The 288,358-nt window shown below is 40.2% G+C and overlaps 1 protein-coding gene and 3 long non-coding RNA genes across 7 annotated transcripts; 3 read left to right on the top strand and 1 right to left on the bottom strand.

The window, feature by feature from the left end:
- Positions 1–36,115: 36,115 nt before the first annotated feature.
- LOC131551276 (uncharacterized) lies at positions 36,116–48,141 on the top strand. Its single transcript, XR_009273722.1, has 4 exons — positions 36,116–36,302; positions 37,417–37,504; positions 37,771–37,824; positions 47,880–48,141. It is a non-coding gene; the product is annotated as an uncharacterized LOC131551276 (long non-coding RNA).
- Positions 48,142–52,089: 3,948 nt separating this feature from the next.
- Positions 52,090–242,916, top strand: LOC131550953 (ADP-ribosylhydrolase ARH1-like). Of its 4 annotated transcripts, none has more exons than XM_058793493.1 (9): positions 52,090–52,386; positions 85,152–85,636; positions 105,295–105,403; positions 145,873–145,981; positions 146,098–146,196; positions 176,822–176,927; positions 177,013–177,279; positions 223,817–224,031; positions 242,409–242,916. In XM_058793493.1, the coding sequence occupies exons 2-9, from the start codon at positions 85,290–85,292 to the stop codon at positions 242,555–242,557; spliced, it is 1,401 nt and encodes a 466-aa protein (XP_058649476.1). In that variant the 5' UTR covers positions 52,090–52,386; positions 85,152–85,289; the 3' UTR covers positions 242,558–242,916. The 4 variants fall into 4 exon arrangements, with proteins under 4 accessions (XP_058649476.1, XP_058649475.1, XP_058649478.1 ...); XM_058793492.1 differs by lacking the exon at positions 52,090–52,386 and adding an exon at positions 55,972–56,153; XM_058793495.1 differs by lacking the exons at positions 52,090–52,386; positions 85,152–85,636 and adding an exon at positions 55,972–56,153.
- Positions 146,209–149,792, top strand: LOC131550955 (uncharacterized). The gene is made up of 3 exons (XR_009273674.1): positions 146,209–148,519; positions 148,697–148,735; positions 149,719–149,792. It is a non-coding gene; the product is annotated as an uncharacterized LOC131550955 (long non-coding RNA).
- Positions 161,257–163,537, bottom strand: LOC131550954 (uncharacterized). The gene is made up of 4 exons (XR_009273673.1): positions 163,284–163,537; positions 162,769–162,858; positions 162,607–162,651; positions 161,257–161,449 (listed from the first exon to the last, which is right to left on the bottom strand). It is a non-coding gene; the product is annotated as an uncharacterized LOC131550954 (long non-coding RNA).
- Positions 242,917–288,358: the final 45,442 nt, after the last annotated feature.

The raw sequence follows: 288,358 nt of genomic DNA, 5'->3' as shown, positions 1-288,358 counted from the left end.
AAATCTAGAGTATGATTTTGACAATGAGTAGGTCCTGACATGTGTTGTTTAACAACAATAGAGTTTAGAATGTCTATAAATGCTGATCCCAACGAATCTTTTTCATTAATCAACATGGATATTAAAATCACCAACAATTAGGACTTTATCTGCAGTCAGCACTAACTCCGATAGAAAATCAGCAAATTCTTTAATAAAGTCTGTATGGTGCCCTGGTGGCCTGTATACAGTAGCCACTGCAAACATCACAGGGGATTTATCATTAATACTTGTTTCTTTGGATAACGTTATATGAAGCACCATTACTTCGAGCGAATTATACTTGAAACCCGACCTCTGAGAGATACTGAAAATATTGCTATAAATTGTAGCAACACCTCCCCCTTTACCTTTTGGACGCAGTTCATGTTTGTAACAGTAATCTTGGGGTGTAGACTCGTTTAAAGTAATGTAATCATCTGGTTTTAGCCAGCTTTCTGTCAAACAAAGCACATCTAGTTTATGGTCAGTGAACATATCATTTACAAAAAGTGTCTGCTACACGGGCTCAACCGGAACCGAACAATGCACAGGACTCCCTGAGCTAGTCGCATCCAAAGCAGTATCTACAGCCCTCACATTCTTACTATCCTCAACTAAAGTCTCTAGTTCTAAAACCTTCTCTGTCAGCCTAACTAATTCCCTGCATTTATCACATGTGAATCCCTCGCTGCTGACAGAGACAGATAAACTGTACATGTGGCAAACAGTGCAAACAACAATAGCAGGAGAAGAAGCCATTACTTACCGTGATTGATGATTGATACCAACTTAACTTACCACTTACCACTGTTGTTTGATGAACTCATGAAAAACGGAGTGAGAAAGAAAGAAAAGAAAACAATAGTAGGCGCGAATAGAAACGCGAATGGAACCGCGAGTGACAAGCTAACTGGCTAACGAATGCTAACGCACAATGCACTCACGGTTTTAAAAGCGAACGATCAAATTAGTTAGATTTGTTTGAAAGATAACACCAGAAATATGGTGGGAATTAAGTTATATATTATCACTTTAAACAACAGGGAGTGAAAGTAAGGTAGAGATTCAATCAAAAGTGAAGCTACACGGAGCTGCAATCGCAAACCTCTCAGCAGCACAACAGACAGGAGACTAATCGACTTGAATTCCATAACTTTTTGCCAGCATGGTCTGAAGCTGATCTGAGCCACTTTTGGTGAAAATTAGACAAACCCTCTAGGACAAGTTCGGAAAAGTAGGTTTTTCGAACAATTTAAAATAGTGAAAAAACTAAACCTTACAATTATTGAATTTTCCTTCTGTGTCTTATGGTTCAAAAGTTATTAGCGTAAACATGAGTGAAACTTTGGACAAGTGGTGGCGCTAGACAGATTGAGTTAGAGACTCCAAATTTGCTATGGTTAATGTTGAGACTGTGCTCTATCAGTGTGCCAAATTTCACAAATTTCACAACTTTCCAGCAAGCGGTTCTATGGGCTGCCACAGACTCAAGAGCAGAAGAAGAAGAATAAGAAGAAGAAGAAATCTAACGGATACAATAGGTGCCATCGCACCTTCGGTGCTTGGTCCCTAATAAACATCAGAAAGTAGTTTATGTCAACCGCGGAACACACCATTTTTCAAGTTTAAGTCCACCGAAGTTAATCTACTCTCCTGTCTGATTTGTGGTTAAGGCTAGAAGGGATACAGCTGTGGATAGTGGGCATGCACATTTACATATTTTTCGAGCCGACAATATAATGTGAAACCTATGAAAATGGTTTAAAAAAGCACATGGCGCCATAGTTTCATCACTTTACAGTGTCGCAGTGACCGTCTTTTTGCAGTAAAGGACCTGTCATAGTTTAATGAGTGGGAAGATGACATGAAGAGATGTGAGGTTATCTGCGATGAAAACTGATACGCATGTGCATATACAGCTCCTGATCGGGGCGAAGTTCATGGGATTTTGTCCACAGAATGATAAGAGCACACATTTTAACATATTATTTTATTATTTCACACTCAGTATTTTAACTAAAGCGCTGAAAGCCATGCATACAGTGCCGGACATGACAGATTTTCTGGTAGGCAAAACAAGTACTTTAAAGGAATTCCTTAACTTATTGCCGTTAAGGTGGCAGCCAACAACAGCACAGCTTAACCCTCCATACATGTTTCTATTTAGTTATATTTAAAAAGTTTCAATTCAGTCTATCTTTTTTAACCCGTTTTAACATGGATTTCTATGGAGACCAGCCGTAGATGTCAGGCAAGATGGCGGATAACAGCGGCGGCACATAATGTGTTCTGATTGGTCAGATCGCCTGTCAATCAAGCTCTTTGCGAACGGTCAATTATTAGTAATTTCAAATCTAATAAAATATATATTTAATTAATTGACAAAACAAATTTCATTATATGTCATGATAGATTTATTTAAATATGTTGGTCCTGTCATTGTTTTTAAAATATCCCACACCTTCTCATTGTTGTTGGCCTTAAACTCATCTTCTAAAAGCTATCGATAAGATCCTTTAGATTCCTTTAGTTTGATTCTTAGTGTTTTTGTTTTTCTGGCTAAGTAATGTAATGTTCTTATTTTTAAAATCTGCTTTCCCCTGATTCATAACTTCCTTGATATATTTGGTTACATATGATTATTTGGATAAATTATGATATCTTTAGTAGGAATAACCAACTGTTAACAAAAGTTAATTTAATCATTTATCACCTCAGTCCTTTCATCTAGCAAACCTTCATGAAAGACTTCCCAGTCTGTCCATTCAAAGCAAGATTTCAATTCTTCTCTAGTTTTATTTGAACACAGCCTAATGACTTTCTTTTCCGGTTTACCTCTTTTAAGTTTAGTCTTATAAACTGGATCATATGGACCACATTATGATCAGATTTCAGTATCGGTGGTATAATAATACATAACGATCACAAAGGAATGTAAAATTATTATTATTTTTCTGTAATACAATTACACAACCCAAAAAAAATGCAACTGTAAATATCAATTTAATGAGTTTTCACATTTCTTTTTAAAACAATTTTTGAATGGGTGCTGTCACACATTTCATCCAATCCTTACAGACACAATAACTACAAAGTTTTTGTAGATCAGTTTCTTTAAAACACAAAACTGTGTAAACTAGGCACTATAGATTCCTATTCTTTATGTCAAAATTGCATCATCAGAACACTCAACAATTGATTATTGCCACACGAGAATCAGTCCAAACCTTGAGCTATTAAAACTAAGCCAAACAAAGAGTCCTAAAACAGACAATACATGTGACACAAAATTTAAAATGTTACATGTGGCCAGAAAAAAACTGCTGCCCTCAAAAACTTCACACATGAAGACTCATTTCCATCAATATTATATACTGCATGCTGGAGAAATTCTCAGGTAGGAAGACACTTAGTGTAGTTAACATAAAGCACAAAAAAAGGACTTGAAACAAAGGTCAACAGCCTCAAGTAACGAGTCCATTTTGATGGCATGGCCCGAAACAATGGCGAAGGTCTGGGATGTCGTTGTCTTGTCCTCAAGGCACAAAATGTGCAGGAACGCATCACTGGTCTCTGCATTTTGCAAATATTCCACCATGTTGGTCCCCTCCTGTTAATTACACGACACTTAATCTTGCAACATAACTAACAAGTTAAATGTATTTTATGGAAATCATATATAATCATTTACAGTTGAGGTCAAGCGTTTACATCGCCCTTTCAGAATCTGCAAAATGTTAATTATTTTACCAAAATAAGAGGGTTCATACAAAATGGATGTTATTGTTTATTTAGTACTGACCTGAATAAGATATTTCACATAAAATATGTTTACATATAGTCCACAAGTGAAAATAATAGTTGAATTTATATGATTATATGATTTTGAGATCCATCTTTTCACATTGAGGACAACTGATGGACTCATATGCAACTATTACAGAAGGTTCAAACGCACACAGTATTAAATGAAAAAAATATGATATTTAGGCAAAATATGTACACAAAATGTACACATCCCCATTCTGTTCAAAGGTTTTGGTTACACTTTATTTCGATAGTCCACTTTAGACACTCTACTAACTATAAGTAACTTCGTGACTACATGTCAGCTAATTCTCATTCATTTGCAACTACATGTCTACTAACTCTCAGTAGGGTAGGTTTAGGGTTAGTAGAATAAGTTGACATATATTTGCAAAGTTTCTCATACTCAGTATGTTGTATGTTGTGGACCCATCAAAATAAAGTGTTAGAAGATATTAAGCAAACAGTCTACTAATACTCTAATGACTGCTAGTTAACTGCAGTCAGTTCGAGACCCCAATGAGGACGACGAGCATGCAGATGAGCTTCCCTGAGACAGTTTCTGACAGTTTGTGCAGAAATTCTTTGGTTATGCAAACCGATTGTTGCAGCAGCTGTGGCTGGTCTCAGACGATCTTGGAGGTGAAGATGCTGGATGTGGAGGTCCTGGGCTGGTGTGGTTACACGTGGTCTGCGGTTGTGAGGCCGGTTGGATGTACTGCCAAATTCTCTGAAATGCCTTTGGAGACGGCTTATGGTAGAGAAATGAACATTCAATTCACGGGCAACAGCTCTGGTGGACATTCCTGCAGTCAGCATGCCAATTGCACGCTCCCTCAAAACTTGCGACATCTGTGGCATTGTGCTGTGTGATAAGACTGCACATTTTAGAGTGGCCTTTTATTGTGGCTAGCCTAAGGCGCACCTGTGCAATAAACATGCTGTCTAATCAGCATCTTGATATGCCACACCTGTGAGGTGGATGGATTAGTCGGCAAAGGAGAAGTGCTCACTAAAACAGATTTAGACAGATTTGTGAATAATATTTGAGAGAAATAGGCCTTTTGTGTACATAGCAAAAGTCTTAGATCTTTGAGTTCAGCTTATGAAAAATGGGGGCAAAAACAAAAGTGTTACGTTTATAACTTTGTTCAGTGTATATATATATATATATATATATATATATATATATATACACATATACAGGTGCTGGTCATATAATTAGAATATCATCAAAAAGTTGATTTATTTCACTAATTCTATTCAAAAAGTGAAACTTGTATATTATATTCATTCATTACACACAGACTGATATATTTCAAATGTTTATTTCTTTTAATTTTGATGATTAGAGCTTACAGCTCATGAAAGTCAAAAATCAGTATCTCAAAATATTAGAATATTACTTAAGACCAATACAAAGAAAGGATTTTTAGAACTCTTGGCCAACTGAAAAGTATGAAAATGAAAAGTATGAGCATGTACAGCACTCAATACTTAGTTGGGGCTCCTTTTGCCTGAATTACTGCAGCAATGCGGCATGGCAGCCTTTTATCAACTTAGAATTATTTCTAAACTGAAATCTATACTTTCTTTTAAGGATCTGGAGACTCTTATTAATGCTTTTGTGTCATCACACATTGATTACTGTAATTCTGTATATATAGGTATTTCACAGGGTCAGTTATCTCGTCTTCAATTAGTACAAAATTCTGCTGCCAGATGGAGGAAGGTGCTAGGGTTTTTGCTGTAAATAATCTTCTATAAAGGACAAAAGATTTATTGCATCTTTTTTTTCATCACTTTGAGGGCTTTTATAGGCTATAAGAAATAAACTCATTATAAAATGCACAAAACATTGGTTTCACTTTCAAGTAGGGTACTTAGATTTGTGTATAAAAAATTCCCAGAATAATTATACTGAACAAAATTATAAACGCAACACTTTTGTTTTTGCCCCAATTTTTCATGAGCTGAACTCAAAGATCTAAGACTTTTTCTATGTACACAAAAGACCTATTTCTCTCAAATATTGTTCACAAATCTGTCTAAATCTGTGTTAGTGAGCACTTCTCCTTTGCCAAGATAAACAGACTTGGCCCCTATGAAATTTGACCCTGAGTCTGACCACAATTTCCTTGGATGTCCCCTTAAAGCTGTAAATCTTTGGTATGCCAGCAGAAATCCTTCTGTTGATTGGTCACTGACAATATCAGTATGGATAGCTCTTGATGCCATACAACAGAAGACAATTCCCCAGACTTTGAGTCCCGTCCTTTTCTTTACCTCATCTTTTACCACATAAGGTCCAAACAAATCCAGAGTTGCGAACTCAAATGGTGCAGCTGGTTAGACCGCTCTGGTGGAACGTCTCCCATCATCTGTTGGCATTGCTTTGCCCACAACAGTCTGGATTTCTTAGCTAATCTGTGGTCTTTTACCACCCAAGCTTTTCTTCTCATTCTCAACAAAGTTCCAACCACTCCTTCATGGTTTACTTGATGAGCTTCCTGAGCCAGCAACGTAGACACATATGCATTATATGGTAAGATTGGAACTGCAGTTTTGTCCTCATTGAAGATTTGAGTTCTTCCCCCACAAACTAACAGTCCAGAAATGTCTTCCTTGTAAATTACCAAAATACTGAGGGTAGTATCAGGAAAGACTATATTCTCCTGGGCTGCTAAAAATAAATCTTCAAGAGCATCCTCCTGTTCACTTACTGTCAAAATAGCTTCCTTGAATCTTCCCTCCAAAGGCTTCACCTCCCACTTTCATGAACCAGTGGTCTTAGTTCCTATCTTCAGCCATTTCTTAACCGCTCTACGCACACAAGCAGTAGCTCTGACCAGTCTAGACGAGCTGCTAAATTTTTCAACATTAAGCAACTTGCTTGCTATTAAGCCATCAATCATCCTTCCTGATGAAACATCCATCCGCCTTTCCTTTTCATCTGCAGATGTGCCAGAGTCTACAGTGAGGTTATTTAACTCAGATTTTTCCCTATCCTCATGAGCTCCCACTTTAGGTTTCTCAAGGAGGATTGCATCTTGTTTTTCCTTGGCCATACATCTGGTTAATACTGCAGATAATGTTTTTTTTTTTTTTTTTTCTGGAATTCATTAATACTCTCTCTTGCAGCAGTTGCAACCTCAGCAGCTGACTTCATTGTCCAATCCTCTACTGGCCACTTCAGAAACACTGGCCCTCTCTGCCATACAGAATCTTCTTTGAGGTCTTTTGGACTACCTATCCTTGTGATAATATCTGCAATGTTTAAGTCACCTGGGATCCACCACCAGTCTTTCACATATGTAGTTCTCTGGATCTCTCCAATTCTATTGGCAAAGAAGGATTGGTAGCCATAGCTAGCCCGCTGAATAGCTCCCAACACTGTGTGGCTGTCCACCAGATGGAACCATTGGTCAATCTCCATTTGGCAATGCTTCTCAATATATTTTCTGAGTCTAGCTGCATAAACTGCACCACACATTTCAGCCTTAACTGCTTGCCCTTTTTGATCCAAAGGAGTCAATTTGGCTTTGGATTCAACTAGCCTCACCTCAGTGCCTTGGTCTGTTTCCCACCTGACATATGTTACAGCTCCATAGGTCTTATCGCTTCCATCAGAGAATGTTATTGCCAGTGGTTTTCCTTTCCAGTCTGCAGGTGTTAAACCTCTGAAGAACTTTATCTTGCCAAGCTGAACATACTCTTCAAACAATTTAATGGCTTCTTCTCTCAGGCTTTCTGATAGTGGTTTATCCCATGTATGTTTTGTCAAGTTTCCACATCCTGCTTCCTGAAATGCCTTTCGTACAAGGATAGCCCCTTTTTGCTTGACAGGCGTGACCAGGCCAATCGGATCATACAGCCCCGCCACATGACTCAATAGTTCTCTTCTAGTCAAAGGATTAGGAGTCTTGGCCCTAATCTCCTCTTTAAGGAGGTTTTGTCCTACTCTCATTTTCTTTTTCCATTTGGAAAAATTAATTGAGGTCATGATGTAGAGTTTCTCTGCTAGATACCCAAGTCCAAGGGCCTTGTTGTCTTTATCCCTCAGCTGGTTTGGAAGTTTCAGAATTCTATCTTCTGCTGCTGAATTTAATGGCTCACCATCAGTAGGCTTCCAACTTTGTTCTGACCGAACCCAGTGCTTCAAGGAGAACCCTCCAGCTCTTAGGATCTCCTCAACACCTTCGGTTATTTTATCCAGCTTTTCCTGATCATTGTGGGATATTAACCCTCTGGGGTCGACAAACGCGTATACGCGTTTTGAGGCAGATTTTCCTGATAAGGCCGAAATGAGCTTGAATTACTCTGCCATTTTTGATTGTACAGATAAGAGCAATACACCATTCGAATCTGTAAGGGGTCTACTTTTATTACATTTGTTGTTTATCTAAAACTAAAGCTGAATACATTGTAACACCCAAATTCTTAACATGATCTGAAACACTTATCTTCATAGAGGCCAACCTACTTATAATTTCCTTGGAAGCAGACGAAGGTCCAAAAACAACACACTCAGTCTTATTAGTATTAAGATGAAGAAAATTGCTTGCCAACCAGGCTCTTATCTCACCTAAACACTGAGCAAGTTCCTCAAAAGATTGAGATCCACTTGGATCTAGTGGGATATATAACTGAGTATCATCTGCATATAAATTATACATAATATGGTAACACTTTACAATAAGGTTCATTAGTTAAACATTAGTTAATCTATTAACTAACATGAACAAACCATGAGCAATACATTTGTTACTGGATTTACTAATCTTCGCTAACGTTAGTTAATAAAAATACAGATGTTCATTGTTAGTCCATGTTAGTTCACAGTGCATTACCTAATGTTAACAAGATTTTAATAATGTATTAGTAAATGTTGAAATTAACATTAACAAAGATTAATAAATGCTGTATAAGTGCAGTTCATTATTAGTTCATGTTAACTAATGTAGTTAACTAATGAACCTTATTGTAAAGTGTTACCCATAATATTATATTTACCCATAATAAATTGAGCCCAAAGGGCCCATATATAATGAAAATAAAATAGACCCCTGTGGCACACCACTATGTAATTTAGCTGATGTCGAACACAAATCTCCAAGGCAAACCGAGAAAGATCTATCATTTACGTATGATTTGAACCAGGCAGTACCCCTAACACCAACATCTTCCAAACGCTGCAATAAAATACTATAATCAACAGAATCAAAAGCAGCTGTGAGATCAAGTAAAATAAGAATAACTACCTTTCCAGAATCAACTGCCAAAAAAATATCATTAAAAACCTTAAGAATGGCGGATTCTGTACTATGAAGAGACCTAAAACCTGACTGGAACATATCTATAACAGCATTCGTATCTAAATATGACGCAAGCTGGGACAGAACAACCTTCTCTAAAATTTTTGATAAGAAAGGAAGTTTCGATATAGGTCGGTAATTACTCAAAACAGTACAGTCTAAATTTGGTTTCTTAAGAATAGGCTGCACTACTGCATGTTTAAAACAAACAGGGACATTTCCATTAATTAAACTACTATTAAGAAGAGATTGAATAGTTTTACCTAAAAGATCAAACAAATTTAACAAAAGTGGTGTGACGTGCGTTCTTTTCGGCTCATTAAAGACTAATCTTGCAGTGGCATTTTGGATTAATTGTAGAGGTTTGATGGAATTGGCTGGAAGACCTGCTAAGAGAGCATTGCAATAGTCAAGTCTGGACAAAGCAAGAGCTTGAACAAGGAGTTGTGTTGCATGTTCCGAAAGAAAGGGCCTGATCTTCCTAATTGTATAAAACAAATCTGCAGTAATGGGCAGTTTTAGCAACATGGTCTGAGAAATTCAGCTTATCATCAATCACAACACCAAGGTTTATGGCTGTTTTTGAAGGAGTTATGGTTGATAAGCCTAACTGGAAGGTGAAATTGTGAAGTGGTGGGTTTGCTGAAACTACAAGCAGTTCTGTCTTAGCTAGGTTGAGTTGAAGGTGATGGTCTTTCATCCAGCAAGAAATGTCTCTTAGACATGCTGAGATGCGAGCAGCTGTCGTCGGATCATCAGGATGGAATGAGAGGTAGAGTTGAGTGTCATCAGCATAGCAGTGATATGAAAAGCCACGTTTATGAATTACAGAGCCTATTGATGCCATGTAGACAGAGAAGAGAAGTGGTCCAAGAACTGAGCCCTGAGGCACCCCAGTAGCTAGATGTTGCAACTTGGATACCTCACCTCTCCAAGATACCTTGATGGACCTATCTGAGAGGTAAGACTTAAACCACTGGAGTGCGGTTCCTGAGATGCCCTTTCTCAATAGGGTTGACAGGAGGATCTGGTGGTTGACCGTATCAGAATCAGCGGACAGATCCAGCAAGATAAGTAATGAAGACTTGGAAGCCGCTCTTTCAAGTTTTAGGGCTTCAACAACTGAGAGCAAGGCAGTTTCGGTCGAATGTCCACTTCTGAAGCCAGACTGGTATGAAGGTAAATTTGGTGCAAAACAACTGAGCGTCCATGACAGCGGAATTTGTAGTTGTAGATTTTTTTCTCTCTCCTACAAACACAACACAACAGTTACACCTTCTCGAACCCTTCATTGCAGATACACAAATTATATTCTACGAATCACAAATCAAGAAACTCATACTCTTATATGTTTTGCTACTATTGCTGCAGTGAATATGGTGCAAAACACACTCACACACCTGCATCAAAAATGTGAAGTCGCGGACGAATTTTGTACATCCGCAAATCAGTATTTGAATTCTTGCAACGAGATTTGCACACTTGTAGAATGTTTTCTTACATGTGTATATATATTTTTTCTTGGATGCTTTTTCTAGCACAAACCCAAGTACATAACTATAACGGCTTGAATCTGCTGCTACGAGTCTCAGATGCTGTTTTTCACTTGCAAATGACAAGTTGCAAATGACTCTCCCTTTTACTGCGGTCAAGCCAGCCGCGGTTTGAAAATTCACGGTCAAGCCAGCCACACTTTTTTTTTGGTTTGCACGTCTAATTGCGCACTTACGGTATGGGTGCTGGGAGCGGTCAAAATGAATGTAAAGAAGCTGTCATAACGGCATTTCCTTTGTACTTTTGCTGATATTTTCAATAGATTGCTGTTCACGGTGACCCAAAATATGTCTACATTAAACGTAATTTAACCCCAAAAAGACCATAATGTGACATCAGAATATGTATTTATTGCTATTTTATAATTTTATATCATGACATAAATAATACAATTTCAGGATTTTTTAAATGACTTGAACATTGAATTAATGTTTGTGAATAAATTTTTTTTGTTGTTGTTGTACATTAACACATTAACATTTGTATTGTACATTTATTAATATACATCATTTATCAATGTTACTATAGGCCTATATATATATATTAGGGGTTGCACGGTACACAGATGTCACGGTTCGGTATTTACCTTGGTTCGGGGGTCACGGTTCGATACGATTTCGGTACAACAGGGGGAAAAAAAGAAATCTACTATGCTCAGTTTCTTTACATTTATTTTAAACAGACAGTAATGCTAATTACAATTTTTTTACATGTTCTATAAAATCTGTTTTGTTTTCATTGTGAGTGTACACAAATAAAAGCAGAGCTTTATACAGTGATTATAAATAAGACAATACCTGTTTATAGTTGATTCTGCTGGTATAAGTTAACAGTTGAAGTGATCGCGCCGGAGCGTACACACACACACACACAAAAAAAACACACATCAGTTCCAGCATTGCTAACTTGACAGCGCAGTTGGTACTTTATCAAAATAAAATACAGTGAGCCAAACATCAGCGCGCGCGCCTCGTTGGAACGTGTCTGAAGTGCATTTACATAATAAATAATAGTTTAGTATTCAGATACGTTACATCGCAAATATGGAAATATTATGGAATATTTGGATTTGACACGAATGAGAGAGGTTGAGTGCGCAAGCCTTTAAAGTATACTCTAGTCTATGTGAGAGATGCATTCAGAATCAGCACATGGTCACTGTCTAGTGGGCTTTGTTTACAAGCGCGCAACTCATGGCATTCGCTGTTCTTCTGCTGGCGCTGGCGGTTATTAAACAGCGTTGCATTACTGCTGGCGCCCCCTTCTGGATTGGGGGTGAATTGCCTGTATTCGTCGTAAGGCTTCATGCACCGAACCGAGATGTCCATACCGTGACGGTTCGGTACGAATACATGTACCGTGCCACCTAATATATATATATATATATATATATGAATGTGTGTGTGTGTGTGTGTACCTTGTTTTTGGAGTGCATTCTTCCATTTTCAAACACATTTTTCATTTTTAAAGGCATTATTATGCAAATTTACCATGCTTATTACTTATTGCACATAGTGACTGACTTTGCCTTACAGGCGACGAAAGTCATGGCGCAGTCCCTCGGAAAGAACATCTCTGGCTAAACCTGGTCGAGATGAGAGACGTTGACAAAGTGTGCTTTCTTGACCCTCCCATCTCCAAGGCTGGCCTGTTCGGCGACACTATCGAGGACTTCGCCCAGCAGTTCTTGGCAGTACAGAAGCAGACTGAGGCCACACAGCACATTCTGCCCCGAAGTGATCCTCCTACTGCCACCGTTCCATCGTGGGCCATGCCTCAGCCTGCTCCTCAGCGTGGGCATCCTCCCGCTTCCTCCAGTGCTGCTCCGCCCTATGCTGAGATATCGTCGAGGCAGGCGCGTCGAGCTCCGCGTAGGAAGATGATGCCCCACGTGTCCCAGTGGTCCACCAAGTCCTACAGGAAGACGATGAAGCGGCCCTGACACAGACAACCTGGAGATGTGGGAAGCTGCTCTAGAACGCGATGCCTTCTGGGCCATCCAGCACGACTTCCCACCGCTGCACTACCGCGGTATGCAGTATGTCGATTGTCCCTTTGGTGTCACTCGCACGGAGTTTGGGGACGTGGCTTGCGCTACCCAACCCATCCCGCTAGCTCATTTGGACAGTTCGACTCGGCTACGCAATTCAGTTCACCAGGTGACCCCCCAGGTTCAGCGGCATCCTCGAGACTTCAGTGACAGTCCGAGACGCCCCTGTCCTGTGCGTGGAGATTGCTGTCCTGTCGGCAAAGGATGCAATCGCACCTATCCCTCCAGCTGAGATGAAGCAGGGGTTTTACAGCCCTTACTTCATTGTACCCAAGAAAAGCGGTGGCCTTTGGCCAATCTTGGATCTGCGCATCTTGAATCGGCCCTTCACAAGCTTCCGTTCAGGATGTTGAAGCAGAAGTGCATCCTCAGTTGCATCCAATCCCAGGAATAGTTTGCAGTGGTCGACCTGAAGCACGCATACTTTCATGTCTCAATTCTTTCTCAATACAGGCCGCTCGTACGATTTGCGTTTGAGGGTCGGGCATGGCAGTAGCGAAACAGTAGCTGTTTCGTACATTAACCGACAGGGTCACAACTCGCCCGTCATCTCCTCCTCTGGAGTCAGACGTGGCTCAAGTCGCTGCGTGCCGTCCACATTCTGGGGGAGCTCAATCGTGTAGCCGACGCATTCTCATGACAGCTCATGTTCCCCCGAGAATGGCGACTCCATCCCCAGGTGGCCCAGCTGATCTGGACTCGATTCAGGGAAGCTCAGGTAGACCTGTTTGCCTTCCACAAGTCATCCCACTGGCAGTTGCCTGGCATACCTGCGACCAGATCTTTGGAACCTCCATGTGTGGCTCCTGAATGGGATGCAACAGACCTACGTGATCTGTCACCGGCGGTGGTAGACACTACCACTTTCAGGTGAGCTTATGCCTTTAAGTGGAGTCTGGTCACGTACTGGTGTTCTTCTCCCCGAGAAGGCACCCAAAGATGCCTGAGTAGAGTCATACTTTCTTTTCTGCAAGACAGGTGGGGGCGTAGGCTGTCACCCTCCAACTTGAAAGTGATGCGTGATGCATGATGCAGTGGCAAATTCCTGGGGAAGCATGACCTGATCGTTAGGCTCCTGAGAGGTGCCAGAAGATAAAAACCTCCTAGGCCACCCATTGTGCCCTCCTGGGATCTCTTTGTCGTCCTGGCTTGGCTTCAGAGGGATCCCTTTGAGCTGCTGGAATCGGTTGAGCTTAAATATTTGTCTATTAAGACAGCATTCCTGATTGTTCTCACCTCCATCAAGAGGGTTGGGACCTCCAAGCATTTTCAGTGAGCAAAGAGTGTCTTGTGTTCGGGCTGGCCTACTCTCAAGTTGTCCTGAGTCCCCTGCCTAGATACACGCCCAAGGTTCCCACCACTCCCTTCCTAGACCAGGTGGTGAACCTGCAAGCGTTACCCCCAGGGGGCAGATCCAGCCTTGGCGTTGCTGGGTATATACATGGACTGCATACATATACATATACATGGACTGCACTCATAGCTTTTGAAGTTCTGAGCAGCTCCTTGTGTGCTATGTAGGTCAGCAGAAAAGGAAGGCTGTCTCCAAGAAGAGGTTGGCCCAGTGGATACTGGATGCCTTTCTTCTGCCTTTCTTCTCTCAGAGATGATTGGGGCTCCCAAGTAAACCCCTAAAAACACCAATGAAATTTGGCTAGTGGATTTTGCATGCTGAGCCACTCCTCGTGCATATGGGTATATAAGGTGACAGCGTGCATCCACTCATTCAGGTTTTACGCTGAGGAGCCGAGAACGTCCCGGCATCAGCGATTGGTTCAAGGTTGTGGCGTGGGGACATAACATCTCCATTCCCTCCATCAGGGAACGAGGGTTACGTACGTAACTGAGACTTTTCAGTTTCATATGGTAATAAGCATGGTACGTTTACACAATAATACCTTCAAAAAATGAAAACTTTGTGTTTGAAAATGCAAGAATGCACTCCAAAAACATTTTTGGAGTGAGTTTGCCATTCATTTTATTAGAAACTACACAGTAAAATAACATGAAAATTAATACAGTATTAGTAAGGGTCACTGTGAACAGGAATCAATTGAAAGATCAAGCAAACCTACCAAGGAAATATTTTTATGAGTGTGAGAAAATGGGACACGATGTAAAATTGTTAGAATGCACTTACACACTTGGGGTGAATTTGCCATTAATTTTCTCCAAAACTGTACAGTAAAAATATTTGAAAATTAATTTTCAGCAGAGGAATTCGGAAAAGAACAGTGAGCCAGTTCCTCGTTGGATGCGCTTTTCCAGTGTGCTGTCACTCCAGCAGACATGGTTAACCTTGCTCGTGAGCATGTTGTTAGCGATGGAGTGTTGCTGAGGAAATGGATTCCTCACAAGGGGGATTTTGTTGGAGATCCTGTTTTCCAGGTGGTGGTTCCTGTTAAGTTTCATTGCACAATGATCGAAATTGCACATGATCAATCAGGTCATCAGGGCGTGCGTAAAACTTATGATCGCTTGTTGCGATATTACGTTTGGCCGCGTCTAAAACGAGACATCTCTGTTTATATTAAGAAATGTAAGATGTGCCAGCTAACCAGTAAGCCGAATCGAGTGTTGAAACCTGCACCTTTGAAACCAATTCAAGCTGCTGGTGAGCCTTTTGAACATCATCTTGTTGATTGTGTCGGACCACTTCCTCGTTCCAAATCAGGAAGTAATTTATTTATTTATTTATTTTATTGTTTATTTTTACAGGGACAATGTACAATTAGAAGTAATTGAACCAGAGTTAGCTAATAGCTAATTTACATCTGCTGTCCCTGGGCAGGTAAACAAATAAAATAACATACAATATTACATATACACCACATAAACATCACAATACATATATCCAAAATATAAAATAAATAAAAACAGTATATGAAAAAACACAGAACTTACAACACAGTCATTAATGGTTACAGATTTGTTCAGATAGTAGCCAATGCTTAAGATTAGTTTTAAAAATTGTGAAACTGTCAATACTTCGGATGTTTGTAGGTAAGGAATTCCATAACCTCACTACTCTAGCCGAAAACGCTGTTTGACCAAAGACTGTTTTTCTATACTGCGGTACTAAATCTCCCCTAGCAGATGCTCTTGTCCTACCGGCACTGCCGTTATGGACCAGGCATCTCCTAAGAGGAGGGGGAGCAAGATTATGAATAATTTTGTACATCAGGCATACATCACTATAAAATACAAAATTATCAAAATTTAAAAAATACAACTTTTTCAAAATAGTACAATAATGATGGTCCCTTGTTTTTTTGTCTAGCACTTTCAAAATTTGTTTATAAAGAGAATACACAGGCTTAAGTGTAGTCGCACCTGCCTGTGACCATGTTGTTATACAATATGACAAATGAGGGAGAATCAAAGTATGTACAAAAAGTAGTGCAGCTGATTGGGACAATTGATGCCTGATGTGTTTAAAATTATTTAGATTAAATTTAACATTATTTAGAATCCTTCTCACTTGTTTTTTAAAAGATAGGTGCTGGTCAATTATTATTCCTAAATATTTGAAATGTGTCACACATTTAATTGCTTCACCATTAAATACAATGTCTGGATTCACCGAATTATGTTTTCGTACAGTGAAATACATGCAAACTGTCTTGCTTACATTAAGAGACAGACAAGACATGTTTAACCAATCAAAAACTTCCACTAATGCAGATGTCAGTTTGCTTGCAACAAGTTCTTTAGTTCTTGCATGGACAAAAAGTACAGTATCATCTGCATACATTAGAACATTAACACCTGGACATACTTGAGGGAGATCATTAATATAAATACTAAATAAAATGGGTCCTAAAATAGACCCTTGAGGGACCCCTATAGAACAACTAGCAAAAGAAGAACACTTATCAACCACTCTTGTACATTGTTTCCTCTTAGTCAGATATGATCTCATCCAGGTCAAGGCAGTAGCAGATAAGTTAAAATTCTGAAGTTTAGAAATTAAGCAGTCATGATTAACAGTGTCGAATGCCTTTGCAAGATCTAAAAACAGCACCAACAACACCACCTTTGTCAAGTTGACTTCTAATTTGTTCAACAAAAACAATTAGCCGTTTCTGTAGAATGATTCTTTCGAAACCCAAATTGCATTGGATGTAAATTCACTTCACTTTTATTTAAATGAGAAACTAATTGATCACAAACTACCCTTTCCACAATTTTCGATGCTATTGGAAGGATACTTATGGGTCTATAATTTGATGGGAGAGTCCTATCACCTGCTTTAAAAATAGGTATCACTACTGCCGCCTTCCAACAAGATGGAAAATAAGAGTTTGTTATTGACAAATTTATCAGATGTGTTAAAGGTTTACAAAAAATTGATTTATAAGTTTTAAAAAATTGTGTATCAATATCATAAAAATCTTTCGACCTAGATCCTTTTAAATTATCAATTATTTTCATTACAATAGATTCTGAGACATTTTCAATTGTAAAAAGAGTAGTTTCATTGTTTATAGTTTCTGGTACTCCTAATCTAGCATCAAATTTCCTGGCCAGACACTGCACAGAATTTTAAAAAAAAAAAGAATTAAAAATTTTTGCTATTTGTTCTTTATCTTCTATCAATTTTGATCGGTCCTTTATAGCCCAATTTTGAACTGCTTTATTCTCCTTTTTTGTAATTTTATCAATATTTTTCCAAATTGCTCTACTATTTCCTTTAGAGTCATCAATTAATTTAATAAAATAATCAGCTTTAGCCTGCCTTAATTCTTTTACTACTTTATTTCGCAGATCCTGGAATTTTCTCTTATCATGTGGTAATTTAGATTTAAGAGCAACCTTTAATGCCAAGTCTCTCTGTTTCATTAACTTCCCAAGATGTTCATTTAACCACGGCAAATGTATTTTATTCGAATAAGAGACTTTTTTACGAAATTCATTTTTAGTCTCATTAACTCTATCCATCATAGTATTAAACGCTTTCTCTATATCCTCAGACTGTAGAACATCATTCCAGTCCAGGTGCTTTAATTTCTCCTCAAATTGACCAACTAGGGATTTTGGTATAATATTAAAAAAACTTTTACCTTTTTGTTTATATAAAAATCGTTGTTTTGTCAACTTTCTTACAATTAAGGTCAAATTGTGGTCTGACATACCGTTTACCAAATTATAACATTTTGTAATTCTTTCAGGTTTATTACTAAAAATTTAATCTATCTGAGTTTGTGTCGATTTAGTAACCCTAGTTGGCCCAAGGATCATTTGTGTAAGATTATAGTGATCTGATATAATTTTGAGTTGAGATCTCTTAGCTTTTTCCATCCAATTTATATTAAAATCACCTAAAACAATTAATTCAGTTTTCGAACCTATTTCCTTTAATACAGATTTCAATTTGTCATAAAATATTTTTGTAGAATTAGGTGGTCTGTATAATCCAACCAAAGTAAAAGACATTTGGGGAGATAAAACAATAGAAACAATAATACCTTCTAAGTCTTGCATGGAATTAAGTTGAACTTCTACACATTTAAACTGATTACGAACATACAAAAGAACTCCTCCTCCTCTACCTAATTTTCTATCTTTTCTAAAAACATGATACCCAGGTACAACAAAAGCAGTCCTTGGTGATAACTCAGTTAGCCATGATTCCGAGAGAAAAAGAAAGTCCAAATTCGAACCCATCAGCAAACCTTCAATTTGCTCAGTCTTTGATACAATACTTCTAATATTTAAATGTCCGCCGAGCAGTCCTTTGGGTTTTAATCGTTTATCCCACAATACTTTAGCCTGGTTTACTGGATGAAAGAGTTCAAACTTCTTTTGTTTAAAGTGTTCTTTATGTATACAGCCATTCAGGTTAGGAATAGTATTTTGCAGAGTTGTAATCGGACTTACAGATCGGTTGTCGCTTCCTTGATGTATTTCGGTAGCGTTTACAAACTCATGTGTATCTGGCCAAAGTGGACTTACAAATCGGTTGTCACTTCCTTGATGTAATTCGGTGGCGTTTACAAACTCAGGTGTATCTGGCAAAAGTGGCTTTCGTTCAAGTTTGTAAACTGGTCCCGGATTTAAATGAACATCACTTGCCAGTAGAATTGTAACAAGCAGGTAGCCGGTTAGCCTGTAGCACGGGCTTGAAGATTTTATCACAGAGCGTGGCCGGGCAACAGTTGGTATATTAGCCCTTCCATTGTTCAGGATATTTGAATATACAGCTTGATGACTCCACTGAGCGAAGACAGCAAGGTCCGCCCGCTCCACACCACTAACTCGGCCCGACCAGCAACAACGGAGTGAAACCAGCAGAAGAGCAAAGATGTAGATAATCATGCCACCTCCATACGCGATGTTTCCACTAAATTGCCTTAATCCAATTCCATTTCTCGATTTGAAGTTTGATTTGCAACAAAAACCATTCTTATTGAAATTAGTCTTGTACTTGTATTTGGTTTTAACCGAGCAAACTCCCGCAGCACCTGCCATAATGCGTGTTTTCAGAGCAACATGTTTACCTACAGGACAGTAAACATGTTCAATTATTTGTTTACTGTGATGTGCTTGAACACGCATTTTCCGGCAGCATATCCATTACGTACTATTACGTCGCTTTCTATTGTGAGAGCATTAACTCAATTTATATCTGTCTTTGGAATTCCAAAAATCATCCAAAGTGATCAGGGTTCGAATCTGACTTCTCATCTTTTTCAGCAAGTTCTGAAACAATTGCACATTAAGCATAATCAGTCTACTGCGTACCACGCACAAAGTCAGGGTGCGTTGGGGAGATTTCATCAGTCCTTAAAATCGCTTCTTCGAGCATATTGTGTACAATTAGACCAAGATTGGGAGGAAGGTTTACCCTGGATGAAGTTAGCTGCTCGCGAAGTAGTACAGGAAAGTACTGGTTTTAGCCCTAATGATTTAGTCTTTGGCCATAAAGTTCAAGGTCTCTTATCTGTTTTTCAAGGGGTTGGAAAAGTTTGACCGCATATATTTTGGGGTTCAAAAATCAACTTATGCAGGCAAGAGAATTTGCCAAAGTAAACCTTGAAAAACATCAACAAAATATGAAGCGACTGTATGATCGGACAGTTGAACGTCGAGAGTTTGAACCATGAGATCAAGTTTTGGTACTCCGGCCAATAGTATCTTCTCCTTTCGAAGCCAAATTCGATGGCCCGTTTGTTGTGCAACGTAAGTTAAGTGATGTGAATTATGAGGTTATAACTTTGTCACGGAAAAAGTCAGTTAAACTGTACCATGTAAATTCGTTAAAACCTTACTATGAAAATGAGACTAAAGCTTTACCGAATAAGATATCTGCATATTCTGTACTTTCTTCTGTATCTGTTGGTGGGGGGAAGATGAGTTTAGTGGGGGAGGAAGAGGAGACCATTTCTCCTGATGATTGTGTGTTTAGTGGTCGTTTTAAGAATTCTGAAACTTTGCAGAACTTGGAGTCGACTCTCCGTTATTTATCTTATGAAAAATGTCAGGAGTTATGCCAATTGTTACATGGCTTTCCTGAATTATTTGGAGATGCGCCTTCGCGTACTGATTGGGTGCAGCATGATATCGATGTGGGGGACGCAAAGCCTATCAAGCAGCGTTTTTATTGTGTTTCACCTGAGAAACAGGGAATAATGGAGAAGGAAATAAGGTATATGCTAGATCCATTGTTGGGTAAGTTACTTTCAAAAAGTAATTAATTACAGTTACTAATTACCGTATTGACCTGAATATAAGACAATGTTTTTTCCTTGGAAATACATCTGAAAAAACGCGGTCGTCTTATATTCAGGGTCTAGACTTTGACATGTCAATAATACACCCACAACAATAGGTGGCGCCAAAAACGCATAAAACGAGTGTGCCATGAAATATGTAATGTAATGTGTGTTGTAAAGATCGCGAATGAAACAGCAGCATGATCGTGACTGTCATGTTAGCCTGATGGGACCAAACTTCCTCTGTAAGTGATTTTAAAACATAAGACAGTACCCAGATTTGAAGACTACAATAAGATTTCACGTCTACTGATAATAACATTTTGGTAGGCTACTATGAGTTGGATAGCCTAATTGTTATATAATTCAGATGGGCTACCTGTTATTTCAATGGTATATCAAAATTTTCCAATGTCATTGTTGGTACATTTTACCAGTATTTACCATACTTTCAAAACAAAAATTAGAATTGGAAAAATATGCAATATGAAAATAATTTAAGAATAAATGTGTTTTACAGAGAGAGAAAAAACAACAACAACATTTGGTTTTCAAAAAGCTTTTTTTCCAACAGGTACATCTGGAAAAAGGGGGGTCGTCTTATAATCAGGGTCGTCTTATATTCGGGACAATACGGTACATCATCAATATTGTATTTAAATTACTTTAACTAAGTTACTTTTCAGACAGAGTAATCAGTACTCAATAAGTAACGTCTCGGTTACGTACGTAACCCTCGTTCCCTGATGGAGGGAACGGAGACGTTATGTCGTGACGACATAGGGGATTTACTTGGGAGCCCCAATCATCTCTGACTTAAGAGAAAACGCCAATGAATATTGGCTAGTGGATTTTGCATACCTGCGCCACTCCCCGTGCACACGGGTATAAATAGGCGGCAGGTGCATCCACTCATTAGGTTTTACGCTGAGGAGCCGAGAACGAGTCCCTGGTAACCAGCGATGGTTCAAGATTGTGGCATGGGGACATAACGTCTCCGTTCCCTCCATCAGGGAACGAGGGTTACGTACGTAACCGAGACGTTCCCTATCTGTCGGTCACTACGAGTTATGTCGTGACGACATAGGGGTCTTATGGAAAGCGCCACAACCTGAACCCCGTCACAACCTTGTGGCATGCAGATGCTGACAAGCGAGCGCGTGACAGACAAATGCCATGCGAAAGGTCGCAACCTTCCCATCGCCCCAGCGCAAATTGCTAACCTTGGTGCCCGCAGGGACCACTGAGTACATCGCTGCTGGAGATAGCTGCCGCTGTTCCTTTTCCCACAGAAGTCGGAAGGATTTCGACCTTCAATGAAAGATAGCTTCAAGTCTTTCCTATTTGTTGTTACAGCTTGGCAGTAACGACGGGGAAGCGAGCCTTCCAGAGAAGGGCGCTACGGAGGCCACATCCTGCCCGAAGGGAGGTAACATGTGGAGACACTGATATGGACTGACCCAGGCCTGGGGCAGTACTACATACGACTGGACCCTGGGGCAGATCCTACCTAGGGGTAGGGAGGAGAGCTGCCAACGGGGCCTGACAGAGGCTCTGTCAAAGGGAAGACACAGGTTTACCGTGAGGGAAACCTTACCGTGGTAAAAATAAACATATGGGATTACCCGAAGGGAATCAAGCCATACAGACACCTAGCCCAGTACAGGAGCTGACCGGAGACCCGGGCGAGCTAACACAAGTACTGGGCCTGGCATCAGACTGCTCCGCCCAGTCTGACTGCCGGGGGTGCTGGAGGAACTCCACCAGGGTTCGCCGTCCGGGGAACTGAACTGGAGGAGGAAAACAGCGCTCACATCCCTGGGTGAGGGGGAATGGCGCAGCAAGCATGACACCGGCCAGCTCTTCCCGCCACTTACCTGTTACCCAACACACGGGAAGAAACTGGCTCGACGCGGAGATTGTAAAATCTCGCGAAGGTGTTCGGTGTCGCCCAGCCCGCAGCTCTACAGATGTCTGCCAGAGAGGCGCCGTGCGCCAACGCATAGGAGGAGGCAACACTCCGTGTGGAGTGAGCCCTCACCCCTAGGGGGCACGGCTCGCCTTGGGATTGGTACGCCAAGGCGATGGCATCCACTATCCAGTGGGCCAACCTCTGCTTGGATACAGCCTTCCTTTCTGCTGACCTCCGTGGCAGACAAAGAGCTGCTCAGAGCTTCTAAAGCTCTGGGTGCGGTCCACGATATGCACAACGCTCTACGGGACACAGCAACGCCAAGGCTGGATCTGCCTCCTCCGAGGGCAGGGCTTGCAGGTTCACCACCTGATCGCGGAAGGGCGTGGTGGGAACCTTAGGCACGTATCCAGGCCGGGGTCTCAGGACAACGTGAGAGTAGACCGCCCGAACACAAGGCACTCTTCGCTCACCGAAAATGCTTGGAGGTCCCCGACCCTCTTGATGGAAGTGAGCGGTCAGGAGCGCTGTCTTATCAGACAGGAACTTAAGCTCAACTGAGTCCAGCGGCTCAAAGGGACCCCTCTGAAGCCCAGCCAGGACAATAGAGAGATCCCAGGGGGGTATCAGGGGTGGCCTAGGAGGGTTCAACCTCCTGGCACCCCTCAGGAACCTCACGATGAGATCGTGCTTTCCCAGGGACCGCCGTCCACTGCATCGTGATGGGCCGCAATAGCAGCCACATACACCTTCAAGGTGGAGGGTGACAGCCTACGCCCAACCTTTCTTGCAGGAAAGAAAGCACTACTCCAATCGTGCATCTTCGGGGGTCTTCTTGGCGAGAAGAACACCAGTTCGCGAACAGACTCCACTTCAGTGCATAGGCTTGCCTTGTTGAAGGAGCTCTAGCCTGAGTGATGGTCTCTACCACAGTCCGTGGGAGACCGCTCAAGTCTGCAGCGTCTCGTCCAGGAGCCACACGTGGAGGTTCCACAGATCTGGACGCGGGTGCCATATGGTGCCAAGCCCCTGAGAAAGGAGGTCCTTCCTCAGAGGGATGCGCCAGGAAGAGCTGTCGCAAGGAGTATGAGTTCGGGAAACCAGGTCCGGTGGGCCAGTGCACGGCGCGACCAGCAGGACCTGCTCCTCGTCTTCCTGACCTTTCACAGTGTCTGTGCAAGCAGGCTCACTGGGGAAGCATACTTGCGCAGAGCCCGAGGCCAGCTGTGTGCCAGTGCATCCGTGCCGAGGGGGCCCTCGGTCAGGGAGTAATACAGCTGGCAGTGGGAGGACTCTCGGGAAGCAAACAGGTCTACCTGAGCTTCCCCGAATCGACTCCAGATCAGCCGGACTGTCTCGGGATGGAGTCGCCATTCTCTGGGGAACGTGAGCTGTCGTGAGAGCGCGTCGGCCGCACGATTGAGCTCCCCCGGAATATGGACAGCACGCAGCGACTTGAGCCGCGTCTGACTCCAGAGGAGGAGATGTCCCTGCCGTCTCCTGAGAAAGAGCAGCTTCCCACATCACTGGGTTGCCCGTGTCAGGGCCGCTTTGTCGCCTATCTGGGCGATTAGGGGCCAACTGGGACACGGGGGGCGCCGCACTCCTGCGAGAGGCTCGACGCACCGGCATATGGGACGATTCAGCACGGGGCGGAGCAGCTCTGGAGGATGCGGGAGGGCGCCCACGGCGACAAGCAGACTGGGCCTTGCCCTGCGGCGGAGCGGTGCATCACGCCGGGGCAAGCTACTTACCTGTTACCCAATTGGCCTCGGTCTGCTTCTGTACTGCCGAGAACTGCTGGGCACAGTCCTCGACAGTGTCGCCGAACAGTCCAGCCTGGGAGACGAGAGCGGCGACACTGTCGACATCGCTCTTCTCAAGGCTGAGCCATAGATGGCCCTCTTGGACCCCAAGTGTGGACATCGCCTTCCCTAGGGACTGCGCTGTGACTTCCATCGCCCGAAGGGCACAGTCAGTCACCGAGCACAGTTCCTGCATCAACCTCGGGTTGGTACTACCCTCGTGCATTTTAATGCCTTGGCTGGTGTACTCGCAGGATAGCCATGGCATGCAGGGCAGAGGCAGCTTGGCCCGCAGCACTGTAAGCTTTGGCCACGGGCGGCCGTCAGCCTACAGGCTTTGAACGGGAGACGAGACGATTCCTCCAAGTGGTGGCGCTTTGCGGGCACTCTCCACCTGGGAAATGTCAACGTACCCCCTAGCTGCCCCGCCGTCGAGGGTAGCGAGGATGGGGGAGGCAGACGAGCCGCTTCTGGCCGTAAAAAGGGGCCATCCACGACTTTGTCAGCTCCCCATGCACTTCCGGGAAGAAAGGAAGCGGGGCAGGGCATGGTCGCGAGCCACGGCCCGTGCCGAGGAAGCAATCATCCCACCGCGAGGGCTCAGGACTAGGAGGTGTGCACGCCTCCAGCCCGATGCTCGCGGCGGCCCGGGAAAGCACGGCCGTCCACTCTGGGTCCGATTCGGTGGCGGCCGCGACTACCGAGGGAGGCAGCCCCGCCGAATCTTCATCCTCAGAGGACGATTGCCCATCCCCCGATGCTGCGATCGACGTCTGATCCTCTATCGGCGCACCAAATGAAACGCTGGGCACGCCGTGAGACGGCACAGCAGAATCACCGGGGAGCCGCACACAGAACAGCTGCTGCGGGAGGAGTGAGAGGTCCGTGGGGACTGGCCCGGCGGAAAGGCTCTCACTGTAACCCTCAGATCGCCCAGAGCACTAGCCGATGGTTCTCTGCTCGTGGCAGAGAAGCCAGCGCGGGTAGTGACAGAGGGAGCCCCTCCCATCCCCGTGAGGAGAGAGAGGCGAGATCGCAGCGCTGCCATGGTTACACGCTCAGAGCGAACGCATAAACCATCCACGAACGCAGCTTCAGCGCGCTGGATGCCCAGACACTGAAGACAACGATCGTGGCCGTGGATGGAGGATAGGAAACGACCGCAACCAAGAGGACACGGCCGGAACGGCGTCTTTAAAAGACGCGATCCGACCGTGATTTGCTCTTTAGGAAATCTGCTCTTTTAGTTGAAGTGCCCAGGGGAATCGCTGCAGACAGGGACACCGCTGTTCGCACCATAACGCCAACCAGAACAGCTTCCAGACAGATGATGAATGGCTCTTTGTGGAGATCAACACGTTCATCCACTCGGCTCCGAAGCAAAAATCTAATGAGTGGATGCACCTGCCGCCTATTTATACCCGTGTGCACGGGGAGTGGCGCAGGTATGCAAAATCCACTAGCCAATATTCATTGGCGTTTTCTCTTAAGTCAGAGATGATTGGGGCTCCCAAGTAAATCCCCTATGTCGTCACGACATAACTCGTAGTGACCGACAGATAGGGAACTTAATTATTCAAATCGCTAATTAGGCTACATCTTAAAATCCCTATAAACCTTAATAGAAATAAAACAGTTTATTCTTTCAATTTGAGTCAAACATAGAATAGTTTAGCCTTTTAGATTTAACACAACTTTAATACTTAAACATTTTTATAAAAAATGTTAACCTTCTTTGGTTAACAAATATAAATGCTCTGCAAAATATCTGAATAACAAAAAAGTTAAACAATACATTTCAGTTTGGCAAGATGTTCATGAAAAGCCCAACTAGTAAAATCCATATAGGTTTATGTAAAAATAACACGTTAACTAATGTAGGTAAGAATAAATTACAGAAATTATATTCTTTTTTTTCATTAAGTTAATTTAGAAAACCGTTTGGAGTATTTTTGTTCGTTAGATATAAGTTTTATATAATGTATAACGACCAAGCGGCCAGCAGCATACTGTGAGCTGATCATAGCCTATGTTTGATCAATTTAGCCTTCTCAAATCATCTTGACTTGCCTAAAATAAAATCTATAGATATACTAAAACAGTTCAAGCATATAATAATGTTTAAACGTTAAACCTGCACTATAATAAGAATGTGTGCTAGCCTATATCCAAGTTTGTGCGGAGAGTGGAAGCTACATGGAGGCACCAGGGAAATCACTTGCATTTTTTCAGTGGAAACAACTTAAAATAGCCTACGCCGTCATTTTTATTTATTTTTTTTTCTGATAAAGGTAAGAGTAATACATCATTCGGAACTGTAAAGGGTCTACTTTTATTTGTGTGCACTCACAATATCAACAAAAGGTTGTGCTTTTATTAAACAAAGAAAACAAACATGATGCGTTTTCTGCCGTCTCGTCTTGAACAGGAGCGCTTCACAAAAACGAACCGAAGCTGAGCGAATACATGCCTCACAGACATGATACATATATCTATAGAAAGCTTTCAATTATCACGTAACGAAAAAAAAATCGAAAACAAAGTTTTATTATAATCTTAATCATAATCAATAAAGATGCATTTCTCTCTAAAGGCACGTCTAATGAGGAGACGGCGAGTCAGGATCAACAACTTCATCCTTGCGACACGGACTCAGAAAACATAGTTTATTAAATAATTCAAATATGTCCTTACTATTTCCCACGGACACATTCATGGTCATGTTCGCTGGGGCTTTGCGGCAAGCTTTAGCCTATTGCGTGCATTTGAACGCAGAACTCTTCAGCTGCGCTGAAGTCACTTGCTCTCGCTGCTGCTGCGGGACACTAAACACCGTCGAGCCGCTCTCAGTCGCGGCAGCACGGTCTCGGCTAATACGGGACGCTTGGCATCCCTACTTATATATATCTGAGTATTTAAGGTTTCTCTGTGAATCAGGGAAATCTGAAAGTGAACGAACCGGCACGCGGAGGGTTAACGCCGCTGCATTCAATTTTATCTTTAGATGGTAAATTTAGATTTCAAATTCAATATTGATTTTAGAACTGCTGAAATTATTTAGTGTATGTAACGCAAGTACTTTATAAGTAACTGTAATTAAATTACCTAAAAATTAACAGTAATCCCTTACTTTACTTTTTCAGTGGATAAGTAATTTAATTACAGTAACGCGTTACTTAGTAACGCATTACACCCAACACTGGCTAGACAACATGATCTCACAGAATTCCGTGTAATGTTCACGGATTTAATTAACCTTTTTTACGTGGTCCGATGCAGCGCTGGTGTTGAACCAGTGAATCCGTGCATGGACCACGGCTGATGCCTTCTGTGAGCCCAGCACGGAATTTTCGGCGATTCCGTGATGCCACCACAGATTCGGGGTTAATTAAGTCCGTGAACAATACACGGAATTCTGTGAGATCATGTTGGGCTAGATCACAATATTGCTGTACATTCATCTTCTGACTGGGCTTCCCAGTTAGTAGGGAAATCAGATGGAACGGTTAGATTTTTTACAGACTTCCGAAAAGTCAATAGCTTAACCAGGCCAGACTGTTTCTCTCTGCCCCGTATAGAAGATTGCGTTGATCAGGTTGGGTCAGCCAAGTTTGATTTGCTGAAGGGCTATTGGCAAGTGCCTTTAACAAAAAGAGCCCAAGAAATATCATATTTTGTCACTCCGTCCGGGCTTTTTTCTTATTAGGTTATGAGTTTCGGACTTCGAAATGCTCCGGCTACTTTTCAACGCCTTATGAACACAGTAATTTCGGGACTTGAGGGCTGTGCTGTTTATCTGGATGATTCGGTTGTTTTTAGAGACAGTTGGGAATCTCATTTAAAGCGCCTTCGTGCAGTGTTACAACGTTTATCTGATGCGCGGCTTACAGTCAATTTAGCAAAATGTGAGTTTGCTAAAGCGACTGTGACGTACCTCGGTAAGGTGGTGGGGAATGGTAAAGTGTGTCCGGTACAGGCTAAAGTACAAGCCATCCAGGATTTTCTCCCTCTGACAACAAAATAAGAGCTCATGCAGTTTTTAGGATTGGTAGGATATTACAGATATTTCTGTTGTAATTTCTCCACAGTAGTGGCACCTCTTACTGATTTATTGAAGGGTAAGACAAAGTTCATCTGGTCCTCTAGCTGTCAACTGGCTTTTGAAAATGTCAAGTCCTTGCTGTGCTCAGCACCCGTGCTTTTGGCTCCATGTTTCGACAAAACGTTCACTTTGCACGTCGATGCCAGTAACGTGGGTGCTGGGGCTGTTCTTCAGCAGTCTGATGAGAAGGGAGTCGAACATCCTGTCAGTTTCTTTTCGAGGAAGTTTAATTCTTATCAGCGTCACTACTCTACCGTTGAGAAAGAAGCATTAGGTCTTATTTGGGCATTGCAGCATTTTTCTGTTTAACTTAACTCTAGTGCACCAATTGTTATATATATACAGATCACAATCCCTTGACTTTTTTGAATTCTCTACAGTGTTCCCAATCAGAGGCTGATCCAGTGGTTCCTGTTTTTGCAGTCTTTCTGCTTGGATATTCGTCATGTTCGAGGATCGGAAAATGTGGTAGCAGATATAAAATACACCATAATGTATTGACTATTTCTGGTGTCCTAAACCTCCCTTATTTTTGAGCTTAATAAAGCCTTTTCTTCTTGAGCTTTACGTTTGCGTGCGTCCCTCCTTTTGTTGCTTCCCTTTGTCACGGGATGGGAGAGACGAAGACTCAAATGCTGGCAAAAGGAATCTTCTTTATTAACAAATTATAAAATAAACAAAAACACAACTGAAACCACCCCGAAGGGGAAAAAGCCAGAGTAAACACACGCACTGAAAACAAGACATACACAAGGCACAGGGCAGACATATGTAACAGGCATACCTGGCACAAAAGTGAGACAAACAAGCCCAGAACAGAAAACACAGGGAGCTTAAGTAGGGACGGCAATCAGGAACACAGCTGGGGCAAATTAAACAATAATGAGGTGAGTGGAGTTTGGGGAATTGAATCCGGGAGACAGTGACCTCTGGTGGTGAGAGGGAGCATCGTGGACCCGGATTCATGACACCCTTTGAGCCAGGGGTCGTAACATAAGTAAATTATTCAAATTCATACATTCGTAAGTACACTGTAAAAAATGATATGATGAAAAAGTCATGACAACTTATGTTTTAAAGTTACTTTAACTCATAAAAATAATTTAAGCAATTTCAACTTTTTTTTGTAAGTTATGCTAGATTCAACTTGATTTTTTAAGTCAGTTTAATGTTATTGAAATTCAAGGAGACCAATTTAATTCAGTGAACTTAACATTTTAAGTTCTAACTTACTGGCACACTGTAAAAAAAAAAAAGTTGAGCCAACTTAAAAGTTTGCTCGACTTATTTTTGTGCACTGTAAAACCCGACAAGTTAGGTTAACTCAAACTGTTTGAGTAAACTTATTGCCTTAAACCATTTACGTTTTTAAAACTAACAATTATGAGTGCTCTGAACTTATTTCAGTTGAGTTCACTAAAATAAGATATACATTGCAATTAAGTGATTAATTGAGTAATAATTGAGCATTAGTGATGAACACTTGCTGTTAACAAACATAATCACTGAAGAAAAAGAAACACAAGAACAACTAACTTTAGTCACAGCCTTAGATGAAATCAACTGAAATAAAATACATGAAATCTCTCAAGATCTGATTAAACAACCCCACAAACAGCATCACCAGCTCCACTTATTAATAACCAGACTGACTTTATTTCTGTCAGACATCTACAGAAGATCTTATTGAGAATTAACTAAGGTTTAGATGTTGATTTATTGTTTCAGTTGAAGTAACCATGTTAGAGATCAGTGTCTGCTTTAGTTGGGCTCTTGACCCTTGACTTCTGTTTTATTTTTTTTTTCCCTCCTCTTTTACTCTGGCTGTTGTAACCATGTGTTCCTCAAACATATTTGTTATAACTCAAAAGCCCAGAGAAAATGATCAGTAGTTGGTTGTTATATGTTTATAATGACAATCATCTGTTAGCGAACTGATCTCATTGTGTGTCTAATCTCTGATTAAATGGATGTTATATTGATTATAGTAAAAGTGATTCTAAGAGCCAGTGGTTCTGTGACTTTCCAAACAGTTTGTCCACAAAAAGTTTTAATCTATGGTAGCAACTAGACTCACACAGACATCAAGAATCAGCTTGTGAACCTCAACAATGGTGACCATTATGAAACAAGAAAAAAAAGAAAATTCATGCTGCAATGCATGCTGGGTACTAGCGTAGTACAAAACTCATCCATGGATCCCAGCATGCATTGCTGCATGATTTATTTATTTTTTTATATGGTCACCATTGTTGAGGTTCACAAGTGATTACTTTTTTTTTTAACTTGACATGATTAGTTAAAACAACTAATACTGAAAAGTCCAATCAACTTACAGAGAGCAGTTCAGCGCCAGTCAGGATTTTACAAAGTGAGTTGAAATGACTTGTATTTATAATTTGTTTATACTTAAAAATTTAAGGCAGCTACAAAACTTACGTTTTTAAGTTGAAATAGGTGGAAATTTTTTACAGTGTACATTAACCCTCTGGGGTCGACAAACGCGTACAGTAGGTAGTCAACCAGAATGCCTATTACCGCCGCGCTTGCCGCCGCGGTAATGCCGCAGCGGCAAATACAAATCACTCAGATGTGAAATTCGTTCGCGAAATCACCACCAGGTGGCGCAAAGGGACGGTTGACACGCTGGGTTTTTTTTGTCCTTCACCCACCCGCTCCCGCTATTCACTCTTTATTCACCAGCTGTCCGCTTAATTAGAATAATTTCTTCCCGACCCGACCGTTCTCACTAAATTTAGATCTCCTTTCCAGAATCTTACATTTAAATTTCCACTACTGAAAGAGAGATAATAATAATGAATAAAAGTGTAGCCTGCACAAAATTGTATTTGTTATTTTATTCGTCTTGTCAAGTCTTGAATTTGTTGACTTTGACTTGACTTTGAGGGGAAAAAAGTGTCACAGAGAAAATAAAAATATTGTACAAAAATTGTATTTATTTCTATTCGTCTTGTCATTCGTTTAACATTTACAACACACTGAAAAAAGAATTTTAAGGTAAGTGGTCGCAAACAATTTATTTTAGCTACATTTAATTTAAAAAAAATATGTTGAAAGTTAGTAAACTAAATTTGTTTATTTAAATGTAGCTAAAATAAATTGATTGCAACCACTTACCTAAAAAGAATTGAGTAAATTCAATGTATCATTTTTTTCAGTGTAGGAAGTGTGGCAGAGAGAGAAAAAAAGTTTGTACAAAAAAAGTTGTACATTTTTCCGTTAACACGGTAGGAAAAGTGTCGCAGAGAAAAATAAATAAATAGGACATCTATCATTTAAAATGATTGGTTAAGCAAAATATAAACAAAACCGAGTTGATCGTCCTTCAAGGACAGCGCATCATCCACGCTTTGCTCCACACTTACTCCCCATATCTCCTCACTGGACGCGCCTTTAGAGAGAAATGTATCTTTATGGATTACATAGGCTGACTTTAATTTTCGATTTGAATTATTTCGTTGTAAAGTAGTATTTTATAGTATTCTATAAATATATTTATTATGTCAGTGAGACAAGTATTTGCTGAGTTTCAGTTCAGTTTTTGTGAAGTGTTCCTGCTCAAGATCAAGACCTTGTATGTTTTCTTTATTTTAAAAAGCAACACATTTTCTTAATATTGTGAGTGCACACAAATAAAACTATTTGAGGCTTCTAGTGATGTATACTCTTACCTTTATGAGGAAAAATTACAGCGCATTTTAATTTTCCATTCTTAAGAAAAACAAAACGCAAGTGATCTCGCTAGCGCCTCCATGTCCTTCAAAGCGCGCTTCAGCTTCCACCTTTAGCACAGAAGATTTTATATTTATAACACATTTATCTGACATTTTTAAATGTATATTGTGAAATGCATGACGTTTTTTTTATGTCCCATATCTTGTTTATTTGAGAAGGCTAAACTGATCAAACATATGCTCAACTCACTGTCTGGCGCTGGCCGCATATTTAAAAAGATAATAAATACAACTCGAAATTAACAAACATAAAATGTTCTAATCATGTTTCTAAATTAACTTAATAAAGAAACGAGACGAAATATAATAACTTTGTATTATGTTGTCCAAGGGTGTTTCACTTAGCCTAAAATATTAGTAAATGTTCACCTTTTGATTATTACTGTTGCCTCTAATTCTGTGTCTGCTTTTTAAATTACCAACCTACAGTATTTTTGGTTCATTTTAAGCCAGCAATAGTCATTTCCTATTACTAGTGCAAAATGCTATTTTTATTTATTTATTATTTTATTATGATTTTTTTAACCCAAGCTGAGTTCAGCCTGCTGAGTCATTTAGTTGGGTTGTTTTTTACCTGTGCTGGGTATAGTTTTTTGTTAACTACCCAGCAAACACGTTAATGTGGGGCCCACGTGGGTTTCACATGGGCTACAGGGGTACAGACTGGGCATGGGCTCAAAATAGGCATTTTATCTGGGGCCCACATGGGTGAACCCATGAACAACTTTCTCACGAGATCCCATTCCCCCATGACATCAAACTACTGCGAGATGCAGCCCTGCCTCGAGCTGCACGCAGGGTGGATCCCGCGAGAATTCATTCAGCATTTCCCATCCCCCACGCGGCACGCACTGCATCGCGCCGACGCCATTACTGCTCACTGACTTGTCACGTTTCATTTAATCTGTTCGTAAACAATGACATGTGTAAACAGAGAGCATTCAGTGCGCTGGCGTCCAGGTGCGGGTTAACAAATTAAACATTGATTTAATGTTATACACAGTAATTGTTATGGTTACATATACATAAACTTATTTTTTTGAAGTGCACGCATTTATTATTATGAAGTGAAAATAATGACTAATCATTCTCTTGCTTTGCGGACACAAAACCAAAGTTAATTCGTCCAGTTGTGGTCAGCAGGATCACTGGCACGGAAAAACTTGAAATAAGATCTTTATCAGAAATGTGTGTGTATTCTGCAGCTGAAAACACACTGCTTAATGTTACACATTATAAATTTTTTTTGTTTTAGATAGAACATGTCTATATTATGTTAAGCAAAAAATAAAAAATAGCCTCCAGCAGTGTGACTGAATTTTCATTTAGTTGAAGGTTGGGGTTTGTTGAGCTACGAAGTAGGGGCTGCAAAGTAGATCTGCATTAACGCAATAACTGCGGGACCGACCAGATTTCTTGCGCCGCGGGAATAACGCGGTAGCGGTCGGTAACATGTATTTTGTTTGCGGGGTCTGTGCGCAGTGATGCTCAGAGCAGGCTACCGATGGTGATATACGGCCCTCAGACAGAACAGGAAGGTTGTCGATCAGTGACAGCAGAATAAGGATGGAGCAAAGTGTGGATGATGCGCTGTCCTTGAAGGACGAACTCGGTTTTGTTTATATTTTGCTTAACCTATAGTATTAAATGACAGATGTCCTATTTATTTATTTTTCTCTGCGACACTTTTCCTACTGTATTAACAGAAAAATGTCAAACGAATTTATAGTATTTTGACAAGACGAATAAAAATAGCTAACAGGCTTTTTTGTACAACTTACTTTTTTTTCTCTCTCTGCGACACTTTTTCCTATTGTGTTGTAAATGTTTTGTTAAAAACGAAAATTCGTTGTTAAAAACGAATTGTATCCTGACGAATAAAAATAAATACAATTTGGTACCCTTTATTAGTTTTTATATTACAAATATTATTTTGTTATATAATGTTGAATAATGAAAGAACTTGTGAGTTTAAAATTACAGACGTTTTATTAATTTGTCCGGTATAGGCTATTTTGTTTCATTGTTTTGGCTAAATCGTGGCCAGGTTTTATTTATTCGTTTCTTGTTTAATAATGGAAATTAAATAATACAATGTTCACATTTTCACTAAAATTAAGGAAGGTATTAATAAAAAATAAATAAAAAAATCTACGATTTCCTAATTCGGGCATGTCATGTGCAGGAGTTGTCTAATGTAGCTAGTTCCCAGCAAACACATAACGTTCCCCTAACGTTAGTTTTTGGTTCCCGTTTGGTTATTTAAAAAATAAATAAATAAATAACGTTAGTGGAACGTTCTTTTTAGGTTTTTTTTTTTTCAAACCATAAAATAACGTTCCCGGAACGTTGCAGGGTGGTTCTTTTTAAATAACCTAAAAATAACCTATACAAAACGTTCCCTCATGGTTATTTTTAGGTTGTTTTTTTGCAACCATAAAATAACGTTCCCAGAACGTTGCAGGGTGGTTATTTTAAAAATAACTTAAAAATAACCTATACAGAACGTTCCCTCATGGTTATTTTTAGGTAATTTTTTTGCAACCATAAAATAACGTTCCCAGAACGTTGCAGGGTGGCTATTTTAAAAATAACCTAAAAATAACCTATACAGAACGTTCCCTCATAGTTATTTTTAGGTTGTGTTTTGCAACCATCCCAGCTAACAAAAATACGTAAATGTTACGTAACCGCAACGTAATCTGGTGACCAAAGTTACATCGTGGCGACATAACTACTTACGTCGTGGCAACCGGAAAAGTGAAAGGTGCGTATACGCCACAACGTAACTTTGTGACGTTGCCAGTTCGTAACTGCGACGTCGTGGCAACATTGCGGATCAATAGTTGTGTGCTGGTAATCAGCTGGTAATTTGTTTATAATTATTTATTTTCTATGGGCGGACATGCAGTAGTTTAACCTAATTTATGTCCTCATATGCCCAAACTAATTTAAAGGCTTTTTCAACAGCTGTGAATGATGAATAGACTCAAAATGAATTCAGTTCATTTATTTTGAAAAACACACAAATATGAACAGTAAAATACACCCAAATTATAATATATTAATAAAAACATAGGATATGAATGAAAGCATTCAGGACGTTCCGTGCTCAGCATCATTATAAACTGTCTGCTAGCAAATATTATGCTAGCATATCTTTTCAGATAATTAAGGAAAGATACCATAATCACAGAGGTATTGATATTAACAAAAGGGTAACACTTTACAACAAGGTTCATTAGTTAACATTAGTTAACAACATTAGTAAACATGAACTAAGAATAAACATTACTTCTACAGCATTTATTAATCTTAGTTAATGTTAATTTCAGCATTTACTAATGCATTATTAAAATCACAAGTTGTGTTTGTTAACATTAATGCACTGTGAACTAACATGAATAAAAAATGAACAACTGTATTTTCATTAACTAACTTTATCAAAGATGAATAAATAGTGTAATAAATGCATTGTTCATTGTTTGTTCATGTTAGTTAATACATTAACTAATGTTAACAAATGACACCTTATTGTAAAGTGTTACCAACAAAAGTACTTAAAAATATAAAGAGATGGTTCAACACAGGTCTAATGAATATCCTATTTATATGAGAATTTATGTTTTGACTACGAATGTCACGTCAATAACGCTGGAATTGCTCTAATGTGATGCTGGTCTTTGAAATACAGGTGCTTGCTTTTTTTGTCCAAAGTTGTGATGCAAGATTTTGAAACTCTGCCAAAAAAAAAAAAGCACAAATTCAATTTCATAAAATATTGTGCTTCACATTTTCATTCATTTACTTTTTATTTTTTTGTTATTTATTTATTTATTTATTATAAAGAATAGTTAGGTGTATTAATCTGGCCCTCTTAACTGCCCATTCTCTTGGACCCTTAGGGAAATTAATTGCCCACCCCTGGTCTACATGCAAGCAGGCTTTCTAATAAAATAAGGTAGTTGAGTGTTCATTAAAAAATAAATATATATAAAAGTGCTGCTTTATCCGACAATAACGTGCAGGGTGTCATAGAACTACATTTAAATAAATTAAATGTATAGATTTAAGTTATTTATTTATGTAATGTTCTAATTTTATTTATGTAAATTCTGCGTGACTGTGACTTGTAATGCGTGCATGCTGAACTTTCGAGCCGCGTTCAAACGCTGGAGCGGAGGGAGTTGCCATGGAAACGGAGCGGCAACACAACGACTGACAAGCAGGAAGCTCCGTTTCTCGCTGCTGTTTTTACTGTTTTCGGTAAGTTTAGTCCCTAAAATCTCACAAATATTAAATACAGCTATTCCTGACACCAATTGCTTGTATTTGACTCGTTTCTGGTGAAATTAGTTAATAGAAATGGTTTAGTGTCTTCGAACAAGTCCGTTAGCATCTTAGCCGTTTTCAGAGGACGCAACGTTAACATTAGGCTAACTCCGTAGACTGAGTTCTTTTTGAATGTTTGGGATTTTATTTACATCTTTATGTGTAGATGAGAGGTTTTGACAGTTCTGTAAAAGTTTTGCTGGTAATTTTTCAGTGGGTGATTGGAAATAGGCTTATTTATTTAACCTAAACATATAGGGCGAATTCCAAACAGAAGTGAGCATCCCTATGCCCTACTCCCTTCGAAGGGCAGAGCCCTTGAAGTGTGTTCTTTGAAGGGTGTAGGGCATTACTGTCTCCTATAAGCGTTTGGAACTCGCTTGGTGAAGGGAACTACGGACAAAATGTTACCTTGACAACGCTGCGCGTGCGTGCAGCATTCAGCTCTCCAACAATTGTTGCAAATAAATATTTCTTCTTATTGCTATTATTTTATTCAAATATTGTCTAACTGTGTCTTATTTACTATTAAACTTTTTCAAACTAAACTTGCTTAAACTTGCTAACAATACAGTCATAAATCATATTTTTATCACTGACGAAAATATTTTGTGTTACATAAAAATAAAGAAAAATTTAATTAGCTTATTCTACTTACGTTTGTATGTAAAGTCAAAATAAACCCCAACTTTGCTTTAAAATGCATGGCAAGATCTCCTAAGTGAAGATCACATGATCACAAACGGAAATCACTTCCGTGAAGTGACCATCACATGCTCCCTTCACTAACAGACTTCTGGAAGGGCCCTTCGTGAAGGGAATCAGTTGCTCACTTTCGTTTGGAACGTCCCTACAAATGGCGTCCCCTTCCCGAAGTGCCCTTCAAGGGCGCAAAAAAGCCGTTTGGAATTCGCCCATAGTCTACACTGTACCGTTAATCGGTGACGTCACTTACAGCAGCGGGACGGTTAACTGAATCTAGTTCAAACGTATTTTGATCTCTCATGGTAAAGAAATATTGATAAAAAAAACTGTTCTGTGATTTCAGAAGAAAAACAAAAGCACGGCAAGGCTCCAAGATTTCACAATTTCTGAAGGGAGCCGCAGACGGAGAAGTAAGGAACACAAGTGAACAGGTGAAGCTTCTTAACATTTTAAGAGGGCTTTGACATCCACAAGTAAGAAGTATGAGCAATATTAAATAAGTAAACCTAGAAGCAAATTATGTTATGTTAAAAGAATGTTTTCTGTATATTCTTCTTTCTCTTTTCTACATTTCACCTGCTCTAGCTTGGTTCCTTGTAATAAACCTGGCTGGCATTGTATACTAAATATCGATGGCTCTATGACAAATTGCTTCTTATGTTCCTACATTCTTCCATGTTGATGGCCTGCAACCCAGACTCAGAGCGGACCTCCTGTCGGACAACAACTCCCAGGCACAATGAACAATATGGTTGGCAAGTTAACCTCAAACATGCACTAATGTTCAAAATTCAGTAAAATACTTTGTTTTTGAAAAGAAATCTGTTATGCTCACCAAGCCTGAATTTATTAAAAAATTCAGATAAAAAAACCAGTAGTATTACAATTTAAAATATAGCTGCAAGCAGCAATCACGGGGCCAAGCAGTACAGAAGCAAACAACAAACCAACTGCAGAAATGAGTAATTGAAGCCATTTTAGGATGTTTTTTGTCAAAACTGCTGAAAAATTACATATAAAGCTATAGCAATATGAGTTATTGGCTTATCAATTTTGACCAATAGGTGTCACCATTTTCAAATCGATGTGGTCTGTTCTTTGTGAGGTGACAATGGCACACACAAAGTTTGGTGTCAATACGCCAAAGCATTGCAGAGATACAGCCTCAAGTGTCATTTTGGCAGCATATCTCAAATTCGTTGCTGTGGTATGCGAAAACGGTTTTGTCTATCGACTTGAATTCCATAACTTTTTGCCTGCATGGTCTGTAGATGATCTGAGCCAAATTTGGTGAGAATCGGACTAATCGTCTAGGACGAGTTCGACAAAGTAGGTTTTACGAACAATTGAATATAGCGAAAAAAGTAAACCTTACGATTTTTGAATTTTGGACTTGATTCGACTTGGCTTGAGCCAAGGAATAAGAGGAAAAAGGAATTTTCATTTTGTGGGCTCCGGTTCAAAAGTTATTAGCATTTCAAAAGTGAAAGTTTGGACAAGTGGTGGCGCTAGAGAGTTTGAGTTAGAGACTCCAAATTTGCTTTGGTTACTATTGAGACTGTCCTCTATCAGTGTGCCAAATTATACAACTTTCCCGCAATCGGTTCTATGGGCTGCCATTGACTTTGCGACGGAAGAAGAAGAAGAAGAAGAAGAAGAAGAAGAAGAAGAAGAAGAAGAAATATAGCTGCAAGCAGCAATCACGGGGCCAAGCAGTACAGAAGCAAACAACAAACCAACTGCAGAAATGAGTAATTGAAGCCATTTTAGGATGTTTTTTGTGAAATCGGCTGAAAAATGACATATAAACCTATAGCAATATGATTTATTGGCTTATCACGTTTGACCGATAGGTGGCGCTGTCATCAAATCGATTTGGTGTGTTCTGTGTGAGGTGACAATGGCACACACAAAGTTTGGTGTCAATACGCCAAAGCATTGCAGAGATACAGCCTCAAGTGTCATAATGGCGCCATGCCACAAATTTGTTGCTGTTGTATGCAGAAATGAGTAATTGAAGCCATTTTAGGATGTTTTTTGTCAAAATGGCTGAAAAACCACATATAAACCTATAGCAATATGATTTATTGGCTTATCACGTTTGACCGATAGGTGGCGCTGTCATCAAATCGATTTGGTGTGTTCTGTGTGAGGTGACAATGGCACACACAAAGTTTGGTGTCAATACGCCAAAGCATTTCAGAGATACAGCCTCAAGTGTCATAATGGCGTCATGCCACAAATTCGTTGCTGTTGTATGCAGAAATGAGTATTTGAAGCCATTTTAGGATGTTTTTTGTCAAAACGGCTGAAAAGTCACATATAAAGCTATAGCAATATGAGTTATTGGCTTATCAATTTTGACCAATAGGTGTCACCATTTTCAAATCGATGTGGTGTGTTCTGTGTGAGGTGACAATGGTACACACAAAGTTTGGTGTCAATATGCCAAAGCATTGCAGAGATACAGTCTCAACTGTGATTTTGGTATAATGCCTCAAATTCGTTGCTGTGGTATGCGAAAACGGTTTTGTGTATCGACACGAAATCCATAACTTTTGGTCAGCATGGTCTGAAGATGATATGATTCAAATTTGGTGAAAATCGGACAAACGGTTTAGGAGGAGTTCGAAAAAGTATGTTTTCCACATAAATCAAAATGGCGGAAAGAAAGTTCGGCTTATTATGACATAATTGGTGTGTATGTTGTCGGCATGACCCAAGGAATAATTGGAGAACAGTTTCATTACAATCGGCTAATGCAGTCAAAAGTTATTAGCATGTTTGGAAATTTCATTATTAATGATTAATTAATGGTTTATTACTCTTGACCAATAGGTGGCACCGTTACCAAACTTATGTAGCGTGGTCAGTGTGAGGTCACAATGTCACGTCCAAAATTTGGTGCGAATATGTCAAAGTTTCGCTGAGATACAGCCTCAGATGCAGTGTAGCATCTTTCCAGCCAATTCGTTGATGCGCCAAACGAAAACCGTGAAATATATCGACACAAAATCCATAACTTTTTGCCAGCATGGTCTGAAGATGATCCGAGTCAAATTTCGTGAAAATCGGACTTACGGTCTAGGAGGAGTTCGAAAAAGTAGGTTTTCAACATGAATCAAAATGGCGGACAGGAAGTTTAGCCAATTATTGCTAAATTGGTATCGATGATCTCGGCATGACCCAAGGAATCTATCAACATCAGTTTGATTACAATAGGCTAATGTAAGCAAAAGTTATTAGCATTTTTATAAATTTAATTTTAACGTTTGACCAAAAGGTAGCGCTGCCCCCAAACTTTTTAAGTACCATCAGGGCATGGGGCCGAAGAACCACACTGAGTTTCATAACGATAAGTTAATGCGTTCGTAAAATATAGCATTTTACGACGAAATTCAACATGGCCGACGGCCAAAATGGCTGACATGGGAAAATTTTGTATGGTTGGACTCGGCATGATGCACCGAATCTAAAGAGACCAGTTTTGTGATTTTTAGCCTAACCGTTCACAAGTTATAAGCAAAAATATGCATTTTTCATATCTCCTGACCACTAGGGGGCACAGTGCCGAAACACTGCAGGTAGCCTCAGGTCATGCTTGTTATAACACCCACCAAGTTTCGTCTCAATATGCCAAACTGTTGCGGAGATATAGCCTCATATCCATTTTTGCGTGGTTTTCGGCAAATTCGTTAGCATGTTTTTCGAAAACGCTTGAACGAATCGACTTGAATTCCATAACTTTTAGCCTCCATGGTCTGTAGATGATCTGAGCCAAATTTGGTGAGAATCGGACTAATCGTCTAGGACGAGTTCGACAAAGTAGGTTTTACGAACAATTGAATATAGCGAAAAAACTAAACCTTACGATTTTTGAATTTTGGACTTCATTCGACTCGGCTTGAGCCAAAGAATACGAGGAAAAAGGATTTTTCATATTGTGGCTTATGGTTCAAAAGTTATTCGCATTTCAAAAGTGAAACTTTGGACAAGTGGTGGCGCTAGAGAGTTTGAGTTAGAGACTCCAAAATTGCTGAGGATACTATTGAGACTGTCCTCTATCAGTGTGCCAACTTATACAACTTTCCCGCAATCGGTTCTATGGGCTGCCATTGACTTCGTGGCGGAAGAAGAAGATGAATAATAATAATAATAAATCTAACGGTTTCAATAGGTGCCTCCGCACCTTCGGTGCTTGGCCCCTAATAATAAGAAATCTAACGGTTTCAATAGGTGCCTCCGCACCTTCGGTGCTTGGCCCCTAATAATAAATCTAACGGTTTCAATAGGTGCCTCCGCACCTTGCTTGGCCCCTAATAATAAGAAATCTAACGGTTTCAATAGGTGCCTCCGCACCTCGGTGCTTGGCCCCTAATAATAAGAAATCTAACGGTTTCAATAGGTGCCTCCGCACCTTCGGTGCTTGGCCCCTAATAATAAATCTAACGGTTTCAATAGGTGCCTCCGCACCTTCGGTGCTTGGCCCCTAATAATAAGAAATCTAACGGTTTCAATAGGTGCCTCCGCACCTTCGGTGCTTGGCCCCTAATAAGAAATCTAACGGTTTCAATAGGTGCCTCCGCACCTTCGGTGCTTGGCCCCTAAATATCTGTTCTCTGTGTGAATATATTGTAAAACGTAATTTATTTCTGTGATCAAAGCTGAATTTTCAGCATCATTACTCCAGTCTTCAGAGTCACATGACCCTTCAGAAATCATTCTAATATGCTGATTTGCTGCTCAAGAAACATTTCTGATTATTATCAATCTTGAAAATAGTTGTGCTGCACAATATTTTTTGTGTGTGTGTTTTGTTTTTTTCAGGATTCTTAGATGAATAGAAATTTCAAAAGAACAGCATTAGTTGAAACAGAAAACTTTACACTCATTTTTTATTAATTTAATGCATCCTTGCTGAATAAAAATAAGAATTTCCTTTAAAAAAAAAATCCTGATAAAAATAAACAAACAAACAAACTTTACACTGTTAAAACATTCACACAAAAATACAACTCAGCACAGGTTACATTCATATTTGGGTCATTCTACAGAAACATCGACTTTTGGTATGGCAAGATGTCTTAAAATGTATTTCTTTTTTTAATATTTAAACTTAGACCACATTATTAGATTACCTTTTTACATTATGAATACACATAAATGACAGCTTAATGATTTTTTAAATATTTTTTAAATATTTATTTAAAGACCACACCTTCTTTGTCGATTTTAGAGGTTTTTATGAAATATTATTTCTCGATTTATTTCAGCACATGTAGTCAGTTACAGAAAACAATGATAATGCAACAAATAAGGAGATTATGTTTTATTTATTTTAATCAGGTTTGTTAAAAGTGTGATTGAATGATGTTAGTACATTTGCACAACCATATTTGTTATAACAATGAAAATATTTTGGGGGGAAAAAGTTATAAACAAGTAATGATGCAATCCTTTAAATCTTAACTCTTGAGTGAAGCAGAATTCAATGGATGTAAAATTATTATAGTGCCACTTATCACATTTGACAGTTAACAGTTCTTTACATATCATTCTATACGAATAGATGTGCAAAATCAAAGACGGTGCCGTCCGCGGAGCCATTTGTGTGCACTAAATCTTTAGAAAACAAACAAATAAATAAATTAACTAATTAATTAATTAATCGCGCGGCAGCAAATTCAGCAGCTTTTTTTGATATTATGCTGCCTTCACGTGCTATCGAAAATTTCCTATTTCCCACTTATGAAGTCGTGATTACGAGCTTGTCGTATTCAAGTGCTTTAATGTCGGAAAGAATAAAATGTAGCATCCCATTGGTTGACAATCATATAAACATTCACCGCGCTATACATGCAGTTCGCTGACAATTCTGGAATTTCAGTCAAATACATGCTTATTTCAATACTTATAAAACACACAATATGGTAAGCATAATCGTTCACATCTAGCTTATAAATACAATACTTTAGCGACAAGACAAAGGGATGTAGTTGCTGTGAGAACAGCATTGACAGCAGCAATGGTTGTCCCCTCCACCATGTTTAAAGTTTATCACCCGCCCAACTCGGAAACTCGGGTATCAAAATTATTTCCGAATTTCCCAGTAGCAAATACGACTTGAGAGGCCGTTCATGTCCAATTTCCGATCAGGAAACTCGTATTTACTTTAATTCCGATAGCACATGAAGGCAGCATTAAGCCTGGAGGGGTACAAATGGACGCAATCTGATGAATATTTAACTAAGAGTCTGCCGGCTAAAACCATAGACTGTAAAATTAATGTCGTTACTGGACAGTCAACTGTGTTGTTAGCTAACGTAATCGACCCTAGCTGTCCTTGTAGGTAGCCAGCATAGCTATGTCACTGTGAGTACAGTATACATCATAAATGTCATACCGTTTAATCCCAAATGTTGTGTTGGTTAGCACGTTTTATTGCAGTGAACCATTTTAGTCGTCTATCGGGATCAATCGCGTGTGTGTTGTGTGTATCTTATAGGATATATATATATATATATATATATATATACAGTGAGGAAAATAAGTATTTGAACACCCTGCTATTTTGCAAGTTCTCCCACTTAGAAATCATGGAGGAGTCTGAAATTGTCATCGTAGGTGCATGTCCACTGTGAGAGACATAATCTAAAAAAAAAAATCCAGAAATCACAATGTATGATTTTTTAACTATTTATTTGTATGATACAGCTGCAAATAAGTATTTGCACACCTGTCTATCAGCTAGAATTCTGACCCTCAAAGACCTGTTAGTCTGCCTTTAAAATGTCCACCTCCACTCCATTTATTATCCTAAATTAGATGCACCTGTTTGAGGTCGTTAGCTGCATAAAGACACCTGTCCACCCCATACAATCAGTAAGAATCCAACTACTAACATGGCCAAGACCAAAGAGCTGTCCAAAGACACTAGAGACAAAATTGTAAACCTCCACAAGGCTGGAAAGGGCTACGGGAAATTGCCAAGCAGCTTGGTGAAAAAGGTCCACTGTTGGAGCAATCATTAGAAAATGGAAGAAGCTAAACATGACTGTCAATCTCCCTCGGACTGGGGCTCCATGCAAGATCTCACCTCGTGGGGTCTCAATGATCCTAAGAAAGGTGAGAAATCAGCCCAGAACTACACGGGAGGAGCTGGTCAATGACCTGAAAAGAGCTGGGACCACCGTTTCCAAGGTTACTGTTGGTAATACACTAAGACGTCATGGTTTGAAATCATGCATGGCACGGAAGGTTCCCCTGCTTAAACCAGCACATGTCCAGGCCCGACTTAAGTTTGCCAATGACCATTTGGATGATCCAGAGGAGTCATGGGAGAAAGTCATGTGGTCAGATGAGACCAAAATAGAACTTTTGGTCATAATTCCACTAAACGTGTTTGAAGGAAGAAGAATGATGAGTACCATCCCAAGAACACCATCCCTACTGTGAAGCATGGGGTGGTAGCATCATGCTTTGGGGTGTTTTTCTGCACATGGGACAGGGCGACTGCACTGTATTAAGGAGAGGATGACCGGGGCCATGTATTGCGAGATTTTGGGGAACAACCTCCTTCCCTCAGTTAGAGCATTGAAGATGGGTCGAGGCTGGGTCTTCCAACATGACAATGACCCGCAGCACACAGCCAGGATAACCAAGGAGTGGCTCTGTAAGAAGCATATCAAGGTTCTGGCGTGGCCTAGCCAGTCTCCAGACCTAAACCCAATAGAGAATCTTTGGAGGGAGCTCAAACTCCGTGTTTCTCAGCGACAGGCCAGAAACCTGACTGATCTAGAGAAGATCTGTGTGGAGGAGGCCAAAATCCCTCCTGCAGTGTGTGCAAACCTGGTGAAAAACTACAGGAAACGTTTGACCTCTGTAATTGCAAACCAAGGCTACTGTACCAAATATTAACATTGATTTTCTCAGGTGTTCAAATACTTATTTGCAGCTGTATCATACAAATAAATAGTTAAAAAATCATACATTGTGATTTCTGGATTTTTTTTTTTTAGATTATGTCTCTCACAGTGGACATGCACCTACGATGACAATTTCAAACCCCTCCATGATTTCTAAGTGGGAGAACTTGCAAAATAGCAGGGTGTTCAAATACTTATTTTCCTCACTGTAGATAGATAGATAGATAGATAGATAGATAGATAGGAAAATGCGTATTTTCAATTGAAGGTAATTTATAGATTTAATGGGCTGTTTTTGGTGCTTGACACTTTTTTTATTGGTCATTTTGTGTGTTTTACGAATAAGATAGACTACAACGTTAAGAAGCTTACTTAAATGTAAAATGCTTTTTCTCTATTTTGCAATAGTGAAAGACGTAGCGCGCTAAGAGACAGCGTTATCGGGAAACGCACTCCAGAACAATTGGAGATTACCAAATCTCAAATCTAAATCTAATCTTTGAGATGAGTATCAACTGTCAATAGAACTGATGCAAAAGTATTTTTATCTAATTTTACTCTAAGATTGAACAGAATTGAAAAAGCAACATTGCCAGCAAGCACCCCTTTTAACACTTTCTTCAACAGCAAAAATGCAAGTGATCACGCGGACGCTTCCCTGTCGTGCATTCCACACGCCGCACAAACATTTGAATATGGGCCAATAATAGAGCATATTTATAGGCCTATAGGTTTATTAAAATAAATATTCACCAGTCCACTTCAGACAGATACGAGAGATGTAGTTATAACCTATAAATTGAAGGCTTTTAGACATTTTAATATGATCTAACTGACTGATGCCGCTCCAATCTGTTGATCATTATTTGTTGTTGATCAAGATTAAACGGATGTCGCTCTCATAAAAAGACTTCGTTTAATGACACAATTATGGATTAAATCATTAAGATACATAACAGGTTAAATAAAATATGCTGAATATGTAATATTGTTCAAATATTTATAAAAATGCTATAAATAGCCAGGCTGCTAATAAGACTTCAGTTTCACGTTTTGCGTCTGCATAACAAAATACATTATTTTTAATATGCAATTATACGAAATCAAACAAGACGTGTAATGAAGAAAAATATTTAGAAAAAAAATGGGGAAAAAGTAAATATTAATAAATTTTTAACGTACATTAAGTAAACAGTTCCCCGCAGTATAATATCAACCAATTCAGCACCACCACCATGGACAGCACCTCGCAATGACGTACATAAGAATATATACCTCAAGTAACCTTCTAAGGCATAGGTCTTCAACCCTGTTCCTGGGGACCCACTGTCCTGCAGAGTTTAGCTACAACCCTAATCAAACACACCCGAAGCACCTAATCAAGCTCCTCAAGATTGCTTGAAAATACAAAGGCAGGTGTGCTGAAGAAGATTGGAAATAAACTTTGCAGGACATTGGTCCCCAGGAGCTCTGTCCTAAGGCAGTGGTTTTCCAACCGGTCCTGCAAGCACCCCTAGCACCTCACATTTTGTATGTTTTCCTATATCTGACACACCCATTTCAGGTCTTGATGTCTCTACTAATGAGCTGATGAGTTGAATCAGGTGTGATAGATGAGGGAGACACAGAAAATGTGAAGTGATGAGGGTGCTTATTAGGACCGGTTTGAAAACCACTGTCCTAAGGTATACTTGTGCGTGTGTGTGTGTGTGTGTCTGTGTGTGTGTATAGTTCGGGGATCATACCTAGAAAAGTTGTACCTTGAGTTAAGGTCTACCTTTAGGTGGGTTTAAAATAGTAATCACACTGTATTAAAATCTATTTTGAGATAACTGTCAACTATGTCAATGGAACTGATGCATATGTATTTTTTTTGTCTTATTTTTCTATAAGATTTAACAAAATTTCAAGAAACTAAATGGCCAGGAAGCGCCCCATTGCTACCCTGTAATGAGTTTAAAATGTATCATTTATATTTACGAATTATAACCAGTATTGCCCCTTAATGGAAAGTTAATTTCTGTCCATGGTGCGCGAAGAATTTGCATGTGCGCTTGTGTTTTATAAGCGTGAGTGTGGTTTGTCTGCGCGCATTTAATTTCGCATGCCGTGGTAAAAATGTTTTTGATTTCATATTTACTGCTTCATATTAAAATCGGTTAGAAATTTAAATTAGTTTACGTTTACTAGAAAAAAAGTTTAATGTGATGTAAATTCACAATTGCGAGAATAAAGTCAGAAGTGAAAAATCCTGAATTACAAGATAAAAACTCAAAATTGCGAGATGTAAACTCCGAATTGCGTGGACAAAAGCCTGAGTCTAGGCTAAAAAATAAATATCTTTAAAATAAATATCGCAATTCAGACATTTTTCTCCGAAGTGCGGGACAAAAGAATAAGAAATATGAGATATAAATTCAGAACAGCGAGAAAAAATATAAAAAAAACAGAATTGTGAGAAAAAGTCTCAAATACCTTTATTTATCCGAAAATATGCTTCCATTAACTTATACACATGGAATAAGAATCTCGCTCTCACAGTTTTAAACGCACGGGAAATTCAAAGCATCGATGTAATAATCAAATAAATGGTTTACATTCCACAAACTTTAACAGCCCTAAACATATTTGTTCGCATTCGTTAAAAGGTTAACTTGACAGTCCCCATATATTACGATTTGACAAGCTGATCGTAAAAGTATGCTGAAGTGACTCTTTACGACTTTGATATTTAGATAGGATTTCGATATATGGGTTATGCATGAATGTATATACGTATTAATTTATGAAGTAGAGTATTATTTATTTAACTGCTCATGTAATTTAATCTGATTTTCATGCTCCTTAAGCTACACTTTTTGTTTCTTTGTTACTTTTACAGAAGACTGAGGTGGAAGAACAAGAGTAGAAGACGAGTACAGAGGAAAATGATTATCAACATGTTGTTGTTAGTAGTAGTAGTAATTTATAGTTATAGGTAATTTATTTATAGTTAATACTGTAATTTATTTGTTCATGCTGTATCGTTGCTTAATATGCTTGCACCTGTGCATGTTTATTTTTGTATACTTGATAATTAAATGTTTTGGAAGTATTTCATGGCTTATGCTATTTTATATCAACAATAAAACAATGAATATGGATTGTGGACTGATTTATTTATATAGATTTACTGCTTTATTTATCAATAACTAAGTACCAATGCAGAAAAAGGTAAGAATTAATAAACATGATGAATAGGGTTAGGTTACAATAACGTTCCCATAACGTTATTCTAACGTTATTCTAATGTTCCTCTAACGTTAGGGGAATGTTAGAATAACGTTCTATAAACCAGAAACTAACGTTCTATTTCCGTAAAGAAAACTTTCCTGGCTAACCAAAAACTAACCTTAAAAAAAACGTTCTGGGAACCAAAAACTAACGTTCCCGGAACGTTCTGGGAACCAAAAATTGTTAGCTGGGTTCCTGTTAAATAAGGACAGATAACAAAGTAGGTCCGTGACATGTAGAAACTGTAACGTTTATTGTAGGAATTAAATGTAGCTTTTAAACATTTGTATTTGTGAGAAATATTAAGTAATGTGACACTGACATTTACTATGCTGCTTGAGTTCGTGAATAACAAACGCACTAAAGTACTAAATTTGCTTCTGTGAATATAAATTATTTTAACTAGTTTATCTTAGATTATAGACCAACTGCAACCAATTTCGGCAGAGTGCTATGCAAAACGCGAGGGAATGTGCTCCAACGCGTTCAAATTCTTACTTTTCAAAGTCTGTGGTTAAAGCGCCACTTAGCGGTAAAAGGCAGCAAATACACTTTTTAAATGTTACCGCCGCGGGAACGGCATTAGAAGGTAGAAGTATTATTCTTGATGAGTAACATCTGTATACAATTATTATATAGTAAATTTACTTAATTTTTTTTAATATGAATTTTCATCATTTTCAAACTTAAAATCAGCAGGCTTTTATTTTGGCTGGTAGCCGGTGTTATGGATCAACTGGGGATCGTGTTAACTGGGGATGTGCGCGTGCACGCAAGTATGTTTACCTGGATTTCCAGCAGATGTTAGATGGCGACAGATTCGTCACTGCGATATTCCGCGGGTCATAGATTAAAAAACGTTTTTCAACAGTTGTATACATTGGCGTCATGCATAATAAAGCGTTTTGATTCCGCGGTGTCCGTACCTGCGTATGTCACGCGGTTTAGGAAGTTTACCATGCTCCCATGAAACGCTCACAACCACGCCCACGTTAACACGGGACATTTGTTTCAATGGATGATCAAACTCTTCAACGAACTGAAGTAAAAATGTAAGTATTTTATTTTCAATATTAGCCTACTGTATCACATTGTGTCTGTAGTGTGCTGTCATGTGTTCTAAATAACAGATATAGATTAAGTTAAAATTAGCAGTAGCTAGGCTACCTAAAGCAAACATGAATGGCAAAGTCCTTTAACTTTTTATTGACAAGCCTGTTCATTGAGTTTGCTATTGTTCTTAATCAAATTATTTATTTTCTGAGTGATTATATATAGAGAGAGAGATAGAGAGAGATCATGAAAAAAAAAACAGAGATGGGCTACTTTGGCTTGGCTTGAGTTTGTGTGATTTTACTCTGCTAATTTTATTATCTGAGATCTTGCTTGTACAGTCAACTCTGGTGCCTCTCTATCCTCTTCCCTGGACATAAAGTTTCATCCTGGATTTATGACTGATCTGAAATCAACATTTTGCATTGGCTTAGAACTCTGTTCAGAACAATTCTGTACTCAGTTTCTTATAATCATATAATCAATTAAATTAACTTCATTTTATATATGCTTAATAGTGTGTCTGTATTGTACTGTACATTATGCTCAGTTAGGTGCTTGAATATAAATGTTGTGAATCTGTTGTCTTTCACTGAACATGTAGAGAACACTTTGTTTAAAGTAAATTCTAAGTTCATGACTCCTGCTTTTCATTTTACATATGCCTGCTGGTCTCTTGCCAGACTACTAGTGTTTCCAACCATAGAAATCATGTTATGTGCAGTGCATCAAAGCCAAACTCTTTAAGTATGTGTGATGAACACAGGAAGGCATTTTCCACAATTTGAATGAGCGATATATGTTACATGTATGGCATGTTTATATTTTTAAGGTGGCAAAGTGTTTGACAGGTGTTTATTAAAAGTGAACCATGCTGTAGGATCTTTCTTACTGCCTCATAGCTTCTTTTTCTAGTTTCCACTGTCTTATTTTATGAAAGTCCTGTGACAATCACTCAGCACCCACAACTTTTTCATGACTGACATAGGCAGAACATATGATGATGTGATGATGAATTATTATTACATATATGGCTAATATTGCAAAAGACAGTATACATCACTAACCTCATTTGGCATCTTACAAGAATATGATACCTCTCTCCCAAACATTAATTAGAATAGGAAAACCTTCAATATTTACTTTATTGCAGACTTCTTGAACTAAAAATATGACACAAAAGTCTGTCAGTTGCATAAATAATGAGTGTGGGCCTCTTTATATATATATAACTTTGAATTATGCCAGTTATCTTCATTTCAGGTAACAACCTCACTAACATTTGGATTCAGCCTTTGTGAAGATTTTAGATGACCCTAACACCTGTGAAGAGATAACAACCCCTGCAAAAAAAAATATGATCCTAAGAATCAACATGCAAAACTGCACAATTATCCTTATATTGTAATCATTATGATCACAATATGTAAATCATTGCCTAACCATGTTTGTGCTTAACTGAATGATGTTAACTACCCAGATCCAGCCTGTTTCCAGTCCAGATGGTGGATCAGCATCTAGAGAAGACCACAACAGCTCTGAATGTCAGTGGAGACCATGTCAACTGTAGATGTGCCCTACAGACAGATCCCCTGCGAAGACCTCTTCACCTCAGCCATCAGCACAACTGAACTGAGCCGGAGGATGACTTCACTGAATCAACGATGAACTGACTTTAACTGAGAAACTGACTGTTTACTATTGTCCTCATTTTAAAGCTGCTTTACAGCAGAATTGAACTTTGTTTGCATTATTGACACACTATTTCAGTATACACTGTGAAGCTATTTGGACACAATCTGTATTGTATAAAGCGCTATATAAATAGAGGTGACCTCACTTGACTTGACAGACCTCTATTATAAAACTGTACATTTCTGCAATATGGACATTACATTGACAGTCATTTCTGACATAGAAAAAAAAAAGCATTTTATATAAAGCTGCTTTGAAGCTATGTATTGTTAAAAGTGTTTTTGTGTGTGTGTTTGTGTGTGTGTGTATGATTTTGCTTCCACACCTAACTATGAATATACGTTTGTTGAACATTCCCTATTCAGGATTATTCACTGCAATTTATCTGTCACTAATTCAAAATTATATGCATAATGCAAAACTATAGCTTGTTTATCACTCATTCTTTAGCAATATAAAAAAAGAAAGAACATGAAATGCTTGACATTCCTTTGACCACAGCAATAATGATGCTCAAATTCATTTAAGTAAACACCTTATTTAATGCATTTACAACTGTCATTAGAAAAAAAAAAAAATCTGTTGAAACAAAGGTAGCCTAAACAAATTAATCTGGGCGTGGTCTGAGACGCGACATGAAAACGCATTAAAACTTCCCTTAAACCGTGTCACATACATTGGAACATCGACAGGGGAACAACAGAGTCCAATAATGTTACAAACATTCACAAATAATGTGGAAAACTTTCAAATCTGTTCCGTTGAAAATTCCCTTTGACGAATCTGTGGAGGTCCAACATCTGCTGGAAACTCAGGTAAAACTATTAGCGTGCACGCGCACGTCCCCAGTTAACACGATCCCCAGTTGATCCATAACACCGGCGCTTCCGACCGACAGTCAGACACATGCGAGTGTGCCACCGCGGGCATTTTCAGAAGACTTTTGCTTGCTCTTTTTTTTATAATGTCAAACGGTTATTTAGAAACGGTTATATATTATTTACTTCCACAGTCTATAAATATGTAAGCAAAACACTGTAATTGTAATGCTTAAAGTGTTGTCGGGTGGGTTTATTTTGCTTCAATTGCACCTGACAACATTTTAAACATTTAAATTAGCCGCGAATTTAACCTGTCTCATGCTGAGGGCCCATAAGTTAAACACGATGGCGCAATTAAGCAACCGCGAGGACTGAAAATATAATTCTGTATATTACTAAAGACTGAAGATAATACCGCAGCGATAGATTCTGTATGTAATTGGTTTTATTCTACATAGAGGACACTTTATAAATCTTCAGAGAATGGGTGCGGCATTCACAACCTGATGCAGTTTGAAAGACGGACGGATGGGAGCTAAGCCAAAGGTAAGCATTATACATGTACTTTTATTCGTCGTTTTGTCCATGTAATGTTACATTTCCCACTATATGTTACGTGTTTGTCCCTTCTAGTTTCCTGTTTGCCCTTATTTGGTTTTGTTCCGGTCTTCGGCATAAGTCAATCATTGTTTATTATCCCCACCTGATTAGTATATTACCTTGTTTGCTCCTTTGTTCCTTTTCCTTTATAAGTCCTCAGTTTTCTTTTTGTTGTCTCTGCTTAATGTTGTAAAATGGAATACGTGCGTTGTAGCCTATTAAAAGATTTCTGTTTCACGACTCCTCCTTCGAGCCCTTTTATCCACAACCACAACCGGTAACAGAAGCAGAGACCTAAACTCAAACTATGGAGTCCGCCGCATGCCTCCTCGCCCTCATCCAGCGTGGTCTCCCTTTCTACGAGTATGCGGCAGAGTTCTGTCAACTCGCCAGGAGGATGCCGCTGGACGACGCGGGCATAATCCATCTTTTCCGGCTCGGAGCCAATCTCCACCATCCCATGGAACTCCCAAGACACCACGGGACTGTGTTGGAGAGAGGCTATTTTCCGGTGTCTGGGAAGTGTCTGGGCCCGAGCAGGAACTAGCCCGCCGGCCGCGGCTCCCCCTCACCAGCCGCCATCCGCGTCTCACACAAACCAGCCACCGTTCGCGGCCGACCCAAGCCCGCCGTCTGAGAGTATGGCAAGCCCGCCAGAGAATTGCAAGTGCCCGCCAGTGCCTGCTCCTCGCAAGTGCCCTCCAGTGCCTGTTCCTCGCAAGTTCCCTCCGTCGTCCCCGCTGGTCCCATCTAGCCCTCCTACGTCCCCGCTGGTCCCGTCCAGCCCTCCTACGTCTCTGCTGGTCCTGTCCAGCTCCGTGCTCCCAGAGCGCCCCTGTAGGGTGTACTTCCCCAAGAAAATTTGGGGGGGGGGGCATATAGTCAGGTGGTTCAAGATACTGTTTGAGGTAAATTTATGTTTATCCCTTTTAGTTGTTTAAATTGGTCACTAAACTTTACAAAAATATATTTAATATTTTCAAAACTTTATCTGGTGTGAAGTGTTTGTTCTTGTAGTAAAGTAGGCTTTGTAGTGGATCCCGGACGCTCACGTGAGCCTGTGAAAGGCATTTGCAATGATTATGTAGCCACAGACTCAAGCATGCTTTGTACAATAAAACTATGTACTTTGTACTATAAAAAATGATATTTTATATCTGAGAAACTAATTATTATTGTTTAGCACGCTATTAAAATATATTTGTGAACAGAGTATAAATAATAAACATGGTCTAAACATTCTTAGATGCGTAGCATTCATCATGTTGTCGTTTGGGAAAAACCCAACTAACTGTTAGTAAATCTGTTCAAGTTTATGTCACAATAACATGGTAACTAATGCAAAAAAGAAACATTACTTACTCATCAGATTGATCTCCTCTACTGGATGAAATCGTGTTCTTCTTTCGAGGGAAATCCTGCCTTTACTCAGCGCGCCTTCTTCCAGAAACAAACAGTAGCCGCGATGAGGATCTCCGTTCTTTGTTTGTGTTGGGCGTTTGCACGCGCGCACGTCCCACGCGGCTATTTACATATGAACTGCACGAGCCACGCGGGGGCGGGATCGCATTAGAGATAATGAGTCAGACGGGACAGACTGAGCGTCCATAAGGGGCGCTCTGCATTAAGAAATTCAGAGTTTACAGTTACATAATTATTATTCTGAGACAACAACCCAGATGCAATAAAATGGCTATTATTATTGAGGATCTGCAATTTATCCACTATTTTAACAGAACCTTTAGTTATATAGGGGAGAAGACCTAAAGCAGACCCATTACCAGTCAGAAACCTTACACTCTTCCAAAACTGTAGTTTTGTCAAGGAAATACTCTGCTTTTGCCTTTCTAATCGAAATTGTGCATTTATTGCAGAGCTGTTTAAAGTACAACGAGTTAGAATTTAAGTTGGTTTGTCTGGCCTTAAACCATGCAATATCCCGCTCATGGATAAGGTCAGACAGTGTGGCCATGAACCAAGGCTCATCTCTCTATTTTTTTAAAAGGTGCATGTTTATTAATAATTAAAATAAAACTTTCATAAAAATAATTCCAAACACTTCCAATATCTGGAATCTATGTGATTTTATCCCACTCAAATTGAACAAGATCATGTAGAAAACCCTGTTCATTAAAATATTTCATACAGCGCTTGATGCTAGTACATGGTTTTTGTATAAGTGAATAATATGAAAAGTTATCAGGAGACCAGCTGACCACGTTGCTACAACGCATGGGACTAAGCGACGTCTTTTAAGGATGTTCCCGCAACGTTTCTAGGACGTTAGCCAAATTTCTTACACTTAGCACTGAGCATACCCATTAAAAAGTCACCACTCGCCACTGCTATTCAATTTATAATTATGACTCTTACAACTGTTGATTCAGTGCTCATCAGTGATGGGAATAACGGCGTTATAAATAAACGGCGTTACTAACGGACAATAAAATGTGGCGTTACTATATTATATTATTAGAATTAATTTAAAAGTAATGCGCAAACGACAATCTCATTGGCTGGCACTCACCTATTATCGTCCCTGTTTCGATTTCAGCAAATCAATTTGAGCGAACGCAGACAACGTGACAACCCAGCTGTCACGGCACAGTAAGTGAACACACCGTGTAAACAGGGATCTGGGTCCAAATGCAGGTCTTTATTTACTTAAAGGCAGACAAAGTAGAAATCAAAACGGAAACAAACACAGATATCAGAATCTGAAAACAGGCTCAAAACAGAAACAGAAATATGCCACAAATATGGCAACGCAGTGCTTGCATCAGTCCACATATAAACAACTAATAATCCAGCCCAGAGAGGCATGGGGAAGGAGTATAAATAGTCATCAGGATGGGCAACAGCTGTGTATGTGTGAGTTGGATGAACAGGTGAGTGGAGTTAAGGTAAAGGAGTCCGGGAGGATGGGAGATGGCGACCTCTGGTGGTGAGAGGGAGAAACACATTGCCCGGACCCCTGACACCAGCAGCTCATTAATCCTTAGTGCGTTTTATATTGATGACAAAAATATGCATTCATACTTGGTTACTCTAATTACTAAAGTTCTATCATCATATAATATTAAATTATCATAATATTATATTATAATGCTTGACTGACTGATACTAAATGTCAGTAGATAAATAGTGTAGATTAATGTACAATGTTTTATAATAATAATTTATTCTTTTTAGTGTCCATTTCATTAATTTAACATATTTAATATTGGGGGCATCCCAAGTTATTTGACATTTGAACATTTTTTTAAAAGTAACGCAATAGTTATTTTCCCTGGTAATTAGTTACTTTCATAATGATGTAACTCAGTTAATAACTCAACTATTTGTGAGAAGTAACTAGTAACTATAACTAATTACTTTTTTAAAGTAATGTGCCCAACACTGGTGCTCATTATGGCAGGTCAAAATCGCAGAATAAATATCTGTAATTTGGCTTTTACGTACATTACGACTAGTAGAGCCATATGTATTAAATGCTAAAACGGCTTGCCATACATTTCGTCAAGTGAAGGGAACAACCCGTGCTGAGCGAGTAGGGGAGCAGCAAACACTGCGTACGTGCCCTGTCAATCGGAATTAATACAACTAGTAAATATAATAAGAGTAGAAAGTAAAAAGTTTGAATCCGCGGTGGTTTCCAGCTACTCCTCGGAAAACGGGCCATTGAAGCTGGCGTGATAGTCAAATATGGACTGGTGAGTCACATGCGATTGCATTCTTATGAAACTTTGATATGAGGACCTACAATAACGTAATACGTTGCAGTGCAGTAGACCAATAACCACTCGTACAAAATAGTCAAGACGAAGACTAACCCAAGACGACGCTTGTATAATCGCATAAACAGGCTCATGAAACGTCATTTGGAAGATCTAAACATGTTGGAACAGACTTATGGGACCTTGAAAAGCTAAATAAATACTTACAAAAAAATACAATCAACAATTTTAATGACTAGGCTATGCCATTATTTTAATATATAAATTTAAACAAAGAAATACAAATACATGTTTAAAAAATACAGAAAATTATTTATTAAAAACATTAAAAATAAACTGAATTAACAAAATATAAAAAATAAATAAATAAAAATTGTTCACAATGAACTCGACTACTTTTATTTATAGAATTAATAGGCCCCATGAGGCATTAACATAAACATTTTGAAGACATTTCAGCCATATATCTTGACATATTTCTATATTTGGCCTATCTTCATTCTATATTAGTCCAGGATAAGTTAAGGATAGGTGTTGTCCACGTTTAACTAGGCTGTTTGCAAAGCTGAAAATAAATGGTCTGTAATACAAGATGAAAATCTGTTTTGGCCTTTATGAGTGGTGACAGCAAAAATGTGTAGCACCGCTGACTGTAAATTATCTTGCTTTATGTCGAGCCAGCAATAGCTAAAACTGTTGACCCGCCATTTATAAACATTACATGTAAAATTATAATATAATATTCATCCAATTACTAACCGTTCCACTTGAAAGAGTCTGTGACACATGCTTTAATATGCTGATAGGAAAACTTACATCATACTGTCGGACATGGGAATATATGGACATGTGGAAAAAAATAACAATTAGGCTATTATTTATAAAATTTTACTTACACTTTCACTGTAATAATTGGTGCATTCAAGTTATATTTAATCAAGTCGTAATTACGATTGGGAAACATCTCCGTTACTGACGTTTCTTCACCCTTACGAAAATTAACCATGGTTTTATTGTAGTCAAGTGAAGTCAAGTCATCTTTATTTATATAACGCTTTTAACAATATAGATTGTATCAAAGCAGCTTTACAGCATTAAATAGGAAAATAGTGTGTCGATAATGCAAAAGGACTGTCACACCCATGGACGTGTTGTTGTGTTTTCATCTCCCATGTGCTCTGTGTGACCTAGTTGTCCCTCATATTTGATTGTGTCATTTAGTTCACGCTATAAGTGACAAGGATGATAGTAAACATTACATTTTCAGTTAATCATTGAATGCAGTGATGTCATCCAGCTCAGCTCAGTTCAAATAGTCTCTGTGCAATCAAGTTGACGATATCACTGGAAATTAAGTGTCCCCAACTAAGCAAGCCAGAGCCGACAGCGGCAAGGAACTCCATCGGTGACAGAAATCAGGGGGCCAGTTCACCTCTGGCCAGACGAACCAGCAGTTTGTTCCATGCTGCAGCAAAATCGGATTGTGCAGAGGACTCATCTGGTTCCTGTGGTCTTGTCCCAATGGCGGTCTAGTCACCTTTATTTATATAGCGCTTTTACAATACAGATTGTGTCAAAGCACTTAACAGTATCAAATTGGAGGATAGAGTGTCAGTAATGTATAATGATAAGATTAAACACTCAATTTTCAGTTAAAGGCATTTCATTATTGAATTCAGAGATGTCATTGTCTAGCTCAGTTTAGTTTAAATAGTATCTGTGCAATCAAATCGGCGATAATCGCTAGAAATTAAGTGTCCCCAACTGAGCAAGCCAGAGGCGACAGCGGCAAGGAACCAAAACTCCTCTGTGACAGAATGGAGAAAAACCTTGGGAGAAACCAGGCTCAGTCGGGGCCAGTTCTCCTCTGACCAGACGAAACCCGCAGTTCAAAAGTTTATATTTCTATTTTAATTTTGTTGCAATTTCTAACAATAGTAGTATTATGTAGTTAGGTATTTTATTATATTTTAGTTATTTTGTTATTTTGGGTGATATATCTGGGGATATATCTCTGGGGTCATCCGGGCGTCCTGGTCTCCGCCGACGATCAGGGCCGCAGACATCACCTCCGGCGCCGACCCACCATCTGATCGGACACGGACCGAGAAACAGACTAGGAAAGAAACAGACAAACATTAGCGCAGATGCCATTCAACTTACGATGTAACGAGTACATCGTGTGTTATGGGGAGTGTTCGGTTCCGGTTCATCTAATTAATGCAGCCTAACAATCCTTTAACGGATTTGAATAATAGAAGCGTATTAATTTGTTATGTGTAAGCCAGGCTAAAGAGATGGGTCTTTAATCTAGATTTAAACTGACAGAGTGTGTCTGCCTCCCGAACAGTGTTAGGTAGACTGTTCCAGAGTTTGGGTGCTAAATAGGAAAAGGATCTGCCGCCCGCAGTCGATTTTGATATTCTAGGTATTATCAAACGGCCAGAGTTTTGAGAAAACGCAGCGGACGTGGAGGACTATAATGCGATAAGAGCTCGCTCAAGTACTGAGGAGCTAAACCATTCAGGGCTTTATAAGTAATTAACAAGATTTTAAAATCTATCCGATGCTTGATAGGGAGCCAGTGCAGTGTTGACAGAACCGGGCTAATATGGTCATATTTCCTGGTTCTAGTAAGGACTCTAGCTGCTGCATTTTGGACTAACTGTAGTTTGTTGATCAAGCGTGCAGAACAACCACCCAATAAAGCATTACAATAGTCTAACCTTGAGGTCATAAACGCATGAATTAACATTTCTGCATTTGACGTTGAGAGCATTGGTCGCAATTTAGATATGCTTTTGAGATGAAAAATGCAGTTTTACAGATGCTAGAAACATGGCTTTCAAATGACAGATTGCTATCGAACAGCACACCTAGGTTCCTGACTGATGAAGAAGAATTGACAGAGCAGCCGTCAAGTGTTAGATAATGTTCTAGGTTACATGTGGGGTTTTAGGTCCGATAATTAACACCTCTGTTTTTCAGAATTTAGCAGTAAAAATTACTCGTCATCCAGTTTTTATATCGACTATGCATTCCGTTAGTTTCTCAATTTGGTGTGTTTCACCGGGCGAAGAAATATAGAGCTGAGTATCATCAGCATAACAGTGAAAGCTAACACCATGTCTCCTGATAATATCTCCCAAGGGTAACATATAGAGCGTGAAAAGTAACGGCCCTAGTACTGAGCCTTGAGGTACTCCATACTGCACTTGTGATCGATATGATACCTCTTCATTCACTGCTACGAACTGATGGCGGTCAGATAAGTACGATTTGAACCATGCTAAGGCACTTCCACTAATGCCAACAAAGTTTTGTAGGCTATTCAAAAGAATGTTGTGGTCGATAGTGTCGAACGCAGCGCTAAGATCCAGTAGAACTAATAAAGAGATACAACCACAATCAGATGATAGAAGCAGGTCATTTGTAACTCTAATGAGTTACAATATACTATTTGAGCTTTCCTGTAGCTCAAATAGTAGAGCATGGCGCTAGCAACGCCAAGATCATGGGTTCGATTCCCAGGGAAAGCAAGAGCTGATCAAATGTAAAAACTGTAACTTAAATGCAATGTAAGTCGCTTTGGATAAAAGCGTCTGCTAAATGCATAAATGTAAATGTAAATGTAATGAGAGCAGTCTCAGTACTATGATACGATCTAAATCCTGACTGGAATTCCTCACAGATATCATTTTTCTCTAGGAAGGAATATAATTGTGAGGATACTACCTTTTCTAGTATCTTTGACAGAAAAGGGAGATTTGAGATCGGTCTGTAATTAACTAGATCTTTGGGGTCAAGTTGTGGTTTTTTAATGAGAGGCTTAATAACAGCCAATTTGAAGGTTTTGGGGACATATCCTAATGACAATGATGAATTAATAATAGCCAAAAGAGGATCTATGACTTCTGGAAGCAGCTCTTTTAGTAGTTTAGATGGAATCGGGTCTAACATACATGATGTTGGTTTAGATGATTTAACAAGTTTATACAATTCTTCCTCTCCTACAGTAGAGAATGAGTGGAATTGTTCCTCAGGGGGTCTATAGTGCGCTATCTGATGCGATACTGTAGCTGACGGCTGCAGGGATACAATTTTATCTCTGATAGTATCGATCTTGGAAGTGAAGTAGTTCATAAAGTCATTACTGCTATGCTCTTGGGAAATGCCAACACCTGTTGATGCTTGATTTTTCGTTAATTTAGTTACTGTATTGAATAAATATCGGGGTTATGTTTGTTTTCTTCTAGAAGAGACGAAAAGTAATCAGATCTAGCAGTTTTAATGCTTTTCTGTAGGATAGGGTACTTTCCGCCAAGCTAAACGAAATACCTCTAATTTAGTTTTCCTCCAGCTGCGCTCCATTTTCCAGGCTGCTCTCTTTAGGGCGCGAGTGTGCTCATTATACCACGGTGTTGGACTCTTATCCTTAATCTTCCTTAAGCGTCAAGGAGCAACCGCATCTAAAGTGCTAGAAAAGAGAGAGTCCATAGTTCCTGTTACATCATCAAGTTGTTCTGAGCTATTGGATATGCTGAGGAACTGAGATAAGTCAGGAAGATTATTTATAAAGCAGTCTTTTGTGGTAGAGGTAATGGTTCTACCATATTTGTAACAAGAAGTTGGCTTTACAGCTTTAGCTATATGGAATATACAGGAGACTAGATAATGATCTGAGATATCATCGCTCTGCTGCAAAATTTCAACGCCACTGACATCAATTCCATGTGACAGTATTAAATCTAGAGTATGATTTCGACAATGAGTAGGTCCTGACACGTGTTGTTTAACACCAATTGAGTTTAGAATGTCTATAAATGCTGATCCCAACGAATCTCTGTCATTATCAACATGGATATTAAAATCACCAACGATTAGGACTTTATCTGCAGTCAGCACTAACTCCGATAGAAGATCAGAAAATTCTTTAATAAAGTCTGTATGGTGCCCTGGTGGCCTGTATACAGTAGCCAGTACAAACATCACAGGGGATTTATCATTAACACTTGTTTCTTTGGATAACGTTATATGAAGCACCATTACTTCGAACGAATTATACTTGAAACCCAACCTCTGAGAGATACTGAAAATATTTCTATAAATTGTAGCAACACCTCCCCCTTTACCTTTTGGACGCGGTTCATGTTTGTAACAGTAATCTTGGGGTGTAGACTCGTTTAAAGTAATGTAATCATCTTGTTTTAGCCAGGTTTAGGTGATGAGGTCTTCACTGGGGATCTGTCTCTGGGGCTCATCTAGTTGTCCTGATCTCCGCTGAAATTCAGGGCTGTAGAGGTCATCTGGGCTGGATCCGGGTGACTGCAGTGACCATCTGATCTGGATACAGACTGGATCTGGTGACTTTGGAATAAGAATGAAACGGACTAATTTTAGCGTAGATGCCATTCTTCTTACGATAAAACAAGTACATCCGGTGTTATGGGAAGTGTTCCCGGTTCCTGCTGACCCAATTAATGCAGCCTAACAATTCTTTAACGGATTTGAATATTAGAAATTGTTTTAGTGTGTTATGTGTAAGCCAGGTTAAAGAGATGGGTCTTTAATCTAGATTTAAATTGACAAAGTGTGTCTGCCTCCTGAACCACGTTAGGGTTAGGGTTAGGGTTAGATTGGTAGATTGTTCCAGAGTTTGGGCTCTAAATAGGAAATGGATCTACCGCCTGCAGTTGTTTTTGATATTCTAGATATTATAAAATTGCCAGAGGTTTGAGAACACAGCTGACGTGAAGGACTATAATGTGACAAGAGCTCGCTGAAGCACTGAGGTGCTAAACCATTCAGGGCTTTATAAGTAATTAGCAAGATTTTAAAATCTATATGATGTGTAATAGGGAGCCAGTGCAGTGTTGACAGAACCGGGCTAATATGGTCATACTTCCTGGTTCCAGTAAGAACTCTAGCTGCTGAATTTTGGACCATCTGGAGTTTGTTTATTAAGCGTTGCAGAACAATCACCCAATAAATCATTACAATAATCTAACCTTGAGGTCATAAATGCATGAATTAACATTTCTGCATTTGACTTTGAGAGCATAGGTCTCAATTTTGATATATTTTTAAGATGAAAAAAAATACAGTTTTACAAATGCTAGAAATGTGGCTGTCAAAGGAAAGATTGCTATCAAATAGCACACCTAGGTTCCTACGGCCCTAGTACTGAACCTTGAGGTACTCCATACTGCACTTGTGATCGATATGATACCTCTTCATTCACTGCTACAAATTGATGGCGGTCAGATAAGTCAAAAGAATATCTATATCGATAGTGTCGAACTCAGTGCTAAGATCCAGTAGTACTAATAGAGAGATACAACCACGATCAGATGATAAGAGCAGGTCATTTATCTAATGAGAGCAGTCTCAGTACTATGAAACGGTCTAAATCCTGACTGGAAATCCTCACAGATACCATTTTTCTCTAAGAAGGAATATAATTGTGAGTATACTACCTTTTCTAGTATCTTTGAACAGAAAAGGGAGATTCGAGATCGGTCTGTAATTAACTAGATCTTTGGGGTCAAGTTGTGGTTTTTTAATGAGAGGCTTAATAACAGCCAATTTGTAGGTTTTGGGAACATATCCTAATGACAATGACAAATTAATAATAGCCAAAAGAGGATCTATGACTTCTGCAAGCACCTCTTTTAGTAGGTTGGTTTAGATGATTTAACAAGTTTATGCAATTCTTCCTCTCCTATAGCAGAGAATGAGTGGAATTGTTCCTCAGGGGATCTATAGTGCACTATCTGATGCAATACTGTAGCTGACGGCTGCATGGTTACAATTTTATGTTTAATAGTATCGATCTTGGAAGTAAAATAGTTCATAAAGTCATTACTGCTGTGTTGTTGGGAAATGTCAACACCTGCCGATACTTTAATTTATTTTTTGTTAATTTAGCCACTGTATTGAATAAATTCAATTCAATTCAAGTTTATTTGTATAGCGCTTTTTACGATACAAATCGTTGCAAAGCAGCTTTACAGGAAATTAAGTTTCTACAATATATTTACATATTGTAGAAACTTAATATATTTAACTTGGTAATTCTTTAACTTGGTAAAATTTGGTAATTCTGTACATTGTCTGAGGGTTGGCATCCTCTGAGGTCCTCTGTGGGGTTGGCATCATCTCTTCTCAGGTGTTTGGTCATCTCAGATCATTTAAGGGTTGGATCCAGACTGAAGCTTCTGTAATTCCTAGTTACATCTCGTGGCAAAAACAGAGAAACAAACAGAGACATAATTAGCGTAGCTGCTGTCCCATCCAAGCAAAAATTATTTGTTCAACCCATCTAAAGAATAATAATGTGCATTTGAGCAGATATAACTGCAGTGCAAGATTATATGATGCATTATGTGAATGATTGGCTAAAGAGATGTGTCTTTAATCTAGATTTAAACAGAGCGAGTGTGTCTGAACCCCGAACGTTATCAGGAGGGCTATTCCAGGGCTCTACCTCCTTTAGTGGACTTTACTATCCTAGGTACTACCAAAAGTCCAGAGTTTTGCGACCTTAGGGAGTGGGTTGGATTATAGCGTGGTAGAAGTCTAGTTAGGTACGCAAGAGTTAAACCATTTAGGGCCTTATAGGCAAGTAATAATATTTTGTAACTGATACGGAACTTAATAGGTAGCCAGTGCAGAGACCGTAAAATTGGGGTAATATGATTATATATGACCTGGTAAGAACTCTAGCCGCTGCATTTTGGACTACCTGTAGCTTGTTTATTGAAGATGCAGGACAACCAGCTAGCAGTGCATTACAATAGTCCAGTCTAGAGGCCATGAATGCATGAATTAGCTTTTGTGCATCGGAAACAGATAACATGTTTCGTAGCTTGGCAATGTTTCTAAGATGGAAGAATGCTGTTTTTGTAACATTGGAAATATGATTGCTGTCTAATGTAACACCCAGATTTTTGACTGTAGAGGAAGTAAAAGTACATCTAGTTGCAAATTGTAATCCAAGAGATTCTGTGTACTGTTTTTTGGTCCAATAAGTAATATCTCTGTCTTATCTGAATTTAATAGGAGAAAATTATTGGTCATCCAATCTTTTACATTTTTAACACACTCTGTTAGCATAGATAATTTAGAAGTTTCATCTGGTCTTGTTGAGATATATATATAACAATGGAAACTAATCCTGTATTTTCTAATACTATTACCAAGGGGCAACATGTATATTGAAAATAGCAGAAGACCTAGGACAGATCCTTGTGGTACTCCATACTTTACTGGTGATAATTGAGATGACTCCCCATTTAAATAAACAAAGTGGTAGCAATCTGACAGGTAGGATCGAAACCATTTTAAAGCCTGCCTTTGAATACCCGTATAGTTTTGTAATCGATCTATGAGTATGTCATGATCTATAGTGCCGAATCCAGCACTAAGATCAAGTAAAACTAGCAATGAGATGCAGCCTTTGTCTGACGCAAGAAGCAAGTCATTTGTAATTTTAACAAGTGCAGTTTCTGTGCTGTGATGGGGCCTGAAACCTGACTGAAATTCTTCACAGAGATCTTTTTTTGCAAGAAGGAGCACAATTGAGCAGACACCACTTTTTCAAAAATTTTAGACATAAACGGAAGATTTGAAATGGGCCTGTAATTTGCCAGTTCACTAGTATCTAGCTGTGGTTTCTTAATAAGAGGCTTAATGACCGCCAGTTTGAATGGTTTTGGGATGTGACATAAAGATAATGATGAGTTAATAATATTGAGAAGCATTTCTTCTGCTACAGGTATCAACTCTTTCAATAATTTAGTGGGTACAGGATCTAATAAACATGTTGTTGGTTTAGATGCCGTGATAAGTTGAGCTCTTCCTGTCCTATAGTTGTAAAGCACTGCAGTTTTTCTTTGGGTGCGATGAATGAAGCTGAAGTACTAGATGCTGTAGAATCTACATTTGTTATTGTATTTCTGATGTTATCTATTTTATCAGTGAAGAAATTCATAAAGTCATTACTATTAAACTGTGAGGGAATATTTAGATCGGGTGGCGTCTGGTTATTTGTTAGTCTAGCTACTGTGCTAAATAAAAACCTTGGATTGTTTTGGTTATTTTCTATGAGTTTGCGGATATGCTCTGCCCTGGCAGCTTTTAAGGCCTGTCTATAGCTGGACATACTGTTTTTCCATGCAATTCTAAAAACTTCCAAGTTAGTTTTTCTCCATTTGCGTTCAAGATTACGAGTTTCTTTTTTGAGAGAATGGGTATAACTGTTGTACCACGGCACAGTACGTTTTACTCTAACCTTTTTCAATTTGATGGGGGCAACAGCTTCTATTGTATTAGAGAAGATAGTGCCCATGTTGCTAGTCATTTTGTGAAGGTCATGTGTATTTATAGGTGCACAGAGCAGTTGAGATAAATCAGGCAGGTTATTTGTGAATCTGTCTTTAGTGGCTGGAACAATAGTTCTGCCCAGACGATAATGCAGAGCCATACAGTTAATATCAGTAATACGCAGCATGCACGATACAAGGAAATGGTCAATAACATGATCACTTTGAGGTACTATATCTACACTGTGTGCAGAATTATTAGGCAAGTTGATATTATGGTCATATTTTTTTGCCAAGAAAATTTTACCAATTCCAAACCACATCAATCTTAATAACTACTATTGATTTTGTATTTAATCATTTCTAAGTTATATATAATTGTCCATGAAGGCTGAAAGTCAAAAACTCCTTATTTCAGGTGTGCTGAATTATTAGGCAGGTTTTCTTTTACAGATAAAATGAGCCAAAAAAGAGATTGAACTCAAAGTAAAAAAATAAATAATAATAATTAAATGCCCATGAGAAGGATGCAATACTAATTCAATAATAGAATTAGCAAAGTTAAGGCATGATCATTGGGCAGCTAAATGCTCATTGGGTCAGAAGGGTCAGAAAAAACAGGTGGAGAAGAAAAGACACGTTAACTGCACAAGAATTAAGAATTAAGGTGAAGAATTAGGTGTGAAACCATCAGGAATCATTTAGTCTCCAGCACCACCATTTTCCAGAATTGCAACCTTCCTGGAGTCTCCAGAAGTGCAATGTGTCAGGTTCTCAGAGACCTTGCTTGGGTAAAAAATGCTAAAAAATAACCCTCACTTAATATGAATCCCAGTCAACAATTTGATCTCACAGCGATGTCACCATGAGCTCACAGGATACTCGTGATGAGGTCACAATGTGAGGTAACAGTGAGCTAAAAGTGTAACCTCACAGCGCCCTCACTGTGTGCTCATACTAATGTGAGGTCAAAGTGCACTCACTGCACAGAGACTAGGTACCCAGCATGCATTGCAGCATGAAGCTTTTGATTGTCACTATTGTTGAGATTCATACACCGATTCTTGATGTCTCTCTTTGTGTTTAAATGACATAGTAGTTCAAAATGTTTGTGTCTTCTCATGCTTTTAAAATCCTTAATAAACAATTATGACACTGCTGGGGCCTATACTGTATAATCACAGAGCTATTATTAAAAGCTTTAGATTAATAACTCCTCACAAAGACTGCATACTGAATCTAGGTGATGGTTGCACTGTTATCATCAGTAACAAACCAATATCACCTGGTTGCAGTCTCTTTTTTGGTTTTCCTTGCCATAACAAATGTGCTTTTCAAACACCGTTACAGCAGCCCCAAAAAACATAATGTTATAAAGTCAAGGGTCAAGAGCCCAACTAAAGCAAACACTACTCACATTGATGGTAACATCAAACGAAACAATAAAACATCATCATCTAAATCTGTTAATTCTCAATTAGCGCTTTTGTAGATGTCTAACAGAAATAAGAACCCCGCTCATCTTTTTGAGTTCACAATGAGCTCATATATTACTCACACTGTGAGGATCACCGTATGAGAATGGTGTGATATCACTGTGATCATCGCGTAATCTCACGTGTTGACTGGGATAACATGCTGAAGTGTTGTGAAATACATGAAGACTGATTTTGTATATGCTTTATGGACAGATAAGTTGAGAGTGACTCTCGAAGGACCAGCATCACATCCTCTTGTACCACTGTTTGAAGAATTTATCTTCCAGAATCTGGCAGTAAGTTTTAGGAGCTAATTTTTATTCCATCTCCTATCCTAAAAAGTTCGTCTTGCAGAGATTGACTAAAATGAGCTCCTAAAACATACCGCCAGATTCTGGAAGATAAATTCAGTCTGTTGCGCTGCTGAGAGGTTTGTGATTGTAGCTCTGTGTACCTTTGCTTTTTATTGAATCTCTACCTTACTTTCACTCCCTTTTTGTCTAAAGTGATGATATATAACTTAATTCCCACCATATTTCTGGTGCTATCCTTCAAACTAATCTAATTAATTTGATCGTTAGCTTTAAAACCGCGAGTGCAGCTTGTTAGCCCGTTAGATTGTCACTCGCGGTTCCATTTGCATTTCTGTTCGCGCCTATTATTTATTTTTTTATTTTATTATTTTTTTTCTCGCTCCGTTTTTCACGAGCTCATCAAACAACAGTGGTAAGTGGTAAGTTAAGTTGGTATCATTCATCAATCACGGTGAGTAATGGCTTCTTCTCCTGCTATTGTTATTTGCACTGTTTGCCACATGTATAGTTTATCTGTCTCTGTCAGCAGCGAGGGATTCACATGTGATAAATGCAGGGAAATAGTTTGGCTGACAGAGAAGGTTTTAGAACTAGAAACACGCATCCAAACTTTAGTTGAGGATAGTAAGAATGTGAGGGCTGTAGATACTGTTTTGGATGCGACTAGCTCAGGGAGTCCTGTACATTTTTCGGTTCAGGTTGAGCCCGTGCAGCAGGGCAGCTGGGTGACAGTGAGGCGGCATAGTCGCGGGTCAAAACACCGCTCTTCCGTTCCGATTAAAACATCAAACAGGTTCTCCCCACTCAGTGAAGCACCCACTGAGAAACCTGATGAAAGTGCTCTAGTTATTGGCGATTCTATTGTACGGAACGTGAAAATAGAGACACCAGCCACCATAGTCCATTGTTTACCAGGAGCCAGAGTGCCTGACATCTTGGCAAATTTAAAAGTGCTGGCTAATGCTAAACGTAAATTCAGTAAGATTGTTATCCACGTCGGCGCTAATGATGTTCGACTTCGCCAGTCGGAGATCACCAAAAATAATGTTAAAGAGGTGTGTGAACTTGCAAGTACGATGTCAGACACTGTAATATGCTCTGGTCCGCTCCCTGCTTACCGTGGCGATGAGATTCATAGCAGACTGTCGTCACTCAATGGCTGGATGTCTAAGTGGTGCCCGCAAAATAACATAGGCTTCATAGACAATTGGAAGAATTTTTGGGGCAGACCTGACCTGTTGAAAAGAGATGGTGTTCATCCCTCCTGGGGTGGTGCCGCTCTTCTCTCTAGAAATATGGCACATAGTCTTAGAGTTCGTACTTGACTAACTGGAGCCCAGGTCAGGAAGCAGACAGACTGGCTAAACCGATCGTCTGCTAGCCGCCTCACATCACCAAAGTCAGTTAACTCTCAGCACATAGAAACTTTTTCACCTAGATATCACTCTATAGAGACTGTGTCTGTTCCCCGAACTAGAAAATACAGAAAACATCCAAACCAAAGTAATAGTAACAATTTAATTGATGTTCAACAAATAAGAAACCGATATAATACAGATAAAGACATGATAAAGCTTGGCTTATTGAATATTAGATCCATTTCTTCAAAAGCACTTTTTGTAAATGATATGTTCACTGACCATAAACTAGATGTGCTTTGTCTAACAGAAACCTGGCTAAAACAAGATGATTACATTACTTTAAACGAGTCTACACCACAAGATTATTGTTACAAACATGAAACGCGTCCAAAAGGTAAAGGGGGAGGTGTTGCTACAATTTATAGCAATATTTTCAGTATCTCTCAGAGGTCGGGTTTCAAGTATAATTCGTTCGAAGTAATGGTGCTTCATATAATGTTATCCAAAGAAACAAGTATTAATGATAAACCCCCTGTGATGTTTGTACTGGCTACTGTATACAGGCCACCAGGGCACCATACAGACTTTATTAAAGAATTTTCTGATCTTCTATCAGAGTTAGTGCTGACTGCAGATAAAGTCCTAATCGTTGGTGATTTTAATATCCATGTTGATAATGAAAAACATTCGTTGGGATCAGCATTTATAGACATTCTAAACTCTATTGGTGTTAAACAACACGTGTCAGGACCTACTCATTGTCGAAATCATACTCTAGATTTAATACTGTCACATGGAATTGATGTGAGTGGCGTTGAAATTTTGCAGCAGAGCGATGATATCTCAGATCATTATCTAGTCTCCTGTATATTCCATATAGCTAAAGCTGTAAAGCCAACTTCTTGTTACAAATATGGTAGAACCATTACCTCTACCAGAAAAGACTGCTTTATAAATAATCTTCCTGACTTATCTCAGTTCCTCAGCATATCCAATAGCTCAGAACAACTCGATGATGTAACAGGAACTATGGACTCTCTCTATTCTAGCACTTTAGATGCGGTTGCTACTTTACGCTTAAGGAAGATTAAGGATAAGAGTCCAACACCGTGGTATAATGAGCACACTCGCACCCTAAAGAGAGCAGCCCGGAAAATGGAGCGCAGCTGGAGGAAAACTAAATTGGAGGTATTGCGTTTAGCTTGGCGGGAAAGTACCCTATCCTACAGAAAAGCATTAAAAACTGCTAGATCTGATTACTTTTCGTCTCTTCTAGAAGAAAACAAACATAACCCTCGGTATTTATTCAATACAGTGACTAAATTAACGAAAAATAAAGCATCAACAGGTGTTGGCATTTCCCAAGAGCATAGCAGTAATGACTTTATGAACTACTTCACTTCCAAGATCGATACTATCAGAGATAAAATTGTATCCTTGCAGCCATCAGCTACAGTATCGCATCAGATAGCGCACTATAGATCCCCTGAGGAGCAATTCCATTCATTCTCTGCTGTAGGAGAGGAAGAATTGTATAAACTTGTTAAATCATCTAAACCAACAACATGTATGTTAGACCCGATTCCATCTAAACTACTAAAAGAGCTGCTTCCAGAAGTCATAGATCCTCTTTTGGCTATTATTAATTCATCATTGTCATTAGGATATGTCCCCAAAACCTTCAAATTGGCTGTTATTAAGCCTCTCATAAAAAAACCGCAACTTGACCCCAAAGACCTAGTTAATTACAGACCGATCTCAAATCTCCCTTTTCTGACAAAGATACTAGAAAAGGTAGTATCCTCACAATTATATTCCTTCTTAGAGAAAAATGATATCTGTGAGGAATTCCAGTCAGGATTTAGATCGTATCATAGCACTGAGACTGCTCTCATTAGAGTTACAAATGACCTGCTTCTATCATCTGAACGTGGTTGTATCTCTTTATTAGTTCTTTTGAATAGACTACAAAACTTTGTTGCCATTAGTGGAAGCGCCTTAGCATGGTTCAAATCGTACTTATCTGACCGCCATCAGTTCGTAGCAGTGAATGAAGAGGTATCATATCGATCACAAGTGCAGTAAGGGTAATATCTTACCCTTGGGAGATATTATCAGGAGACATGGTGTTAGCTTTCACTGTTATGCTGATGATACTCAGCTCTATATTTCTTCGCGGCCCGGTGAAACACACCAAATTGAGAAACTAACGGAATGCATAGTCGATATAAAAAACTGGATGACAAGTAATTTTTTACTACTAAATTCTGAAAAAACAGAGGTGTTAATTATCGGACCTAAAAACCCCACATGTAATAACCTAGAACATTATCTAACACTTGATGGCTGCTCTGTAAATTCTTCTTCATCAGTCAGGAACCTAGGTGTGCTGTTCGATAGCAATCTTTCATTTGAAAGCCATGTTTCTAGCATCTGTAAAACTGCGTTTTTTCATCTCAAAAACATATCTAAATTGCGACCTATGCTCTCAACGTCAAATGCAGAAATGTTAGTTCATGCGTTTATGACCTCAAGGTTAGACTATTGTAATGCTTTATTGGGTGGTTGTTCTGCACACTTGATCAACAAACTACAGTTGGTCCAAAATGCAGCAGCTAGAGTCCTTACTAGAACCAGGAAATATGACCATATTAGCCCGGTTCTGTCAACACTGCATTGGCTCCCTATCAAACATCGGATAGATTTTAAAATCTTGTTAATTACTTATAAAGCCCTGAATGGTTTAGCTCCTCAGTACTTGAGCGAGCTCTTATCGCATTATAGTCCTCCACGTTCGCTGCGTTCTCAAAACTCTGGCCGTTTGATAATACCTAGAATATCAAAATCGACTGCGGGCGGCAGATCCTATTCCTATTTAGCACACAAACTCTGGAACAATCTACCCATCACTGTTCGGGAGGCAGACACACTCTGTCAGTTCAAATCTAGATTAAAGACCCATCTCTTTATCCTGGCGTACACATAACACACTAATACACTTCTATAATTCAAATCCGTTAAAGGGTTGTTAGGCTGCATTAATTAGATCAACCGGAACCGGGAACACTCCCCATAACACACGATGTACTTGTTACATCGTAAGAAGAATGGCATCTACGCTAATATTTGTCTGTTTCTTTCCTATTCTGTTTCTCAGTCCGTATCCGATCAGATGGTGGATCAGCACCAAGAGATGATGTCTACAGCCCTGATCGTCAGCGGAGACCAGGACACCCAGATGACCCCCAGAGACATATCCCCAGCGAAAACCTAGATTAAAATACATTAAAACTAATAAATCTAACAAAATAACTAAATATAATAAAATACCTAACTACATAATACTACTATTGTTAGAACTTGCAACAAAATAAAATAGAAATATAAACTTTTGAACTGTGGGCTTCGTCTGGTCAGAGGAGAACTGGCCCCCCGACTGAGCCTGGTTTCTCCCAAGGTTTTCTTTTTCTCCATTCTGTCACAGAGGGAGTTTTGGTTCCTTGCCGCTGTCGCCTCTGGCTTGCTCAGTTGGGGACACTTAATTTCTAACGATTATCGTCGATTTGGTTGCACGGATACTATTTAAACTAAACTGAGCTAGACAATGACATCTCTGAATTCAATAATGAAATGCCTTTAATTGAAAATTGAGTGTTTAATCTTATCATTATACATTACTGACACTCTATCCTCCAATTTGATATACTGTTAAGTGCTTTGACACAATCTGTATTGTTAAAAGCGCTATATAAATAAAGGTGACTTGACTTGACTTGACTCCAGGAAGGTTGCAGTTCTGGAAAATGGTGGCGCTGGAGACTAAATGATTCCTGATGGTTTCACACCTAATTCTTCACCTTAATTCTTGTGCAGTTAACGTGTCTTTTCTTCTCCACCTGTTTTTTCTGACCCTGCTGACCCAATGAGCATTTCGCTGCCCAATGCCTTAACTTTGCTAATTCAATTATTGCATCCTTCTCATGGGCATTTAATTTTACTCTGAGTTCAATCTCTTTTTTGGCTCATTTTATCTGTAAAAGAAAACCTGCCTAATAATTCAGCACACCTGAAATAAGTGAGTTTTTGACTTTCAGCCTTCATGGACAATTATATATAACTTAGAAATTATTAAATACAAAATCAATAGTAGTTATTAAGATTGATGTGGTTTGGAATTGGTAAAATTTTCTTGGCAAATAAATATGACCATAATATCAACTTGCCTAATAATTCTGCACACAGTGTATATCAGTAAAATCAATTCTATGTGATATAATTAAATCTAGTGCATGATTAAAACGATGAGTGACGTTTTGCTTGATTCCAAAAGAGTTTATTAGGTCAGTAAACGCAAGTCCTAATGCATCAGTTATATTATCAACGTGAATGTTAAAATCTCCAACAATTAGTGCTTTATCAACATTAACCAATAAGTCTGAGAGGAAATCTGCAAATTCTTCTAAAAAATCTGTATATGGCCCTGGCGGTCTACACAGTAACCAGAGCAAGAGATAGGAGAGATATGGAAGCAGAATAATGACAATAGTTTTTGAAACATAAAGCATGCTGAATTCCACAAATCGAAAAAAAGATGCATTGCAATTAACAGTGCTTGCATTTTAATGCCTTGTATTTCCAGGGCCTGCATTTTTAGGTCCTGAAATTTAACATAGATGTTTATTTAAGCTGTGAATATTTCGATTCAAAATATTTCACACATTTTCATAATTAAAAATTCAACAATTCATATTCACCTTCCAGAATTCACTTCCAAAATATTCAACCTGTTTAAAAATACGATGTATAATATTCGACAGGCAAATTTCGGTCACTTTATTTCACTTTCCAAAGTCACTGCCACAAATTCAGTGGTTAAAATTCGGCAGAAAATTCAGCGTTGCACATCCGGGAACCGCAGGAATAGCAGTGGAGCACCGATGCATGATCTCCAGCTGCTGTCAGCCGCTCACCAGCAGGTGGCGCAAGCAGCTGTTGATGAAGGCCATATGTGGATCAAGTCATTCATTCACAAAAACTGATTTGCAGAAATGGAGCAATCTCTAGAAGTTTTGATTATTGGGACCAGTATAAACATGTAGAAACTCTGATTGTGTGTATGTTTAATTCAACATCTTCGCTGTTTCCCGTAGCATACTTGTAAGCAGCTTTCTCTACCACAAAGGAGATTATAATGCTCTTTTACCCAATGCTGAAGTACAGAACTAACATTACATCTGAGGAAGACATATATTGCTTTCGGTTGTTTAGTTTCTGTAACTCTGTATCATGGCTTGTGTGACGCTGTGTTGTAATGGGGTTCCCCTCATATGTCACACTCCAGGATTCCCCAACGATGCGTAACGCGCCTTAGTGAACTAATACAGTGAAGACCTCAGATCTCAGAATATACTTTATTGAAGATTATGCGAACTATATACAGGCATGCAAATGAGGTCAGAAGGACGCAACGTTGCTTTCCTTTCCCACTGATCTAGAGTCGACAGTCCTACAAAGATATCAATACCACGATTAGTTTTAACAATAAGCAACCACTTTATATCGACATAAAAAATTTGTTAAAAACCGCCTAGGTGTATTGTTGCTGCAAATGTAAACCGGAGAAAGCATTGACTCGCTATCGCAACCAAGGGGCCGTCTGACAATTCCACCGACTGGGTTAAACCGTCCAATGTATTTAAATTAAAATTACTTTTAACATTTAAAATAACACACTGTCAAATTGTAAAGCTTGTATTGCTCATAGTGATTTACTACAGATGAGATTTTTACAATACCTATACCTTTATATATATGTACAGTACACAATTATTTACTTATAAAAGATCCCTGGAATGTTTTTTTTTCATGTTCCAACGGTTGTAGTATGTTGCTAGATACAAAACTGACTTACTACAGGTTAGATTTTGCCAATATCCCTTACGGTATGTACAGTACACAAATATATATTTTTTTTAAAACTACAGTAATTCACCAAAAGGGTGTTTCATGTTCCACAGGTTGTAGTACATTGTGAAATTTTGCCAGTATCTCCCTTACTGTATGTACAATTCACAATTGACCTATCGGTAAGCCCCGCCCCCCTTAGTTACTGTTGCTCCCTCAGACAAACAAACGGAGTTGCTCACTTCTTACAATGACAGCTACAGTGTGAAAACCATGTCCCACAATGTTTTTGCACAATTTTGGACACAAAACGCCACCAAATGGGAATTAAATATTCAATGGAGGGATTTATAAAATATTTAAAAATAAATACGGTGGGTAACTCGAAGGAGGGTTTACGTTAGCTAGTTTTAGCCAGAGATACCTTGCTAAAGCACAAGATAACATTAACGTTCTGCTTGAGCATATGAAAATTGTAACTTAATGAGTGTATGACGACCAGAAAATAAACGTTTTTCATAAAAAACAAAACAGAAAAAAAAACTTTGTGAATTACAGTAATTTCTTAAGAATAATTATATACTGTATGTACAGTGAGGAAGATGTTGGCAAATGTCAACTGTAGTAAGTCAGTCTGGTGACTAGTGTTGTGAACTTTTATCTTCTACGAAGCAGAGACCAGGAGACGTTGGGATATCTTTCATCCAGAAGTTACTCTTTATTGAGAACTCGCTGCGCGTCGCTGTAGTCATCCAAGTCTAACTAAAAGCAGTGATGCATTGTGGTGTATATACATTTAGGGGGCAGTGCTTAGGAATGGAAACAAAGCACCGGGTGACGACCTTAAACAAAGCATGCAAATGAAGTATTCAGGTATAGCATCCTGGCCCATTTAACCACTCCTAATCTAATCAGCCTAACTGCCCAAAGATTGGGGCAGGGGCATCAAGAGCAATTACAAACAAAAGGCAAGAGTCTCCGTTGTCTGGCTCATTTCACTTACAATAAGAGAACAGGAACTGACAACCTCTTGCTACAAACTTTGTATATCACAGTCGTTCATCTGATGTCACCATCTTCACCATAAATGCTAAATACAATGTATATAACTTCTTCAGTTTGTATATTATTACATTGGAATCTAAATTAAACATTTAAATAAATTTGTAATCCCACAATTCCCCCTTTGAGAGTTCTAATAACTCTCACAAAATACAAATTTAGACACAAAAGTTTATTCTTGTAACTTGTGATCGTTACAGGCACATAGCACTTGTTCTGTGTTGATTGTCTGTAGGGACGAACTGCATGCTGACACAGAAACAAACATGCAGCTCCGTGAAGTTCTTAATAGTCTTTTCTGGTTGGAACTGTCATTTCTCGTGATGGGCGTGAGTCATTTGTTGCATGAAACACTTGATACTAACAGGTTTCCGAACCATGAAGAATTATCTTCAGTCATCTGGTGTAATTTTGCTGAAAGATCAAGAATGTCTTGATCATGTTGCTAGATGACTGAAGTTCTCGTATGTGATTCTCTGCGTTGTGTATTATTATTATTTTTTTTCTTTGTTCTGTCTTCCGTGACAGTTGGCTCGGCAGTGGGTCTCGTTGTCTTTTAGAGGTTGTGGCTTCATACGCAGGTGAGGAGGTCGGCGCGTATGGGTCTTGGGACAGCCATCATGTGGTATCTGCACAGAGGAAGAAAGAAAACAAAAGACAGAGCAGTATTTGTTCTAAAGACTGCAAACATTAGGGTTGTATCCTCTGTTCAATCTACGTCTGCTATTGTTGTTCCTTCTTTCCCTATTTCTTAATTCCTGTGACACCTAAAGAACAGTGAGGAGAGGATGGACTAGTGGATGGGGAAGGCCTATGAGGGGATGTTCACCGCAGGGTTGGCCCCCGAAGCCTATTGCCTTGGTTCTTCCCTGGGCTCCTCACTGGTCCATGTGTCCTAACCTATCCCTGTAGGTGGTGTGCAAACTTTAGTGTGTGACATCTCCATCCTCTAATGGAACATCAGTCATAACAAACATCATAACCCAGAGAGGATAGGTGAGTGACTGGAGTGTGCTGTAGTATAGCTTTGAAGGCTGTGAGTGTACTTAACTAGCATTCTCTCAATAGAAGGAAGTGACAGTAACCTTCCTGTAGTTTTATTTACAAAGAATATTTCAGCTTTGTTGTACATTACTGGGAAATTAAGCACTCACAGCCCTAACAGTTAACACCTGAGCAAACTGCTCCAACAGTTTGGTGAAGCGGGAGGGCTGCTTCAGAGTACCAAGTAGACTGAGTAGGAGCTGAGTAAAGCTGTTAATTTCTCCTAATGTCTTTTTGCTTTTCCTACACTCTTTCATCCAGTGTCCAGGTTTACCACAGTAATGACAACCACTCTCCTTCTTAGGGCATTTACGTTTCTGTCGGTTCTCTGTATTAACCTTAAAGGACGCTGCTGCAATCTTTACTCTGGCTTTAACATCAGAGTCTCTTTCCCAAGTAGCTAACCTGTCCAAGCTGTTTTGCAAGCTTCCAGTGGACCATGTTAGATCTAAGAACGGCAAAGCTGATCTGTACTCTGATAAAAGGCCATCAAACCATGTTCGAACTAGTGGTCCTTTGTCATCAAGCACACTTTCAGAATCATCCACTATTCCACTGTAAGTTACAGCTGACTGACAAAACCTTTCAGTGTATTCACTCACAGTTTCTTCTTTCCTTTGCACACAGTTAGTGATTCTGGACCAGTCTATTTTGGGTCCCATGATATTCTTTAGAATTTTCAAAACGCCTTCTCTCAAATCACCTTTACTGGCATGTTGTAGTTCAGAAGTAACAGCAGACTCAAAACTGTTGAATTCAGATTCAGTTAGAATTTGTGACATCAGCTGTGTGACTTCTGCTAACGACATGTCGTAGAGACGCATTTTGTTGATCAATGCTCTTCTAAATTCAGAAAAATCTGTGCGTGCTGAGGGTAAGCTCTGGGATAGCTTCTCTATATCTTTAGGTCCTAGCGCTTTGGCAACAGTTTGTACTTGGACAACAGAAGAGTTGGGAGCAACACTTTCAATTCCCTCAATTCCCTGAGATCTTCTCGTAGCACCACATACCTTCACTGAATCTACAGGCACATCAGTTACTGATTGGAGAGCTACATCTCTTTCAAAGAATGCTTGTAAATCAGGGTAAATGTTATCCGGCTGACTAACTTCCACATCAGTTTTTGCTGCAGCTTTGTTGCGGTTCAATTTCTTAGTCAAAGAGGATACTCTAGCACGGAGCTCTTTGTTCTGTTTCTCTAGCTCTGAGTTACGTTGAGACTGTTGTGTAGCTAGCGCTAAACCAAATTCTCTGTGGCAGCAGATAATACCTTTCACATTGTTCTTGCGAATACATGCTCCTAATACCTTTTTACACTCATCTACAGACCAAGTCTTGTCTGGATGGATCTCATATTTCTCAGTTAGTTCTTGTCTAACTTTCTCAGTGATCATTAGGTTCATTTGTTCCCCTAACAGTGTTTTGAATTCACTATCTGACCACAATGGAGTCGCAAGACCACCCTTTTCTGTTGTTGGAATCCGCCTAGCATTCCTTCTAACCATTTTGTACGTTTCTTCTGTACCACACAAACAAACACTAAAACTTCTCTGATCAACAGAGGGTACATTTGTTAACACAGCTTAACTATTGTTAACTTTCCAAATTACCAACACTTCACACTTAACTTCCCTGCCTACAAGAACAGAGGATAAACCAAAATTATTAGCATGAACTGCTAACCTTCTCTGTGAAAAGAGGATAAACCAAAATAACTAGCACGTAAATGCCAATCTTCCCTGCCTACACAGAGGATAACAAATTCTTCCCTGCCGAAAACAGAGGGTAACACAATATTAGCACGTGATGCTAATCTTCCCTGCCTGAAAACAGAGGGTAACACACTATTAGCATGTGATGCTAATCTTCCCTGCCTGAAAACAGAGGATAACCTTCATCTCTAAAAGTACATTTTTAGAGGATAACTTAGTTAACCAAACCCTACAGCTGTCTGTTAACTCTTCTCTGACGGCGCAGAGGATAACAAATTTGTACTGGTCTTAAAGGTTCTTTTGGATTAGAGACAGCACTCACCACAACCTTGGTTGAAAGAAAAATTCAGTCTGGAAATCTTTGTTCAGCTTGAAGTTTTCGCTGGATTCCAAAAGATGCAGTCTGGAAGCAGATCTTTGTTTGAGCTTGAAGTTTTCAATCTGGATTCAGGTGAGGAAGCTGGAACTCTATCCGGGTCACGGCACCATCTGTTGTGAACTTTTATCTTCTACGAAGCAGAGACCAGGAGACGTTGGGATATCTTTCATCCAGAAGTTACTCTTTATTGAGAACTCGCTGCGCGTCGCTGTAGTCATCCAAGTCTAACTAAAAGCAGTGATACATTGTGGTGTATATACATTTAGGGGGCAGTGCTTAGGAATGGAAACAAAGCACCGGGTGATGACCTTAAACAAAGCATGCAAATGAAGTATTCAGGTATAGCATCCTGGCCCATTTAACCACTCCTAATCTAATCAGCCTAACTGCCCAAAGATTGGGGCAGGGGCATCAAGAGCAATTACAAACAAAAGGCAAGAGTCTCCGTTGTCTGGCTCATTTCACTTACAATAAGAGAACAGGAACTGACAACCTCTTGCTACAAACTTTGTATATCACAGTCGTTCATCTGATCAAGTCAAGTCAAGTCACCTTTATTTATATAGCGCTTTTACAATGCAGATTGTGTCAAAGCACTTAACAGTATCAAATTGGAGGATAGAGTGTCAGTAATGTATAATGATAAGATTAAACACTCAATTTTCAGTTAAAGGCATTTCATTATTGAATTCAGAGATGTCATTGTCTAGCTCAGTTTAGTTTAAATAGTAGCTGTGCAATCAAATCGGCGATAATCGCTAGAAATTAAGTGTCCCCAACTGAGCAAGCCAGAGGCGACAGCGGCAAGGAACCAAAACTCCTCTGTGACAGAATGGAGAAAAACCTTGGGAGAAACCAGGCTCAGTCGGGGCCAGTTCTCCTCTGACCAGACGAAACCCGCAGTTCAAAAGTTTATATTTCTATTTTAATTTTGTTGCAATTTCTAACAATAGTAGTATTATGTAGTTAGGTATTTTATTATATTTTAGTTATTTTGTTATTTTTGGTTGATATATCTAGGATATATCTCTGGGGGTCATCTGGGTGTCCTGGTCTCCGCTGACGATCAGGGCTGTAGACATCATCTCTTGGTGCTGATCCACCATCTGATCGGATACGGACTGAGAAACAGACTAGGAAAGAAACAAACAAATATTAGCAACAAACAAATATTAGCGTAGATGCCATTCAACTGACGATGTAACGAGTACATCTGATGTCACCATCTTCACCATAAATGCTAAATACAATGTATATAACTTCTTCAGTTTGTATATTATTACATTGGAATCTAAATTAAACATTTAAATAAATTTGTAATCCCACACTAGTAACATTTTGGTGAATTACTGTAATTTTTTTTTTCTTAAAAATATTTGTGTAGTGTAGTGTACATGTACATACTTTGTGTAGTGTACATACTTAGGGAAATTATTGTCTAAGGCGAGTTATTTGCAATATATATTTAGTCAGTTTTAGTAAATTATTCATTTACTGTAAACATTAATTTGAATAAATTATTGGAATTTAATAATTTAATTTAAATAATTTAATAAATTATTACTTCATTTTGTACTGTGAGGTAAATTTGCAGACGGTCCCTAAAGCAGCCTAGGCGAATATCAAACCTAAAACTATAGCGTTTGGTTTTCTATGGGAGAAAAAATGGTTTGGTGAAACTTGTTGGTTGTGGGCTCATATTCTGGGCTCATCTGCTTAAATGTACATAATGTACAGTGATATATTTTATTAATTAGATGCTGAAGTTAATCATTTATTATCAATGAGGCAACAAACCACGGAAGTGTTTTCTTTATGGGAAATGTTTAACGTGCGCGTTCCTTAACTTGCATTCATATCCTCATCTGTTTGCATCATCAGTAACATCTGAGTTTGGTCTTTTAATAGGCTTGTTGGAGATGAGCAAAATCTGCGCAGAACCGATCACTGCGAGATGCATGCCTGATTTCCTGATGCCAATCTGATTTCATGTGATTGTGTATTTAAATTATGCTTGAATATTCCCAAACACTATGTGCCAGGATACGCTGGGAGGGACGAGAGAGACGTGGAGAAACGTTAAACAGTCTTTAATAGTACACTCACGGGGTAATCCAAAACAGGAACACGGGAAACACACGGCATCCAACAAGTAGACCCGACAAACACGAACTGAAAGGACTGGGGCTTTTAAAGACAGGGAAATCAAGGAACTAATCGGACACACCTGGAATCAAATTAAACAATCAAAGGGAGACAGAAACTGGGTCACAGGGCACACATGGGGAGCAAAACACACACAAGACAGTCCAGGGGCATGACATAACTCCCCCCTCCCGGAAGGTGCGTCCTCGCACCGTGGAACAACAGAGGGAGGTTTGGGAAACGGGTGGGAACAATGGCGGAGGCTCAGGAGGAGGACGGACCACCGGGAGGGGGCCGGCAGACAGAGACCAGGGAGGCGACGAAGGAGGGAGGAGCCAGGGAGGATACAGGAGGGACCCGGAGCAGGAGGAGCCTGGCAGGACCCAGGCCACAGCCATAATGATGGCCCATGGTGGAGCCAACGGAGGGAGGAGCCATGGAGGAGGAATGGCCTCCGACTCCAGGGGGCCGACCAATGGCGGCAGAGCAAGTGGTGGAGGAGCCCGAGACGGAGAGCCGCAGAGCAAGGGCGACGGGGAGGATCCGGGGGTCCTAGGCGGAGCAGATGGTGCCGGCGACCGACGCAGAGGCGGTATCAGTATAATCAAACACAGCTGGACTCAAATGAAGGTGTAGAACCATCTCAAGGATGATCAGAAGAAATGGACAGCACCTGAGTTAAATATATGAGTGTCACAGCAAAGGGTCTGAATACTTAGGACCATGTGATATTTCAGTTTTTCTTTTTTAATAAATCTGCAAAAATGTCAACAATTCTGTGTTTTTCTGTCAATATGGGGTTCTGTGTGTACATTAATGAGGGGGAAAAAATGAACTTAAATGATTTTAGCAAATGGCTGCAATATAACAAAGAGTGAAAAATTTAAGGGGGTCTGAATACTTTCCGTACCCACTGTATATATATGTATATATAAAAAAACAAAATAAAGTACAATAATATTATCACTATTGTTAATTAATTTTTTTATAGTTATATTTTATGGGTCACACTACATACTATGGCCCGTGTGAGGACCAAACCAAATCTCCAGGTTCTCATATGAGAACCAGGCTGAAAAACTTATGTGCACCCCTGTCTATAATCTAAAATACATGTTTATATTAAAGTAGAAATAGATGATAAATATGCCTTTCGTATTAAATAGCAAGCACTTTGGATGTCTTGTTCATCTATTTATATTTATATAAAAGCAACAGAACTGAAATTATATCACATTTATTAGCAGCACAGCACATGAGTGAGAATAATGCGATATCCACCTTTGATCTCGTTGGTATCTGTTCTACTTCGAGAGGGCAGAACTACATCTGTCTTGACTGCACTTATTTCACTCCTCCCCTCACTGCAGCCGCCTACATTTCAGGCGAGGCGCATCTCAAACAAGTCTAATAGCTGTTATTGTGTTAGTGCACTACTGAGCCGCGAAATGTGTTTTCTTTAACCGATTTCTGAGGGAAACAGCGTGAAACCTTGCGCGTTCATTCATATTCTACATCTGCTTAACTGTCGAGTTTGCATAATCTTCAATAAAGTATATTCTGAGATCTGAGGTCTTCACTGTATTAATTCACTGAGGCGCGTTACGCGTCGTTGGCGAATCCTGGAGTGTGACGTATGAGGGGAACCCCATTACAGCACAGCGTCACACAAGCCATGATACAGAGTTACAGAAACTAAACAACCGAAAGCAATATATGTCTTCCTCAGATGTAATGTTAGTTCTGTACTTCAGCATTGGGTAAAAGAGCATTATAATCTCCTTTGTGGTAGAGAAATCTGATTGCATGTATGCTACGGGAAACAGCGAAGATGTTGTATTAAACATACACACAATCAGCGTTTCTACATGTTTATACTGGCCCCGATAATCAAAACTTCTAGTGCTTGCTCCATTTCTGCAAATCAGTTTTTGTAAATTAATGACTTGATCCACATATCCGCTTGCGCTTCCTGCTGGTGAGCGGCTGACAGCAGCTGGAGATCATGCATCGGTGCTCTACTGCTATACCTGCGGTTCCCGGATGTGCAACGCTGAATTTTCTGCTGAATTTTAACCACTGAATTTGTGGCAGCGAATTTGGAAAGTGAAATAAAGTGACCGAAATTTGCCTGTCGAATATTATACATCGTATTTTTAAACAGGTTGAATGTTTTGGAAGTGAATTCTGGAAGGAATATGAATTGTTGAATTTTTAATTATGAAAATGAGTGTGAAATATTTTGAATTGAAATATTCACAGCTTAAATAAACAACTATGTTAAATTTCAGGACCTAAAAATGCAAGCCCTGGAAATACAAGGCATTAAAATGCAAGCACTGTTAATTGCAATGCATCTTTTTTTTCGATTTGTGGAATTCAGCATGCTTTATGTTTCAAAAACTATTGTCATTATATTGCTTCCATAGAGAGATTTCTTTTGCATATCTAACAGTGTAACATTAAGCAGATGTATTTCGAATGAGTTAAACCTGTATCCTGTTTTCTGAGTAACATTGAGAATATCACTATATATTGTTGCAACACTGCCACCACGACCAGTCTGATAAGCTTATGCTTGTAACAGTAGCTTGGTGGAGTAGACTCATTTAGACCAATATAATCATATAATTGGCTTAAGCCAGGTTTCAGTCAAACAGAGTACATAAAAACTGTTTTCTGTGATCATTTCATTTACAATAACTGCTTTGGGTGTGAGTGACCTAATGTTTAGGAGCCCAAGTTTTAAAAATAGTTTTTGTTAATTTATTTTGCATTTTTCTGGTTTAATCGTGATCAGATTTTTTCTAGATCCTGCATTAAATTTATATTTTGACCTCACTATTCGGGGAACAGACACAGTCTTTATAGATTGGACAGCACATGTACTTCTATCATTTAAGTGGGTAGAACAAAAGTCATCATAGCAGTTATTTGAGAATTTGCTTACTAGTCAGATGGAGCGTAGCATCCTGGAGATGTTGTCCGACAGGAGTTCCGCTCCGACTCTGCTGGGGTGCAGGCCATCAGCACGGAAAAGCCTAGGACGCTCCCAGAAAAGATTCCAATTATTAACAAAGAGCAGTTTCTGTTCTTTACACCATGTAATAGAATTAACTCTTATTTAAGCTTTATTCTGAATTTTAGCTTTAGGAAATCGAATCGTAGAGATTCGATATTGATCTGACTAATTGATATTAATCAAAAATGTATAATTTATACCTTATTACCGACTCGTCCAGCGAGCATTAAACCAGTATATCTTAGCAATTCGGTTTATTTCGTGGCAACGATAATAATACAGAATTGGTTGGGTACATTAAAGAGCACAGGTAACAAAATCTTTGGCAAATAATTTAAAACTTGAAAATCACAGCACCAGACCATTCATTATAAATGAAACGAGAGTTTATTTGCTATTCTATGATACAATACTAACAAAACACATACACACACATACAAACGTTCTGGCAAGATGAAAGCAGTTTGAAGAAAGTTTAAGTTTATACTCTTTTCCAGGAATAAAGACGACCTGAAGATGTCACAAACAAAGAGGACTATCTATCATTGCCCTTTTAAAGATTAATTCAACCAGCTCAGCAAGACATGGAGATTGTTTGTTTGTTTACTTGCTTTAAATTGAGTTGCACAAGAAGAGAAAAAGAGCGCATTCCTTTGGAATGCAGTGAAGAAAAGGGAGTTGTCCTGAGGTCATGGGGATGTCCATAGGTTTATTTTTATAGGTTTATAGGTAGGTTTGTTGAGCATCTGGTCAACGTATATCTGTCTTTTCTTGTTGATACCATCATTGAATTATGGTCAAAGGCAGTCAGGAGATTCAGGGAGAGTCTGTGCTGGAGCATGTCCAGATCCAACCTGCTTTGTACTGTCTGTTTATTTGACTTTATTTATGGTAAACCGGTCAGGAACAACATTGAAGATTCTGTTCTTCAAAGGGAAGCCAGATGTTCTCCTCAAAGTTTCATGGGTCTCATGAGATGATAAGGAAAACAGGCAGGAAACTAGTCAGATACTTGGGCATTGTGTTGGTCATTTGTAAATTTTACGACTCGGCGATGGAGGGTAAATGAAACGAGTTGAGATTATATGTGTGTGGCATTTTCGACCAGGTTCTACAACCATGACAGTAACCATTCGTTTAAAGCAAAAAGTCTACGGAACCTTTCGTGTCCTTGTCGATACATAGGAAGTGGTCCTGACACGATGATGTGCTGTGTACCATCTCGATCAGGCTCCTGAAGTCCCTCCTCAGAGTCTCCGTCTGCCGCCGCTTGGTGTCGTTCAGGAACGTGGGTATCTGCGCAGAAACATCGAGAACACGAGCACCAGGGAAACAGTGAGTGTGGACATTACCTTCAGCTAACGTAGCATGGACGTGCCAGACGATGGAGTCTCCGATGATCACAGTGTTGCGTTCCGTCTCGTGGAGGGGAGCGAAGCGGTTCCGGGTGGAGATCTCGAAGGCCGGAGGCGGCGAGGTCGTCGCCCGGACCTGGCTTGCGTCTTCCGCTGCTGGTGCACCCAGGGTCCGTCGTGTCCCGGCGCCGGCGTGAAGGACATCTGGGAAGATCGCCTCCTGGGTGTGCGGGGCCTGTGCAGAGAAACGCACGGAGTAGAGGTGGTGGGACTGTTAGCAGCACGCTGTATACTTACCCCGGACTTACCCACGGATCTGCTTCTCCACGGCCTCGAACGCATCCTCACCTGCACTCAAAGGTAGACAAAAATCCGCTATTAAAGCAAGTAACAGTGAAAATACCTAGGGTTATGTTTGTTTTCTTCTAAAAGAGACGAAAAGTAATCAGATCTAGCAGTTTTTAATGCTTTTCTGTAGGATAGGGTACTACTTTCCCACCAAGCAATACGAAATATGAAATACGAGTGTGCTCATTATACCACGGTGCTGGACTCTTTTCCTTAATCTTCCTTAACCCTCTGGGGTCGACAAACGCGGATAAGCATTTTGAGGGCAGATTTTCCTGATAAGGCCGAAATGAGTTTGAATTACTCTGCCATTTTTTATCGTACAGATAAGAGCAATACACCATTTGAATCTGTAAGGGGTCTACTTTTATTTGTATACACTCATAATAACAACTAAACTTTGTGCTTTTGAAGAATAAAGAAAACAAACAGGGTGCATTCTCAGTCTTCACTCTCTCCGCAAACTGCTTTTTGAAACACGTCACTAAAATGAACTGTAACTCAGCAAATACTTCACACAGAGGCATGAGAAATATATCTATAGAAAGCTTGACATGTCTACTCTTAAATTAAGTAAGTATTCCCGAAAACAAATATTCTGTGATAAAGTAATCCGTATGAAACCAAGGACATGTCCAGTTTTTCCGTCTGGTCTCATTATCTCTAATTAGGTCACGCGTTCATCTCAGATACTTTTCAGTTTTGGAAGAACATGCTGTGAGGAATAAGCCTTGTATTTACCTCAGAAATGCGCTGGAGAGGAAAAAGCTTTGTTTACCTCACAAACAGAACGCGAGCGCAGCTGGAGCCGGCGGAGGAGGAGATTTTTTATACAGAGTAAGTAATGTTTCTTATTGGCATTCGATGTTGTTGTGACAAAGTTGAACGCATTTACTAGTTGAACTTTTCCCAAACTATAACTCCAGAATAAAATGTGTAAAATCGAGTGCAACATTTTGAAATATGATGGGCAACCTTTCATTGCATTTAAATGTTGCATGACGTGAGGATAGTTATATGTTCTATGCTTTATTTATTTTGAATAGTAAAAATATGTAGGCCTATATATTATAATCAATATAATGTACTGTTTTTGCTGTACTTTGGATCAAATAAATGCAGGCTTGGTGAGCTGAAGAAAAAAAAAAAAAAAAACATTACCAGTCAAATTATTTAAACAGTAAGATTTGTAGTGTATGTATTGTCACCATGTTTGCTTTGTCTTTGTCCGTTCATTGTGTTCCTCACGTCTGTTTTGTGTTTCTCATGTAGTTTCTGCTGTCTCCCGTTTTCCTGGGTTCCAGTTTCCTGCCACTGTTTTGGATATTGCACCCACAATGTCTTGACTCTTCTGTTGTTTATTTGTTTGTTCCTAATAAACTGTTTAACTGCACTCACAAGTGAATCTCAAGCTATTTTATGTGATAGTTATATGTATACATATTAATTTTTTCCTCACATTTTTTCTTGTAGCAATTCCCTCTGTCACATACCTGACTCAATGGCTCATTATGGAGCTCATTATGCGGGCTTTTGTCTTCTCAGGTGTGAGTCACAGCATTATCCAGGATAGTTCAAGCCCTCTCGCATAGACCCTTTCTACTCAAAAAGTCACTTTAAATCAATTTATTGTTTTTCTGAATGAGTGAGTTAGATTATTTTCAGATCATTTTGAAGCAAAGATTCTAGGCTACAAGATCCAGTTCTCAAAAGTCTTGTGAACAAATGTTATGTATGTGTTTCATGGCCTTATTTCAGTTACTTTAAAATTTTAGTTTTTTTTCTAACCACGCATAAATGTTGTTTTCTCAAAAACACAGTCACGTACGTACATGCTGCTGACATATTATTGTAGCTCAGTTTGTGCTGAATACAGTATTTTTAGACTTTAGCCATTAAAATGTTTATAAGCAACTGAAAAAAGCACAAATGTCAGGGCATGTTAAAACTTCTCCGGGGCCCCAAAACACCCTCAGACCCCAGAGGGTTAATAACTTAAGTTAGAGCTGCATGATTCTGGATACATAGAGAATTGTATTCTATTAAATACAATTGTATTTAATAGAATACATTGCATTCTATTAAATACAATAGAACGCATTATAATCAGTGACCCTGTCGGCACTGGATGTGGTGCAACACGATAAATCCCTGAAGGCAAACTGATGCCTCGTTCTATTTATGACGTACTGACACAAAGTTTAAATTATTTTCAATGGTCGTTTGGTCGCATCTAGTGTAGACAGACTTTAGCTGTTGTCTGGTGTAGAGACACGGTGTTAGTATGCGACAACAACAATCGTTGGCATTTAGGAATAAGATTAAGTGGGGTTTGGATCGAAATTACGATTTTTTAACAATTAATCGTGCAGCTCTAATTTCTGTCTCCATATATTTCTGATAATATTTGTAGAGAAACATTGCACTTTTGTTTCAGAATCATAACTATGCATTGTATTAAAGGGATAGTTCAATCAAAAATTTAAATTCTGTCATTATTTACCCAACTCAATGTTTTTCCAAACGTTGATAACTAGACAGTTGACAGGCCCCATTGATCGACAATTTATTATTTTTTCCTACTATAGAAGTCAATGGCTACTATGAACTGATTGGTTATCAACATTCTTCAAAATATCTTTGTTCCCTATCAAAAGCTACTCTCGATGCTGCGTTTCAATAATGCTAATGAGAACATTCTTTGTTCGACCAGTTGTGAAGCACATGTGTCAAATACGCCAAGAATTGGCTTAAATACCCTTGGTGAGTGACGTCATTGATTACGTGCACCTGCAGGTTATAAATAGACATGAGACGTACACAACTTCAGGTTTCTTTGTCTTCAGAGACAGCATTGTGTGTGTGTGTCACGCTGAAACCAGTATTAAAGTAAAAGTGAAAGTGAACGTTAAAGCTTGTCAAGTTAATCCGCAAGAGATGCATGCCTCCTTTACGGCTCATCTCTGAAGATGACTCGCATGACTTTGTTTTGAGTGTTTAGGGTAAGAGCATGCTGCTCTTGAGTTTGAGGGCTGTGACTGTGAGCACTGCGATGCACTTCCTATCCGAGTGCTTCGCATTCAGCTCGCTTTCTTTTACAAAGAACGAGCCGCTGCGCCCTCGTTAAGATCGCACTTAAAAAAAATAAAATAAAAAAAAAAGATCTGGCTGAGGCTCGAGAGGCGGGGTCCTCCCCTTTCTCTCGTGCTCTCCCAGATCGGGAAGTTTTCGCGACAGCTTCCAAAGCGTGCCCTGGCAATTCTTCGGATTGGGCAGCGAATGTTGCAGCTCTTGATTCTTTTGAAATGGAAATTGAGAGCTCCACCTCCTGAGCGCTCCTCCCGCGATTGTAAAACGAATAAGGAGTAACGAGGTGATGACTCCTGCAGTGTGATCAGTTTAAAACTGGAAGTTTAAAACTACAAGAGCAGTATACCCCTAGACGCTCCAACTAGATGACAGGTTTCTGTCAGGTGGTCAGGAGGAGGGACCTCAGTATGGTCTCTCCCCTTCTTTGATGACCTCCATGATGAGAGAACTTGTTCATGGAGTAAGCCCTATTTATCCTTGAATTTTTCAAATATTGTGGATTCAAAGGCTAGCAAGCTATCTCTTCCCTGGGGGTGCATCATCACTCGAAAGTCAACACTCCCTACCAAGCTATGTAGAGCAACATCTACAGTTGTAGGGAGAGCATTTCATACAGCAGGTCATGCTGGTGCTGCCCTGCACACCACAGCGGTTCTGCAGGCACATCAGACTGACGTTCATGAACATCTGTGTGCAGGGAGGCATGAAGCTCAAGAAAGCTTTCAATAAGTGTCTCCTCCACCGTGCTCTAGTGTTGGGGCTGTCGGCCACCCAGTCCCAACACGACCAGCTCCTCTGAGGCGAGAAGCCCAAATTAGAGTATGCGAGCTATGCGCCCCCTCATAAAGACTGGGGAACAGCTCATAGCACTCAACAGCCAAGAAAAAAAAAAAACGTTCTTTAGGACCTGAAGGAAGTCCTGAGGCTGTGCCCAGGACAATGGGTGTGTCCCCTTGGGGAGTGCCACGGAAAACTCCAACGACGAGAGTAAGGGCTCCTTCCCGGCACCCCTAGGGGATCGCTGTATAACTTCTGCCATCACTGGTATTTCGGCGGTCAACGATCTCCAGTGAGATGTTACATGTTCGGTTGTCTCCTGCCGTGTTTCAGGACACCAAACATTTAACATCCCCCCCCCAACAAATCAAAGTGTCACAGACAGTCTCCCTTTCAGAGAATTTGGTAGCGTGGAAACTACTGCCAAATAATCTCTCCATAGGTCGTAAGGACTCCACAAGAGGGCTACAGGATACGATTTGTGTATCATCCTTCGTGTTTCAATGGCGTGGTCTCCTCTACCGTGAAACCGGAACAAGTGCATTCATCGACACAGGAAATGCAAGCTCTGCTGGATAAGGAGGTCGTAGAACGTCTCTCCTCCTAGACAGAGAGTCGAGCTGCTATAGCCAATATTTTCTGGTTACCAGAAATGATGGGGGGTTGCGTCCAGGCAATCTTTGCGGGCTGAACCGCTTTCTAAGAACGTACAAGTTCAAAATACTGACAGTCTATGATTGTTTTCTCAGATCCAATCAGGTGATTGGTTATCAACAAATGATCTCAAGGACGCATACTTTCATTAAGAAATTTTGCCACAACGCAGGAAGTTCCTGAGGTTTGCTGTTGGGGGTTAAGCTTACCTGGGTTCTTCCATTTGGCCTAGCCTTATCAGCCCACACATATGTAAAATGTATCGATGCAACTTTAGCATCAGCAACTGGGTGATTTGGCCCAGTCTTAAGAGCATGCGTTTCGACATCGGGATGTCGTCCTTGCTCATCTTAACTATCTGGGATTGAGACTCAACGCCAAGGAAGCATTTTCTCTCTTGCCCAGGACACAATGTATTTAGGGGTTAACAGGATTCTATCATAATGTGGGCACAGCTGTCTCCTACACGTATCGAATCCATTCTGAAAACCCTGGTGGATTTTCAGGCTAGGCCAGAAAGCTACTGTACATTACTTTCAGAAAGCTCTAGGTCTCATGGCGACTGCATACACGTGAAATCTTTGGACATCTTGCACATGAGACCATTACAGTTGTGGCTCAGAGCCAGGGGATTTAATCCAAGGGCCAATCCCCAGAGGCATATAAGGGTTACGCGCTAGGGCCACGTACCCTTTTCTATGTGGTTCAGACCCCGGTATTTGACTTTGGGTCCCACTCTAGGCACGTGCTGTCGTCGCAAAATGCTAACAACAGATGCTTCCCTCACGGGCTGGGTTGCGGTCTTGGATGACCGTCCAGCCCAAGGGTTCTGGAGAGGTCATCTTCTCGATTGGCACATCAATTGCCTCGGAATGATGGCTGTATTTTAGGCCCTGAAATACATCCTCCAGCAGGGGCTACCATGTCCTAGTGCGGGGGGACAAGGCTGTGGTAGTCACTTGCATAGGTTGACAGGGCAGACTGCATCCCTGCCGCCGGAAAAGGCTTGCACAGCAGGTTCTGCTTTGTATGTGGGACAAGTTCTAGTCCATCAAGGCGATTTACATTCTGGGGCATATGAATGTTGGAGCAGATTCGCTGTCCGAATTTTGGAGCATGCTGTTGCTGCCCTCAAGGACGCTGAGTGCAAGCACTGTAAACACTTCGATCAGAGTGCTCTGCTCGAGGCTCACTTTCATTCAGGAAGCGGCGAGCCTCTGCGTCCTCGTTGCGATTGTGGGGCTCGCGTGTTGAGCTGGCTGAGAGATGAAGGGCGTGCGAACCACCCCTTTCTCTCTCACATTCTCCCCAATCGCTCTGCTCCCAGGAGTCCTGGCCAAGGTATGTCAACGAGGGTCTCACCTCTTACTGATAGTGCCCCGTTGAATGACCAGAGTGTGGCTCTCAGATCTAATATTCCTCCTTGAGGAGTCTTTCATATGCTATGGCATTGGGTGAGGGATGCTATTGCCCTAGCCTACAAGGCGCTCAGTTTAGCTTCACCTCTAGGAGTTAGGGCCCATTCAACCAGCTGGGTTGCATCCTGTGCCAAGGCTCTAGCAGGAGGATTCCCCTTGCATCAAGTGTGTGTTGCGGCAGGCTGGTCCTCTCCGCACACATTTGTCAGACTCAATAGTTGGATGTCCATGCTACTCCGGGCTCGCATGTCCTTGAGTCAACATCCTAGAGTCATGTCTGAGACCTCTTCATTGTTTGTGCGCACACACTATACAACCTTGGGGGGTCCAGACACTTCCAGTGCGGCGGCGTTGGTATTCTCGTTCCCATTAGCGTTATTGAAATGCAGCATCGAGAGTAGCTTTTGATAGGGAACGTCTCGGGTTACTTGACTGTAACCCTGTTCCCTGAAAAAGCGGGAACGAGATTCTGCGCCTCAATGCCACACTATAGGCGTGCCTGGACGTCTCTTCAGACAAAGGTTTAACCTGAAGTTGTGTACGTCTCATGTCTATTTATAACCTGCAGGTGCACGTAATCAATGACGTCACTCACAGAGGTTATTTAAGCCAATTCTTGGCGTGTTTGACACACGTGCTTCACAACCGGTCGAACAAAGAATGTTCTCATTAGCGTTATTGAAACGCAGCATCTCGTTCCCGCTTTTTCAGGGAACAGGGTTACAGTCAAGTAACCCGAGACGTTTTCAACAGAAGAAAGAAATTCATACAGGTTTGGAAAAACATAAGGGTGATGAAGGGTAAATGATGGCAGAACTTTCATTTTGGGGTGAGCTGTCCCTTTAAGTAAATTATGCAAAAAGATAATTTAGTAAAATTATTACATTTAGTAAAATCAAAACATATCACAGAAGGTTAGTGAATCCATACGAGAAGTGACAGTGCAATGTAGCAGATACAGAACAATCCTCCTCCAGAACTTCCAGCAGCATGCAAAGCTGGGTGTCTGTTTTTATCTGACTCATTTGAGTCCATCCCATTCACTGTTTGATCCAATCACATTGTCTCTGTCGGATTTGCCAAATTGCCAGTAATCAGCTGGATCCTTGTTGAATCTGGAGTGGGGTGGGGTGGGGCTGATGAGTCCTTAAATTAAAGAATTTTTTTTTTTTTTACTATTTCTTTAAACAATCCTAAACAAAATGTTTTTAAAGTGTACTGCTATTTGTCATTATAAGCCATTTAGACAAAATAAACTAAAAAATGTGTGCTTGATCTAAAAATGTAAACCAATATTTGATCATTATCATTATCATTAGTTATCAGTATTTGACTACTATGAACTGATTGGTTATCACCTATTTATAGGTGAAATAAAAAAGAAATACTCAGAAACAGTCATCTACACAAACATAACAAAGTGAAGTGATGTGTGGCCAAGTATGGTGACCCATACTTGGTATTTGTGCTCTGCATTTAACCCATCCAAGTGCACGCACGCACACACACCGTGAACACACCCAGAACAGTGGGCAGCCAATGCAGCGGCACCCGGGGAGCAGTTGGGGATTCAGTGCCATGCTCAAGGCTCTCACCTCAGTCGTGGTATTGAAGGTGGAGAGAGCGCTGGTTATTCACTCCCCCCACCAACAATCCCTGCCGGACGACTTTACGTTGGTTTGACTGAAAAATGTTTTGTTACCTGTTACCTCGAGTTGCTCATGGGGAACAACAGCTTCAAAGAGGGATGACAATTTCTCATCTTTCCTCTGTTCAACAATAAGCTGCTCGCGTGACAGAGACAATTTATGAAGCTGCATAAAATGTTCATCTTGTTTCTTGACGGCAATGTCTAAACCATCAACAGGGTTTGAACACTTCACTTCACAAAAATCTGAATTAGAGAGGAATGTATCATTCAAATCAAATTTCCACTCACCTTCTGACTTACTAAAGCTTTCATCTTTTAGTCTCTGTGACATAGCGCGAGTAACAGCACACAAAGGAAACACCTCTGGGTATTTCTGAGCTAATTCATCAGGAGTAGTGCAAAGAAGAGGAACATTAGTTACCTCAGGGCTAGCAGAAACTTTTCCTCCCGCCAAGTCATTCCCCAAAATAAATGTGACATCTCGAACGGGAAGACACGGTCGCACTCCAACAATAACGCGGCCGGTAACAAGCGAAGACTCAATTTCAATCTCGTGCAAAGGCACCTTCACAAAGCCCATCTCAAACCCCTGTACTAAGACACTTGAGCCAATAGAGCTCACATCAGACAGTGGTAATATTCCTTCTAGAATAAAACTCTGAGCAGCTCCTGTGTCACAAAGTACCCTGACTGGTTTTCGCAAAGTTGCATTACCAACCAAAGACACAAATCCGTCCATTATGAATGGCACATACCCCTGTTCTTCACACATGTCAGCTTGAGAAGCTAACAACTCCAGTCCTTCCAATTGTGGCGGGGACGTCATCAATAAACCTACCGGTTTAAGGACACCATTTTTCTTTTTGAGTGCCTTGCACTCTGCAATAATGTGTCCAGGTTTCTTACAATAGAAACAAACAGGTGAGGACACGGACTTGACTGAATTCCCCACCACTTTATCCTCACATAGAGCGCGATCAAAGCTACGCTTTGAATACCGTCGACTGTTGCTACTAGAATTTTGTGTAGTACCAAACACGTTCTTATGTGTAAGCACATATTCATCAGCTAAAGCAGCAGCGGCCGAACTTTTAAGAACTTTCTGCTCATTTAGATAAGTTACAACGCGTTCCGGTAAGCAGTTTTTAAATTCTTCTAAAATAATCAGTTCACGGAGCTCTTCATAAGTTTTTACCTTCATGGAAGCACACCACCGATCAAACATTGACTCTTTCTCACGAACAAATTCAACGTAGGTCTCATCAGTTTTTCGATGATTACGAAATTTTTGGCGATAAGCCTCAGGAACCAGTTCATAAATTCTAAGAACAGCAGCTTTTACTTGTTCATAATCAAGAGACTCTTCCACTGATAAAGAAGAATAAGCTTCCTGGGCTTTCCCCACAAGAACACACTGCAACAACATGGGCCAAAATGTTTTCGGCCACTTAAGATTGATGGCCACACGTTCAAAAAGAGCAAAAAACTTGTCTACCTCTTGTTCTCGAAAAGGAGGAACGATACGAATATTACGACTTACATCGAAATCAGAAACATCCATTAAACCCCTTTCACGAGCTCTCAACTCGATTTCTTTGAGGTGGCAAGCTTGTTCCATCTCAAGCTTCTTCAATTCAAGCTCATGTTCCTCACGCTCTCTTTGTCTCTCTCTCTCACGCTCCCATTCTTCTCTTTCTTTAAACAAAACTCTATCGTGCTCTTTAGCTTGCAACTCCAACTTCTTGACTTGCAAAGCAAGATCTTCTGTACTACCCTCATCTACTTCAGGATAGTCTACCAGCTTTTCCTCATCACCAAAGACGCCCTGTTTATGCAATGAATCAACGAGCAACACCTGAAGTTCACGTTTGGATTGCGTACTACGAAAACTAACCTTATAATGTGCTGCAATTTTCATAAGATCAACCCTATGGATTTGGAACAATTCCGCTTGCGTCGGTTTCGCAATAAAATTCGTTAGTTCAAACATGTTTGATAAACGTTTTAGATTAAAGAGAAAAACGAAAAAGCACTACACGAGCTAAAATTCATATCAATTGACTGCGATTCAACAAAGTTACAAAATAACAAATTCAAGTGTGAGCAGATCAAAAGATCACACTAGCTCACACAATATCAAGATCAATCTCGGACGAGCGCCCAAATATGTTACGGCCCATAACCATTTTGAAGGCTCGTTAATTCCAACATGAAAATAAAAGGACACAGGCCGAACATAATAAAACAACCACAACACCTGATGTGAATTGAAAGACGCCTCTATTTAATCGAGTTGACAAAGTTCAACCTAAATATTCAGGTAATAATACACAACAATTCATCAAAATATATAAACATGTGAGCATCTCTACTAATTAATAACAAAGAAAGAATAATCAAGATTAAAGTACTCACGGGTAGGAAAGCTAAGAAAACAGACTCCTAACTACACCTGCCCTCGGGACAAAGTTCTTACCTGCCTCCCGAAATAAAAATAAGAACAGGTGAGTCTTCCGGGCAACTGCTTCCCTCGCTCAGCTCTTACTAAATAAACAAGACGTGAACTAACAAATAAATACATACACTACCCGCTACTGATAAACAGAAAGAAAAATATCACATCTCTAAACACAAATTTGCCAGTTAAACCTAAGCATAAAAGGAAACAAAAACATAGCCTCAAAGAGGCAATAAAAGAGCTGCCAACGAGAACACTGGGAAACGGAACCACAGAGAGAGAGAGCGACCACCATTGTCGCCTCGCAGCCTTTTATCCGGAGTCCTTGCTGACGTCACGCGACTCCAGAAGAACGGGAATCTCCCCACAACACCACCTTTTCTCCCTCCCTGTTCTCTTAAAACAAAAACAAATAAAGAGGGAAAATACTATTTATTCGCATTAGACACGAGATAACGCATCAGCAATGACATTATCTTTACCACGAATGTGCCGAATGTCCAATTCGAACGTCTGCAAAAACAAACTCCAACGCATCAAACGTTGGTTATTGTTCTTCATTCGATTCAGAAAGACTAAAGGGTTATGATCTGTATAAACGATCAATGGATACGAAACAGAACCCACATAAACATCAAAATGTTGGAGCGCAAGAACTAGGGCGAGCGCCGCCTCCTCAATGGTGGAGTAATGTCGCTGATGTTTGTTAAATTTTCGTGAGAAATAGCAAACAGGATGCTCAACACCAGTCTGATCTCGTTGGAGAAGTACAGCTCCCGCACCTGTGTCACTTGCGTCAACAGCAAGCAAAAACGGAGATGAAAAATTAGGAGCAAAGAGGATGGGTGAATGGATCAGAATCACTTTGATCTTTTCGAAACTCATTTGACATGATTATTACCATTAATACCATTATTTTTATAGATAATTAGCCTTCTTTAACCCGTTCTTCATATTGCACAGTGACCATTTTCTGGATATTCTGAAACATTTGTATAGATTTTGAAATAACTATATGGAGATAAGCATGTGCTTTGCAGGCCATTGCTGATGGCACACTGGGTTTAATCTGATTTGTATATTCCAGGGCTCTTCAACTCTTGACTCATGAACTCTTCAACAGTCCTGTGGCCTGTAAAACGAAGCGAGATGAACAAAATCAGAGTTGCAGAGTAAGTTTTGAGTTGACAAAACCCGATAAAGCCAACCTGGTTTAGATCAGGATCAGATATAAATGTTCTCTGTCAACTCAGAGTTTGAACCGGAGTTTGTGATTAACTCTGGAGCGTGTGCACCTGAAAGTATGATGTGTGCAGCAAACACGAAACGTGGAGAGTATCAGCAATTTGGATTCACTTCTCGTGAGAGTCAGCGCAATTCACTTTTCTGCTGAAGATTAAAGCCTGTGTTATACTTTCCGTGCAGGTTTCTCTTTGTGAGGTTTGGTTAGTGACTGTAGCAGTGACTGAAACACAGATTTACACACAACTGTCTGCGTGAAGAGAATCTTGAGACTCCAGTAGCTTCAAACACCTGTTTGCTGCTCAGCAGTGGCTTTTTTTACAGCTGGTATTACACTACAGTTCATTTGTTTGACAAAAACTTTCATTAATAAATCTTTATCTGACCAAGATCTTCTGTGCTCTAAGTCACTCACAAATCTTTTGACAGTTCAATAATTTCTATTTGCTTTTCGCGAAATATTGTTTGTTTTGATGCCTTTTGCAAGACATTGCATTGTTTCATACTTTTCATCTTCAGAAAGATCTTTCTTCCTCACCATATTTCATGAGAACTGTGACTTGCTTAATAATGTGGAACAACCTCTTTAAGTAGGGTTTCCATTTACTTAAGAAGAACTGGCAAACTATTGAACAAACCTGTCTGAGATTGATACTAGTTAACTAAAAAGATGTGAAAAACAACACAAACAAAAATCTGACTCTTTATTGTACCGAAATCCTACTGGTATATCACTTGCATAATAATTTGGAACGCAGTGTATATATATTAGTGGTGTCAAAATTAGCACCTTAACGCAGGCGATTATTTTTAAATATATTTAATTCTAGGGTTGGCCACTCCACTCACAACTGCAGTTTCTGCCACTTTTTCTCTTGACAAGAAGTGCATTCAGTCGCAGAACGTCTTTAGGAGCACATCAAACCAGAGACGTTTCAGACACACGCTCCAGCTTCACTTCAACAGCACATGAAATTCAAACGAGCGCGGAAACAGTCCTGTGCTCGGAGCGCATATGGAAAGCCAAAAGGCTCATAATTGCATGTACAAAGGTACCGGCGCACGCTGTAGCCTGTATCCTTTCAAATCAAAGCGCGAAATAAACTACGTGCATGCAATGTCGTGGTCCGTAAAGTCATGATGTTACCAAAAAGGCGATTAAAGCTGCCTTAAAACTGTGCATGCGTGTAATATATTTTATATGAGTGACATTTAAGAACATGTCTCTGAAATGGTTTTCAAAACTGTCCTGGAGCAACCCCGCACTGTCTCCCTCATCTAACACACCCGATTCAACTTGTCAGCTCATTAATAGATACCTGGAGTGGGTCAGAATTGGTAAAAAGTGTTGAGAGAAAATATTATGCGTGTCAGATCCGCGTCACGTTCAGCAGTGGCAGCTCTTAAGGAAATAACAACCAAAATAACCTAATAACCAGCTGCTGTGATGTCTATTAATCAAATGACAAAGATAAAAAAAGAGGAAAATGAGGAAAAAAGAGCTTTTATGGTCCGTGTACTTTTGCGTCCATTCGTTTTTCGTTTTTTCGTACCCTAACAGTTATTGTATTTTTAAATGCTATGCTGAAAACCAAAACTGAAATTAGAACCGTACACACAAACTGTTACCCGAAAAAGTAAAATATTGACTTCTTTTCAGATTTTTTTAAATTAATTTTTGCACTTTTAATAAACATTTGAAAAATGCACAAATGAATATAGAAAAAAAAAAATTTCTTTGGCCAAATTTAGTAACGTTTCTCCTGTACGTTCAGTTGAGAACTAGAGCCATCTTTGGAACAATGCAGAGACTTAATACAAATATGATTTTTAAAATAGACATAGCTGAATCCTGGGAACTTTATCATCATGAAATTATATACTGGGATATAATTTTGTCAAAATTTTGTGTGCTATCTGGGTCACGGTATCGGAGAGGACCATGCATGGTTGCTCAAAGAACAGTAGGCTATATCGTGTTAGAGCGCTACACACGGTTTAATATATGGGGTAAATATAGAAATATATAAAGTTATAATCTCCAGATACAGGCAGGCCTGGTTCCTGAATCAAATCACTGAAGGTGCTTCTGAAATCATTTGAAAATCTGAAATCATTGTCTTTTTTCCCCCTTCTCCCAAATCAGATTATAATAGTTTTGTATGTAATGGCAAAGTGATTATATTTTGTTTCGTTTTTTTATTAGGCTAAGTTAATTTAGAAAAACGTTTGGAGCATTATTTTTTATTTTTTGTTAAATAATTTTTATTCTTTCTTAAAGTAACGACCAAGCGGCCAGCGGCAGACCGGCAGGCTGATCATCTATAGATATAGCATACTGAAACAGTTCAAGCATACAAAGTTTAAACGTTAAACCTAGATAAATATGCGCTGCATCCTAGTTTGTGCGGAGAGTGGAAGCTAAAGCGCAGGACATGGAGGCACCAGCACAATCAATTGCATTTTTTTCAATGGAAACAACTTACGCCGTAATTTTTTGCTCATAAAGGTAAGAGTAATACATCATTCGGAACTGTAAAGGGTCTACTTTTATTTGTGTGCACTGACAATATCAACAAAACGTTGTGCTTTTAAGAAAACAATGATGCGCTTTCTGCCGTCTCGTCTTGAACAGGAGCGCTTCACAAAAATGAACCGAAAGTAAGCGAATAGGCTACATGCCTCACAGACATGATAAATATATCTATAGAAAGCTTTAAATTGCTACTTAACGAAATAAATCAATTCGATAACAAAAACTCTTTCATTATAATCCGTGAAGATGCACTTCTCTCTAAAGGTGCGAGAATGAGGAGACGGTGAGTCAGGATCATCATCTTCATCTTTGCGACTCTGACTCAGAAACCACTTTATTAGTAAATAATTCAAATATCTCCTTACTATTTCCCCCGGACACATTCATTATGCTGGGGCTTTGCGCCAAGCTTCAGCGTATTGCGTGTATTTGAAGCAGAACTCTTCAGCTGCGCTGACGGCGCTCTGCTGCTGCGGGACTCTAAACACCGTCGAGCCACTCTTCACAGTCGCGGCACGGTCTCGTGTTGTTTCCACCAGCGCGGCAATTTTTTTCATCACTAATTGATGGATGTCTAAAATATAAAAATAAGGAGAAGCCTAAAACAGGCCCGAGGACCGGCCCGCGTCTGAACTATGACGTGAAAATTGGCCCGATCGAAGCCCGGCCCTAGAGGCGTAAAAAAGTCGGGGCCGTTGGGCCCGGGCTGAAATGCAGGGCTCTAGCGTTCCCCTCGGTAGAAATCACGTTTCCCCCTCGGGGGGCTGAACTGAACTAAAAGCATGGCCACTCAGGAAATCAACATAAAATGTCAGTTATCCTATTTCTAGCTTTAACCAAAGTCCCTTGTCTTTGCTTTAACTGACCTTCTCTTGCTTTCGTTTCATTCCCGCTCCTGTAGAACTTGTCCAGGATACAGTTATTTGCAAAGAAATGGGCTATCTAATGTGTATTTCATACATGTTTTTAGGCATGAAAAATTATTAAGATCATAAAATTTTCGAAGCTAAATGTTTTCATAAAGCAGTTATGGTAGCTACGTCAGTAGCGCGAGAGGGTGCGTCTGTATGGAAACACTCAATTAAACTTAGCATTTACATACATTACAACAACAACAAAAAAAGAGCTTTATATCATTTTTACGGTTTTTAATGAAATAGGAATTTTGAATAATGAAAATTAGTTTGTTCCTGCTTATTCTATTCATCAGAGTTTGAACCATTATAGAAGAAACGGCATTTTCCATATTTCATTTCTGGGTAAAAAAAAAGAAAAATGAATGGACGCAAAAGTACACAGACCTTTTACAGCTTTAAGGATTCATCTATATTTAACTTAGAATTTAGTGTTTAGATAATTTCAGTTTCAATTTCTGCATATTTCTGTTGAAGGGCACAGGTAAATATGACATTTATTATAACAGGTTTATGTGAAGATTGTTTTAAGTTCACTTAAATTAGAAGTTATTTTTTAAAAGTCTAATAAATGGTAAAATTGATATCTCTCAATTATACTATAATGTTGAATGGCTATAGTCAATAGTTAAATATTGCTGATTGGTCCAGTTTGGGTTTGCAATCTGTAACCCAGAATAAAACCTGCTCCGGAGCAGGGTAGCCATGTACCGTAAGTTACCATGGTGAGGAAACCTGCTCAAAACCAACCCATCTTCTTCATCCGAAAACTCAGAGTTTGCTTAAACTAAACACAAACTTACCTGGGTAAAAACTGAAACCGGCTTCATGCTACAGGCCACTAAAGAGTAAATGTACTGCTGAGTTTAGTTCTATCTCTAACCAAACAAGCTAATCGCAGTGTTCAAAAATATTTATGAATTAGACAGGTGTGTTTAATTAGTGTTGAAATTAAAGTCTGCTGTACACTCGAGGACTGGAGTTGAGGACCAGTGGCTTATTGACCTTGTGTAGCCAACCCATTTTAGTGTTGTGTTTGCTGTCTTGTATTTTCCAGTTGTATTTCCACAGTGATCTGACAGATTTATGAATGAACCGCTCATTTTAAAATCTTTCTTGTCTACTGACATTTGTTAAGACATTTGCTTTAAACATTATAATGTTCATGATAACTTTTCGTTCATGATAACTCTACAATACATAAATCCACTTTACCAGCTAAATTACTCATAGACAGCGACGCCATAGAAATATACAGAGAATATATTTCGCACAAATGGAAGTTCAAATACAATATTCTAAAGATGGTGATGCGCTTGTTTCTCTGGAGAATAAGGTCAATACTGTACCAACATAGATCCCAAACCCACTGCCCACTCTGTACCTAGTAACTATTTGTGTACTATATGGGACTGATTATGTTTGCTCATGTCTTACCCAGAATGCTTATGTCTTACCCAAGAGGGCCCCATATTAGTGATGGGCGGTTCGGATCATTTTACTGACTCTCACGTTTCGATCTCGTTCATTAAAATGAACAAATCTTTATTCAAGTCATTTCAATCATTTAAGTGGCATTAAACATTATATATCGAGCTCATATTACAAATTAGGAAATAATTATAATGCAGCCAAAGATAATTTATAGGGAACATACATAATTATTTTACCTTCAGAGTCTTTCATTCATTTGTCTTGTGAATGAACAGATCATTCATGAATGACCCATCAGTACCCCATATGTATTTCCACATTCACAACCCATACAGAGATTACCCATGTGGGTACCACCTTGAGCCCATGTAGCCAACCTATATGGGACTAATTGTGTTTGCCCATGTTTTACCCATATAGTTTGGCCAAGAGGGCCCCATACATATTTCCCTATTCAGAACCCATACAAAGATTACCTATGTGAGTACTACCTTGGGCCAGTGTAGGCAGCCTATACGGGACTGATTGTGTTTGCCCATGTTTTACCTATATGGTTTGACCAAGAGGGCCCAAAATGTGTTTCCCCATTCTGAACCCATATAGAGGTTGCCTATATGGGCACTACCTTGGGCCAGTGTAGGCAGCCTATATGGGACTGATTGTGTTTGCCCTTGTTTTACCCATATGGTTTGACCAAGAGGGCCCAATATGTGTTGCACCATTCTGAACCCGTATAGAGGTTGCCTATGTGGGCATTACATTGGGTCAGTGTAGGCAACCTACATGGGATTGATTGTATGTGCCCATGTCTAATCCATATGGTTTGACCGAAAGGGCCCCATATGTGTTTTCCCATTCAGAACATATATAGAGGTTGCCTGTTTTGGTCCTACTGTGGGCCCATGTAGGCAGCCTATATGGGATTGGTTGTGTTTCCCCATGTTTTACCCATTTGTTAACCCTCTAAGCGCCAAAGTCACAAAATTGTGACAATACGTCATACTTCATGAAATAGACTGTAGTTCCTAATATGGTGTAATATCTTATTTTTATTCCCTACCACAAGATGGCAGACATGTAGTACTTCGATTCTAGACCAAAAGTGTTTGAGGAAATAGCAGAGCAAGTGAGCTATCGTGTCACTGATGCTGTTCATAGCGTCTGAGTAAATTGTGAGATTTGTGAGAGAAAATCGCCAAATGGCTAATAAAAAGTTGTACCGTGAGGATGTGTTGCGAATGTTATTCGCCGATTCTGACTCTGAAGGGGAATATTTGCCATTTTGGAAATGACGATCGGTCGTCTAATGATCGCGCTTCTCCCGGTACATCTTTGCATGTGCAATGGTGCCGCCGTAAAAGGCGAGAGTGTTCAATCAAGTGATCATTTGGAGCCTTTACCCAACGGGGATGGGGGTGGCAGGGGTTTACTACTTTTTCCTGTTTTACTGTTGATTTCCTTTTTTTCCTGATCATTTGGAATGAGGATAAAAAGACAAAAAAAAACATGCAAATATCTGTTATTTCCTGAATATTACTGATGAACTGATCAAAAAGTAGGCTACTGTTCACATGCGTTTTTCTACTATATAGTATAGTAATATAGTAATAATTTAGTACTTTCTCCTGTTTTATTGTTGGCTTCCTCTTTTCTGATCATTTGGAATGAGGATAAAAAGACAAAAACACACACACACACAAAAAAAAAACATGCAAATAAGTTCAAACATCAATTCAATATCTACTATTTCCTGAATATTATGAAATTCAAGAGGGCCACCCCCTGATGACATCATAATATGCAAATTAGATGAGTATATTTACACCCCACATAAACTGTCGGTCATGCCCAATATTTTTCTAATTTAAAGTAGATCTCTATATTTAAGCCCTTTCAAGCTACAAGCTTTTGAAATCTTGATGTCAAAATCCAGCATTCCCCAAAAACCCTGGCGCCTAAAGAGTTAAACCCATATTTGTTCATTTCGAGCCCATGCACTCATTTCCCATTTTTGACCCCAACTAGGACCACAGGGAGCCCATCCGTTTTTGCCCATGTGGGACCTACTTAGCTGACCCAAGAGGGCCCCAGATAAGATGCCCATTTTGGGACCATGCCCACTTGGTACCTATGTAGACCCAGCATAAACCATTTGGTGCCCACATATACATGTTGGCTGGGATGTTGTGATTGGTTGTTCTAGTCATGTGTCTTGTTTCGCATTGGTTGGTTCTTGTCATATGACCCTCGTTGTGTGATATAAATAGCCCTCATGTTGCCTTAGTTCTTTATCTGTTGTTGTCCTGTAAAGGCTGTTTTGTGTGTTCCTTGTCTTGTCTTGCCATTTCCAAGTCTGGATTACTTTATGTTTTTGTTTAATAAATCATTTTTAACTGTATTTGGATCCTCTGCTTCATCTCCACTAATGTCACACACTGTCAGTTAAGATACATATCTAGATTTCTCTGCTCACTTGCATAGGTTTCTTATAAACAGCCACTTTTATAAACTTTTATAAAATAAAGTTTATTTAAATAAAGTTTTATGAATTAAAATTGTATCAAAAATACATATTTAATTAAAAGACATGGATGTAATATGTGAACGCAACCACATCACATAACCTTCTGTAACACCCACACCTCTGACCTCTGTAAAAGTTAGTCCCATCTGTGTCAGTATGTCATGTCACTTTTTTTTCACAGTAGAGTCGGTTTACCATGATTTGTTAATGAAAATGCATGTCTTTTGTTCCTATAAGAGTTTACTGCAGTTCTGTCTCTAGCTCAGTGGTGCTGCTGAGAATGTTGTTGTTAAGCCATGTTTCCATAAAAATCATGATGTTGCAGTCCATAATCCGTTTGTGTGTTGTCATCCGAAACCACAGTTCATCCATTTCATTCACGAAAGACAGTACATTTCAAGAAAGATGGGAGAGATGGTTGATGCATATTTATCTTTAGTCTAGATCTAATGCCACCCCACTTCCCCCGCCTTTGTTTATGGTCTCAGCACCAATGCTGGGTCTTCTCTACCAGACAAGCTAAATGAGCTGTATCAGCAGTCCTCATCCAGGAGAAGGACTGGACTCCCCTGTAATAGGACTCCCCTTTTTTTTTTGACAATGTTACCAGTATCATTGGTAAACTTAAAGGGATAGTTCACCCAAAATTGAAAATTCTGTCATTAATTACTTACCCTCATGTTGTTCTAAACCAGTAAGACTTTCGTTCATCTTCAGAAAACAAATTAAGATATTTTTTAAGAAATCCGAGAGCTTTCTGACCCTGCATAGACAGCAACGCAACTTAAACGTTTCATGGCCCAGAAAGGTATTAAGAACATCTTTAAAATAGTCCATGTGACATCAGTGGCTCAACTATAATGTTATCAGTTTAAGTAAACATATTGTCCAGCATTGTACCATAAATAGTCTTTAATATTTACAGTATAATGTGTCTATATTAATGTTAAAATTAATGATTGGTTCTTGCAGTACTGTGGAACATTACACAGCAGGCATGCTGCTCAGTGGTGTAGGAGATGCTCTGGGTTACAGGAATCAACTGTGGGAATACAACCAATCTGGCCCTGCCATCCACCAGGTCAGACAATACAACAATTCTTACTGTTAAGAAAGTGCATTAATATTTTAATATTTTTTTAATATTGTAGGTTTATTGTTATTTTTTAATATTCAGTTCATTGTTAGACATATATCTGTATTATAGAGGAATATGGTTATTGTACAAAAAAAAAAATATATATATATGCACATTTCTTGAAGGAATATTTTAATTGAATATGTACATAATCTATGGCACGCTCTCACTTACTACCACTGGAAATCATTTACTTGTCCTTTGGTCTGTCTGTCTTTCAAGTGTCATGTTGTGTTACACTGTTATAACATACTAAGATAGTATTGTGGTACCCAAGCCTCAATAGTATTGTTTTTTTTATATATATATATTTTTTTTAATTGTTTTCAATTTTCAACGGATTTTCTGCTTTATTTTTAGTATTCTTTTTAGTAAAATAATAATAATAATAATACATACTACTACTTACTGAAACTTACTGAAAATTGAATAAAGATTAGACTGTTCTGGTAGTACTTTTTAGCCTATTATCTGAGCCAATAAGTTATATTTCTCCTCTCTTCTGAAAATATTCTCTCTTCTGAAAACTCCCATTATAATCAGTGAAGCTGACTACACTGCAGAATTAATCTTTAACCTCTTAAACTCTGCTGAACTATGTTAAAAATGTTTATGCTTCATTTTCAAAGCCTTCCTTATATGGTATCAGCCCATATACGGTAGGGTACAAGGGGGCTAAAGGCACACCTTAAGAAAAAATGTGCTATTCATGTGCTACTACACCTAAAATGTATAATTGCAGAAAAGAATATATACGTTTGTATTGAACATTAATGGAACAACAGATTTAGTGTGAAAATAAATCATTCAAGTTGTTTATTTTGTTTAAAAATCACATAAATGTATAAGGTGGAAAGGGAGGCCTTTTACCCCACACACGGGGTAAAGCATGGGGCAAAAGGCACACAGTATTCATAGAAATACTATAGATAAAATAATATATTAATAATGTCTAAGTTAATACTAGAGGTGTAATGATAAATCGATTAATGGATCGATTCAGTGATTTTCCTAATGCATCGTGATTCTCCCTTGAATCGATTCTGAACTCAGTTTTTAACAGCAGATGGCGCTCTAGGCTAGTTTTTAACTGCACACTCAAATGCTCACAAAGAAGACCGCTTGTGCCTTCAACTGAGTGGTTAACCCTCTGCCGCATGGTGTTGCCATATGGCAACATACACTTTGTGTTCATTTCCTTGCCACTGTGTCTTTAAGAGAACATTCTCGTTTTTTTTTTTTTTTGGAAAGAGAAGACCTTTGTTTAGCCAATGATGTGCTTTGGTTAAGTCACGTGACATGCAGTTTTTTTCTGTGGAGCGATTTCTGATAGACTGCCGTCTCTTGTCAGTAGTTGCTGAAAGCAAACTAAAATGTCAGTAAAAAACAAGGACCAGCCCGTTTCACATGCACAAAAAAATCATAAAGATCATCTCAGATAAGTTATAATGACATATTCACTACTCAAAAAAAGTTTTTATGAAATTAGTTTTTGGTAAATCAGTCAAATGTATATGTTGCCAAGCGGCAACTCTGTGCAATAGTGGAATGATATTATTGCAATAGTTTAGCTAGCTAGCAAGGTCAGCTGCAATCTGTTAAGCTGTAACAATAACATCATTAATGCTAGTGATATAATGTTGATTATTTGTATGTTAATGTCATGTGTATAATGGATAAAATCTAATTTAAATGGCAATTTTACTTTTGATTAGATATGAATACAGGTAACATTACATCAGTGAGCCACTGGCCTACCATGGTGTCTCAAAAAGGTAGATGCATGTATCCTGGCTGTAAGGATGTTGTTAGGATGAAATGCACCAAATGTGAGGTATACCTGTGTCTCACCTCTGAAAAAAAAAACAACAAATGAAAAAGTCAGCTATCTGTTAATGATCATGTTAATTACTGTACCTTTAGCCCCAACAGCAGGGACACTTTTTACCCCAAATACCATACTTTTACATATTCTTTCGTTATTTAAAATCTGTTGCTTTAATTAACTTTAACAAAATTGAAAATCATTAAGAAGTCCTTTGTCTAAAAATATATACATTAATTTTAGCGATTCTCATTTGCTGCTTAAATCTACAACATTTTCAAAAACATAAAATATTAGATCAAGTAAGCACAAAATCAACTTTGCGCCTAATAATTGTGAATATTTTTTCCTAAGAATGTGTATTTTTTAAATATTTTTCACAAAACAGTCAAGTCATATATCAAAAGAAAGCTCTCATTGTGAATATTTCATTGTGTGACAATCACAGATCGATTGATATTCAATAGACTCGCAATGTCAAATGTTACCTCAGATGAAACCAAGTGAAACGTCACATTCCTACTCATACTACTGCTTCAGTCAGCTGCATACAACCACAAACTTAGATTAGGATCTCTTCTTTCAAACGAGACCATTTTCACGTTTCTTTGTGCTTGCACTGGTGAGAAATCCACTGTTTTGCCACAGCTCGCGTGTCATCTCCAGGAGGAAGGCAGGTGATGCAGGCGGGATGCTGATGCAGGGGACAGGGGACAAAAATTATGCACATAAATGGAATGATATAAAGCTGGATCATGTGGATTATGTCTTAAATTGTAATAAACCACATAGATTTTACAAAATTTATAGAGTCTTGTGCCTTCTGAAAGAAAAAAAAAACAAACAAAAAAAACTGATTGTTTAACTCTTAACTGTCACCTTCCCACCTGTGGGACATTTGACACTCTTTTTTTGTTGTCCTTTTTCTCCATCAAATTAAGTAATTATCAAAAATTATATATTGTTTGAAAGCTTAGAAGCTCAAGATTCATACTGTGAAAACCATTTTGAAATTGGACATTGCGTTACCATGGAAATGGTACTTTAAAATCTTTTGGCGGTCTCCTCCCCCTTAGCGGGCGGTGTCAAGTATGATGCATTACGGTCTTTTAGAATCAAAACTTTTTATAATCTTGACAAAAAACATATCACTGGAAAGGTCTGAGTCTTTTGTGATAGAAGTAATACTGACAGAAATATCTAGACATTTGTGACAGAAAAATGCATTAAAAAAATTAAATGGAGTTTGGATGGCACCTGGTGGCTGTTTGTGGTATAACACCCTAATTAAATCTCACAGGAACCTCAATTTTTTCATATTCAAAATTTGGAACATAACTTATTTAGACATAAGGCTTTAATTTTATAGCAATTTTAGAGTAAAATATTTATTATAATGTATATGTGTATATAATGTGTATTTAGTACAATGTATTTTCTTCTATAACTTTTTAATACTTTAATTTTTTGAAAAAAAAAAAAAAATCCACTTTTGCAATAATCTGCTGATTTTCTTCTTTAAAAAGAGACCAACCTTAGGTCTGTATTCCAAAGTGTTCATAAATTACAACAATTTAAGTTTGGATGCCTGTTTTATTCATGCCTATTTTAAAAAATGGGGGGTGACTGTTAAAGGGTTAAAACACAAAATGTGATATATGGTCTAATTTGCTTTTGCCATTTTGTATATTACTACTTAGACAAACATAACAATGAAACAAAATGCAGTCAATAATCAAGAAAAGTGCTATAGCACATAGTGAAATAGGATTCTGGGGTAATGTGTTTTATAAAATCTGTTTTTGCAAAGGAAACTCACAAATACACTTGTAGATGCAAAAAATTTTACTCCTTTCAGTTATAATACAATAACTCCTGTTTAGTAGCTGTTATTTGAAAGATTCTGTTTTTCTGGTACATCTTGGCACCTAATGGAATCAAACAATATAAGTTGCAGAGAGCTGGAGCAAATAGATCCTGAATAACAGATTTTCAAAAAATAACCAAACAAAAAAATAAATAAATAAATAATTCTGAAAAAAAAGTTAAATAAATAAATAAATAAAAATAAAAAAGTGCTTCTTTTTTTTTTTTTTGTGTTTATTGTAATATTTAAAACCTATATAATGTTATTTATGAATAATTACAATCTCATTTCGTAGTTCAAAGGGTTTTCTACACAATGACACCATTTCCTCCATTGTATGTGTGTAGGGTAAACATTTGAATTTGGGTATGTCAAATTTAGGCAAAAATGTAAAAAAAAAAAAAAACACGCCCCAGAGCCCATTGGTTCTGCACTTTGTTGATTATATTGAGAAAACTTGTGAATGTACAGCTCTGCTCAGTCAGTGGTATCATGCTTGAATCAATCTCCATTTTGAGCATTACACTGTTTTTTTGTTTTTTTACTATAATACCTGCATTAATGACACCTCCAAGCAATATTAGTGGTTCAGTGATACTACTTGTTATCTGGATTATTTAGCAGGTAAAGTACCATGAGACAAAATTAAACCTCTGTGAAGTTGTCACCCCATAAATTAAAATAATCACCAAAACTATGCAATTAGTTTGTGCTGCATTTGTGCTGATTTGTTTTTTTTTTTGTTTTTTTTGTTGAACATTAACTGACATTAACAGACAATTTCTACCTCATGTTGCTCAAATCACTCCAAATAGGCCCTTTTCATAGGGAGGTTCCAAGATGGCTCCTTTATCGCACACATTTTGATGAGCTCTACAATCCAAAATACTTAAATTGACTAATAACGTTGTAGCAAAGAAGGTTTTGAAAGATAGCTCACTGTAATATTACAGTGACTCATAGGAGACCACAATGGGTGGTTCTGAAAAGACGAAAAGTGCTAAAATGAAGACTAGAGCATAAATGCTAACATGTCTAGTAAAACTAGCAGCAGTATGCAGTCCCTTCTAGTGACTTGTGTACAGACAGCTTACACAACGTTTTTAAACAGGATACTGATATGGACAAATTTATATTGTTAACATCATTAAATGTACATACTGAGTGACTAATGATAACATCTCTGCTGTGGAATACACTCATTGGTTCGCAGTGAGTTCACAGTTTTAACGGACATTTTTGCTTTAATTTATTTTCAAGATCTGAGGTAAACTATCTGTTGTTGCTTTCAGTATGGCTATAAGGTCACACAAAATTATATTTAAACTCATAGTAGACACGTTTAGCTTTGAATAAAGCACATAATCACCTGTGATTTTCTACTGTTTGCATGTTGTTGTTCAAGCCGCAACGTTGCGGAAATAGAATTAGTTTCTATATTAGAAATTTTGCGTGTCGCCGTCGCGGCTAGTTAGGACAGAAACTCCAATTGACATGGAAAAGATACCCTTTATCGCGTGTCGTGGCGCCGGTGTTACGTGTGGTTAGGACACGGTGTAGGAAAAACAACCCCCCCCCCACACTTTTGACAAAAGGTGGCACTATAGAGTGCCTCCCCCATGCCCATTTCTGAGCTTTTTCCAGTGTCTACCTATCATTAATGCTGTTTCATGAAATTCTAAGCATTTTAAGGGCCTCAAAAACACTAGAAAAGAATATTGAAGTTTGACACATTGCCACAGCAACAATATTTAAGATATTAATAATCCCTTCATAGTTTTACATCGGCTATATTTTTACATTATTCTGATGAAGTTTGAAGCAAATTAGGTAAATATAAGAGGGTGCATTCAAAGCGTTTTAAAAAGCACCGACTGCAGCTCGTCATTCCAAAGGCCTCGATCCAACGTATGCTACAGAGCCTCCAGACATCATGGATGTTTGAAAACTCTCCTTAGCATCCTGGAGGTCGTCTGGTGGTCAACAGTCCGAAAAGTTGTCTGGCATTATGTGGAAGACTGTAAAAGTTGTACCGTCATCAACAAGAGCAAAGAATCATCTCTCCACCCGGCATCAACTCCAACCATCAAGCCAGGAAGGAGGAACATACAGGAGAAGCGGTGTGCCGGTAAAGCTGGGTATAGAAAGCACCAGGGAGGAACCGTACAACCTACCCAGGGTTACCCAGGCTGGTATCGACTTCCACCTCTCTGTAATGGTTCCCCAGTTCCTTCCAGCAAACTAGTGCCTGCATGGGAGTATCTAGTTTTAGCTAATTTATTTCAAAGACATTTTAAGTCACCCTTTAAAGAGGAAGCCCATGCACAATGGATGACAGTAGAGGCTAGTTTCTTCCTCGACGTGCCGTCGGCAAAGGGGGGAGACTGTCACATAAGAGACATGTTTTACCACTCTATTTATTGCAATGATTTTATGTATACTGTAATAGAGTTTTAACTGGTTTATATGTTTTCTTAAGTACATTTTATTCCTCTTAACATTTTAGTGTGTAGATGTCTTTAAGAAATGTATGGTTGGCCTGTCATGTGACCAGTCACTTGACAGGAAGCGGGAGCTGTATAAAGAGAGCAGCATGCCAAACAGAGGCTTTGTCCAAATACCCACACTTGCAGTCTTTGCACTTGACCACTTGACTAGTTAAATGACGTATTTCCTGTATTTGGCCAAAGTCTTCAAGTGGGTGTGAAGGTAACTAAAACGAGCCAATGCACATTGGCATGCAATCATATGCAGCAGCTGCTCACCTCGCAGCGCGGGTATATAATGAGCAGCAGGTGCATTGCATCTTTAGCTTTTCGCTTCGGAGCCGAACGGTTGTTCTCTGCTGGAAGAAAGACGAGTCTCTGCAGGACAATCTCTTTGGATGTGGAAGTGCGGGCGTACGGCACAGCAGCGGGGTCGAATCCTCTCCATTTTTTTTTTTCCTGTTCTTCTCTTTTTTTGCCTTTTTTTCTGAGCAAAAGAGCTGAAAAGGCCGTTCTCACGGCTGGTAAACGGGGCGCTTAAACAGCGCGTAAAAGCCGTTTTTCTGCAAAGGGGCGGAGTCCCAGTGCCGCTGCCTCGTTCCAATCCTCCTCAGAGGGTTGCTGTGAGCAGTGGCACTGGTGACCTGAGGATTACAGTGAGTGCTCTTCCTTCGGGGGAACCAACCCCCTAGGAACCCTCACTCCTCCTGCACTCCGCAGCCAGTAGAGCTGCCGGGGGAGCACGGTGGGCCATCTCAAAGGTGTGTACCATCCGTTTCCTTCGGCACTCCTCCCGATGACCAGATTTTGATAGCTGCATCGGAGGGTGAGTCAGACCTTTCTGGAGATGACGCGTCGGCGCAGTTGCCTCCTTCGGGTACGGTAGCTGTGCCCGATACAGATCCGGAAATGATGGCTATGCTTTCCCGGGCCGCCAACAGGGTCGGGCTCGTGTGGAATCCTCCACCGTGTCCCGAGCCCTCAAGGCTGGACGGTTGGTTTCTCGGGGTGGCACGAGCTGGTTCTCAGCCACCCACCCCGTTTCCTTTCTTCCCGGAGGTGCATGAAGAGCTCACTGGTACATGGAAAGCCGGTGGGCCCTCCTCCCTCACCACCCTTGATGGCGGGGTGGATAAGGGTTACACGCGCTATGCAACTGTGCAACTGTGCCCTAACTCCACCTGGCGGGGGGAGCCGTCTCTCCGTTCCTGGGCCTGTAAGCACTCGTCGGACCTTACCGGCAAGGCTTACCAGGCCTGTGGGGAAGCCGCTTCCGCCTTACACGCTATGGCGTTGTTGCAGGTCCATCAGGCCAAGGCACTGAAGGACCTGCACGAGGGTGATCATGATCCGCAAGTTCTTCAGGAACTTCGTGCCGCGACGGACCTCGCGCTTCGGGCGACGAAGGTTACGGCGCGGTCAGTGGGTCGTGCGATGTCCACTTTGGTGGTCCAGGAACGCCATCTCTGGCTGTGTCTGGCCGACATGAGGGATACCGACAAGGTCAGGTTCCTTAACCCTTTTAAACCGGCTGTGTCGGCGCCGACACATCAGACCAAGCTGTATTCATGTTACCATAACTCTTCTACCGTTTGCACAATCAAAATAATTCAAATTGCTCCTGATAGCAGACAACATGCGCTTTTCGGCAACATATGGCTTATTACGGTAATTTCTTGCGCTCCGTTAACAAATGACTGCAGATTTCCGGGAGAGCGGGAAGGGAGAATTTGAATGGAGAGATAGGGAGCGCAGAGTTTGTTATTGCATAAAATAATAAACAAAATGAACAAAAACATGGTCAAGGAGGAGTAAACAGCATGAGAGTCGATTAGGATGATTTTTGATGAGACTTTGGGAGCAGGCTGAGTGAGACTTTTTCACATGTGGTGTGTGCGTCGCTATAATGAGTCCGCGCATGTAAATGAATGGGTGTATGCATGTACATGCATGTGTAAATGTGTGCGTGTATGAACAAAAAAGCCTCCTGAATGAAAACTGTGCAACCCAGTGTCCCAAAAATACTTGTATATATGTATTATAGTTGAATTTTGAAGTAAGAAGTGTTGGATTATTTCGATCATGATTTTTCTCTTTTTTTTTCTAAATAAAAAAAAAAAAAATATTCCGTTTTTTTTATTTTTGTCTATTTAAATTCTGTTTACAAACTCAAAACACAAGATTAATGGTCAAAAACTGTACTTTTTTGAAAGCCATTTGTTTTCTGAAAACAATGACACCTTGCACTTGAAAATAGCACATTCTGTTAGAATTTTACAGTCAAATGAACAAAATTTGTGAAAATGACCTATTTTACCCTTAGGTTTTAAAGGGTTAATTCCCCCGTGTCCCAGACCGGCCTCTTCGGCGACGCGGTCGAGAACTTCGCCCAGCAGTTCTCGGCTGTACAGAAGCAGTCTGAGGCGATCAGTCACATCCTGCCACGGCGGTCCGCTGTTGCATCCACCCCGCCGCCGGCAGCACCTCAGCCTGCTCGTCAGCCCATCCAGGCCCCCGCCAAGAGGGGCGGCAAAGCCAAGAGCAAGAGGCCCTAGGACGGGCGACCCGGAGATGGTTGGGACTGCTCTTCAGGAGGTGGTGACTGCACCGTTCCTTCCCCCGGAGGAGGGCCGGGTGGTAAATCCTATGTTTCCTTTTCTTTCTGTTCCGGCGCTGGCCCAACGGTCACGGGTACCCAAATTTTCAATAAAAGAGCAGTTTCCATCTTCTCCGGGTCCGAAGAGGGCTCGGAGAGTAGTGGGAGGAGTAAAACCTCTCCACTCTCATCCACTTCTTCTGTCGCATTTTCTGTCGCATTTTCGAGTGCATCCGTCCCCGAGATTGGTTTGCAGCGATCGACCTGAAGGACGCGTACTTTCGTGTCTCGATACTTCCTCAACACAGGCCGTTTCTGCGCTTTGCGTTCGAGGGTCGAGCATATCAGTACAAGGTCCTGCCCTTCGGGCTGGCCCTGTCTCCCCGCGTCTTCACGAAAGTCGTGGAGGGAGCCCTTGTTCCCATGAGAGAACAGGGTGTTCGCATCCTCAACTATCTCGACGACTGGCTCATTCTTGCTCAGTCTCGGGAGCAGTTGTGCGAACACAGGGATTTGGTGCTCGGTCACCTCAGTCAGTTGGGCCTTCAGGTCAACTGGGAAAAGAGCAAACTCGCCCCAGTACAGAGGATCTCTTTTCTCGGTATGGAGTTGGATTCGGTCGAACAGTCAGCACGCCTCACAGAGGAACGTGCTCAGTCGGTGTTGAACTGCCTGAATACATTCAGGGGCAGGACAGCGGTCCCACTGAAACTTTTTCAGAGGCTCCTGGGGCATATGGCAGCCGCAGCGGCAGTAACCCCGCTCGGCTTGCTTCATATGAGACCGCTTCAGCACTGGCTTCACGGCCGAGTCCCGAGATGGGCGTGGCAACGCGGCACGTACCGAGTGGCAATCACTGCGGAATGCCGCCAAGCCTTCAGCCCGTGGTCAGACCCCTTGTTCCTTTGGGCAGGAGTGCCCCTAGAGCAGGTGTCCCGGCATGCCGTGGTCTTCACGGATGCCTCTGCCACCGGCTGGGGTGCCACATACAATGGGCATGCAGTGTCAGGGGTGTGGACGGGCCCTCAACTGCATTGGCATGTCAACTGCCTTGAGTTGCTAGCAGTACACCTTGCCCTGAGGGGGCCGTTACGGGGCAAGCATGTGCTGGTCCGGACGGACAACACTGAGACCGTTGCGTATATCAACCATCAAGGGGGTTTGCGCTCCCGTCGCATGTCGCAACTCGCCCGCCATCTCCTCCTTTGGAGTCAGAAGCATCTGAGGTCGCTTTGCGCGATTCATGTTCCTGGTGTGCTCAACCGTGCGGCCGACGAGCTCTCACGAGCTGTGCTACCGGGAGAGTGGCGACTCCATCCCCAGGTGGTCCAGCTGATTTGGGGAGAGTTCGGCGAGGTTCAGGTAGACCTGTTTGCCTCGCCAGAAACCTCTCACTGCCAGTTGTTCTACTCCCTGTCCGGGGGAACACTCGGTATAGATGCACTGGCACACAGCTGGCCCCGGGGCCTTCGCAAATATGCGTTTCCCCCAGTGAGCCTACTTGCACAAATCTTGTGCAAAGTCAGGGAGGACGAGGAGCAGGTCCTGCTAGTTGCGCCCTATTGGCCCAACCGGACCTGTTTCCCGGAACTCACGCTCCTCGCGACAGCCCCTCCCCGGCGAATTCCTCTGAGGAAGGATCTGCTTTCTCAGAGACGGGGCACCCTTTGGCACCCGCGTCCAGACCTCTGGAAACTCCATGTCTGGTCCCTGGACGGGACACGGAGGTTCTAGGTGACTTACCCCCTGAGGTACTTAACACCATTGCTTCGGCACGTGCACCGTCTACGAGACGTGCTTACGCCTTGAAGTGGAACCTGTTCGTCGAGTGGTGCGCTTCTCGCCGAGAAGACCCCCGAAGATGTTCGATCGGTGTCGTGCTTTCCTTCTTGCAGCAAGGAAAGGGTGTCCCCCTCCACCCTCAAAGTTCATTCTGCCGCTATTTCCGCATGCCACGACCTCATTGATGGTAAGTCTGTGGGTAAGCACGACCTGGTCGTCAGGTTCCTTAGGGGGGCGAGACGGTTAAATCCTCCTCGACCTCCCTCCATACCCTCTTGGGACCTTGCTCTGGTGCTTCGATCACTCCAGATTGCTCCCTTCGAGCCTTTGCAGTCAGCAGACTTAAAGATTCTGTCTATGAAGACTTTGTTGCTGGTTGCATTGGCCTCCATCAAGAGGGTAGGGGACCTGCAGGCATTTTCGGTCGACGAATCGTGCCTAGAGTTCGGGCCGGGTGACGACCACGTGGTACTGAGACCCCGGCCTGGCTATGTGCCCAAGGTTCCCACCACTCCCTTCAGGGATCAGGTAGTGAGCCTGCAAGCGCTGCCCCCGGAGGAGGCAGACCCAGCCCTGGCTTTGCTCTGTCCAGTTTGTGCCTTACGACTGTACATAGACAGAACTCGAAGCCTCAGGACCTCAGACCAGCTCTTTGTCTGTTACGGAGGCCAGCAGAAGGGAAAGGCGGTCTCCAAGCAGAGGATGGCCCACTGGATAGTGGACGCCATCGCCTTGGCTTACCAAGCACAAGGCGTGCCCTGCCCACTCAGGTTGCATGCCCACTCCATGAGAGGTGTGGCATCCTCCTGGGCGCTGGCTCGTGGCGCCTCGCTGACAGATATTTGTAGAGCTGCGGGCTGGGCGACACCTAACACATTCGCTAGGTTTTATAGCCTTCGTGTCGAGCCGGTCTCCTCCCGTGTTCTCACCTCAGGTCAGAGGCACGGAGAGGTCCCGGCTTAGTGTCGGCTTGCTGCGTTACATACGCTTATTGCTCCAGAGAGTCCCTACAAGGCAGACCCTGTCGAGTCCTCCGATCACCCTTCGGCAGCCAGACGTGGCGGAGCGTCTGGCGCCAGGCCTTACTCCGTTGTATCCTTGAGAACCGGATTTAGGCTAGGTTCCATATGTGTGACCCTACTGGGATCCCATATGGCGTATTCCACGGGTTGCTCCTAAACAAACCCGTGTCTTTCCCTCTGGGAGAACCCACCTCTCGTCAGGTTGGAGTCACCCCAGTACTTCCATATGTAGTACAGCCCTACGGGGTTAGTCCATATGTACTTCTCCACATAACTCCTTCGGGGAAGGATGTGGCTTCCGCAGCGTTCCTTTCCAGTGAAAGGGTACGCTTTCCCAGTGTTATCCAAAAGTCTCACTGAATGGGTTTGGGGAACAGCAGTGATCGACACTCTCTGTGTTTGCCCTGTCCCACCGTCCTTAGGCAAGGGGGTACAGGAGGCTGGCTACAGAGCGCTGGAAGGGGGCAGCTCCTGTGGCGCTTTGGTAGGGATTCCTATTCGTCGGTCAGTTCGGCATACGTCGAACGTGACCGACTGAATGGGAACGTCTCGGTTACATAGGTAACCCTCGTTCCCTGAAGGAGGGAACGGAGACGTACGTCCCGTCGCCACAGTCGCTGGACCCCGCTGATGCTGCCGCCTTACCTGTTCGGCTCCTCAGCGAAAACCTAAAGATGCAACGCACCTGCTGCTCATTATATACCCGCGCTGCAAGGTGCATATGATTGCATGCCAATGTGCATTGGCTCGTTTTAGTTACACTCGAAGTAGATTGGCCTCTCTAGCGAGATTCCTATTCGTCGGTCAGTCCGACGTACGTCTCCGTTCCCTCCTTCAGAGAACGAGGGTTACCTATGTAACTGAGACGTTCAATAGTCCCTATAACATGACATAATTTGAATTTGTGGTGCTTGTAATTAAATGATAAAAAGCAGTTGCAAATGTTGTACAAAATAAATATCACCACTACTCATCTTTGCACCAATAAAAAGTAAAAACATCGTTTTTCTACCAAATTAGTTGTAATATCTAATTATTATATTAATATTTAACTTACGTTGGAAAGGTATGCGTGACCTCTTGCGAGATCTCGGCAAAAAGTCTCACGATTTATTTCCAGAACGTGATGCATGATAGGACACACTTAGCCTCGAATAGCGCTCCGGAGCAGTATTCATGATAGTGTGGATTTAGTATTCATTAAGGGCACTGCACTTTGTCATTTTGAAGACATGGGACAGACTTGCACACTTACTTCATGTCGAGCGCACGAGCTCTCAAGTGGCCAAGACTGCAAGTGTGGGTATTTGGACAAAGCCAAATCGGTGACTAACAGCTACCAACCACACCTGGATTGTGAAGTTTCCTTACTGTGGACTTACCTTTCCAGATTTACTTTCAAGCTTGTGGATTATTACTCATTTTGGAGTGTATATACACTGGTGGACTCACTTTTGGGACTTTTTCAGCACTCTAGGATTCTTGGACTGTTTTTAGGGTATGGTGCAGAGTACTGTATGATTTTAACATACAGTTTTGCTGGTTTTATTATGCTGGTTTAAAGTCCCGTGAACTTTGTAAATACACTGTTCTTAAACATATTTCTGTTTTATGTGATTCTTTTAAAGTGCCCCTATTATGCCATTTTTAAGGTTGCTAATATTGTTTTATGAGTCTCCTAAAACAGGTTTACATGCATCCAAGGTAAAAAAAAAAGTTTAGTTTAGTTTTCTCAAAAAACAGCTTAATTTGACCTCATTTCTAAATGATTCCTAAAAGACTCGTGCGAAGCAGTTTGAAGAAACAGTCTCTCTAAACCCCTCTTTTCCGTGAGCACTCGCTGCTGTGATTGGTCAGATGGCGCAGTCCTTTGTGATTGGTCTACCGCGTACAGCGCGAATGACAGCCATGGGCGGACATTATGCAAATGTGTTACTTCGTGACGTACAGCCATAACAGAATAAGATTCAAATTCCTAATAACTCGTTTAGGCGATTGCGAGTCAACTCTTTTTTTTAATAGACAATAACTTTATATATCGTGCACTTTCAGCTTCACAACTTTGCAGAAAGTTTATGTTCACATACTGCTACATGACAGCATGAAAAGTAATATTCGAAAAGGCATAATAGGGGCACTTTAACACATAAACCAGTCCCACTTTATATTAGGTGGCCTTAAGTACTATGTACTTACATTTAAATTAAGCATTTGATACAATGCACTTATTGTGTACATACATGTTTTTACATTGTACTTATATTTTTAAAAATACATATATGTAATTACATCTGTAATTCATTTCTGTAATTACATTTAGAATTACACTGTTGACCCATCCCTTACACATTAACCCACCCTTAAACTTACTCATACCACCAAACCTGTCCCTAACCTTACCCATATCCCACCTTAATAGCAGCAATTGTGTTTTGCAATACAGTATGAACACAATAAGTACATTGTACTTATTTTTTGATGTAAGTACATAGTAGTTAAGGCCACCTAATATAAAGTGTGGCCCATAAACCTCTCACACATTAAAATCTGACCCCATTTTAAACTTTGTAACCCAGCTTGTTAGGCTGATTGTTACAAAGTCATTTATTAACATGCCTTAGAAAAAACATTACTGGTTTACATCTTGAGACAATCAAATGCACTGATATATTTTAAGGTCAGTCAGTGCAAGTTTTTTTCAGTTGAAACCGCTCTGAATTACATTTTAGTCTGGGACTAGACTTAAGCCTTGTCTGTGAAACCAGGGGTATACAGTAGGTGTAGGACAACCAAAATGCCTATTACCGCCGCGTGTACCGCCGCCGCAGGGCCACGGCGTTACCTGCAAGTCAGTCGCATGTTAAAGTTGTTCACGAAACTACCGCCAGGTGGCGCAAAGGGACAGACTGCAAACTGACTAATTGCGAAATATGAAAAATAAAACAAAATTATGGTGCTCATCATCGGTTCTATAGTTTTGCTGTAGGCTATTCATCAAAAGCAGTATCAAAAGCAGCATGCTCACTGGCAGTCCAGTTCATCATGAAATATATATATATATATATATATATATATATATATATATATATATATATATATATAAAGAGTTTGGTTCCAAAACGCTATCCGTTTTGATTAATTTGAGTAAAAATGTGTTTTCTTTACCAAGAAAGTGGCAAGACGAAAACCACTATTTTCTGTTTCAAACTTTCACATAGAATCTTTAGGTTATAATATCATTAAAAATTCAAAAACTGATTTTGATTTTCAAAGATTTATTTATGAATATTTTCCCCCCAAAATGCAATAAATCCATTGAATCAATATGAAAGTTATTTTTCATATTGAAACTGTTGAAAATACACAACAAAGTTGATCCACATATGACAGCCTCTGAACTTGGTCAATAGCCCACTAATATACTGGCACTGGACTAAAAATAGGTAGGCTACATTCAATCATTCATCGCTCCCAAAATGAATTCAACGAGTCATCTTGTTAATGCTATAAATTAATTACAACAATAAAAGAAAATCATGAACAAGAACAATATCACACAGACCACCGAAATTCCAAAATGACATTTCCCTTACATTCACCTTCCAAAAGTGCATTCATCTTTGCCATGTTACATTCATTTAGTGCCTGACACGATGCGCACAACAACCGCATGCGATTTATCATGCAGCCCTTTTTTGTTTGTTTGTTGATCACAAAGTACAAAATAGCCTAGATGAGGAAAACTAAGATGCCGGGTGTATTCAAGTGGCGCCATTTCTGTCTACAGTGCATGGAATGGTGCGCTGTGATTGGCTGATCGGATGTATCGAATTCTGCAGAGAAGGGAGACTAGCGTTTCAACCCTGACAGAAGAACACAGCGGATATCTCATTTTGCGTAAAATTAAAAATGGACTTTTCAATACCGACCAGATACAATACTGATTTTGGCGGAAACTCAATTTAAAAAAAAAAAAGTGGCGTTTACCACGTTTTGGAACCAAACAGCATTTGAACATGCTTCCTTGCACTATAATAAACACAAGAATTATCTGCATGATGCCACTGTTATTTTTATTATTGTGAAGTGAGATGAATGAAGAGCACGTCTGTCTTGCGTGCGAAAACACGCAATGGAAAAGGGAAGTTGGTTTATCAAGTTAATCCATCCATAGTCGAGTGGTGAATGGTAGCCATGGTTTCAGCAACACAGGTTCAAATCCCGGATTGTTTTTATTATTATTATTTTTTTAATAAATAAAAATAATATATAAAATGATTAATGCAGATGTGTGCATTCTGCAGTTCGCTGGTTTATGTTACCATTTTATTTCTTTCAGATAGAGCATGTCCATTTTACACTGAGCAAGTGTGACTGAATTCAGTCCAGCCGGAGGAGGTTGGGGTTTGGGGGTAGTTTGCTTTGTCGTGGGGGGTTGACATAAAGGTGTGAATCACTTGCTCATTCATATGTAGAGTGTCTGAGCGTTCCAAACTTGCAGAGCAGGTTTAGGCAAAGTGTCTGTTTTAGGACAAATGCCTCGTTTGGTTTGGCTTTTGCAATTGGCATGCAATGGCATAAGGAGTATTATGTACAATTAATAAACTGTTTTCTTGTCGGCTGCAAAATGAAATTCACGGTGCTGGCTCTCATCTCCACAGTAGATTGGATGTGCCTGTAGAGATAAATGTAACATTCACAGGTTACATAATCAGGGAGTATCTGCTTTCGTTTTGAATTGGTTCGTGTAAAAGCTTTCTGTAGATACTGTATATTTCTCATTTATGTGAGGCACCCCAATTATCAGTTATTTCATTATCAGGAAAAAATTCAAGTGATAGCTCGGGCGCCTCCCTGTCATGCATGCGCATTAATAATTTCCCTAACAAACACGAATAGTAGGCTATAGAGTACTGTAACCACATTTATTTCAGGTTACAGTATGGGATCGCATTAAAATAAATCTTCACAAGTCTACATCCGAGACAGATGCAGTTATTATCTATAAATTGAAGGCTATTTGATGTTTTAAAATGATCTAACGGCCGATGCCGCTCCAATTCGTTGATCATTAGTTGTTCTTAATCAAGATTAAACGGATGTATGACTCTCATAAACCTGTTTTAATAAATCGCTTTTGCATCAAATAATAAAGATACAAAGCAGGTTAAGTTAAATATTATTGTACATATAATTATAAAATGTTTTTTTTGAGTTTTACTCAAATTATATGAAAGCGAGTAAAGAAGGCTCCCTTTAAAATCACTGAAGTTGTCAGTTAATGAAGCTCTTTTTTTACATTGTGTGCACTGTGAACTTGAGTTTAGAGAAACGTTATAATAATCCGTCCCTTCTTTTCAGTTTCAATGATTTAGCTAAATTGTGGTGCGAAATTGTACAGTGCCTCACATTTTGCTAAAACAAAGGAAATAATTCATAAAACACACAACAATGTTCTCTGTAAAAATAAAGGACAGGTAACGAATAGCCAAACAAAGTAAGTGCGTGACAAAAATGTATGCTGTTTTATTAAAGGAATGTACTTGTGACAAATATTAAGTAATGTGAGAATACTGACATTTTGCAAATAAATCCATGTTTAGCCTATACCCTATACTGGCTACCACTTTTAATGCTATGATGCAAAGTAAACCACCATTTCTTTCGGATAATAGAACTGTCACGGACCTGTCTGTTCCTCCTACCACTACACATGCCCGCACCTGGTTTCACCTGAACCTTGATTGAGCACCCCTGCACGTCATTCAGACCTCATCACAACCCTTACTTAAACGCACACCTCACAGCACTCCAGTGTCTGATCTCGTTTGTCTACATTTATTTGAAACATTTATACAAAGTGGACTCTTTATGCTATCACAGCGACTTACCTGCTACTTACCTCCTTGTGTACTTACCTCCAGTGTTCTCTCCAGCGATGTATCTCCTGTGTTCCCAGTCTGTCTTCTCCAGTGATCTGTTCCTGAAGTCTGCTATTCCGCCTGTGTGAGGTGTGTGTCCTGCTCATAGTTCCTGGTATACCTGTCAAGTCAAGTGTGAGTAGATGCTTGGTCCTTCCAAGCATCTACTCACAGAATCCAGTCAGCTTTTCTCCACTGTTTTGTAAATAAACGTCTATTGTTGAACTAATCCAACTAAACATCAACTAATGTTGAACTGCAGTGTCCACGGGCATGTTGCTTGTGTAACCTACAGTACCACGGCAAAAGCCGAAGAAGAAGTGGCACGTTGGAGAAGCATTATAGCCATGACGGTGGCAAATAAATATCAAATCATTAAATAATTATTTACAAACTAACTACAAAAAGAGACAACAATGGAACAGGAGTAGATGGCATTCTTTCAATCTGCACAAGGACTTGTACCACGGCAGATCAACATTGTTTGTCACGGACAACTAGTGATGTATAAAGCTATGAAGTATAATAAATGATAAGTGTCAGGGATCAGTCACCATCACAACAGTCACCACCCAGCACAACCACCCGCTCACCAGCTGAGTGTGGCGGTTTTCTCCTCCAAGTGGCGCTATATCTGGAGATGCAGCCCCAGCAATTCTCCACCGAACGGTCAAAGGTATCCTTCCTCATTTCTCTTCTCCGTGGCAAGGCGCTGTTATGGGCTAAAGCCATATGGGATGCAAATAGTGCCATAACCAACTCATACAGTGCGTTCACTAACCATTTTAAGGAGGTGTTTGGCTATGCTACAGGAAAGCTCTCCGTAGCCGATCAGTTGCTGCGGCAAGGCACTGCTTCTACGAGTGACTACACATTGGAGTTTCGAACGCTAGCGGCCACTAGCAGGTGGAATGAAACCGCTCTGCTCAGCGCCTACCGACCAGGCCTGGATCCCCACATCCAAGCACATATGGCCATATATGATGACTCCGTTGGACTTGAAAATTTTATGCAGAGAGCCACTCGTATTTCCCAGCACCTCACTGCCTCGCATGCCACCGAAACCGCCCACCAATTATTATTGTTAAGCTTATTATAAACATGTTTGAGCAGGTATTTGCAAACCGAGTAGGCTATTTCACAGTAAAGATTGGTCTAAACTTTCAAGGCCGATGCCCTCTCCAGAATGCCCTCTCCCGATACTCCCACCGACCCTGAACCCATTCTCCCTCCAGCCATGGTTGTAAGTCCCATTCGATGGAATATAGATGAGGAAATCAGAGCCGCCACTCTCACCGAACCTGCTCCGCTGGGAGGCCCAGAAGGGAAGATGTACGTACCGACCACCCAGCGACTCTCCCTTCTGGGCTCAGTTCACAACGTATCGGGCTCTAGACATCCAGGCAGCCACAGGACCCTCTCGCTCCTTCAAGCTCGGTACTGGTGGCCTAGTATGACCCGGGATGTCATCAGGTACGTCCGCAGTTGCTCAGTCTGCGCCATGTCTAGGACCCCCCGGCATCTCCCAGTAGGCAAGATAAAGCCGTTACCAATCCCTCATCGACCCTGGTCACACTTAGGACTTGACTTTGTGACGGACCTACCTAATTCCAAAGGTAACACGTGTGTGCTGGTTGCAGTCGATCGCTTTTCCAAAGGACTCCCCACTGCCATGGAAACGGCAGAACACTTGTTCCATCACGTGTTCCGAAATTTCGGAATACCAGAAGACATAGTCTCGGACAGAGGTCCTCAGTTCCCACATATGGAAAGCCTTCTTCAGGTTGCTAGGCGTCACGGTCAGCTTGTCCTCAGGCTATCACCCCCAGACGAATGGCCAGACTGAGCGCAAGATCCAGGAACTCGGACGTTACGCATACTGTCACAATGAGCAGCACAGCTGGAGCCGCTTCCCATGGGCCGAGTATTATAAACATGTTTGAGCAGGTATTTGCAAACCGAGTAGGCTATTTCACAGTAAAGATTGGTCTAAACTTTCTTAGACATTACTTTTATATCATTGTTTATAGAACATATAACTATCCTCACGTCGTGCAACATTTAAATGCAATGAAAGGTTGCCTATTATATTTCAAAATGTTGCACTCGATTTCACACATTTTTTTCTGGAGTTATAGTTTGGAAAAAGTTCGACTAGTAAATGCGTTCAACTTTGTCACAACAACACATTATCGAATGCCAATAAGAAACATTACTTACTCGGTATAAACTATCTCCTCCGCCGGCTCCAGCTGCGCTCGCATTCGGTTTGTGAGGTAAACAAAGCTTTTTCCTCTCAGCGTGTCTTCTGGGGGTAAATACAATCAGCGTGTCTTCTGGGGGTAAATACAAGGCTTATTCCTCACAGCGTGTTCTTCCAAAACTGAAAAGTATCTGAGATGAACGCGTTGCTGCTTTGTTTACGGTGGTGTGGGCGTTTACATGGCGCGTGTCTCGTGTGGAGGTTTGTAATAACCATAGCGCGAGCAGCGCATGGGCGTGACCTAATTAGAGATAATGAGACCAGACGGAAAAACTGGACCTGCCATTGGTTTCATACGGATTACTTTATCACAGAATATTTGTTTTCGGTAAGACTTACTTCATTTGAGAGTAGACATGTCAAGCTTTCTATAGATATATTTCTCATGTCTCTGTGTGAAGTATTTGCTGAGTTACAATTCATTTTACTGACGTGTTTCAAAAAGCAGTTCGCGGAGATGGAGAAGACAGAGAGCGCACCCTGTTTGTTTTCTTTATTCTTCAAAAGCACAAAGTTTAGTTGTTATTATGAGTGTATACAAATAAAAGTAGACCCCTTACAGATTCGAATGGTGTATTGCTCTTATCTGTACGATCAAAAATGGCAGAGTAATTCAAGCTCATCTCGGCCTTATCAGGAAAATCTGCCTCAAAACGCGTATGCGCGTTTGTCGACCCCAGAGGGTTAACGTTCCTACTCCGAGGAAAACCCAAGTACCTGTCCTGGAACTCCACCGCCCACGAAGCCTTCAAGAAACTGCAGATAGCCTTCAGCACGGCCCCCATCCTGCACCATCCGGATCCTTCAGCTCCCTTTGTTGTTGAAGTCGACGCCTCCACCACCAGCGTCGGGGCCGTGCTGTCCCAATACCACGGTGAGCCTCCTAGCCTCCATCCTTGTGCATATTCGAAGAAACTGACCTCAGCGGAGCAGAATTATGACATCGGGAACTGGGAGTTATTGGCCATCAAACTTGCCCTGGAAGAGTGGCGGCACTGGCTGGAGGGAGCAAAACACCCATTCACAGTCATCACTGACAATAAAAATCTCCAGTATCTTCGAGATGCAAAAAGACTCAACCCACGTCAAGCCCGCTGGGCTCTGTTCTTCACCAGGTTCCAGTTCTCCATAACCTACCGCCCCGGAGGTCGCAACAACAAGGCCGATGCCCTCTCCAGAATGCACTCTCCCGATACTCCCACCGACCCTGAACCCATTCTCACTCCAGCCATGGTTGTAAGTCCCATTCGATGGAATATAGATGAGGAAATCAGAGCCGCCACTCTCACCGAACCTGCTCCGCTGGGAGGCCCAGAAGGGAAGATGTACGTACCGACCACCCAGCGACTCTCCCTTCTGAGCTCAGTTCACAACGTATCGGGCTCTAGACATCCAGGCAGCCACAGGACCCTCTCGCTCCTTCAAGCTCGGTACTGGTGGCCTAGTATGACCCGGGATGTCATCAGGTACGTCCGCAGTTGCTCAGTCTGCGCCATGTCTAGGACCCCCGGCATCTCCCAGTAGGCAAGATAAAGCCGTTACCAATCCCTCATCGACCCTGGTCACACTTAGGAATTTACTTTGTGACGGACCTACCTAATTCCAAAGGTAACACGTGTGTGCTGGTTGCAGTCGATCGCTTTTCCAAAGGACTCCCCACTGCCATGGAAACGGCAGAACACTTGTTCCATCACGTTTTCCGAAATTTCGGAATACCAGAAGAAGTCTCGGACAGAGGTCCTCAGTTCCCACATATGGAAAGCCTTCTTCAGGTTGCTAGGCGTCACGGTCAGCTTGTCCTCAGGCTATCACCCTCAGACGAATGGCCAGACTGAGCATAAGAACCAGGAACTCGGACGTTACCTCCGGGCATACTGTCACGATGATCAGCACAGCTGGAGCCGCTTCCTCCCATGGGCCGAGTATGCACAGAACTCCCTGCAACAAAACACCACAGGCCTTACACCATTTCAGTGCATACTCGGGTACCAACCACCACTCTTCCCGTGGACAGGAGAGCCGTCGGAGGTTCCAGCTGTAGACCACTGGTTCCGAGCAAGCGAGAGAGTGTGGGAAACACAACTCCCACCTACCATCCCGGAGACAAGGTCTGGCTGTCCACCCGGGATCTGCGCCTCCGCCTGCCATGCAAGAAGCTGAGTCCCCGCTACATTGGTCCCTTCCCGATACAGAGGCAGATCAACGCGGTTAACTACGAACTCCAACTCCCACCCAGGTACAAAATTGATCCCTCATTTCATGTGTCTCTCCTTAAACCCTGTTCTCCCTCTGCACCAGGACTCACGGAAGTGGACGAACCTCCTCCCCCATAAATCCTCGAACAATCCTCCGTCTATCTAGTCAAGGAAATCCTGGACTCACGGCGACGGGGCGGAAGGCTGGAATATCTGGTCGACTGGGAAGGATACGGACCAGAGGAACGATCCTGGGTGGCCAGGGACGACATCCTAGACCCCTTACTGCTTGAAGAGTTCCACCGCACTCATCCTGAACTTCCCGCGCCCAGAGGCCATGGCCGCCCCCGTCGCCGTTCGAGGGCGTCAGGTGCTGTCCCTGGGGGAGGGGGTAATGTCAGGGATCAGTCACCATCACAACAGTCACCACCCAGCACAATCACCCGCTCACAATCACCTGACTTCTGATTGCATGCACCTGCTGACACCAATCAACACCAGTATATACACACACTTCCATACCCTACATTGTCCGGTCTACCATTCACTAGATGGACAGCTCTGGACTCATTCTACGCTCCCAATTTACCTCTAAGCTTACCCATTGGATTCCTTGCCGATTCTCCCTCGAAGCCTGTGACCGCCGGTCCAAACCTGCAAACAAAGACACGACGTCACAACCATAGGTAAGCAATCTGAACTCCACATTAACTTGCACACTCCCCTGCTTTTGGTCATTCCCGATCCTGATTGCCCGATTCAATTCAATAAACCTGTTTGTTGACAATAAGACACTTGTTCTTTGCTTTGTTTTATTTTAACCCTCTGGGGTCGACAAACGCGTATACGTATAACAACTAAACTTTGTACTTTTGAAGAATAAAGAAAACAAACAGGGTGCGCTCTCAGTCTTCACTCTCTCCGTGAACTGCTTTTTGAAATATGTCACTAAAATAAACTCAACAAATACTTCACACAGAGACATGAGAAATATGTCTATAGAAAGCTCGACATGTCTACTCTTAAATGAAGTAAGTCTTACCGACAACAAATATACTGTGATAAAGTAATCTGTATGAAACCAACGGCAGGTCCAGTTTTTCCGTCTGGTCTCATTATCTCTAATTAGGTCACGCCCACGCGCTGCTCGCGCTATTGTTATTACAAATCTCCACACGAGACACGCGGCATGTAAATGCCCACACCACCGTAAACAAAGCAGCAACGCGTTCATCTCAGATACTTTTCAGTTTTGGAAGAACACGCTGTGAGGAATAAGCCTTGTATTTACCTCAGAAACGCGCTGAGAGGAAAAAGCCTTGTATTTACCCCCAGAAGACGCGCTGAGAGGAAAAAGCTTTGTTTACCTCACAAACAGAATGCGAGCGCAGCTGGAGCCAGCGGAGGAGGAGATATTTTATACAGAGTAAGTAATGTTTCTTATTGGCATTCGATAATGTGTTGTCGTGACAAAGTTTAATGCATTTACTAGTTGAACTTTTCAAATAAAATGTGTGATAAATGTGTGAAATCGAGTGCAACATTTTGAAATATGATAGGCAACCTTTCATTGCATTTAAATGTTGCACGACGTGAGGATAGTTATATGTTCTATAAACAATGATATAAAAGTAATGTCTAAGAAAGTTTAGACCAATCTTTACTGTGAAGTAGCCTACTCTGTTTGCAAATACCTGCTCAAACAAAAGCTTAACAATAATAATTTAGTCTCTCAGTTATAAAATTTTTTTTTTTTTTTTTTGTATTGTATGATATACAGTGGGGCAAAAAAGTATTTAGTCAGCCACCAATTGTGCAAGTTCTCCCACTTAAAAAGATTAGAGAGACCTGTAATTTTCATCATAGGTATACCTCAACTATGAGAGACAAAATGAGAAAAAAAAATCCAGAAAATCACATTGTAGGATTTTTAAAGAATTTATTTGCAAATTATGGTGGAAAATAAGTATTTGGTCAATAACAAAATTTCATCTCAATACTTTGTTATATACCCTTTGTTGGCAATGACAGAGGTCAAACATTTTCTGTAAGTCTTCACAAGGTTTTCTCACACTGTTGCCTACACTATTTTGGCCCATTCCTCCATGCAGATCTCCTCTAGAGCAGCAATGTTTTGGGGCTGTCGCTGGGCAACACGGACGTTCAACTCCCTCCAAAGATTTTCGATGGGGTTGAGATCTGGAGACTGGCTAGGCCACTCCAGGACCTTGAAATGCTTCTTACGAAGCCACTCCTTCGTTGCCCGGGCAGTGTGTTTGGGATCATTGTCATGCTGAAAGACCCAGCCACGTTTCATCTTCAATGCCCTTGCTGATGGAAGGAGGTTTTTACTCAAAATCTCACAATGCATGGCCCCATTCATTCTTTCGTTTACACGGATCAGTCGTCCTGGTCCCTTTGCAGGAAAACAGCCCCAAAGCATGATGTTTCCACCCCCATGCTTCATAGTAGGTATGGTGTTCTTTGGATGCAACTCAGCATTCTTTGAGTTTTTACCAAAAAAGTTCTATTTTGGTTTCATCTGACCATATGACATTCTCCCAATCCTCTTCTGGATCATCCAAATGCTCTCTAGCAAACCTCAGACGGGCCCGGACATGTACTGGCTTAAGCAGGGGGACACGTCTGGCACTGCAGGATTTGAGTCCCCGGTGGCGCAGTGTGTTACAGATGGTAGCCTTTGTTACTTTTCGATTGCTTCAGTCTGTTGTGCTGCTGAGAGGTTTGTGTTTGTAGCTCCGTGTACCTTCGCGTTTTATTGAATCTCTAGTCAAGTCAACTTTATTTATATAGCGCTTTTACAATACAAATTGTGTCAAAGCACTTAACAGTATAAAATTGGAGGATAGAGTGTCAGTAATGTATAATGATAAGATTAAACACTCAATTTTCAATTTTCAGTTAAAGGCATTTCATTATTGAATTCAGAGATTCAGAGATTGTCTAGCTCAGTTTAGTTTAAATAGTATCTGTGCAACCAAATCGGCGATAATCGCTAGAAATTAAGTGTCGCCAACTGAGCAAGCCAGAGGCGACAGCGGCAAGGAACCAAAACTCCCTCTGTGACAGAATGGAGAAAAAAAAAAACTTGGGAGAAACCAGGCTCAGTCGGGGGGCCAGTTCTCCTCTGACCAGACGAAACCCGCAGTTCAAAAGTTTATATTTCTATTTTAATTTTGTTGCAATTTCTAACAATAGTAGTATTATGTAGTTAGGTATTTTATTATATTTTAGTTATTTAGTTATTTTTGGTTGATATATCTGGGGATATATCTCTGGGGGTCATCTGTGTGTCCTGGTCTCCGCTGACGATCAGGGCTGTAGACATCATCTCTTGGTGCTGATCCACCATCTGATCGGATACGGACTGAAAAACAGAATAGGAAAGAAACAGACAAATATTAGCGTAGATGCCATTCTACTTATGATGTAACGAGTACATCGTGTGTTATGGGGAGTGTTCCCAGTTCCGGTTGATCTAATTAATGCAGCCTAACAATCCTTTAACGGATTTGAATAATAGAAGCGTATTAGTGTGTTATGTGTAAGCCAGGCTAAAGAGATAGGTATTTAATCTAGATTTAAACTGACAGAGTGTGTCTGCCTCCCGAACAGTGTTAGGTAGATTGTTCCAGAGTTTGGGTGCTAAATAGGAAAAGGTTCTGCCGCCCGCAGTCGATTTTGATATTCTAGGTATTATCAAACGGCCGGAGTTTTGAGAACGCTGCGGACGTGGAGGACTATAATGCGATAAGAGCTCACTCAAGTACTGAGGAGCTAAACCATTCAGGGCTTTATAAGTAATTAACAAGATTTTAAAATCTATCCGATGTTTGATAGGGAGCCAGTGCAGTGTTGACAGAACCGGGCTAATATGGTCATATTTCCTGGTTCTAGTAAGGACTCTAGCTGCTGCATTTTGGACTAACTGTAGTTTGTTGATCAAGCGTGCAGAACAACCACCCAATAAAGCATTACAATAGTCTAACCTTGAGGTCATAAACGCATGAATTAACATTTCTGCATTTGACGTTGAGAGCATAGGTCGCAGTTTAGATATGCTTTTGAGATGAAAAAATGCAGTTTTACAGATGCTAGAAACATGGCTTTCAAATGACAGATTGCTATCGAACAGCACACCTAGGTTCCTGACTGATGAAGAAGAATTGACAGAGCAGCCGTCAAGTGTTAGATAATGTTCTAGGTTATTACATGTGGGGTTTTTAGGTCCGATAATTAACACCAGTTTTTTATATCGACTATACATTCCGTTAGTTTCTGAATTTGGTGTGTTTCACCGGGCCGTGAAGAAATATAGAGCTGAGTATCATCAGCATAACAGTGAAAGCTAACACCATGTCTCCTGATAATATCTCCCAGAGGTAACATATAGAGCGTGAAAAGTAACGGCCCTAGTACTGAGCCTTGAGGTACTCCATACTGCACTTGTGATCGATATGATACCTCTTCATTCACTGCTACGAACTGATGGCGGTCAGATAAGTACGATTTGAACCATGCTAAGGCACTTCCACTAATGCCAACAAAGTTTTGTAGTCTATTCAAAAGAATGTTGTGGTCGATAGTGTCGAACGCAGCGCTAAGATCCAGTAGAACTAATAAAGAGATACAACCACGATCAGATGATAGAAGCAGGTCATTTGTAACTCTAATGAGAGCAGTCTCAGTACTATGATACGATCTAAATCCTGACTGGAATTCCTCACAGATATCATTTTCTCTAGGAAGGAATATAATTGTGAGGATACTACCTTTCTAGTATCTTTGACAGAAAAGGAGATTTGAGATCGGTCTTTAATTAACTAGATCTTTGGGGTCAAGTTGTGGTTTTTAATGAGAGGCTTAATAACAGCCAATTTGAAGGTTTTGGGGACATATCCTAATGACAATGATGAATTAATAAAAGCCAAAAGAGGATCTATGACTTCTGGAAGCAGCTCTTTTAGTAGTTTAGATGGAATCGGGTCTAACATACATGTTGTTGTTTTAGATGATTTAACAAGTTTATACAATTTTCCTCTCCACAGTAGAGAATGAGTGGAATTGTTCCTCAGGGGTCTATAGTGCGCTATCTGATGCGATACTGTAGCTGGCGGCTGCAGGGATACAATTTTATCTCTGATAGTATCGATCTTGGAAGTGAAGTAGTTCATAAAGTCATTACTGCTATGCTCTTGGGAAATGCCAACACCTGTTGATGCTTCATTTTCGTTAATTTAGTTACTGTATTGAATAAATACCGAGGGTTATGTTTGTTTTCTTCTAGAAGAGACGAAAAGTAATCAGATCTAGCAGTTTTAATGCTTTTCTGTAGGATAGGGTACTTTCCGCCAAGCTAAACGAAATACCTCTAATTTAGTTTTCCTCCAGTTGCGCTCCATTTTCCGGGCTGCTCTCTTTAGGGCGTGGTGTGCTCATTATACCACGGTGTTGGACTCTTATCCTTAATCTTCCTTAAGCGTAAAGGAGCAACCGCAACTAAAGTGCTAGAAAAGAGAGAGTCCATAGTTCCTGTTACATCATCAAGTTGTTCTGAGCTATTGGATATGCTGAGGAACTGAGATAAGTCAGAAAGATTATTTATAAAGCAGTCTTTTGTGGTAGAGGTAATGGTTCTACCATATTTGTAACAAGAAGTTGGCTTTACAGCTTTAGCTATATGGAATATACAGGAGACTAGATAATGATCTGAGATATCATCGCTCTGCTGCAAAATTTCAACGCCACTGACATCAATTCCATGTGACAGTATTAAATCTAGAGTATGATCTCGACAATGAGTAGGTCCTGACACGTGTTGTTTAACACCAATTGAGTTTAGAATGTCTATAAATGCTGATCCCAACGAATCTCTTTCATTATCAACATGGATATTAAAATCACCAACGATTAGGACTTTATCTGCAGTCAGCACTAACTCCGATAGAAGATCAGAAAATTCTTTAATAAAGTCTGTATGGTGCCCTGGTGGCCTGTATCCAGTAGCCAGTACAAACATCACAGGGGATTTATCATTAACACTAGTTTCTTTGGATAACGTTATATGAAGCACCATTACTTCGAATGAATTATACTTGAAACCCAACCTCTGAGAGATACTGAAAATATTTCTATAAATTGTAGCAACACCTCCCCCTTTACCTTTTGGACGCGGTTCATGTTTGTAACAGTAATCTTGGGGTGTAGACTCGTTTAAAGTAATGTAATCATCTTGTTTTAGCCAGGTTTCTGTCAGACAAAGCACATCTAGTTTATGGTCAGTGAACATATCATTTACAAAAAGTGCTTTTGAAGAAAGGGATCTAATATTTAATAAGCCAAACTTTATCATGTGTTTATCTTTATTATATCGGTTTTTTATTTGTTGAACATCAATTAAATTGTTACTATTACTTTGGTTTGGATGTTTTCTGTATTTTCTAGTTCGGGGAACAGACACAGTCTCTATAGAGTGATATCTAGGTGAAAAAGTTTCTATGTGCTGAGAGTTAACTTACTTTGGCGACGTGAGGCGCTACCTTACTTTCACTCCCTTTGGTCTAAAGTGATAATATATAACTTAATTCCCACCATATTTCTGGTGTTATCTTTCAAACTAATCTAACTAATTTGATCGTTAGCCTTTAAAAACCACAAGTGCAGCTTGTTAGCCCGTTAGCTTGTCACTCGCGGTTCCATTTGCATTTCTATTCGCGCCTATTATTTTATTTATTTTTATTTTTTTTCCTCGCTCCGTTTTTCACGAGCTCATCAAACAACAGTGGTAAGTGGTAAGTTAAGTTGGTATCATTCATCAATCACGGTGAGTAATGGCTTCTTCTCCTGCTATTGTTGTTTGCACTGTTTGCCACATGTATAGCTTATCTGTCTCTGTCAGCAGCGAGGGATTCACATGTGATAAACGCAGGGAAATAGTTAGGCTGACAGAGAAGGTTTTAGAACTAGAGACACGCATCCAAACTTTAGTTGAGGATAGTAAGAATGTGAGGGCTGTAGATACTGCTTTGGATGCGACTAGCTCAGGGAGTCCTGAACATTGTTCGTTTCGGTAGAGCCCGTGCAGCAGGGCAACTGGGTGACAGTGAGGCGGCCTAGTCGCGGGTCAAAACACCACTCTTCCGTTCCGATCAAAACATCAAACAGGTTCTCCCCACTCGGTGACGCACCCACTGAGAAACCTGATGAAAGTGTTCTAGTTATTGGCGATTCTATTGTACGGAAGACACCAAATAGAGACACCAGCCACCATAGTCCATTGTTTACCAGGAGCCAGAGCGCCTGACATCTTGGCAAATTTAAAAGTGCTGACTAATGCTAAACGTAAATTCAGTAAGATTGTTATCCTCGTTGGCGCTAATGATGTTCGACTTCGCCAGTCGGAGATCACTAAAAATAATGTTAAAGAGGTGTGTGAACTTGCAAGTACGATGTCAGACACTGTAATATGCTCTGGTCCCCTCCCTGCTTACCGGGGTGATGAGATTCATAGCAGACTGTCGTCACTTAATGGCTGGATGTCTAAGTGGTGCTCGCAAAATAACATAGGCTTTATAAACAATTGGAAGAATTTTTGGGGCAGACCTGACCTGTTGAAAAGAGATGGTGTTCATCCCTCCTGGGGTGGTGCCGCTCTTCTCTCTAGAAATATGGCACATAGTCTTAGAGTTCGTACTTGACTAACTGGAGCCCAGGTCAGGAAGCAGACAGACTGGCTAAACCGATCGTCTGCTAGCCGCCTCACATCACAGAAGTCAGTTAACTCTCAGCACATAGAAACTTTTTCACCTAGATATCACTCTATAGAGACTGTGTCTGTTCCCCGAACTAGAAAATACAGAAAACATCCAAACCAAAGTAATAGTAACAATTTAATTGATGTTCAACAAATAAAAAACAATATAATACAGATAAACACATGATAAAGCTTGGCTTACTGAATATTAGATCCCTTTCTTCAAAAGCACTTTTTGTAAATGATATGTTCACTGACCATAAACTAGATGTGCTTTGTCTGACAGAAACCTGGCTAAAACAAGATGATTACATTACTTTAAACGAGTCTACACCCCAAGATTACTGTTACAAACATGAACCGCGTCCAAAAGGTAAAGGGGGAGGTGTTGCTGCAATTTATAGCATTATTTTCAGTATCTCTCAGAGGTCGGGTTTCAAGTATAATTCGTTCGAAGTAATGGTGCTTCATATAACGTTATCCAAAGAAACAAGTGTTAATGATAAATCCCCTGTGATGTTTGTACTGGCTACTGTATACAGGCCATCATACAGACTTTATTAAAGAATTTTCTGATCTTCTATCGGAGTTAGTGCTGACTGCAGATAAAGTCCTAATCGTTGGTGATTTTAATATCCATGTTGATAATGAAAGAGATTCGTTGGGATCAGCATTTATAGACATTCTAAACTCTATTGGTGTTAAACAACACGTGTCAGGACCTACTCATTGTCGAAATCATACTCTAGATTTAATACTGTCACATGGAATTGATGTCAGTGGCATTGAAATTTTGCAGCAGAGCGATGATATCTCAGATCATTATCTAGTCGCCTGTATATTCCATATAGCTAAAGCTGTAAAGCCAACTCCTTGTTACAAATATGGTAGAACCATTACCTCTACCACAAAAGACTGCTTTATAAATAATCTTCCTGACTTATCTCAGTTCCTCAGCATATCCAATAGCTTAGAACAACTTGATGATGTAACTGAAACTATGGACTCTCTCTTTTCCAGCACTTTAGATGCGATTGCTTTAGATGCTCCTTTACGCTTAAGGAAGATTAAGGATAAGAGTCCAACACTGTGGTATAATGAGCACATTCGCGCCCTAAAGAGAGCAGCCCGGAAAATGGAGCACAGCTGGAGGAAAACTAAACTAGAGGTATTTCGTTTAGCTTGGCGGGAAAGTACCCTATCCTACAGAAAAGCATTAAAAACTGCTAGATCTGATTACTTTTCGTCTCTTCTAGAAGAAAACAAACATAACCCTCGGTATTTATTCAATACAGTGACTAAATTAACGAAAAATAAACCATCAACAGGTGTTGGCATTTCCCAAGAGCATAGCAGTAATGACTTTATGAACTACTTCACTTCCAAGATCGATACCATCAGAGATAAAATTGTATCCTTGCAGCCGTCAGCTACAGTATCACATCAGATAGCGCACTATAGATCCCCTGAGGAACAATTCCATTCATTCTCTACTGTGGGAGAGGAAGAATTTTATAAACTTGTGAGGAATTCCAGTCAGGATTTAGATCATATCATAGTACTGAGACTTCTCTCATTAGAGTTACAAATGACCTGCTTCTATCATCTGATCGTGGTTGTATCTCTTTATTAGTTCTACTGGATCTTAGCGCTGCGTTTGACACTATCGACCACAACATTCTTTTGAATAGACTAGAAAACGTTTTTGGCATTAGTGGAAGCGCCTTAGCATTGTTCAAAACGTACTTATCTGACCGCCATCAGTTCGTAGCAGTGAATGAAGAGGTATCATATCGATCACAAGTGCAGTATGGAGTACCACAAGGCTCAGTACTAGGGCCGTTACTTTTCACGCTTTACATGTCACCCTTGGGAGATATTATCAGGAGACATGGTCTTAGCTTTCACTGTTATGCTGATGATACTCAGCTCTATATTTCTTCGCAGCCTGGTGAAACGCATCAAATTGAGAAACTAATGGAATGCATAGTCAATATAAAAAACTGGATGACGAGTAATTTTTTACTGCTAAATTCTAAAAAAACAGAGGTGTTAATTATCGGACCTAAAAACCCCACATGTAATAACTTAGAACATTATCTAACACTTGATGGCTGCTCTGTCAATTCTTCTTCATCAGTCAGGAACCTAGGTGTGCTGTTTGATAGCAATCTTTCATTTGAAAGCCATGTTTCTAGCATCTGTAAAACTGCATTTTTTCATCTCAAAAGCATATCTAAATTGCGACCTATGCTCTCAACGTCAAATGCAGAAATACTAATTCATGCGTTTATGACCTCAAGGTTAGACTATTGTAATGCTTTATTGGGTGGTTGTTCTGCACGCCTGATCAACAAACTACAGTTAGTCCAAAATGCAGCAGCTAGAGTCCTTACTAGAACCAGGAAATATGACCATATTAGCCCGGTTCTGTCAACACTGCACTGGCTCCCTATCAAACATCGCATAGATTTTAAAATCTTGTTAATTACTTATAAAGCCCTGAATGGTTTAGCTCCTCAGTACTTGAGCGAGCTCTTATCACATTATTGTCCTCCACGTCCAATGCGTTCTCAAAACTCTGGCCGTTTGATAATACCTAGAATATCAAAATCGACTGTGGGCAGCAGATCCTATTCCTATTTAGCACCCAAACTCTGGAACAATCTACCTAACACTGTTCGGGAGGCAGACACACTCTGTCAGTTTAAATCTAGATTAAATACCTATCTCTTTAGCCTGGCTTACACATAACACACTAATACGCTTCTATTATTCAAATCCGTTAAAGGATTGTTAGGCTGCATTAATTAGATCAACCGGAACTGGGAACACTCCCCATAACACACGATGTACTCGTTACATCATAAGTAGAATGGCATCTACGCTAATATTTGTCTGTTTCTTTCCTATTCTGTCTCTCAGTCCGTATCCAATCAGATGGTGGATCAGCACCAAGAGATGATGTCTACAGCCCTGATCGTCAGCGGAGACCAGGACACCCAGATGACCTCCAGAGACATATCCCCAGTGAAAACCTCTATTGAATACAATAAAACTAAAAAAATATAACTAAATAACTAAAATATAATAAAATACCTCACTAAATAATACTACTATTGTTAGAAATTGCAACAAAATTAAAATAGAAATATAAACTTTTAAACTGCGGGTTTCGTCTGGTCAGAGGAGAACTGGCCCCGACTGAGCCTGGTTTCTCCCAAGGTTTTTCTCCATTCTGTCACAGAGGAGTTTTGGTTCCTTGCCGCTGTCGCCTCTGGCTTGCTCAGTTGGGGACACTTAATTTCTAGCGATTATCGCCGATTTGATTGCACAGATAATATTTAAACTAAACTGAGCTAGACAATGACATCTCTGAATTCAATAATGAAATGCCTTTAACTGAAAATTGAGTGTTTAATCGTATCATTATACATTACTGACACTCTATCCTCTAATTTGATACTGTTAAGTGCTTTGACACAATCTGTATTGTTAAAAGCGCTATATAAATAAAGGTGACTTGACTTGACTTGACTTTGGTCCCAGCTCTCTGCAGGTCAGTCACTAGGTCCCCCCGTGTGGTTCTGGGATTTTTGCTCACAGTTCTTGTGATCATTTTGACCCCACGGGGTGAGATCTTGCGTGGAGCCCCAGATCGAGGGAGATTATCAGTGGTCTTGTATGTCTTCCATTTTCTAATAATTGCTCCCACAGTTTATTTCTTCACACCAAGCTGCTTACCTATTGCAGATTCAGTCTTCCCAGCCTGGTGCAGGTCTACAATTTTGTTTCTGGTGTCCTTTGACAGCTCTTTAGTCTTGGCCATGGTGGAGTTTGGAGTTGGACTGTTTGAGGTTGTGGACAGGTGTCTTTTATACTGATAACAAGTTCAAACAGATGCCAGGTAACGAGTGGAGGACAGAGGAGCCTCTTAAAGAAGAAGTTACAGGTCTGTGAGAGCCAGAAATCTTGCTTGTTTGTAGGTGACCAAATACTTATTTTACCGAGGAATTTACCAATTAATTCTTAAAAAATCCTACAATGTGATTCTCTGGATTTTTTTTTCTCATTTTGTCTCTCATAGTTGAGGTATACCTATGATGAAAATTACAGGCCTCTCTCATCTTTTTAAGTGGGAGAACTTGCACAATTGATGGCTGACTAAATACTTTTTTGCCCCACTGTACATGCAAAGCATGTGTGCATCCATGTTATAAAATTACGTGGGCAATATTGGTGATTGCTAATGTAATAATATAGTTGTTCCTGATAAACCTATCAACATGCTCACTAATTTATTTCTCACTGTTTAAATAATTTGACTGGTAGTGTATGTATTGTCACCATGTTTGCTTTGTCTTTGTCCGTTCATTGTGTTGCTCATGTCTGTTTTGTGTTTTCTCATGCAGTTTCTGCCGTCTCACGTTTTCCTGGGTTCCAGTTTCCTGCCACTGTTTTGGATATTTTGGATATTGCACCCATGATGTATTGACTCTTCTGTTGTTTATTTGTTTGTTTGTTTCTAATAAACTGTTTAACTGCACTCGCAAGTGAATCTCAAGTTATTTTATGTAATAGTTATATGTATACACATTTCTTTTTTCCTCACATTCTTTCTTGTAGAAATTCCCTCTCAGTCACACATCTGACTCAATGGATCATTATGGAGCTCATTATGCGGGCCTTTGTCTTCTCAGGTGTGAGTCACAGCATTATCCATGATAGTTCACGCCATCTCGCATAGACCCTTTCTACTCAAAAGTTGCAACATCTAGCTACTGGGGTGCCTCAGGGCTCAGTTCTTGGACCACTTCTCTTCTCTGTCTACATGGCATCAATAGGCTCTGTAATTCATAAACGTGGCTTTTCATATCACTGCTATGCTGATGACACTCAACTCTACCTCTCATTCCATCCTGATGATCCGACGACAGCTGCTCGCATCTCAGCATGTCTAAGAGACATTTCTTGCTGGATGAAAGACCATCACCTTCAACTCAACATAGCTAAGACAGAACTGCTTGTAGTTTCAGCAAACCCATCACTTCACAATTTCACCTTCCAGTTAGGCTTATCAACCATAACTCCTTCAAAAACAGCCATAAACCTTGGTGTTGTGATTGATGATAAGCTGAATTTCTCAGACCATGTTGCTAAAACTGCCCATTACTGCAGATTTGTTTTATACAATTAGGAAGATCAGGCCCTTTCTTTCGGAACATGCAACACAACTCCTTGTTCAAGCTCTTGCTTTGTCCAGACTTGACTATTGCAATGCTCTCTTAGCAGGTCTTCCAGCCAATTCCATCAAACCTCTACAATTAATCCAAAATGCCACTGCAAGATTAGTCTTTAATGAGCCGAAAAGAACGCACGTCACACCACTTTTGTTAAATTTGTTTGATCTTTTAGGTAAAACTATTCAATCTCTTCTTAATAGTAGTTTAATTAATGGAAATGTCCCTGTTTGTTTTAAACATGCAGTAGTGCAGCCTATTCTTAAGAAACCAAATTTAGACTGTACTGTTTTGAGTAATTACCGACCTATATCGAAACTTCCTTTCTTATCAAAAATTTTAGAGAAGGTTGTTCTGTCCCAGCTTGCGTCATATTTAGATACGAATGCTGTTATAGATATGTTCCAGTCAGGTTTTAGGTCTCTTCATAGTACAGAATCCGCCATTCTTAAGGTTTTTAATGATATTTTTTTGGCAGTTGATTCTGGAAAGGTAGTTATTCTTATTTTACTTGATCTCACAGCTGCTTTTGATTCTGTTGATTATAGTATTTTATTGCAGCATTTGGAAGATGTTGGTGTTAGGGGTACTGCCTGGTTCAAATCATACGTAAATGATAGATCTTTCTCGGTTTGCCTTGGAGATTTGTGTTCGACATCAGCTAAATTACATAGTGGTGTGCCACAGGGGTCTATTTTATTTTCATTATATATGGGCCCTTTGGGCTCAATTTTTCGTAAATATAATATTATGGGTAACACTTTACAATAAGGTTCATTAGTTAACTACATTAGTTAACATGAACTAATAATGAACTGCACTTATACAGCGTTTATTAATCTTTGTTAATGTTAATTTCAACATTTACTAATACATTATTAAAATCTTGTTAACATTAGGTAATGCACTGTGAACTAACATGAACTAACAATGAACATCTGTATTTTTAATAACTAACGTTAGCGAAGATTAGTAAATCCAGTAACAAATGTATTGCTCATGGTTAGTTCATGTTAGTTAATAGATTAACTAATGTTTAACTAATGAACCTTATTGTAAAGTGTTACCATATTATGTATAATTTATATGCAGATGATACTCAGTTATATATCCCAATAGATCCAAGTGGATCTCAATCTTTTGAGGAACTTGCTCAGTGTTTAGGTGAGATAAGAGCCTGGTTGGCAAGCAATTTTCTTCATCTTAATACTAATAAGACTGAGTGTGTTGTTTTTGGACCTTCGTCTGCTTCCAAGGAAATTATAAGTACGTTGGCCTCTATGAAGATAAGTGCTTCAGATCATGTTAAGAATTTGGGTGTTACAATGTATTCAGCTTTAGTTTTAGATAAACAGGTTTCTAGTGTTGTGAAGGCTGCCTTTTATCAACTTAAAATTATTTCTAAACTGAAATCTATACTTTCTTTTAAGGATCTGGAGACTCTTATTCATGCTTTTGTGTCATCACACATTGATTACTGTAATTCTGTATATATAGGTATTTCACAGGGTCAGTTATCTCGTCTTCAATTAGTACAAAATTTTGCTGCCAGACTTTTGACTCCTACAAAGAAGAGAGAGAGAATTACTCCAGTTTTGATTTCTTTACACTGGTCGCCTGTAGAATCTAGAATTGAATTCAAGGTTTTGTTGATGGTTTTTAAAGCATTGCATGGCATTTCTCCAAAATATATTGCTGACCTTTTAATTCCTTATCAAAATTCAAGAAACTTGAGATCTTCGAATCAGATGATTCTTCATGTTCCTAAAATGAGATTAAAATCTAAGGGTGATAGGGCCTTTTCAGTGGCTGCTCCCTGTTTATGGAACTCTCTCCCAATGCATATTAAATCTTCCCCATCTGTGGATGCTTTTAAATCTAGATTGAAATCGCACCTTTTTAGTAGAGCTTTTGGAGTCGATTAGAGGGATCAGGTTTTACATTTTAATGTTGAATTTTGTTTTTGTGACTGACCAAAGTGCTTACCAGCATCAATACATACAATGGCAGTTGTTTTAAATGTGCTATAGAAATAAAATTTGTATTGTATTTGTATTTTCATCAATTTGCACTGGCTACCAATAGGTGCTTGCGTAAAATTGAAGGCATTAATGTTTGCCTACAAAACCACCTCTGGCTCTGCACCCCTTTACCTAAATTCAGTACTTCAGACCTATGTGCCCTCTAGAAGCTTGCATTCTGCAAGTGAACGATGCATTATTGTGCCATCCCAAAGAGGCACAAAATCACTTTCACCGACTTTTTCATTAACTGTTCCCACCTGGTGGAATGACCTGCCCAACTCAATCCGAGCAGCTGAATCCTTAGCCATCTTCAAGAAACGGCTAAAAACACATCTCTTCCATCTTTATTTGACCCTCTAGTGCTCTCTATTCTAATTCTATTTTATCTATCTGTCTTATTTTTATTTAAAAAAAACACAAACACTTGACCCTCTATCAATTGCATATTTATTCTCTAACTGCTAGCTTTTCTTGAAAAACTGACACTAGCTTTCTTTTTTCTATTCTATCTACTTGTTTCTTAAAAAGAAAAAAGAAAAAGTTTCTTTTTTTCTATATTCTATCTACTTGTTTTCTTAAAAACAAAAAACAAACAAAAAAAAAACCTTGCTGCGTGTACTGCGTTTGGGTAACCGAGACTTGTCATAGCACTTGCATGTTGTTGCTCTTTTGTTGGTTTTGATTGCTTCTATTGTCCTCATTAGTAAGTCGCTTTGGATAAAAGCGTCTGCTAAATGACTAAATGTAAATGTATTGAGACCAAACTTCGTGTGTTATGACAAGCATGACTTGAGGCTGCCTGCAGTGTTTCGGCGCTGTGCCACCTAGTGGTCAGGAGATACGAAAAATGGCTATTTTTCATTATAACTTCTCAATGGTTTGGCCAAAAATCACAAAACTGGTCTCTTTAGATTCGATGCATCATGCCGAATTTTCCCATGTCAACCATTTTGAATTTTGTAATAAAATGCTATATTTTATGAACGCATTGACGTATCGTTACGAAACTTGGTACGCATTGACGTATCGTTACGAAACTTGGTATGGTTCATCAGCACAATGCCCTGAAGGAGTCTGAGAAGTTTCAGGCCAGTACCACCTAGTGGTAAAATCAAATATTCACATGCTTATAATGGTATGTGTGGTCGACTTATTTTCACGGGGGTCACCTTTTTAGACTCCTGAATCCTTGCCGAATCCAGTGATCCCAAGCATGCCAGGTTTTGCCTTACGGTTTGTGCAACGTTGCATTTTAGCGCTTAAAAAACATTTGCCAATATCTTAAAAACCATTACTCCAATCGACACGAAACCACCATAGGAAATTTGAAAACATTGCGTGCCAGCTATATGCTAATGCCCAGTTAACAAAATTTTGATAGTAAGTGGCAAAAAAATGCAAATAAATTCAGCCATCAGTCATTTTTTTCTCTTCTCATGTATAAAAATGTCTATAACTCCATATTAGAATGAGATATTTTGACCAAATTTGGCACACATATGTATGGGCATACTCTAAGAACACAAAAAAAAAAATTGCGTGGGATTGTGCCTCTTGGTGGCACTATAATTGAACAAAACATGAAATTGCCATTGACTACAATAGAGTATTATGATATAAAATGCTATATTTTACGATTACTTTGGTGTACTATTACAAAACTTTGTATGTACCATCGAGACCATGACCTGAATGTACTCATAAAGTTTTGAGACAGTGCCACATTGTGGTCAAAAGTTATAATGAAATTTCGGTCCCACTTTATATTAGGTGGCCTTAACTACTATGTACATACATTTAAATTAAACATTTGATACAATGCGCTTATTGTGTACATACATGTTTTTACATTGTACTTATATTGTAAAAAAATACCTATATGTACTTACATCTGTAATTAATTTCTGTAATTACATTTATAATTACACTGTCAACCCATCCCTTACACCTTAACCCACCCTTAAACCTACCCATACCACCAAACCTGTCCCTAACCTTACCCATATCCCACCTCAATAACAGCAAAAGTGTTTTGCAATACAATATGACCACAATAAGTACATTGTACTTATTTTTTTGATGTAAGTACATAGTAGGTAAGGCCACCTAATATAAAGTGTAACCAAACTTTCAAATAAATGCTAATAGCTTTCTGTGAATTTCTCCCTATTGTAATGAGACTGGTATTAATAGATTCCTTGGGTCATGCTGAGAACAGTGATACCAATGTTGCCATAGTCAGCCAAATTTCCTGTCCGGCATTTTGACTTTCTTTTAAAAACTACTTTTTCGAACTCCTCCTAGACCGTTTGTCTGATTTTCACCAAAATCGAATCATATCATCATGAGATGATGCTCACAAAAAGTTATGGGTTTTGTGTTGATAGACAAAACCATTTTCGCATGTCACAGCAACAAATTTGAGGCATGATGCCAAAATGACACTTCCGTCTGTATCTCTGCAATGCTTATTGACACCAAACTTTGTGTATGCCATTGTCAACTCACACAGAACATACCACATCGATTTGATAACAGCATCTCCTATTGGTCAAACATAAGTCAATAAATCATATTACTAGAGGTTGTATTTATGATTTTTCAGCCGTTTTGACTAAAATCATCCTAAAATGGCTTCAATTACTCATTTCTGCAGTTGGTCTGATGCTTGCTTCTGTAGTGCTTGGCCCTGTAATTACTGCTTGCAGCTATATTTATGAATGGATTTGGATGGATCTTTGTGATCTCTCTTTGTTTCACCCACTGCTGCTGCATCCGTAGATCCTTAGGAATTTTTATGGCGGTCACAAGCCAAAACCATAGGAATTAGACTCTAGATGTGTGAAGAGCATAAGCTGCACGTGAACCGAGGAGAAGTCCTGTCCTTCTCAGGCTTGATACCAGAGGTCGTCTTCTTTCCCTCTAAGAAGCACATTGTCATAGCATCTCTATCTAATGGTATTGGACAGTTTGTTTGTGGTAGTCCACATGATCCAATCAAAATGTAGCAAGCTTTTGTCCACTGTTGTGGTCAGAAAGGGGTCCCGCCATAAAACCGAGCCTTGGAATGTGCTGTTTAACACAATACATTTGTAGTAGTGGATTAAGGTAGTGAGGAGCTGTTCCCGTGGTAGTCCTGAAAGCCAACATCAAAACCTTAAATTTGATTCTGGCCACAACTGGGAGCAAGTGGAGTAAAATCAGGAGGCGTGTGTTACACTGTTTGAAAGACCTGCCAGTAGAGAACTGCAGTAGTCCAGTCTTGAAATGTAACACACACAGTCTGCACAAATCAGACGTCATCAATAGTGGTTCTTTACAGTTATTTATTGATGTAGTTACGTCAGCAGGAAACTGTAGACCACCATTTTAAACTGAGTTATTGTGAAATCACCCTAATCTATTATAATATACTAGGAACTGCAAGAGCTAGGGGGACTGAAAAACATCTCTGTGGAGCTTCCTGATTGGCCAGTTAGTGATGACACAGTGCTTCACTTGGCAACCGCTGAGGCTCTAGCAACAGGTTGGTCCATCCAGTTGGTGGGTTTGGATTGAGCAGCACTGAATTTTATTTAACAGAATTATGATACTGATTTTTCTGAAATGAAACAAATATTTTGAGCTGTCATTATCTTGCAGGAAAAGCAGGCGAGGAGCTACTGCATGAGGTTGCTTTCCGATATATGGAGGGAATGAAGGACATGGAAGGAAGGAAGCCAGGACCTTCAAGTATTCTAGGTATGTAACAACATGTTGTAACTTTTGATAACATGAGTAACCATCTAACCCAAATCACCATCACTAACAGAGAGGCTGCTTCCCATTACTTTTATTTATGTAAAATATTATTTAATAATATTTAATAAACGACAACAGCCATTAAAAAGTTGTTAAGCAATTAAATCAAGAGTACAAAGGCACCACAGTGAAAGCATTAAAGTTATATAAAAATGTAAAGTTATGAAACTTTGCCCTCAGCCAAAACTGTTTGCTCTGAAACAAATAGTAGTGATAGCCGCCGACATGTGTCAAGTTTGATTAATTACTTTGACCTTTGTGACCTCATAATAATATTAATGATAACCATATGTGACCTTTGATCTCATAATGAGTTTCAGATGCGGAAATCAGAGAAGCGTGAAATTCCGGCGTCATCCGGGCTGAGCTATGATGTTTGTAGGTGTCCATCGGTGGAAAAACCATAAATGAGCTGTAAAGTAATGTTTTTGAAGATTTTATGGTCCGTTTTGAAACTTTCTCATGGGAACATCTGTGTGGTGAGCGAGCGCCCCTCCCATCTACGGCGCACAAATCAGGTTGCGTTCTGAGGCGCGCGCGCGCTCTCTTTCCCCCTCTCTCTCTCTCTCTCTCTCTCTCTCTCTGTGGGAGATGTATGAAAAAGATATTGTATTTAAGGACAAAATCAGAATAAATAAGCAATTTTTTTTAACAGAACCGTTTTAAGACACGCATATATTCTGTTGGTTGTATAAAAATAATTGACCATTCTTCGAATGTGAGGTTTACAAAATTTGTATTTAGTTTAAGCTGGAAAAGGTGCTCTCACCCTCCGCAAGCGCGAGCATGCTCGTGTGTGTGTTTGTGTGTGAGCGTGTTTGTTTGTTTGTGTGTGACGTGCTCCCGTCATTTCTGGCCGTTGTGGGAGAGAGAAAGCTTTGCAAACATTCTAATTATTTGTATACTTTAATGTTTAAATGTTTCCCTAATAAGTATTTATATTTTAACTTATTTTGCATCAAACGATTGTTTAATAGTTTGTATTTTATTCATCCTCTTCACAATTGAATGTTTTTAAACTAAAAATAGTAACATTTCGATAGCTTTACAACGACGCAATGGCTCCGTTGGCTAAGACGCTGTGACGCAGTTAGATGCTCGTTTTGATAACGTATCTAATCTCGGACGGATTCAAAACTTTTTTAATTATCTACATCTAATCAACCTTTATTCTACGAATTTAATGTTGGTTATGTTTATTTCACAATGTTTTGCTTATTTCATACCCTTTCAGAAATTCAGTTTCGCCTAACTGGATCGGCATTGTTGGTCTGTTTATACAGATGCAACCGTAATTTTATGGTTTGTTTTAAGAAGTTTGTTTAAATAACAGTTCTAGGCGTCTGTTTCGGTTCTATCCGTAACGAAATAAATATTTCTAATTAGACACGGCCATCCTGATTTTCACAGACTTAGGGTTCTGTTTATGTAAACAGAATACTATGTTTTTCACATGTGCTAGTAATTAGTCATGGTGATAATTTCAGACGCCCCATCGATTTAGTAGTTGTGTTTAGACCCTGGGAGAACACTTTTTATCCGATGAATCAAAACAAATAACAGCGCGACATATGCGTGACTGTTTTCTTTCTCGGAACAAAGCCGTTTGTCACTGTATATCACTCTAGCAGATGTTTTGTAATGAGTTATAATGTGGTGTTTGAGTGCTCCCTGCTGGTTATTGATGAAACTACAACCTCACGATAAATGTTTGTTTAAACTGTTGAAAAACAAAAAAATATTTAAAAAAAATAAAAAATAAAAAATTGTTAGCTAATTTCTTTACCTTTAATACATTATTTTACCTTAAAATATAATATACTGTTATTTAAACGATACCATTAGAAGTCGAAGGCGGACCGCCAAGGTGTTGTAAACGCCCACCCCTGCGAGTGATTTAAGAGCGAGCGTGTTGCGGGGCCGTCCCACTTCCTTTTCGCGATTTGGAGAAAGATAGCGGTTTTTCTTACTATCATCATAGAACATAACGGTGAGTAATTCCCTTTAAAAGCTTAGAATGAAATATATGATTAGAACTTGTTTATTCTCAACCTTATCTCAATTGATATAAACTATCTTTAACAGTTTTCCTATTATAGGGGAATCAAATGGGGAACAAAGTGTTTTTAGCCAGATTGATGTCTTTTTTTAGTCTTTTTTTCCTGATTTTTTTATATAAGCTGAATGTTTTTAAATATTTTACACCAGAAAACATTTTATTTTGTAGTTTCTGCACATCTGATCGATCAACAACACCAAAACGGTAAATAATTATTTTAAACTTTTTTTTGGTTGGAATCGATGTTATCTTGTTTTGCACGGTAGTCCTGCATGGAGGCGTGTGAGCTACCACACTGCGTGCCGAATACGTGGTCAAACTATGAGTGGTTATGTAGAATTTTTTTATAAATCCAATTAAGATTATTTGTTTTCTTTGCAGCGGCTGAACTGATCGGTGAACATCAACAACTCCAAAACGGTAAACAATTATTTTAATCTTTTTTACTTTTATTTTGACGGATTGGCCGTTATCTTGTTTTATGTGGGAGTACGACCATGAGCCAAATTCCTGCACGCGGGCGGGTACCCGACGGGTGAACCGCAAAAATTGACGTAACGGGTGGAATAATATTGACGTGTCGGGTGCGGTGCGGTGCGGGTGCAGGTGCGGGTCGGACTGTGACAGGCACGGGCGGGTTGCGGGTACAATTATAACCAAGACTATTTCGACTTAATCCAGTACACGCTGATAGGCAGCTCCTTTCAAATTGTCCCGTGCTTGTGTTCGCGCGCTCTGTCTGAAGACCGGGCTTCTACAGCGGGATTTGCAAACACTGAGCACTGTAGCCAATCGACAGCTGTATTGACATTGATTGACAGCTGTAGGTCTAGTGATTACATTAAAGGGAGCGCTCTTTGCTCGCTTTTCTGTAGTTAATCTATTCACAGTTTGAATAAAAGCTTTAGTCCGCAATAGTTTTATATTGTTTACACGTTGAATGGTGCTTTCTCTCTCTCTGTGTTAACTTGTTGGGCTGCGTGTGTTAAATGTTATTATTAAATTTATTATTATTTATTATTAAAATATTAACGCATTAACTCAGAATGACTTGTTAATTGCTTGTTACATTAAAAATAAAATAAAGGTGTTTTGTCTGCCTTATGTAGATTTAATGCGGGTGCGGTTCGGGTCGCGGTTTTTATGTCAAACGGGTCGGGTCGGGTTCGGAATTAAATTAGTGTTGCTGTCGGATAACGGGTCGGGTATTTGGTTAACTACTGCGGGTGCGGGGCGGGTGCGGGTTTATCAAACAGGACCCGTGCAGGACTCTGCCATGAGCGCGAGCTACCACGTGGTGCGCCGATCACGTGGTCAGACTATGAGTGGTTATGTTTAAGTTGTAGCAGCATGGATGTTGAGCAATTTATTAATTCGATTAATTTTTATTTTTATTCTTTTAGAGTTTATTGATCTCACTCAGGAAATCGACGAATGTGAAGATCAGGCCAGACCGTGTGGCTCTAACAACAAGAACAGTCGCAGCCCTCTGAGGAAAAAGAAAAGATTTGTCGCTTTAGTTAATCCTTCATAAAGGGGAGAAAAAGAAGAATTATGCGATGGTAAGTTTTATTTTTTAATATTTTATAGTTGTGTGGTCGTCTGTAATACTTGAACATTTCATTGCATAGATCTTCAAAACGGTTATAATAATAATAATAATAATAAAAGTTAATATTTTACATAAGCTGAATAGATAGTTATATTTTTATATTTAAATGCGGCAGAAACCTTATGTTACTTTGGATCCATCTGGTGGTTAAAAATTGGTAGTGCTTTTTTTTTTTTTTAATAGAAACTATGGCGACATCTGGTGGCTAAAATCTGTACTTGTTTTTTTATTTATTTATTTTTTATTCTATTTGTTTTATTTTATTTTTTAAATAGAAACTATGGTGACATCTGGTGCCAATTTTATTTTATTTATTTATTTATTTTTGTTGAATGTATTTATGTGACTTTAACCTCTATACAGATAGTTCATCAGAACCCCACAGATCTGTCAGTTTTACCGAGCCTGAGATAATTCAAGGTATTCATATCATATTTATTTACCAAAGAAAATCGTTGGGGTTTATTCTCTAGGTTTATTAATTATTTAAAATTTTCATGCAGCTTTAAAGTCTTGACGACGTTTAACCTCCGTTTATTCTTTTTCAGATAGATGGTCAGACCCCGACAGAACCAATGATGTTACATAATTTGAGATGTGTGTGTGTGTGTTTCATATTTAATAACAAAGTGTCATGCAGAATGAGAGCGTAAATCTGATGCGTGATTTTGTTAATGAGAGATTTGATGCGTTGCGTGAAGAGTTGGTTAACAAGCTGAACGAACAGCATAACAATTTTCTAGCTAGGCAGACCGCCTTCTTCAGCGATCTTCATAATCGAATGGATGCGAGGTTTCATGAACGATGAGGTAATTTACATCAGGCGACCGATAATCGTATGCGTTGCATGCAAACACGAATATTTGAAAATTTCATGTCAGTTCACGACGTTTTGCAGCAACAACTTCATGAGCGAAGATTAATAGTCACGCTGCTTTGTTCAATTAACGGTTGTTTGCAGCAACGATAGAGGATGCTCTGTAACCAGCCTCTCTATTTTTAATACTTCTGTAATCAGTCTATGTGTCTGTTTGTATCGATATCATTTTCTGTCTTTCAAAACTCTGTAATCAGTCTGCATACCTGTTTTTATCGAAATCATTTTCTGTCTTTCAATACGCCGTAATCAGTCTTCATATCTGTTTTTATTGATATCATTTTCCTTAATCAGTCTCTATATTTTATTTTATGCTTCCGTCGTCTTTTGCACATCTGTTTTATCTTGCAGTCTATATTTCTGCTCTGAATGTATTGCTACAGTTTTATGAAACATTAGATTTTATAACTATTTTCCTTCTCTGAATGTATTGTTACAGTTTTACGAATCGTTACATTTTGTAACTATATTCTTGCTTTGAATGCTCTTTATCTTTTTTTCATGTTTTTATTGATATCATTTTCTGTAATCAGTTTATATATTTTTTAATTCTTCTGTCGTCTTTTGCATATCTGTTTTATCTTGCAGTCTATATTTCTGCTCTGAATGTATTGCTACAGTTTTATGAATCGTTAAATTTTATAACTATTTTCCTTCTCTGAATGTATTGTTACAGTTTTACGAATCGCTACATTTTGTAACTATATTCTTGCTTTGAATGATTTTTATGTTTTTTTCATATCTGTTTTTATTTATATAATTTTCTGTAATCAGTCTATATATTTTTAATGCTTCCGCCATCTTTTGCATACCTGTTTTATCTTGCAGTCTGTATTTCTGCTCTGAATGTATTGCTACAGTTTTATGAAACATTAGATTTTATAACTATTTTCCTGTTCTAAATGTATTGCTACAGTTTTATGAATCGTTAAATTTTATAACTATTTTCCTGTTCTGAATGTATTGCTACAGTTTTATGAATCGTTAAATTTTATAACTATTTTCCTTCTCTGAATGTATTGTTACAGTTTAACAAATCGCTACATTTTGTAACTATATTCTTGCTTTGAATGCTTTTTTATCTTTTTTTCATATGTTTTTATTGATATAATTTTCTGTAATCCGTCTATATATTTTTTAATGCTTCCGTTGTCTTTTGCATATCTGTTTCATCTTGCAGTCTATATTCCTTCTCTGAACGTATTGTTACAGTTTTACGAATCACTACATTTTGTAACTATATTTTTGCTTTGAATGCTTTTTTTTCATATCTGTTTCTATTCATATCATTTTCTGTAACCAACCTCTATATATATATATATATATATATATATATATATACAGACCAATCTCTTTCAGACCTGTTACAGAATGCTATCGAAATGCACTCAGAGACGTCCCCTAACTTGTGTGACATATTACAACGATTGATAGCTCGCTATCCAAATTATGTGGAATTGTCAGTTAACCCTCTGGGGTCGACAAACGCATATATGTGTTTTGAGGCAGATTTTCCTGATAAGGCCGAAATGAGCTTGAATTACTCTGCCATTTTTGATCGTACAGATAAGAGCAATACACCATTTGAATCTGTAAGGGGTCTACCTTTATTTGTATACACTCATAATAACAACTAAACTTTGTGCTTTTGAAGAATAAAGAAAACAAACAGGGTGCGCTTTCTGTCTTCTCCGTCTCCGCGAACTGCTTTTGAAACATGTCACTAAAATGAACTGTAACTCAGCAAATACTTAACACAGAGACATGAGAAATACAGGTGCTGGTCATATAATTAGAATATCATCAAAAAATTGCTTTATTTCACTAATTCCATTCAAAAAGTGAAACTTGTATATTATATTCATTCATTACACACAGACTGATATATTTCAAATGTTTATTTCTTTTAATTTTGATGATTAGAGCTTACAGCTCATGAAAGTCAAAAATCAGTATATCAAAATATTAGAATATTACTTAAGTCCAATACAAAGAAAGGATTTTTAGAAATCTTGGCCAACTGAAAAGTATGAAAATGAAAAGTATGAGCATGTACAGCACTCAATACTTAGTTGGGGCTCCTTTTGCCTGAATTACTGCAGCAATGCGGTGTGGCATGGAGTCGATCAGTCTGTGGCGCTGATAGTGGCCTTCAGCTCATCTGCATTGTTGGGTCTGGTGTCTCTCATCTTCCTCTTGACAATACCCCATAGATTCTCTATGGGGTTCAGGTCAGGCGAGTTTGCTGGCCAATTAAGCACAGTAACACTATCGTCATTGAACCAGCTTTTGGTACCTTTGGCAGTGTGGGCAGGTGCCAAGTCCTGCTGGAAAATGAAATCAGCATCTCCATAAAGCTTGTCAACAGAAGGAAGCATGAAGTGCTCTAAAATTTCCTGGTAGATGGCTGCGTTGACTGTGGACATCAGAAAACACAGTGGACCAACACCAGCAGATGACATGGCAGCCCAAATCATCACAGACTGTGGAAACTTCACACTGGACTTCAAGCAACATGGATTCTGTGCCTCTCCACTCTTCCTTCAGACTCTGGGACCTTGATTTCCAAATTAAATGTAAAATTTACTTTCATCTGAAAAGAGGACTTTGGACCACTGAGCAACAGTCCAGTTATTTTTCTCCACAGCCCAGGTAAGACGCTTCTGACATTGTCTCTGGTTCAGAAGTGGCTTGGTAGCCCTTTTCCCGAAGACGTCTGAGCGTGGTGACTCTTGATGCACTGACTCCAGCTTCAGTTCTCTCCTTGTGAAGCTCTCACAAGTGATTGAATCGGCTTTGCTTGACTGTATTCTCAAGCTTGCGGTCATCCCTGTTGCTTGTGCACCTTTTCCTACCCAAATTCTTCCTTCCAGTCAACTTTGCATTTAATATGCTTTGATACAGCACTCTGTAAACAGCCACACCTTTCAGTAATGACCTTCTGTGACTTACCCTCTTTGTGGAGGGTGTCAATGTTTGTCTTCTGGATCATTGCCAAGTCAGCAGTCTTCCCCATTATTGTGGTTTCAAAGAACTAGAGATACCCAGAATTTAGACTGTATGGATGGTCATTTATTCAAACTCAAATGTAAATAGCAACTACTAAATGTTTTATAATTACCTGTTTTAATCATGAATTACAGCAGGAATATGTGTTAAAGCATTTATTAACACACTGAACAATTATTATGATGTGTCTAAATAATAAGATTTATAAATGTACATTTAAGTAGTTTATTAATCATTTACTTACACTTTCTGCGCTTTAAGTCAAAGACTTGCGCAGAACAAGATGGCGCCGGTGTACATGGTGTGCCGTCTACCTGCTCTGTATGTCTTTGTTTTGTTCGTCCTTTTGACTTCCTGCCTCACTCAACAAGTATTTTCATTGTTTATCTACGATCGACCTCAGCTTTTAACAATTAGAGCGACAGTGGACGCTTTTAAAAATGAGTTTAAAGGATTTGGCTCTCTCCCGCGATACCTTTTGAGGAATATACCTGTGCACCTGTGCCACTCTTCTCTTGACGTTCGGAGACGACAAGCGAGGAAAAGAGGAAAACGAGGAGGCCTGATCGTAAAATTAAAGCGGGCCTTGGGGGGTAGTGATCTACGAGCCGTGTTCCGCCCATGTCACTCGCTTGATGTCACCGGGATCAGTCGAATAATCAACCGACGAGTCACGGTGGACAAGCATGGCTGGATTTACCCGGTTTTGCCTGGCAGTCTCTGTTAGGCGGGCAAGCTGGCCCCGAGAGGCATCGTTTCACGGAATCTTCGCCCTCTTCGCTGTGAGCGGCTCTTGGTGAGAGAGGATAGTACGATACGTATGGCGCTGCTTAACGTACGATCCGTTGGAAATAAATATTTTATTCTGAATGATTTTATTATGAACAACAAGCTGGACTGTCTGTTTTTGTCCGAAACCTGGCTAAAGGTAGGAGACCTGTCTTCGATGACGGAATTGCTACCACAGGGCTACTCATTTTTTAACTCGCCTAGATTAACTGGGCGAGGTGGAGGTTTGTTGTCTATTTTTAAAAAGGACATCGGTTGTCGGACAATATCGCCTGAACTCTATAATAGCTTTGAGTTGATGTCTTTTTATAATACACTGACTAAGCCTGTGCTGGTTGCACTTGTGTATCGCCCTCCTAAGCCAAACAAGGACTTTATAAACGAATTTGCTGATTTTATTAGTAAACTGGCTACACAATATGATCGCTTTTTAATTTTAGGCGATTTTAATGTACACTTGTGCTGTGGGCAGGATGTGATGTCTAGAGAACTGTTAAATGTGATTAACTCTTTTGATTTGACACAATGGGTTAAAGGACCAACTCATAATTTGGGACATACATTAGACTTAATTTTATCTTTTAACCTGCAAATTCAGAATGCTGTGATTGATGAGGTGTTTTTTTCTGACCATAAGCCAGTGTTTTTTAATGTCTGTTTTGATAAGAACTTGAGAGTGATTGTACCTGAAAAAATATGGTCTAGAAGAATTAATTCCGTGACTAGTGGAGAGTTTGCCTCATTATACAGAAATCATTGTGAAACTACTCTATTTGAAGAGGCTTTGAGGAATTTAAGTGTAGATGAACAGGTTAATCAGTTTAATGCTGTTTGTGCTGAAATTTTGGAATGTGTTGCTCCTCTTAAAGTTAAAACATGTAAAGGCAAATATCAGCCATGGGTAAATGATTCTGTACGGATACTTAGACAAAAGGTTCGTCAAGCTGAGAGAAGATGGAAAAAACATAAATTGCAGGTCTATTATGACATCTTTAGAGAGTCTTTATTGACGTTTCAGAAGACTGCTAGATGGGCTAAAAATAAATATTACTCTGATGTGATATCGCAAAATGTCCAACACTAAAATTTTGTTCAAAGTTTTAAATGCAGCCATAAATCCTGTGCAGCCTAGGTATCTTGATTCTTCCACTACTAAGTGTGAAGAATTTCTTAATTTTTTTAATAGGAAAATTGTCGATTTACATTTCAAGATACCAAAATCGCTAATAGTTCCGTCTGGTGATCTGGCTTCTGCCTGCTGTACAGAATGGACAAAATTCCATCCTATTACGTTTCCGGTTTTGGTGGACACTGTGAAGCATCTTAAACCTTCTTCATCAAAAGACGATGCTATGTCTCCTTGCCTTTTCAAACAGGTTATTGAGAGTGTTGGGACTACTGTGCTGAATCTAATTAATAACTCTCGGTCAGGGCATCTGTCCAGCTGGTTTTAAGCATGCCACAGTTCTCCCACTTTTAAAAAGGCCCAATTTGGCTGTGGAGGACATTAATAATTATAGACCTATTTCAAATCTACCTTTTCTAGCCAAGATACTAGAGAAATTGGTCTTTAAACAATTACAATATTATATTACCTTCAATGCAATATGTGAGCCTTTTCAGTCCGGTTTTAAATCTGGCCATAGTACTGAGACAGTGTTGGTTAAAGTGCTAAATTACATTTATTTATCAATAGACAATGGGGATAGTGTTATTTTAATTCTGCTTGATCTTAGTGCGGCATTCGATATGGTAGATCATAGGATTTTAATGGAGCGCCTTGAACATTGGGGTGGCCTAAAAGGTACTGTGCTGAAATGGTTTGAATCTTATCTTACGGATAGGTCTTTTTCAGTGAAAATTGGGAACTGTAATTCTTCAAGACTACATCTTCCCTGGGGAATTCCACAAGGGTCAATTTTGGCGCCGTTGCTGTTTTCTCTATATATGCTACCTTTAGGGCTATTTTTCGCAAACACAAAGTATCATTTCACTGCTATGCAGATGATACTCAGATTTATCTACCCGTAAGAGAGTCAAACCCAGATTCTATAAAGGTGTTGGTAGCTTGTTTACAGGAGGTAAAGGCCTGGATGACTGCAAATGTTTTGATGCTTAATGAAGATAAAACTGAGGTTATTGTTTTTGGCCCCAAAAATCAAGAAGTAATTCAGTGTTTAAATTCAACACATTTGGCAGCCTCGATTAAAACCCATGTGAAGGACTTGGGTTTTGTTTTGGATAGTGAATTAAAGATGGACAGGCAAATAAACACGGTTGTGAAATCCTGTTTTTTTCATTTGCGTTTGTTAGTGAAAGCGAAACCTTTTCTATCCACTACCGATTTGGAGAAAGCCATTACGGCTACCGTTTTCACTAGAATGGATTATTGTAACTCCCTTTATTTTGGAGTTGATTGTGGTGCAGTGGGGCGCCTACAGAGAATTCAGAACGCAGCGGCTAGAATGATTAAATCTGCAAAAAAACATGAATCGGTTACTCCATTACTTGCGTCACTCAATTGGCTGCCAGTAAGGCTTAAAATTATTTATAGGATACTTATTTTTGTTTTTAAGGCCCTTCACAATTTAGCAATTTAGGTATGTGTCAAGCATGGTTGCAGTCTATACTCCTTTGAGATCTTTGAGGTCTGAAAATCAACACCTCCTTTGTGTGACTAGGACAAAATATAAACACAGGGGAGATGGAGCTTTTTCTCGAGCCGGTCCAAAACTGTGGAATAACCTTCCTCTTACTATTAGATCTGTTAATTCATTATCGGTCTTTAAGGCTATGTTAAAAGCACATCTTTTAAAAACTAATGAGGAGCTGTTGTAGAGCAGGTTTAGTTATTTGAAATGTGTTTATGTTGTTATGTAATGTGTGTTGTCATTTGTGATTATGGTTGTTTTTATGTAAATTAGCTGTGATACTGTGAAGCACTTTGACCAACCTGGTGTTGTATTAAATTGTAAATGTAAATAAACGAACAAGAACTTTCTAAATGATCTTATGAACCACTGACAACTCCTAAATAACTGGTTTGTAATGAACGTAATAATTTAGAAATGTTAAATTGATCATTAATAAGTATGAAAATACAATTATTAAACATTATATATATATAAAGAACAAAAAAATTATAGCTGTATTTATAAAATACTTACTAATGCCTGTTAATGCTGGAACAATGCTTTGTAAAGGATGGATTGACTATTTACTAATGCTTAACTAATGATTTATAATGTGCAGTTGTTATAAAGTGTTACCTAATTATTGTTCACGTTAACTAGTATAGTTCAATAACATAGTTTTTAACATTAGTTAATTCAAAACTAACAAACTAAGTATGAACAACATATGTTTTACTATATTTCTTTGTGTTAGTAAAAAAATCTTTATTTTAGTTCATGGTACAGTAACTGATGTACATTAACCAGAAATTTTAATTAATAATGTAGTAGTCAATTTTGAACACATCATTAACCAAGATTCATAAATGTGAACCTGGACCACAAAATCAGTCTTAAGTCGCTGGGGTATATTTGTAGCAATAGCCAAAACTACATTGTATGGGTCAAAATGATAGATTTTTCTATTATGCCAAAAATCATTAGGATATTAAGTAAAGATCATGTTCCATGAAGATATTTTGTAAATGTCTTACCGTAAATGTATCAATACTTAATGTTTGATTAGTAATATGGATTGCTAAGAACTTCATTTGGACAACTTTGAAAGGCGATTTTCTCAATATTTAGATTTTTTTGCACCCTCAGATTCCAGATTTTCAAATAGTTGTATCTCAGCCAAATATTGTCCTATTCTAACAAACCATACATCAATGGAAAGCTTATTCAGCTTTGAGATGATGTATGAATCTCAATTTCAAAAAATTGACACTTCCCAGCAGGCACCGGACGTCAATATAACGTCAGGTTGACGTTGGACTCCAACGTCGGAGAGACGTTGTATTTTGGTTGAAAATGAAATTTGGGTTGACGTCAGAACCCAACGTCAGATTGACGTCAGAACCCAACGTTAAATTGACGTCAATCTCCAACGTTGGATAGACGTTGCATTTTGGTTGAAAATGAAAATCAGGTTGACGTCTGAACCCAACGTCAGATTGACGTCAGAACCCAACGTAAGATTGACGTCAATCTCCAACGCTGGACAGACGTTGCTTTTTGGTTGAAAATGAAAATCAGGTTGACGTCAGAACCCAACGTCAGATTGACGTCAATCTCCAACGTTGGATAGACGTTGCATTTTGGTTGAAAATGAAAATCGGGTTGACGTCAGAACACAACGTCAGATTGACGTCAATCTCCTACGTTGGACAGACATTGCATTTTGGTTGAAAATGAAAATCAGGTTGACGTCAGAACCCAACGTCAAATTGACGTCAATCTCCAACGTTGGATAGACGTTGCATTTTAGTTGAAAATGAAAATCAGACTGACGTCAGAACCCAACGTAAGATTGACGTCAATCTCCAACGTTGGATAGACGTTGCATTTTGGTTGAAAATTAAAATCAGGTTGACGTCAGAACCCAACGTAAGATTAACGTCAGAACCCATCGTCAAATTGCCGTCAATCTCCAAAGTTGGACAGATGTTGCATTTTGGTTGAAAATGAAAATCGGGTTGACTTCAGAAACCAAAGTTAAATTGATTTCAACGTTGGACAGACATTGCATTACATCCCTATTGAAACTGGCCATTACCACATTTGTCAACCTGTGAACACAAAAGTCACAAAAGTTAAATGTCCAAATAATTGATTATATATAACACATTATGAACCGCTTGTTATAGTTTGTGTCAAGTTTGTCATATATAATGTAGAAGTCACATTGGTTCTACTGTGGTGCTAGATGGAAGATCATGGGCCCACCCAAACTGCTAGGTTTTTATCTTCTGGAGACACAACTGATATCACGCAATTTCAAAACCTAAAACCTTCCTGATGTTGATGCTGAAAGGCAGTGAGGATGTGAACACATCTCTTAACATTTACTTGGGTCTGTTGCATGTACACAAAAGAGAGAACAAAGAACAACTGACTGAGCAATTTATGACTATTATATGGTACCAAAAGCAATGTTTTGGGATATTTCACACTATGAGTTCAGTAATATCAGCAGTCTGCCATAATTTTCCAAGAAGTTGGCAATATTAGCACATATTTGCAAACAGGGCTTGACATTAACATAGAATCGTCCCGTATTTAAGGCCTATGAATGGTATTCCACCATTATACGAGCGTGGATTGTCCCATTTTTAAAAAAATTACTTCAGTTTTATGGTTTTTGTTTGGCAGCCGCTACTGCCAGTCATTGGACACTTTCTTTCTTTTTTACAGTGCAAAACTGTTATTTTATGGATTTGTCTTAGATTATTACTGACAAATTCAATAAAGTGACATCACTAAACACTGTACAGAGGAACACTATCATTTTACAGTTTTTTCCTAGATTATTATGATCAAACGCATTCAATAAAGTGCTGAAAGCACTAGCCCAAAAGTTCTGCAGAGAAACACTTGTTATTTTACAGGTTATTAAAAAACAAAAAAACAAAAAATGAAAGTGTTAAAGCATGCTCAAGATTGTAAATTAAAAGTTTTATTTTGAAAGACAAAATACAAAGTCTGTACATATACTGTACAAAACTGAAAATGTAATCATTCAGTTTTTGAAGAAAAAAAAAGTACAAATTTGAAAGGAAATACATTTCAACATTTACAATACTGTACCAATTAACAGAACAGTTTGATCAGAAGTTGAATTAAATATTCTCAAAAGAAGAAATACAAAACATCTACAAGATTGCCACTGTTTCAAATGACTGTTAATTCTAAAGGCTGGAATACACTACATGACTTTTAAAATCTGAACAGATTTTTAAAACACTAGGCATCATACATATACTGACTTTGTAAATAGCGACAAAGGAAAACTGGGCATCATACACTACATGACTGAGGATCATACACTACCAGACTTTAAAGTTGTTCCGATCACAACAAACTCACTCAGAAACATGAGCCTTGTTGCTAGGAGACGCATTACAAATGAAAACAATATGCATTGTAAAATCGGCTGAAAATATCAAACGTTTGATATCCTCCGACTGGATAGAATCAGAGTCTGAAGCTTAAAAAACTGGAGCCTGTGACTATCATACACTATGCAATTTTCAATGGAATCTGTCATCTCAAATCTGCAGACTGGCTCTGACTTTCGGCAACTAGCGTCAACTTCTCCTGACTGTAAATTGGCGGAAAATCAGGGCAAAAATCGTGTAGTGTATTCCAGGCTTAAGTATATGATGCCCAGCTTTCCTTTGTCATTATTTACAAAGTCGGTAAGTCAAAAATCTGTTTTAAAAATCTGTTCAGAAGTCGTGTAGTGTATTCCATGCTTAAAACTGTTTCATTATTTAGATGTAAATTTATGTAAACAAATTCCTGAGGAGGAATTCTTGAGGAGCAATTGAAAAACTAAAAATTAAATTTTTATCTTACAAGTTAGGGTTATAGTATCATGATTTTTCTTTGAAAAGATTGTGGAGGAACTGTATTTTAGCTTGTATTTTCCCAATCAGGTTTATAGTGTTTTTCTCAATATTTGACTGACCCTATTGGATTCCATATAGCTCTGATAATATATGTGGACAAAATTACATTGTATTTTAATCCTGAATACTAGCTACACAAGTGTAATAAGTAAAATCAAAACATACAAATAAAGGTCCATGATTCTGCACCAGAAGTGACAGTCACAGCAGATAAAGAGCAGTCCACCAAATCTGAAGTAATCAGCTGGATCCTTGCTGCATCTGGGGGTTAAATAAAAAATAAAATAAAAAAAGAGATTTATTGAAAAGGACTTCATTTGTGTACCTTTTCTATAAACAACATTTGACATTATGAGACATTCTGATCTAATTTAATGATCTAGTTGTGACCTAATGGTTAGAGAGTCAGACTTGTAACCTGAAGGTCATGGGTTCAAGTCTCAATACTGGCAGGAAATGTAGATGAGTGAATGAACAGCGCTCTTTTAAAAAATGCACTAGTGTAAACAGGGCCTGAGGTGCCCTTGAGCAAGGCACGTTACCCACAGTAGCTGTGTGTGTACTCTACTTTGAGATGGTAGTTATAAAGAAATTAGTATACACAACAATGAACAACTTTTCTCAGATGTATCATAAAGTAAATAGATTTTGTACCCAGAAAAATGCCAATTAGTACACCAAAAAATGTAAAGAATTAATATTTATATCAATTGCTAATATGCTAATACCTGTATATTTATAACTAATATAATTATTAATCGGTTTACACTGTTTTTCTATCACAAGGGGGTGAAATGTCTAACAAATCTACTTGAGGAGATCATTAAATTACTCAAGATATCATACTTATCCACCTTATTCCTAAACAAGGAAGTAAGCCTATGGGCGAGACTTCCTGTTCATTAGCCGCTATAGGGAAACAACGACAAGAATAACAACATGCAGTAAACGGTAAAACTGTTTGCATTACAAACCAGTGTGTTCATAATTAAGCTAATACACTAAAATAACATGGTAAGACACACCAATTTGCAATATCAAGCAGCAAAACGAGCGGTTCTGTACAGCTAAAAATATTTGGAAGTAAAAGAGACTGGAAGCAAGACCCATAAAATCTACAAATGGCCCATTTTTATGTGAAGAATAAGGTGGATATGTCATCATTTACTCACCCATGTCTTTTCCTATCTGCATAACTGACTTTTTTCTGTGGAACACAAAAGAAGATCAAAAAAGACATGAGGGTGAGAAAATGATGAGGGAATTTTCATGCTGAGTGAGCTAAACTCAAGAATGAACTTTGAATCAGAGTGGTGCCTTGGTGCAGAGTTTACCTGCTTTGCTGTGTTCACATTTCAGCACATATAATAGCACATGATCATTTAAAGAATTAATGTTAGTATGACATGTATACTCACTTTTACGGAAGATCATGTGGCAGAAGATTTTCAATCCCAAAACCTCTGGACCATGAGAGGAAAACACACACACACACACACACACACACACACAGGTTTAATAGAACAATATTGTTGACTTACTGACAGGGACATGGGCTTACAGAAATTTTGCCTACTCACCAGCTTTATTACAAAAACTTAACAGTAGATCCAAAAGCATGGTTTGCATAGTATTCTTCAGAGTCCAAGAATGGTGGTTTCATGTCCTCTCTGTTGAACAAGTGTATATGCCAGTTTTTCATGTTCCACAGTGAGGCATTTTATTTTACAATAAAATAACAATATAACGTTAGTTATTTTTTCTATTTCATACTGTTATTAAAAATAAGATCAGCAAACGGCGGCCTTCTGTATTAACATCATACATGTCCCGCTATTTATTCTGTCATTCATGCATGTTTCTCTATTAAAACATCAGTAACTCGTAGCACTATGTTACGTGGATATATTTACATTCCGCGATATAAACAAATATTTAAAAACACAAAGTAGTCACTTTAAATCATGGCCACAACATCGTCATTACACAGCCTTATCTTTATTAAAACATAATATCAAAACAGTAACAGATTATGTCATCGCGATTAGCATATCACTTTAACAGTAACAGTAGAAAAATTATAAATGGTATTTACCTTCTGCCGTTTGCAATATGTGTCCATTAGCCATTGTGTCTGTGTTCATATTTGCGCTTTTTCGTTCTCAATCTGCACCGCATAACTCAAAATCGGTCAAAATAAGAATTCATCTGTCAGATGTGATAATCCATGTAAAAGCCATTACTACTGCACTGAACGGAGCAGGACTGCAGATAAACAGAGCAGCAACGGACTGGTGTGTAAATTCAAATTTGAGCGGTAGGAGGCGTGCCCAGTTGTCATTGGCCAGATTCCTGGATGACGTTTAGATTAACCAATCACGACTAAAGCAACAAAGAGAGACATCAAATAACATTGCAACTGTAGAAAAAAATAGTTTTAAACAAAAGATAGCAAATATGTATGTATATTGATTTTTATTTTTTAGGCTGTTACATGTAATTAATTGGTAAAATGGTGTTTTCACTTATGATTACAAGTGTATGTGTGCTATTCACTATTCACCTATAATTTCCCTATGAATTTAGAGTTAAAATAGGGTTAGGTTTAGGAGTACAGACAGTGTGTACATGTCTGTCTATACTCGTAAATTACACCCTGATAGCACACGTACATCTCGGAGACGTCTATTTGACGTCTGCATTTACATCTGCAAGACGTATTTTTTAGAGTGTTTGCTCATCTGCAATACGTCTATAGGACGTCTCCTTTTAGATGTCAAATAGACGTCTATTAGATGTCTTTAAGATGTTTATGATTTAGACTGTATGTAAAACTGACATCTGAAAGACATCTGTCAGACGTTTGTAGACAGCAGATGCTTTCCAGATCAAGAGATCTTTAACAGACATCTTGCAGACGTACGTGTGCTATCTGGGACAGTTACATTCACATGACCAATAATGACCCTTTTGAACTTTAGCAAATCCCTTGTCTCAACTGTATAACCACTCTTATGCCTAAATGCAGCTGTGCATACAACTGTGGCATTTTCTGTATCTGACCCTTTGCTGTATTGCAGACAGTGTTACACCACCTGTTGGTTTAGGTTTATTCCTTTGTCCACAGTAACACAATGCAAATACTGTCATAATTGCAACATTTGTCTACAGATTACACTGTTGACTGCAGTGGTAATGCCGTTACAGCATTCATGGTATGGGAAAATGTAAACTATGGTAAATTATGGTCTTTCCATAATGCAGACATGCACATTTGACAAATCAAGGATTCAAAATTTTATGGTATGCATTCCAGTCCTTTCAGACCCTTTTCTCCATGCTCTGTTTTTTTTCTAATTTCAAATTTCTCCGTAGGTATAGGGTTTCTCTCACACAAATAACAAATGCACATTCTGATCAGATAACATACCAATAATTTACAATGGCTGTATGCCATGTTTGTGAAAGTCAATGGATTTTTTTTTTTTTTTTGGAGAGTTTGAGCTTTTAAAGATTATGTGTACTTTTCTCTGTTCACAATTTCCTTTGCAAAGTAATTTGGATCAACTGGTGTGTGGGCAGAGGCCTGAAAGTTTCAACCTGGAGAGTAGTGCAGCTTTACTCTTTAAAAACAGACTATGCATTATTTGATGTAAGTCAGCTATATTTGTGTTCAGAATTGTTAAATGTAAAAACACCTAAATATAAAACTAATATGATGTACTTTAAAATTACAAAGAAAAATGCTAAACAGCTAGTATGGGCATAAACCTTTAATATAATGAACTACATATTACAGATTATTTGTGTAATTTTACATTTAAATTACATGCAATTTAAGAATACAGAAAAAATACAGTATAAATAATATAGCCATTTTCCTGTGTTAAAAAAATGAGAACTACTATAATTTGTCATTAAAGATATAATAGCTTACTTAAAATAACAGTCAAGTTTTTAATTTATAGATGTTGTTTTACAGAATTTTACTTATAATTTAAAATAACAGAAAAATACTGTAAATATGTACAGTTATATTCCGTAAAATAGATTTTTTTTTTTTTTACAGTGTACCTCATGACTAAATGTCAGAATTTGACATCAGTATGATGTTGGCTTAAGACGTTGGCTCAACGTTGGAATTTGTTTAGTTAATGCCACAACATGAAACTAACTAAAGATCAACGTCTATTGATGTTAGAGTTGGACGTTGTGTGTACGTTACCAATATGACGTCTACGAGATGTTGGGTTTTGGTCGCCATACCTGACGACTAAATATCAGTATTTGACATCAATATGACGTTGGCTTAAGACGTTGACTCGACGTTGGATTTTGGTTAGTTAATGCCACAACCTAAAACTAACAAAAGATCAACGTCTAATGATGTTAGAGTTGGAAGTTGTATGGACGTTACCATTATGACGTCTACGAGATGTTGGGTTTTGGTTGCCATACCTGACGACTAAATGTCAGGTTTTGGTCGCCATACCTGACGACTAAATGTCAGTATTTGACATAAATATGACATTGGCTTAAGACGTTGGCTTGACGTTGGATTTTGGTTTGTTAATGCCACAACCTAAAACTAACTAAATGTCAACGTCTAATGATGTTAGAATTTGATGTTGTGTGGACATTACCATTATGACATCTAGGAGACGTTGGGTTTTGGTTGCCATACCTGACGACTAAATATCAGTATTTGACGTCAATGTGACGTTGGCTTGAGACGTTGGCTCGACGTTGGATTTTGGTTAGTTAATGCCACAACCTAAAACTAACAAAAGATCAACGTCTAATGATGTTAGAGTTTGACGTTGTGTGGACGTTACCATTATGACGTCTACGAGATGTTGGGTTTTGGTTGCCATACCTGACGACTAAATGTCAGGTTTTGGTCGCCATACCTGACGACTAAATGTCAGTATTTGACATAAATATGACATTGGCTTAAGACGTTGGATTTTGGTTCGTTAATGCCACAACCTAAAACTAACAAAAGATCAACGTCTAATGATGTTAGAATTTGACGTTGTATGGACGTTACCATTATGACGTCTAGGAGACGTTGGGTTTTGGTTGCCATACCTGACGACTAAATGTCAGGTTTGTGTCGCCATACCTGACGACTAAATGTCAGTATTTGACATCAATATGACGTTGGCTTAAGACGTTGGCTTGATGTTGGATTTTGGTTAGTTAATGCCCCAACCTAAATCTAACTAAATATCAACGTCTAATGATGTTAGAGTTTGACGTTGTGTGGACGCTACCATTATGACGTCTAGTAGACGTTGGGTTTTGGTTGCCATACCTGACGACTAAATGTCAGGTTTTGGTCGCCATACCTGACGACTAAATGTCAGTATTTGACATCAATATGACGTTGGCTTAAGACGTTGACTCGACGTTGGATTTTGGTTACTTTACAACACAACCTAAAAACAACAAAATATCAACGTCAGCTGACGTCAGTATTGGATGTCACAGTAACGTTGTCATTAGACGTTGGCTTGACATTGAATTTTGGTTACCTGACATCACGACCTAAGTCTTATGACGTTGTGTGCCTGCTGGGTTTTGTCGTCCAGGGTCACAAATGCTATGAAACTATTGTTCATGTTAACTTCATGTTAACATATAATGTTAAAAACTAAAAACCTGTTGAAAAGTGTTACAAAACATTTACGTATTGTTCTTTATGTGTGTGTGTGTGTGTGTGTGAGCGTGTGTGAGAGATAGAGGATAGAGAGAGACTAACATTAATAAAAGCTATATAATTATTGTTCATATTAATTAATATAGTTAATGTTAATAACTGAAACCTTATTGAAAGTGTTACCAAAATTTGATATATTGTTGTGTGTTTGTGTGTGTGTGTCTCTCACATTCTTGATAGTTTGGATTAACCCTTTCATTGCTGTATCCCTCAAAACCAGACTGCCAGAGGGTTACTGTAATGCATGTGCCCGCTGGGCACAGTTTTTCTGATGCCACCGGGGTGGCGTTTGCACTGACGGCTTGGGCCCGCCATCGCTGCTTGCAGCTATATTTAGGGTCCAAGCCAGAATGGCGCAGGGCCCTATTGTTTCCTTCAGGATTATTTATTTATTTATTTTATTTTTTTCGACTATCCGGGGCTTTTTGGGGGCCTTAACGTGCTCAAAAACTCTTGAAAATTTGCACACACGTTGGAATCTGCGGTCATTAGGACGCCGCAGAGGCTGGGACCTGGGCGTGGCACAGGGGCTCTACAGCGAACCCTCGAACACAGTCTGAAAACTTCATGTGTAGCTCACACATACTTGCACGTGTTCATATGAAACTCGGTACACATATAGATCTCATTGAGCCGAACAAATTTTGCGCTCTATGTCATAGGCTCCGCTCAACAGGAAGTCGGCTATTCAAGGCTGTTTGAAAAGCGCATGCACTGGAATTTGATATTCTCCTCTGAGGAATTATGGCGAAAAATGAGAGACAGGAAATGTCTAATAACATCCACATACATTGTCTGATTTTGATCAAACGTCAGGGGTTTGTTCGTTGTATGATGCCGATCGAATAGATGTGACTATTATGAGTAAAAGTTAAAGCGCCACCAACTGGCACCAGGAAATGTGTCATTTTCGAAAATGCTTTGAATTCAGCATCTTATTTTTACCCGATTTGCTTCAAACTTCATCAGAATAATGACAAAACATGGCAGATGTAAAACTGTGAAGGGAATATTGATATCTAAAATATTGTTGCCATGCTAATATGTCAAAGTTGAATATTCTTTTCCGGTGATTTTGAGGCAGATAACATGCTTAGAATTCCATGAAACTCAATACACATATCCATATTAATGATAGTTAGACACCGGCAAAAGCTCATAAATGGGCGCGGAAGAGGCACTCTATAGCGCCACCTTTTGTCAAAAGTGGGGGGATTAGTTTTAGCTACAGACACCAACCTCGGTACACAAATTGTTCTTATTAAGCCGGATAACTTTCTAATTTACAGTCATTAGCTACGAGCAACAGGAAGTCGGCAATTTTTATTTTAATGTTTGTTTTTTGAGAAAACAGGCTGTAAATAAATTCATACTCCTCCAAGCAGAAACAAGTAATTCACACCAAACTTTGTCAACATGATGCCAATATACTGAAGATTTTCAATTGCGGACGGATTTAGGATATCTCGAACGGTGTGGCAATGGTGATTTATTAAAGTAATATAAGAAAATTACTGCTATTTTTTTTTTTACTATCTTTAAAGTGCAGTTTCCAAACACTTCAAAACTTTTTACATAAATATAACAAGTCATTCTGAGGAAACATGCTTAGTTTCAAAAATGTATAATGCTCAGGGGCCACAAAACAATTAAAAATATCACTGAAATTGGTTTAAAGGTGAAGAGTGTAATACCAAGGATGACCACCAGATGGAGGCATGACCTTAATTCTCATGAGCTGCCTGATATCTGCCTGTCTGTGTATCAGAATGAAAAATAATGCATAGAATCAGCTGAAATGTTCTGTGCTGTCAGTATTCTTTCTACATTAATTCACAGAACATGAACTAATGTTAAGATACAACTTTAAATTTTAATAATGTATTAATAAATTTTTAACTTGAACAATAATTATAACAATTAATGTTAATTAATGTTATGTTAACTAGTATAGTTCAATAATATAGTTTTTCACATTACTTAATTCAAAACTAACAAACTATGTATGAACAACATATGCTTTACTATATTTTCGATGTTAGTAAAAAAATCTTTGTTAGTTCATGGTACAGTAACTGATGTACATTAACCAGAAATTTTAATTAACCCTTTCACACGTGAGTTTAAAATATTCTAGCTGAGCCACCGGCGTGAGTTTTTTCTCTCCTCCCGAAACACGTTAAAGTAAGTCTCCAGTAAACTGGGAGAAGAGCAGAGTAAACTTTAAAGTTATCTACACAATCTGTATGATATCAATAAAACATGTCAGATTATATATTTGTAAGGATCATTATTGCTGCTTCCATAGACATCAGCGTATATTTTACAAACTATAAATCTATGGTTTTGCTAGTGCTTATGTGTATTTAAATGTCTGAAATCTAAAATAAGCATTATATGGTTACTGAATAACACTGAATAAGTGATAATATGACAAGCGCTCGCGCGTCTGATCTAGCTCCGCGCCAGAAAGCAGATTTGAATTCAGCAGTTGATGACGTGACGTACTGAACGTTCTAATCACACTGGTGTGATCGTACGCTCCTGGGACCAGCCAAGACTGATCACACTGGTGTGATCGTACGCGTTAAAGGGTTAATAATGTAGTAGTCAATTTTGAACATATCATTAACCAAGATTCATAAATGTGACACTGGACCAAAAAACAAATCTTGAGTCGCTGGGGTATATTTGTAGCAATAGCCAAAACTACATTGTATGGGTTAAAATTATAGATTTTTCTTTTATGCCAAAAATCATTAGGATATTAAGTAAAGATCGTGTTCCATGAAGATATTTTGTAAATGTCTTACAGTAAATGTATCAAAACATAATGTTTGATTAGTAATATGCATTGCTAAGAACTTCTTTGGGCAACTTTAAAGGCGATTTTTTTTCAATATTTTTTTCTTTTTTTGCACCCTCAGATTCCAGATTTTCAAATAGTTGTATCTCCGCCAAATATTGTCCTATTCTAACAAACCATACAGCAATGGAAAGCTTATGCATGAATCTCAATTTCAAAAAACTGACACTTAAGACTGCCGTCCAGGGTCACAAATGTTATAAAACTATTGTTCATGTTAACTTCATGTTAACTTATATAATGTTAAAAACTAAAAACTTGTTAAAGTGTTACAAAAGATTTACATATTGTTCTTTATGTATGTGTGTGTGTGTGAGAGCGTGTGTGAGAGAGAGAGGATAGAGAGAGACTAGCATTAATAAAAGCTATATAATTATTGTTCATATTAATAGTTAATGTTAATAACGGAAATCTTATAGAAAGTGTTACCAAAATTTTATATATTGTTGTTTGTATGTGTTTGTGTGTGTGTATTTCACAGTCTTGATAGTTTGGATTAACCCTTTCATTACGGTATCCCTCAAAACCAGACTGCCAGAGGGTTACTGTAATGCATGTGCCCGCTGGGCACAGTTTTCCTGATGCCACCGGGGTGGCGTTTGCACTGACGGCTTGGGCCCGCCATCGCTGCTTGCAGCTATATATATATTTTTTTTTTTGGACTATCCAGGGCTTTTGGGGGGCCTTAACCCTCTGGGGTCTGAGGGTGTTTTGGGGCCCCAGAAAAGTTTTGACATGCCCTGACATTTGTGCTTTTTTCAGTTGCTTAAAAACCTTTTAATGGCTAAGGTCTAAAGACACTGTATTCATTACAAACTGGGCTACAATAATATGTGAGCAGCATGTACGTATGTGCTTGTGTTTTTGAGAAAACAACGTTTATGCGTGGTTAGAAAAAAACAAAAATTTTAAAGTAACTGAAATAAGGCCATAAAACACATACAGAACATTTGTTCACAAGACTTTTGAGAACTGGATCTTGTAGCCTAGAATATTTGCTTCAAAATGATCTGAAAATAGTCTAACTCACTCATGCAGAGAAAACAATATATTGATTTATATTTTGTAAGTCACTTTTTGAGTAGAAAGGGTCTATGCGAGAGGGCGTGAACTATCCTGGATAATGCTGTGACTCACACCAGAGAAGACAAAGGCCCGCATAATGAGCTCCATAATGAGCCATTGAGTCAGGTGTCTGACTGAGAGGGAAGAGTTTCAAGAAAGTGTAATGTGTATACATATAACTATCACATAAAATAACTTGAGATTCACTTGCGAGTGCAGTTAAACAGTTTATTAGGAACAAACAAACAAATAAACAACAGAAGAGTCAAGACATCGTGGGTGCAATATCCAAAATATCTAAAACAGTGACAGGAAACTGGAACCCAGGAAAATGGGAGACAGCAGAAACTGCATGAGAAAACACAAAACAGACATTAGCAACACAATGAACGGACAAAGACAAAGCAAACATGGTGACAATACATACACTACCAGTCAAATTATTTAAACAGAAAGATTTGTAATGTTTTTGGTTTTTTTTAAGAATTGTCTTCAGCTCACCAAGCCTGCATTTATTTGATCCAAAGTACAGCAAAAACAGTACATTATATTTATTATAATATATAGGCCTACATATTGTTACTATTCAAAATAAATAAAGTACCCCCCCCACACACACACACTAAAATGAATAAATAAATTAGTGAGCATGTTGATAGGCTTATCAGGATCAACTATATTATTACATTAGCAATCACCAATATTGCCCACATGATTTTATAACATAGATGCACACATGCTTTGCATGTATTATCATACAATGCAAAAACAACATTTTATATAACATATAACTATCCTCACATCGTGCAACATTTAAATGCAATCATATTTCAAAATGTTGCACTCGATTTCACACATTTTATTCCGGAGTTATAGTTTGGGAAAAGTTCGACTAGTAAATGCATTCAACTTTGTCACAGCAACACATTATCGAATGCCAATAAGAAACATTACTTACTCTGTATAAAATATATCCTCCTCCGCCGGCTCCAGCTGCGCTCGCGTTTCGTTTGTGAGGTAAACAAAGCTTTTTCCTCTCAGCGTGTCTTCTGGGGGTAAATACAAGGCTTTTTCCTCTCAGCGCGTTTCTGAGGTAAATACAAGGCTTATTCCTCACAGCGTGTTCTTCCAAAACTGAAAAGTATCCTAGATGAACGCGTTGCTGCTTTGTTTACGGTGGTGTGGGCGTTTACATGCTGCCTGTCTCGCGTGGAGATTTGTAATAACAATAGCGTGAGCAGCGCGTGGGCGTGACCTAATTAGAGATAATGAGACCAGACGGAAAAACTGGACATGTCCTTGGTTTCATACAGATTACTTTATCACAGAATATTTGTTTTCGGTAATACTTACTTCATTTGAGAGTAGACATGTCAAGTTTGCACGGCATCCGGTGCGTGACGTCTGTATGTGCTCTGGCGTAGTTTACGCAAGCGCCGGAAGTGATCTGTCACGTGTATACGTCACTCATTGTTTACACAGTGCACAGAGATTGTGGAAGTGTCCCCTGCCACTGTGAAGATCTAAAGATATTTAGAAGTACAGGTCATCACAATGGAAGACGATTTTGATGTATCATCCGACAACGTGGAATTTTTATGTGAGGATCCTGTTTGTGGACTTCAGCTCAGCTTTTAACACGATCATTCCAAACCTCCTCCTTCCCAAACTAACTCAGCTCTCCGTGCCCACCTCCATCTGTCAGCGGATCAACAGCTTCTTGACAGACAGGCAGCAGCTAGTGAGACTGGGAAAATTCTCATCCAGCACCCGTACGATCAGCACTGGAGCTCCTCAGGGTTGCGTCCTCTCCCCACTGTTCTTCTCCCTCTACACCAACGACTGCACCTCTAAAGACCCCTCTGTCAAACTCCTGAAGTTTGCAGATGACACCACAGTCATTGGCCTCATTCAGGACTGTGACGAGTCTGCCTAGAGACAAGAGGTTAAAGAACTGACTGTCTGGTGCAGTCTTAACAACCTGGAGCTGAACACACTCAAAACAGTGGAGATGATCGTGGACTTCTGGAGAAACCCCCCTGCACTCCCCCCACTCACCATCATGGACAGCATTGTAACAACAGTGGAGTCATTCGGATTCCTGAGCATCACCATCTCTCAGGACCTGAAGTGGGACATTCACATAGACTCTATTGTCAAAAAGGCCCAACAAAGGTTGTACTTCCTTTGCCAGCTGAGGAAGTTCAACCTGCCACAAGAGCTGCTGAAACAGTTCTACTCCGCCATCATTGAATCCGTCCTCTGCACTTCAATAACTGTCTGGTTCAGCTCAGCTACCAAATCTGACTTCAGAAGACTACAGAGGGTAGTCCGGACTGCTGAGCGAATCATTGGTACAACCCTCCCCAGTCTCCAAGAACTGTACTTATCCAGAGTGAAAAAAAAGGGCTGGCAAAATCACTCTGGACCCCTCACATCTAGCACTCTCCCTCTTTGAACTGTTGCCGTCTGGTCGAAGCTACAGAGCTCTGAGCACCAGAACGGCCAGGCACAGGAACAGTTTCTTCCCTCAGGTAGTCCAATCTCATGAACACTTGAACACTTAACAATAAACATGAAACACACAACACTATCACACATTTATTTATTTAACACATACTTATTACATTTCAAATTTGCACCTAACATACCTGTACATACTAAATCGTCTATTTTGTATATTGTGTTTGTGCTATTTTGCACATTGTCTATTTCATATATTTGTATATTATCTTTATTATCTGTGTTTTGTCTTGTCACTGTCATTCTGTCGCACTGTGGAGCCAAAACAAATTCCTAGTATGTGTAAACATACCTGGCAATAAAGCTGATTCTGATTCTGAGAATGCTAACAGAGAATGCTTTTAACTTGTAACACTTATGCTCACATAATATACATACATACATATATACATATATATATATATATATATATATATATATATATATATATATATATATATATTATGTGAGCATGAGTATTGGGACAGTTGAACATAAGGCAGATATAAAAGATTAAAAGCTATTATTTAGTTGCAGATCCCTTGCACACAATCACAGCAATGAGTCTGTGACCCATAGACATCACCAGACTCTTGGTCTCATCCTTTGAAATACTTTTCCCAGACTTTAATGCAGCCAATTCCAATTGTTGCTTGTTTTGGGGAGTTTCTGCCTTTGCTCTCCTCTTCAGCTGGTCAAATTCATGTTCAATCGGATTTAAATCTGGAGATTGACTTGGGCAATCTAAGACTTTCCATTTCTTTGGCCTTATAAATTCCTTGACTGAACTGGCAGGGTGTTTTGGGTCATTGTCCTGATGTAATATGAAGCACTTCCCAATGAATCTGGTGGCATTTTCTTGAATATTGGTAGGCAAGATGGTTTTGTACCCTTCCAAATTCATTCTGCTACTGTCATCACACATTAAATCATCAGTAAAGTTGAGAGGGCCTGTTCCAGAGACAGCCATGCATGCCCATGCCATGACACCACCTCCACCATGCTTTACAGATGAGGCTGTATGCTTGGGATCATTACAGTTCCCTTTTTTTCTCCACATTTTTGCTTTCCCATCACTTCGATAAAGGTTCATCTTTGTCTCATCGGTCCATAAACACAGTTCCAAAACTCTTCTGGCTCACCTTTGTGCTTTTTTGCAAACTCTAATCTTGCCTTTCTATTTTTGGAGCTGGTCAGAGGTTTGTATCTTGCTGTGTAGCATCTGTAATTCTGTGTCAAAGTCTCCTGACGACAGTAGATTGTCAGATCATCACCCCAGCTTTCTGGAAGTTGTTGGTGATTTTACAGACACGTCTTTTATGGTTCATTTTCACAGCTTTTATGATTTGTCTGTCATCAACTACTGTTGTTTACTCAGCCGATCAGATAGTTGTTGGTTGCTGGTGGTTTCCAAACTCTTGATTTCTCCATGCCCTTTGTTTTTGCTACAGCTCTAATTGACTTCCTCTTTTCTTTTAGCATCCAAATTGCTTGCTTTTCTCTCAAAGTCAGCTCCCTCATCTTCATCCTGGTTTGTGTGTGTCATCAACAAATGCAAGATTCAGAACGCGGAAGTAATGGATATAGCTTTTAATATCTGAAGAATTAATGCAACAGGACACGGCTGATCACTTAGAAAGACCTGTGAGGCAACTGTTCCAATACTTATGCTCACATCAGATAGGGGGATGAAACTCTAAAAGTGCTGAACTTCTTAGCTGGTAAAACATCTATGTGTTGAATCACCCAATAATAAAATGTGACATTCTGTAGTTTTGTCTCGTATTCATCTTTTAATCATATTTGTAAATGTCTTGACTCCACAGCCAACAGAACAATTGTCTTCACTGTTCCAAAACTTTTGGAGGGTACTGTATATATATGTGTATATGTATGTATGTCAAGTCAAGTCACCTTTATTTATATAGCGCTTTTAACAATACAGATTGTGTCAAAGCACTTAACAGTATCAAATTAGAGGATAGAGTGTCAGTAATGTATAATGATAAGATTAAACACTCAATTTTCAATTTTCAGTTAAAGGCATTTCATTATTGAATTCAGAGATGTTATTGTCTTGTTAAAGTTTAGTTTAAATATTATCTGTGCAATCAAATCGGCGATAATCGCTTGAAATTAAGTGTCCCCAACTGAGCAAGCCAGAGGCGACAGCAGCAAGGAACCAAAACTCCCTCTGTGACAGAATGGAGAAAAAAAAAACCTTGGGAGAAACCAGGCTCAGTCGGGGGGCCAGTTCTCCTCTGACCAGACGAAACCCGCAGTTCAAAAGTTTATATTTCTATTTTAATTTTGTTGCAATTTCTAACAATAGTAGTATTATGTAGTTAGGTATTTTATTATATTTTAGTTAATTTGTTATATTTTTTTTAGTTTTATTGTATTCAATATGTATGTATGTATGTGTGTGTGTGTGTGTTATATATATATATATTAGTGGTGGGCCGTTATCGGCGTTAACTTGCTGCGTTAACGTGAGACTCTTATGGGGCGATAAAAAAAATATCACCGTTAATCTATTCTCAAAGTTGGGCTGGGAGCTGGATCTATACTACGCAAGCTATGATGACTTTCACCTTGATATTTTAGCGCGGATGTATACCTAGCCGAATTGCACTGTAGGGGGCGAGAACAGTCTTCGAACCTGTGTGTATGCGTGCTAACATGGATGCAGCTATGAAACCGCCGGGTTTGCTTCAGGAAAATTTATTTTAAGAAGCTTCCCAATGGAAATCGGCAAGTCATTTCTGTCTCTACGTTACATGGTCGCGCTCTCTGTATCGCGCGCACAGCGGAGTTCCGCCCCGGTTCGCACACACACACACACACAAACACAAACAAACGTAAGCGCACACACACAAGTGAGCACACTCCCACTCCTATTAGTAAATATTAAGCCGCAAAACGTCTATTTAAATATGACTTCTGTGTGTCTCTGTGTTAATGTATGGCGCAGACGCGTGGGTTTGTTCACTACTCATACAGAAGACCGCGTGACGCTTGCGGCGATATTAACGTCTGTCGTCTCACTAAATGAGGACATAAATACATGAACAGCATCTCCAGAACTGCTCTGAGAGTCACTTCATGAGCATTCGAGCGTTTCATTTGAGAAAAACTATCCTCACGGCAACCCGTCAAAATAAAAGTTCGGTTTCACTTGAAGACATTGGGCAGAACGGCTACTACTACTAAAACTATTAAAACCTTATCTTTAAGGCATAATCATACAATGTCTTCAATGTTATTATCAATATTAAATTCTTGATGACTGCTAGTTGTTTACTACTAGTAGTGAACTTATTCTGATCTACTTGGCAGAATTCAAATGAGCCATTTTAATCTAGATTAATCTAGATTAATTCCGAGATTAATCTAGATTAAAAAAATTAATCTATGCCCACCAGTAATATATATATATATATATATATATATCCTGTTTTTACTTCTCTCCCTTAAGGTATTGCACAGTTGCGCCCAGGCACTGAAGGGGGTTACAGGGTACCATATAACCCAGAAGCCACAGGTTGTGGGGCAGCCATGAGGTCCATGTGCATTGGCCTTAGGTGAGAGTGAGGCATGCTTTCTTTTTGTATTTTCACAGAAATTTGGTAGTAGTGTTAGGGATATCTAATTGTCTTTGCTTCAAAGATATCCTCGTCCTGATCAGCTGTCCTCACTGGTTGAGGTTGCTGTGGAGACTGGAAGAATGACCCATCCTCATCCAACCGGTTTCCTTGGAGCTGTGGCTTCAGCATTGTTCACCACTTATGCAGTCCAGCGAAGACCAATCACAACCTGGGGTCTGGGTTTATTGGAGGAGGCTTGTCCTGTCGCAAAAACATTTGTTAAGTCTGCAGGATATGCTGTTATGGAGACTGAGAGAGACTGGGACTACTTTACTGGAAAATGGAAATGGTAAGAAGGTAAATTAAAGGCACAATGCATGAATATGTGGTTCTATTGCTAGATTGATAAATATCAGGGAGATCATATTGGACAATTTTAATCTGAATGCATGTGATATTAGGTTAGTAAGTATTTATACAATGACACAATGTTACATTTTTGAATCTCCCCACCACCTTAAAGCATTTGAAATGCAGACTTTTAGATGTATTTTAAAACTGTTTGCATAAAAAAAGGGGAACAGTTTAGAAATTATTTTATTATTTTATAATAATTATTAGCATTTTCATTATAATCATTGTTTCAAAGCACCCTTACATAAATTGATTATTATTAATGTTTATAATATCTTAATGCCTTGAAGTTCATTTAGCAGTTTAGAGTTGGGTAGGAGAAACAGTTTGCATTTCCAATAATATTTTCACACCACATGGACCCTGTTGCTATGCTTTCTGTGTTTCTCTGTTCTTCTGACTTGTTTTACTGTAGTTTGTTGACCTAGTTTCCCGTCTGTGTCTGATTATGTCATTTGGTTCAGGTGTGTCTTGGTCATTATCCTCATTTGCCTGTGTATTTTAAGTTCCTGTCTGTTCAGTTTGAGTTAGTCAGGTCTCGTCAATCACATGGCGTCTGACCAGACACGAGAACTGGAAACAGTGAACACGATGGTGGGTGAAACAGTACAGACCATGGATACAGAGAAATGCCCTGCCCACTGCACCACCGCTGAGGGTGAGCTGCCCTTGGACTCATAAGAGTTATATTTGGATATGCCCATTCTTCTCCCGCCTACTCCTGAACTGTCAGTCTGCCCTTAACTCTCGGCCTGTCCTGTTATGGCCAAGAAAGCCATTTATGAACTGTCTGTCTCCTATGACTCATCTGTTTGTCCCGTCACGACCATGGAGGTCATTCCCCTAACTGCTGCTCTTCCTGTGATAGGAGTTGCTATTTGGTGTGTGTGGGCAGCACAAAAAGAAAAGACAGGGACTACCTGTCAAAAGTGATTTATGACCCCCAGGTGTCAAATTGACACCTCTGACCTCCTGTTCCCGTTTTCTGATGTTTATGACACCCTGTTTATGGCCGTGTCCATTTTGTGATCGGCATATGATTCAACCATTTTGTTTTACCATGTGTTATGAAGTGCTACTGCAATCTCGGATGGGTTGGTCCGTCAAGCACTCTAGTTGTTTCACACCTTTGAATAAGAACAAGAATGAATGAGATGAGAGGTATTGTGTTCCTTTGTTTTGGGATGAAAGATTCGGTAACACTTTAGAATAATGGTCCGTTATTAACAAGTAAATATGCAGGATGTAATAGGTAGTACTACATTAACACTTAACGTAATACTATTAACTAATAGAGAAGCAAGATTAACTATGCAGTAAGTAGTAACAATTTTAGGACAAAGGTAGTTCCTTATAAGATATGTGATAATTATTAAATAAAAATATCCTCATTGAGAACTACTTGCGAACTATGACCAAGTAATAAAGAATAACCAATTAATTACGAATCACAACAGTAACGTCTTAAAAGTGAACGATTGGGTTCTTTGTGGAAACTAATTTATGAATATGATATCCCCCAAATAAGTTGGCTACAGTTTGAAATTGTGACTACTACTCTTACCAAAGGATGGATGTACTATGTTTATTTCAATCAAAAACAGAGAATAATAATAAAAACGATAATGTTAATAATTAGGAAGTGATGCTGACAAGCTCATGATTGAATTAGTTCACAATTATGAATTCTGTTTTATGTCGGTCCAATATGTATCCCACTCCAAATGACCTACTGGTAAAATATCACTAGTGCCTCACACAAATGTATGATTGTAGATAATGTGTCAGATATAAAACGTGTGAGTAATTACTGTGGGGTTAACGTGTTTTTCACTTCTTAAGTAGCACTTTAGCTTTGAAGTCAAAAATACATTAACCCCTCAGTAATTACTCAAACGTTACCTTGTCAGCTTGCAGGAACTACTAGTGATCTGGACCATTATTTTAAAGTGAAAAACACATTAACCACTCAGTAATTACTAAGTAATTTAATAAGTTATTTAACATATTTAAATCTGACACATAGTGTACAGTCATACATTTTTGTGAGGCACTAGTGATTTTACCAGACACTGTAATCTGGAATATGCAGTTTTGTGCTTAACACAATATAAATGCAGTCCATGCCTTCATTAAGAATGTGAATTGCATTTGTCAAGAGAACATCATTATTTATATTCAAGAAAAGTCCTCCCCAGCCTACTGTCACTAAAAGTAGGTCTTTTGGAGTCAAGTCAAGTCACCTTTATTTGTATAGTGCTTTTAACAATACAGATTGTGTCAAAGCACTTAACAGTATCAAATTGGAGGATAGAGTGTCAGTAATGTATAATGATAAGATTAAACACTATTCAGTTAAAGGCATTTCATTATTGAATTCAGAGATGTCATTGTCTAGCTCAGTTTAGTTTAAATAGTATCTGTGCAATCAAATCGGCGATAATCGCTAGAAATTAAGTGTCCCCAACTGAGCAAGCCAGAGGCGACAGCGGCAAGGAACCAAAACTCCCTCTGTGACAGAATGGAGAAAAAAAAACCTTGGTAGAAACCAGACTCAGTCGGGGGGCCAGTTCTCCTCTGGCCAGACGAAACCCACAGTTCAAAAGTTTATATTTCTATTTTTAATTTTGTTGCAATTTCTAACAATAGTAGTATTATGTAGTTAGGTATTTTATTATATTTTTAGTTATTTTGTTATATTTTTAGTTTTATTGTATTTAAGTTAAGTTAAGTCGTGACGTATTGTCAAGTATGGTGACCCATACTCGAAATGGTGCTCTGCATTTAACCCATCCAAGTGCACACACACAGCAGTGAGTAGTGAACAAGTGTGCACACACACACACACACACACACACACACACACACAGTGAACACACACCCGGACCAGTGGGCAGCCTTGCTCCAGCGCCCGGGGAGCAATTAGGGGTTCGGTGCCTTGCTCAAGGGCACCTAAGTCATAGTATCGAAGGTAGAGAGAGTGCTGTTCATTCACAATCCCCACCTTCAATTCCTGCCGGTGCGAGAATCGAACCAGCAACCTCTCTAACCATTAGGCCACGACTACCCCAGTTTTAATCGAGGTCTTCACTGGAGCTATGTCTCTGGGGCTCATCTGGGTGTCCTGGTCTCTGCTGACGATCAGGGCTGTAGACATCATCTGATCGGATACGGACTGAGAAACAGAATAGGAAAGAAACAGACAAATATTAGCGTAGATGCGATTCTACTTACGATGTAACGAGTACATTGTGTGTTATGAGGAGTGTTCCCGGTTCCGGTTGATCTAATTAATGCAGCCTAACAATCCTTTAATGGATTTGAATAATAGAAGCGTATTAGTGTGTTATGTGTACGCCAGGCTAAAGAGATAGGTCTTTAATCTAGATTTAAACTGACAGAGTGTGTCTGCCTCCCGAACAGTGTTAGGTAGATTGTTCCAGAGTTTGTTTGCTAAATAGGAATAGGATCTGCCGCCCGCAGTCGATTTAGATATTCTAGGTATTATCAAACGGCCAGAATTTTGAGAACGCAGCGGACGTGGAGGACTATAATGTGATAAGAGCTCGCTCAAGTACTGAGGAGCTTAGCCATTCAGGGCTTTATAAGTAATTAACAAGATTTTAAAATCTATCCGATGTTTGATAGGGAGCCAGTGCAGTGTTGACAGAACCGGGCTAATATGGTCATATTTCCTGGTTCTAGTAAGGACTCTAGCTGCTGCATTTTGGACCAACTGTAGTTTGTTGATCAAGCGTGCAGAACAACCACCCAATAAAGCATTACAATAGTCTAACCTTGAGGTCATAAATGCATGAATTAACATTTCTGCATTTGACGTTGGTCGCAATTTAGACTAAAAAATTACTCATCCAGTTTTTTATATTGACTATGCATTCCGTTATTTTCTCAGTTTGGTTTGTTTCACCGGGCTGCAAAGAAATATAGAGCTGAGTATCATCAGCATAACAGTGAAAGCTAACACCATGTCTCCTGATAATATCTCCCAAGGGTAACATGTAAAGCGTGAAAAGTAACGGCCCTAGTACTGAGCCTTGAGGTACTCCATACTGCACTTGTGATCGATATGATACCTCTTCATTCACTGCTACGAACTGATGGCGGTCAGATAAGTACGATTTGAACCATGCTAAGGCGCTTCCACTAATTCCAACAAAGTTTTGTAGTCTATTCAAAAGAATGTTGTGGTCGATAGTGTCGAACGTAGCGCTAAGATCCAGTAGAACTAATAAAGAGATACAACCACGATCAGATGATAGAAGCAGGTCATTTGTAACTCTAATGAGAGCAGTCTCCGTACTATGATACGATCTAAATCCTGACTGGAATTCCTCACAGATATCATTTTTCTCTAGGAAGGAATATAATTGTGAGGATACTACCTTTTCTAGTATCTTTGACAGAAAAGGGAGATTTGAGATCGGTCTGTAATTAACTAAATCTTTGGGGTCAAGTTGTGGTTTTTTAATGAGAGGCTTAATAACAGCCAATTTGAAGGTTTTGGGGACATATCCTAATGACAATGATGAATTAATAATAGCCAAAAGAGGATCTATGACTTCTGGAAGCAGCTCTTTTAGTAGTTTAGATGGGATAGGGTCTAACATACATGTTGTTGGTTTAGATGATTTAACAAGTTCATACAATTCTTCCTCTCCTACAGTAGAGAATGAATGGAATTGTTCCTCAGGGGATCTATAGTGCACTATATGATGCAATACTGTAGCTGACGGCTGCAAGGATACAATTTTATCTCTGATAGTATCGATCTTGGAAGTGAAGTAGTTCATAAAGTCATTACTGCTATGCTCTTGGGAAATGCCAACACCTGTTGATGCTTTATTTTTCGTTAATTTAGTCACTGTATTGAATAAATACAGAGGGTTATGTTTGTTTTCTTCTAGAAGAGACGAAAAGTAATCAGATCTAGCAGTTTTTAATGCTTTTCTGTAGGATAGGGTACTTTCCCGCCAAGCTAAACGAAATACCTCTAATTTAGTTTTCCTCCAGCTGCGCTCCATTTTCCGGGCTGCTCTCTTTAGGGTGCGAGTGTGCTCATTATACCACGGTGTTGGACTCTTATCCTTAATCTTCCTTAAGCGTAAAGGAGCAACCACATCTAAAGTGCTAGAAAAGAGAGAGTCCATAGTTCCTGTTACATCATCAAGTTGTTCTGAACTATTGGACATGCTGAGGAACTGAGATAAGTCAGGAAAATTATTTATAAAGCAGTCTTTTGTGGTAGAGGTAATGGTTCTACCATATTTGTAACAAGGAGTTGGCTTTACAGCTTTAGCTATATGGAATATACAGGAGACTAGATAATGATCTGAGATATCATTGCTCTGCTGCCAAATTTCAATGCCACTGACATTAATTCCATGTGACAGTATTAAATCTAGAGTATGATTTCAACAATGAGTAGGTCCTGACGCATGTTGTTTAACACCAATGGAGTTTAGAATGTCTATAAATGCTGATCCCAACGAATGTTTTTCATTATCAACATGGATATTAAAATCACCAACGATTAGGACTTTATCTGCAGTCAGCACTAACTCCGATAGAAAATCAGCAAATTCTTTAATAAAGTCTGTATGGTGCCCTGGTGGCCTGTATACAGTAGCCAGTACAAACATCACAGGGGATTCATAATTAATACTTGTTTCTTTGGATAACGTTATATGAAGCACCATTACTTCGAACGAATTATACTTGAAACCCGACTTCTGAGAGATACTGAAAATATTGCTATAAATTGTAGCAACACCTCCCCCTTTACCTTTCGGACGCAGTTCATGTTTGTAACAGTAATCTGGTGGTGTAGACTCGTTTAAAGTAATGTAATCATCTGGTTTTAGCCAGGTTTCTGTCAGACAAAGCACATCTAGTTTATGGTCAGTGAACATATAATTTACAAAAATTGCTTTTGAAGAAGGAGATCTAATATTCAATAAGCCAAGTTTTATCATGTGTTTATCTGTATTATATCGTTTTTTTTATTTGTTGAACATCAATTAAATTGTTACTATTACTTTGGTTTGGATGTTTTCTGTATTTTCTAGTTCGGGGAACAGACACAGTCTCTATAGTGTGATATCTAGGTGAAAAAGTTTCTATGTGCTGAGAGTTAACTGACTTCTGTGACGTGAGGCGGCTAGCAGACGATCGGTTTAGCCAGTCTGTCTGCTTCCTGACCTGGGCCCCAGTTAGTCAAGTACGAACTCTAAGACTATGTGCCATATTTCTAGAGAGAAGAGCGACACCACCCCAGGAGGGATGAACACCATCTCTTTTCAACAGGTCAGGTCTGCCCCAAAAATTCTTCCAATTGTCTATAAAGCCTATGTTATTTTGTGGGCACCACTTAGACATCCAGCCATTAAGTGACGACAGTCTGCTATGAATCTCATCGCCACGGTAAGCAGGGAGCGGACCAGAGCATATTACAGTGACTGACATCGTACTTGCAAGTTCACACACCTCTTTAACATTATCGGAGGCAGACTGAACTGACACAAACTAGGGCTCATAATTGTTAGCTAATTCAATTACTTCCTAATTATTAACATTTTTAAATGAATTATTTTTATTATTATTCTCTGTTTTTGTTTGAAATAAACAGAGTATATCCATCCTTTGGTAAGAGTAGTAGTCACAATTTCAAACTGTAGCCAACTTATTTGGGGGATATCATATTCATAAATTAGTTTCCACAAAGAACCCAATTGTTCACTTTTAAGATGTTACTGTTGTGATTAGTAATTCATTGGTTATTCTTTATTAATTGGTCATAGTTCACAAGTAGTTCTCAATGAGGAGATTTTTATTTAATAAGTATCAAATATCTAATAAGGAACTACCTTTCTCCTAAATTTGCTACTACTTAGTTAATATTGCTTCTCTATTAGTTAATAGTATTAAGTTAAGTGTTAATGTAGTACTACCTATTACTTCCTGCATAGTTACTTGTTAACAATGGACCATTATTCTAACCAAAGATTTTTCCAAACATTTGTCCCTATTGTCATCAATGGTTGCTCAATAGATCAAAATGGCAAACAATTATCCAAGTCAGTGTCTAATTCATCCAAGCTTCTGAAAAAGTGTTATGCCTGGACATGTTCTTTTTAGATCCTAAGAGTTTCAGTATATTTTCCACTCTTGAAGGCAAATGAAGAAACAATAAAATAGTTTAAAAGAAATAAAACAAGAACGTTCTAAGAGAACTCACATGAGTTAAAGTGAGATCCATGCAGTCCAGTTGCCTATCTGTGAATTAAGTTGCATGTTTAGCCCTCCTGTCTCTGTGTGTATTTGGATTGCAATGTGTTACCCTGACTGGTAGTATCAAACATGTATTGAAAAGTTAGTCTAGTCATGTAAACTTTTCACATGTCCTAACTAGTCTAAAATATTCTAGTCTAAAATCATCCTTTCTTCAAATGTCTCCTTCCTGACTTTCCGGGCCTGTACAACAGTGTTTATGTCGACACCTCACCATGGTCTGATCTATAGGCTATGTTAATGTCTCTTACCTTCTGAGTAGGAAGGTGCGAGGGCATCTACCTTCCAGTGGTGGAAGGAAAAAACGGCGTCATGTTTGGGTGATTGTACTTTGTTTTAGGTTGTACAGTATACAACCTCCAAACATGTCTACCTGATCTATGGGCTAAACGTTAATGGCGAAGACAAAAAATAAAAGCATTCGCGAAGACTATTACCCACCACATGGTTTATATCCTTCTGATTTTTTTTTAAGTTCGGGCCTTTCTAAAACCATTGTGCATCCTGACACAGCTCTGTAGGATCAGTACAAGCTGATCCATAGACTAATGTTAAAATCTTAAGACAAAGAGCCAAGCAATTTTTCAAACCACCTACCATCCACCCTAATGTCTTTCTGATAATTAAGGTGTTTGGGGGGGGTCTAACTGTGGAAGAGGGCTGAGAGCATCCTCGATGTGTTTGTGTTGATGGCTTTACAACATCCACCTCGTATAGAAGTGTACAGGATTATTGTCAGCACACAGATGTAAGTGCACAAACAGTTTCTTTATTAGGCAGAGTCGGGGGGAGAAGAGCCAGGCTGAGAAACAAGGTGGGTGAACTGAGTGAAGAGGTTACGTGAGGCTGGTTTGTGAGCAGAATCCTATCCTGTGTTCCTCTCAGGAGAACTGTGGGGATCCAGGGAACAAAGGAGCGGTGGAGCACTGGAACTGTCGAATACGGGGAACGATCGCTAGACACACTGGCTAGTAAGTAGAGCAGAAGAGAGTCAGGTTAGTACATCATGAATGTTCAATACCAGACAGTGCCTGTGCAGGAGGAGTGCCTTCATATAGTGCTCGGGCTGAGTGGTGACAGGTGCCGGTGGTTAGTACTCTGGTGATTGTGATCTGGTGTGCGTGATTGGTGGTGACTGAGACTCTCTGACAGTACCCCCTCCTCCAGGGGCGGCTCCTGACGCCCTGGGGCGACGACGGGGGCGGCCACGGCCTCTGAGAGCAGGGCAGTTAGGGTGGTTCTGGTGGAATTCCGCTAGAAGGGAAGGATCTAGCACATCGTCCCTGGCTACCCATGACCTTTCTTCGGGCCCGTATCCCTCCCAATCAATGAAGTACTCCAGGTGACCGCCCCGACGTCGAGAGTCCAGGATATTCCGTACTTGGTAGATGGTGGGTTCTGCCAAGACCTCGGGAGGAGGTACGGCCGGTTCGTTGGGATCGGGAGCTGAGGGAGAGAAGGGTTTAAGGAGTGAGACATGGAACACAGGATGGATACGATATTGTGCAGAGAGTTGTAGGTGAAAGGTGACCTCATTAATCTGCCTCATGATCGTGAACGGACCAATATAGCGGGGACTCAGCTTTTTACAGGGCAGACGGAGATGTAGATCCCGGGTTGAGAGCCAAACCTTATCTCCTGGGCGATAGATGGGGGCGTTGGACCGGCGGGCATCTGCAAAGGTTTTATGTCTCCGTACTGCCTGTTGGAGGTGGATATGGGCTGAGTCCCAAACTCTCTCGCTCGTTCGGAACCAGTGGTCCACAGCTGGAACGTCGGAGGGTTCTTCGGTCCAGGGAAATAGTGGGGGTTGGAAGCCGAGTATGCACTGGAAGGGGGTGAGGCCAGTGGTGGTTTGTTTAAGGGAGTTCTGTGCATACTCGGCCCAGGGGAGGAAGCGGCTCCAGCTGTGCTGGTTGGAATGGCAGTATGTCCGGAGGTATCTCCCAATCTCCTGGATCTTCCGCTCAGTCTGGCCATTGGTTTGGGGGTGATAACCAGAGGAAAGGCTGACTGAGACGCCCAGGAGTTTGAAGGCCTTCCAAACCCGTGAGATGAACTGGGGCCCACGGTCGGAAACTATATCCTCTGGGATACCAAAGTTTCGGAAAACGTGTTGGAACAGTGATTCGGCGGTCTCAAGAGCCGTGGGGAGCCCCTTGAGGGGTATCAACCTGCATGCCTTGGAAAACCGATCCACTGCGACGAGGATGCAGGTATACCCCTCAGAGTTAGGGAGATCGGTCATAAAGTCGACTCCGACGTGGGACCAGGGACGGTGGGGGATCGGCAAGGGCGTGAGTTTGCCCGCCGGGAGATGATGTGGTGTTTTAGTGGTGGCACAGACTGAGCAACTGCAAACATACTGGGAGACCTCTTGGACCATACTGGGCCACCAGTACCGAGCTTGTAGGAGCGAGAGAGTACGCTGGCTGCCTGGATGTCCAGAGCCCGGAGAAGAGTGTACTAGGCCCAGAAGGGTTGGCCGCAGGGTGGATGGAATGCAAGTTCTCCCTTCTGGGCCTCCCGGCGGAGCAGGTTCGGAGAGGGTGGCAACACGAATGTGATCCTCCAGATCCCACTGGAGGGGGCTGACGATGAGGGCTGGAGGGAGGATTGGCTCAGAAGCCGGAGCTTCATCAGGAGAATGGATACGAGAGAGGGAATCCGCCTTGACGTTCTTGTCTCCAGGCCGGTAGGTGATCGTGAATAGGAACCGGGTAAAGAAGAGGGCCCAGCGGGCCTGGCGGGGGTTCAGCCTCTTGGCACTGCAGATATACTCAAGGTTCTTATGGTCTGTAATGACCTCAAAGGGGTGTGTGGCTCCCTCCAGCCAGTGTCGCCACTCCTCCAATGCGAGCTTAATGGCTAGCAGTTCCCGGTTGCCGATGTCATAATTCTGCTCCGCCGGTGTGAGTTTCTTGGAGAAATAAGCGCAAGGATGGAGGCGGGGAGGCTCTCCACAGTGTTGTGACAGCACTGCTCCCACACCGGTGGTGGAGGCGTCCACTTCCACCACGAACGGGAGTTGGGGATCCGGATGGGAGAGTAGGGGAGCAGTGCAGAAGGTCTCCTTGAGCCTCTTGAGGGCGGCCTGAGCTTCGGGGTTCCAGGATAGCGACTTGGGTTTGCGTCGGAGCATAGACATAAGGGGGGCTGAGAGGAGGCTGTAGTTCTTGATAAATCTCCGGTAAAAGTTGGCAAAACCCAAGAATCACTGGAGCTCCTTGATGGATTGTGGTTGGGGCCAGTCTTGAATGGCTTGGACCTTCCCCTGGTCCATCTGGATGCCTTCCGCACTGATGAAGTAACCGTGGAACTGGACCTTGGGGCAATGGAACTCACATTTCTCGAGCTTAAGGTAGAGCTGATGTCTCCGGAGCTGTTCTAGGACCTGCGTGACGTGGTGGCGATGTTCGGCCAGGTTCCGGGAGTAGATCAGGATATCGTCTATATACACGATGACAAATCTGTGAAGGAACTCCCGGAACACCTCGTTCATAAACCCCTGGAAGACGGACGGCGAGTTGGAGAGGCCATACGGCATAACTAAGTATTCATAGTGACCAGCAGGGGTGATGAACGCCGTCTTCCACTCATCGCCCTCCCGGATTCGAACGAGGTTATACGTACTCCGCAGGTCCAGCTTCGAGAAGATGTGGGCCCCACGGAGTTCCTCGAGGGCGGCCGGGACCAGGGGAAGTGGATAGGGGAGCTTGACGGTGTGTTCATTCAGGGCTCGGTAATCTATACATGGCCGGAGGCCTCCATCCTTTTTCCCCACGAAGAAGAAGCTCGAGGCCGCTGGAGAGGTGGAAGGACGAATGAATCCTTGTTGGAGAGCCTCCTTGATGTAGTTCTCCATTGCCTTGCGCTCCGGGATGGACAGGGGGTAGACTCGGCCCTTGGGGGGCAGTGTTCCAGGCAGCAAGTCAAATGGCACAGTCCCGAGGCCGATGTGGTGGTAGTTGGGTGGCTGCCTGTTTACTCAACACATCCTGGAACGCTACATAGTCAGATGGGATTTCGGGGCTTTTCTGGGGTTCGGGACTCTCCACAAGGGTAGAGTAGACCCGAAGATGGGAGGTTCTGGCTGGAGGTGCGGGAACATGGGAGAGACAGTTTTGATGGCAAGCTTCACTCCACCGGAGGATCTCACTGGACTCCCATCTGACTATGGGTGAATGGTGGGAGAGCCAAGGACATCCCAGGATGATGTCCACGGTGGATCCCTCCAGTACCAGAAATGAAATCGTCTCCTGATGGAAGCATCCCACTTGCAGGGATACGGGTGGAGACCGGTACTTGATATGCCCACGCCCAAGCGGTTTGCCTTGGATGGTTTCTATTTTGAGCTCCTGGGCTTGCCTTCTCCGTGGAAGGTTGAGGCGTTTTAGAAGGGAGTGGGAGATGAAGTTTCCTGAGGAGCCCGAGTCAAGGAGGGCAGACCCTGTAATGGAATGTCGTGCGGTGAGTAGTTGGACTGGTAACAGAGGTAATGTAGAGATCTCTGGCTCGACCTGGAGCATACTCACCGATGGGCGTGGGGGACGTGAAGGGCACGTCCGGATGATGTGTCCCGAAGCTCCACAATAGAGGCACAGACCGGAGGCGAGCCGTCGAGCTCGTTCTGTGCGTGAGAGACGAAAGGAATCCACTGCCATGGGTTCTGGTACTGGAGGACAGGCTACGGGTGAGACTGGTGAAAGGGCGGTTTCACTCAGCTGGCAGGCTGTAAGGCGTTGGGATATCCTCATGGCCTTCTGCATGAAGACCTCTAGGCCAGCAGTATCATCGTATATGACCATCAGAGAGCGGATCTGGGGATTGAGACCTTGACGGTAAGCCGCCAGCAACGCTACCTCATTCCAACCACTAGAGGCCGCTAGGGTGCGGAACTGCAGGGTATAATCATCTGTGGATCTTGAACCCTGACGGTGGCGAAGGAGCTGGTCGGCGACCGATAGAGTGCCGGTTGTTTGGCCGAAGACTTGCTTGAAGTGAGCTGTGAAGGCATCGAAGAAGTTAATTAACGTGCTCTGGGAATCCCAAATCGCTCGTGCCCAGAGCAATGCTCGTCCGGTGAGCAGCGAAATCAGGAATGCCACCTTCGACCGCTCCGTGACAAATCTCTGGGGCTGCATCTCGATAAAGAGAGAGAGTTGAATCATGAAACCGCCACATTCTACCACCTCACCCGAATATTGAGCAGGAAAGGCCATGGGACTGGCTGAGGCAGATGGAGGTTGGAGGACCAGGATGAGTGTGGCTCGAAGAGTGCTGACGAGCTCTCCGAGGAAGTCCGCCGCCGCGGGGCTCTGAGATTCCATCCCCGGTCCTGGTTTGATGGTCTGGTATTCTGTCAGCACACAGACGAGAGGACACAGATGTAAGTGCACAAACAGTTTCTTTATTAGGCAGAGTCGGGGGGAGAAGAGCCAGGCTGAGAAACAAGGTGGGTAAACTGAGTGAAGAGGTTACGTGAGGCTGGTTTGTGAGCAGAATCCTATCCTGTGTTCCTCTCAGGAGAACTGTAGGGATCCAGGGAACAAAGGAGCAGTGGAGCACTGGAACTGTCGAATACGGGGAACGATCGCTAGACACACTGGCTAGTAAGAAGAGCAGGAGAGAGTCAGGTTAGTACATCATGAATGTTCAATACCAGACAGTGCCTGTGCAGGAGGAGTGCCTTCATATAGTGCTCGGGCTGAGTGGTGACAGGTGGCGGTGGTTAGTACTCTGGTGATTGTGATCTGGTGTGCGTGATTGGTGGTGACTGAGACTCTCTGACAATTATGCTATAGACAATGAATCAACAGTATGGCTGATTCTTTGGGCTCTTACACACACTCAATTCAATTCAATTTAATTCAAATTGCTTTATTGGCATGACATACTTGGATACATATTGCCAAAGCATTGTACATAACAGAATAAAAAAAAAATATATACATCCATAAATAAACAAAACAAAATACATCCATATATAATTATATAAACATTAATGGCACTACTAATGCAGATGTGTTCACTCTTTACTTCTTAGTTTATGGCATTTATAAATATGTTGTGCTATCAAAGAGGAAGCAGGCCCTTCACCAAGTAATATTCCTAGTTTGTCATGTTCATGGAGTGACTGGAACTCAGGAATAATCTGCTGTATTTGACAGTACAGTGCGTCTCTTAAGGACGTGTATTTGTCACAGTGGAAGAGGAAGTGTTCCTCCGTCTCAACTGATCCTGATCTACATTCGTTACAGATTCGCTCTTCTTTAGGTAACCACATCTTTTTATGTCGTCCTCTTTCTATGGCCAGCTGGTGGTCACTCAGTCTGTACTTTGTCAGTAAATGTCTGTGAGTTATATTCCTGACCGAGACCAGATAGTCAGCCAGACTGTACTCTCTGTTGAGTTTCAGATAACATTGGAGACGACTTTGGTCTTTGGTTTGTTCTTTCCAATGCTGTATGTACGTCTCCTTCTCTTTATTCATAATTTCTTTGATTCTTCCAGGTTTTTCAGGGTCAGTGATATTGAGTGCTTTGTTAGTCAGATCTGACACCATTACACAAAGATGACTTTTTTGAGCGCTCATTTTTTGTGTTTTTAGTGCTTTAAAATGAAGAGAATCTTCAGAACTAGAGTTTAAGTGGATCCAGAACTTTAAAAATCTTTTTTTAATGATTAGATTCAGGGGGAGACGGCCTAACTCCGCTGTGCAGGCGTTATTAGGTGTGTTTCTGTGCACATGAAGGATGCTTCTGCAGAACTCTACATGCAGAGCTTCTAAAGGGTGTTTGTGCCAATCTTTATGGCTGTAGTTACTCACTGGGTCCCAGATCTCGCTTCCATACAGGGCAATAGGCAGTATGACACTATCGAAAATCTTTGTCCAGATTCTGATGGGGATGTCTATTTTGAATATTTTTGTTCGAATAGCGTGCTGGTGCCCTGCGGGCTTTTACAAGTAATGTTTTTATTGCTATATTGAAATTTCCAGTGGAGGTTAAGGCCAGACCAAGATAATTATACTGTAAAGCATGTTGAAGTGTGGTGTTGTTTAAAGTAAATAGATGTTTATGTTCTAGATTTCTGTTTTTTTTCTGAAATATCATTATCTTAGTTTTTTGGATGTTGACTTCTAAGTTCCAATCGTGGCAGTATTTAGTTAAAATGTCAAGGTTGTTCTGGAGACCTTCTGGAGTTTTAGATAGAATTAGCAAGTCATCAGCATACAGTAAATATTTGACTTCTGTGTGGAATAATTGTAGTCCTGGACTGTCTGACTGGTCCAGTAGATCTGCCAATTCATTGATATATATGTTAAATAAAGTCGGGCTGAGGCAGCAGCCCTGTCTCACTCCTCGCTGTTGAGAAAAATAGTCTGTCCTTTGCTGTCCAATTTTTACTGCACATTTATTTTGGTTATACATGTTTTTAATTAAGTCATATATTTTACCCCCTATGCCACTTTGAAGGATTTTATCAAATAATCCATTATGCCAAATGGAGTCAAAAGCCTTCTTAAAATCTATGAAGCATGCAAATATTTTTCCCTCTTTCTTTTGGTGTACATGTTCATTTATTAATGTGTGTAGTGTGTGAATATGGTCAGTCGTTCGATGTTTAGGGAGGAAGCCAATTTGAGATTTGCTGATGACATTGTGCTGCTTTAAGAAAGATGAAATCCGAGAGTTGATTATAGAGCAAAATACTTTTGCCAAATTACTGGTTACACATATTCCTCTGTAGTTATTAGGATCTGTTTTGTCTCCTCTTTTAAAGATAGGAGAGATGAGTCCAGTGTTCCAGACCTCAGGAAAAACGCCTGAACTCAAAGTCAAATTAAAAAGTTTGAGTAGTGCACTCTGAAGTTCAGGAGAGCTGTTTTTAAGCATCTCGTTTTTTATGTTGTCAGGGCCACAGGATTTCTTACATTTGAGGGATTTCAGTTTTCCACTAAGTTCTTGTTGGGTTATTGGATAATCTAGTGGATTTTGGTTATTTTTGATACATGATTCAAGAGCATTCAATTTTTCAAGGACTTTTAACTGGTTGGGATTATTCAGATGGTCAATTTGATGTGTATAGAGCTTCTCAAAATAATCTTTCCAAATGTGTCCATCTTGTATGGCTAGTTCTTGTGGCTTTGTATTGTTTAGACTGTTCCAAGTGCTCCAGAACTGACCCTGATCAATTGTGTTTTCGATCTTCTGAAGTATGTTGTTATAATAATCCAATTTCTTATGTCTCAGTGTGTGTTTGTATTGTTTCAGAAGTTCTGAGTGCTTTAAGCGTAATTCTGAGTTGACTGGATCTTTGTGTTTTTGATTTGAAATTAATCGTAGCTCTTGTCTTGTTGTTTTACAGTCATGGTCAAACCACTTTTCAGAAGGTTTTTGTTTAGCTCTGTTTTTGTATTTATATGTGGTAGTTTTATTAAAATTAGCCTTTTTTGCTATATTTTCAAAAATGTCAGTAATATGTTTAATTGCTAAATTTATTCCTATCCAATTATTATCATATGCTGAATTATTAAACAGTGTTATGGAATTGACTATTTCATTAGACTTCAATACTTTAATATATGTTTCAGCAGCATTATGAGTCCATCTATATGGTGTTTTGAGCTTATGTAGATGAATTGGCTTTTTATGAATTTCTCTTGATTTGATGTTTTCACCTTTAATGCAAAGATTGATCTGGCTGTGATCAGACAGGGGTGACTGAGCTTTGACGGTAAGTGCACTGAAATGGGAGGGGCTTATATTTGATATGGCATAATCTCCAACACTGTTGCTGAGATTTGAGCTATAGGTGAATTGTGCAGATGGGAGTTTTACTTACTCAAACATGTTCTGAGGGCAGAAAGGAAAATGATTGGTTCACAGATTCAACCAATGAAATTGAAGCAGAGGCGGGGTCAGGAAATTTGAACATGCGTGTGTGTGGAGGAGGGAATACATCAGACAGATACGTTACTGACGCTTTGTGGGAGGCATTTATAACAAGGTAAGTGAATTTACCATGTATTTTAATGAAACAAACAAACAAACAAAAACAAAAAAACCCATCTCAAACCTTTAGTGAGATAATTAGCGAACAAAGATGCACAGAACAAATAGTATGCATTTTCATTAGACTACTTCATCAGTCGATCGCACCAAAGCTGCTAATGAGGTAAACATGCTTTTCCAATGCTACCGCGCTATCTGTGAAACCGATATGAGTGACAACATAACTAGTTCAAATCTCCATGACATTTCATCAGTCAGTTAGCATTAGCATTAGCATTAGTACTGCTCTCAGGGCAGAAGTACTCAATATTCATATTACTGTTCTTTTTACTGAACTATGCGCTGCTCTTGGGGCAGGAGTACTCTGTATTAATATCACTGTTATTTTTACTGAACTATGTGCTGCTCTCAGAGCAGGAGTACTCAATATTCATATTACTGTTATTTTTACTGAACTATGTGCTGCTCTCAGGGCAGGAGTACTTAATAGTCATATTACTGTTATTTTTACTGAACTACTGTATGTGCTGCTCTCAGAGCAGGAGTACTTAATATTCATATTATTTTTTACTGAACTATGTGCTGCTCTCGGGGCAGGAGTACTCAATAGGTCCCTATTACTGTTCTTTTTACTGAACTATGTGCTGCTCTCAGGGCAGGAGTACTTAATATTCATATTATTTTTTACTGAACTATGTGCTGCTCTCAGGGCAGGAGTACTCAGTATTAATATCACTGTTATTTTTACTGAACTATGCGCTGCTCTTGGGGCAGGAGTACTCAATGTTCATATTACTGTTATTTTTACTGAACTATGTGCTGCTCTCAGGGCAGGAGTACTCAATATTCATATTATTATTACTGAACTATGTGCTGCTCTCAGGGCAGGAGTACTCAATATTCATATTATTATTACTGAACTATGTGCTGCTCTCAGGGCAGGAATACTAAATAGGTCCCTATTACTGTTCTTTTTACTGAACTATGCGCTGCTCTCAGGGCAGGAGTACTCAATAGGTCCCTATTACTGTTCTTTTTACTGAACTATGTGCTGCTCTCAGGGCAGGAGTACTCAGTATTAATATCACTGTTATTTTTACTGAACTATGTGCTGCTCTCAGGGCAGGAGTACTCAATATTCATATTATTATTACTGAACTATGTGCTGCTCTCAGGGCAGGAGTACTTAATAGGTCCCTATTACTGTTCTTTTTATTGAACTATGTGCTGCTCTTGGGGCAGGAGTACTCAATAGGTCCCTATTACTGTTCTTTTTACTGAACTAGGTGCTGCTCTCAGGGCTGGAGTATTCAACATTCATATTATTTTTACTGAACTATGTGCTGCTCTCAGGGCAGGAGTACTCAATATTCATATTACTGTTCTTTTAACTGAACTATGCGTTGCTCTCGGGGCAGGAGTACTCAATAATATAGGGAAAAAAAAAAAGTTGTCCCATAATATACATTGTATTCTACACTGCGTAGATATATATATATATATATATATATATATATAAAATTCATTTTTTTATATAGTATTGATATTTTGGCATAACCTTCCTGTTTATTTTTACTAGTTTTAGTCTAGTAAATGTATGCATATTTTTAAGGGTATTCAATTTATTTATTTTTTTTAAATCATTACATTTATAAATCAGTAGACAATTACTGTATTATTGATTGATCTTTTATTTTATTCTTCAGTTACCTGGACGAGCTGGCAGAAATTCGACAAATCAAAGGAGCTACCACTGAAGAGGCATCTGATGCTGCCGAGTCCAAAATGGTGCAAAAATGGAGATGTATGAAAAATGGTGTATGTTTGGTTCCACCTGATAAAAGCACATAATAGCCAGATTTGGATGGTAATTGGTTCTCATGGGGACGTAAGCGATTTTCAGCATTTTATTGCCATCCGAATCCAGAATGTCAGTGTTTTTCTCCCACCATCCCTGTAAAAATCCCTGGCCGAATTAATAAAGTCATGTGGTAATTTAATTGCTGTCCGAATCCACATCTCTGAGAAGAAGAAATAGATTCAAAACTAACTGTTTAAATCCTTTTTGACCACCGTTTAACATGATATACTAACTGTTGTACTTTGCATGCATATTACTGAAAAAATACTGAAATGCTAGAAAGTATTTACAAGAACAATATTTCATAACTGCTCCACCACAACAATCGAGTGCTGTTAAGAACAAAAAGACCAGAAAGCATGTAAAGATTTGAAATGGGTCATTATTATGGCAGTAACAGGTATACAATACAACTTTAAAATATGTATAGCCCTACAAGTACATACATAAAATGTAAACCAAGCAGCTTTGTTTACCTCATGTAAATAAGAGGTTGCAACGCATTACTGCTAATCTCCACATTTTAATGACACCCATCATTTTGAGAGCTAAAACTTAAGAAAACTATTTAAACTATAGTGGGTCTTTTTTCCTATTTTTAAACCAGAGGTTTAAATAAATAATGAATAGTATATTACATTTAAATTTATTTATTATTCCAAGCATATGCCATTTTATTTATTTATAGCAGACAACCATGCGATTGGCCATGTCAGCAGTGCATTTCTAGGTTCATATGATCACACCTCTTGCTTCTCCACTGTGAAAAAAGCATCAAATCCATGAGTAAATACATTTTTACATATGTTCACATGAGAAACAATTACCATCTGATAGGTCTTCTGTCACAGAGTTGACTTGTGTTAAATGTGATTGCAAAAGATCACAGTGTCAATCTACAGTATGTGCAACCACTTAATGTTCTCATAGTCTATTGCAGTTGCGCTTGTAATGTAAAAAATAGCCAAAATAGTTAGGTTTTTTCTTCTTTTCCGTGCTGTTAATGTTGTTTAATTCAATTATCAATTCAATTGTTTGTGTAAGAACAAAATGAAAGAAATTTTGATTGAAAATAATCAGTTTACAGGTCCAATATTACAATAAAATAATCAAGTATAATTATGACTTCTTTCCATTTTTATACAATTACAAACAAATCCAGAGAATTAAATGCATGTATAATCCACAGGAACATTTCACAACAAAAAGTTATAGCAGGTGTATCATTAAACTGCTGTAGTTTGAATGTGCTCCCTTTAAACCAGGCCATAGGCTGGCTTGCCAGATATCTTCTCAAAGTATCCAGACCGGGTGTGTCTCACTCGTCCTTAAAAGTCAAAATAAAAAAATTAATTACACTTCCAATACAATTTTCCGAAATATGGTTTTAGTAATTTAAGGTAGTTGTTATCACGCTGAGATATGTTCAGTTGTTTGTTTTTGTGATATGTTTGATTTTAGCTAGTAATTTGATGCTATAAAAACGGGGCGTGTCGTTATGGTTGATTGGGTCTGCGTGAGTTTGGGCGGGAGTTTGATTCCGCGGCTCCACCTCACGACTCTACTGCGCAGACTCGGGCTCCAAACGAATCTCTACTGCGCAGACTCGGGCTCCAAATGACGTCATTTACTCAAGATGGCAGCAGCCATACTGAGATGTATTCGCTTCACTTTTCTATAATGGAAAGAAGCGGAGATGCGTCGTCCATCTTTTTTACAGTCTATGATCCAGACGTGTTTGCAAGGTCTTCCTGCATTTGAAATGCATAAAGAATCTGGTTTCAATTTACACTGATAGTCATGAAAAAATAAGAATTTAATTAAAAAAAATTAAAACAAATGTATTTTACCTGAAGGGTTTAGTTTAGGATATTGAATCATGAACATCCTCATTATCATATATTTCCTGGACCACTTTATTTTGTGGAGCAAACTTGCATACCAGGAACATTACATTACTGACCAGCTCACTTCACAGCATCTGAAATGTAGCAATGTAAACAAACATAATTACTAGTAAAATCATAAGATCAAAGATAAAAATCTGATTTTCAACTTCCTCAAATGTGACAATTTCTTAAATGACACGTAATACATCCTTAAACACTGCCATTCCTAGAGCCTACTGTACTCTGGCCTCAGCTACAACTACAGTGATTGAGGGCAGATTAGAGTAGACGTTTGAGGGACAGCCGATGAAGTCCATAGGCTGGCATTATGCAGACAAACCTAACAGGTAATTGCTAACAGGAAGTGAGACTGGAGTTTCTGACACTCACTTCAGCACAGCAGTTCAGAATCAATTCTTACTTTTAGGAGACAAAACTTTATTTGTCATGAAATTTGATCTTAAACTTTTGCAGACCTTTTACATTTACAAACAGCTATTTTACAATGCATGAAAACTAATATTTGGGGGTAAAAATAATATGGGCACTTCAAATATCAACAAGATTCTCAACTAAATCTAGAGGAATTTACAAAGAAAGTCCAGAGATTCTCTTACTCCAAGTATGGACCAATGATGGCTTCTGATTTTTCAAGAATGTTATTCTGCAAAGAGAAGAAAAACTACATGAAACAGTCACAGTCAATGACAGGCTTGTTGCCATTATAAGCATGTGAAAACGTAATTTTAAAAAAATGTAGTTGAATCTACAGTGCATTTGTGAGTTCTCCAGGACTATAGACAGAAACAATTATGAATAATATACAGAAAACAGATACCTTATACGTGTGTAGTTACCAGTGCATATTGAATAAGATAACAAATATACAGTACACTTTAGTTTTTGGTAAACCATCTGCACTTCATTGCAATAGTTCTACCATACTACTCTCTATACATCTACTAAGAAATACTACTAGAAAACAGAGCTTATAACATGGAAAAAGTACCCTAGCAAAAGTCAATAAAGTTGTACAAATATGAATTGTAATAGAAACCACTTATTATTCTTTTTTTTTTTAATTTACCTCATCAGGAAGCTGCTGATACAAAGGGAATATGGCCCAGATATTTTTTTTTCTTCCCAATTCTGGTCTTTCTGTCCTGAAATATATATATATATATATATATATATATATATATAAGTATGGGTACAGAGCATTATTATTATTATTAGCTGGCAAGTTATATTCAACAAATCAGTTATAATCATTTTTTCTTAGACTACTGTATTTTCAGCTACATACAGTTTAAACCAGGAGTGCCCAGTCCTGTTCCTGGAGATCTACCTTCCTGCAGAGTTCAGCTCCAATCCTGATCAAACACCTGTCTGTAAAGTGCTCTTGAAGAGCTTAATTAGCTGGTTCTTGTTTGTTTGATTAAAGCCTGAAACACACTGCACGATTTTAGGCTGTCCCAGACGAAAGACCGCCTTCGTGAAGCAATCGTGGTGATTTCTGATTGGCCACAATTGTTTCACGATGCCAATCTTTCGCCTGGGACAGCCGAAAATCGTGCAGTGTGTTTAGGGCATATGGCTGAAGCTGAACTTTGCAGGAAGGTAGACCTCTAGGAACAGGATTAGTTTAAACCAAGGGTTTTAAAATTGTTCCTAGAGTCTCTCAAGGTAATCTAAGGAATAAGGAAAACTTTCAAAATGTGCAATGCTGTCGACTGGGGAGGCTCCAGGAAAAAAAATAAATAAATAAAACAAAATGCTTGAGGTGGTTTTTGGCTTGTGTGATTAAGAGTAAATGCAAATAATGTGCAAATAAATTCCTCTATGCACATCAAAAAAGTCATGTAACCTGACTAACCAGCAGACCAATCTTATTGCACAGCATCTGAAATGTAGTTAAGGTCATTCTTAAATGCCCAAGCAAAGTATAGTCATACAGAAATACTTTGATAAATGTAGCGAATAGTACACTAAAAGCAGCACATAGTTCAGTAAAAAATAATATGAATATTAAGTACTCCTGCCCTGAGAGCAGCACATAGTTCAGTAAAAATAATATGAATATTAAGTACTCCTGCCCTGAGAGCAGCACATAGTTCAGTATAAAGAACAGTAATAGGGACCTATTGAGTACTCCTGCCCCAAGAGCAGCGCATAGTTCAGTAAAAAGAACAGTAATAGGGACCTATTGAGTACTCCTGCCCTGAGAGCAGCACATAGTTCAGTAAAAAGAACAGTAATAGGGACCTATTGAGTACTCCTGCCCTGAGAGCAGCACATAGTTCAGTAAAAAGAACAGTAATAGGGACCTATTGAGTACTCCTGCCCCAAGAGCAGCACATAGTTCAATAAAAAGAACAGTAATAGGGACCTATTAAGTACTCCTGCCCCAAGAGCAGCGCATAGTTCAGTAAAAAGAACAGTAATATTAATACTGAGTACTCCTGCCCTGAGAGCAGCACATAGTTCAGTAAAAAGAACAGTAATAGGGACCTATTGAGTACTCCTGCCCCAAGAGCAGCACATAGTTCAGTAAAAAGAACAGTAATAGGGACCTATTAAGTACTCCTGCCCTGAGAGCAGCACACAGTTCAGTAATAATAATATGAATATTGAGTACTCCTGCCCTGAGAGCAGCACATAGTTCAGTAAAAATAACAGTGATATTAATACTGAGTACTCCTGCCCTGAGAGCAGCACATAGTTCAGTAAAAAGAACAGTAATAGGGACCTATTGAGTACTCCTGCCCTGAGAGCAGCGCATAGTTCAGTAAAAAGAACAGTAATAGGGACCTATTGACAGGCCCGGATTAACACAGTGTAGTGCCCTAGGGTGACCACATTTGAAGTGCCCCCCGTTTTTAATAAAAAAAAAAAATTCCATAAGAACAGGTAGAATAAGAAGAATAAGTTACTAATCAAAAGAAATCATTTAACAAAATTAGTTTCCACTACAAAGGTGGCACAGAAGAACACAAAAGTGGCATGTAGGTAAATTTACAGACATTTAGAGAGGCTCAGAGGTGGCATGGATGTTTTAAATTCATAACAATGTTGTGAGATTAATGTTTTAAATATAACATTTTGAATATAGAACTATTGTTTGATTGAAATTATTTAAATAACTGAAAGGACACTTTAAACATAAAAATAAAACTGCCAACAGGTGGCGGTAAATCACTGATTCGTTTGAACAGCTGATTCATTCAGGAACGAAGCAAGTGACTCACTTTATGAGTGGGTAATTGAATCACTGACTCACTAGACTCATTTAAAACGCAGGTTCATTCATAAATGAAACACCGCTATGTTTGAATGGAGATGCGCAGCTGCTCGGCTGTGACTGTTTGAAACTATGTTCCTTGACTAAATAGAGCAAAATCAGGCAATATTGTTAAAAGTCATACAATGTACATCACTTTATATAACTTATTGTTTATTGAGCTGTTGTATTAATTTAATATCACATTTACAAACACCTTTAATAATCTTTAAAAGCTGTTACTCACTTCAGCAATCTCACAAAACTCCATTATAATCAATGAAGCTCTCTACACTGCACAACGAATCTCTTATTTACACCATCTACACTTTGTTTGTTATAACGAGAGCATTTGTGAGCGTGCATAACTCAGCAATGAACAAAAGTATTTTGAGCAGTGAGTGGATTCTGATTAACATTGCATTCAAGGAATCAACATATGTCTGCGATACATTACTCAACGCTGCACAAACACGCAAGTAGAAATCTTTGAAGCTCCTCTCAGCGCAAACACAAATAGCCTATGCTGATCCAACCCATTCTCACACCCAACTCGTCACATATTGAAGCTTGGTCAGGACCACTTGGCGTCGCTTTTGACGCTCAAGGTACCCTTAGCGTCATTTTTCGACTTGCAGGGTCCTCCGTTGCTTTAAATAGGAAACCCTTAGCGTCAATATGCCGACGCCATACTGGGAATTTTATCGTCATAATTAAATTATATATTGTGTAATAACATTGCCATTATTGCATATATGTTGGGGTGTGATTTTTCAATGTAAACAGCCACAACAGTTTTATTTATATTACATTATTTACACATTATGAGCACATAACCCAACCCCTGCCCCTAAATTTGTCAATAAAACACAAGATATAACAGGCAGATACAACTACTGTCATAATTTATTCAAAAATATTAATATTCCAAGTCTTCCGAGGCAAAACATTTGATTTGTGAGAGGAGTAGACGCCTTAAGCTCATCCGTATGCAGTCTGTGCGAATTCAAAAATGCCGCCAGAAGAAGCCTTGGTTGTGAAATGCTATTGGCTCTTGTGTGTCTCGTGACCGATTATGCGTTTTGCTGTTCTGACAGGCTATTGGCTCTTCTGTGTCTCGTGACCAATTGCGTCATGCTACGGGACTTGAGTATCTTTTGAATGAGATGTGAGCGTTAACGGAGCGGGATCATTTTCAGCGATTAAAACCTTATGTTTTGCTCTCTTCTTCTCATGAAGACTTCGTATGGCTTCAGAAGACCTGGAATGCAGCACGACTTGTTTGTAATGCTTTTATACTGCTTGTTTATGGGCAGTTTTGCAATAAACACCGGTGACTTAACTTACATTTGCCTGTTAACTGTTACGTGTTTTATGTTGTTCTGAAGTGGGTAGGTTTAGGGTAGGGGTGGGTAAGGTGCTCCAATAAAAGTATAAATGTATATAAAATTATTTATATTTTTACAAATGCATGCAAACCATTAAACTAAGACAAACAACTGAAAACAACGGCGGAGAACGATTGTCATTTTCCATAAGCGTCTTGACCTGACGCATAAAGCAAGCAATTGAAAGCAATGGAGTTCCTATTTTGTCATAAACTGACGCCTAGGCGCACTTTTGGCGTCTTCATAGTGACGCCGAAGGCGTTTGACCATGCTTCAGTTTTTGACGCCTTGGGAGTGAGAATGGGTTGGCTGATCGGGTTAGTCGCACAGGTGCTCCTAAATATGTTTTGATAGTCGCACACAGTAGCTACTTTTCAGTCGCCCTGTATAGCCCTGGCAATGTGTCATGATATTTTCTCTTCTTTTTTTAAATTTACGTTTCGCACAACCGCCAAGTCGATGCTGCCTATCCATTTGTGAATAAATATGCTCGACTCTGACTGGGGGGAGGGGGCAAATACACTGGGACCTGACCCAATCGCAATTCTTTATATGCGTGCATATATTTGATATTCTCTCTGTATATTGTATCATTAACTGTTCATTTTCTATGCATCTGTATCTCTTCCAGCAAAATAATATATACAAAACATGAAAAAATATTTTAAAGGTCTTGTCATTATCGTAATCACTTGGTGCCCCCCTATTGGCTGGTGCCCCAGGGCACTCGCCCAATCCCGTCTATGGATAATCCGGCCCTGCCTATTGAGTACTCCTGCCCCGAGAGCAGCACATAGTTCAGTAATAATAATATGAATATTGAGTACTCCTGCCCTGAGAGCAGCACATAGTTCAGTAAAAAATAATATGAATATTAAGTACTCCTGCCCTGAGAGCAGCACATAGTTCAGTAAAAATAACAGTAATATGAACATTGAGTACTCCTGCCCCAAGAGCAGCGCATAGTTCAATAAAAATAACACTAATATGAATATTGAGTACTCCTGCCCCAAGAGCAGCACATAGTTAAGTAAAAAGAACAGTAATAGGGACCTATTGATTACTCCTGCCCTGAGAGCAGCACATAGTTCAGTAATAATAATATGAATATTGAGTACTCCTGCCCTGAGAGCAGCAGATAGTTCAGTAAAAATAATATGAATATTAAGTACTCCTGCCCTGAGAGCAGCACATAGTTCAGTAAAAATAACAGTGATATTAATACTGAGTACTCCTGCCCCAAGAGCAGCGCATAGTTCAGTAATAAGAACAGTAATATGAATATTGAGTACTTCTGCCCTGAGAGCAGTACTAATGCTAATGCTAACGCTAACTGACTGATGAAATGTCATGGAGATTTGAACTAGTTATGTTGTCACTCATATCGGTTTCACAGATAGCGCGGTAGCATTGGAAAAGCATGTTTTACTCCAGTTACCTCATTAGCAGCTTTGGTGCGATCGACTGATGAAGCAGTCTAATGAAAATGCATACTATTTGTTCTGTGCATCTTTGTTCGCTAATTATCTCACTAAAGGTTTGAGATGGGTTTTTTTGTTTTTGTTTGTTTGTTTGTTTCATTAAAACACATGGTAAATTCACTTACCTTGTTATAAATGCCTCCCACGAAGCGTCAGTAACGTATCTGTCTGATGTATTCCCTCCTCCACACACACGCACGTTCAAATTTCCTGACCCCGCCTCTGCTTCAATTTCATTGGTTGAATCTGTGAACCAATCATTTTCCTTTCTGCCCTCAGAACATGTTTGAGTAAGTAAAACTCCCATCTGCGTGAATTGTCCACAGGAATCTCCTTTGATTCTACCATTGAGGATATAAAGACCTAAAGTTTGACAAAGGTGGGCTACCTCTTTCCCCTGCCTATCGACTGCAGTATCCTGGTTGTTTCTTCGAGGTAGAGTACTGAAGAGATCTTGGGGTAATTGTGTGAACAGATGTTTATCTCCCGAGTTATCAATATAGTCCAATTCTAAACCAGTTTGAGCATTTAGGTCTCCACATAGCAAAATTTCCCCCAGAGTTTGATATTGATTAATTTCTCCCTGTAAAGTGTAAAATACTTCGTTGTCGTAGTATGGGGAATCTGATGGAGGAATATAAATTCCACAAATAAATGGTATTTTTCTAGAATTCCAAAGCTTTTATCCAATTTTAACAAAATGTGATTTTTGCCTTGCTGTACTGATGATGTAAAAGGGGCAAGGTCATTTTTTATCCATATAACTAAACCTCCAGAATCTCTACCACAGTGTATTGAGTTGAGTTTCCAGGAGGGCACTATGATTTCAGAGTAACCTGCAGGACACTGAGTGGACACATCTGATCCACACCATGTTTCTGTTAGAATTAGGATGTCAACAGTTGTGATGCTATTTAAAAAATACTTTCTTTATAAAATAAATATAAAATAAATATTAGAATAAAACAAAACCAAATAACAAAGTAATAGTAATAACAGAGCAAGTAAAAAGGTAGTCAAACTGATTAAAATAAATCATTGTGAATAATGACTTAAAATAGTAGTAATATTATAGTAAAAATAACAATAACAACAATCGATAATAAAAATAATTACAATAATAATAATCATTGTGTTGTGATCAATCATTGTAGATTTCAGTTGAGCATTTTGTTGCAGATAAGGTTTAACAGTCGTTTAATTTCTCCCACATCACTAATGGAAAGTTCCTGAGCCGCTGCTGCTGAAGGTGTCTGCTGTGATAGTACCTGAGCGTAGCTGGGTCTCTGCTGAGACGGGCCTTCAGTGTACGGCTGCCTCTCTTGCTGTCTGTGAGACCAGCCTGAAGTCATGGGTTGTCTGTGAAGGTCTTGTGGTGGTCTTGAGCGAGCTGAAGGTCCAGATGGCTCGAATGGTTGCGCTCGCACATTTCTTTTTGCTCCTTTATAGCCGGTTGTTGGGAAGCGTCCAAGAGCAACATCTTTGATAGCCTTGGCAAAAATCCTGACTCCATCCTGATTGAGGTGGAGCCCGTCATACAGGTGCCATGGTCTTATAGAGCTGTGATGGACTAGGTGCACGTTGGGCAGACTGGAACAGGAGTGACGGACCTCTTCGTTGATCTTATCAATCACAGAGGGTGGGACGTCGAGCCGTGGGAGCAAGGTGGAGACCAGTACACGTGAACTGGGGAATGTCTGTGAGGCTTTCTCTGCCATCTCATGCATTGCCTTGGCTGTACCTTCATTTAAACTATGGAGGTCATTCGTACCTGTATGAATGATAATACATTGCGGGCTGCCGAGATCATCACTAGTGAGCAGTTCATGAACACGTTTTGTGTTTCTGCATTGGAGCGCTAGAACCCGCTGTCTGGGGAAGAGTTTCTTGGGTTCAATGTTCTTTCCGATTGAGTCCATCAGAAGAACTACTGAGGCCTGAGTCGCTGGTGTTCTGTGGGACGGCGGCGGTGTGTGAGTGCGCTCCTTCACATGACTGTTCACTGTGTCTGGAGGTGTGGAGCTGTGTGACATCACTTCATGATGGAGTTGTGAACTACTCTCAGTGCAGCTGTTGTTGGGAGATTCACTTTCCCTGTTTTTCAGCTGTAAACACATTTCAGTCTGTTCTTTCAGCTTTTCTTTTAACTCGTGGATGTTTTCCGTGAACTTTCTTTCTCTCTGTATTGAGTCCTCTTTCATTTTTGACATTTCAGCCTTAAGTTTCATGTTGACATTGTGCAATTCCTTAATTTCAGCCTTAAGATTATTGATGGTAAATTCATCTGGGTGGCTCAGAATTAGCTGCTTTAATTCTGACACCTCCATCTCTAGAAGAGCCATTTTCTCAGGAAGACACCGGATGTGACACTGGACACATGTGTGGCCTGCTCAGTCATCAGTTCATCAGATGTGACCGGAGGTGTGCTGACCAGAGAGCAGGGCAGCAGTTGATTCTCATCTTCAGATTCCTCTTTAACACTGCAAGGTGTTTCCTCCTCAACTGTCTGCTTTAAAAGGGGAAATGATTTTTCGAAAGCTTGGAGACTAGCTTCATTCCCTTGAATTAAGACCGTTCCACTGTTGTACAGATTGATGGATTGGAAATGGGAAGAGTGGTCAGCTGATTCAAAAATGCGGATCTGACTTCCTTTACAGATTGCCTTCTTCTTAGTGTGGGGGAAATTTTCACTTATAACTATTTTCCATATGAGGTTCCTCTCTGTATAGAAGATCAAGTTTGTCCTCTTTTCTTGAGATGTCATATCAACATAAAGAGATTCAGGATGTTCATGTAACAGTGTCTGTTTAAATGCCTTTCTTTTGTCTCCTTTAATGTGTGCAAAATAAACGATCTCCATGGCAACCACTGAATGTGTCTGTTATTGACAGTTGAGATTTATATGATGCTGATAATTGTTAATAATAAAAATAATATATATAATATATTTATATTATATATAAATCTTATTAGTGCCAAGTTATCAGTAGTAATGTCCTGTGTTGATGTAGGCTATATTTGTCTCTTCTTGAGTTTGCGCTGCTGTACCGTACTGATGATTGTTCAGCTGTATGTAGTCGCTCCGATCGCTCTCTCAGCTGCCGATGCTGCTGTGAATCACAGCTGCGGCTCCTCCAATGAATTGACTGAAAGTTATTGCTTTGTTTCTGTACTCTTATATTTCCATAAGTGTTAAACAAAGGTTTTTATGAGCTTTTACCTCAATTAACAGCAGTACTTTGTGTGATTTAATAGGAGCTCATATCTAGTGCGTCTCTCTCTCTCTCTCTCTCTCTCTCGCATATGTGGTTTACAGGAGCTCTCCATTGGCATAATGGTTTTTATACTGTATAAACTTCTATCACCATACCCCCAATGCTGTAAATAAACCTACCCTCATAGGAAACTATTGGCATTTTCTGAAATTCATAAAACATTACAGGCAAAATCATATACATTGTTTAATTTTGTTGTTATTTATGAAACATATTCATTTTAATCCAGCCCATAGATAGTATGTGAACTGTAAAGTACAAATATTCATTTAACTTAAAACTTCTCAGTAAAATACACCCACAAATTTTGAACATGTTTAAAAGATTAAACACATTGTGATAATATATAACTTAATTCCCACCATATTTATGGTATTATCTATCAAACTAATCTAACCAATCTGATCGTTCGCTTTTTAAAACCTCGAGTGCAGCGCGCGTGTAGCGCGTTAGCATTCGTTACCTGGTTAGCGTGTCACTCGCGGTTCCATTCGCGTTTCTATTCACACCTATTATTGTTTTCTTTTTTCTCTCTCCGTTTCATTTCTCTCTCGATCCGTTCATCAAACAATAGTGGTAAGTGAATTCATTCATTCAGTAATGGTGAGTAATGGCTTCTTCTCCTGCTATTGTTGTTTGCACTGTTTGCCACACAGCTTATCTGTCTCTGTCAGCAGCAAGGCATTCACATGTGTTAAATGCAGAGAAATAGTTAGGCTGACAGAGAAGACTTCATAATTAGAGACACACATCTAAACTTTATTTGAGGACAGTAAGAATTTGAGGGCTGTAGATACTGCTTTGGATGCGAATAGTTCAGGGAGTCCTGTACATTGTTCGGTTCCGGTATTAGACCCCGTGCAGCAGGGCAACTGGGTGACTGTGAGGCGGCCTAGTTGCTGGTCAAAATACCACTCTTCTGTTCCGATCAAAACATCAAACAGGTTCTCCCCACTCAGTGACGCACCCACTGATAAACCTGATGAAAGTGCTCTAGTTATTGGCGATTCTATTGTACGGAACGTGAAAATAGAGACACGAGCCACCATAGTCCAATGTTTACATGTTTGTATCTTGGCAAATTTAAAAGTGCTGGCTAATGCTAAACGTAAATTCAGTAAGATTGTTATTCACGTCGGCGCTAATGTTTGACTTCGCCAGTCGGAGATCACTAAAAATAATATTAAACAGGTGTGTGAACTTGCAAGTACGATGTCAGACACTGTAATATGCTCTGGTCCCCTCCCTGCTTACCGGGGTGATGAGATTCATAGCAGACTGTTGTCACTCAATGGCTGGATGTCGAAGTGGTGCCCGCAGAATAGCATAGGTTTTATAGACAATTGGACGAGTTTTTGGGGCAGACCTGACATGTTGAAAAGAGATGGTGTTCATCCCTCCTGGGGTGGTGCTGCTTTCTCAAGAATTGTATAAACTTGTTAAATCATCTAAACCAACAACATGTATGTTAGACCCTATTCCATCTAAACTACTAAAACAGCTGCTTCCAGAAGTCATAGATCCTCTTTTGGCTATTATTAATTCATCATTGTCATTAGGATATGTCCACAAAACCTTCAAATTGGCTGTTATTAAGCCTCTCATTAAAAAACCACAACTTGACCCCAAAGATCTAGTTAATTACAGACCGGTCTTGAATCTAGAAAAGGTAGTATCCTCACAATTATATTCCTTCTTAGAGAAAAATGGTATCTGTGAGGAATTCCAGTCAGGATTTAGACCGTATCATAGTATTGAGACTGCTCTCATTAGAGTTACAAATGACCTGCTTCTATCATCTGATCGTGGTTGTATCTCTTTATTAGTTCTACTGGATCTTAGCGCTGTGTTCGACACTATCGACCACAACATTCTTTTGAATAGACTAGAAAACTTTGTTGGCATTAGTGGAAGTGCATTAGCATGGTTCAAATCATACTTATCTGACCAGCCATCAGTTCGTAGCAGTGAATGAGGAGGTATCATATCGATCACAATTGCAGTATGGAGTACCTAAAGGCTCAGTACTAGGGCCGTTACTTTTCACACTTAACATGTTACCCTTGGGAGATATTATCAGGAGACATGGTGTTAGCTTTCATTGTTATGCTGATCATACTCAGCTCTATATTTCTTCGTGGCCCGGTGCAGCAGCTCGAGTCCTTACTAGAACCAAGAAGTATGACCATATTAGCCCAGTTCTGTCAACACTGCACTGCACTGTCTAGCCCTGAATGGCTTAGCTCCTCAGTACTTGTGCGAGCTCTTATCACATTATAGTTCTCCACGTCCACTGCGTTCTCAAAACTCTGGCCGTTTGATAATACCTAGAATATCAAAATCGAATACGGGCGGCATATCCTTTTCCTATTTAGCACTCAAACTCTGGAACAATCTACCTAACAATCTACCTAACACAATATTTGTCTGTTTCTTTCTTATTCTGTTTCTCAGTCCATATCCGATCAGATGGTGGATCAGCACCAAGAGATGATGTCTGCAGCCCTGATCGTCAACGGAGAGCCCCTGAGACATAAATTTAAATTATAATAAACAAACAAATATATACAGTATTATAAAAATACACAGAGAAACAATAAATGCATTAAACTATACATTAGAATTATAGCAAATGAATAAATCATATAAATGAAAAAAACTTCAAATAATGAATAAAACACAAATATAACAAATACATTAAATTTTAAATTAAAATGCTCCATCGGGACAAGACCACGGGAATCAGATAAGCCCTTTACACAATCTGACATGGCTGCGGTTGGAATTGAACTGCAGGTTTCGTCTGGCCAGAGGAGAACTGGCCCTCCGACTGAGCCTGGTTTCTCCCAAGTTTTTTTTCTCCATTCTGTCACAGAGGGAGTTTTGGTTCCTTGCCGCTGTCGCCTCTGGCTTGCTCAGTTGGGGATACTTAATTTCTAGCGATTATCGTCAATTTGGTTGCACAGATACTATTTAAACTAAACTGAGCTAGACAATGACATCTCTGAATTCAATAATAAAATGCCTTTAACTGAAAATTGAGAAAATTTAGTCTTTAATCTTAACATTATACATTACTGACACTCTATCCTCCAATTTGATACTGTTAAGTGCTTTGACACAATCTGTATTGTTAAAAGCGCTATATAAATAAAGATGACTTGACTCTTTAGAAATATGGCACATAGTCTTAGAGTTCGTACTTGATTAACTGGGGCCCAGGTTAGGAAGCTGACAGACTGGCTAAACTGACCGTCTGCTAACCGCCGCACATCACAGAAGTCAGTTAATTCTCAGCACATAGTCTCTATAGTGTGATATCTAGGTGAAAGAGTCTCTGTGTCTGTTCCCCGAACTAGAAAATACAGAAAACGGTAACACTTTAGAATACTGTTCCGTCGTTAATGAATAACTACACAGGAAGAAATGGCTAATGCACTATTAACATTGTAGTAACTACTATTAACTAACAAGAAACTCTGATTAACCCTCTTATATATATATATATATATATATATATATATATATAAGTACTACATGACTATTTTTGTTGCATGATCCTGAACTGTAAAGCCCCTTAAGTTCCAACTGCACGTTGGTCCCGGAAAATTGCCGGAGTGCCTTCTGTGTGAACGCAAACACGTCCCGGGGGGGACCTAGTAACATTGCTGGGTTCAGTCCCGGAACGAGTGCTGTGTGAATAAAAGCCGGATCAATGCCGTAAAGGGTGTGTCGTAGTGATGACGCACGTTATAGTGTGACTGTTTTACCGGGTGTTTTGAAGGCAGATCAACGTTCACAACGAAAAAAATGTGCAAACTGTAATGAAGCAGAGATCAGGGAGCTCCCCACTATCCGCGCTGAAGCTGAGATCGTCGCCAGCTTTAGTGAAATGGTACACGTCACATTACCCGTCACATCGTAATGTCACGTGTCTCACACGTATTCCAGAAAATCACTGACAGTGTGAATGAACCAAACTCAAACGATCCCGGGACAAATCACGGAACACATTATCCGTGTATTTTCCGGAATCTCTGTGTGAAAGGGGCTTAACCCTCTGGAGTCTGAGGGTGTTTTGGGGCCCCGGAGAAGTTTTGACATTCCCTGACATTTGTGTTTTTTTCAGTTGCTTATAAACATTTTAATGGCTAAAGTCTAAAAACACTGTATTCAGCACAAACTGGGCTACAATAATATGTGAGCAGCATGTACGTACGCGATTTGTGTTTTTGAGAAAACAATGTTTATGCGTGGTTAGTGAAAAACTAAAATTTTAAAGTAACTGAAATAAGGCCATGAAACACATACAGAACATTTGTTCACAAGACTTTTGAGAACTGGATCTTGTAGCCTGGAATTTTTGCTTCAAAATGATCTGAAAATAATCTAACTCACTCATTCAGAGAAAACAATATATTGATTTACATTTTCTAAGTCACTTTTTGAGTAGAAAGGGTCTATGCGAGAGGGTGTGAACTATCCTGGATAATGCTGTGACTCACACCTGAGAAGACAAATGCCTGCATAATGAGCTCCATAATGAGCCATTGAGTCAGGTTTGTGACTGAGATTTGCTAAAAGAAAGAATGTGAGGAAAAAAGAAATGTGTATACATATAACTATCACATAAAATAACTTGAGATTCACTTGCGAGTGCAGTTAAACAGTTTATTAGGAACAAACAAACAAATAAACAACAGAAGAGTCAAGACATCATGGGTGCAATATTCAAAATAGTGGCAGGAAACTGGAACCCAGGAAAACGGGAGACAGCAGAAACTGCATGAGAAAACACCAAACAGACGTGAGCAACACAATGAATGGACAAAGACAAAGCAAACATGGTGACAATACATACACTACCAGTCAAATTATTTAAGAAACCGACCCTTAACCCATCTCTTTTAGAGAACTACAGACCGGTTTCCCTTCCTCCTTTAATTGCAAAAACACTTGAACGAGCTGTGTTCAACCAAATCTCTGCCTTTCTCACACAGAACAACCTCCTCGACACCAACCAGTCTGGTTTCAGAAGTGGACATTCAACTGAGACTGCCTTGCTCTCAGTTGTTGAAGCCCTAAGACTGGAAAGAGCGGATTCCAAATCTTCAATACTTATCTTGCTGGATACTTATCTTGTCTGCTCCTTTTGACACGGTTAACCACCAGTTCCTCAGGTCAACCCTATTGGCAAAGGGCATCTCAGGAACCACACTCCAGTGGTTAGAGTCTTACCTACCAGATAGGTTCTTCAAGGCATCTTGGAGAGGTGAGTTGTCCAAGGCGCAACATCTAACTACTGGGGTGCTTAAGGGCTCAGTTCTTGGACCACTTCTCTTCTCTGTCTATACGGCATCACTATGTTCTGTCATTGAGAAACATGGCTTTTCATATCACTGCTATGCTGATGACACTCAACTTTACCTCTCATTCCATCCTGATGATCCGACGATAGCTGCTCACATCTCAGCATGTCTAACAGATATTTCTTGCTGGATGACGGACCATCACCTTCAACTCAACCTTGCTAAGACAGAACTGATTGTGTTTCCATCAAACCCATTGTTTGATCACAATTTCACCATCCAGTTAGGCACATCAACCATAACTTCTTCAAAAACAGCCAAAAATCGATGAATTTTTGATTGATGATCAGCTGACAGATTTGCTTTATTTAACATTAAGAAGATCAGGCCGTTTCTTTAAGAACATGCTTTACAACTCCTTGTTCAGGTTCTTGTTCTGTCCAGGCTGGACTATTGCAATGCTCTCTTGTCAGGTCTTCCAGCCAGTTCTATCAAACCTTTACAATTAATCCAGAACGTGGCAGCAAGATAAATTTTTAATGAGCCGAAAAGAATGCACGTCACACCTCTGTTTATCAATTTGTACTGGCTACCATTAGCTGCTTGCATAAAATTCAAAGCATTAATGTTTGCCTACAAAACCCCGTTGCACCCCTTTACCTAAATTCATTACTTCAGACTTATGTACCCTGTAGAAGCTTGCACTCTGCAAATGAACATTGTTTTATTGTGCCATCCCAAAGAGGCACAAAATCTCTTTTACAGACTTTTAAATTAAATTTTCCCTCCTGGTGGAATGATCTGCCCAACTCAATCCGAGCAGCTGAATCCTTAGCCATCTTCAAGAATCGGCTAAAAACACATCTCTTCCATCTTTGTTTGACCCTCTAACTCTAGCACTCTCTCTTCTAATTATATTCTTAAAAAAAAAAAAAAAACTAACACTAGCTTTTCTAATCTTTTTGTATTTTGTCTATTTGTTTTTGTATTTTTGTATTTTGTCATCTGCATCAGAATGTTATGATTGGCCCAGAGCCGTTGAATTTTGAATTTCAACGGCTCTGGATTGGCCCGGAGTAGACGTCTTACGTCACCGCGTTCTGAACTCGTACGTGCTCATATCGGTAATTTTCCTTCTGCGTTCACACACAGCAGAACTCCGGCAATTTACTGGTAATGTTACAACTTCTCATACTGGTAAATTGCCGGAACGAATTTACTGGTATTTTTGAAAAGGTCCTGTTCACACATGATCTCTTTACGGCAATTTACCGGTAATTTTCCGGAAAAGTCTGTATGTGTGAAAGGGCTTATTGTAACCTTGGTTCTCTGAGTGAGAGACTATCTCTCCACCAGAATACATACGTATGGGGACTATGACACCACCTGTGACATGTGACGTGGATTTATCTGTAAGACATTAATTATGCCCATGCGCAGATCATACTCACCTGTGTATATAAGGGATGATCATAGCGCATTACTTCCTCTAATGAACGCATCTCTGAGCGACAGTGCTGTGGAGAGATAGTCTCTCAATCAGAGAACCAAGGTTACAATGTAACCCCACGTTCTCTATCGTATCGAGACTATCTCTCCACCAGAATACATACATATGGGGGACTGTACGACACGTCGGGAAGAGGAGGTGCATAACTTTATTAAACAAGTTCTACACCAACATACATTTGTATGTAACAATCAAGAGTATTAAACAGATCACTGAGAACATGCATACCCAATCTAAGTAATCAACTACCAGATGCTATCATGGCAGCTGCCTTCTCCTGCCATAAGCATCATTCCTTAGCTAGTCCTAACACAGACTCAGAAAAGGATTTATTAGCTGCCACATTTACCCTGTAGTACCGTGTAAAGGTGGATGGAACAGCCCATGAAGTGTGCATGAAGTCGGGAGGGAGCAGGTAATCCAGCACCATCATACGCCTGCCATATTGTATCAACTATCCAATGAGAAAGCCTAGCCTTTGACAGAGGGTGACCAAGCTTCTCTGTCTTAAAGCAAACAAACAATTGGTCTGTACTTCTGATTTGATTTGTGCGCCTAATGTAAGTTTGTAGTGTTCTCACAGGGCAAAGCAAGGATGAAGTAACTTCATCTTGACCCACTCCCTGGAAACAATGTAGTTCAGTCACTTGGTTTAAATGGAGAGGGGACAGGACTTTCGGCAAAAAGGCTGGATTAGGGCGGAGCATAACCCCTCCATCATCTGGTAGAAATCTACAGCAGTCTGCATGCACTGACAAGGCGTCCAGCTCACTAATCCTTTTAGCTGAAGTAATAGCTATTAGGAATGCAGTCTTCATTGACAGCCATTTCAAGTCCACTGAATCCAAGGGCTCAAAGGGAGCCGAAACAAGAGCCCTGAGAACAATATTTAACCCTCTGGGGTCTGAGGGTGTTTTGGGGCCCCTGAGAAGTTTTGACATGCCCTGACATTTGTGCTTTTTTCAGTTGCTTATAAACATTTTAATGGCTAAAGTCTAAAAACACTGTACTAGCACAAACTGGGCTACAATAATATGTGAGCAGCATGTACGTATGTGATTGTGTTTTTGAGAAAACGTTTATGCGTGGTTAGAAAAAAACTAAAATTATAAAGTAACTGAAATAAGGCCATAAAACACATACAGAACATTTGTTAACATGACTTTTGAGAACTGGATCTTGTAGCCTAGAATATTTGCTTCAAAATGATCTGAAAATAATCTAACTCACTCATTCAGAGAAAACAATATATTGATTTAAATTTTCTAAGTCACATATAGCATATATATAACTATCACATAAAATAACTTGAGATTCACTTGCAAGTGCAGTTAAACAGTTTATTAGGAACAAACATATCCAAAATATCCAAAACAGTGGCAGGAAACTGGAACCCAGGAAAACGGGAGACAGCAGAAACTGCATGAGAAAACACAAAACAGACGTGAGCAACACAATGAACGGACAAAGACAAAGCAAACATGGTGACAATACATACACTACCAGTCAAATTATTTAAACAGTAAGATTTGTAATGTTTTTTTTTTTAAGAAGTGTCTTCAGCTCACCAAGCCTGCATTTATTTGATCCAAAGTACAGCAAAAACAGTACATTATATTTATTATAATATATCGGCCTACATATTGTTACTATTCAAAATAAATAAAGCACCCCCCCCAACAATAAAATTAATAAATAAATTAGTGAGCATGTTGATAGGCTTATCAGGAGCAACTATATTATTACATTAGCAATCACCAATATCGCCCACAGGATTTTATAACATAGATGCACACATGCTTTGCATGTATTATCATACAATACAAAAACAACATTTTATAACTGAGAAACTAAATTATTGTTAAGCTTATTATAAACATGTTTGAGCAGGTATTTGCAAACAGAGTAGGCTACTTCACAGTAAACATTGGTCTAAACTTTCTTAGACATTACTTTTATATCATTGTTTATAGAACATATAACTATCCTCACGTCGTGCAACATTTAAATGCAATGAAAGTTTGCCTATCATATTTCAAAATGTTGCACTCGATTTCACACATTTTATTCTGGAGTTATAGCTTGGGGAAAGTTCAACTAATAAATGTGTTCAACTTTGTCACAACAACACATTATCGAATGCCAATAAGAAACATTACTTACTCGGTATAAAATATCTCCTCCTCCGCCGGCTCCAGCCGCACTCGTGTTCGGTTTGTGAGGTAAACAAAGCTTTTTCCTCTCAGTGCGTCTTCTGGCGGTAAATACAAGGTTTTTTTCCAGCGCGTTTCTGAGGTAAATATAACTCTTTTTCCTCTCAGCATGTTTCTGAGGTAAATACAAGGCTTATTCCTCACAGCGTGTTCTTCCAAAACTGAAAAGTATTCGAGATGAACGCGTTGCTGCTTTGTTCACGGTGGTGTGGGCGTTTACATGCCGCGTGGCTCGTGTGGAGATTTGTAATAACAAAAGCGCAAGCAGCGCTTGGGCGTGACCTAATTAGAGATAATGAGACCAGACGGAAAAACTGTACATGTCCTTGGTTTCATACGGATTACTTTATCACAGAATATTTGTTTTCGATAAGACTTACTTAGACATGTCAAGCTTTCTATAGATATATTTCTCATGTCTCTGTGTGAAATATTTGCTGAGTTACAGTTCATTTTAGTGACGTGTTTCAAAAAGCAGCTCTCGGAGACGGAGAAGACAGAGAGCGCACCCTGTTTGTTTTCTTTATTCTTCAAAAGCACAAAGTTTAGTTGTTATTATGAGTGTATACAAATAAAAGTAGACCCCTTACAGATTCGAATGGTGTATTGCTCTTATCTGTACGATCAAAAATGGCAGAGTAATTCAAGCTCATTTCGGCCTTATCAGGAAAATCTGCCTCAAAACACGTATACGCGTTTGTCAACCCCAGAGGGTTAAATCCCATGGAGGCAATGTCTCAGACCTCAGTGCCTTAAGGCGTCGAGCACCCTTAAGAAACTGACTTATCAGCTTGCCGTCATGAGGGGAAAGACTCAATCTACTCCCTCGAGCTGCAGAAATAGCAGCAACGAATCCTCTAAGGGTAGTAGGTGATTTTCCAAATGTTCCTGCAGAAACTCCAGAATGTCAGGCGTTGAACATGTCAGTGGGTCATGATGACGAGAAGTACACCAGGAAGAAAATACACACCATATATAAGAATATAATGTCCTTGTTGATGGTGCCCTGGCACTTTGCAAAGTGTGTACTACAGGCTCTGAGAGTCCCATAGCTAACAGCTGGGCCCTCTCAGGGGCCAAGGCCACAGTTTCAGTCCCTGAGGAAATGGATGGAGCAGTGTTCCCTGAGCCTGTGACAGAAGATCTCGTCTGTGTGGAAGCTCCAGGGGAGGGCCTACCAGGAGTGGTTGAATGTCTGAGAACCAGGGCATTTGGGGCCACAATGGAGCAACAAGAACCACTTTCACTGATTCTGTCTGTATCCTCTGCAGTAAAGGAGGAAGTAAAGTAGATAGCTTTCCTGTAGCTCAAATAGTAGAGCATGGTGCTAGCAACGCCAAGATCATGGGTTCGATTCCCAGGGAAAACAAGAGCTGATAAAATGTAAAAACTGTAACTTGAATGCAATGTAAGTCACTTTGGATAAAAGCGTCTGCTAAATGAATAAATGTAAATGTAAATGTAAGTAGTCCGAAGGGGGGAAAAGCATACAGGAGACCCTGAGGCCACTCTTGTGTCAATGCGTCGTACCCCAGAGGCGCTTGCCTCTTCTCCAGTGAGAAAAAGAGAGGGCAATGAGTTGACTCCCAAGAGGCGAAAAGATCTACGTCTGCCATCCCAAAATGATCCCAGACGATCTTCACCACATCTGGGTGGAGATGCCACTCTCCTGGCCAAGGACCCCCTCTTGACAGCATATCGGCTGCTTGATTCTGTAATCCTGGACGATACACTGCCTTCAGTGAGAGGATATGAGGTTGTGCCCAAGTGAGAAGGTTGTGAGCCACCTTGCAGAGTAGAGGGGATGTCAGTCCCCCCTGTCTGTTCACGTATGATGCTGCTACCATGTTGTCTGTCCTCATTAGGACGTGACGATCTACCAGGCAAGGTAGGAAGTAGTCCAGAGCTAAATGAATGGCCCTCAATTCCAACACATTGATGTGCTGAGATGTCCAGGGTGGTTCCCAAAGGCCTCTGGCCCACGTACCATTGAGCACCGCTCCCCAACCTCTCATGGAGGCGTCTGTTGAGATCAGTTGCCTCCGCCGAACAGGACCCATCCGAGAACCCTTCATGGTATTGCTTGGCTCGTTCCACCAGCGGAGGGCTCTCAGAAGTCCTCTTGTGACAGCTACCTCGCACGTCAGATCTGTCTGTTGACAGTGGCCAGACCTTAGCAGACACCTCTGCACTGGACGCATAAAAAGGAGCCCCAGAGGGATTATCTGAGCAGCTGCGGCCATGAGACCTAGTAGCCTGAGACAGGTCCTCCACTGAACTTTCTGGCCGGACCGAAAAAGGGAGAGACAGGCCACAAGAGCCTGATGGCGCTCTATCGTCAAAGAAATCTTCATGTTCAGAGAGTCCAGGGACATCCCCTCATCTCCTGCGCACAAGCCCGAGCATCACGAGCTTGCTGCAGCATTTCGACAGCACCAGGCCCAAACATTGCTGAAGGTACCACAGGAAGCCCTAGCAAAGACGTGCAATCTGCTGGGGCCAATATGGACTGAGAGAGCCAAAGATGCCGCCTTGCAGTCCACAACCGAGCCGTTGACCTCCCTACTGAGGTTGCTTGTCCTTTCGACACCCTCAACAAGGTAGAAGAAACAAGCTGTAGTTCAGTTTTTTCCGGGCTCGAAGACTCATTGAGGCCTTGCAGCAGCTGATTAAGATACAGCTGAAGAATAGCTCCCGTGTTAGCCAGGCAAGCTGTTTTAGCAACCTCTCAGTGAAGCAGATGCAAAATTCTATCCATGACTCTGCAGTTCTTACTTAGTCCTTCTGAACGCCCAAGAAGTGACTTAGGTGGTGATATCACTGCTGCAATTGGTTGGTCAATTGAAGGAAGTGAACCACTTCCGATCTTTTCTGCATTTTGGACAGTTGCAAACATTTTAAACTCTCTCGGAAATGGTGGAGGTTTGGAAGGATGCTCCCACTGAGCCACAACCTCTCTCTCAAAATCAGGTAGGAGGGGAGAGAAAAACGGCCTGGATTGTGAGGAAACACTGGCCACATCAAATCGAGATGGAGCAGTCGGTGCTTCAGAGACCTGCGGAATATTTAAAGCTCCAATTGCCCTCTCCATCAGAGCTCTCAATGGATTAGAGTCATGTGACTGAGGGGCCAGATCCTCTGACTCATATTCTTCATCCCCTTGCTGATCAAAACTTTGTTCAGACACAGTCTCAGAAAAGAGAGAATAGTCTAGGGGGGCATTAACCTCTAGCACATCAGTTAGAGAGGTAAGAGACTCGTAGTCAGCCTCAGACATCTCTGGCGCTGATAACCCTGGGCTAGAATAGGGGTTATCATGTTGCACTGTTGTAGGTGCTGGGCTTGAACCCTCTAAGCGGGAAGCAAGGTTTTTAACTTGTTGTGCTAAAGCAGCAACTGTAGCAGCCACATCCTGTCTAGCACGCTTTGGCTGAGGAGTGCTGGTGGAAGAGCTCATGCGTTTGCGCTTAAAAAAATTGCCAACGTGCCTCTCTTGCATGAGCTGGGAGAATAAAGCAACTCATGCAACTTTCTGGCTGCTTATAGCCTTCCCAGGCATGCTCTATACATACTCTCTATATCGCAAGCGCTTGGGATGAATTCTCGAGTAGGGAGCACGGTGATCTCTCTTCCTCCGAGGAGGTTGAGGTGGTCAGCAGGGGCTGCTAAGAGACTCGCCACCTCCACGTAGGTCTCTAGAGCAGCTAGATTGGCCGTCCCCTGCCGGTCCTCCGCTTCAGGGCACCGAGCTAGCAGCTCTAAGTATACCAGAGGCCAGTCTCGAGAGACTGATTCCCTTAGTAGACTATTTGGCAGTGTGGAAACTACTGCCAAATGTGTCCCGGTGGTTCCTGCACACTGTAGAGTGAGGCTATAGAATCCAGTTTGGTTCTCCTCCGCCTCAGTTTAATGGGGTCATTCTCACTTTGGTGGGTCCCGAGCAGGCTCTAGTCATGGAACAGAAGTATTACTCTTTTGAGGAAGGAGGCCATCGAGGTGGTCCCTCCTCACATAGTAGAGTCCGGGTTCTACAGCCCGAGGAAGGTTGGAGGGTTGTCTTATTTTAGATCTGCGTCATTTGAGCCGCTCAGTCAGGCGTTTGAAGTTCAGCACGCTCGCACTCAAACAAGTAGTGTCTCAGATCAAGTCCGAGGACTGGTTTGTCACGATCGATCTAAATGGTGCACATGTCTTCATCCTTCCTCATCACAAGAAGTTCCTGAGGTTTGCTTTTGGGGGCAAAAGCTTACCAACACCGAATTCTTCCTTTTGGCCTTGCAGTCTCACCCCACACTTTCACGAAACGTGTGGATGCTGCTCTGGCTCCTCCATGATCCCAGGGCATCCACATACTCAACCACATCGACAAATTGGTTGATATTATCTCAATTAGTCAAGTCAAGTCAAGTCACCTTTATTTATATAGCGCTTTTAACAATACAGATTGTGTAAAAGCACTTAACAGTATCAAATTGGAGGATAGAGTGTCAGTAATGTATAATGATAAGATTAAACACTCAATTTTCAGTTAAAGGCATTTCATTATTGATTTCAGAGATGTCATTGTCTAGCTCAGTTTAGTTTAAATAGTATCTGTGCAATTAAATTGACGATAATCTCTAGAAATTAAGTGTCCCCAACTGAGCAAACCAGAGGCGACAGCGGCAAGGAACCAAAACTCCCTCTGTGACAGAATGGAGGAAAAAAAAGCTCAGTTGGAGGGGTCAGTTCTCTGGCCAGATGAAACCCGCAGTTCAATTTCAACCGCAGCCATGTCAGATTGTAGATCGCATCAATTAGAGCATATGACGGTTCAACATCGAGATGTCGTTCTCACTCAAATGAAAGAGCTGGGGGTTAAGACTAAACGCCAAGAAAGGTGTGCTTTCTCCATTACAGAGAACCACTTATCTCGGCGTGGTGTGGGATTCGACCACCATGTAGGCACGTGTGTCCCCTGCTCGGTTGGAGTCGATCCTCACGGCAGTCAAGAGGGTGAAAGAAGGCCGTTCACTCACTGCCAAGCAGTTTCAGAGACTTCTGGGTCTGATGGCAGCTGCGTCCGACGTGGCTACTTTTGGCCTGCTGTACATGAGACCCCTACAGTGGTGGCTCAAGACCAAGGGGTTCTCCCCGAGAGGAAACCTGTTTTGCATGCTCATGGTCACGCGGAGCTGCCTTCGTGCCTTAGACATGGGGAGGAAACCTTGTTTCTTATCTCAGGGCCCAGTGCTGGGAGCTCCTGGTTGCTGCGTATGCTAGCAACAGATGCGTCTCTCACCGGTTTGGGAGCGGTCATGAGTGGCCGCTCGGCTCGCGGTCTGTGGAGTGGTTACTATCTCACGTGGCACATCAACTGCCTGGAGATGCTGGCCGTGTTTCTAAGCATTAAAACACTTTCTCCTGGATCGCCATGTGTTGGTGCGCACCGGCAACATAGTGGTGGTCTCTTATATCAACCACCAAGGAGGTCTGCGTTCGCGCCCCCTGTACAGGCTGGCGCACCAGATCCTTGTGTGGTCCCAGGGTAAACTCCTCTCGCAGGGCATCTCAAGATGGGAGCAGACATCCTGTTGAGGCAGGGGCCGAGGAACAGGGAATGGAGACTTCACCCCGAGGTGGTGAAGCAGACTTGGAGAGTTTGGCCAGGCTCAGGTGGACCTGTTTGCGACTCAAGAGACATTGCACTGTCCCCTCTGATTCTCTCTGATTCATCCAGCTCCATGGGGGCTGGATTCCATGGTACAGACGTGGCCGAGGCTTCGTCTGTACACCTTTACCCGATTGTTCTGCTCCCGGGAGTTCAGCATAGAGTGCGCCGGATGGGCAAAAGAGCCCCGTTCTGGCCGGGCCGAGTACACTCAGACCTGATTTCCCTTTTCGACGGCTTTCTGTGGAGATTTCCGTCAGGAGGGATCTCCTCTCTCAGGCGGAGAGTATGATCTTTCACCCCCGCTCGGAGCTGTGGAAGTTATGGATGTGACCCCCGAGAGGGCACATCTCGTAGCTTCCGGTCTCTCAACCGAGGTTGTTGAGACCATCCTCCAACCCAGAGCTCCCTCTACGAGTAAACTGTATGCCTTGAAGTGGAAGCTTTCACTTCTTGGTGCGGAGACCACCAGTTTGACCCAGTCAGCTGCCCAGATGGTACAGTTCTGGAGTTACTGCAGGCCCGTTTCTCCACAGGGTTGATCCACTCCACCCTAAAGGTCTACATGGCAGCCATTGCGTCCTACCACGCCCCTCATGGTGGCCAGTCAGTGGGCAGACAGCCCCTAGTTACATGTTTCCTCCACGGTGTGCTGAGGCTGAGTGGTGGATTAGGATGCCATTCCATAGCCTCGAATCCTCTGATCTCCCCTCTCCTTGGGGTCAAGGCTTACTCTCCAGAAGTTTAGCCACTCCTGGCTCCCTTTTCTCTCACCCTAGCTGTGCTCTTCCACACTAGGCAGGGATTTGAAAGTCTGGCAGCGTGGGCATCTCGTTCCCAAAGCGTTTCGACACAGCTCGAGTTCCTGAAGGGGAACATCTCAAGGTTACGTATGTAAGCCTAGTTCCCCCGAGAGAACGAGACGCTGCGTCTCGGGGCCACACTTCTGGCATCCCTGTGAGCGTTTACTTTATTCCTAGAAGCTGACGCCGGTTCCACTGCACTTGCTTTTATGCTTCCTGGTCTCTACGTCACCCCGCCCATGACGTCTTGCCCATCCATTGGTCTGATTACACACGTAATTCAGAGCGTGGTCACCCTGAAGGTGTTCCTAAAGCGTTTTGATGTAGCGTCTCGTTCCCTTGGGGAACTAGGGTTACATACGTAACGTTGATACGTTATTCATTCATTACTACTTTAGAGCCTTACATCCAGTGTTCTGGCAAATCCCAAAATATTGTTTTGCCACTTCACTTATATATGCAGACAAGAACAAATAAATCTTAAAATGACTTATAAATACATAAAAAACCTTTTGGTTGATTGGGATGTGTGGTCAAAAATAAGAAAGGGAAGATGTTTTGACAAGGTGGTGTCCTTTGCTCCTTTTTTGAGATCTTCTCTCCAGATTAGGGTTCATTGTTTTGCTGCATGGCATCTGTTTTGTGAGAGTTCCTGAACTTTGGTTTCATGGGGAGATCAGACATGCTCTACAAAACCATTTCAGAGCACTGAACAAACTGTTCCTCCACTAAAAGACGTATAAGGTTGATACCTCTTTCTGAGCACATGGCAGCATAATCACTTCTGCCTGGTTCCTGTGGACCATAGAACAGAAATTACATGAAGTTCGTTTGTTTGTTTTATTTGACAAAATTTAAAACATAATACAAAAAAAAAGTTCATAAAGACTAATTCATAAACATTTCAAAATTGTTGAGGAAAAAAATATACAAGAAAGCCTTCAGCTTATTTCCATTGTAGTCCTCGGTAGTTACAGGTCTTTACTCATCCACCTAATCTCAATGGCATGTTTCTCACCGTGAACACTAAACAGGTGTTGATCACCCTGCATCATGAACTTTTGTGAAGTATTATGGGTCAGATGCAGAGTAGCTTCTGGTAAACAACATAGTAAGAAAAGTGACATGAGTCATGAGATATAAATAAGAAAAAAAGCAAATACAACACCCTTCGGTTTCCCTATAATAGTCTATTTTTGCTGCATCATGAAATAAATCAAGAATCTGCTTTTTGAGTGAAACAAGTGTGAATACATATATTTATTAAGCATTTATAACACATGAGTTAAAAATGTCTCACTATTTGGCAGGTATTGCATTAAAATCACCTTTTTAATCATGCAGTTATAACTGCTTATCAGTGATTTATAATGCATATGTAAATTAGTTATTAGTCATTTATGAACACCTTTATAAACCCTTTACAAAGGGAAATTGTTAAATTGTTAACCAATTTTTCTTCTCTCCATTCTCTTCTTTTCTTCCAAGGTATTTGGATCTAAGAGGATTGTCTTTGGGGACTGGGCCAGTTACTTGGCCTGACCAGTATGGGCCAGCAGAACGAGATGAGGCCTACAAGAGCTTCAGTCTGTCAGGTTGGGCTGGTCGAAGTGGTCATGATGCTCCAATGATCGCTCTGGATGCCCTCTTAGGAGCAGGCTTAGACTGGGAGGAACTCATGAGTCGATCAGGATTTCATGGAGGTCATCTTACTAGATTTCAGAATGAACTATAACTATTTTGTATTTTACTTCAGTTTATGATAAACTATGCATTAAGACATGTAGGTGTAAGTGAGGAAATAAGCATGAATGGGTCAATATCACCATAGAGTGCCTTTCAACCCTCACAATACTCAACACATTTTGGTCTTAAAGGTGCAATAGGTGATTGTCTTCAGAAACATTTTTTGTTATGCTGGTTGAAAGTCTCTTCACATCCTGAGAGCAATCATTAAGTTAAGTGGTCTAAATGTATTTATCTGTATTTATATATTCTGTGGAAGGCATACGACCAAGAAATGTTCGTCCAATTGACTTTCCTACCTGCCTGTCATCATATGTATTTACATACCTCTGCGCACCCAGTTCGTACAGACAGGATACGTCATCATATATACATTTTCATTGCAATACTAAGATACATATTATATTTTCTGAAAGGTATTGTAAGGATTTAGCTCTTATTCTAGCTTTTGGGGAATCGATTCTTAACGATTCAATGTTGATTTCTGTAAATTGATCCGATTCAAGATTTATTTCTTACACCTTATCAACTAGCCGGCCAGCATCTTAGTTAAATTTAGTGCGTCTTATCAATTCTGCTCAGATTACTTCATGGCCAACGATAACACAAACAAAATGGTAATCTTACCAATTTTGTGAGCAAGGTAACAAAGGATCGACAGCGCAAGGCAGTAACTGATCAAGCACAAAACACAAACACTGCTCTTTAAAATGAAACAATAGTTTATTTGCTAACTGTTATTCTAACAATACATTGAACTAACCTACCAAACACACATACACACACACACACACACACACAAGGTTTAGGAAATTAGTTGCTGTTTGCATGAAGTTCCCGAAATTCTAGTATCTTTAATGCTTAAGGATTTGTCACCAGTTTTCCAGCAAAAAAGGATGATTTTGTTTGTTTTACTTGCAACTGAGTTGACAGCTGATTTTTTGGTTTCCCTCTGGCTGAGGTCAGGGAATCCTGGGGCTGCTGATCGGCTGCTGCGCAGTCGTTGGGTTAGTTTCCTTGTGATGTGACGATGCGCTGGAAGTTCTTCGGAGAGTCTGTTTGCAAAGACTAAGCTTTGGAGATTTTTGCGAAATTTGACGAAATGTTGAATGTTCTGAAGAATCACTAGCCTGATGTTACGGCTGTGATTGCCAGTTGTGGCGTGGTCAACAAGGCGAAGAGCCCAAGATTAGCAAGCGACGAAGGCTTTGTGTCCAGTTCTTAAGTGGGCTGATATTGTCCATCCCATGGCGCGATCTTCCAATCAGAGGTTGTTGCAGGGCTTTGCAGGGTTCCTTTTCCGTGCATACATTACCCTAATGTTCTGCCTGTCACATGAGGAAATGTCCTATAAGAATTTATTGATATTTCTATAAAGTATAGTAACAAGCTTACTGTATATAATATCAACTTTTCATTCACGCCGAGTTATTGCAAATAAAACAAGCTTTCACGCGATATCAAACACTGGTTATCTGCTAAAAGGAAAAGTTATAAGGCAAAGATTAAAATATCATAGGCAAGGCAAGGCAAGGCAAGTTTATTTATATAGCACATTTCATACACAATGGTAATTCAAAGTGCTTTACATAAAAGGAAGTGAAATAGTCATTAAAAATAATAAGAAATTAAAAATAATAAAAACAAAGTGATTTAAAAATTGATTTTAAAAGAATTTAAAACATTTAAGAATAGAAAGTGATAATACATAGTGCAATCAGTTCGGACGTAGCACAGTGCTCATTCAACAAATGCACAGCTAAACAGATGAGTTTTGAGTCTGGATTTAAAAGTGGCTAATGTTTTAGCACATCTGATCTCTTCTGGAAGCTGGTTCCAACTGTGGGCGGCATAATAGCTAAAAGCAGACTCCCCTTGTTTTGTGTGAACCCTTGGTATTTCTAACTGATTTGATCCTAATGATCTGAGTGGTCTGTTAGGTTTATATTCAGTGAGCATATCTCCAATGTATTTAGGTCCTAGGCCATTTAGAGATTTATAAATGAGTAAAAGTACTTTAAAATCAATCCTAAATGTAACTGGAAGCCAGTGTAAGGACCTGAGGACTGGTGTAATATGCTCAAATTTTCTGGTTCTAGTCAGAATCCTGGCAGCAGCGTTCTGGATGAGCTGCAGCTGTCTAATGGTCTTCTTTGGAAGGCCGGTGAGGAGACCATTACAATAATCCACCCTGCTGGTGATAAAGGCATGAACCAGTTTCTCCAAGTCTTGACTGGAAACAAAACATCTAATTCTTGCAATGTTTTTGAGATGATAGTATGCTGATTTAGTTACTGCTTTGACATGACTACTAAAACTAAGGTCTGTCTCCAGAAACACCCCAAGATTTTTAACTTGGTTTTTAGTTGATTGACCCCTAGAGTCAAGGTATGCATTCACCTTGAGAACTTCACCTTGAAACTTTGTTTCCAAATGCAATGACTTCAGTTTTCTCCTTATTTAACTGAAGAAAGTTCTGGGACATCCAACAGTTTATTTCATCAATGCATTGGCAGAGGGAGTCAATGGGGCTGTAGTCATTTGGAGATAAGGCTAGGTAAATCTGGGTATCATCAGCATAGCTGTGATAGGCAATTTGGTTCTTTCTCATTATTTGACTTAGTGGGAGCATATACAGGCTAAACAAGAGCGGTGCAAGAATTGAGCCTTGTGGGACTCCGCATGTCATGGACGTCCACTTAGACTTATGCTCTCCTATACTCACATAATAACCTCTCCCTTCTAATTATGACCTGAACCATTTGAGTACCATCCCAGAAAGCCCGATCCAGTTTTCCAGTCTCTCTAGAAGTATGTTATGATCAACAGTGTCAAACGCAGCACTAAGATCTAGTAATACCAGAACTGATATTTTGCCTGAATCAGAATTGAAGCGAATATAATTTATTATCTTAATAAGCGCTGTCTCTGTGCTATGATGTGTTCGGAAACCAGATTGAAAATTGTCCAGGTATCCATTTAAGTTTAAGTAGTTGTTCAGCTGATTAAAAACTACCTTTTCAATAATCTTACCTATGAACGGAAGATTTGATATTGGTCTATAGTTGTTCAACAGTGTTATCAAGATTGCGCTTTTTCAGAAGGGGCTTAAAAACTGCAGTTTTCAGGGAGTTTGGAAAAGTCCCAGAAAGAAGTGAAGCGTTCACCACTTCTAAGAGATCTGCTTCTAAACAGTTAACCACACTTTTGAAAAAAGATGTGGGAAGTGTGTCAAGATAGCAGGTTGATGATTTAAGGTGCTGTACTATTTCTTTCAAAATTTTGCAATCAATTGCTTCAAAAACAGACATAGTCACTTCTTTTTGAAATTGCGGTCGAATCTGTGTGACCTCTGCAAAAGTAGATATGCCAATCTCCTTTCTGATATTATTGATCTTCTCAGAAAAGAAGGAAGCAAACTCATTGCATTTACTGTCGGAGAGCATTTCACTGGGAATCTGACTTGGTGGGTTTGTCAGTCTCTCCACAGTAGCAAAAAGAGTGCGAGAGTTGTTTAAGTTACTGTTTATAAGGTTTGAGAAGAAGGTCTGTCTAGCTGTGGCTAGTTCCACATTGAAAGCATGAAGGCTGTCTTTATAGATGCTATAGTGAATTTCAAGTTTTGTCTTCCGCCACTTCCGCTCAGCTTTTCTGCATTGTCTTTTCATACTCTGAACTGCTGTTGATCTTCTCCATGGTGATTTTTGTCTGCCATTCTTCTTGCAGACCCTTGCCGGAGCAATATCATCAATAACATTCTTAACTTTTGAGTTAAAAGAATCCAGGAGAAGATCAACAGAGTCTGCAGAAATGCTTGGTGTTGAAGATATAGCCTTCATAAATAGCGCACTAGTGTTCTCATTAATGCATCTCTTTCTGACAGAGACATAGGTCATAGGTTCATAGCCCGCAACAGCAATGCGTGGGGGAGTTCGGCGGGATTGCAGCGAGTCCTCTGGCCGCGAGTCCCGCAAGTCTGCCGCCGTCCGCGGCTTCTCAGTCCTGTTCACGGGCTGCCGCTCGTGCACGCCGCCGACCGCGGGGGAAAGCCAACCCACCGTCGGCGGCTCCCTCTATTCACGCCGCCGTTTGCGGGGATAGCATAACTCAATGTTTGAAACATTTCAGTCAGGTTTTTGTTAGGGCTGTGACGGTCGCCGTGACAATCGCATCACCGCGGTGGTCGGTTGTCACCACGGTTGTCTATTGACACCGGCGGTAGTGCACGTGACGTCACACACTCTATAACAAGCATAATACAAAGTTTTGTATACAAGTGTAATAATAGTAACAGTAGATTGTTTTATTTAGACTATAAATGTATGCTAATTCACAAATTACCTCAAACACTATGCACGGCATTTCCTTTAGATTGGTTTGAGCTGAAAACAGACAAGCCAGTTACTTAAGTCTCTTATCTGTAGTTGTCTTCCCCACTGCTAGGGGTGCTATGGCACCTAAATGAGCTCCTTAAGTAGAGGTGTGTCAGTAGAGGAATTTAGCAGAACAGCAGCAGTAGAAAGCATGGCTTGACTGCATTTGTGCTATGTCCTTGTTGGGAGATGTTCCATTTCAAGCTCAACTTAAAGTAAGACCACATTATTAGATTACCTTTTGACTTTATGAATACATATAATTGCACAAAAAAGCTAAAAAAAATAAATAATTAAGCTGTCCTTTATTTCAAGACCACATGTATCATTTTTTTTTTGTCACTGGTGTTACCTTCTTTAGCAATATTAAAAGTTTCTATGAAATATTGTTTCTAAAAAATAATTTTCAGCACATGCAGTCAGAGTTACAGAAAAATAATGAAAATGCAAGAAATAAGGAGATTGTTTTATTTATTTAATGTGACAGACAAAAACAGTACAGTAACACAGCGCAGTAACACCAGTGACATACATTAGACCTGATATACTGATCGTCACTGGTGTTATCCATAAAGAAGGTAACATCAGTGACAATTTTCATGAAAAATGCATTTTACAAAATGTCTGCTGCAAGGTATCAAGCCACATGTTGTCAGTCATGGTATTCTCACTAAATTAAGTAGTTGAATCCATTTGTATTATAGTATTTTTTTTTTTTTTTTAGTAAAAAATGTTTTAATAAATGGGTCATACCAGTGACATCAACTAAAAGCTTCATATGAAAGCGTGAGATAAATGAGAGAATTTCTCATAACTGAAAAGAAACAGTGGACTAAACATGGGCCTTTTTTCATAGATCTTTAGAAAATAGGAAGGAGGCAGTCGAGTGATGTCATTAGTGTGAATTTTTTTAATTTTTAAAAAAATATTTTTTTTTATTCCAAACTAAAAGACTTTTGGGTAACACTTTATAATAACTGCACGCTATGAATCATTAGGTAAGCATTAGTAAATAGTCAGTTCATCCTTTATAAAGCATTGTTCCAACATTAATAGTCATTAGTAAGCAGTTTATAAATACAGCTATAAATGCCTTGTTCTTGATTTATAAGCATATCTATTACAAAGGAGATTTAAAGGCTCATTTATCTTCCTAACAGAAAAAAAATAAACAAACACAACACAGAGGGATACAGAACTCAGAAATATTTATTTCAAGATGAAAAAAAAAATGAAACTCCAACTGTACACTTTAATTTTTCTTTTTAGTTGTACAGTTGTACAGTTTCCTTTTTGCATCATGAAAACATATTTCTGTGTTCTGTATCCCTCTGTGTTGTGTTTGTTTAATTTGTCTGTTTGGAAGATAAATGAGCCTTTAAATCTCCTTTGTAAATGCTTTACGAGGTATGAATAGTCCTCACTTTAGATGAGCTCACAAAAATAGATGGCTGGCAACTACTAAATGTTTTATAACTACCTGACTTAATCATGAATTACAGCAGGAATATGTGTTAATAAAGCATTTATTAACACACTGAGCAACTATTATCATGTGTCTAAATAATAAGATTAATAAATGTACATTTAAATAGTTTATTAATCATTTACTTACACTTTCTAAATGATCTTATGAACCACTGACAACTCCTAAATAACTGGTTTGTAAATAACGTAATAATTTAGAAATTATAAACTGATCATTAATAAAGTATGAAAATACAATTATTAAACATTATAGATATGCTCAAGAACAAAACATTTATAGCTGTATTTATAAACTGCTTACTAATGCCTATTAATGTTGGAACAATGCTTTATAAATGATGAATTGACTATTTACTAATGATTAACTAATGATTCATAGTGTGCAGTTATTATAAAGTGTTACCGACTTTTGTTAAGCGGTGACACAACTCCAGGGGACCACTGTTTTCATTATATATTTTATAATATTTTTTTGGCATTTTGTTTTATTATGCATTTATATCATATATTTGATAGTTATGAATAGACTTTTGCATTTTAAATGGTAGAAAATCCTGTTTTTGACCTCAAAATAAAGCACTTTCCCTCTGTACATGGCTTTGGGGACAAGCAGTTTTGTGATGCTAGGAATTCTATATAATTAATTAAAAATATATAATGCCACATTGATGGCTCAGGAAGGTGTAATTGTTCAAATAACATATTGTTTCATTTTAAAATATAAAAAAAATTGTAACCCTAATGTGTATTTCAATTGAAATATTTCTGTAAAGTCTAGGGACAGAAAAGTGGACATTTCTGTAGAATGACCCATTATGTGATTGATTGGGGGTTTTTTATATTCTTTTTTGTTTTGTTTGGCTATATAAAAAGAATAAAGTGCATATATTTGGTTAGCATTGTCACGGTTCATGGGCTCACGGTCTCATCCTCACTCTTTTTGTGTGTGTGGGTGTGTCTTATTGAGGCTGATTCGCTCCAGCTGCGGATCATTATCAGCGCTATATGAGACCAGTTCACACTGTCCTTTGTTGATCCTTGGATTGTCTGCCGTGCTCTGGTCAGTGGTTTTCGTCAGTTCCTGCTTCCTGATTCTTCATCTCCTGGTCTCCGTGTCTGGACTGGTTGCCCATTGCATCCCGGCGCTACCTGCCTGCTTACGTGAAGCTCTAACCGCTTTCACTTTGTGTGAGCTTTATGTAATTCTCAATAAACTGCACTTGTTTTCCCGCACTTGAATCCTCCTGGCTTATTTCATGACAGAAGGATCTGACCACCTGATGGATTCAGCGGAGGCTCGCGGTTTTCAGGAGTCGTTACTCAACAACAATGCTCATATGGATCGGCAGGAGGAGAACATGTTGACCACCGGACGAGCTGTACAGGCATTGGTAGCGCAGGTGTCCGAGCTCACCACCCAGATGCAACTGTTGAGATCACCCACTGCGCCACTGGATTTAGCGGGCTTGTGGACTGGCTTGTGGATTTAGCCTTACGGGTGGATGCGCGTCTTCAGCAACGCGATCGGCAAGGTCGACGCAGGTTTACATCAGAATATTCCTCCTTCGACACGAGCGATACGGTCAGCCACTCAGCCACAGTCGGATGACGAACCCATGCAGGTCGGTAGAGCTCGGCTCTCCCGGGAGGAGAGAGATCGCAGAAGGAGGCGGGGATTGTGTTTGTACTGCGGTGCGGCTGGCCATTTACTCTCTAACTGCCCCGTAAAAGATCAAGCCCGACAGTAGGTCAGAGGTTACTGTCGGGTGGAGTTTCTTTAAATAAAGCCTCGTCTACCACCCTCCTCATGGTGAGGTTGCAATGGGCGACCGGAAGACACAACTGCACGGCACTATTAGACTCCGGAGCCGAGGGCAACCTTTTGGACATTTCCCTGGCGCAACTTCTTCACATCCCCATGGTTTCACTCCGTCACAGGATCTCCGTCAGCGCACTTAATGGACAATCGCTTCCTGAGATCAACCGCTCCACGGTACCCATCACTCTCATCACCTCAGGCAATCACTCAGAGACTATCACTTTTCTCGTCACCAACTCTCCTCTGGCTCCAGTGGTGTTAGGTCATCCTTGGCTCACACAACACAATCCTCGGGTGGATTGGAGGAGCAATACTGTCTCTGGATGGAGTGAGACCTACTATGCCTCTTGTCTTGTGTCTGCTTGTTTCTCTGTTTCTTGTTCTTCGTTGCAGGATGAGATGGTGAACCTGTCTAACGTGCCCGAGGAGTATCTTGACCTGAAGGAGGTGTTCAGTAAGTCCAGGGCTGCTTCTCTCCCTCCTCATCATCCCTACGACTGTGCCATAGATTTAGTGTCAGGTATGTCTGCGCCTAAGGGCAGGTTATACTCTCTTTCTGTTCCAGAGAGGGAGGCCATGGAGAAATATATTTCTGATTCTCTGACAGCTGGGCTCATCTGTCCTTCTTCTTCTGCAGCGGGGGCAGGATTTTTTTTCGTCGCAAAGAAGGATGGTTCTCTGCGACCTTGTATTGACTACTGAGGCTTGAACAACATCACGGTAAAGAATACTTATCCTTTACCGTTGATGTCTTCAGCGTTCGAGAGGCTGCAGGGAGAAACGCCTATCATTTGGTTCGCATAAGGGAGGGGGATGAGTGGAAGACCGCGTTTAATACCCCCAGAGGTTACTTTGAATATTTGGTTATGCCCTTCGGGCTTTCAAACGCCCCCGCGGTCTTCCAGGCACTCGTCAATGACGTGCTGAGAGATATGGTCGATCAGTTCATATATGTCTACCTGGATGACATTCGGATTTTTTCTTCTTCTCTCCAGGAACACGTTCAGCACGTCAGGCGAGTACTCCAGAGGCTGTTAGAGAATGGGCTTTTTGTCAAGGCGGAGAAATGCGCGTTCCATGCACAGTCGGTTCCTTTTTTGGGGTTCATCGTGTCGCCTGAGGGGGTTCGCATGGATCCTGACAAAGTTTAGGCTGTGGAAGATTGGCCAACCCCTGATTCCCGCAAGGCCCTGCAGAGGTTTATCCTATTCTCCTATTGTCTGGACTGACCATAAGAATCTCAAATATATTCAGTCCGCTAAACGTCTTAACTCCAGGCAGGCTCGTTGGGCACTATTTTTTGGACGTTTTGATTTTTCCATCTCCTATCAGCCGGGTTCTAAGAACGTCAAACCCGACGCGTTTGTCACGCATTTTGGATTATTCGGACCGCCCGGTGTCTCCCGAGTGCATCGTACCTGAGAGATTGGTTGTCTCTGCAGTCACTTGGGAGATCGAATCGAAGGTCCGCACGGCCTTAGAAGGGGTAACGCCTCCGCCCGAATGCCCAGTGAGCCAGTTGTTTGTGCTGGAGAGGTTACGGTCCGACATTATTCGATGGGGTCATTGTTCCAACGTGGCTTGTCATCCAGGAATCGGTCGCAATATGTTTCTGGTTAAACAGCGATTCTGCTGGCCTGCCATGGCTCGTGATATCCGAGAGTTTGTTTTGGCCTGCTCAGTCTGCGCGTGGGGTAAGACTTCCAATCGACCTCCAGAGGGGTTACTTCAGCCGCTGTCGGTCCCTTCGAGACCCTGGTCTGATATTGCGCTAGATTTCGTCACTGCCCTCCCTCCCTCCCTGGGCAATACGGTGGTTTTAACCGTAGTAGACCGGTTCTCAAAGCGGCTCATTTTATTCCCTTGCCCAAATTACCCTCAGCCAAGGAGACAGCGGCTACCATAGTTAATCACGTCTTTCGCATTCATGGCCTCCCGGTAGACATGGTTTCCGACAGGGGTCCCCAATTCTTGTCCAAATTTTGGAGAGAATTTTGTCGTTTACTGGGGGCGACTGTTAGTTTGTCTTCAGGGTTTCACCCTCAGACCAACGGCCAAACTGAGCGAGCCAACCAGGATCTTGAGAGGGTATTGTGATGTTTGTTCACTCAGAATCCCACTTCCTGGTGTCAGCAACCATCATGGGTTGAGTACGCACATAACTCGTTACCGGTGTCGTCCACGGCCTCTCACCGTTTGAATGTAGTTTAGGTTACCAGCCACCTCTTTTTCCTAGTATAGAATCCGAAGTCGCGGTCCCCTCTGCTCACGCCTTCGTCCAGAGGTGTCACCGTACCTGGACGATAGCCCGAGAGACTCTCCTCCGGGTGGGGGTGCGCACTAAGGCTAAGGCTGATCGCCACCGGTCGAAGCCTCCCGTCTGCGTCGTTGGTCAAAAAGTGTGGCTTTCGACCAAGGACATTCCACTCCGATTTGTGTGTAATAAGTTGGCTCCTAAATTTATTGGCCAATTCCCTGTCACTAAGAGGATTAGTCCGCCTCAAACTCCCTCCTGCGTACAGGAGAATTCATCCTGTGTTTCATGTGTCCAAAATTAAACCCGTTTTTCATTCTCGCCTTAATCCGCCTAAAAATTATTTTCTAGTTCGGGAAACAGACACATTCTCTATAGTGTGATATCTAGGTGAAAGTGTCTATGTGCTGAAAATTAACTGTCTTCTGTGACATGAGGCAGCTAGCAGACGGTTCGGTTTAGCCAGTCTGTCTTCTTCCTGACCTGGGCCCAAGTTAGTCAAGTACAAACTCTAAGACTATGTGCCATATTTCTAGAGAGAAGAGCGGCACCACCCCAGGAGGGATGAAGACCATCTCTTTTCAACAGGTCAGGTCTGCCCCAAAAACTCGTCCAATTGTCTATGAAACCCATGTTATTCTGCGGGCACCACTTAGGCATCCAGCCATTGAATGACGACAGTCTGCTATGAATCTCATCACCCCGGTAAGCAGGGAGCGGACCAGAGCATATTACAGTGTCTGACATCGTACTTGCAAGTTCACACACCTCTTTAACATTATTTTTAGTGATCTCCGACTGGCGAAGTCGAACATCATTAGCGCCGACATGAATAACAATCTTACTGAATTTACATTTAGCAGTAGCCAGCACTTTTAAATTTTCCAAGATGTCAGGCGCTCTGGCACCCGGTAAACATTGGACTATGGTGGCTCGTGTCTCTATTTTCACGTTCCGTACAATAGAATCGTCAATAACTAGAGCACTTTCATCAGGTTTCTCAGTGGGTGCGTCACTGAGAGGGGAGAACCTGTTTGATATTTTGATCGGAATGGAAGAGCGGTGTTTTGACCCACGACTAGGCCGCCTCACAGTCACCCAGTTGCCCTGCTGCCGAGACACTGAAACCACAACCGAACAATGTGCAGGACTCCCTGAGCTAGTCGCATCCAAAGCAGTATCTACAGCCCTCACATTCTTGCTATCCTCAACAAAATTTTGGATATGTGCCTCTAGTTCTAAAATCTTCTCTGTCAGCCTAACTATTTCCCTGCATTTATTACATGTGAATCCCTCGTCACCGACAGAGAGAGATAAACTGTACATGTGGCAAACAGTGCAAACAACAATAGCAGGAGAAGAAGCCATTACTCACCGTGATGGATGAATGATTCACTGACCACTGTTGTTTGATGAACCTGTGAAAAACGGAGCGAGAAAAATAAAACAATAATTGGCGCAAATGGAACTGCGAATGACAAGCTAACCGGCAAAAGAATGCTAACGCGCTGCACTCGCAGTTTTAAAAAGCGAACGAGTTAGTTAGATTAGTTTGATAGATAATACCAGAAATATGGTGGGAATTAAGTTATATATTATCACTTTAAACAACAGAGAGTGAAAGTAAGATAGAGATTCAACAGAAAAGCGAAGCTACATGGAGCTACAATCGCAAACCTCTCAGCAGCACGACAGACAGAGAACCATACTCGGGCCGGCCAGAACGGGGCTACTATCAACAGACTGACCCCATCCTGGCATACTCTCTCCAGAACACAGAGAAATGTGTACAGACGAAGGCTCGGCCACGTCTGCACCATGGCATCCAACCCCAGTGGAGCTGGATGCGTGAGGGAGAACCAGAGCGGACAGTGTGTCGTTTCCTGCGATGCAAAAAGATCTACTTCCGCCTGGCCGAACTCCTCCCAAAGGAGATCCACCACATCGGGATGGAGCCTCCATTCCCTGTGCCTCAGCCCCTGTCTCGACAGGATGTCTGTTCCCTGATTGAGATGCCCAGGGATTTAAACTGCTCTGAGTGAGAGGAGCTTTCCCTGAGCTCACAGGAGGATCTGGTGCGCCAGCCTGTAAAGGGGGCATGAACGCAGACCCCCCTGCCGATTTATGTAGGAGATGTGTTGTCTGTGCGAACAAGGAGCCACTTCGATGCCCTGAAGCAGTTGACCGGCAGGGAACAACCGATCTGGCTGCTCTAGCGCCCTCGTGTGGCGTACTGTCGCCGGGCGGCAGCTGGGAATTTTGCTCGCGGGAGCCTACTGAGCCCTGAAGCACCGGGGGTGGCAGGGGTATCAGTAAGCCTCCTTGAGGGCACTGAGGAGGATCGGGAACCATATGCTGAGGTGTGTACCTCTCCTCCCCAGGGTGGGCTGCCTTCAGGGTCCTGACGGTGGAAATGTCAAGACCGCTTGGCCGAGGTCCTCTTTGACACAACGATTCGCAGATCCATTTTCTGTTTAGAAGACCCCAGCCGAGAGCGCCGCACTGCCCCTTGATCTTTCTGCGGGGGAGTACGGGTCACTCTGTTTCTGGGTCTGGCGGTATGAGGAGCTAGATGGCTGGGACCTGGGGACGGAGAGGGAGGAAGCGCTGGAATGCCACCGCCTGCTTCTTCGCCTCCTGAAACCTCTAGACGACAGTGTCTACTGTGCTGCCGAAGAGGCCAGAAGGCGATAGCGGGGCATCCAGCAGGAAGAATCTGTCCTTATCTTGCAGTTTGAATGGATTCAACCACAGGTGTCGCTCCGTGGCCACGAGAGCTGCCATAGAACGGCCGATGGCTCTAGCCGTTTCTTTGGTGGCCCGACGCAGTTCAGCGACTACGTCGGATTCCCCTTCCCCCTTATCATCCAGGTCTTTAACCCTCTGGGGTCTGAAGTCATTTTGGGGCCCTTGAGATCTTTGACATGCCCTGATATTTGTGCTTATTTCAGCTACTTAAAAGATAGTATTGACACAACATGTAATTTTTTTTGTATTCAGCACAAACTGTGCTACAATAATATGTGACCAAGATTGATGTACATGTTTGCATTTTGTAGAAAAAAATGTTCATGTGTGGTTAGTAAGTTTTGGGGAAAAAATTTAGCTGAAATAAGGCCATAAAACCCACACTAAATAGTTCTGAATAAGACTTTTGAGTAATCAGTCTTGTAGCCTAGAATATTTACTTCAAAATGATGTGAAAATCATTCTGCTTACTCATTCACAGAAAACAATATATTGATTTAAAATTTTCAAGACATGTTTTGTGATCGAGGGTCTATATGCGAGGGAGTGGCAATGGCCATGAATATTAAGTGAGTCTCACCTGAGAGACAAAGGGCCCTCCCCTAATGGCCCCTGATGCCCATCAGTGTGACTGTGACTTTGAGGCAGGTAAGAGAGAATGTGAGGAGATTGAAAAAAAGGTTTTTTTTAATTATTTGTATTTTATTTACAACACCGTATAATCAAAACATACATAATGAAGGTCAAAGACACATCATTGTGCACACTGATCTAACCACAGAGATGTGAACAGACTTTGAGTCATTCCTGCAACAGATTCTGTTCAACAAGTGAAACAAGTAAATCATACCTGATATTTACGTGTTTTATTTAAGTGTTTCTACTTCTTTCCATGGATTCAAGAAGAAAAAAACATAATCAGTAGAAAAGGAGTTTGTTTTAACATAGAATATCAGTGTAGTTGAACATCTGATGTTGGTGCAGCGCTCTCAGAGGAAAACAGTTTGAAGAGACATCAGGATACATCTGGTGCTGGTATCTGATTCATGAAAATACAAACAACCAAAAAAAAAAAAAAAAACATTTGTGAGCATGTTAATATCAGGAACATCTGTATATATATATGTTTTTTGTAGCCATAGACTCACACATGCTTTGTACTATCATAAAAAAAAGAGAAAGAAATCTTATATCTGAGAAACTAATTATTATTGTTTAGCATGTTATTAAAATCTATTTCTGAACAGAGTAGGCTATTAATAATAAACATGTACTAAACATACTTAGACTCGTAGCATTCATCATGTTACAGTGTACACTCATATTACTCTTATTGTTTTATATAGAGCATGAAAACATCATCGCGCCGTAAGAAATTTAAATACAATGAATTGCCTATCATATTCAAAATGTTTTACACTATTTCAAACACTGTAGTCAGGAATTATAGTTTGGGAAAATCCCAACTATGATTTTGTAGTCATATAGTCTAGTATGTATGATTTTATAGTAGTCTATGATATGATTATGTAGCCACAGACTTAAGCATGCTTTGTACAATAAAACTATGTACTTTGTACTATAAAAAATGATATTTTATATCTGAGAAACTAATTATTATTGTTTAGCACGCTATTAAAATATATTTGTGAACAAAGTATTAATAATAAACATGGTCTAAACATTTTTAGACACGTAGCATTCATCATGTTGTCGTTTGGGAAAAACCCAACTAACTGTTAGTAAATCTGTTTAAGTTTATGTCACAATAAAACGGTAACTAATGCAAAAAAGAAACATTACTTACTCATAAGATTGCTCTCCTCTACTGGATGAAATCGTGTTCTTCTTTCGAGGGAAATCCTGCCTTTACTCAGCGTGTCTTCTTCCAGAAACAAACAGCAGCCGTGATGAGGATCTCAGCTCTTTGTTTGTGTTGGGCGTTTGCACGCGCACACGCAACACGCGGCTATTTACATATGAACGGCGCGAGCCGTGCGGGGGCGGGATCACATTAGAGATAATGAGTCAGACGGGACAGACTGAACATCGTGTTGGTTTCATAGGGATTACTTCATCACAGAATGTTTGTTTTCGATAAGACTTGCTTCATTTCAAAGTAGACACGTCAAGCTTTCTATAGATATAACTCCCATGTCTGTGTGTTGAGTATTTGCTGAGTTACAGTTCATTTTAGTGACGCGTTTCTAAAAACAGTTCGCGTAGACGGAGAAGACAGAGAGCGCACCCTGTTTGTTTTATAATTTTTCCAAAAGCACAAAGTTGTGTTGTTATTGTGAGTGTACACAAAAAAAAGTAGACACTTAACAGTTTCGATTGATGTATAACACTTATTTGTGTGACCAAAATCAACAGAGTATTTTTAGTGTCTTTTGCACTGATCTTAAAAAAACCTATCTGGTTTCGCCGGCGATACCGTCGACCCCAGAGAGTTAAGCAGATCGGCCTGGTACGCCTGCAGCACCGCCATGGTGTGCAGACACGGCCTGACCTGCCACCGTATAAGCTTTCCCGACCGGGCTGGATGTTAAGTTTACTGGTCTGGTGGGAAGCCTCGGGGCCTTCAGGGACGATGCTCAGGCCGGAGAGAGATAGCTCGTGAGCGTCTGCTCCACCGCCGGCATTGCCCCATATCCCTTCTCATTCAGCCCCATGATTAGGGCTGAAGAGTCGGGACGAGTAAGGTTTATCCCACAATCTCAACCTTAGAATGGAGATGGAAAAATGGAAGGCCCCGTCATGAAGGTTGTGATCTGGCTTTAAGGAAATACTCGTCCAGTTTGCTTTTGGGACGAGCGTCCTGTTTCTCGTTCTCTAACAGAGTTTCTCTGACTGACTAATTGTGCTTTGCATACACACACCAACCACAGACGCGCTCGCTGACGAGCAAGAAGCTAACGTGCGCTTGCCGGATGTGCCTTTATGCTTCCTGGTTGCTCATGTCTCCCCGCTTGTGACGTCTCACTTCGTGTTCCCAAAGCGTTCAATGCAGCTTGAGTTCCTGAATGATGAAATCACATCATATGAACCCTTTAAACACTCGTTAAGCAATTGATTTCCACTTTTCTGATGTGATATGTGATGAGAAAAGGAAGAAAATGAGTTCGGCTAAAGGCGGTTTCGAACCCTAGTTGATCACCATCACACGCTATGTCCCTGCTCTCCAACCTACGCCACTGCAGATGCTATTCGATGAGATTAAATAAATGACATGAGTGTGTTTATTCTCTGCTTTTTTTTTTTCTCAAAACACAATGACTTTTTTCAGGTAATTAAATGTTTATTCTCAACATTTTTTCTCTACTTTTTTCTCAATTTAATGATTTTTTTTTCTCGTAATTTAATGACTTTATTCTCAAGATTTGATCTTGACTTTTTTTCTCAATTTAACGATTTGTATCTTCAAACAATGACTTTATTCTCGAAATGTAATGATTTTAATCTCAACATTTTATTCAATTGTGCTTTGCATACACACACCAACCACAGACGCGCTCGCTGACGAGCAAGAAGCTAACGTGCGCTTGCCGGATGTGCCTTTATGCTTCCTGGTTGCTCATGTCTCCCCGCTTGTGACGTCTCACTTCGTGTTCCCAAAGCGTTCAATGCAGCTTGAGTTCCTGAATGATGAAATCACATCATATGAACCCTTTAAACACTCGTTAAGCAATTGATTTCCACTTTTCCGATGTGATATGTGATGAGAAAAGGAAGAAAAACGAGTTCGGCTAAAGGCGGTTTCGAACCCTAGTTGATCACCATCACACGCTATGTCCCTGCTCTCCAACCTACGCCACTGCAGATGCTATTCGACTCTGTCCAATGAGATTAAGGGTGAATCCCATTTCTCTGTCTTACCCCTTCCCCTTACCCCTTCCCCTTAGTTTTGCGCGTTCACGTGAGAGTAAGGGCTATCCCAATTCTCGTTTTGATTGAGGGGTAGGGCTAAGGGGAAGGGGTAGATACCCCTTAAAACCAAGAATTTTCGCGAGCTTATTTGAAACCAAGGGGTACACAGAACACACTGCGCAACCGGCAACAATGGTGGCCAGATCATCAAGTATTTAAGTATTTTTGGCTTAAATAATTTATTTAAAAATTACGACAGTCTTGTTTTGTGCTCTAGACAGTCCTGTACATATATATTTGCAACATGATCTCACAGAATTCCGTGTAATGTTCACGGACTTAATTAACCTCCGAATCTGTGATGGAATCACGGAATCGCCGAAAATTCCGTGATGGGCTTACAGAAGTGATACCAATGTAAGTCAGTGACAGGCATCAGCTGTGCTCCACACACGGAAACCCTTAGCATCAATATGCCGACGCGATAGTGGGAAATTTATCGTCATCATTATTGTTCAGAACTGGGTAGGTTTAGGGTAGGGGTGGGGTCAGGTACTCCAGTGAAAGTATAACTGCATCGGAGTCACTCTTTTTACGTGGTCCGATGCAGCGCTGGTGTTGAACCAGTGAATCCGTGCATGGACCACGGCTGATGCCTTCTGTGAGCCCATCACGGAATTTTCGGTGATTCTGTGATGCCACCACAGATTCGGGGTTAATTAAATCCGTGAACATTACACGGAATTCTCTGAGATCAGGTTGATATTTGCAACCATGTTCTTAACTGAAACGTTTTAAAAAATCGCTAGTTTGCGATGCTAACGTTACATTGCTGATTTGCACAACAGTCCCGCAGACTAGCCTTGAATTGACTCCATGCATGTCTACAGTTTTAACAAGTTTGTAAAATGATCCATAGTTTGTGATCAACACTTGTCGGCTCTGGTGACGTAGCAGCCAGCTAGTGACGGTGTAGGATGACGTAACCGTAACCAAGTGGTGTCTCATTTCATAGGGGTATGTTTTCACCCCTAGCGCTTACCACTCGGTTTCGAGGGACAAGGGCTAGGGGTAAGACGAAGGGGTAGGGGAAGGGGAAGGGGTAAGACAGAGAAATGGGATTCACCCTAAATGAATGACATGAGTGTGTTTATTCTCGGCTTTTTTTTTTTTTCTCAAAACACAATGACTTTTTTCAGGTAATTAATGTTTATTCTCAACATTTTTTCTCTACTTTTTTCTCAATTTAATGATTTTTTTTTCTCGTAATTTAATGACTTTATTCTCAAGATTTGATCTTGACTTTTTTTCTCAATTTAACGATTTGTATCTTCAAACAATGACTTTATTCTCGAAATTTAATGATTTTAATCTCAACATTTTATTTAGACATTTTTCTTCAAATTTAATGACTTTAATCTGGTATTATAATGACTTTAATCTCGAGATGGTTTTATTTTTTAATATCACTTGGCCCTAATTCTCTTCCGTAGTTTTGCCATACAATGTGAACAAAATGTGTACATTGTATGCATTGTATTTATGCAAATACATAGTAGTTGAAGACACCTAATAAAAAAATTTGACCAAAATATTAATGCCAAATGTTTTAACTATCCATGCATCTATCCATGCATTTTCCACAACACTTTATTCTATGCAGGTAAAATACAACATACAATATACAAAGATCAACCTAAAGGTAGTGCAACTCTTAAAAATACACATACACGCTGTTAATTTCTGTTGAACATAATCCCGTGCATACTTCTTTTTTTACAGGAGACAGTGACAGTACTGCAGTGATTGCCTGCTGCTGTTGGGGTCTGCTGTATGGAATGTACAGAGTCCCACAGTGTAACTATAGAAACGTGGAGTACAGGGGACGACTGGAGAGTGTGGCTCAAAAGCTGTATGCTCTTTCTCGCTGACGAAGCCAAACTGTGAACGGAGAAAATACTAAAAGAGAAATAAATCACATAGGAATAAGATGGCATGTCAGAACATTGTCACTATGCTGAATATTTTAGATCAGTGAACATTTTTCATATATGACATACCCTTAAGCTGCGTTCACACTGACAGCAATTTGAATTGCTCTAGGTTGCCAATATCACTTGTAGGTGTTCTGCACTCATGCCACCTTAAAAGGCACACAATCATCAAAAATAATGAGGTTGCTTTGTTGATGCAAATTACAGTCTGTGTGAATTCTCCTTTAAATCTAATGCACGTTACATGTATATTTCTACATTAAAAATAATAAGTAATAAAGAAATACATTAAAATATTTTGGATGCATTTGTTTGACTTCCCAGTTCTGAGCTCTGTTTAAAAAATACTGCGTAAAAAAAAAAAAAAAAAAAAGACTAATTGGAAATGAAAGTACTTAAACATGCAACTGGAAACTTAAAATTGTATTTTTTGGTCTTTTTCCCTTAAGGTGAGGTTGGAAGGTTATACTGTGATTTATATATATATATATATATATATATATATATATATATATATATAACATTGCTGTGTGTATACCACATTTCACAACCAAACTCATTGTGAGATTTGATATGGCACATAAAATCATGAAAGAGACAGGCATTCTCACATGAGAATTGATTTATTCCTGTCAAAACTCGTAGCCCACAAAAACCTTGCAATCCAAGTTGTCTGTAACCTGATTTACAGTGATAAAATAAATTAAAATAAAATAAACCAATTAGAATATGAGGGAGAGAATGGTTGTTTGCTGATGTTCTGTTGTAGGTCTATTGTGTCTCCTCCCTCTGAGATTTTCCTTGCCCTGTATCATGTTTTCTTATTGGCTTTAGGTCATCACTGATTTTAGTCAAAACACATTTCATTTAGCATGATAATCAGTGATTGGCTCTCCTCTCAGACCTCATCTTTGATAATACACACTATGCGATTGACACTCACATGAACAAGCACCAAAATGCCCCCAGTTTCAGGCATTTGTCGGTGATTGAAAATTGGGACTTTTGTTCCGGTTTGAAAAATTATTCAAGACTGTTTTTTTTTTTTTTTTTCTTTAATGGAAAATTAATAGAACAATGATGTTTGGATGGCTCACAATTAACAGTTCGATTCTCAGTCCCGGAGTGGGGGGAGTGTATTAACTAAATGGCTAAATGCAGAGAACAAATTTTAAATATGTTACCATACTTCATGTCTGTCAGACTTTGTCTCTGCGTTTTGTGGTTCCCCTCCTCTCGTGCCCTTATTTGGAGTTCCTGTTCCTGTCCTTGTTTGTTGTCATCATTAGTTAATTAGTCCCTAGCCGTGTGTTGTTAATTATCTAGCTTTCCCCAGCGTTTATTAAGCCCTGTGCCTCAGTGTCCAGTCAGAAACATCATAATCGTGATTCTGTTTGTCAACCCCCGAGATCCATATTCCTGGTGTTATATTCAATAAAAGGATTGCTGAATATTCTCCTCGTATCCTCGCTCCTTGCCTGAGCCAGAGTGTGACAGAAGACTGGACCCACAAAAGATGGACATCGTCGCACATGCGTCGTCTGCAACTGGTCCCATCTTTTGGGGGGATAGTAGAGGCCGAGGTGTGGGCTGGGGCCGAGGTCTCTGAGGCAGACCTGCCATGGCCTCCCGAGTCCCCAGACCCACCATGGCCTCCCAAGTCCCAGGATCCGCCATGACCTCCCAAGTCCCCGGATCCGCCCTGGAGGCCGTTCGTCCCCATACTCTGCCCCTTGAGGCCTCCAGAGCGCCCACCCCCCTTGCCCGTTGGATGTTGGGGGAGAGTAGTGTCAGGAGGCAGACACACACTGTCAGTTTAAATCTAGATTAAAGACCCATCTCTTTAGCCTGGCTTATACATAACACACTGATATGCTTCTATTATTCAAATCCATTAAAGGATTGTTAGGCTGCATTAGTTAGATCAGCCGAAACCGGGAACACTCCCCATAACACACGATGTACTCGTTACATCGTAAGTAGAATTGCATCTACGCTAATATTTGTCTGTTTCTTTCCTATTCTGTTTCTCAATCCGTATCCGATCAGATGGTGGATCAGCACCAAGAGATGATGTCTACAGGCCTGATCATCAGCGGAGACCAGGACACCCAGATGAGCCCCAGAGACATATCCCCAGTGAAGACCTTGATTAAAATACAATAAAACTAAAAATATAACAAAATACCTAACTACATAATACTATTATTGTTAGAAATTGCAACAAAATGAAAAAAAAATAGAAATATAAACTTTTGAACTGCGGGTTTCGTCTGGCCAGAGGAGAACTGGCCCCCCGACTGAGCCTGGTTTCTCCCAAGGTTTTTTTCTCCATTCTGTCACAGAGGGAGTTTTGGTTCCTTGCCGCTGTCACCTCTGGCTTGCTCAGTTGAGGACACTTAATTTCTAGTGATTATCGCCGATTTGATTGCACAGATACTATTTAAACTAAACTGAGCTAGACAATGACATCTTTGAATTCAATAATGAAATGCCTTTAACTGAAAAGTGTTTAATCTTATCATTATACATTACTGACACTCTATCTTCCAAATTGATACTTTTAAGTGCTTTGACACAATCTGTATTGTTAAAAGCGCTATATAAATACAGGTGACTTGACTTGACTAATGTCAGACTTTGTCTCTGTGTCTTGTGGTTCCCCTCCTCTTGTGCCCTTATTTGGAGTTCCTATTCCTGTCCTTGTTTGTTGTCATCATTAGTTAATTAGTCCCTAGCCATGTGTTGTTAATTATCTAGTCCTCCCCAGCGTTTATTAAGCCCTGGCTGCATCCGAAACCGCCTACTCAATGAGTAGGTACTTAATTTCAAGAAGTACTTACTTAACGAGCGCTAAAAGAGTATGTACTCTACAGCCAAATCTCGTTGAGTATGAATGCGATCTGGATCTCATCCACCATGTTGATGTTATCACAAGCACCAACAATTTAAAAGATATGACCGACAGGTGCACTAACACCTGATTTCATCAGTTCGACAACCATACCTTGTACGGTTTTCTACAACATCAGCAAAAATGTTTGCAATATCTGGACAGTTTGCACAAAGGAGACATCGGGCAGCAGCTCGAAGATCTCGCCTTTGGAGAAGACTGATTTTATACTCTAAAAGTGTAAGTACGAATTCTTAAGAAATTAACATTAGCCTAGAATAATTGCACTATAATATTGATAAATGCTGGCCAATACTTAATTATATTACATATTTTCTTAGTGAAAATGATATTTGAGTAAAATAAGCAAAATGTAGTTTAATTTTATCGTCATGAAAATGGAGCCAAAGTGAATACATCAATTTTCAGTCAAGCAATGAATTAATGCAGGAATTAATAAAATAATTATTTTTAACTGACAACAACAGGATGAACAAAAATGAATAAACAAATGAATAAAACATGACAAATAAGTACAAGTCAACAAGTCTTTCGGATGAGACGTTAAACCGAGGTCCTGACTCTCTGTGGTCATTAAAAATCCCATGACACTCATCGTAAAGAGTAGGGGTATAACCTGGCCAAATTCCCGCCACTGGCCCTTGTCAATCATGGCCTCCTAATAATCCCCATCCACTTGATTGGCTCTATTTCTCTCTCATCTCCACCTGTAGCTGGTGTATGGTGAGCGCACTGGCGCCGTTGTCCTGTGGCTGCCGTCGCATCATCCAAGTGGATGCTGCACATTGGTGGTGGTTGAGGAGAGACCCCCCACATGATTGTAAAGCGCTTTGGGTGTATAGCAATACACAATAAAAGCGCTATATAAATGCTTCATTCATTCATTCATTCATTCATTCACATGAAAAAAAATCTTTATTCAAATTTATCATTCTAACAAGCTATAACATATTTACAGGCAGTCAACCCCACATCCTACTGCCGTCTCAACAGAGCTGTGCCAATTCTGCAGCTTTAATTTGATGAAGCAGCTGACCACCGTGTCCACCTTCACCTGTCTTTGCCATCCATCAGGTACCTCATTGGTGCACTCAGACTGGAATCTGACCATGGATGGGAGAGGGACATCGAGGTGCTTGTCTTCCTCTACTGGCTAGCCCATGCAGCATCCTACAGGGTGGTGTCACAGACCTTCGATATCCCCAAGTCCTCCGTGCATGACATTGTGCACAGAGTGAGCCAGGCAATCATGGGAATTTTGAGGAGGGTGATTTGCTTTCCAACCGGAGATGACCTGGAGGCAGTGGGAGCAGGATTTGCACAGCTGGCTGGGTCACCAGCTTTCAGCAGGGCAGCCGGTGCAATAGACGGCTGTAATATCCGGATTAAACCTCCAGCAAATAACTCCCACTGTTACTACAACAGGAAGCTGTTTCATTCGATCCAACTCCAGGCCATCTCTGATCACGAGGGGAAATTCCTTGATGTCATCGTGGGATATCCTGGGTCTGTGCACGATGCCAAGGTGCTGAGGAACAGCCCTGTCTACACTGGCAGCCTATATCCACCACCAGGCAAGTGCATCCTCGGGGATGGTGGCTATCCTTGTCTGAGTGCACCTATCTGCCTCATCACGCCATACAGAGAGCCTGTACAGAACCCTGTGCAGGCTCGTTTCAACAACTAGCACTCCCGTGCCCGGAACGTCATTGAGAGAGCTTTTGGGATGCTGAAGACACGCTGGTGCTCTATTTTCTTCAAGGCCTTAGAGATCAGCCCTGCCTTCGTGCCTGAGGTGGTTGCGTGCTGTGCTGTGCTTCACAATCTTGCTCTTCTCAATGGCGACATCGTTGAGGCAGAGGATGAGGAAGACTATGACGACGGCCCCCCTGAACCCCAAAACCCTCAGGCAAGAGTGGGAGAAGATGTGCGGGACAATCTGGCTGCTGCGGTGTCTGCTCCAAACATCTGTGTGCCTGCTCTCCATGAGCATGATTACCTATAAAACATTTAAAAAGATTAAAAATGTTTTACAATTCATGTCAACATTCTGTTTGTTTACAGCTTCATTTCACATGTTTACAATTACATGCTAATTTTTGTTATAGCTGTATTACTTTTGTGGTGTAGTGGGCTCAACTACTGAACTGGTAAGCAGAAAGTTGCTGGTCGATCTCTGCAGCCATCACCACCAGTGTGTCTTTATGCAAGCCACTTTACTCCAGGTTGCTCCAGGGTCATTGTCCCTGTAATAAATGCACTGCAAGTCATTTTAGATAAAAGCATCTGCCAAATGCATAAATGTAATTCATTTTTGTAAAGCCTTTTTTTAATTGTTTCTGGCATGAATGCTTAAAGCTGCTTATTTCTTCAAGATATTACTATAATGCAAAATGCATACATTTACTACAATTTCTATTTGGTGGGTTAAAAAAAGGGATCAAACAACATGACGGCAAGTAAATACTGACAATTTATATGTTTGAGTGCACTAACCCTTCAGTCACTATTTTACTGTGTGTAGTTAATGCAAAACTTAAGGTAGTTTGCGTTAACAGTGTCAAGTTCAACTTAGATCATGGAGGGCTATTGTCCTGCAGAGCTTTTTCTACCCTAATTATACACACCTGAACAATCTAATGCACAAACATAATACAAAAGCACTCATTTTAACAGCACAATGTCATTTGATTTCTGTATTAGAAGTAACAAAATGATTACTTTATATTTTTGTTTGAGGTTTTCCCTTTTTTTTTTTTTTTTTTTACAAACGCTGCTGTCACTCTGCCTTGCAGGCCCTGCTCCACCAGCAGCAGTCAGGTGATGTTGTAACGCTCTGGCAGGCTACAAAAATCTCTTTTAACTATTGTGTTCGACGGAATGCAGGTAAAATGAGGCAATAAACAAAGAATAAATGCCAACCCGGAGTGTATTACATGAAAAGATGCAAGACAAAATATATACATATGTACAAGTATGCATGGGTGTAAATGTCCATAAAAGTCCAATGGAGGTGTGTGTGTGTGTGTGTGTGTGTGTGTGTGTATGTTTCGGTCTCACCGGTGAAACTTTGTTAGTCCGGGAGCACGTTAAGGAACAGCACTGTTCTGTGACGAAGTCCAAGGCAATATAATCCCACCAAAACGGTTATTTCCACAAGGTAGAAACTCTGTGTCACAGTCCCAAACAGCGGAAAGTAGAATAGGTGATCGATCGCTGTGTTTCCATTTGAGCATAAAGAAGGTCACTCTCGAACGACCCTCAACCGGCTTCTTTTATCGGAAGTGCAAAATCAGATGATCAGGATGACGTCACTGGATTCCCCTTGCACGTCGCGAGCGAACTCTCGCGAGAAGAAAACAGAGTACACAACACTCGACAGGGCAATACAAACAAAGGGACCACGATAACAGCTGTGATACATCAATAATCAAATTAACATATTGTCAACAGCATTATAAATCTCTCCCTCTTATGTGGCAGTGCTACATAGATTCCCCCTCCCCCCCCCAGCCAAAGGCGTCGGAGGTGAGCATCCATAATAACGCTTCAAATTAACCACATTCATAACATCTGTTTTAGGTGGGTTGCCCCAGCACACTGTGTAATTTACTGGCCCTGTTTTACTTTTTATTACAGCTGGTCCCTCCCACTCGATTAAGACATTAACTTGTAAGCACAAAACACAAAATACTTCTCTTTTCAATATAAATAAGACTTTATTTATATAAACCTAAGACATAAACTAATGAACACACACATTCACACATTCACACGTTGCAGAAAGAGAGAAAGGATGAGTTTAAGAGAATGAGAATGTGAAATCCCAAGTTTATAGCAATATGTGCTATTGCATAGACCTGAACAACCATCAATCACTTAATTAACCCTCGCATTGAGTTTCTCAATGAGGCTAAAATTTATATTAAATGCACCAGTTCAGTTAGAATCTGGAGTTGTTTACTTGCGTTGCCTTTGAGTTACAGGGATCCCCTTCTTGAGAAACTAACGGAATGCATAGTCGATATAAAAAACTGGATGACGAGTAATTTTTTACTGCTAAATTCTGAAAAAACAGAGGTGTTAATTATCGGACCTAAAAACCCCACATGTAATAACCTAGAACATTATCTAACACTTGACGGCTGCTCTGTCAATTCTTCTTCATCAGTCAGGAACCTAGGTGTGCTGTTCGATAGCAATCTGTCATTTGAAAGCCATGTTTCTAGCATCTGTAAAACTGCATTTTTTCATCTCAAAAGCATATCTAAATTGCGACCAATGCTCTCAACGTCAAATGCAGAAATGTTAATTCATGCGTTTATGACCTCAAGGTTAGACTATTGTAATGCTTTATTGGGTGGTTGTTCTGCACGCTTGATCAACAAACTACAGTTAGTCTAAAATGCAGCAGCTAGAGTCCTTACTAGAACCAGGAAATATGACCATATTAGCCCGGTTCTGTCAACACTGCACTGGCTCCCTATCAAGCATCGGATAGATTTTAAAATCTTGTTAATTACTTATAAAGCCCTGAATGGTTTAGCTCCTCAGTACTTGAGCGAGCACTTATCGCATTATAGTCCTCCACGTCTGCTGCGTTCTCAAAACTCCGGCCGTTTGATAATACCTAGAATATCAAAATCGACTGCGGGCGGCAGATCCTATTCCTATTTAGCACCCAAACTCTGGAACAGTCTACCTAACACTGTTCGGGAGGCAGACACACTCTGTCAGTTTAAATCTAGATTAAAGACCCATCTCTTTAGCCTGGCTTACACATAACACATTAATATGCTTCTATTATTCAAATCCGTTAAAGGATTGTTAGGCTGCATTAATTAGATCAACCGGAACCGGGAACACTCCCCATAACACACGATGTACTTGTTACATCGTAAGTTGAATGGCATCTACGCTAATATTTGTCTGTTTCTTTCCTAGTCTGTTTCTCAGTGCGTATCCGATCAGATGGTGGATCAACACCAAGAGATGATGTCTACAGCCCTGATCGTCAGCGGAGACCAGGACACACAGATGACCCCCAGAGATATATCCCCAGATATATCAACCAAAAATAACAAAATAACTAAAATATAATAAAATACCTAACTACATAATACTACTATTGTTAGAAATTGCAACAAAATTAAAATAGAAATATAAACTTTTGAACTGTGGGTTTCGTCTGGTCAGAGGAGAACTGGCCCCCTGACTGAGCCTGGTTTCTCCCAAGGTTTTTTTTTTTTTCTCCATTCTGTCACAGAGGGAGTTTTGGTTCCTTGCCGCTGTCGCCTCTGGCTTGCTCAGTTGGGGACACTTAATTTCTAGCGATTATCGCCGATTTGATTGCACAGATACTATTTAAACTAAACTGAGCTAGACAATGACATCTCTGAATTCAATAATGAAATGCCTTTAACTGAAAATTGAAAATTGAGTGTTTAATCTTATCATTATACATTACTGACACTCTATCCTCCAATTTGATAGTGTTAAGTGCTTTGACACAATCTGTATTGTAAAAGCACTATATAAATAAAGGTGACTTCTGTCGTCGTCGTTGCAGGAAAGGGGTTTTCCCGAGTTGGTGATTGGCTAGAAGTTCAGTAGTCTTTGAAGTGATGTCTTGGGAAGCCAATGGTTGGGCGTTGGCTGAGGATAGTCGTGGAGTCAGTTGCAGTTGGTTAAAGTTTGAAGCGGGTGCAGTCGGAGCTGGACTTTGCAGCAAATTTAACTTTTGAACACGAGACTCAACGGAAAGAAAAGAAACTAAAGTAAAAGAATAAAATGAGTAATGAGACTAGTTGGGTTTTCTTCTCATCGTGGTGTTAAGTAGCAACTGGCCTGTAGGCCAGAGCATGCTCAAAGAGCGCTAAAAAGCAGCGTCAAAACGCGGTGGCGAGAAGAAGAAGGGAAAAAGGGAAGAAGGGAAGAAGGGAAGAAGGGAAGAAGGGATGGTGTCCTGAGGTTTTAAACTCGGCTTCTGGACACATCCCATCTGGTGTCTTGACCAATTAGATAGGCTATTATCTTAGCTAAGGTTGTACCTTCCATCATAAATCAGCATGTTATCAGTCACATGGTCCGAATTTTACACACTCTGGCAAGGTATACTTTTGGATGTGATTTCTATAACCAGAATATGATACATCTGACAAAGAATCAATTGGAAGAAACGTTTTAAGCTAGAATTATCAAGCTCATACATACCAAACACGAATAACCTTAAAGTCATTCAATAGTTATTAAAAAGACATACATAATATGCGTTTAAAACATGATAATCTAATGTGTGGATTACATACATAATAGTGTGATGCCTAGCAATGTCCTTTTAGGATGATTTTATGTGCATATGAAAAAGAAAGTCTCTGTGTAGTTCTATGGGGACCAAAAGACATGTTTTTTGGACAGAGGAATTTCAGTCTTGTTCTTTGTCTTCTATTTGTGGGGGAAAAGTAAATCTAAAGAAGCTTGTGATTTCTCTCGTGGAACACATGTGATGGCCATCTCTTTGACCATTAATCTTGATTATTTACCCCAAATTTGACGATCTCCTTCCTGCGCTGGACTTATCAATAAGTGTTCTTTTGTCTTAATGTTGCAAACTGTTCTGGAAGAGGCTTGTTGGTTAGGCTTGCTCCAGAGGTCGGAGATAGGCATCTTTACGACGTTGTCCTGTTTTCTTGGGCCTCTCCGGAATTTCGGCTTCTCATGTTTCGATGTTCTGATCGAATCTTAGTTTTGTCTGACTCGTTCTGATGCTACAAGGTGGTCGGTGGATTAGGCGTTCCAGTGGTCCCAGCACTTGCCTACCCAGCATGATCTCTGCAGGTGTCTTCCCCGTTCTGGGCGGTGTTAATGGCATATCGGAATTCTGGTAGCCACTGGTCCCAGGTTTGATGTTGTTGTCCCACGTAGGCAGCAATCATTGTTTTTACAGTCTGGTAAACTCTTTCTGTTAAGTTTGCTTGTGGATGGTAGCTTGTGGTAAGTCTCTGCACACAACCCCATGTCTTGCACAGATCGCCCAGAATGCTGGAGGTGAACTGGGGACCCCTGTCGGACACCAGGTACTTAGGGACTCCCCAACGAGTAAAAACCTCCTCCCGGAGAATCTTCACAATTTTCTGGGTCTTAGCATCCCTAAGAGGAAACATCTCCACCCACTTTCTGTCATAATCAACAGTGAGCAGTAGGTAAGTGTTCTGTTTCTTACTGGTGGGGAATGGTCCCGTTAGATCAATCCCCAGTGTGTGTCCAGGCTCAGTGATCTGTGAACTTTGTAAAAGTCCGGATGGTTTTGTATTGCTGGGTTTGTATTTCTGGCATACCTCACAGTTTTTGATGTACTGCCACACATCACTCCTGACCGACGGCCACCATGCCACCTCTAGGATTTTCAGCACTGTTTTTAGCTGTCCAAGATGGCCTCCTAGGGGATTATCATGGTAATAGTGCATGAAGTCGGTTCTCAGTGTCTGTGATACCACCAGCTGATATTTTTCTCCTCTATTTTTCAAAGAAACTTTGCGCTTTAAGGTCTCGCGGTGGGGGGAACTCTGCAACAGCATTGGTCTTTTCCCTGTCTATCTCCACACCCCTCCCAGAGACTATATGGCCGAGGAACTTGAGCTGTGGTTTATGGAAGTTTATGGAAGACAGTGTTGAGATGTTAAATGTGCTGCTCTAATGTCTTTGAATAGATGATATCGTCGATGTAGACGAAACAGAACTTTCCCCTCAAATCCACCAGAACTCTCTCCATCAAACGTTGGAAGGTGGCGGCGGAGTTTCTGAGACCATAAGGCATACTCTTGAATTGAAATAGCCCTTTGGTGGTAATAAAAGCAGTTTTCTCTTTACTTGCCTCTTCCATCTCCACCTGCCAATATCCAGAACGCAGATCCAATGCACTGAACCAGGAGGCGCCTTCCAGGGATTCTAGAACGTCATGAATCAGAGGCATTGGGTAAGCGTCAGGTACGGTCTTGCTGTTTAACTTTCTGTAATCCACACAGAACCTGTACGAGCCATCAGTTTTGGGGACCGGGACCACAGGTGAAGACCAAGGCGAGAAGGAGGGCTCAATGATGTTGTCTTGTATCATCTGGTCGACTTGTTCCTCGATGATCTGTTTTTTGAGGGGTGAAACTCTGTATGCGCGGGATTTAAAAGGTATGTCATCAGTCAATGTGATCTTGTGTTGTACAACTGATGTCTTACCCAGGATGCTTGAAGTGGTGCGTGGCCAGGTGGAGATCAACCTCAGCAACTCTTCCTGATTGTCAGAGTCCCACTGTGTACTCTCATGGGTGAAGGACACGAGATCGGGAAGTTTGCCAGTTGGTGGTAAGGCGTAGTATAGATTCACCTCCGCAGCTGTCAGTGAATGAGCTTGCCCCGAGGGTGTAGTCAGACCTACTGTAACCTGTGAGGGCATGAAAGGGTAATAGGTGTATCCTTTTCCAGATCTTAAGCCATACCTGCCTTGGCCGATTTCCAACACCGCTCCTGTGGCATTCAGAAAGTCCAACCCAGCAATAAGGGGAAAGGCAAGGTGAGTGTTTTTCAGGATATATGTATCCACCATGCATTCTTGATCATGCCAGTGATACTGTAATTTTTGCAGGTCTCTGGACTGGTGAATTGTTCCATCTGCCATTATGAATCTCTGTGGGGCAGAGTTAATGACTGGTGGACTCTCAGTCTTCAGCTGTTTCCACAGACTTTCCTGCATCAAGGTGTAAGAGCTCCCTGTGTCTAACACTGCCTTCATCTCTTGTCCATTCACCCTCACAGGAACTATGAGGAGAGAATTGACTGGATGTGGTTGTGCCAGGGTTATTCCAGCCAGGTTTTTGCTGTAGGTTCGCTCTGCAGGTTTCTTGGTCTTCTCTTTGCTACCTTGAGTACCGACCTTTTGCCAATAGTCCTTCGCTCCCATGCAATCCCTTTCCACCATTGACCCGACCTTCACCAGCTGCTCTACTGTGTTCACTGTTCCGCGTAGACATCCGCTAACCCTAGGGTTGATTTTGTTGAGGATCCGGCTGACCAGCTCTTCCTCAGAGATCTCTGGCTTCCATTTTAGACAGAGAGCCCGGTAATCATAGGCAAAGTCCCTCAGGCGTTGTCGCGGCTGCTGGACCAACGTCCTCAGCTTCTCCTCTACTTCAGAGAGGTAATCGTCTGAAAGAAAAGCCGCCATGAATGCCTTTTTGAAGGACTGCCAATCTGTTACCTTAGCCTTCTCTGCTTTCCACCAGCTCAGAGCGGGTCCCTTCAGGACGGTACTCAGAGTACCGATGAGCTCGACACTGGGGAGAGGCCTGATCTCCAGAAAGCTCTCACACTGCTCGATAAAGTTGAGCACTTCTGCAGTCTTGCAGGAGTCACCGAAAGAGGGGAACTCTAGGCGGATGGGAGGACGAGCACAAAATGAGGATGAGCCAGCCATAACTGAGGAGGTAAGCACATTAGGAGGGTGAGTATGCACCGGAGGAGTTATATTATAAGTAATATTTTGAGCTGGGTGAATAGGACCTTTCTGTTTCGCATTGACCGGCCTAGGAGTCTGTGGACAATAGACCGGAGAAATGTGGGAGGAAGATGGTGAGTAGGCCTGTAATCTGGAGAGTGTGGGAGTACTGGTAAGTCTTAGCTTTTTCATTTGACTTTCCCATTTAGCATCTCTCCTCAAAAAACAATCAGTTACAGCCCTTTCTAATTTTTCCAATGATTTTAGAAAATATTCCTCCAACCCCGCCAAGCTCGTGTCCACGGCCTGCCTGAAACTGGTCTCCCGGTTTACTGTACTGTCTATTGACTGTTTGAAATCATGTTCTATACTTTGTACTTTTTGATTGAGGGCCAATAAATCCCCCTTAACTTGTGCTATGTCTGCCTGCATTGTTTGTATCACTTCACCACTAAAACTACTGCTCCCATCATCATCATCATCGGACTGATCAGAGTCAGAAATGTACAATGAGCTTATCATAGATGTTATTTCAGAAGTAGGATTGCTCCTGGTGACAAAGGGACCTGCTGTAAAATCAGGTTGTTCAACAGTCTCTTGTTCATTTACAGCTGAACTTAAGTTTTCTGTATTTACAGCGTTTACAGTATTAATATCAGTAACTGCATCATGACTTGGTACATCCATTCTGATTATTACACAAATTAGGGGTCGACCGATATGTGTTTTTCAGGGCCGATACCGATTATTACAGACCAAGTGGACCGATAACCAATATTTTTAACCGATATATTATGTCTGATGTAAAAATGAAAATTAATCTCAAAATTAAGAATAACAAGGGCTCTGACAAAAATTGCCTTCCCTGGTGTTGATTGCACTTCTTACTCTTGTCATCCTCCATGCATCCATCTACAATAAGGGTAATATAAAGAGAGAGTTAAAAGTTGGGCCACTGCATGCTTCATGATTAAGCCTATGAATACTGTACTACAGCTAAACAGCTTTGGGAAATGAAAGTATTTGGCTTCAATAATTTACATGTTAGAAATGTATGTGTAATAGCATAACCTCTCATAATTATAATATAATAAGTGTAAATAATTTAATTGTCTTCATAGCTCCATTGTAGAAGTTGTGAAGAAGACTGCAATTATTTGAATTAAACTATAACACTAATAGCCTGTTATAGGCACACTTGGTTCAATAGCCTATTGAAATGTCACAATTTATGTCGTCCTAATCTTGGCCTGTGTGACAGTATCTTAATCTTGGCCTGTGTGACAGTAATTTCGATTAGTTTTAATTTACAGTGCAGTGCAAATGAAGCCATAAAACATTAATTTATTTTAATCTTTTAATCAAATGAGAGCTAAACTAAATTTTTTTGGCAAACAAATGGGTTTACCGTTAAAATTAAAACATGGAAGAAATAGCATATTGTGTGATTATTCTTTTAAACAAAAGTTGTTGTTGTAGTAGTAGTAGTAGATAAACCGAACTTTTATTTTGATGGGTTGCCATGAGGACCTCTTAAGTTTCTGTATAGCCTATGTATATGATATGACAATCGTTTTACTCAAATGAAACGGTCAAATGCTCATGAAGCAACTCTCAGAGCAGTTCTGGGGATGTTGTTCATGTATTTATGTCCTCATTTACTGAGAAGACAGATGCTGAAAACACCACGAGCGTCGCGCACTTCAGTGTGTGTGTATAATCAAAATCGTGCGTCTGTGCCATTCACATATACAGAGACACGCAGAACATGCAGAATTCATATTTAAATAAGTATTTTTGCAGCTTAATATTTACAGATACTAGTCCATAGCGCGAGTCGATTTAAGTGTACTGACCTACTTTTGATTAATTCATCCAAACTTTGACGAACTCCGTGACTCCGCGTTATACAGTAAATTCCCTTTATATGACTGGATTCCGTGATTCCGTCTGCGTTTTCCCCATCGCGGAAACCATAAATAGATAATATTGAGGTGTTTTGCAACTTCAGTGTAGTGGATTGTGATTTATTGCAACTTGAGCAACGTCTGCTGCTGCCTTTGAGAGACAACTGATGCGTGATCACTGAAACTGTAGCAAGCGCTTTCAGTGTGAGAGTGCCTTAGTCTTCCACATTGATTGGTCTGACTCGTGACTCCCAACAAATCAGATGCGTGTTGGGCGGAGACTGCTCTAGGTCACAGAGTGGTGAGTTCTGACAGGCTGCATCAGAGCCAAATAGCGCTTTTCGAAATTAAATAATTTTATCGGCACATCGGTTTTGAAAATGACCGATACCGATAATCATAAAAATGCTTAATATCGGCGCAGATAATCGGCCAGGCCGATAATCGGTCGACCCCTAACACAAATACCAACAAACACAACAAAAGAAATCCCCGTACGGACCACCAATATGTAACGCTCTGCCGCAATAAGGCAGGCTACACAAATAAAATTATCCGGCTATCTCTTTAACTATTGTGTTCGACGGAATGCAGGTAAAATGAGGCAACAAACAAAGAATAAATGCCAACCTGGAGTGTATTATACAAAAAGATGCAAGACAAAATATATACATATGTACAAGTATGCATGGGTGTAAATGTCCATAAAAGTCCAATGGAGGTGTGTGTGCGTGTGTATGTTTCGGTCTCACCGGTGAAACTTTGTTAGTCTGGGAACACGTTAAGGAACAGTGCTGTTCTGTGACGAAGTCCAAGGCAAAATAATCCCACCAAAACGGTTATTTCCACAAGGTAGAAACTCTGTGTCACAGTCCCAAACAGCGGAAAGTAGAATAGGCGATCAATCGCTGTGTTTCCATTTGAGCACGAAGAACGTCACTCTCGAACGACCCTCAACCGGCTTCTTTTATCGGAAGTGCAAAATCAGATGATCAGGATGACGTCACGGGATTCCCCTTGCACGTCGCGAGCGAACTCTCGCGAGAAGAAAACAGAGTACACAACACTCGACAGGGCAATACAAACAAAGGGACCACGATACATGTGATACATATCAAATTAACTGTTTGATAGCTAATTTGATAGCTGTGATACATATCAAATTAACATATTGTCAACAGCATTATAAATATCTCCCTCTTATGTGGCCGTGCTACAATGTGACCCTCAAAGGCAAATAAATTATGTACATAATAAAGTGAAACCTACATAATGTACAAAGTAAGTACATTCATGTTCACATAATAAATTCTAAATAAAATACGAATTGGCCTTTTAGAGCACCCTAGCGGCACATGCTACTTTGGGAACATGCCATGATAGCTTACAGTAACCTATTTTTGTGATATACTCAAATTTGAAAAATATAACTGCAGGACTTGGGACTTTGAGACCACTGTGGACATCTATGGTTTATTTTTATGGAATAAAGATATTTAATGCACAATATATCAGTTACACTAGACTTGAACAATAACTTTTATCTTAATTCTTAACAGTTGGACAAAAAAAGTGTCTTTCAGAAAAGACAACAAATGTGCTTAGTGCTTAAAGCTTAAAGTGTACAGGAACTACAAACAGTTTAGTGTAGGCATTTCAGTTTTAATTGTTTGTGAAAGGTCACAAATTGTTGAGCAATCTTTTTACTCTCCAATTTATCAAGTTTGTCCTTGTGTATATGACACACAACACTATTCAGCTGTGTTTGTGTCATGGCACTATGAAGCCATGTTTTTAGCCTTCTAAGACCGCTGAAACTTCACTCAGCTTCTGCTGAGGACACAAAAGTGACAAGAAGCAGTCAGACAAGTGTTTCCACCTGATCAAGAAGAGTACGGACTACGGAGGATGCTTGCTGCTTCACTGCTGGACGCTATATTATACTTTGATCTAAATATTGCCAAATGTGGGCAGTGCAATTGGAGAGAGATCAAGGATTTGGCACATTTCATTGGGGGTTTTGCCCGGCTTTAAAATAAGGGTTATTAATGCCGATCTCAAAGAAGGAGGCAGTATTCCCTTTTCCAAAGACTCATTAAACATTTCAAGTAAATGTGGTAAAAGTTTCCCTGCAAACATTTTGTAAATTTCTACTGGCAGGCCATCAGGCTGGGGCTTTTCCACTACTCATGCCCTATAGTGCCTCCAGAAGTTCTTCAGTGTTTAGATTTCTCTCCAAAGTACACCTTGCCTCTTCTGATAATTTGGGAGATTATCAAGAAATATGTCTTGCCTTTGTAAAGTATCGGTATATTTGGACTTGTACAGATTTTCATAATATGATTTAAAGACCTCATTTATTTCCTGTGGATCAACAATCCTATCCCCATTCTCTAGTTTAAGGAATCAATAGCTGTATCTGTTTGTATTTTTTAATTCTCCATGCAAGCAACTTTCCTATTTTTTTCTCTCTGACCGTAATATGATTGTTTTAGCCATATTAAGTTCTTAAATCACCTCACTGCTAGTTAATTCATTATATTGGGCTTTTAGCATAATGAGTGAATGAATGAATGAGGCATTTATACAGCGCTTTCATGTGTATTGCAATACACCCATATTCTTTGTCCTGTCTTACGTTGAATGAAGAGGTTGTTTTTGCTTTGTTTGAGTGAATTTATTAAAAGACTCTGTGTATTCGACTTCCTGGCTCCTTCGTGCTCTATTTGCTCTTTTCCAAACTGTACTTCATAGGGATGTTTAGATCGCTATAGAAGAATTCACGTTTTTTTTTTTTTTTTATATTTAACAAAGATATTTAAATGCTTCAGTTTGTTTTCTATTCTATTCTATTCTATTCTATCAGTTTAAATGTTTTAGTTTATTTTGATATTATATTATACTATATTACTGTATATTAGGCCTATAATATAAACCTAATAAATAATTGACCTTGTTTTTTTTATGGAGTCTCTTATGCTCATCTAGGATGTGATCAAAAATACAGAGAGAGAAAAAAACCCCAGTAATATTGTGAAACATTATTGCACTTTCTAATATTGGTTTCCTATTTTAATATACTTTAAAATATAATTTATTCCTGGGAAAGCAAAGCTGAATTTTCAGCATCATTACTCCAGTCTTTTTATCTATTTAACACATCCTTGCTGAATAGAAGTATTCATTTCTTTCAAATTAATAAATTACTGACCCCAAACTTTTGAATAGTAGTGTATATTCTAATACAAAATGTATATTTTGAATAAGCACTGTTCTTTATAACTTTTTATATATCAAAGAAACCTGAAAAAAAAAATATCACAGGTTCCAAAAAAATAAAAATAATAAGCAGCACAACGGTTTCAACATTGATAATAAATCAGCATATTAGAATGATTTCTGAAGGATCATGTGACACTGAAGACTTGAGTAATGATGCCAAAAATTGCTTTGCTTTATAGGAATAAATTATATTTTAAAGTATATTAAAATAGAAAACTTTTATTTTAAATTGCAACATTGGGGATGACATGTTTCCATTTGAGGAGAATAGCTCATGTAGCTAAAACAGTAGTAAAGGCAATGACCTGGCAGGATGAGACTGTCAAATCAGGTCTCAAGGAAATGCCAAAAAGAACTGTCAAGGGGTTAGGGTCTAAGTCTATGTTAAGAGCATTATTAAGTGTATCAAATACATTGGACCAAAAGCCTGCCAGCCGAGGGCAACTCCAGAACATATGAAGATGGTTGGCAGGAGTTTGCTTGCAGCAATGACAAGCATCACTCCTATCTGGAAATTTTTTTGCTACTTTGGCATTTGTTAAATGAGCTCTGTAGAGCACTTTACACTGCAATAGGCCATATCTGGCACATATGGAAGAGGAGTGAACCAGATTTAAAATGTCTCCCCATTGATCATCGGTAATAGAGATACCTAGGTAACAGCGGGGTCTACATTAAGTGCACTTATCAAATTGTAAATAAATGAAATTAGGTGCTTCAGGCCTGCACCTAAAGTAAGAAAATGATCAAGAGGGCATTCAGGAGGACAGCTGGGAAAGTGGGGAAACTATTTCTTAAAGTGTCTAACCTGACAGAAACGAAACAAATTACTACTGGGCAGACTGTACTTTGTGGATAAAAATGAAAAAGATGCTAACACCCCATCTTCATACTAGCCATTGAGCTCAACCAGTCCGTTGACTGCCCAAATGCGAAAAGCTGGATCAGAGCAAGATGGGGAGAAAAAGTGATTATTTAAGATAGGTGTGTGGATAGAAGCGCTATGTAAACCAAAGTGTTTCCTGAATTGGACCCAAATTTTGATAGTGCTAGTGACAACTAAATTAGATTAAATTCTACTGATAGCTAAAGGAAGTTGGAAAGACTTTTTTGCAGGTTTATCTTGTAACCAGAGAGATGACCGAATTTATCTAGAATGTCCAAAATCACAGGCAAGGAGGAGACGGGGTTAGAAATGTACAATAAAAGATCGTCAGCATAGACAGAAAGTTTATGAACTGAACCATAACGAGATATTCCCTCAAAACCGGTATGGCTACAAAGCCAAATAGCTAGAGGCTCTATAGCAAGATTAAAAAGTAAAGGAGAGAGGGGACAGTCCTGACGCGTCCCACGCTGAAGGGAAAAAAGAGATGAATGCAAGCCATTAGTATGTACTGAAGCAATCGGTGATGAGTAAAGAAGCTGAATCCAAGAAATAAAGTTAGCGTCAAACCCAAAGTTCTCTAAAATAAAGAATAAATAAACCCGTTCAACCCTGCCTTCTCGGCATCTAAAGACAGATTATTTCCGGTGAGTCAGATGGTGGGGAGAAAAGATTATTAAGAATGTCTCCCTGGTGTAAACCCGTCTGATCTAGACAAATTAAAGATGGTAGTACCAACAGAAGACGACAAGACAAGACTGGCCAAAATTTTAAAATCAACATTAAGGAGTCTGTAGCTACCACAAGAGGTGGGGTCTTTATCTTTCTTAAGAAGCAGGGAGACTGAAGCCTCACATAAAGTCGGAGGGAGGCAGCCTTCCTTAAAAGAATCATTGTATAACCTGGACAAGACAGTGATTATTGAGGAGGAGAACAACTTATAGAACTCGGCTGTAAAGCTGTCTGGGCCAGGGGACTTACCAGATTGCATAGATTTAATTGTTTCTTGTATCTAACTTGCAGAGATCATCTGCAGTTGAAGACAGTCTAACTGTTTCGGTTTTTCTTAAATAAGAAACATAAGAAATAACTTGTCCACGAATAAAAGCCTTAAAGGGGACCTATTATGCCCCTTTTTACAAGATGTAAAATAAGTCTCTGATGTCCCCAGAGCAAATATGTGAAGTTTTAGCACAATATAACCCACAGATAAATTTCTATAGCTTGTTAAAATGGCCACTTTTAGGGTATGAGCCAAAACGCGCTGAATTTGAGTATGTTGCTTTAAATACGAATGAGCTGTTGATCCCAGAGAAGAGGGCAGAGCTTCAAGAGCTCAAGCTCCGGTGTTACGGTTTAACTGGTTTCCGTGTTATCTGGTGACCAACTTCCTGGTTCAGGTCTCCGCTCCAGATGTGATGGAACGACCGCAGCAGATTCGCTGATTCTGAAAGCACAAACTGACGTGATATTAAACTGTCTAATAAACGCGTTGCTCATTACATGATTTTGGTATTCCTGTGAAGATTACAAATGATTGGTATGATCACCCGTAGTGGCTGAATTACGGAAAAAAGTCTGTTTGGCAGGGGTTTTGAACACATGCTAAAAACTTTTGCACTGTGAGACGCCAGTAATGAACACACTGAGCTATGGAGCTACACTGATTCAGTTGCTGATTTTTGGATTCAAATAGGATTTTACTCTCGGCGTGACATTATGCAGCTGGCTGGATCAAGGAATGTGCCCGTGTTAACTTGTGACCAGTGTTTACTTGTTATGAAAATGAATATTATGTAAAACCATACATTTTATGGTTTCAGATGTTAAACTACATTTCATTGAGTCTCAGACAACTAACGTTAGCCTAAAAAGTGGTTTATGTTACTACTGTGGTTTAATTACAAATGCTATAGTTAAACTATATTTACTATAGTAAAAACATGGTACATTTTCCTCAGAGACTAGCTAATGGCTCATTTGATTAATATAAAAACTTGACATTATTTCCACATTGTTTTGCCATTTTTCTCGTAGAAATAATTTGGAAATATGTGACTTAATTTCTGGCCGACTTGGATAGGAAAGATTGCTTAGAAGAAGATCTATCAAGTGAAACATCCTAGACCAAATTTGAATCCCCCCCGATAATTATATGATGATCATCCACATTTGGAAGGCTTGAAAAGAACTTAATAAAGAACTCGTCATTATCCCAGCTGGGGGCATGAACTGAAACTAGAATGACTGGCACATTATGATGCTTACCTGAGACCACCACAAAACGACCATTCGGGTGTGAAATTGTGTGGGTCTCTTCAAACATGACCTTTCTATATATAATAATAGCAGCACCACGAGCTCTCTGAGAAAATTTGGAATGGTACAAGTGACCCAGTCTATGGCCTGTCATTGTAGTAACACTAGTCATTTTATAGATTTAAAGTTTTGACAGAATTCCGATAAAGTCCACAATGAAAGAGAGGAAGATGAGAAGAATGAAGAGAATGACCCAAGTCAAAAAAAAAAAAAACACCCCACAGAAAAACTTTACTTAACTGAGCACTCAGGCTCGGCATCTTATACCACTCCTGCCTCTCTAGGTCAAGCTCCCCCACGTTACCAAAAATTAGAGCCCACACACTCACATACAAACAAACTAAAACAAAACAAAAAAGCACAAGAAGTCATGATTCTGGAACATGACTTCATTAATACCCAACTGCAAAGAAATAATTAGTAAACAAAGAAGAAAAGAAAAATATAAGAACCAAACAAATAAATACAGAACCCCATATATGACCTATTAATTCAATGCAAATGAGCCGATGGTAATCTCTTAAATGCATATCATTGATTAAATAAGGCTTTTAGGTGCACCAAAAAATAAGATGAACTTCTCCTCAAAGAGGCAAACAATGAACGTAATTTGGAACATGAAATTTCAGCTAACATGGCTGCATTACCTCTAGTCCAGACTGGATCAATTACAAAATACAATACAAATAAACAGGGACAGTTTCATAATATATGTACACTATATTATTAATGTAAATGCAGTAAATGTGCCACTGCGAAACTAAAAATCAATGTCCTAAATACACTTAAAAAAAAAAAAAAAAATGTCAATATATAGCCTATACATATGTGCGCCCATATATATAGGCTACTTATACCAACCTTTAAAAGACTATATATATATATATATATATCATTATTTGTAAGTATGTGTGTCATGACACACGTAGAAGCCAGAAACAAGGAGGCGAGGAACTTCGGAAATAAACTCAGATTTTTATTTTCCAAACTCAGGGATCACTGGATACACAGATAAACATGGATGACGTTTACTGACAATTAAGACCGGACACTGAGGCAAGGAAACACAGGGCTTATAAACGCTGGGGAAACTAGATAATTACTAACACACGGCTGGGGACTAATTTGAATGAAGACATAACAAGCACAGGAACTTCAAATAAGGGCACAAGAGGAGGGGGAAACAAGACACTGAGACAAAGTCTGACAATGTGTAACTATAACTTCTGGGCGAAGCAAAAACAGTCTATGCTGTACATGTATATATATGAAATAAGCAGCTGACGTTAAAAAAATAAATAAATAAATAAAATAAAGGATATTGGTACAGTAAACAGCCGGCTGTACATCAGATATTTTGAATGAGTGACGCAACTACTGTGTTACTAAGGAGAATCAGTCCGCGCTGATGCCACATACTCTCCAGCCTCAGACACCAACGAGAACAACCTACTACTCCCGTCTTTGGTCCTGATGGACAGCGTTGCAGGAAAGAGCAGGGTTGGTCTGAGTCCCAAATTGTACAGTTCCATCATCACCCTGAAGGAGTGGATCCCGAGCTGCCATATCCTTCATATTGATATTAATTATATTATTATATATTTCTTGTTTGACTATTAATCAAGTTATGGCAAGAGTGAAATGTGTAACCTTATGTGCGCTTATGAGATATTAAAGAATCCTGCTTTATGCTGTACTTCTACTCTCTAAAATGATGACTTCATAGTGTGTGTGTAACGAAGGCAAGGCAGCCTTGAAGTTCTGATAAGTGCTCTGTGTGTATGTATGTGTGCTGGTAGCTCTCTCTCTGTGTGTTAGAAGACTGTCTCTGTCAGCTGCCACCATCCTGACCAAAAATAGGTGTCCGGAAGACACCTATCTTGTATGATCCCTGATCGCTGACGTCTGCCCAATCGGATGGAGATATGTTTGAAGCATTTACGTCCATGTGTGGAGATTGTCTAAGTTTATCTAGGTTTTAGAACCTATCAGAATTTTGATGACTTATGCATTGACGCAATTAGCAACCTCTGTTAGGGTATAATTACTGGTGTTTTTGACATGTACGCAGAGCGGCCTACGAACTCGATTGTGAGTCTTGAAGCTGACTTCTGCTGATGAAACTGCAAACTATCTTCAGTAAATTTTCTTTTTTGATCGAATCTCTTCCCCGTACAACCCGTCTATATTTAGATCGTTGTACCATCACTTCAGGTGCATAGTCCTTGTATATGGCGATCGGGCTGCCTTGGAACATCAGCTTGCCTCTTTTAGCTCGAGCCTCGCGGATGATCAGCTCTTTTTGCTGATAACGGTGCAGTCGGATGATGACAGCACGCGGCTTTTGTCCGGAAAATAGGAGCTGTGAAAATAACGCAGAAGGACGGGGTCTCTCAATCGATTCCGGCAGCCCAATTATGCAAACACTGTTACGGCAGCTGCGTGATACTTCACACTGCTGTCAGACAGCAAGTCGCTTCCAGCGCAAACATGAGTTCGTCAAGAGCATTGGCATTGGACTCGAGAAGCAATCTTGCAGGAATGATCCGATACTGCCGTTTGAACACAGTCTATCTTGGTCTCGAGTGAGGTTACAGTCGACTTAAATTTGGCCGATAAGGCCTGGCGATGTTCATCCAACAGTTTAGCAGTCCCCGCCATATTGAGCTCGCTGGAATTGCTCTCGCTGGAATCGCTGTCAGTGGGGTCCATTTTGGTTTCTGTTCTACTTTGTTTACTCGCTTTTAAGGCCATGTAAACAAAAGATTATAATTTTTGTCCTTATGATCTGTTTAAAAGTGAAATTAACCCGCTGTGATCGACAAACGAATATATGCATTTTATGGCATAATCTCCTGATAATGCCGAAAAGAACTTAAATTACACTTTCAAGTTTTGATCGTACAGATAAGAGCAATACATCAATCGAATATGTAAAGGGTCTACTTTTATTTGTATACACTCATAATAACAGCTAAACTTTGTGCTTTTGAAGAATAAAGAAAACAAACAGGGTGCGCTCTCTGTCTTCTCCGTTTCCGCGAACTGCTTTTAGGAACGCGTCATTAAAATGAACTGTAACTCAGCAAATAATCAGCACACAGACATGGGAGATATATCTATAGAAAGCTTGAAGTGTCTACTTTAAAACTAAGCTTTTCTTATCGAAAACAAACATTCTGTGATGAAGTAATCCGTATGAAACCAACACGATGTTCAGTCTTTCCCGTCTGACTCATTGTCTCTAATGAAATCCCGCCCCTGCGCGGCTCGCGCAGTTCATATGTAAATAGCCACGTGGGACGTGTGCACGTGCAAACGCCCAACACAAACAAAGAGGAGATCCTCATCGCGGCTACTGTTAGTTTCTGGAAGACGTGCTGAGTAAAGGCAGGATTTCCCTCGAAAGAAGAACACGATTTCATCCAGTAGAGGAGATCAATCTGATGAGTAAGTAATGTTTCTTTTTTGCATTAGTTACCGTGTTATTGTGACATAAACTTGAACACATTTACTAACAGTTAGTTGGGTTTTTCCCAAACTACAACATGATGAATGCTATGCGTCTAAGAATGTTTAGACCATGTTTATTATTAATATTCTGTTCAAAAATAGATTTTAATAGCGTGCTAAACAATAACGATTAGTTTCTCAGATATAAAATAAAAAATTTTATAGTACAAAGTAGGCTACATCTTTTTATAGTACAAAAAATGCGTGAGTCTATGGCTGCAGAATCATATCATAGGCTACTATAAAATCATACATACTAGGCTATCATAGTTGGGTTTTTCCCAAACTATAATCCCGGACTACAATGTTTGAAATCGTGTAAAACATTTTGAATATGATTCATTGTATTTAAATTTCTTACGGCGCAATGATGTTTTTATGCTCTATATAAAACAATAAAAGTAATATGAGTGTACACTGTAAGATGATGAATGCTACGAGTCTAAGTATGTTTAGAACATGTTTATTGTTAATAGCCTACTCTGTTCAAAAATAGATTCTAATAACGTGCTAAACAATAATGATTAGTTTCTCAGATATAAAATGTCTTTTCTTTATTTATATATATGTAGGGAACATGTAATGTGTTCTCCTGTAGCTGTGTGTTGTTTCTCATTAGGGGAATGAGCCCTCCTTTTCACCCACAGTTCTATTTCCTTTGTGAAAGGTAAGGAGGGTTATCATGTTGCTCCACTATATCCATTAAATTTATCCAATTATATTAGCCATCCATGTTATTAGAAGAACTATATTGTTGATGAGAGGTTGGCTAATGTGTATCAGACATTATTTTTGATAGATTGTTTTATATTTCTGATATTATTGCACGTTTCCTATGTTCCATGTGGCTGAGCATATTTTCATGTATATTATAGTATGTTTAAGGTGTATTTGTGTATTTTATGGTCTAATTCTCCCTATTTTGATTACATCCAGCGTTTATCTTTGTCTGTCATATGCTGTAGTCTATCTTTCCTGTGTTTTAGGGAGTTTGTGAACAATGAGCTTACTTATTTCCTGTTATAATTCGTTATGTATTGTAACTTTGAGGTTATTTGAAATGAACACAGTTCTATTTCCTTTGTGAAAGGCTGTCACCATTCTGTTCTGCTGTGAGAGTGACTGTGTGGAGAAAGGAGCCTAATAAAAGAAAGCTGCTCTGTTTGACTCAACGATTTTGGTGTCCTCCTCATTCACCCCTCAACTCAACACAACGCAGAGACATTTGGGGGAGCACAACTTTACTTTACAATAAAGTAAAAAAAAAAAAAAAAAACACGTAAAAAAAAAAAAAAAAAGAACAAAGAAAAGCAGAAAGAAAAAAAAATTCATAATTTTTACTCCCCCATGTCTTTCTTTTGCCTTAAAGTGACAGTGTTAAATGTATTGTTGGACTGAACTGAGTTTTGTTTCTGTTTCTGTTTCTGAACACATATTCTTTTTCTTGTGCATGTGAATAGTATTTTGGGTATATTTAAAGCTCTTACAGTGGGTCAATTTATTTATTTATTTATTTTCTCTACTTTTATTTACCTTAATTCTCCATAAAGCGCTTTGTGAATACAGGAAAAATAAGATACACATAACGCATACACTTGCTGCATTAATTTGCATTTGACTACATTTCTTATATAATTACATTTGCAAACAATTCACATAGTGTACTGCACACTACATATACACTGTTTGTTGCCCAGGCAAGAAGAGTCTAAAAGTGAAAAGAAAATGCAAGGGCTCCCCGAATCTACCCCTCATCGACCACCTCCCTGTCTCCAAGTACCACTAAGACAGCCCTTCCAGGCCACCCCATGGTTACCAGTAAAGCAAGACAAAATCCAACAGTTTGAAATGAGCATGCCTGCCTATTTGAGCATTGAGACTGTGTCCCAGCCAGACAATAACTCTCAACAGTCTGTCAGGCCAAAGTCGGGGCAGTTATACCTCCATCTGCAGTGAGCTGGCATTAGTTGGGAACCCGCCCCACCCCCTCAGCTCATCCACAAACCTCAGATAACGCCCCCTGTGGACTTCCAACTACTGTGCACATGTCTTCACTTAGCCCCCACCCACCTAATGTGCCAAATGCCTCATCACAAACTGATGTGCATGACAATGTCACTACCATTCATGCTTCACCAAACATGGCCAGCGGAATGCCAACTGACACGCCCACTTTTCCAAATGACTCTCACACGCCCCAGGCATCAACTATGCCACCTAAAGCCCATATTCGTACTTATCCCAACATGTACTCATCTCCATATAGCATGCAATCTCCTGCTGCAACTGTTTTTTCACCCCAAACTACGCTGACTGGCCTTCCAATGGCTATTCAGGCCCCTCCATCCTCCTGCTATGGTGCTCCAAATGCCATGTACCCAACAACACCTGACTCATTTCTGCCCCCAGCACTTCCTTTTTTGTCTGGACCCAATTTTCCTCTCAAAATAGATCCCGCTCAAGCCTGCCAGACTTCCAATGACCAAAAGCGAACCTCACATTCAAACTGTGTTGTTGTGTCATCCTCCTCTACTCCTGTATATGCTCCTATGACAATGCCAGTGTATTCTGGATCACATACGTATGCACAGCAACCCGTTTTGCCGCAACAACCTCAGACTGCACCTCCGCATGTGGCTTATCAGCAAGACACAAACATCCATGCCTCTGCAATCACCACGCCACAACCCAGCTTTACACAGACGCACCAAGTACGAAATGTGCAAGTATTCAGTGGTGGTCCTGACTGCAGGATACTTATTGAAGACTGGATACGGGATATGCAGTATCTACTTGATGCTGGAGGGATGCCTGCAAATTTGTGCTTTGCTACGATAGTGCAACATTTGAGTGGTGAAGCCAGGAGGCTGGTTCTGAATATCCCTCCTAATGAGCAGACTACCAGCAGAGCTTTTGAAGAGCTACGAGCTGAATATAGTGATATGCAGACATCTCTGCACCCATTAGCTGATTTCTATGAGATATGTCAGCGCCCTGGGGAATCGGCATGCTCATACGCCATTGCTTTGGAGGCCAGATTACGTTCGGTGGAAGAGGCGCAGTATGGGAGGCCAAATGTTTCCAGACCGGGATGGTAAACTGACTCGTCAGTTCATGAGAGGACTGAGCGACGAAGAGGTTTATCAAAGGATAGCGCCAATGAAGCCTAGGCTTTTAAGTTTTCGTGAACTTCAAGCAGAACTTCGCAACCTTGCTCTAGAGACAAGGAGGTTTCAGACACAGCCAAAGGCCAAAAAGATGTACACCCAGGCTCAGTTTACAACTGCTAATGGTGCCCAGACTGGAGAAAACACGAGGACTGAGAAAGGAAGTAGACAGAACACGGATATGACTGAACTCACACCCCTAGTAAAGAAACTGGTGACCAGCCAAGAAGATCAAGTCAATAGGTTGTCACAGTTGGAAGCTAAAGTTGGAGCATTGCCGCAGACTGTGCATCCTCAGGACCAGAGATCTCAAGGGGGTTGTGAAACTGCTGTAAGTAGCATAGTGTGCTATTGCTGTGGGAAGCCAGGACACATTGCACGCCTGTGTCGGACAATAATGACTTATTATGAGGTGGTCCAACCTGAAAGTGGAGCAGAGACCAGGCAAGATTTAAATGCGTAGGGCCTGTGGTTACCGGGGAAACCACAGGCATGCAACAAAGTCCCCAGCAACAAAAAACGGGCAAGTCCAAACCAGCTGATACTCCGCTGGTAGGTCCCTGTAATGAAGGGGTGGTTGAAGTGGATGGAGAGATGTGTAAGGCTCTCATTGACTCTGGCTCTCAAGTAACCACAATTACTGATGAGTTCTGGCGTCGACACCCCATGTACTCTGTACACTTTATGGACTATGTACTCAGGAACTGCAGCCATCAGACATCCCCATTGAAGGTGCCGCTGGTCAACCCGTATCTTATGTTGGTGTGCTTTGTATTAACCTCAAGTTCTTGGGAATGGTCTACTCAAATGTTCCTGCTTTTGTTGTCCCTGTAACGGAGTATCGATCCAGTGTTCCATTACTCATTGGGAAGTAATGTCATAAGACTTTCTAGAAATGACCTCCAAGCAACATATGGCAGAAAATATCTGGCCAGGGTGAGGCTGTCAAATCCTGAGTGGCACTCTGCAATGGTGGCTGTAAATAAGACTGAACCTGGTGGGTCTAAGGGCAAAGTGGGTCAAGTGCTGTATGCTAGCCACAGAATACACATACCAGCTGGCAAGGAGCAGGATGTTATTGGCAGAGTGTTGGGTGGCCCAAAGAAAACACAATACACGGTTCTGGTGGAGGGCCAGTCATCCAAAAGTGTACCAGAAGGTATTGTGGTTGCCAGGCTGTTTGCTAATGTTGAAAAAGGTTGTGTTCCTGTCTGTCTCTTAAATCTCTCTGAGAAGGATGTGATTGTCCATCCAAGAACCCTGCTTGCAGATGCTTTCCTGGTCCAGAATGTCGTTGAAGAGGGAGAAAAACACCAGATGCCATGCCAGAGTCAGTTTGTGTGTGAGAGGCAGTATAGGAAGAACTCAGCGGCTGCATCTTGCCAGAGTCAACAACAGACTACCAGTGTTGAGTCTGAAAATGGTATGACATGTGGAGTTGATCTTAGTGTTGCAGCAGTAGAAAGTAAGGAGCAGTTTGCACTACTTAAGGACTTACTGAGGAGAAATGATGATGTCTTCTCCAAGCATTCCATGGACTATGGACATACCACCACTGTGAAACATGAGATACCTCTGGTAGACCCAAAACCTTTTCGTCTCCCTTATCGGAAAATACCCCCCTCTCATTACCAGGAGGTACGGAAGGCCATATCACAGATGGAAGAAGCTGGAATCATTCGTCCGAGCAAAAGCCCATATGCATCGCCCATCATTGTTGTTTCTAAAAAAGATGGTTCTATGAGGATCTGCGTAGACTACAGGAAACTGAATTCCTGTAGTACCAGAGATGCTTTTCCGCTTCCGAGAATAGATGATGCATTGGAGGCATTGGGACAGGCAAGATTCTTCTCGACTCTCAATCTGACATCTGGTTACTGGCAAGTTGAGGTGGCTGATCATGACAAGCACAAAATGGCTTTCAGCACCCCCATGGGGCTATATGAAGCTAATAGGATACCATTTGGTCTGCAGAATGCCCCCTCAACCTTCCAAAGATTGATGACCTGCTGTTTTGGTGACTTAAATTTTGAGAGCCTCCTGATCTACCTTGATGACGCGAGCCAGGCCCCGGGTGATGACCTCTCCCCCTCCGCCGCCTCCGGTCTTCGAGATCTCCACCCGGAACCGCTTTGCTCCCCTCCGCGAGACGGAACGCGACGGAGACACTGAAGGCGGAGACACTGAAGAGGGACTTCAGGAGCCTGATCGAGACGGTACGCAGCACATCGCTCGCGACGACAATCATCATGTCATCATTCCCACGTATCGACGAGGACACGAAAGGTTCAGTAGACTTTTTGCTTTAAACGAATGGTTATTGTCATGGTGCAAAGAACAGAAACTGCTCTTTGTTAATAATTGGAATCTTTTCTGGGAGCGTTCTAGGCTTTTCCGTGCTGATGGCCTGCACCCCAGCAGAGTCGGAGCGGAACTCCTGTCAGACAACATCTCCAGGACGCTACGCTCCATCTGACTAGTAAGCCAATTCTCAAATAACTGCTATAATGGCTTTTGCTCTACCCTCCTAAATGACAGAAGTACTTGCGTTGTCCAATCTATACAGACTGTATCTGTTCCCTGAATAGTGAGGTCAACATATAAATTTAATGTAGGATCTAGAAAAAATCTGATCGTGATTAAACCTGAAAAATGCAAAATAAATGAACAAAAACAATTTCTAAAGCTTGGGCTCCTAAACATTAGATCACTCACACCCAAAGCAGTTATTGTAAATGAAATGATCACAGATAATAGTTTTGATGTACTTTGTTTGACTGAAACCTGGCTTAAACCAAATGAATATTTTGGTCTAAATGAGTCTACTCCACCAAGCTACTGTTATAAACATGAGCCCCGTCAGACTGGTCGTGGCGGTGGTGTCGCTACAATATATAGTGATATTCTCAATGTTACTCAGAAAACAGGATACAGGTTTAACTCATTTGAAATACTTCTACCTAATGTTACACTGTCAGATATGCAAAATAAATCTCTCCTATCTCTTGCTCTGGCTACTGTGTATAGACCGCCAGGGCCATATACAGAATTCCTAAAAGAATTTGCAGATTTCCTCTCAGATCTATTGGTTAATGTTGATAAAGCGCTAATTGTTGGAGATTTTAACATTCACGTTGATAATACAAATGATGCATTAGGACTTACGTTTACTGACCTAATAAACTCTTTTGGAGTCAAGCAAAACGTCACCGGGCCCACTCATCGTTTCAATCATACGCTAGATTTAATTATATCGCATGGAATTGATCTAACTGATATAGATATCGTACTTCAAAGTGATGATATTACTGATCATTTCCTTGTATCGTGCATGCTGCATATTACCGATATTAACTATATGGCTCCGTGTTATCGTCTGGGCAGAACTATTGTTCCAGCCACCAAAGACAGATTCACAAATAACCTGCCTGATTTATCTCAACTGCTCTGTGTACCCATAAATACACGTGAACTAGACGAAATGACTAGCAACATGGGCACTAGCCCATCTTCTCTAATACATTAGAAGCTGTTGCCCCCCTCAATATGAAAAAGGTTAGAGAAAAACGTACTGCGCCATAGTACAACAGTTATACCCATTCTCTCAAGAAAGAAACTCGTAATCTTGAGCGCAAATGGAGAAAAACTAACTTGGAAGTTTTTAGAATTGCGTGGAAAAACAGTATGTCCAGCTATAGAAAGGCTCTAAAAGCTGCCAGGGCAGAGCATATCCACAAACTCATAGATAATAACCAAAACAATCCAAGGTTTTTATTTAGCACAGAAGCTAGATTAACAAATAAACAGACGCCACCCGATCTAAATATTCCCTCACAGTTTAATAGTAATGACTTTATGAATTTCTTCACTGATAAAATAGATAACATTAGAAATACAATAACAAATGTAGGTTCTGCACCGTCTAGTACTTCAGTTTCATTCACAGCTCCCAAAGAAAAACTTCAGTGCTTTACAACTATAGGACAGGAAGAACTAAATAAATTTATCACTGCATCTAAACCAACAACATGTTTATTAGATCCTGTACCCACTAAACTACTGAAAGAGTTGTTACCTGTAGCAGAAGAACCGCTTCTCAATATTATTAACTCATCATTATCTTTAGGTCACGTCCAAAAACCATTCAAGCTGGCGGTTATTAAGCCTCTTATTAAGAAACCACAACTAGATTCTAGTGAACTGGCAAATTGCAGACCCATTTCAAATCTGCCGTTTATGTCTAAAATTTTAGAAAAAGTTGTGTCTGCTCAATTGTGCTGCTTCTTGCAAAAAAATGATCTCTATGAATAATTTCAGTCAGGTTTCAGGCCTCACCATAGCACAGAAACTGCACTTGTTAAAATTACAAATGACTTGCTTCTTGCGTCAGACCAAGGCTGCACCTCATTGCTAGATTTACTTGATCTTAGTGCTGCGTTCGACACTATAGATCATGACATACTCATAGATCGATTACAAAACTATACGGGTATTCAAGGGCAGGCTTTAAGATGGTTTAGATCCTACCTATCCGATCGCTACCACTTTGTTTTTAAACGGGAGCCATCTCAACTATCACCAGTAAAGTATGGAGTACCACAAGGATCTGTCCTAGGTCCTCTGCTATTTTCAATATACATGTTGCCCCTTGGTGATATTATTAGAAAATACGGGATTAGTTTTCATTGTTATGCTGATGATACTCAACTATATATCTCAACAAGACCAGATGAAACTTCTGAACTATATAAGCTAATAGATTGTGTTAAAAATGTAAAAGATTGGATGACCAATAATTTCCTCCTATTAAATTCGGATAAGACCGAGATATTACTTATTGGACCAAAAAACAGTACTCAGAATCTCTTGGATTACAATTTGCAACTAGACGGATGTACTGTTACTTCCTCTACAGTCAAAAATCTGGGTGTTATATTAGACAGCAACTTGTCCTTTGAAAATCATATTTCCCATGTTACAAAAACAGCATTCTTCCATCTTAGAAACATTGCCAAGCTTCGAAACATGCTACCTGTTTCAGATGCTGAAAAGCTAGTTCATGCATTCATGTCCTCTAGACTGGACTATTGTAATGCACTGTTAGGTGGTTGTCCGGCATCTTCAATAAACAAGCTACATATAGTCCAAAATGCAGCAGCTAGAGTCCTTACCAGGTCAAGAAAATATGATCATATTACCCCAATTTTACAGTCTCTGCACTGGCTACCTATTAAGTTCTGGATCAATTACAAAATACTATTACTTGCCTATAAGGCACTAAATGGTTTATCTCCTGCTTACCTAACTAGTCTTCTACCACGCTACAATCCAACCCGCTCCCTAAGGTCGCAAAATTCTGGACTTTTGGTAGTACCTAGGATAGCAAAGTCCACTAAAGGAGGTAGAGCTTTTTCACATTTGGCACCCAAACTCTGGAATAGCCTTCCTGATAACGTTCGGGGTTCAGACACACTCTCTCTGTTTAAATCTAGATTAAAGACACATCTCTTTAGCCAAGCATTCACATAATAATCTTGTACTGCATTTATATCTAATCAAATGTACATTATAATTCTTTAGATTGGGTTGAACAAATCATTATTGCTTGAATAGAACAGCAGCTACGCTAATTACGTCTCTATCTGTTTCTCTGATTCCACATCCCGTGGTAACTAGGAATTACTGAAGCGTCAGTCTGGATCCAACCCTTAAAAAGATCCGGGATGACCAAACACCTGAGCAGAGATGATGGCAACCCCTCAGAGGACCACGGAGGATGCCAACCCTCAGACAACATACACAATTACCAAGTTAAGTCTGTCATAACTTAAATATATTGGGTTTCTTTTTCACATATGTATGTATATATATGTGTATGTGTATAGTAGAAACTTAATTTCCTGTAAAGCTGCTTTGCAACGATTGTATCGTAAAAAGCGCTATACAAATAAACTTGAATTGAATTGAATAATTATCTTCTCTAAAACCTTTGAAGAGCACCTTGAGAGGTCGGAAGTAGTGTTCAGCCGGCTCTGCAAACATGGTTTGAAGCTGAACCCTCAAAAGTGTAGTGTACTGAGGAAAGAAGTTCAGTACCTAGGTCACATGGTGTCAGCGGAGGGTATACATACTGATCCAGAGAAGATAAGTAAAGTCAGGGACTGGAAGTGGCCATCAAACGTAAAAGAAGTGTTGAGGTTTCTTGGCTTTTCGGGGTACTACAGGCGATTCATCAAGGATTATGCCACATTAGTAGCACCCCTGTATGTGCTGACATCTGGAGACCCTAAGTGGAAAAAAAGGGGAGCGAAAAGAACAACTGGACCTGTAAAACCATTTGAGTGGTCAAATAAATGTGAGGCAGCTTTTGAAGCATTAAAAGAGAAGTTGACAACAGCCCCAGTTTTGGGCTACCCCGACTACAGTTTACCATTCTTGTTGCAGACAGATGCTTCAAGGGATGGTCTTGGGGCAGTCTTAGCCCAAATTCAAGATGGTGTTGAACGTGTAATTGCATATGGGAGTCGGGGTTGAGTCCACCTGAAACCCACTACCCAGCACACAAGTTAGAGTTTTTGGCTCTTAAGTGGGCTGTCACAGACAAATTTTATGACCATCTATATGGACATAAATTCTCTATTCAGACTGATAACAACCCACTAAAATATGTGATGAGTACTGCCAAATTGGACGCCACAGGCCAACGTTGGGTATCACAGCTTGCCATATTTGACTTTGACATTAAGTATAGGCAGGGAAAGTGTAACTCTAATGCTGACGCACTGTCGAGAATGTCCAGCCAAGAAGTTGCAAAAGCCCTTCAGTCTTGCCCACAGTGAACCTTCTCACAAGAACAAGAAAGTGAAGCTGAATCTGGGAGGCAGGAGCCGGATGATCGTAAGCAAGAAGACCGGACAGTAACAAGCAAAGGTGAGCTGCTGCAGGAAGGTGACAAGCTTGAGGATAGATTTGAGGGAGCTGGGACAGATGCACTCCCTGCAATCACTAAGCTGGAGATCAGGAGATGTCAGAAAGAGAACCCTGTTGTTGGTCCAGTCCTGCACTATAAGACTCTGAACCACAAGCCAAGACGAGGTGAAAGGTTGGAGAAAGGGAAACACACACGGCTTCTCTTAAAAGAGTGGAGGAGGTTGCTGGTCAAAGATGGAATTCTGTACAGACAAGTGAGAGATGTTCAGGGCAGATCCATTGCTCAGCTGGTTTTGCCAGAAAAAATGCGACATTTGGCTAAAACAAGTCTTCACGATGACTCTGGTCATTTGGGACTTGAACGCACGCTGAGTCTTTTCCGGGAGCGGTTCTTTTGGCCGAAAATGCATTGCGACATGAAGTCCTGGTGTGAGCAATGTGAAAGATGTTGTCTGAGGAAGATACCCACGGCTGGAAATAGGGCTCCGCTGGTAAGCATTCACACTTAGTGCCCCTATGGATCTCATCTGCATGGATTTCCTTGTCCTTGAAAAGTCTAAGGGAGGATTAGAAAATGTCCTGGTAGTCACCGATCATTTCTCACGATTCGCCCAAGCCTACCCCACAAAAGACCAGAAGGCTGTCACTGTGGCCAAGGTGTTGTGGAAGAATTTTTTCTGTCGCTTTGGTTTTCCAGCCAGACTCTATGCAGACCAGGGACGCAATTTTGAGAGTGCAGTGGTGAAGGAGCTGTGCAAGCTGACTGGAATAACTAAGACACACACCAGCCCCTACCACCCACAAGGAAATGGGACCACTGAGAGATTTAATAGAACGCTGATGAATATGTTGGGCACTCTTGATCCTGATCAAAAATCTCGGTGGCATGAGTATGTTGATGCACTGACACATGCTTACAACTGTACTCAACATGATTCAACTGGTTTCTCCCCATACTTCTTGATGTATGGCAGACATCCCAGACTTCCAGCTGATCTTATCTTTGGGTTGTCAACTGAAAGGGAGCCATGTGAGTACAGTGATTATGTGCAGACTCTGCGTGTGTGCTTGACTTATGCTTATGATCAGGCAGAGAGGATGTCAAGGCATGCTAAAGATTTTCAGAAGAAGCACTATGATAAAAAGTCAAGAGTACTGTGTTCCAACCGGGTGACCAAGTGATTTCCTGTAGCTCAAATAGTAGAGCATGGCGCTAGCAACGCCAAGATCATGGGTTCGATTCCCAGGGAAAGCAAAAGCTGATCAAATGTAAAAAAAACTGTAACTTGAATGCAATGTAAGTCGCTTTGGATAAAAGCGTCTGCTAAATGCATAAATGTAAATGTGATGGTGAAACTGTGTTATGTCGAGGGGAAACAGAAGCTGGCTGATAGGTGGGAACCAGATCCATACGTAGTAGTGAAGAAACAGCCAGGAATTCCAGTGTAGGTTGTTCGACCTGAAGACAGTGTCTGGAAAGAGTAGTCCACCACAATCTTCTGTCCCAGTGTATGTTTTTCCCAGTTGAAAAGTCACACCCAACTGAAGAAGAGTCTGACACTGAGGAAATGTGTGAACTCGAGTCAAGGGCTTCTGATGCAGAAGAGGTGGATTTGGAGACAACAAAGGAGGGGAAAGGTGGTGTTGTAACACAGTTTACATGCATGGATTCTTCAGATGCAGTGGAAGAAGGAAGAGAAGAGGATGTAAGCCAGTTGCAGGAGACAGTTAGTGAAGAGGAAAGACACAAAGAGCAGACGCAGTTGAAAAACTACGAACCTAAAAGACCAGAACGGAGGTATCCTGAGCAGAAAAGATGCCCACCAAATAGACTCTCCTTGGAGATGCAGGTCCTCCAAAGTGAAAGTGACAAAGAGAAGATCGAGAGAGGAAGAAAAGTTTGGGAAGAGGCTAAAGCGAAGAAGAAGCTCTGCCTTAGCAACACTATATTTAAACATACACATTCTCCACATATACTTACAAGAGAATCGTAAGATTTAAATGGTGCCATTATTTTGGGGTTTAATTTATCCTAAATTAAGTGATGACAGGGACGACATCATTTAAAGAGGGGGTGGATGTAGGGAAGATGTAATGTGTTCTCCCGTCCTTTGGGGGGAGCTGTGTGTTGTTTCTCATTAGGGGAGTGAGCCCTCCTTTTCACCCACAGTTCTATTTCCTTTGTGAAAGGTAAGGAGGGTTATCATGTTGCTTCACTATATCCATTAAATTTATCCAATTATACTAGCCATCCATGTTATTAGAAGAACTATATTGTTGATGAGAGGTTGGCTAATGTGTATCAGACATTATTTTTGATAGATTGTTTTATATTTCTGATATTATTGCACGTTTCCTATGTTCCATGTGGCTGAGCATATTTTCATGTATATTATAGTATGTTTAAGGTGTATTTGTGTATTTTATGGTATAATTCTCCCTATTTTGATTACATCCAGCATTTATCTTTGTCTGTCATATGCTGTAGTCTATCTTTCCTGTGTTTTAGGGAGTTTTTGAACAATGAGCTTACTTATTTCCTGTTATAATTCGTTATGTATTGTAACTTTGAGGTTATTTGAAATGAACACAGATCTATTTCCTTTGTGAAAGGCTGTCACCATTCTGTTCTGCTGTGAGAGTGACTGTGTGGAGAAAGGAGCCTAATAAAAGAAAGCTGCTCTGTTTGATTCAACGATTTTGGTGTCCTCCTCATTCACCCTGTCAGGGATCAATCAGGCTCATTCACACACTGGACACAAAGATCACACTCACCCGAATACTAATCATCTGCACCTGTCATCAATCAGCAATCCCAACATCATTAAGCACTATAAAGGAACACGCTTCACCTCCAGTCCCTGTCGAACCTTGAACTAGGAAAGACCAACTAACCTGTTCTCTGTGTATTTCAGACGGTTGTTCCTGTGTTGTTCCCGTATGTTCCAGTCTGTTTCAGCATACCTTTATGAGACTTACCGGTTCCACTCATCTGGACATCTTTCCCGATCGTTGAATTCCTTGGACAGTGCCCTGCAAAAGAGAAGACGGTCATTTACCAGCATTACTCTCACTGTACTCATTGGTGCTCTGAACTCACCTGCATTCCAACAAGATCTTCATTAAATATTGTTCTGAATCCTACTAACCTTGTCATCCGAGTGTATATCCTGACAGAAGGTTCGACCATAAAACCGATATGGATTCAGGACAATCCGATCCAACTGGAATTCCTCCGCTCGATCCTGCTGAGCTCGGAGCTGCAGCGATCCCCACTTCCGCATCTGTCGCTTCTTCCCCGCTGTTCATTTCTAGTCCGATGGTGAAACCAGCGCCCTTCTCTGGCCGGGAGGAAGATTGCAACGGATTTCTTCTTCAGTGCTCTCTTGCCCTAGAGGTACAACCTTACCATTTCCCTACGGAAAGGTTGAAAATCTCTTTCATCATTTCACTCTTATCTGGTCGAGCACTTCAATGGGCGGAGATTATGTGGAATCAAGCAGGACCGGTTACTGAGTCTCTTCAGAACTTCATAACACATTTCAAAGAAGTCTTTGGCAGTCCCGTAGGTGACTCATCTGTTGGGGAACAGCTATATCATCTAAAACAAGGCCAAATGTCTATCCCTGATTATGCTTTGAAGTTTAGGACTCTTGCCGGTGCGAGTGGATGGAACGAAAGAGCACTCATCACTACTTACCGTCAAGGATTGAATCCAGCCCTAAGATTACAACTTGCTATTTACGATGACGTCATGGGCATTGAGAAATTTATTCAACTGTCAATCCGAGTCTCCCGTCGAGTTCAAAATTGTTGTTCCGATCACCACCACTCGTCATATGTCCCTTCACCTAGGGCAGCAGAGAATCCAGAGCCCCATGGGATGGAGCCTATGCAAATTGACCAGACCCGTCTTTCTCCACTCGAAAGGACGCGACGTTTGACCAATAACCTTTGTCTGTACTGCGGAGATAGCAACCATTACATCGGTGTCTGCCCTATGCGTCCACCTCGTCTCTTGGTGAGCTCTGTGATGAGCAGTCCTCTCAATGTAACTCCACTATCCACCATTGTGTCACTGATTTCCGTTAATGGTGTAATTTCAGTTACCGCCTCATCGATTCAGGGTCAGCGGGAATTTCATCTCGGGCGCCTCTGTCGGCAACTTCAACTCAAGACTCGCTCTCCAACCCAGTTCACAGCAAAATCAGTGACGGGGAAAGCCTTGAACCATGGGTATGTGAAACACATAATCAAACCAATCACACTACGAGTAGGTTGTCTGCACGAAGAACCATTCACTCCTTTAGTGTTAGAGAATTCTACTTCTGCGATCATTCTGGGGAGACCCTGGCTTATTCAACACAATCCCGAAGTATCATGGGCTAACGGAGATATTCTACGCTGGGGTTCTACATGTTTCCATACTTGTTTCCCTAAACTCCCGAAACCTGACTCTCCTTCGCCAAAGAGTATCTCCATTGCCGTAACTTCGATTGAAAGCCCTCGAGAAAAACAGTCCATAGTCATTCCCTCCTGTTATGCCTCTTTTGCAGATGTTTTTAGCCTGGAGAAAGCCTCTCATCTCCCTCCTCACCGACCTTGGGATTGCGCTATTGACCTGGAACCAGGTAAACAGGTGCCCCGTGGTCACATATATTCACTTTCCATTCCAGAACAACGAGCCATGGAAGAATATATCCAAGAAGCCTTAAAACAGGGGTACATTCGTCCTTCAATTTCCCCAGCAGCCTCTAGTTTCTTTTTCGTTGCAAAAAGGATGGGGCTTAAGACCTTGTATTGATTATCGCGCTCTTAACAAGATCACCATAAAGTTTCGGTATCCACTCCCTCTTGTACCCACGTCACTCGAACAGCTACGAGGTGCTAAGATCTTCACCAAACTAGACCTCAGGAGTGCATATAATCTCATTAGGATACGAGATGGAGATCAGTGGAAAACTGCCTTCATTACCCCTTCAGGTCACTATGAGTACCTCGTAATGCCGTATGGGCTGGTCAACGCCCCTTCGGTGTTTCAAGATTTCATGAATGAGGTACTTCGGGAATTCCTCAATAAATTCGTGATTGTGTATATCGATGATATTCTGATCTTTTCCCAAGACGAATCTGCACATCAACGACATGTCTCTAGAGTTCTCCAACGCTTACGAGATCACTCCCTCTTCTTGAAAGCAGAGAAATGCCTCTTCCACCAAGAATCCGTTGCCTTCCTTGGATATCTCGTGAGTGAGCAGGGGGTGCAGATGGACGAGGGAAAAGTCACAGCAATCACTTCATGGCCAACTCCTCAAACAATAAAGGAACTCCAACGATTTCTAGGTTTCGCAAATTTCTATCGCAGATTTATTAATAACTACAGCACCATAACTTCGGCACTTACCTCCCTTCTGAAAGGGAAACCGAAGTCCCTGTCCTGGAACCTGGATGCGGATCATGCCTTCCAAACCCTGAAGAACCAATTCATCAGTGCTCCTCTGTAACAACATCCCAATCCAGATCTAGCCTTCATCATCGAAGTCGACGCCTCCACGACCGGAGTAGGTGCAATCCTGTCTCAACATCAGGAGACTGGCCATAAACCTCTACCCTGTGCGTTCTTCTCAAAGAAATTGTCACCAGCTGAACAGAACTATGACGTGGTAACCGTGAACTCCTCGCCATTAAATTGGCTCTGGAGGAGTGGAGGCACTGGCTTGAAGGGGCACAACATCCATTCATGGTGCTTACCGATCATAAAAACCTCCAGTATCTCAAAGAAGCCAAGAGACTAAACCCGCGACAAGCCCGTTGGGCCTTATTCTTCACACGGTTGCACTTCCATATCACCTATCGTCCAGGCACAAAGAACATCCGTGCTGACGCCTTGTCCCGCCTCCATGCCCCTCCAGACACAGTCGACGACCCGAACCAGTCCTGCCCACTACCGTTTTTGTTAACCCTATTCAGTGGGACATTGATGATCAGATCCGCGAAGCCACAAGACAAGAACCTGCCCCACCGGAATGCCCGGACACCCTCACTTACGTTCCTAACGAACATCGGCTACCTCTCATCGAATCCGCTCATTCGTCGGTTGGTACAGGTCATCCTGGAGCAGCACAGACCTACACACTGTTACAACAACGATATTGGTGGCCAGGTATGAGAAAAGAAATACAGCGTTTTGTCCAGGGATGTCAAGTCTGCGCTGTATCCAAGACTCCACGTCACTTACCTTTTGGAAAACTGCTACCTCTACCCATTCCACAACGGCCCTGGTCACATCTGGGCATAGATTTCATCACTGATTTACCTCCTTCAGGAGGCAACACATGCATTCTCATTATAGTCGATAGATTCTCCAAAGCCTGTAAACTGATCCCTTTGCCAGGCCTCCCTACAGCCCTTGTTACCGCTGAGAGCCTCTTCAACCAGGTGTTTCGGCATTTCGGCATCCCTGAAGACATTGTGTCCGATCGAGGACCGCAATTCATTTCACGGGTTTGGAGAGCTTTCTTTTCTCTTCTCGGGTTACGATAAGTCTGACTTCGGGTACCATCCTCAGGCTAATGGACAAACTGAAAGGAAGGTTCAAGAGATCAATCGTTTCCTCCGCACGTTCTGTCAGAATCACCAAGACACATGGAATCAATTCCTCGCTTGGGCGGAATACGCCCAAAACTCTCTGCACCAGACCACCGCCGGACTAACCCCCTTTCAATGCTTCCTTGGTTTCCAGCCCCCATTGTTTCCTTGGTCCGGTGAGCCTTCCGAAGTCCTTTCTGTGAATTATTGGTTTCGAGAGAGTGAAAGAGTGTGGAATGATGCACACCATCATCTCCAACGGGCTGTACACAGACATAAAAGGTTTGCGGATACACGAAAGGATACATCCATGTTCGAACCTGGCCAGCTGGTCTGGCTCTCGACACGTGACATTCGTTTACGTCAACCTTGCCGTAAATTAAGCTCACGATACATCGGACCTTTTAAAATTCTCCATCAAGTCAATGCAGTCACATATAAACTTCACCTCCTCCTCAATTCAAGATTCACCCAGTCTTTCATGTCTCACTCTTGAAAACTTACTATCCTTCTGTTCTCCCCCCCACCACAGAACCTGATCCTGACCACGCACCTCCTATACCCACCATCGAAGAAGATTCCATTTTTCGGTCCATGACATCCTGGACTCCCGGCGTCGGGGTGGTCGCTTGGAGTATCTTGTTGATTGGGAAGGTTATGGGCCAGAGGAAAGAGCTTGGGTTCCTCGGGACGATATCCTAGATCCGGCTCTGCTCACTGAATTCCACCAACAGCATCCCCATCGACCAGCTCCACGACCTCGAGGCAGACCACCACGACGTCGGGGTCCTCAGTCCACTGGCGTGGACCCTGGAGGGGGGGGTAATGTCAGGGATCAATCAGGCTCATTCACACACTGGACACAAAGATCACACTCACCCGAATACTAATCATCTGCACCTGTCATCAATCAGCAATCCCAACATCATTAAGCACTATAAAGGAACACGCTTCACCTCCAGTCCCTGTCGAACCTTGAACTAGGAAAGACCAACTAACCTGTTCTCTGTGTATTTCAGACGGTTGTTCCTGTGTTGTTCCCGTATGTTCCAGTCTGTTTCAGCATACCTTTATGAGACTTACCGGTTCCACTCATCTGGACATCTTTCCCGATCATTGAATTCCTTGGACAGTGCCCTGCAAAAGAGAAGACGGTCATTTACCAGCATTACTCTCACTGTACTCATTGGTGCTCTGAACTCACCTGCATTCCAACAAGATCTTCATTAAATATTGTTCTGAATCCTACTAACCTTGTCATCCGAGTGTATATCCTGACACACCCTCACCTGAACACAACGCAGAGACATTTGGGGAAGCACACCGATTTAAGAGGGTTACATATATATATATATATATATATATATATATATATATATATATATATATATATATATATACATACACAGATGCTCCTGATATTAACATGCTCACAAATGTTTGTTTTTTTTGTTGTTGTTTTTTTTGGGTTGTTTGTATTTTATTGAATCTGCACCACAGATGAATCCTGATGACTTTCTTCAAACTGTTTTCCTCTGAGAGCACTGTACCAACATCAGATGTTCAACTACACTGATATTCTATGGTGAAACAAACTCCTTGACTACTGATTATGTTTTTTTCTTCTTGAATCCATGGAAAGAAGCAGAAACACTTAAATAAAACACGTAAATATCAGGTATAATTTACTTGTTTCACTTGTTGGACAGCATCTGTTGCAGGAATGACACACTACCAGTCCAAACCTTTTGAACAGTAAGATTTTTAATGTTTTTGTAAAGAATTCTCTTCTTCTCACCAAGCCTATATGTCCAAAATACATAAAGATGTATTTGCTAAAGCAGTAATATTGTGAAATATTTTTACTATTTAAAATAACTGCTTTCTATTTGAATATATTTTAAAATGTAATTTATTCCTGTGATGAAAGCTACATTTTCAGCATCATTACTACTCCAAGTGTAACAATATACACTATACCATTCAAAAGCTTGGAGTCAGTATATATATAAATTAAAACTTTTATTTAGCACACAAGTGATGATAAAGACATTTATCATGTTACAAACGATGCTGTTCTTCTGAACTTTCTATTCATCAAAAAAAACCTGCAAAACTACTCTTTTCAAAATAATAATGATTATAATAACTGTTTTTTGAGCAGCAAATCAGAATATTAGAATGATTTCTGAAGGATCGTGTGACTGGAGTAATGATGCTAAAAAGTCAGCTTTGAAAGTCAGCTTTGATTGTTCCTAGTAAACTGTTTAACTGCACTTGCAAGTGAATCTAAAGTTATTTTGTGTGATAGCTAAATATATTCTTAATAAACTACTAACAAAAAAATATATAAATTTATTTTGTCCTCATATTCTTTCTTGTAACTCTTTCCTCTCAGTCACAAACCTGACTGAATGGCTCATTATGAAGCTCATTATGCGGACCTTTGTCTTCTCAGGTGTGAATGTGAAGGTTGACGCCCTCTCGCATAGACCCCTTTTACTCAAAAAGTGACTTAGAAACTTTAAATCAATATATTGTTTTCTGTGAGCAAGTAAACAAGATGATTTACATATCATTTTGAAGCAAAAACTCTTGTGAACAAATGTTTTGTATGTGTTTTATGGCCTTATTTCAGTGACTTCGAAATTTTTGTTTTTCACTAACCACGCATAAACATTTCTTTCTCAAAAACAAAATCAGGTACATAAATGCTGCTAACATATTATTGTAGCCCAGTTTATGCTGATTACAGTGTTATAAGACTTTAGCCATTTATATGTTTATCATCTAACTTAAAGCTGAACGTACATGTAGGTAAACGGAAAAAAGTGGAGAATAAGGGGGTAATGACTTGGAAAATTAAAATATTTACACTGTTAGTATTTCATAAGCAAGGTGTAACTATTCTAGGATTACGTGGTATTTATATCCTACTGTGTTAGGCAACAATATTATGATTTAGAACAATTTGCCTTATTGTAATAACACAAAATATATGATGCAACATATTCTTACACTACGTACTGGGTAGCCTACTTATTGTATTATTACAACTTATATATATCTTACATGACATTGATACAAATAGTAAACTGTAGTACACTATAGTATAATTTAGTAGCCTAATTATAGTGAAGTTAAAAACCACCATAGTCTTTATAAATGTTACCACAGTTTACTAGAGAATATAAGCTATATTATTTACTAGTGTTATTTATGTGGGGTCATGGAGATTACTGAACAACTCAGCTGAAAGTATGGGGTAATTATGTGATGAGTTTCTGATATGATTTGGTTTAGAAATTCCCATATGAAAATTTACTTGATGAAAGAGTATTGCTTATGGTCATCTCAGCAGCAAGTCAGGTCACCAGTATTGTACTGCCAAGGTGCAATAAAGTGGAAAAGTAGATTACCTGTTTCCAGCTCCTCCCAGGATAAATAACAGCATACTACACAACACGTATAATTACTGTATAATTTATGTTTTTTGATAGCTGTAGTGCTGTTGGTGCACTTTGAGCTTCCGTATGTGGGTTGAGGCAAGTAGAATAAAATGTACTACAACCTATTTCTTAACTACTGTGCAAACATACACCCTTGTTATATGTAGTTATTGTGTAAGTGCAACATCCACGGGCTGTAATCTAAAGTGATGCCTTGTTACCCTCTTGTTACGTGTAGTTACTGTGTAAGTGTAACATCCACAGGCTGTAATCTAAAGTGATGCCTTGTTACCCTCTTGTTATGTGTAGTTACTGTGTAAGTGTAACATCTGAACATCACATACACACACACACACAAAATCCTGTTCTACATTTATTTTTAATAGGCATATTGGCAATTTTTCCTTTCAGCTGTGGGTAGGAGTCGACACATTTCTGGAGATCTTTTGCATATGCTTGCAAAGTTGTCCCTGCAGTATATGAGGGAGCAGAAAAGTCCTCCACCTCTGACACAGTTTTCACCTGTGATCACAATTAGAGAAAAATGCATTGCAAAAAAAAATTAAAAAAAACTGTTAATTCATGTCAAGTTTGCATAATGTGTTACTAATGTGTAAGTGTTGCACAAAGATTATTATGCTGTTGCATATATCCTTTGTGGGTTTGTACTGGACATTTAAGGTACTACTCGTGACATGTTTAGTTTCACTTTCGATTTCTCTCAGTGAAGATTGTCTAAAACAATATGCACGCAATGTACTTTGAGTGGTTGATTTCTTCGTTTGAGCCTTGGATATATATGTCCGTAAGTGCCATATTTGTGTTAAAACATACTAATGTCCATAAGGAGTTGTTTAGTTGTTGAAATAATTGATTGATACTGCATTTATTGTGGGAGAACGAATTGCTTTAATAATTAATGCTACATGCTAACAGTTCAAGGGAACGTTAGGCTTCTCTTTGTTTAACACAAAATGCATGTATTTATAGTATATACAAAGCTAAAATAATGTTGTGAAGAAACTATGTACATTGTATTGTTTAACTGTATCATAGATATAAATATAACGCTTACACGCAATTTTCTTCTTTGTTTGTAGTTTTACAGCTAAAATAACCAGTAAAGTCACCAAGGTCACAAGACTGCTTTCTGGAGTTTTCTTTGTTCGCTATCTGTTAATCCTTTGCTTAAGTAACACATTGGTGAGAACAGAATACTTATATTTAACCAAATATATAAAATAAGGACTTCTGTGAGGACTGCAAAAGTACACAGGTAACTGGAAAATAAAAACAAGA

This window comes from Onychostoma macrolepis, chromosome 12, assembly GCF_012432095.1.
Source record: "Onychostoma macrolepis isolate SWU-2019 chromosome 12, ASM1243209v1, whole genome shotgun sequence".
Taxonomy (NCBI): Eukaryota; Metazoa; Chordata; class Actinopteri; order Cypriniformes; family Cyprinidae; genus Onychostoma; species Onychostoma macrolepis.
The sequence above is the reverse complement of the archived record's forward strand: the minus strand, read 5'-3'. Positions and strand labels throughout refer to the sequence as shown.

Coding starts and splice junctions, on each gene's coding strand:
- LOC131550953 (XM_058793493.1), top strand. CDS start 85,290: ATGGACGTGCCAGACGATGGAGTCTCCGATGATCACAGTGTTGCGTTC. Junction 176,928..177,012: donor TCCATGTGCATTGGCCTTAG/GTGAGAGTGAGG, acceptor TTTGCTTCAAAG/ATATCCTCGTCCTGATCAGC. Junction 224,032..242,408: donor TCGATCAGGATTTCATGGAG/GTCATCTTACTA, acceptor CTTTTTTTACAG/GAGACAGTGACAGTACTGCA.